General features: G+C 43.8%; 3 protein-coding genes and 2 non-coding genes across 8 annotated transcripts; all 5 read right to left on the bottom strand.

Annotated features, from left to right (window-relative positions):
- Positions 1-8,915: 8,915 nt before the first annotated feature.
- On the bottom strand, positions 8,916-37,399 carry PPIE (peptidylprolyl isomerase E). 2 transcript variants are annotated; one of them, XM_077482095.1, is made up of 10 exons: positions 37,281-37,399; positions 36,978-37,076; positions 34,487-34,530; positions 34,016-34,042; positions 26,984-27,065; positions 26,644-26,744; positions 25,941-26,064; positions 18,038-18,223; positions 9,289-9,431; positions 8,916-9,129 (listed from the first exon to the last, which is right to left on the bottom strand). In XM_077482095.1, the coding sequence occupies exons 1-10, from the start codon at positions 37,309-37,311 to the stop codon at positions 9,061-9,063; spliced, it is 906 nt and encodes a 301-aa protein (XP_077338221.1). In that variant the 5' UTR covers positions 37,312-37,399; the 3' UTR covers positions 8,916-9,060. The 2 variants fall into 2 exon arrangements, with proteins under 2 accessions (XP_077338221.1, XP_077338222.1); XM_077482096.1 differs by lacking the exon at positions 34,487-34,530 and having other exon boundaries at positions 37,281-37,295.
- A 20,089-nt stretch (positions 37,400-57,488) lies between these two features.
- On the bottom strand, positions 57,489-92,511 carry PABPC4 (poly(A) binding protein cytoplasmic 4). Of its 3 annotated transcripts, none has more exons than XM_077482091.1 (15): positions 91,954-92,510; positions 70,193-70,386; positions 69,988-70,103; positions 69,461-69,600; positions 69,122-69,216; positions 68,844-68,981; positions 67,202-67,297; positions 66,611-66,883; positions 66,440-66,527; positions 65,916-66,032; positions 65,498-65,616; positions 62,069-62,165; positions 61,854-61,984; positions 60,242-60,341; positions 57,489-57,785 (listed from the first exon to the last, which is right to left on the bottom strand). In XM_077482091.1, exons 1-14 carry the CDS (start codon positions 92,144-92,146, stop codon positions 60,255-60,257), a joined length of 1,884 nt encoding a protein of 627 aa, XP_077338217.1. In that variant the 5' UTR covers positions 92,147-92,510; the 3' UTR covers positions 57,489-57,785; positions 60,242-60,254. The 3 variants fall into 3 exon arrangements, with proteins under 3 accessions (XP_077338217.1, XP_077338219.1, XP_077338220.1); XM_077482093.1 differs by having other exon boundaries at positions 62,069-62,162; XM_077482094.1 differs by lacking the exons at positions 57,489-57,785; positions 60,242-60,341; positions 61,854-61,984; ... (5 more) ...; positions 67,202-67,297; positions 69,122-69,216 and having other exon boundaries at positions 91,954-92,511.
- Positions 65,746-65,878, bottom strand: LOC143986278 (small nucleolar RNA SNORA55). The gene has a single exon (XR_013276487.1). It is a non-coding gene; the product is annotated as a small nucleolar RNA SNORA55 (small nucleolar RNA).
- On the bottom strand, positions 66,976-67,104 carry LOC143986279 (small nucleolar RNA SNORA55). Its single transcript, XR_013276488.1, has one exon. It is a non-coding gene; the product is annotated as a small nucleolar RNA SNORA55 (small nucleolar RNA).
- A 32,485-nt stretch (positions 92,512-124,996) lies between the features above and the next one.
- On the bottom strand, positions 124,997-231,117 carry NT5C1A (5'-nucleotidase, cytosolic IA). The gene is made up of 6 exons (XM_077482090.1): positions 230,493-231,117; positions 196,623-196,790; positions 171,171-171,300; positions 155,130-155,252; positions 144,900-145,084; positions 124,997-136,807 (listed from the first exon to the last, which is right to left on the bottom strand). Exons 1-6 carry the CDS (start codon positions 230,631-230,633, stop codon positions 136,445-136,447), a joined length of 1,110 nt encoding a protein of 369 aa, XP_077338216.1. The 5' UTR covers positions 230,634-231,117; the 3' UTR covers positions 124,997-136,444.
- Between the last annotated feature and the right edge of the window lie 34,237 nt (positions 231,118-265,354).

Below are 265,354 nucleotides of genomic sequence, written 5' to 3'. Positions count from 1 at the left end.
AAAAAACAACCCTCAGAATTCTGACAACACCTGAAACATGTTACATCTTGGTAGTTTTTGGATGGAGTACATGCCTTGGTGCTTGTCAATAGAAGAAAAAAATATTTTTTATAGTATTTATTAGAACAAGAGGGGAGGTAAAATCGTTTTATGGTGACATCTGACACAGTGACAATTGTCACCATTTTGAAAAGATTTCCCCTCACTTCTGCTACATCTTCAGGAAGTGAGTAAGGTAAATCTTCCAAATAAGACCCAAGCAACACAAAAATAAACAGGTTTTTAATGTTTTGCTACTCTAAAGCTGGAAAAATTGGCTACACACACACTTTTTTCAAAGGGGTCAGTAGTGGCAGCCTACACGTTTCTCTCAGCACAGATGTATTTAACCCACTTGAGTCCTCAGAGCCATTTTAAACTAGCACCTGGTGTCAGCAGCTTCCAACGGGGGTGCAGACTGGAATCTCCAGCTAAAATGTACCAAGTCCAGGTAGCGGTCCTGTCTTCATGGGAACCAAAAAAACTTCCACCATGCACAACCAAGTTGCACCACCTAGGATCATCAACAACTGCAACCGCCTATTCACACACTGGCTTTACTGCACTGCACTGAACTGAAAATGAAAAATAGGAAGAAGAGATCTGAGGAAGAGGGTCAGCTGTGCCTATCTGACTGACATGCTTATGGTGGTATGCGTACAGTGTGTTTAATGCCTGTGACCATTCTCTCTTTGTGAGTGTAAGCAGCTGTTCACACCGATGCGACTTGTCATGTGATTTGACAGTTCTAAATGGCATGACAAGTCGCAACCCATTGCTGGCACTCAAAACGTTCATATCACCATGACTCATGTCGCAGCCATTATGAAAAAGGATCCTGCACTACTTTTTAGCGATTTCATTTCTATGACTTGCATAGACTTCTTGTGTGCCCGCTATTTTGCATTTACGGACTGACATACAAGTATGTCAGTTCGCACAGGTGAGCCATTCTGCCAACGTATATTGGCTTGAGCCGGTCAGCAAGTGGTTTTAAAAAAAAAAAAACACATAAAAGTTGTGGACAGGTACCAGTCAGGAGATGGATACCATTTTTTATCAATGCCTAGAAGCATATTGAGGTCTATTATTATGAAGTGGAAGGTATTTGTTACAACACAGACCCTTCCTGGATGAGGGCGTTGCTGCTCCAAACTGGATGAAAGAGGCAGGAGGAAACTAGTCAGAGAATCTACCAAGAGGCCAACAGCAACTCTCAAGCAGTTGCAGGAATTTATGACAAAGACATTGTCTGCATATGATAAAAATATCACAAATTCTCAATGCGGCTTGTATGGGAGGTTTGCAAGAAAAAATTCCACTCCTCAAGAAAGTCACAACAATTGAGCTTTGCCAAAACGCACCTCGAAGATTCTGAGGCTACATAGAAAAAGGTGTTATGATCAGATGAGACTAAAATGTAAATATTATGTAATTATTTGGCCTCAACACCAAACTATATGTGTGGCAGAAAACCAATACAGTTCACCATCCAAATAACACTATTCCTACAGTAAAGCATGGCGGTGGTAATATCCTGTTATAGGGGAGTTTCTCTTTAGCAGGGACTGAAGCACTTGTCGGGAGAGAAGGAAAAATAGTTGGGGCAAAATAACTTCAAATTCTTGATGAAAATCTGCTGCCCTCAGAGAAAGTTGTCAATGGGAAGAAGGTTTACCTTCCAACATGACAATGACCCAAAGCACACAGCAAAAATGACCATACAGTGGTTGAAGGAGGAAAAAGGCACGTGTGCTTGCATGGCCTGGTCAGAGGCCAGACCTAAACCCCATTGAAAATCTGTGGAATGATTTGTCGACTTCAGTCCACTGTCAAATTTAACTGAACTTCTGCAAAGCAAAGTGAGCAAAAGTAGGGGGGGGGGGAAATCGCACTTGGATGTGTAATCACATCAATTATCTTCAAGTTTTTCCAATACACTTTTTATGAAAAATCCAGTAAAAGCAAGAATCACTCAAAATTGTAAAGTGGAATGTGTTTAAAAAAAAACAAAAAAAACACACACACAAGGCCCATCTAGTTCAATCAATAAAAAAAAAATTATGTGTCTGTGTATATATATATATATATATATATATATATATATATATATATATAAAAATCATACTATCCCATACCCACAGTTGATCCAGAGGAAGGTGAAAAACCCCAGCAAAGCATGATCCAATTTGCTACAGCAGGGGGAAAAAAATAAAAAATCCTTCCTGATCCTCTGAAAGGCAATCAGGTTTTCCTTGAATCAACTTTACCTATAAAATGTTAGTACCTAGTTATATTATGTACATTTAGAGAATAATGCAGGTCTTTTTTTTTTTTTTAAAGCGCTTACTGCGAAGAAACCTTTCCGAGTTTGGAGATTAAATCTCTTTTCCTCCAGACATAAAGAGTGCCACCTTGTGCTCTGTGATGATCTTAAAGTGAATAACTCAACACCAAGTCCACTATATGGACCACTTATGTATTTATACCGTAAATGTTGATCATATCCCCCTTAAGAGAGAATAAATTCAGTTCCTCTAATCTTTCCTCATAGCTGAGCTCTTCCATGCCTTTTATCAGTTTGGTTGCCCTTCTCTGCACTCACCAGTCCCCCGATATCCTTTTCGTGAACTGGTGCCCAAAACTGAACTGCATATTCCAGATGAGGTTTTACTAATAATTTGTTTAGGGGCAAAATCTCTCTCTCTTCCATACCTCTCAATACAAAAAGCTATTTTTCATCCCACTGAAGTGCATGAAGGCACAGGCTATATGAGTGTGGTAGCTCAGCTCTGAATTTAGGAGCAAGGCAGCACCATTGCCACACCATTAATAAACTGCAGCAGAAAGCTCTGCCGAGTAGTTACTGGGTGATTCCTGTTGTCTTGTGAGTGCAAGAGCAGTCTTACCTGGGGGGGGGGGGTGGCTACCATGCTACTGAATGGACGTCTGAACAGACAGCTCCGCTTCAGCAATAGGAATCTCAGCGAGCCAAGGTGTTCCTAACTAGCCCTCTCTAAATCAGCTCACCAAATGGACCGAGATGACCCGCAAACAAAAAGGATCATCCCAGCTGAAGAAACTACCACACTTCTTCCCGGCGACGGCTCGGAGCCCTATCCAAAATGGCACCAGCGGCTCCAGCTTAGCCACAACTAGCCCAGGCTCACAAGGAATCTCCATTCACTGCTCACCTGATGCCTCCACACCACTATCCCGCAGTCCGGCTAAATCTAAGCCCCACATGGTATCGGATCTCTGCAGCTACAAGGTGAGCACATGTCCTGAATCCATTGAAGACACCAGGGACCTTGCTGAAACAATTAACACTTTCCCTACTGCTAACCAGCCCATATCTGATACTACACTAAAAGACATGCTTGTCTCCCTCCATGCTGATGTGATGGACTGCATGAGAAGTTTTAAAGCTGAAGTGAGTTATGCCGCGTACACACGATCAAACAAGCGGGTGGAAAAGTCCGGCAAACTCAAGTCCGCCGGACAATCCCCCCCGTGTGTAGCCTCCGGCATACTTTTTTGACCCGAAAGTACGGCGTACTTAGAAAGTAGTTTTACACTCCAATCTTACCGCCAGACTCGCATTTCGGCGGACAATCTGGCCGTGTGTGTGCCAGTCCGCCGTACTTTTGAAATGAGCGGACTTTTCCCGCCCGGAGAAAAGTCCGCTCATTTCGAACGGGTCTCCAGGTAGGCGGGGCCAGCGAAGGATACGTCGCTGGCCCCGCCGCCTGGTATGGACTTAAAGGGGAACCCCAACGCCGAAAAAAAAAATCGGCGTGGGGGAAGGGGAAGGGGAAGAGGAAGAGGAACAGAAGGCGGCGGTGGCGACAGAAGACCGGGCCACCGCCTGTAAAAGAGCTAGAAGAAGGCGCGGTGGCCCGGCAGAAGAACCGAAAAGGGGGACAAGACCCCCGAAGTCGGAAGAAGAGGCCGGCGGCGAGGAAGAAAGCCAGGCTCCTCCGCTAGTAAAAGAGCTACAAGAAGATAGCGGAGGAGTCCGGCGAGAAGACCCCCGAGGACGGAAGACCCCCGGAGCTGTGCAATAAACTATTTTATCTTGTGTGTTGTGTTTTTTTTGTACTTTATTTTACAGGTGAATGGGTAGGGGTACATTGTACCCCATACTCATTCACATAGGGTGGGGGGGCGGTATCCGGGGCCCCCGGATTCCGATAAGCCCCCCGCCCGCAAACCCCAACCACCAACGGCCAGGGTTGTCGGGAAGAGGCCCTTGTCCTCATCAACACGCGCGGCCCCCCCCTTCCCCAAGGCACCCCCCATGTTGAGGGCACACGGCCTGGTACGGTTCAGGAGGGGGGGCGGGGCGCTCGCTCGTCCCCCCCTTTCCTGGCCGGCCGGGTAGCGTGCTCGGACAAGGGTTTGATGTGGACCTGGGGGGACCCCCACGCCGATTTTTTTTCGGCGTTGGGGTTCCCCTTTAAGTCCATACCAGGTGGCGGGGCCAGCGACGTATCCTTCGCGGGCCCCGCCTACCTGGAGTCGAAATGAGCGGACTTTCCTCCACGTGTGGGCGAGTCCATTCATTTCAAAAGTAGGGCGGATAGTACGGCGGACTTAGTACGCCGTATTAGTCCGCTGAAAAAGTGCCGTGTGTGGGCAAGTAGCCTGTTCGGAAAGTCCGACGGACAGTCTGGCGGGAAGTCCGCCAGACTAAGTACGTCGGACAGACGGCTACATGTGTACGCGGATTTAGGGGGAAGATTTGATCATGTAGAGCAGAAAATGGGTGAGTATGCTTCTTCATACAATTCTCTGGTGGATGCCCACAATGACCAGTCTGATGAGGTGACCTGGCTTAAGGCCAAAGTGGCCGACCTTAAGGACAGCAATATGCCCATGATCTCATGAACGTTTTTCTGCCTGAAGGGTCTGACTCAGACCTGGTAATAGACAGAATCCATCACCTGCCTAAGCTTTCACATCTCCCAGATAACATCCCAAGAGATGTTCTGATTTTTTTTTTTCACATAAAAAAACAATTCATGATGGCTTTCTGCAAAAATCAACAAGTACTCTGCCATTCAACTTTTTGCTGACCTCTCGCAATTTACTATGCAAAGACGCAAGTCCCTATTACCTGAATAGCACTGTGCAACCATGACATCACCCATCCAAACTGACTGCCACACGGTACAGTAATACGTATGTGATCAACAACCTTGACTAAGGGCTCACACTGCTCCAGGCCTGGGACATCCTTACTGAACAAATTAATGAAGGATTACCTTCTGCATCCTATAGCACTGTGGAGTTCTCAGTGCACGAACTTCCCCCTCCTGAGTAATGCACAGTAAGGCCTCATGTACACTGCTGCTGGTAAACGGACGTTCAGAGGCAGTTGGATGCTTTTTTTCAGCTGCCCCTAAACTCATCCAATGTTATCTTATGTGTACTATTATTCTTCCCTACACAACCTTAATGATGACCCTAACACCCCTCAATGAAGAGGTTCAAACTTTTCTAATCAGACATTAAACTTCCCTCCCTGACACAGACAATTGTTGACCCTGAATACACCCATAACTGAGCCCGAGATACAAAGAGCAATTAGAACGATTCCACGTGATAAGCCTCCGGTTCCAGATGGTCTACCGAACGACTATTAATGCAGTTCACACCATCTTATCTCTAACACTAAAACCGGTCTTCTCTCAAGCTATGTGCTCTGCCTTGTTTCCCTCTGAGATGCTAAAAGCGGGAGGGTTCACACAAAATGGAACCTCCGCTTTTCGGAACCCTCCCCCCCTCCAGTGTCACATTTGGCACCTTTCAGTGGGAGGGGGGAGTGCAGATACCAGTATAATACAGGTATTTGCACCCACTTCCGGGCACAGACTCCCTCAGGAGTCTACGTCTCTTCTCGCACCCCCCCCCCACCCCCCGCTGTCTTCTGGGAAACAAAACGGATCCCAGAGACAACAGTGACCATCCGGATTGCGCAGAGCGACTCGCGCATGTGTAGTAGGTGGCTAAGCTGTGAAGCTGCAAGGCTTCACTTCCTGATTCCCTTATTGAAGATGGCAGCAGCACCCGAGAGCCGAGCGACAGATCGGCTTCGGGTGCCAACATCGCGGGTGCCCTGGACAGGCAAGTGTCCATATTTTAAGTCAGCAGCTGCAGTATATGTAGCTGCTGACTTTAAAAAAATAAAATAAAAATTGCAGGACTTCCACTTTAAAGCATATGTAGTCACCATCCCCAAACCAGGTAAAGATCACACCACCCCATCCAACTTTCGACCCATATCGCTCAAATATGGATAAGCTCTATGCTAAGATCCTGGCCCACAGACTAAAGAGCAATCAGGCTTTACCTCAGGGAGACAGACATCGGATGCCACACATAGAGTTATCAACATCATCCAATATGCAAAATCCTGTCAAATCCCTTCTCTGCTCCTCTTTAGATGTGGAGAAGGCATTTGACAGGATATATTGGGGTTACATGACACACACTCTTAAGAGATTTGGCTTTGATGGACCCATTCTTTCTACCATTCTAGACCTCCATTTGTCACCTTCTGCGCAAGTGTACACATCAAATATTTTATCCCAACCCTTCCACATATCTAATGGAACGAGGCAAGGGTGCCCCCTGTCCCCCTCAATCTTTAATCTTCTCAAAGAACCCTTAGCTGAGAAAAATCAGAGCACACCCAAATATCGCAGGCTTCTCCCTTCAAGACAAATCTCACAATATAAATATCTCTTTGCAGATGATATTAGCTTGTTTATAACCTCACCATCTCGATCCCTACCCCATGCCCATGATATTCTTAATAGCTTTAGCCGAATCTCATACTACAAGGTCAATTTTACAAAGTCACTCATACTAGCAATATGGCTGTCCCCTCACCTCCAAGCTTATTTTCCCTATACATGGAGTCAAGGCAATATAACCTACTTGGAACTTCAACAGCAGACCCATCTAAATTAGCAGATACAAATTATCTACCTCTAATAGACAAACTAACTAAAGAAACCAAACGCTTAGCTAAAGTTTTCCTGGTCAGGTCGCCTGGCCTAATTTACAATGCTTCTACTCCCTCAAATTTTGTACATTTTTCGTACACTCCTCATCCCACTTAAATCCATGCACCTCCGATCACTGAACTCTCTCCTCAAACAATATATTTGGCCCTCTAAACAACACAGATGCTCCAAAGCTCTTCTAACCAAACATAGATCTGCAGGTACGGGGTTCACCGATTTACACGATTACTACCGTGCATCTCTACTTACCTAAATCAAGACGTGGATCACAACCACCCCATATGTTCCATGGCTCAACATCGAACAAGCTTTAAGCCCTACTTTGGACTCTCACTCCCTATTGCTACTCGACATTTGTAAACCCTTCTGCCTACAACATCTCCCTCTAACCATACAAGCCTCATTAATAACGTGGATAGTTCCCACAGAACCATATCTCCACCCTCTCAAGTGATTGAGGTTCCCATACCCATCAATATTCTACCAAAAGCAATCCCCAATATTGCACTCCTAGATTGAAAAAACAGAGGCATCACTCACATTGCTGATCTATTTCACAATAACCGCCTTAAGACTTTTAACACACTTAATAGAATAGGGCCTTACACCCATAGACAGCAAGTACAAGTACCATGAAATTTCCCACTTTCTAGGATCTTTAAACCACATATACCACCATGACACAGTATGGAAAATCTATACATCATCGCCTATATCGTTCAAAAGGCATAGTCCTTTTCTATAAACTCTTCAAACACACTCAATTGGAAGGCAAACTGCCTTCAGAACAATATACAAAGCACCCAAATGTGTTAATCATTGTAAACTTTGCCAAAAAATAGCATTGAGATGGTACTTTACACGGTACCGGATGTCCAAAATCTCCCATACTAATTCCCCTTTGTGCTGGAGAGGTAGTGGGGAATATTATGCATGTACTCTGGTCTTGTTAGCATCTAACCAGCATTTGGCACAGTATATTCTGACAAAATCTCCTCCATCACTGGCATCTTCACTCCTCCAGATCCTGGGATGGCTCTGTTAAACCTGGGTATTGGGGCCTACTCTCCATACTTCTGCACAGTGGTCACACATATTTTTAGCAGCCAAATCACTAATAATGAGAAATCGGAAGTCCAATGTAGTGCCTAATATATCTGACGCTTTCAAAGTCATACATACAATCTCACTTCATCCATGAATCCTAACTTGCCAACAATTGTGGATCTAGGAAGAAATTTGGTACACAATGGAAGATCTGGAGGGAAAAGCTTAATATGACCCAATGATAAGTACGATTTGATTACAAGATACTGCTGATAACTACATTATACAATAGTTACCTTTCCCTATCCAATTGATAACTTAAAGAGGAGTTCCCATTCTAAAAAAATAAAATAAAATAATGTCAGCAGCTACAAATATTGCAGCTGCTGACTTAATAAATCAGACACTTAACTGTTCCAGGGTCCAGAGATGCGGGGATCGAATCCCCGCTATATCTTCCTCCGTTCGGCGGCACCGGCATTGTAACTCTGGGCACCCGGCTGTGGCTCCACAGCCGGGCACCCACTGCGCATGCATCCGTGATTGGCCGCGCAGTCATCTGGGACCTGTCATGTGTGCCAGATGACTGAGCCCTTCCTGTGCCGAGGGGAAGTTATGTCACCAGCCCAGGCACTGAAGGAGGCAGACTATGAGGGAGAAGTAAAAACTTCTTAATAAAAACAAATATATATATATATATATATATATAAATAAAAAGGCAGTCTTATCTGAAAGTAGTAATCTTTTAATGGTGTAGTCACCCTTTATTTTATAAAAATAAATCAACACACCAAGTTACAAAACAATATTTATTTATGCATAGAAACTTTACAAAAATGACCAGTGGAGAGATGAAGCCTTCTTGACATGACGTTGGTAAAGTCCCAAACAGATGGGTCCCATCAGGCTTCCTTTAGCCGAAGCTCATTTTTAAACAATGTCATACATATTCTCCACAATCTGAAATAATGACTTTCTGTTTAGGTTTTCCATCTTTGCTTCCTTGTGCCTATTAAATGACAAAGCCATAACACAAGCATTAGTAAATTCAATCATAAACATTGCATTTTATTTTGGAAGATGCACCCATTTCAAAGTAAAAAAGATGGGGGGGAAAAAAAAATTTTTGTTACCAAATATACATTATAATAAAAGCACCAATATTCACCTCAATCTGCCGCACCACATCCATTCCTTCCATCACTTCTCCAAACACTACATGTTTCCCATCAAGCCAATCTGTCTTGTCACATGTGATGTAGAATTGGGATCCATTTGTATTGGGACCAGAATTTGCCATAGAAAGCAAACCTAAAAAACAAATAAATAAATTAAAATAAAAACAAGACTAAAATGGAGACAATTAAACCTTAATGTTTTTTTTAAATAATAAACATGTTATACTTACCTGCTCTGTGCAATGGTTTTGCACAGAGCAGCCCTGAACCTCCTCTTCTGAGGTGCCTTGCTGGTACTCCTAGCTCCACCTTTTCTGCGAGTGCCGCCATAGGAAGACTTCCAATCGTACAAGCTTGATCCCCAGCCATGCTGCCTGCATCTATATGAATTGCTACAGATAAGGACTCCCGCTGTCATCAATCTGCCCATTTAGGAGGGAGAAAGCATCTGCTCTCGGACACAGCGCTGGATTGAGATCGGGCTCAGGTAATTATAAAGGAGCGTTATGGGGGAATAGTCTGCACAGAAGTTTTTTTTATGTTAATGAAGAATATACAGCTGCCCCTTCAGGAGAACAAATCACCTATAGCAAAATAAAACAAAAACAAAAAAAGTATGGTGCTTGCAATCTTTCCTATGTAACACAAAGTGGTTGATAAACATATACGAAAAGTTTTATAAATGTGATATCACTCGCACAAAAACAACAAAAATATGACCAACAATAAATGCAAAACATTCAGCTGCTGTACACAAAGTGCTGCAACTCGTGAAATGGGTCCATGAAAAATACAGCGCTTGCAATAATAAATGTGGTGTAAACAGTCCAATAAATGATACTATGAAAATCTTAAAAGTGCTCCGTGCTCCAAACAGTCCAAAAAAAGTGCTGAAGTGCTAAAAAACAAACAAAAAAAAAAAACCATGCTGTGCTGCGTGTCACACTCCCCTCTTATAGCCGCCACTCGCCATATGAAATAAGATCCATTATACCCTGCACCAGTTGTATGCTTGTCTGACGCCCAGACTGAAAAGCTGTGGATCCATTTATTGAACTATTTACTTTATATTTAATATTGCAAGCGCTGCATTTTTCATGTGCTCATATATTAAAGTGAATATTGCACATTGTAAATATTACGAATGAATACAACAAAGCAGAAAAGTCCAGAAAGGACTTTGACCTGCCTACATAGGAAAGATTGCAAGCACCACACTTTTTTTTTCTGACCTGCAAAGTAAAGGCATAATTTGCTAGCATGCATTGCATACTAGCACATTATGTGAAACTTACCTGCAAACAAAGCCCTCCATGAATGCGCTGTCACTGCTGGAGGCCACATCCATCTTCTCCCGTCTTCCTTTTGGGTCCCAGGACTCCGGCTGTGTGACTGGCCAGAACCGCGTGACGTCACTCCCACGCATGGGCTCAGGAGCCACTGGTTACAGCACAGGGCTCTGAAGGACTGGGCATGGGTGGCCGTTCCTTTAGAGTGCATGCGCCACTGGAGGTTATCAGCTGCGTATACAGTAAATATCTTCTAAACAGGTTTAGGAGATATTTACAGTAACTTATTATAGGCTTACCTATAGGTACAATTAACCACTTGCCGACCGCCGCACGACGATATACGTCGGCAGAATGGCACGGGCAGGCATAAGGGCGTATATATAAGTCCCTGCCTTCCCGCGGGTGGGGGGCCCGATCGGGCCCCCCCCCCGGTGCCTGCGGCGGTCGGCATTCGTTCGGGAGCGATCCCGGACGAGGGGACGGCCATTCATTCATGGCCACCCCCTCGCGATCGCTCCCGACGAATGGAAATCCTTTGTGACATCACTTCCTCTCCTGTAATGTAAACACAGGAGAGGAAGTGATGTATTCTCTCCTCCGTGTCGGTATTTTTCGTTCCGGCACCGAGGAGAGAGCATCGGTGAGTTGCACCAACACACCACACATACAGTAGAACATGCCAGGCACACTCACACCCCCCCTTTACCCCCCGATCACCCCCCCAATTACCCCTGCCCCCCCAGTCACAGTGACACCAATTGCATTTTTTTTTTTTTGCATTGGTGTCATTTGTGACTGTAATAACTGTTAGGGCAGTTAGGGTTAGCCCCCTTTAGTTCTAATGTGCCCCCCTAACCCCCCCAATAAAGGTTTAACCCCGTGATCACCCCCCGTCGCCAGTGTCACTAAGGCTGGGTTCACATTGCAGCGGTTTGAGAACGGATGTGATTCGCACCGCACTGCAGTGCAAATCACATCCGATCTCTGTGCGATTCGAGTTCAGCCATACAGATAGTATGGCTGAATTCGTGTCGCACCCGCCGCAAACTCGCACGGGACCCTTTTTTTGGTCCGCAGCAGAATCGGATCGCATGGGTGTTCACACCATGCGATCCGAGTTTGCAGATCGCACTGCGATATGCGAACTGATCTGGGGGTGTCATTAACATTTCACTGACACTCCCAGCAGTTCGCATAGGGCAGTGTGAACTGCCGCCGGGAGGCATGCGATGCGGGAACCCGCCGCGGATTCGTGGCGTTCCCGCATCGCTCCAGTGTGAACCCAGCCTAATAAGCGATCATTTTTCTGATCGCTGTATTAGTGTCACAGGTGACGCTAGTTAGGCAGGTAGGTATTTAGGTTCGCCGCAGCTTTTTATAGCGCCAGGGACCCCCATATACTACCGCATAAAGCCCCCTGATTGCCCCCTAGTTAACCCTTTCACCAGTGATCACCATATAACGGTTACAGGTGACGCTGGTTGGTTAGTTATTTTTTTATAGTTTCAGGGCACCCGCCATTTATTACCTAGTCTCACTAGTGTACCCCTAAATTTAGGGGTGTCTACTTTCCAAAATGGGGTCATTTGGGGGGGGGTTTGTGCTATCTTGGCATTTTATGGCCTTCAAAACTGTAACGCCCTTAGAAAGCCTTAAGGCGGTGCTTGGTTTTTGGGGCCCCGTACGCGGCTAGGCTCCCAAAAAGTCCCACATATGTGGTATCCCCGTACTCAGGAGAAGCAGCAGAATTTATTTTGGGGTGTCATTTCACATATGCCCATGGCATGCGTGAGCAATATATCATTTAGTGACAACTTTGTGAAAAAAATAAATAAAAAAAAAAGTTTGTAATATTCCCGCAACTTGTGGCAAAATATAAAATATTCCATGAACTCAACATGCCTCTCAGCAAATAGCTTGGGGTGTCTACTTTCTAAAATGGGGTCATTTGTGGGGGTTTTGTGCCATCTTAGCATTTTATGGCCTTCAAAACTGTAATAGGTAGTGAGGAGTGAAGTCAAATATTTACGCCCTTAGAAAACCTGAAGGCGGTTCTTGGCTTTCGGGGCCCCGTACGCGGATAGGCTCCCAAAAAATCCCACACGTGTGGTATCCCCGTACTCAGGAGAAGCAGCAGAATTTATTTTGGGGTGTCATTTCACATATGCCCATAGCATGTGTGAGCAATATATCATTTAGTGACAACTTTGTGTAAAAAAAAAAAAAAAAAAATTTTTTTTGTCATTATTCAATCGCTTGAGGCAAAAAAATAAAATATTCAATGGGCTCAACATGCCACTTATCAATTTCCTTAGGGGGTCTACTTTCCAAAATGGGGTCATTTGGGGGGGTTTTGTACTGCCCTGCCATTTTAGCACGTCAAGATATGAGATAGGCAGTCGTAAACTAAAAGCTGCGTAAATTCCAGAAAACGTACCTTAGATTGTAGATGTGACAACTTTTGCGCAAACCAATAAATATACAGTTATTGACTTTTTTTTTACCAAAGACATGTGGCTGAATACATTTTGGCCTAAATGTATGACTAAAATTGAGTTTATTGGATTTTTCTAATAACAAAAAGTAGAAAATATCATTTTTTTTCAAAATTTGCGGTCTTTTTCCATTTATATCGCAAAAAATTAAAATCGCAGAGGCAATCAAATACCATCAAAAGAAAGCTCTATTTGTGGGAAGAAAAGGACGCAAATTTTGTTTGGGTACAACATTGCATGACCGCGCAATTACCAGTTAAAGCAGCGCAGTGCCAAATTGTAAAAAGACCTCTGGTCATTTACCAGCAAAATGGTCCGGTCTGAAAGTGGTTAAATCGATGGGAGTTTACAAACACTTTAAGGCTTAAAGTGGTTCTAACACCTAATGGTTTTTCACCTTAATGCATGCTAAGCTGCAGCTCCCCCCAGACTCCCCTTTTTCTTACCTGAGCCTGATCTGATCCAGTAATGTGCACGAGAGCAGCGGCACCATCTCCCTGCTCATTGAGAAGATTGATCAAATGCTGTAACACAGGAGAGGGGGCGGGGCCAAGTTCTGCTGTCTGTGTCAATAGATGCAGTAGCGGGGCTCAAGAGTAAGCTAGCATCAGGTGCCCCCATGGAAAGTGGCTTTCCGTGGGGGCACAGAGTGCCAGCAGGGGACCCCAGAAGTTGAGCATCAGGGCTGCTCTGTGCAAAACCATTGCACAGAACAGGTAAGTATAACAGGTATGTTTTTTAAACCAAGGCTAATTTAGGTCCCTTTCACAGGGGCGGAGAGAATTATTATTTTTATTTATTTATTTATTTTAGTTGTGGTACAGAGAAATAAACAATTTCATTAATCCATCAATCAAATGAATCCATTCAAAATCCAACAGCATTACTCCTATCTTAAATACTTCCACAGAAAAAACAATAACTAGTTATTTGAGATAGTCCCCATTCTATCTTCCATTAGACCTGCTTCTCTTGTATGCCCTGACAACATATTTTACTAAGAATAAAAACCTCTACATATCTGAAGAGGCAAAAGGAGAAAGTAAGAAGCCCCAAGAGGGAAAGCATTCCTAAGAGAAAAAAAACAAAAACAAAAAAAAAAACAAAAAAACACTGATAGGGAAGGAGGAGGAGTCGGAGTGGGAGGGGAAGTGTACCGAGGAAAAGGAGAGTTCACTATACCATCATCCAGGGAAGTGAGGGCACCCCCAAGGCCCCCCACTACTCTCTTTTCAAATACTCTCAGGAGCAAAGAGGGAACTCCCTTCTTCCAAAAATGTAAATGTATTCCATTGGCCCCAAGTTTCTAAATACTTCTATCGATTTTGAGCCGATAAAAACAAATCCTCCATCCTATTAACCTCTTCAATTCGTGTGACCCATGTAAGAATTATGGGAGGGCTTGTATCTCTCCACTGCCGTAGGATACATGATCTAGCAGCATTGATAAGACGGCGCAAAATTAAATTTACTGTACGTTTTCCCCGGTATGATTGAGATATGTAACAAAAATAGGGATGGATCTTCTGGGAGGTTATAACCAGTAGATTTCTGTGCTATCCACCGTATCTCCCTCCAAAAGTACTCAAGTTTTGGGCAGGACCAAAGAACGTGAAGTAGAGTCCCTCTTTCCTCCTGACACCTCCAACATTTGTCCGGGATCTCCGGAAAGAATTTATTAAGTAATGAGGGTGTACGGTACCATCTTGTCATTTTTTTTTAATTAGTTTCTTGGATTCTTGTGGATATTGAAGATTTCAACGGAAGATTTACTATCTGCCTATGTTGTGCCTGGGTGAATGTCCTGTTTAATGTCGTTTCACATTTCCTTATATACGGAGGGACATAATCCTCTTGGGGACGGGACAGAAACAGTCCGATGGAGCCCACACACTGTCGGATTATCCAACAACATGGTATGATCAGACATTTTCCATCGGAATGTCCGACCGTGTGTACAAGGGCTAAGGGTGTCAATGTTTGTTGAAATCTGTCCGGAGGTGGGAGTGTGTTAAGGAAATGTTGCAACTGAGCTCCACTCCAGAAACAAAGACAGAAACGGTCATTGGATGATGTTAGTTCAGGTAATGAGGGCCATGTCCCAGTCGTTATTTGTATAAAATGCGAGGCCTGAAAACACGGAGTCTGAAAGTTTCCTGAAGGGTCTCTCCTGTAGTTCCGGAGGGAAACGAGGATTCCCTACAGTAGGGTATGGGGGGGGGGGGGCAGACAGATGATAATAAAGTGGTGGAACATATTCAAGAGCAAATACGCAGGGTTGGGCCCAAAAGGTTGAACTCAGGTCTCCAAAGCACCAAACTGCACGACGTAATGGGACCTCACACTGCGATTGCTCAATCTTTGGCCATATTTTAGAGCATGCATGCCTACACCAGTCTTCTCGTCGCGCCATATGAGCCACTTGATAATATTTCTGCATATCTGGTAACACTACACCCCCATATTGTTTAGGCATCGTCATTAAACAGCATTGAAATCTGGGCCTTTTATGGGCCCAAATGAACTAAGTTATCATCTTATTAGTCTGTTTAAAGAATTCTGGGGGTATATGAATGGGTAGAGTTTGAAAGAGATAGGAAAATGTAGGCAATACTGACATTTTTATTATGTTACATCTACCGAACCAAGATAAAAGGCCCTGATGCCATTTAGAAAGTAAGACTTTCACACTACAGAGTAGAGGTGGAAAATTCAGCTCAAAGGTTTGTTCCAATTTAGGTGGAATCAATGTGCCCAGGTATTTGATGCCCGTATAGGTCCATATAAACCTAAAATTAATTTTTAGAGCGTTAATTTGGCTCGTAGTCATCGTTATACCCATTGCCTCAGACTTGGACATATCGATTTTTAAATTGGACTGTGCACCATATTGGTCCAATTCTCTTAGTAGGTTCAGCATAGATTAACAGGTTAAGTAAGGCAGAATAAAAGATCACCCGCATATGCGGATACTTTATGAAGTAAATCTCTGGTTATTGACCCCCTAATATCCAGGTTTGACCTTACAAAGAAATGGCTCTAAGGTGATAGCAAAAAGGAGTAGCGATAAAGGATAATGGTAAGGTAAGAGATGGAGAAAAGTTCAGATAGAACTCCATTTGCTTTTAGTTGTGCCTCCGCCCTTGTGTATATGCTCGAGATCTATCCTACCATCCTCTCCCCTACACCCACATACCGTAGGACTGAAAACATAAAAGACCAATTGACCCAATCGAATGCCTTTTCGGCATCCGTTCCCAGGAACACAGTGGATGTTTTAGAATGACCGGCTAAGTGGTCTAGATTTCACAATTTTAATGGTATTATCATGGGCCTCCTGCGTTGGAATAAAGCCTACCTAGTCTGGGTATACTAATGCAGTCAAATGTGGTTGTATATGTGTGGCTAATATTCTTGTTAATAACTTAAGGTCCACATTCAATAATGAAATGGGGCGATAGCTGCCACACATTGATGGGTCCTTATCCTCCTTCGGAATAATGGCGATATGCGCTTTCAGTGTTTCTGGAGTAAATCCTGTCCCGTGTCCCATTGCGTTAAATGTTTGTACCATCTGCTTACCCAACTGAGGGAAAAAAGTCTGGTAGTATTTATGTGTAAAGCCATCCGGACCCGAAGCTTTCCGGGTTTGGATGTCCTGATGGCCTCTTGCAATTCCTCTAAGGTAATAGCAACGTCCAACTCTTCTCGAATCTGTTCTGTCAAAATTGAGAAATACCTGAAGAGGAAATATATTCCTACATGATATTTTGAGGTTGTGATCTGGTAGGCAAATTATATATATGCAGCTAAAAACAGCCGCACATAAAACGCTGCTAAATCGCATGTACAACTGCAAGTGATCGCTGTGCCTGGAGTCTTTCAAAATAAAACAAAACTAGCTTTTAACAGAGGCAGAACAGACGCTTGTGTACAATATGCCTTAATGTCATTTTAGGAACCACTTTAGGAAGAATGTTAAATGAAACTTGCAAAAAATGATCAGTAAACAATTGACCAGGGCTGTCTTTAAGGCAGGGCAAAAGGGGCAGCTGCCCTGGGCCCTGTCATTGTTGTGGGGCCCAAAGCAGCTGTCTCATACTTGCCAAATATTCCAGTTTAAATTCCCTTGTCCCTTGAAGTTTTAGTCCTGTGCTGTGTCCTGATATCTCAGTGTGAAGTGCTGCTACTAATGCTGCCCAGCTCTGCCCTATTGTTGTGTACAGATGACTCACCTGCAGACCTTGTGTTTACATGTAACTAACCGCCAATCATATGTAAATAGGGCACCATTCATATGTATATCATGCCCCCTGCAGTGAGGTGATGATGTGCTGTAACCTATAGCAACCAATCAGTGAGCAGCATTACTGTACAGTAATCTCTAGCAACCAATCAACAAGCAGAAACCATGTGCTGTAACATCTAGCAACTAATCAGTGAGCCTTAATGTGTGCTGTAACCTCTATCAACCAGTCAGTAAGTGGTAATAATACACTGTCACCAATTGCTGCCTGATTTGATACAGTAAACTGATTTTAAGTCTAGCTGCTATTTATTTAATGTCTCAGAGCAGGTGGAGAGCAAAACTGTATGGGGGGGGGGGGGGCCAAGTAAATGCTTGCCCAGGGTCCAATCAATATTAAAGATGGCCCTGCAATTGAATGAGAAATGTTCACACAGTCAGGCACTTATTCCTATTCCAGCTAATTCCACATCCTTCCCATTTAAAACGCACAGTACAACGTAGGATTTCCTTTGTATTTTTTGGAAACAGTGCAGCGCAAGCTAAAATTCGCTTTTCATTTTAATACAAACCATTTCTACTTCTTTTCACAAAAATCTAAACATTTACAAAAGGTTATTTTTTTTCTCTTTTACTTTGTCTACAAGCTAGCCAGGACTTTAAAAAAGTAAACTGCAAGCTGCAGTTGGTAAATATGATTACATACCTGGTCCTGTATGTTTAAGAATAAAGTTCTCATCATCAAACTTCCTTCCATAGATGGATTTCCCTCCTGTCCCATTGTGGTTTGTAAAGTCTCCTGCCTGACACATGAACTGTGGGATGACTCTGTGGAAGCTGCTGCCCTTGAAACCAAATCCTTTTTCATGAGTGCAGAGACAGCGGAAGTTTTCTGCATAGAAGAAAAATAACGTACCTGCTTAGTACAACAATAAGAATTCAAATGTCAACGTTTTCAAAAAGAACAAAAAAACATACCATCATTATGCACAAACCTAACTATACATATATTTTCACAACAGAGAAAAGTACTTGTGTCAATCATTTCAAGGGCTCATGTGCATCTTCTCTAGTAACCCAAAGAGTTTGTTCTAAATAAGAACAATAAAAAAAAAAAAAAAAATTAATTGGTTATAGGTTACGGGGACACCTTTTGAAGCTAGAAAAAAAAAAAAAAAAAAAAGTGTTTGCACATACTGTATTTATCCTATCATGTTACATTGTTGTTATGAATTGTCTGTGTTTGCCTTTAGAAAAATCTTGCCCCATCTTATTCTGCAGCTAGAGCATGCTCTATGTAGTTTTTCCCACTCTTCATGCTCAGTCTCCATGCTCCACGTGTGCTGTATTCTGATGGGAGCTAGACATGCCATAATTTTTCTGACCTATCCGATGTTCATCTGTTATGATCTGCACAAGTTTTGGACTAAAGCTTTCTATGATCTGCAGGATGTAATTTGAATCGAGTCACTGCCTGCCAACCAACTGAGACTGAAAGTTAGAGGGATTGTAAACCCTCAAGGTTTTTCACCTTAATGCATAAGGTCCTCATTGGAGAGATTGATAGCAGCTTCCACATGCTGCCGCCCCCCCCCCCCCCCCCAAAGTCCTGCTGTCTGTGTCAATGGAAGCAGCAGCAGGACTCAGAAGCGTGCCCACACCAGTGCCCCCATTGTAAGAGCCTCTCTGTGGGGGCACTCAAGAAGAAAAGCCACGAGTGCCACTGAGGGAACCTAGAAGAGGGGGTTCAGGGCCGCTCTGTGCAAAACCCTTGCACAGAGCAGGCAAGTATGACATGCTGCAGTACCAATCAATGTCTAAAGCTATACAGCTTATTTTCCTGTTTTTATTATCCTGTTATTATTCTACCATAAGAAGGGTGAATAGAAGAGAAGGTATCTCTAAATTAGATACTAAAAATCAGGGATGTGTACTACTTTAATTATAAATTCAGGACTATTAATGTTATCCAAGAAGGAATAGCACACCAAAAAGGCAAGGATGCACCCAACCTTTGTTTGGTCCACTGCTGCTTCATTTAACAATGACCGGTCATGAGAACATAATACAGAATGCCATTGCAGAGCTCTTGAAAAAAAAAAAAAAAAGTTAGCTGTCTTCCTGGCCTTCTGTTTCAAACATGTTCTGAGTTAATAGGGGGTGAGAGTCAGAGTCACACTCTGTTGTCTCTTCATATTTCTATGTTAGAGAAGAGATGAGCTGTAAGAATCCAGCACCAAAATGGTCTGTGCATGTCAGGAGGTGAAGGTTTTTGAGCAGAGCCCTGGATCTTATGTTCTGACTGAATGTCCCATATCAGGAGCTCTACCTTCAAACGTCTTCTTAGTCAGAGACTGAGAAAGTATGAATGTTGGAATATAAACACCACCAGCCAAGCACAGGAGTCTAAAATAAAAGGAGGGTCCCTAAGCACTATCACATGAGGAGTACATGCTCTGCTGCTTCGAATTGGGAATGAAGTGCTAAAAATGAGGAACCACTGTGGACTACAGACACTGTGTGACATATACAGCATATTTATTTTGTGAGTAATAAAGTAAACAAAACCGAACAAAAACCACTGCAAGCCATATCCCCACAAAGACCATTTTTTTGCACAGAATATAAAATCACCAATGAATACCCTTTCCCAACAAAATCCCACCTTCCCAATATGCTCAGAGTGTTCCTTTGCAAACATTTTTGACAAGGATTACCAATAAATTCACTTACCCTCTGTTAAGGCAAAGCAAGTTGATGTAAATACAGTATTATAATATATATTACACATACACACACAGTAACCCAGTACAGTCAATACTTTCAAACCTACACAAATATACTTCCTATTACGTTGAATCATAGGTCTACCTTGTGCATAACAAAAAAAATTATATTGGTTAAACTTTCACAACTGGGTCTATGTGGTTATAATTCTGTGTCATTCCATTCCATTAAGTGTAAGTATATCTAATTCCATTGAGTGCTGCAACATCAAATACTGAACAGTGAAATATTATACATTCCAAAAGGAACACTGCTCCTTACAATCATTTCAATAGCTCATACAGGTTCCAAGGCTGACTTTCAAAACAGCAGTGGAGTGGATATTGATATTTCCCAATGATGGTCTCCACATAACAGATGACTCCAGAGTAATCAGTAATACCTGGTATACACTGAGTTTTTTTTTTATTCAACCTAGTGGGCTCAAAGCAAAAAAAACCTGACAGATTGCTATACTAACACAAGTGATGTTAGTACAGTGATCTCCCCTACTGAGCTATTGCATTCTGACAAGGGCACTGCTCCGACAGAATACAAATTGATCAGCGCTCTCAGCCATTGGGCTCCAAGAGCTGATAAGATGCTGTTTTTTTGGCAAGACCATTTGATAAAAGGCTGTTGTTAGACTGGCTTCTGTCAGACAGGCTGTAATCAAGGGCTGAATGTCGGCCGTTTCTGTTGAACCAGCAGGCCCATGTGTACCAGCCTTTACCATGCACATTATTAGGGGTGGACTGAATGGGTTTTTTGGTGCCGAAACCGATAATGGAAAATACATTAGGCTGAAAACCGAAACCAACCGATACCAAAAATTACTGGTGTTTAAAAAAATATTTTTATACAGATGGTCAGAGATTGGGGACATGGTACGGGAGATGGTCAGAGACTGGGGACATGGTACGGGAGATGGTCAGAGACTGGGGACATGGTACGGGAGATGGTCAGAGACTACAGACGTGGTACAGGAGATGGTCAGAGACTGCAGACATGGTACAGGAGATAGAGATTGCAGTTCCTATGGACGTTAGAAGATGATGACCAATCTGCCCTCTCGCCCTGACCCAGTGATAACCCCCCAGGACAAACCACCCCCCTCCATTAGTACAGACCCCCAGGACAAACCACTCCCCCTCCATTAGTACAGAACACCCAGGACACAGCCCCCTCCATTAGTAAAGACCCCCCCTCAGGACAAACCACCCCCCTCCATTAGTAAAGACCCCCCTCAGAACACACTACCCCCCTCTATTTGTACAGACCCCACCAGGAAAAACCAACCCCCCTCCATTAGTACAGACCCCTCCCAGGACAAACCAATCCCCTTGTACAGACCCCCCCTCAGAGCAAACCCCTCCCCCCTCCATTAGTACAGACCCCCCCCCCCAGGACAAACCAATCCCCCCTCCATTAGTACAGACCCCCCTCCCCCGCGGCCTCCTCCATTAGTACAGACCCCCCCCCTTGTAATACGGTACATAAAAACAGCAGATCGCTCCCCCCTCCATTAGTACAGGCCTCCCAGGAAAAACGGAGGAGGAGGAGGAGTCACTCTGGCGCTTCAACGCCCCCATCTCTGTGGGGTCTGGGTGAACTGCACCCACCTAGGATCGGCCCTAGTCCCGCCCAGGCCCTACCACATTTCCGGCGCCATTATTGGAGTTTTCTCTTTCGCCAAATTGCCGAAAAGGCCATTTTAGGTCCGATATGTTTCGGCGGGCGAAATCTTGGTGCATACCTTAACATTAGCAAATCCAGATAAACATTCTAAAGGGGTAAGTTCCACTGGATATTCTCAGCTGTGGAATACAGTGCTTCTTCTCTGACTGTGGATAACACCCTTCTCCTTTACCACAAGGATCCAGAAGTGTATTGTATACACAGATGGTTACCAGAGATGAGATATCCAGGAAATTATATTTGTACTCCTCCACACAACCACTTCTAAGAGTTTTCATATTGTTTGTACACCAGGAATCCACAAGTCTATTTTGGAGGTTGCAACCCTCATTGAACACAAATACACACTTTGTTCTTTCTACGCTCTTCTATTTTCATTTGCAATTCGCTGCCACTCTCAAAACTAATCTTTCCGGTCTCATAGCTTCTGTTTTCCTCTTCTCTTAATTACCCTCTAAAGTGAGTTTTACTTATCATATCTTCTTTAGAATTGATTTCACCAACATATTTTCTTCTTACTAACTGCACCGCACACGCCACAACTGGGAATATATAGAATGGAACTTTTGATGTGGAAGACAGCTTTCTGCAGTTAGGTTATTTGAGCTTCCTTAGTTGCTATGACCATCATATTGTATGAATACATTTTTAGATCTCAAATTCCATGTACAGGGGAAAGGGGCAGGAAAGCAGTCTCTCAACCCCATTCCGTACCACAAACCAAGCTTCAGTGTTCCATTATCATCAGTTTTGGATGCCAAAAATAGGATTTTTATATTTTACCTGTAAAATCTATTTTTATTTTTATTTTTTATTTTATTTTTTTTTAAGGTACATCACAGGACACAGACTCAGTAATTACCGATGGGTTATAGGGTATCACTAGGTGATTGGACACTGGCACATCCTAGACAGGAAGTTCAATCCCCCATATAACCCCTCCCCCTACTGGAGGTACCTCAGTTTTGTAGCAAAGCAATATAAAAGTGTATTAGAAGAGGGGAGGGACCTCTGTGTCCCGGGATGTACCTCAAAAGAAAAAGGATTTTACAGGTAAGCTGTTATAAAAATCCTATTTTCTTTCTCGTACATCACGAGACACAGAGACTCAGTAATTACTGGTGGGATGTCCCAGAGCAATGCTATCTGAGCAGAGGGAAACCACACAACATAGGGTGTAATCAGACCTGAGGACCCTGTACCGCTGCCTGCAGCACACTACACCCAAAGGCGAAGTCCTCATGCCTTCTCACATCTACCTGATAAAATTTGGTGAATGTATCAACTGATGACCAGGTTGCAGCCTTGCAGATTTGAGCCATGGAGGCCTGGTGATGCACCGCCCACGAAGTACTAATAGCCCTAGTGGAGTGCGCCTTGATTTGAAAAGGAAGAATCTTTTGCTTCAAACCATAAACTTGAACAATTACTTGTTGAATCCTTTATTTGCCTGTCCTCTCTTAGGACCCTCTGGCAATACGAACACATCCGTTTTGCTAACCTGAGCAGTCGCTTCCAGATAGGCTTTCATTGCTCTCACTACATCGAAAGAATGTAGTGAATTCTCTTCCATAGAGCAGGGAATAGGAAAAAAGGAAGGCATAACAATATCTTGGTTTAGATGAAATCCTGAGACCACCTTCGGTAGAAAACTAGGATGAGGGCGTAACACCACTCTATCCTTGTGCATTATCAGACACGGCTTTTTACAAGAGAGGGCCACTAATTCTGATACTCTTCTGGCAGAAGAAATGGCCACCAGAAAAATGAATTTCCTTGTCAACAGAACTAAGGGAATTTGATGTATCAGTTCAAAAGGCTGCTTCTGTAAAGCTGACAGAACCAAATTCAGATCCCAGGGGTTCAGAGGCGCCTTAACTGGAGGATTAAGGTGCGTTACCCCTTGTATAAAGCTTCAGACCAAAGAATTCGAAGCAAGTGGACGTTGAAACAGAACCGATAAGGCCGAGACTTGGCCCTTGATGATGAACTTTCATGATGGTTTTTTGACCAGAAAAATATGGGAGTAAAACCCTTTCCCCTCCTGATCTTTTGGGACCTGGGATATTACCTTCTTGCATCAGCTCTTGTAGAAGAGACTTCATGGCCAGAGCCTTCTCCCGATCCCTTGGCAGGTTTGTGATGTAAAACAGATTTGGGGGCCTTTGTGAGAATTCTATACGATAACCCTGTTTGATTAAACCCAGAACTAATGGACTTCTTGTCGTTTCTTCCCAAGTTGTCATGAAATCCTAAAGTCTCCCACCTACTGGGAGATGGTCGTTTTTTAGGGGTTTGCTCTGGGTTTCTAAAAAGTACCCAGCCTCTGCCTCTTCCTCTCTGAGGATTCCAGGGTCTTTTCTTTGTCTGGTGTTTTTCCTTATCAGTCTGTCGAAAAAGGACAAAAATGTTTCCTCTGCTGCACCACTTTCTTTTTCTGTGGGAAAGCTTTCTTATTATCTGCAGTCCTGTCAAGGACCATTCCCAGTTCTGGCCCGAACATCAGGTCCCCTGAAAAGAGGATTCCACACAGTTTTACTTTAGAAGACGAATCCCATGACCAAGTCTTTAGCCAAAGGGCTCTTCTCGCTGAGTTAAAAAGCACAGGGGACCTGGCAGACATCCTGGGATTCTGCAGAGGCATCTGCCATATATATGACGGCCTTAAGTAGTATAGGGAAGGACTCCAATATATCTTTTCTGGAGGTACCTGCTACCACATGATTCTTAAGTTGGTCTAGCCAACACTCCAAGTTCCTAGCCACAACTGTAGCTGCCATTGTTTTCTTCAGTAGCCCATCTGCCCTCTTGTCCATTTCATCTTTGAGAATCCCCATATCCTCAAAAGGCTAAAATCAGTCTTCCTAGACACTTGTGAAAAGGCAGCATCTATTGTTGTTTTTTTATTCCACACCAATTCCTTATTTTCCTCAAAAGGAAACCACCTTTTAAAGGGCTTTAGAGAAGAACTGTCCTTTTTCTGGATCCTTCCACTCCTTTTTAATAGTGTCTGTTAAAACTTTATGCACAAGGAAGACTCTGTGTTTAATTTCCTCCAGCCCCTGGTGCATCTTGTCATGTACTGACAGCTGGGCTTTTTCTTCCTGGATCTCCAGGGTAGTAAATTGCTTTGAGTAATCCACCTCCTCAAGTGAAAGCTTATATCTAGATAATCTTGTTTCTTCTTCCACCTCCTCATGCTCAGAATCAATGGTTGAGGGAGGAATGCTTTCTCTTTCTTCCTCGGACTCACTTTCCACCTTCAAAGAAAGCCCAAAGGAAATAGGCTTTTCCATGCTCTGAGGGCATTCCTAAGGGTAGGGAACTGTCACGGTCCCTACCGTGCCATGCAGAGGTATTGAACATATGACTGCATGTTTAGTGCTCGTTACTTTGCTTCTGAGCCACACCTCAGTTCCTGAGCACACACACGGCCCCCCCGAACACCATGGGCGGATGACCTCCAGCAGCCCATTAGTCCTGTGAGCTAGTGAAGGAAGGGACACCGGAGCACCTCCCTCTAGTGCAGGAAGGTGCTGGGCGGGTCTGAGTACAAAACATGAAGGTACTGCCAGAACCCCCTCATTGGAGAGAGCACAGCCCCTCTGGTTCCCTAGCAGTGCTTCCACCATGGCGGAGGAAATACTAAAACTGATGGCATGGTGGAAGCAGCTGCTTTTAAAAGGGTGTTGTCACGCAGTGCTTCTTGTGAAGAGGTGGAGCTACGCTCTCTCCAAGGAGCTGTCCTGAAAGGCGAAGGGAGAAAAAGAAGGACGACATTTGAAACATTTTAAGTAATACCCGATATCCCTTTTCTAACCAGTTTTGCCAGTCATACATGGTTTGCTCAGAGGTCACCCTTGAAAGTCTGGTGAGTTTTCTCTTATGTTACTGACTGCTTTGCAATATTTAGGTGTGTGACTGAATCCTTGCTACACAGCCATCATTGGATTTTAATTACATGTTAAATCTATTGGTGCACCCCAAAACTGTCAACAGCTTTGGTTGGTGCTGGCCTTTTCGTTACACAATTACCATATTTTTAATATAGCCACTGGCTTCTCATTGCACAGAGGAAGGTTTTACAAAAGGGAACAATGTCAGGAATTGTGGGCATCTATAAGACATCTCATTCAGGAGCTTACCTACTGTCATTGGAACAACATCAGCACGAAGCAAAAATCTAACACGCCCAGCAGGCTTGTTTCCGATTTTGATGTCCATGTAAACTTGAGGATTGGCTCTAACCTTTTTAGGGGGCGGCTCTCCCTACATAAAAATAAATTGTGTAAAATTAGCACATTCAAAATTTTTCAATTTACAGCAACACATATTATTCAAGTATTCAAATATTTAAGGAGAACATTTTATAAATATAAACATATGCTGAAAAAAGTAAACACTTTTAAAAAGTAACCTTTTAGTATAAACCTCACCAATTAATTAGTGGATCCAGAGACATGAAAAGCTGAAGAAGCTGCAAATCTTGACTTGCTCTATAAGCAACAGTTTGCCTGCAACGTCCCCCTTTCCCCCACATGCCCAGCTTCAGTGAGGTAGTCCTTCACATTACTAAGCAATGGGAGGTTTGGTGGAAAGTGGGGGTGGAGCCAAGCTCTACTTACAGAAAAAATAAATATATAATTGCGGCTCTCTAGATTGGAGGATCTATTGATGTCATCATTATGATATGTAGTTTTCACCGAAGGCAAGATTTGCATTTTATTTCCTTGTATTTCAAATTAAAAATTGTTTTGGTTTGTGAACTAAAATTTGTAGGAAATTATTTAAATAAAAGGAACAAATCATAAAATGTATTAATCTCTAACTGTAACTTTAAAGTGTTACCTCCTGTGCTGTTGGTTTGGGTGCTTCTGTCCCCTCAGCCGCTTCATTTTCTTGTAGCGTTTTTCCAGAAAATTTCTTGAGCCAGTCATCGTCAGACCACACTAACATCAATTTAAAGAACACAGTTGAAGAAAGTTGTTGCAAAGTACAGAGGCTGATTTGTACAAATAAAAATACAGGGGAAAAAAAAAACACACACACACACACACACACACACACACACACACACACACACACACACACACACACACACACAGAGAGAGAGAGAGAGAGATGTAAGTGTTTTCTTCTAGTACAGGGTAATAAAATTAAAATATGACACACATCCACACAAACTAACCTGCCTTAGAAGAACCTTCCTTTAATCGCATGGGTTTTGCCAAATTTACTCGTATTGTTCTTCCAAATAATTCAGATTCAGTCTATAAAATAAAAGTCAGCATTAACAAACTAAATTGATATCTAGTATAAAGATACTGTATTTTGCAGCCACTGATTACCTTTATAAATACATATGAACTTTTCACTTGAAATGGCTCTAACTGCCTCCTATAGAGATGCTTTGCTAATAATAATACACATGCACACAGCACCATCTAGAGGTTAAGGTAATTATTTATAAGAGATAAAAGGTTACCAAAGATGCTAGAGGTCCAAATGACTAATCTGGGTTAACACACAGCTTGACTACTATCTATAACATACAACCCCCAATATATCAATGCTATACTGCAGAGTATCACCCCACAGTGGAGGAAGAATTCAACCAAGCCTGAAAAACCTTCGTGAATTTCTTTTAACATGCCTGGGATATATATGTGGCCTTATATGTCATTGGATTGGACTATAGCCTTCACCAAGCCAAGAAAATATACCGAGAACGGGGGGGGGGGGGGTGGGGGGGGGGAACCTGTTCCCACTTCTAAGAGATCCCCCACTGCAAGATCACTCGGAAGTAAGTTCGGCCCCCTCCTCTGCCGGGCAATTCAGAAAGTGCATGTGCAGTAGGGAACCAGCTGTGAAGCCCCGAGGCTTCACTGCAGGTTTCACTTACAGACATTGGTGGCGGCAACTCCCGAGAGCTGAAGGAAACAATCGACTGGGGTGCTGACATCGCTGGAATCCAGGGCAGGTAAGTGTTCTAATATTAAAAGTCCGCAGCTACAGTAACTCCACTTTAACTTTATTTTTTTTCCATTTTGAATCAGGTAAAACACAATATAGCAGGTTTGTAAATTTGTCATCAGTAGGAAAGTAATGTGTATACAGACATGCTCAAGCTTTACAAACATTGTTTTTAATTTAAACAGACAACAAAACACATTCTAGTCATCAAATGACATACAATGACAATACAAGTGTAAGTGCCGATCCAGGAAAATAGGATTCTTTTGTACTCACAGTAAAATCCTTTTCTCAGTAATTCACCGACTGACAAAGCTTCTCTCTTTATACCATTGGGTTGTTATGCCACCTTCAGGAGAATACTTGGCATTACATGTTAACATGTGATAAAACTAGAACTTTCTAGTTTCGCCCAAGGGGCGGTCCCTTAGGCAACAACCCCTCAGCATGCTACTACAGCCTCAATAAGTCAACAATCAGTATAACGTAAAGAAAAATATGGATGGGCGGGTGCTGTGTCAGTCGGTGAATTACAGAGAAAAGGATTTTACGTTGAGTACAAAAAAATCCTATTTTCTCTTATATTCACCGACTGAAACAGCTTCTCTCTTTAGACCACTGGGATGTCCCCAAGCAGTGCCAAAACAAGGGATGAGAAAACTTCATCCACCATGGCATGTGGGAGCTAGTACAAAAACTTTACCCACAAAAAAAAAAAAAAAAAAAAAAAAAAAAAAAAACTACAGTGCGAGGGGAAAACCACCACAAAAAACGGTGCTCCTTAACAGAGAAGCACTACCCTCAAACCGCACCAAAAACTGTGGTAACGTATGCAACAGTGCAAAACTTAAGGGTACTGTGTTTTTACCCCAAAAAACAGGGGAAAAAAATTGCATATGCAATTGCAACTATACAGCTGCCTGCAAAACTTTGCGGCCAAAACAGGCATCACCCGATGCACTGACATCTACCTTGTAGAACTTTGTAAACGTGTGGACAGATGACCAGGTCGCCGCTTTACATACTTGAGCGACAGACGTTTGATGTCGGAAGGTCCAAGACGTTCCGATTGCCCTCGTGGACTGGGCCATGACCGGAAAGGGGGGCACCTGCCCATTCAAGGCATAGGCTTGTACTACAATCTGTCTGATCCACCTGGAAATGGTGGCCGAAGAGACTACCATGCCTTTCTTTGGACCAGCCACCGAAACAAACAGGAAGTCTGACTTCTGGAAGGGAGCCGTGGCAGACAAATACACCTTCAGAGCCGAACCACATCCAGGAGCATGAAGGGCCACCTCCTTAGGATGTGTCGGTTTAGGACACAGAGATGGTAACACAATGTACTCATTGATGTGAAACGCAGAAACGCAGAGACGCGGACGCAACACCACCTTATCCTTGTGGATACCAGATAGGGCAAATTGAGACAGGAGGCCAGAAGATCCACGTCTGGTGTGCCCCACCGCAGGCACAGTAGCCTGAACACCTCCGGATGCAACGCCTATTCTCCTGGGTCCAGCATCTGACGACTTAGGTAGTCCGCCTGCCAGTTCTCTACACCCGGGATGTAAATGGCCGACAGGGCCGGTACATGTCGCTCTGCCCATCGAAGTATGTGAGCAACCTCCTGTGCGACGGCCAAGCTTCTTGTTCCTCCTTGGTGATTGACGTATGCCACAGCGTTGTCTGACTGGATCCTGATCGGACGCTCTTGCAGTCTCATTGACCATGTGGAGAGGCATAGCCTGATCACACTCAGTTCGAGCAGATTGATCGGCAACTTAGATTCCTCCATCGACTAGTGGCCCTGAGTCGACTGAACTCCCATCACTCCATCCCAGACGAATAGGTTGTCATCCGTTGTGATCACCGTCCATTTCAGAGGTAGGAACGACTTCCTGGCCTGAGGCACCGGGGACCTCAGCCACCAGATCAGGGAACCCGACTAACTGGCTCACATGGATCTGTCAATCCCAGAACAACAGAGATTTGTCCCACTTTGTCAAGATCTCCTTCTACAGGACTCTGGTGTGGAACTGGGCATATGGTACTGCCTCGAAAGGAGGCCACCATGAGTCCCAGGACTCGCATGCAGAAGCGCAGTGAGGACCACTTGCGGTTCATCAGTTTTACCGCGGCTCAGAGTCTGCAGCTTGTCTGAAGGGAGAAACATTTTCACTTCCACGGAGTCCAGCAGCAAGCCTAGGTACTCCAAACGTTAAGTCTGTACTAACACCGACTTTTTTAGGTTCAACAGCCACCCAAATTCTTGCAGGGTCTGCATGGTGATCACCACATCCTCTTCTAACTCTGAGGCAGAAGAAGCTCTCAGGAGGAGATTGTCTAGGTAACCCACGATCACGCATCTTGGATGTCTAAGGACGCCAGGGAGTCCCGTTGATAGAGTGCAGCGACTACTGAGCGAACTGATTCCACTCTGAACCTCTGCACTTTCAAAGTGATTGCTGGCTTTTAGATCCAAGATTGGACGTACCCCTTCCTTCTTGGGAACTACAAACAGGTTTGAGTAGAACCTCTGGAAACGTTCTGATTCCGGAACAGGTACAATCACCCCGCGATTCAGCGGGTCCCTTACTGCCCCCAAGAGGGCCTCCCGGCGAGCCGGGAGAACGAGTATGCTGGAGAGGAAGACTCTGTTTTGCGGCCAAGAGAGGAACTCTATCTTGTAGCCGTAGGAAATCAGATCGCAGACCCATTGGTCGGACAGTTGAGAGGACCACCAGACTGCAAACTCCCGAAGGTGACCCCCTACCTGAGTTGGGTGGGGGAAAACCTTCATGCGAAGCTTTGGGCAGACGAAAAAGCCATTTTTGAGTGGAAAAAGAGGGCCCTTGCCTACGGCGTGGCTCCTCAGCCTTCCTGGCCTGTGGGAGTAGAGTACTCTTAACATCTGTGGCATTTTTAATAATGTCATCCAAAAGAGGCTCCAAAGAGCCGGTTGCTAAGGAAGGGAAGATCCGTCAGGGCTTTTTTGGATGCCTGGTCAGCAGACCACCATTTCGACCAAATCAGGGGCCTCAGCTCCACTGCTGACACTGAAGCCCTGGATATCCAGGACCACGTCACAAATGTACTTAAGGCCATGCACTAGTTGGTCTGCCATTTCCACGCAAACAGGAGAAGCCTGCTGTTCTCCCAATTCGCAGGGGGGGGGTCAGGCCCGCTTTTTGGCACCTTGCCCACGCACCGCCTCCATCTTGGCACCGAACAAATTGAGGACCACCAACAAGGCGTCCAAGGGCACTGAGCATTCCGCAGGCGAACCGCTTGCAATTGCCTGGATTTCGGGGGAAGAAACACCAGTTTCTGAGGCCATGCTGACCCTACCCTGTCTGCCACCTGAAGGGGACTTAGGACAGTGATGGTCCCACCCTCCTTACTGCTGCTGGCTGAGGGGCTCTTTCCTGCAGGACTCATCGCCCTGACAGGTTCTGCGCTGTCCAGCAAGTAGTGCCCGTGTTCTCTGTCAGCTCCCAGGTGCAGAGGAATCCGCTCTGTGTCATTCAAAGCTGTTGCTAATGGCGCTGAAACTGCTCAGCAATGTGCTCAGGCTCAAAGAAAACAGCCACCCAGTGTCCGACATAAGGAAATAAAGCACTGGGAAAATGGCCGCTGGAGTACAGGGACACATGCTACCACTAGAGAAAGCTGAAAAATGTGCTCAGGCTTCTAGAAAATGGCTGCCGGCGTCCAGTATAAGGACACATCACAGGGAAAATGGCCGCCGAAACACAGGAGAGCATACTTTCCCTTGCCCATACTTAAGATGGCCGCTGACACTGAAACCATGAGGGACAGAGCTAAACAATGGCGGTGAACAGCACTGCAAAGATCACAGGCACCCCCAAGGACATGAAAAACAGGACTCAGGACACAGCCAGCCAGCGCAGCACCCCCACAGGGGAGAGCCCCTGCACATGACACACACACACACACACACACACCGCTAGAAAGCCACACGTAGCATTCCCACAGGGAGGGGGGAGGGAAGAAAGGGAGAGGGAGAGAAGAGAGGGAGATGAGGGATCCCCGAATCGACCTCCCAGGGAATGCCCAGCTGCTCAGCCCCACCGAGGCCGGGAGAGCTGTACTTAGCAGTCCTGGGAGACATTCCATTACAGACCCACTGTCTGATCAGTACAGGGTGGCTGCTGGCCTCGGCACACTGTGACACAGACATCAGTAGCCTGGTCATATGTGTACCCCAGAGCATTAAGCTCACCGACCACCTCTGGAGCTGAGGTTCATCGTGGCCGACCCAGCGCGGAGCTCTGGTCTGCACGCGCTCAATGGCCAGGCTGGGGAGACTACAAGGATAAGGGTATCCAGCCTCTCACCCAGCCGGCTGTTGATAGCAGATCACAGGATCTATCACCTTGCGCAAAAAGCAAAGCTTCTGCAGAAAAAAAAAAAAAAAAAAAAAAAAAAGGAAGGACGGACCGATGGGCCCATCAGGGTTCCTAGGTCCTTCTCCTTCACTAGGCAAAATAAAACTGAGGCTGCAGTAGCATGCTGAGGGGTTGTTACCTAAGGGATAACCCCTTGGCCGTAATTAGAAAGTTCGAGTTTTATTATCACATATTAACATGTAATGCCTAGTCCTCTCCTGAAGGTGGCATAACAACCCAATGCTAACATTTGCATTTTGTACATAAACACAAAATCCCAAAACATTACATATTTTTTGAAAATAGAGGATCAACAGAATTCAATATTAATTTAAATGTCACACAATATTTGTGCATTTATCAAGCCTATATTTTCAGTAAAAAATACACACATGGGTTGTGATTGTCTGTCAAGGTGGTGACACCTTGGTCATTGTGCTGGGAGAATGCAGTGAATGTGCTCTCCATACAAAAACCTTTCCTTACTATAACGCCCATTCTCAACCAGTGCTCCATTAAACCCTAGGGCTTCTCCACAGATTGCTAGGGGTTCCTTGAGCTGTGGCTGATTGTCCACCCAGTTGGTGGTGCCTGCACAGGATCAAAGCCACTTTTAGGTGTCTTGGGTTGCATTCTCTTACTGTCCCGGAGATAGGGAGGTTTGTCCTAGGGATGCACCGAAATTTCGGCCGCCGAAACATATCAGCTGAAAATTCCATTTTCGGCAATTTGCCGAAAGGAAAAAAACGGCCGATAATTGAGCCGAAAATGGGATGGGGGCCTGGGTGGGGCGGAGCTCCGCCCCTGGTGCCGCCCATCATGGGAGATCTATAACGCAGGAGAGCCGCCTCTGCCGCCTGGCTCAGTAGAGTGTCGGGAACATCACAGCTTTAATTTCAATACCTGTGTGTTCCCCCGTCGCATGCCGTCGCATACAGCCCCTCCCCCTTGTCCGGGGAACTGTGATAGACAGATTACCCTTCCAGACTGGACAGGTGATCTGTCTATCGTAGTTCCCCGGACAAGGGGGAGGGGGGGCTGTATGCGACGGGGGAACACACAGCTATTGAAATTAAAGCTGTGATGTTCCCGGTGCTCTATTGAACCAGACGGCGGAGGCGGCTCTCCTCTCTCTTCTCTGCATCACTGGCTGCACGGGGGACAAACACACTTATCTCTTTTATCATGCCGCCAGTCTCTGACCACCTCCCGTACCATGTCGCCAGTCTCTGACCACCTCCCGTACCATGTCGCCAGTCTCTGACCACCTCCCGTACCATGTCGCCAGTCTCTGACCACCTCCCGTACCATGTCGCCAGTCTCTGACCACCTCCCGTACCATGTCCCCAGTCTCTGACCACCTCCCGTACCATGTCCCCAGTCTCTGACCATCTCCTGTATAAAAATATTTTTTAAAAACAGTCATTTTTGGTATCGGTGCTGTTTCGGTATCGGTTTCGGCCTAGTGTATTTTTCCCCATTCGGTGCATCCCTAGTTTGTCCCCATTGAATTTCTGCTTTCGTGACAACTCAGAATATTTGATTTCCCCCCCCACTTTCGATCTGGGCACCAAAACTAAGAGGGGTGAACCTCCCCAGTGGGAACACAGACTGCAGTCAAAACTCGACACATGACCTGTCCCGCATGCGATACCGATTCAAATTGTAAAATGCTACAATAAATGGTTCCACGGTGCAGCCGATAGAAAAATATTTTGTTAAACGATCTGGATTTATTCAGCACAATTGCTTAAGCTACAGTATGTTTAGAGTCTGAATTTTAGAAAGGCAATCCGTGCTACCTAAACCATTAATATAGCAGAAGTAGTCCATACCATGTTATCAATAGCTGCAGCAGCATCCTGCAATATATATAAAAAAGTTAAATCAATAACCATTAAGTGTAAAAGTACAAAAATATGATCAAGAACCCAATGACTAGATCTTATCCCCCCCATACATGTACTAAAATACAGTACTTATTCATCTTACATGTTAAGGTGTTATGTTTTTCTTAGTGTTACTGACACAGTATACAATAATATTGTACAAATTGAGTGCCCCAACAAGTCTATTAATCATAAAGTTACACAACATACTATATACACATGTGCTAAACTTTTACATGTGACGCTTCAAAAGCGCGAGCAAAAACTTAAAAAACTACATGTACAGTGTATATACAAAATACAGGCTCAAAAACAGACAGTCCCAATGAAACACGCAGTGATTTTGATTGGTTGCCCCACCCAGAAATCATTAGTAGCTACTAAAGTAGCTAAATAAAATAACAGATGCCCACTGACCTCTGGAAGCTCAAACTCCACAAAAGCAAATCCTCTGTGCTTCTCTAAACAGATAAAAAGGTAATAAAACAATAGTTTTAGGTTTGTTTGAAACATATATAGAACCTATTGTACATCTGGCTTGAGGCACTACACTACAGACCTGTTCACACCAGAACGCAGCGCAGCAAACCAACGTCCCATGCGCATTTCCCACACTGCACTAGCGTTCTGCAGCGGGTTATATGCACTGCTAACGACACCCCAAATTCAGGTCACAAACACAGTGCATTTGCCTGCACAAGATCGTACGGTACATAAGTACCATGCGATTCAGTTGCAGTGCATTCTGTTAAAGTAGTGCATACTTTAGTGCAGTGTGATTTCAGCCCATTCAAATATATAGGCTGAAAATGTACTGCACTCAAATTGCACGGCACGTTCCTGTGCAACTCTTGGTGTGAACTGGCCCTAAGTAAAATAACAGAAACCAGTAACCACTGTTTGTTAGCTGTAGTACCATATTATGTTATTAAGCAAATTATGCTTTAGATCAACTGCATTTTTATTTACACATGATTAGATGATAGAAATTATCCGAGCATCCCCTCAGATCTAGCGCAAAGGCACTTGCACAGACTATTTGTGTCAGCTGTGTGTGTCCATTCAGAAACGGAGCCCTGACTGGACCCCGCCCCCTGCTCATTAGCTCACTGAGTGATTGACAGCAGTGGGAGCCAATGGCAGGCTGCAGCCATCTCAGCCAATGAGGAGGAGAGTCCCGGGCAGCTGAGTTGCTCATGCAACATCGCTGGATAGAGATGGGCTCAGGTAAGTATTAAGGGGGCTGCTACACACAGAAGGTTTTTTTATCTTAATGCATTACTATAGAAAACCTTCTGCCTTCACAATTACTTTAAACTTTGTCTGTTAGTAAACTTGAGGGCAGGGATTGAGGTGAATGTACAATATATATGTAAAGCGTTGTGTAAATTGACGCGCTATACAAGTACCTGTATTAAATAAATAAAATAAACTGCAAGCAGGCAGACGCTTTATTGAATAAGAGAAATGCAATGTCTTTTTTGCAATAAAATACAACCACCTGCCTGCTCGCAATGTTCTCTGGCGTTTTGTGATCCAACCCTCCTATCCTTAACAGCCAAGGAAGCTGCTTTTGTTTGATTTGTAACTGCCATGAAGCTGCACACGTGATCAGTTATGACACCAGCCATCTGATGGTTTGACAGTTCGGTTGAGGACACAAGCAAATATGACAGTTAACAATCCCTGCATTCCAGGACTAACTTTTTTTTTTAAACTGTTAACTATATGGCTTTAGTTCTGTTTTATGATTTATTGCTGTTCAGGGGTTCTGGGCTTCAGCAAAATGGCAACCTCCAGCAAAAAGAAACAGGAGCAATGCTGGAGCCAATTTACAGCACACACAAATTTTTGTAGCACAATTATTAATGTGAAATGCATATTGCTAAAGAACATTCTTTTTTAATGAATTCGTTATGGGTAATGTAACGCTTTAAAATAGTTCATTTTGGCGATTCTCGTCACTAATTGCTTCAGGAACTGTCCGTATAAACTACATCAGCTACACAACATATGCATTAAGGATGAGCTCTGGCGTGTTCGCACAGTCCATGTGCAGAAGCCCGCCAGGAAGTCGGCACTGCACTAATCACAGGCAGTGAGACATTGTCCCGATGCGCGGCTGCAGAGATCGGGAATTGTCTCACTGCCTGTGATTGGCACAGAGCCGACTTCCTGGCAGGCTCTGCACGTGGGGCGTGGGTACACATCAGAGCTCATCCTTAATATGCATTGCTGTGTTCCAGAAGCAGCCCAGGGGTTTCTCAGAAAAATCTTAGTCTGAGCTCTTAAAGACATAAACAGGAAGCCTTGTATTTTTTTTTCTTGTATTTTTAATCAAAGAAAATAAGGCATCCTCAGATCGGCTGAGGTAGAGAGGCAGTTGGATGATCTCCCACCTCAGCCAATCAGAGGAAGGCTGGTATTCATTCATAAAAATATGAGGCTTCCTGTGAATGGCAGAGAAGCGCTCATCTGGACTGGATTTTGTTCCAGCAGCAAGTGGGAAGTCCCTGCGCTGCTTCCTGAACACAGCAGATTTCAAAGGTTGAGTGCTTGGGAACATACAGTATAAAGGTGCAAGTAATGTACTGGGCAAAGTTTCCCTGGTTGAGGATAGCGTTGCAGTTTTATAAAATCTGCCATGTTTAATACTAAGGATGAGCTCCGACGTGTTCGCACAGCCCACGTGCAGAACCCACCAGGAAATCGGAGCAGCGCTGCTCTAATCACAGGCAGTGAGACATTTCCCGATCTCTGCAGCCGCGCATCGGGGCAATGTCTCACTGTCTGTGATTAGCGCAGCCGAGCTCATCCTTATTTAATACCACTTTAATCCTGTGTGTCCTCACAGTTCAAACCATGTGTTCCATACTTTGTCAGAGTCAGCCAGAATAGGAGCAATCACCTGTCTCATAGTCCAGAGGGATCTGTATGTCTGTGATGTCTCCAAAGGGGATGAAGGCTGCATGCAGGATCTTCTCATCCACCTCCTCAGCTAGTCCCCCTAGAAATGACAGGAAACGACAATGAATGATCCCCCTCCTCCCATACAGAACATGGACTGACACAACACGTCCTCAGCTTCCAAATTAGTTCATGCAGTCACTCAACTCCTAGGCCGTCCATAGCTCACACCCTCCCAGCCGGCTGACACACCAAGCTAGGCTGGTAAACACGTATATCAATCATAAGAACAAATGCCACTAACCAACGTATAACACCCGCTTGGTGGCCGCCATATTGCCTGCGATTTGTTACCTTTACCCCCTGACCTCTCAGCAGTGGTACGTCACGAGGTGCAGAATGTTGGCGAACACTAGAGGGAAGCACGTAGAGCCGCACTGTGTCTCCGCTCTCGAAACTCCATGTTTCCGGAGAATCCCCCTCAGCACTGTGCATAATAGAGTGATAATAAGGCAACCGATAACCCGGACAAAACACAAGCACTCAAAAATATGGAGTTGTACACAATAATGCTAGCAGGCAGAGGTGTTTTTTTTTCTTCAAAATTGACGTGTATATAATTCTTGTTCTACCAACAACTTGTCTGCATGTATTTTGTTTTTTGTTTATCCTCATGTACATAGGCACACTTCAATACTGGATACTTTCACCCCCTTCCTGCCTGTTGCATTTTGAATGACAATTGCACAGCCATGTAACACTGTTCCCAAACGAAATTTTTATAATTTTGGTCCCCACAAATAGAACTTAATTTTGGTGGTAATTTGATCACCACTGTGTTTTTTTTTTTTTTTTTGCACTCCAAATAAAAAATTAAAAAAAAGAACGGAAATTTAGAAAAAAATGTTTTTTTTTGTTTCTGTTACAAAACTTTGTAAAAAAGTACGTTTTCCCCTTCACTGATGAGCACTGATGAGACAGTACTGATTTGCACTGATAGACAGCACTGATTGGCATCCCTGGTGGGCTCATCTGGTGGTCTCCAGTGGGCATCCGATGGGTCTGCGCTGATAATCAATGCGTTGATTATAAGCTCAGACCCCCCCAGTCAGGAGAACAGCCAATCGGCTCTCCTCTACTCGCGTCTGTCAGTGTGAGTGGAGGAAAAGCCAATAAACGTCTCACATGGTTCACATGGTAAAGAGCCTATGTCAGAAGCTCTTTACCAGGATTGGAGATGTGATGTGTCAGACTCACATACCACACCACGGAGCGCTAGTGGCTTATCATGCTGGACACCATATGACGCCCAGTCAGGATAACTTAACCACTTTTCGGCTATCATTTTGTTATATGGCAGGCAGGAAGTGGTTAAAATACTCCTATCTATGCTGGATGTTTCCCGCTAGGAGAAAAATACAGCGCAGAGAAGGTACGTTTATTGGCATATGACATACAGAAGTGCTTGTGCATAAATTCAGTTTATTTTAATACTCCTCTATTGTAGCCACTAGATTAAAGCGGCTGTAAACCACACTTGGTCATTTATACATACAGGTATGCCCATAATAAGGCTTACCAGTAGGTAAAATTAATATATCATAAACGTGCACCATTTAGGAGAGATATTCACCCTGCATGCAGCCAGTGACCTCACTGGCGCATGCACTCTGAAGGTCCAGCATACCTTGCTGGAACTTCAGAGCTTCGTGCCGGAACCGAGGGCTCTCGCACATGCGCTGTAGTGATGTCATCGTGGCTCCAGCCAATCATCTAGCCAGAGTGCGCGAACCCGGATGAAAGACTGGGGAAACATGTCAGCCTTCTCAGCGGTGACAGTACAGCGCTGGAGGTCTTCGTTCCATGGTGAGTATTTCACAGTGTTGGCCTGTCCATAAGGGGTGCCGCCCCCCAATCTACACGCAGGGCGCCGGATTTTACTTTTTTTTTTAAAACACATGATTAGAGCCCGAGGATCTAATTGGCTTCAAAATAGGGTGGGCTCTGAGCACACCCAGTTGTATGACAACACAGAATTAATATTCACTATTGTCTTCCGAATTCTCCTCCCAGCCAATCAGGAAGCATGTCCTGAGGACTCCATTTGCCAGGGAGTCTCAGAACCAGCTTTATATTCGGCCGGGGGGAGAAGCAACGGACCTGACTCTTTCCTGGGCAAGCTGAAGCAGCACTACCCTGGTTCCTCATTATCTGCCTCCTAAGGTAAGGCCTCTGATCGCCACCTTCCCAGCCATCTCCCACTGGGGGGAGGGGGGTGGGGAATTGTCACCTTCCTGTCCCATCTCCTGGGGGGGGGGGACCCATTTGTGAGCTCTTCTTAGATGTGCTCCGTTTCATGGGGAGCCACCTGGCAGCTTGATAATTGGCTGTACTCGTCCACTCTTCTCTCCATCCCTTCCCATGTTATATAGTGTATACAGTATATAATATTAGTATTGCACCTCACACCCCTTTTATACCCCTAGTATATTTCTTATATACTACAAATATTTCCCATTGACAGCTCATTGTAAAATCTTTCATTTGGCATCTTTCTTTACTTTAATTAATCTTGGAGTGCAGCAATCATATATACTGGCAAATTTATTAACTAGATGCAAGTATTTGGGGTGCTTTATAATAAAGTAGATCACTGCCTTCCCGTCCCTCTCCCACACGGAGGGGGGGAGTGGTTAGTGTGGCATCAGTGTGAGTGAGGGGGCAGGTTTGTTGGCCACCCCCCATAATATTAAGCACCAGCAGCTACTGGGATTTCATAATGTGCTAGTATGCAATGTTTTTTTTACAACATCCGCATTAAATTTGCATGCATATGCTTGTATTTACATGAGTATGTGCGCAAATTACACCAGTAAGCTCTTCTCTGTTTAGGGCATTATTTTGTAGGCTACATTCACGGCCCTAACACAGCCGTATAAACATTTTAAAACAAAACCAAAGAAAATTCCCAGCTCAACTCACCAGCCAGTCTGCTACCAACCCAATTAACCTAACAGTTTGCATTAAAAACAGGGGTCTAGTTTGCACACATTTGCAAATACATGCATAAGCTGCAGGGGCCACGACAAGGCACCCTATTATTATCTGCAGTACTAACGCTGTACATTTTTGAGAGCCTTCATAGTAGAAGCCCGTGCATTATAATGGGTAGGCAGAGGGCAGGTGAACCTGGAAGGAGCCCACCCCTCCTTAAAGGCATATACATTGCTTTGAAAAAGTATTCATACCCCCTGACATTTTCCATATTTTGTCACAATACAACCAAAAACATAAATGTATTTTATTGGGATTTTATGTGATAGACCAACACAAAGTAGCACATAATGTGAAGTAGAAGGAAAATGATAAATGGTTTTGAAAATATTTTACAAATAAATATCTAAAAAGTGTGGCATGCATTAGTATTCAGCACCCCCCCCCCCCCTCCCCGAGTCAAAACTTTGTAGAATCACCTTTCACTGCTATTACATTTGCAAGTCTTTTCTCTACCAGCTTTGCACATCTACAGTGAAGTTTTTGCCCATTATTCTTTGCAAAATAGCTCAAGTTATGTCAGATTGGATGAAGAGCATCTGTGAACAGCAATTTTCATGTCTTGCCCCAGATTCTCAATTGGATTTAGGTATGGACTTTGATCGGGCCATTCTAATACATGAATACGCTTTGATATAAACCATTCCATTGTAGCTCTGGCTGTATGTTTAGGGATGTTGTCCTGCTGGAAGGTGAACCTCTGCCCCAGTCTCAGGTCTTTTGCAGAATCTAACAGGTTTTCTTCTAAAGCCCCATACACACTATCAGTTTTTCTGATGAGTTTTTCCTTCAGATTTATCAAAAAACATAATATAAGGTTAAACCTTAAAGAGTTTCAATGTATATGCAATCAGGCAGGCCCTTGCACTACATGGTTTTGGTAAACCTGAATGAAAAACTCAGCAGAAAAAACTGATAGTGTGTATGGGTCTTAAGATTTCCCTGTATTTGGCTCCATCCATCTTCCCATCAACTCTGATCAGCCTCAGTGAAAGAAAGAAAAGCATCCCTGCAGCCTGATGCTGCCACCACCATGTTTCTCATGGGGATGGGGTGTTCATTGTTAGTTTTCTGCCACACATATCGTTTTGCTTTTAGGCCAAAAAGTTAAAATTTGGTCTCGTCTGACCAAAGCACCTTCTTCCACAGGTTTGCTGTGTTCCCTATATGGATTCTCGCAAACGGGACTTCTTGTGCCTTTCTTTAGACAATGGCTTTCTTCTTGCCACTCTTCTTGCCAGATTTGTGCAGTTCACATCTAATGCCACGTAAACACGTAGCAGACTTTCCGCCGGACTTTCCGAACGAGCTACTTGCCCACACGGCACTTTTTCAGCGGACTAATATGGCGTACTAAGTCCGCCAGACTACCTGCTGTACTTTTGAAATGAACGGACTCGCCCACACACGCGGAGGAAAATCCGCTCATTTTGAGCGCGTCTCCAGGTAGCCGGGGCCAGCGAAGGGGGCGTCGCTGGCCCCGTCACCTGGTATGAACTTAAAGGGGAATCCCTACGCCGAAAAATCGGCGTTGGGGTCCCCTCCCAGGTCCATATCAGACCCTTATCCGAGCATGCTACCCGGCCAGCCAGGAAAGGGGGTAGGGACGAGCAAGCCCCCCCCCCCCCCCCGAGCTGTACCAGGCCGCGTGCCCTCAACATGGGGGGTGTCTTGGGGAAGGGGGGCCGCGTGGCCCCCCCAAAGCACCTTGTCCCCATGTTGATGAGGACAAGGGCCTCTTCCCGACAACCCTGGCCGTTGGTTGTCGGGGTCTGCGGGCGGGGGGCTTATCAGAATCCGGGAGCCCCCTTTAAGTCCATACCAGGTGGCAGGGCCAGCGACACCTCCTTCGCTGGTCCCGGCTACCTGGAGCCGCGCTCAAAATGAGCGGACTTTTCTCCGGGCGGAAAAAGTCTGTTCATTTCAAAAGTACGGCGGACTAGCACATACACGACCGTATTGTCCGCCGGACTAGCACACACGCGGCCGTATTGTCTGCCGAAATGCGAGTCCTGCGGACAGATTGATGTGCAAAACTACTTTCTTAGTCCGCCAAACTTTCGGGTAAAAAAAAAAAAGTCAGCCGGAGCCCACACATGGGCGAATTGTCCGCCGGACTTTTCCACCGGATTGTTTGATCGTGTGTACACGGCTTTAGAGACCTTGCCCTCTTCCACCTTCAGTTTGATGATACCCCACAGATGCTGAAGGGTTTAGGTCTGGAGACATGCTGGGCCAGTCCATCACCTTTACCCTCAGCAAGGCAGTGGTCATCTTGGAGGTGTTTTTGGGGTCGTTATGTTAGAATACTGCCCTGCAGCCCAGTCTCCGAAGGGAGGGGGTCATGCTCTGCTTCAGTATGTCACTGTACATGTGGCATTCATGGTTTCCTCAATGAACTGTAGCTCCCCAGTGCTGGCAGCACTCATGCAGCCCCAGACCATGACACACCCACCACCATTCTTAACTGTAGGCAAGACACACTTGTCTTTGTACTCTTCAACCTGGTTGCCACCACACACGCTTGACACCATCTGAACCAAATACATTTATCTTGGTCTCATCAGACCACAGGACATGGTTGCCGTAATCTATGTCCTTAGTCTGCTTGTCTTCAGTAAACTGTTTGCGGGCTTTCTTGTGCATCATCTTTAAAACAGCCATGAAAACCAATTTGATGCAGTGTCTGGTCTGAGCACTGACAGGCTGACAGCTGCAGCTCAGTTTTAGGGTCTTGGCATCTTCTTATAGCCTAGGCCAGTCATGGCGAACCTTGGCACCCCAGATGTTTTGGAACTACATTTCCCATGATGCTCATGCACTCTGCAGTGTAGTGGAGCATCATGGGAAATGTAGTTCCAAAACATCTGGGGAGGGGAAAAATGGCTAATTGGGGCCAATTTGTAAATTTTTAACTTAGGAGTGTACTCACTTTTGTTGCCAGCCGTTTAGACATTAATGGCTGTGTGTTGAGTAGGGATGAGCTTCGTGTTCGAGTCGAACGTACGTTCGACTCGAACATTGGCCGTTCCTGCGTTCGGCGAATTCCGAACGTTTTGGCCGTTCGCGTCAAAATTCGAGTGACGCGCGCGCGGACCACAATGCACTGCGTTGGCGCAGTGCATTGCTGTCCGATGATTGGCCAAGCATGCACTGTGACCCCACATGCTTGGCCAATCGCAGCGCCGGCAGCGAGGAGAGCCATGATTGGCCACAGGCATCCTGCCTGTGGCCAATCATAGCTCAGACTGTGTAGTGCACGCCCCACACTATATAAGGCCGCCTTTAAGGCGGCCTCCTGTAGTGTGTTACTTTGCATCTGAAGCAGTGGGTGTTCTGTGTACCTTCAACACAGTACACACCAATCGTTTTTGGCTGATTTCCTATCTTGCTGCTGTGTAGTGGTTGTTGTCTGTGCCCTGACTGCAGTATACACCACTATATTCACCTCACCTATATAGCTAGTGATCTAGCTTTAACCACTTAACAACTGCCCATTGCCGATTAACGGCTTCAGGGTGGTTGTTTAACTCAGAGAGGCCGTTAATTAACGGCCTCCCAGAATTCTGCTCTCGCGTGCCCCGAGGTGTGCGCACTCGAGAGCATCCGTGACCGCCGGGTCCATAGGACCCGGCGCATCACGGTAAACGGCCGCTCATAGCGGCCGTTTACCACGTGATTGCTCCGTCAAATGACGGAGTGATCACTTGGAAACAAACCGGCGTCATGTTATGACGCCTGTTCCTCCCTCCCCTTTCTGTACCGATCGGTACAGCGGAGGGGAAAGAGATCGGTGTCAGCAGCGATGTGGGCTGCATCTGCAGTGCCCACATCGCTCCTCACCGAATTTAACCCCTCAATTCCCTGCCAATACTCTGCAATACCAGTGCATACTCTGCAGTACCCTGCCATTACTCTGCAGTACCCCGCCATTACTCTGCAGTACCCCGCCATTACTCTGCAGTGCAGTACCCCGCCATTACTCTGCAGTGCAGTACCCCGCCATTACTCTGCAGTGCAGTACCCCGCCATTACTCTGCAGTGCAGTACCCTGCCATTACTCTGCAGTGCAGTACCCTGCCATTACTCTGCAGTACCCCGCCATTACTCTGCAGTGCAGTACCCCGCCATTACTCTGCAGTGCAGTACCCTGCCATTACTCTGCAGTACCCCGCCATTACTCTGCAGTACCCTGCCATTACTCTGCAGTGCAGTACCCCGCCATTACTCTGCAGTGCAGTACCCCGCCATTACTCTGCAGTGCAGTACCCTGCCATTACTCTGCAGTGCAGTACCCTGCCATTACTCTGCAGTGCAGTACCCTGCCATTACTCTGCAGTACCCTGCCATTACTCTTCAGTACCCCCCATTACTCTGCAGTAACCCCCATTACTCTGCAGTACCCCCCAATACTCTGCAGTACCCCCCAATACTCTGCAGTACCCCCCAATACTCTGCAGTACCCTGCCATTACTCTGCAGTACCCCGCCATTACTCTGCAGTACCCGCCATTACTCTGCAGTACCCGCCATTACTCTGCAGTACCCGCCATTACTCTGCAGTACCCTGCTATTACTCTGTAGTACCCCGCCAATACTCTGTAATACCCTGCCATAAATTGCCATACCCAGCCATACTCAGAGATACCCAGCCATACTCGGTGATACCCTGAAGTACCCAGCCATAGACGCCCCCCACCCCTCACCGCCCTCTGGTGCTTCTACCAACTCGCCAGTACGATCAAAGCCAGAATCTTTTTTTTAATTTTTTATTTCAGGCTTCCCAGCCTAGAGGTGAGATGTGGGGTCATATTGACCCCCCAGATTTCACTGTAAAGAGGACCTGTCATCCCATATTCCTATTACAAGGGATGTTTACATTTCTTGTAATAGGAATAAAAGTGATCAAAAATATATTTTTGGGAAAAAAAATGTCAAACTAAAATAAAGTAAAATGAACAATAAAAAAATAAAATAAAAATTAAAGCGCCCATGTCCCCATGTGCTCGCATGTGCCACACATGTGAGGTATCGCCGAGAATGTTAGAGCGAGAGCAATAATTCTAGTCCTAGACCTCCTCTGCAACTCAAAACATGTAACCAGTAAAAAAATATTTAAAGCGTCGCCTATGGGGATTTTTTAAGTAGCGACGTTTGGCGCCATTCCACGGGCATGTGCAATTTTGAAGAGTGACATGTTTGATATCTATTTACTCAGCATAACTTCATCTTTCACTTTATGCAAACATTGGGCTAACAAGTGGTTAATAATAGAGCTAGTCTGCGTGCTCTGTACCCAGTACATACCGCTATAATATAGGGCAGGCCCCTACTTTCAAACATCCAACTTACAAACATCTCCTACTTGCAAACGCAAGGAGACAGCAGCAAGTGAGATGAAAAAAGATGGACGACAAAACAAAATTATACAGGGGTGATAACCCTTCCCTATGTTTTCCAAAAAGCTTAAAGATATTTTTTTTGACTGGAGCTACACTTTAAAAATGTACCGGTTGAAAATGACAAACAGATTCAACTTAACACAACAAACCTACACAGTCCCTGTCTTGTTTGCACCGCCTGTATACTGCTGTTCTGAGTATATAGGGCCTGGGGGCCACACGCATTTCCTTTTTTTAATATGGGTACGGGGTTCCCCTTAATATGTGTACAAGACCCAAATAGGCTGGTAATGGGCAGGAAGGGCTACCCATGCCATTTTTCTCAATGATTTTCAACCATATTGCAGGAACCAGATATAACATTAAAACCGCAAGCAGTTTTAAATGGTGTTATTTCCGTTTAATGTCATTTTGTGCAGGGACTGTTCTAAACACGGGAAACACGTGGCACTTCACAGGCATACTATAGACACCCCCAGGCACCATATTTAAAGGAATATTTCACTTTTTTTTTTCACTTTAATCGTCATTAAAATCACTGCTCGCGCCAAAACGGTAGTTTTTAAAACTTTTTTTTGCAGTGACCCATGTCCCCTGAGGCAGGAGGCAGGTCGCCAAACCCTTTTTAGCACACTATCTTGCATATTAGCCGTTAAAATTAGCACTTTCCAATTCGAAGGTTCGAGTCCCATAGACTTCAATGGGGTTCTAACGTTCGTACCGAACGCGGGGGTCGTTCGCAAGTTCTGGTGCGAACCGAACCGGGGGGTGTTCGGCTCATCCCTAGTGTTGAGTTATTTTGAAGGGACAGCAAATTTACACCATTATATAAGCTGTACTACATTTACACTTTAAACTTTACATTGTAGCAGTGTCATTTCTTCAGTATTGTGACATGAAAAGATATAATAAAATATTTACAAAATGTGAGGGGTGTATTCACTTTTGCAAGATACTGTAAATGTTCTTTTTAAGGCCATGTGAATGAGGACTTATGCCCCTGAATGCTGATCTAAAATATGAATCTAAACCCTACAATGCACATGGACACATTGGGGGGAGATTTACTAAAAACTAGTGGATACAGAATCTGGTGCAGCTGTGCACGGTAGGCAGTCAGCTTCTAACTTCAGCTTGATCAATTAACCACTTACCAACCGAGCGATAGCCGAATGACGGCTACAACAAAGATGGTTAGTTCTAGGAGGCCGTGATCATGCCCGCCGCGGGGCACAGGGTGCATGCTCTGTGATCACAGATTGAGATAAAGCTACAGTCAGCGGCTCTTTATCACGTGATCAACTGTGACCAGTCACAACTGATCACGGATTTAAATAGAAGCCACTTATCGGCACTCCTTTCCTCATCCTGGGAGCATGAGTTGGCAGTCCAGTAAGTGCTGCCAGTGTGCCCACCAGTCCTGCCAATCAGTATCCACCAGTGCCCATAATGGCCGCCTCATCAGCGCACATCAGTGAAGGAAAAAAATTACCTGTTTCCAAAATTTTATAACAAAACTATGAAAATGTTTTTTGTTTCAAAATTATCGGTCTTTATTTAGCAAAATATAAAAAATAAACATTGGTGACGGTTGAAGCGTGGACGCCAATTGCCGGGAGGCCGTCCTCCTGTTTACTTCCGCAATGCGAGCTCCCGCGGGCGTGCATCGGGGAAGTTCTATGCTGGCCGTGTCCCTTGGACACAGATCGCTGTAAATGGCCAATCACAGCGGGCGTTTACAGTGCGATCGGCGTGTCCAATGAGAGATGATCTCATATGTAAACATATGAGATCATCTCTCATCGCCGGCTCTCCCTCCTCACACAGAGACAGCGTGTGAGGAGGGAGAGATGAACCGCTGCAGCAGTCAGTGAGGGGGAAAAAATAAATGAAAATAAAGTGCCACGTGTCATCAGTGTCACATGGCAGTGTCACGTATTAGTGCCATCTGTCATCAGTGTCACGTGTCATCAGTGCCACTGTCCTGGTGCTCCAGAGCCTTCAAAAGTGTAATAGGTTGTCAACAATTTAGATGTGTAATTTATGCTCCTAAACCATGTGATGGTGCTCCCTGCATGTTGGGCCTCTCTATGTGGCCAGGCTGTGGAAAAGTGCCACACAAGTGGTATCGTAATACTCAGGAGTAGCAGAATGTATTTTGGGGCATTATTTGTGGTATACTCATTCCATGTGAGAGAAATAGCCTATTACAATGACAATTTTGTGGGGCGGGGGGCGTGGGGAATCATTTTGCAAAGAATTGTGGGAAAAAAATGACAACATCAAAAACCTCACCATACCCCTTACTAAATACATTGGAATGTGTTCTTTCCAAAAAGGGGTCATTTGGGGGGTATTTGTACTTTCCTGGCTTGTTCAGGAAGGAGGTCAGGAGGTCGCATTATTGGTCAATGATTAGGCTGCATTGATGTGGCCTGGTAAGGCTGCATTATTTGTAACTGTTTAGGCTGCATTTTAATGGCTTGCCATAAGACAAAGGCCCCGCAGTTGCACCGGCACAACACTGAGATGGGTGAAATCTCCGGTGTTTCTTCTGGGTTTGCGGGCTCCGTCGCTGTGAGTGGCCAGAGCCACGATGACATCACTCCTGCACATACGCACGGGAGCCACTGGTCACGGCATTGAAGAAATGGCACAAGTGGCTGTTCCTTCAGAGCACATGAGCCAAAGTCATTGGCGGGGTATACAATAAGTATCGCCTAAACGGTGCAAGTTCAGGAGATATTTACAGTTCCCATAGGTAAGCCATATTTTATAGACTTACCTATAGGAACAAACAATACAGGGGAGTATACTTCCGCTTTAAAGAATAAGTTCACCTTTGGGAACACGTTACTTCCATTGTTAGGGTGGAACATGCAACAAGTCCCCACTGCTGCAGCTGCTACCCGATTCTCTCTCCCCCCCCCCCTGTGACAGCAGTACAAGGAGAAGTTCCCCCTACTAGCTGCCACTTTCTTAGATCAGTACAGCCATGCTGATCACTGGTACAATGCTTTACAAGCTCAAAATAAATGCACATATTTTTTACCTACAAAAAAAAAGTGCATTTATGTTTTTACGTGAACTTACCCTTTAACCACTTCAGCCCTGGAAGATTTTACCCCTTTCTGACCAGAGCATTTTTTTACAATTTGGAACCGCATTGCTTTAACTGGGAATTGCAGGGTCATGCAATTTCGTACTCAAAGAAGTCTTTTTAGCCACAAATAGAGCTTTCTTTTGATGGTATTTGATCACCTCTGTGGTTTTCATTTTTTGTGCTATAAACAAAAGAAGTGACAATTTAAATTTTTTTTTTTTTGCTATAATAGCCCCCAATTAAAAAAAATTTATTCTTCATCAGTTTAGGCCAATATGTATTCTACTTTTTTTTACCAAAAAAATCGCATTAAGAGTATATTGATTGGTTTGCGCAAATGTTATTACTAGTAAAAAATAATCTTTCCCATATTTTGTAGATGCTATGTCGGTGATCTGCGATTTATAGCGTTTTGCAGCGGACAGATCAGACATGTCACATTTTTGGGAGCATTGACACTTATAGAGCGATCAGAGCTATAAAAATGCACCAATTCCTGTATAAATGTCACTGGCAGGGAAGGGGTTAACACTAGGGGGAAATCAAGGGGTTAACTGTGTTCCCTGTGGGGATGGGACTAACTAGGAGAGATGACAGATCGCTATTCCTACTTTGTAGGAACACACGATCTGTCGCCTCCCCTCTGTTAGCACAGATGTGTGTTTACACACACGCACACAAATCCCAGTGCTGGCTCTGATGCACACGATTGGGCCCACCGTCCACGTACAGCGGGCACTTATGCGCCTCTGGTTGCTCTCCATGGCAAAGCTGTATATATACGTGATTTTGCCAAGGAGAGCCATTCTACCGCAGTATATTTGCATGAGCAGATCGGGAATAGGTTAAGCAGCAATAAACATCTGGGGCCAAAACTTATGAATTACTTTTTAATGGGCCCAATTTTACAGATCAACAGCCTAGACCAGTGATGGCGAACCTCGGCACCCCAGATGTTTTGGAACTACATTTCCCATGATGCTCCACTACACTGCAGAGTGCATGAGCATCATGGGAAATGTAGTTCCAAAACATCTGGGGTGCCAAGGTTCGCCATCACTGGCCTAGACCATTGTTTGGGCTCATAAGTCCTGAAAGAAGAAAACAGGGGATCCCTTACCTTCTTTAAACTGCTAGCTAGGACAGATAACCTCATCATTTTCTTTTCCCAATATCTAGTCGATAATCTATTGTGCCTTCCATGGCTTTTCCTTTAAGATAAAGGGGTAGGACTGTAGTGCTTTTTAACCACTTTCAGACCGGACCATTTTGCTGGTAAATGACCAGAGGTCTTTTTACAATTTGGCACTGCGCTGCTTTAACTGGTAATTGCGCGGTCATGCAATGTTGTACCCAAACAAAATTTGCGTCCTTTTCTTCCCACAAATAGAGCTTTCTTTTGATGGTATTTGATTGCCTCTGCGATTTTTATTTTTTGCGATATAAACGTAAAAAGACCGCAAATTTTGAAAAAAAAATGATATTTTCTACTTTTTGTTATTAGAAAAATCCAATAAACTCAATTTTAGTCATACATTTAGGCCAAAATGTATTCAGCCACATGTCTTTGGTAAAAAAAAAGTCAATAACTGTATATTTATTGGTTTGCGCAAAAGTTGTCACATCTACAAACTAAGGTGCGTTTTCTGGAATTTACACAGCTTTTAGTTTACGACTGCCTATCTCATTTCTTGAGGTGCTAAAATGGCAGGGCAGTACAAAACCCCCCCAAAGGACCCCATTTTGGAAAGTAGACCCCTAAGGAAATTGATAAGTGGCATGTTGAGCCCATTGAATATTTTATTTTTTTGCCTCAAGCGATTGAATAATGACAAAAAAAATATATATATTTTTTTTTTTTTACAAAGTTGTCACTAAATGATATATTGCTCACACATGCTATGGGCATATGTGAAATGACACCCCAAAATAAATTCTGCTACTTCTCCTGAGTACGGGGATACCACATATGTGGGACTTTTTGGGAGCCTAGCCGCGTACGGGGCCCCGAAAACCAAGCACCGCCTTCAGGCTTTCTAAGGGCGTTACAGTTTTGAAGGCCATAAAATGCCAAGATGGCACAAACCCCCCCCAAATGACCCCATTTTGGAAAGTAGACACCCCTAAATTTAGGGGTACACTAGTGAGACTAGGTAATAAATGGCGGGTGCCCTGAAACTATAAAAAAATAACTAACCAACCAGCGTCACCTGTAACAGTTATATGGTGATCACTGGTGAAAGGGTTAACTAGGGGGCAATCAGGGGGCTTTATGCGGTAGTATATGGGGGTCCCTGGCGCTATAAAAAGCTGCGGCGAACCTAAATACCTACCTGCCTAACTAGCGTCACCTGTGACACTAATACAGCGATCAGAAAAATGATCGCTTATTAGGCTGGATTCACACTGGAGCGATGCGGGAACGCCACGAATCCGCGGCGGGTTCCCGCATCGCATGCCTCCCGGCGGCAGTTCACACTGCCCTATGCGAACTGCTGGGAGTGTCAGTGAAATGTTAATGACACCCCCAGATCAGTTCGCATATCGCAGTGCGATCTGCAAACTCGGATCGCATGGTGTGAACACCCATGCGATCCGATTCTGCTGCGGACCAAAAAAAGGGTCCCGTGCGAGTTTGCGGCGGGTGCAGAGCGAATTCAGCCATACTATCTGTATGGCTGAACTCGAATCGCACAGAGATCGGATGTGATTTGCACTGCAGTGCGAATCACATCCGTTCTCATAAACCGCTGCAATGTGAACCCAGCCTTAGTGACACTGGCGACGGGGGGTGATCACGGAGTTAAACCTTTATTGGGGGGGTTAGGGGGGTACCTTAGAACTAAAGGGGGCTAACCCTAACTGCCCTAACAGTTATTACAGTCACAAATGACACCAATGCAAAAAAAATAAAAAAATGACATTGGTGTCACTGTGACTGGGGGGCAGGGGTAATTGGGGGGGTGTGAGTGTGCCTGGCATGTTCTACTGTGTAGTGTCGTGTTGGTGCAACTCACCGATCCTCTCTCCTCGGTGTCGGAACGAAAAATACCGACACGGAGGAGAGATTACATCACTTCCTCTCATGTGTTTACATTACAGGAGAGGAAGTGATGTCACGGAGCATTTTCATTCATCGGGAGCGATCGCGAGGGGGTGGCCATGAATGAATGGCCGCCCCCTCATCCCGGATCGCTCCTGAACGAATACCGACCGCCGCAGGCACCGGGGGGGGGGGCCCGATCGGGCCCCCCACCCGCGGGAAGGCAGGGACGTACAGGTACGCCCAAATGCCTGCCCGTGCCATTCTGTCGACGTACATCGTCGTGCGGCGGTCGGCAAGTGGTTAAGGACATTTTCCCGCACATTATTTATTAAGTAATTTTTAACGAAGTTATTTTTAAGATACCAAATCAATCTATATGACACAGTCGAGACAAGTGATCATAAAAAATAGTTACATTTATTGGTTGACAAAAGACAAATTTACATGAAATTAAAAATACAGATTGCATTACTTGATCATTTGACAATTAATGGAAATACCCTCAAACTGGGCGTAGTAGTACCTTGGACACAATTATCACCATTATCACTTCTCGGTAGAATCAATAACCTTTTGATAATTGACAATTAAACAGAATGTCTGGATTTCATACGTCCAACCGTTACTATACTGCAGGTAAGTGGTTAACAACGTGAAATAAATTAGACATTAGTTTGTCAATAAAATTGGCATCTATGCAAAAAGAAATTTATAATGAAAAATTAAATTTAGAGAAAAATCGAAAAGGCGGTTATTGATTCGGAAGAACGATTTTCAATAATAGAATATTCAAAAACATCAATATTTGAGAGAACATAGAAGAGATGATAAACAAAATATTTACCCATTTCCAATATGGCTATTAGTGTGGATTGTTGGTTACCAGGAATTTTAAGATGGCTGCCATGGCATTCAACATGGATCCTTTTACAGAGGAATTACTTTGTGTGACCTCCGAGTTCCAAGGAGCAGGGATCTTCATGAATGTAAAAATGTGTATTCATGCATGGTGCATGAGTGTCAGTTGTCTGGGAGTCTTCCAGTGTCCCTTCTCAGGGGGGTCCCTAAGCTTCCCCCTGAGCTCTTTTTTTTTTTTTTTTTTGACCATCTTTTTCGTTTCTTAAATATCCTCTCAAACAAAAAGATCATAAATTTATACTAAGTTCTGCCCAGAGGGTATGTGTCCCTTTCCTATTGGCAGGCAGACTTAATGATCACCTTTCCCAGTAGTCTAAATGTTTTTAAGGTAATTGCACCTTCAACCACCAGGTGTCTCACATGTGTTTTGTGGTTTATCTCTATAAGTGATATATTTAATTTTATATTGTGTATTTTTTTGTACCTTAGTGAAAATAATCTCTCAAACTGGGAATTCTACTAACCACATACGCTTAGCATAATTGATTAATCACTTGCATAAAGTGGTGATATATATGCATATCAATGTATATCTATTAATCTTTAGTCCATTTATAAAGGACACAGGTTAGATATATATCAAACAATATCACATACAATTATTATCTATATGGATACATGTATAATTCGGGTATCCAATCAATATTTGTTTATCTAAACATAGGTTAATTATACAGTTATAATCACGATTATATGTTTTTCTTAATACTACCGTATATACTCGAGTATAGGCCGACCCGAATATAAGCCGAGGCCCCCAATTTACCCCCAAAAAAACTGGCAAACTTATTGACTCGTGTATAAGCCGAGGGTGAGACATGCCTGTCCATCCCTGTGTGTGTGTCCGTCCATCCCTGTGTGTCCGTCCATCCATCCCTGTGTGTGTGTGTGTCCATCCATCCATCCCTGTGTGTGTGTGTCTCCATCCATCCCTGTGTGTGTGTGTGTCTCCATCCATCCATCCATCCCTGTGTGTGTGTGTCTCCATCCATCCATCCATCCATCCCTGTGTGTGTCTCCATCTGTGTGTGTGTGTGTGTGTGTGTGTGTGTGTGTGTGTGTGTCCAGCCTACCTTTGTCCCGAGCCTCCGTCCCGTGCCTTGCCTCCGTCCCGTGCCGTGCCTTGCCTCCGTCCCGTGTCGTGCCTTGCCTCCGTCCCGTCCCGTGCCGTCCCGTGCCCTCTTCGTCGGCGGCCATTGTAAAGTTCAAAAGCTGCGCCGCCGCCTTCGCCTGTGATAGGCGGAACACTGAATTTCCCAGCAGCCTGTGTTCCGCCTATCACAGACGTCGTATCATCCTCGTCCGTAGTACGAGGATGATACGACGTCCGTGATAGGCGGAACACAGGCTGCTGGGAAATTCAGTGTTCCGCCTATCACAGGCGAAGGCGGAGCCGGAGGCGCGGCTTTTGAATAGAATGGCCGCTGTCTGTCTGCTCGACACGCTGATCGAGCGGGCAGACAGCGATGACTCGAGTATAAGCCGAGGGGGGCACTTTCAGCCTCAAAAAAGAGGCTGAAAATCTCGGCTTATACTCGAGTATATACGGTAATTTGTTCCTAAAACAATTCTACTAATAACCTTATACTTTCATATATATTTTCTTTATAACCGATTTCATCAACTCATCGGATACTAAAATTATGTTAAATCTAAAATCTCTAAAACTAAAAATGTTAAAACTAAAATCTCTGTTGTGACCTACAAATATCACATATAGTTTGAATTACTTGAAGTACTTTTGAAATGTGTCTGACTTGCATATCCCTCTTACACCATGTTTTGAGATGAACTTTGGAGCAGTCCAATAAATGTTTAGATCTTAGCTGTGTCCTTCAAGTCTAAAATTCACACAATAGGTTTTGTTGATCTCTCACTTTGAGACAATGGGTTATTTGTTCTGGTCATTCAGGTTTAATGACTGTTAGTCAGAGGTTGTTGTGAATTCATTAAGAAAAAAATAATAATAATAATAATACATTTAATATTTACTGTCAGAGAGCCTGGTAACATTTAAATCAGCAGACCAAAGGACCACTTTCCCCTCCCATCAGAATTAGGTGACCAAATTATATGACCCCTTGAAAAGCTGGGCTGCAACAAACAAAAGTCTCAAGCTGACTCAGACTGGAGCCACAATAACTTTTAAGTCAAGGAAAGTTTAAATAAATAAACCTATTGAATCAGAGAGTGAACAGATATCCTAAAGTCAACCTCAATATGGACTCAGATGTCAATGAGACAATGACTAAGATACGAAGTGGAGATCTACCCCAACAGGACAAATAAGACACCTCCATTAGAAAAGTAAACAATGGGATTGTATCCTGAATGTTCAAAGTCCATCTCTACACATGGTGTTAGAGAGATGTGAGAGGAAGATACAAATCAGACATATTTCAAAAATACTTCAAGTGATTAAAACTGTATGTGATATTTGTGGGTCAACAAGGAGATATTGTGGTTTGGTACCTAGTGATCTGGGGAACTTTGTCATGGAGAGATTATATATATGAAAGTGTGATCATAAGTAGAAGTGTTTTAGCAACAAATTAGTATTATGAAAAACATATAATCATGATTATAATTGTATAAGAATTTAACCTATGTTTAGATAAACAAATATTGATTGGATACCCGAATTATACATGTATCCATATAGATAATTGTATGTGATATTGTTTGATATATATCTAACCTGGGTCCTTTCTAAATGGACTAAAGATTAACAGATATACATTGATATACATATATATCACCATTTTATGCAAGTGATTATTCAAAATTATGTTAAGCGTATTTTATATTATACTATCATTCCTGAACACGCGAGATATATTCGTTAGAACATATATAAACAAACGCATATTATAGAAATAAAAATGTTAACTTAAAGAGATAAAACACCAAACACATGTGAGACACCTGGTGGTTGAAGGTGCTATTACATTAAAATCACGAGACTACTGGAAAAGGTGTTCCCATAAGTCTGCCGACCAATAGGAAAGGGACACCTACCCTCTGGGCAGAACTTAGTATAATTTTATGATCTTTTTGTTTAAGAGGATATTTAAGAAACTAGAAATATGGAGGAGGAGGGAAGGAGAAAGCTCGGAGGAGAGAGTCAGGGGGAAGCTTAGGGACCCCCCCTGAAAAGGGACACTGGAAGACATGCATAAATACACATTTTTACATTCATGAAGATCCCTGCTCCTTGGAACTCGGAGGTCACACAAAGTAATTCCTCTGTAAAAGGATCCACGTTGAAGCCACGGCAGCCATCTTAAAATTCCTGGTAACCAACACTCCACACTAATAGCCATATTGGAAATGGGTAAATATATGTTTATCATCTATTCCAAGTTCTCTTAAATATAGATTTTTTTTGAATATTCTATTATTGAAAATATTTCTCCCGAATCAATAACCGCTTTTTAGATTTTTCTCTAAATTTATTTTTCATTATAAATTTCTTTTTGCATAGATGCCAATTTTATTGGCAAACAAATGTCTAATTTATTTCACATCGTTAACCACTTACTTACCTGCAGTATAGTAACGGTTGGACGTGTGAAATAGACATTCTGTTTAATTGTCAAGTATCAAAAGGTTATTGATTCTACCGAGAAGTGAAAATGGTGATAACTGTGTCCAAGGTACTACTACGCCCAGTTTGAGGGTGTTTCCATTAATTGTCAAAATGATCAAGTAATGCAATCTGTATTTTAATATTTCATGTAAATAGTTGTTTTCTGTCAACCAATAAATGTAGCTATTTTGTATGATCACTCGTCTCCGTGAATAAGTTTCACATATATAGACTGTGTCATATAGACTGATTCTGCATCTTAAAAATATCTTCGTTAAAAATTACTTAATAAATATTGTGCGGGAAAATGTCCTTAAAAAGCACAACAAGGTACATCCCAAGTATGGCCCAAACCTTGCCATATATATTTGCACAGCCTTCCTTGTCCATTCAAGGAGATAGATAAGAGATTTTCTGGTGTCTGTGACAAAACATCCTTTTGTTCAGGCAACATCTTGTCTCAATACAGGCTTGTCAAACTTACAATAACTAATCCCCTGAACATTTGGAAAAACATGTGAGATCCTGTATTTTGCTTTGAAGTTCTCCAAGAGGGTCACAGTTCAATATCATCAACATTATAGTTCATCCACTTTTTTTTTTTAGGCCTACTGAAATCTCTCATCTCTGCCAGTGAATATTAAATGCATTTCTTCATGAATTCACAACAGGACATAGCTCATGTCATTTGGAATGTTGTGCATATAGTTCGATTCCAAGGATAAGAACAAAAATTGCTGCAAGCCGCACTAATTATGCAGAAGTGAATTTGTGTTAACAGAAGCTCAAGGTTACCTTTATGTTGCAAGGTTTAATATCAGCTTACCAGTTAGGCCATGTTGCCTTAGGTGCCATTTGCCACAGATGTGTGCCCTAAAGCTTTTTGAATTTTCCTAGTTGTCCCCCTTTCTGCTTACCCTTTGTCCTTCTTTACCCCTATCACCACCTCTTGGCCTCCTTTCATCATCTATTCTGCCCCCTGTATGCTTTTGCAATACCAGTGGGGCATATATCTGTGTACATAAATTGAGATGGCGTGGCAGAGAGCTTACTATATTTTCCAGCATGGTCATGGAGTAGATTTTCTATAAGAAAGGGAATAGTCACACAGTGAGGGAACGTAATAGAGCTGTAAAAAGTGGAAACATGTCCAGAAAGTGACTACCTGCAAAATTGTAAATTCTAGCAGTGCAATTATACATTGAAGTATTGCATAAAAAAAAATTAGGGAATGCTTTCAATAGTTCCCTACATGCATTGTTTTTAGGAAGTATTTCTTATGCTATTTTTATGTGTAAAACTTACCACTTTTCAAACTGGTTGTGTTTACTACCACACAGGTGGAAACCATAAAATTCATATCGCTTATGTGCTTTATATTTCAAGAATCAGTCAGAAACATGCAATTTTTGAAATCTTTTATTATTTCACTGAGAAACCATTCAGATGTTATATTTAAACGTCTCCATATTTAAAACTGCAAAATTCTTTGCAATCTGAAGAAAACTTTTCAGGATCTCCAGTGAAAGGATCCTAGAGGCAACTTATTATCCCAACAGCATAAAGCGACATAGTGCATAGTCCTCATGTTTAACAAACGAGACAGTATCTCTGGCAGAGATAAGCAGCATGTAAAGGAGACTCCTAGTGGAGATTTCCCAAACACTCCAAAATTCTGAGATTTGGCTTCTGTATTCCCTGAAATAAAATAGAGAGTCGTCATGCACTCAACCATAAAAACAAGTACAAAGGAGGGAGAGTATTCATCAGGGTGGTGATTTGCTCTACTACAGGTCCTTCTCAAAAAATTAGCATATTGTGATAAAGTTCATTATTTTCTGTAATGTACTGATAAACATTAGACTTTCATATATTTTAGATTCATTACACACAACTGAAGTAGTTCAAGCATTTTCTTGTTTTAATATTGATGATTTTGGCATACAGCTCATGAAAACCCAAAATTCCTATCTCAAAAAATTAGCATATCATGAAAATGTGCTCCAAACAAGCTATTAACCTAATCATCTGAATCAACTAATTAACTCTAAACACCTGCAAAAGATTCCTGAGGCTTTTAAAAACTCCCAGCCTGGTTCATTACTCAAAACCGCAATCAGGGGTAAGACTGCCGACCTGACTGCTGTCCAGAAGGCCATCATTGACACCCTCAAGCAAGAGGGTAAGACACAGAAAGAAATTTCTGAACGAATAGGCTGTTCCCAGAGTGCTGTATCAAGGCACCTCAGTGGGAAGTCTGTGGGAAGGAAAAAGTGTGGCAGAAAACGCTGCACAACGAGAAGAGGTGACCGGACCCTAAAGAAGATTGTGGAGAAGGACCGATTCCAGACCTTGGAGGACCTGCGGAAGCAGTGGACTGAGTCTGGAGTAGAAACATCCAGAGCCACCGTGAACAGGCGTGTGCAGGAAATGGGCTACAGGTGCCGCATTCCCCAGGTCAAGCCACTTTTGAACCAGAAACAGCGGCAGAAGCGCCTGACCTGGGCTACAGAGAAGCAGCACTGGACTGTTGCTCAGTGGTCCAAAGTACTTTTTTCGGATGAAAGCAAATTTTGCATGTCATTCGGAAATCAAGGTGCCTGTCTGGAGGAAGACTGGGGATAGGGAAATGCCAAAATGCCTGAGGTCCAGTGTCAAGTACCCACAGTCAGTGATGGTCTGGGGTGCCATGTCAGCTGCTGGTGTTGGTCCTCTGTGTTTTATCAAGGGCAGGGTCAATGCAGCTAGCTATCAGGAGATTTTGGAGCACTTCATGCTTCCATCTGCTGAAAAGCTTTATGGAGATGAAGATTTCATTTTTCAGCACGACCTGGCACCTGCTCACAGTGCCAAAACCACTGGTAAATGGTTTACTGACCATGGTATTACTGTGCTCAATTGGCCTGCCAACTCTCCTGACCTGAACCCCATAGAGAATCTGTGGGATATTGGGAAGAGAAAGTTGAGAGACGCAAGACCCAACACTCTGGATGAGCTTAAGGCCGCTATCGAAGCATCCTGGGCCTCCATAACACCTCAGCAGTGCCACAGGCTGGTTGCCTCCATGCCACGCCGCATTGAAGCAGTCATTTCTGCAAAAGGATTCCCGACCAAGTATTGAGTGCATATCTGAACATAATTATTTGAAGGTTGACTTTTTTTTGTATTAAAAACACTTTTCTTTTATTGGTCGGATGAAATATGCTAATTTTTTGAGATAGGATTTTTGGGTTTTCAGGAGCTGTATGCCAAAATCATCAATATTAAAACAAGAAAAGGCTTGAACTACTTCAGTTGTGTGTAATGAATCTAAAATATATGAAAGTCTAATGTTTATCAGTACATTACAGAAAATAATGAACTTTATCACAATATGCTAATTTTTTGAGAAGGACCTGTAGTATTGGTGAATGTGTTCAGTCTGTGTGGAGGCTGCATTGTCAGAAGAAAAGTGAAGGCTATTGCAAAATCACATATCTTATACAGGGGCCAATTTATGAAAACTGGAGTGGTTTCCTAAGAAGATTCCTTGTTTAATTTAAAATACGTACTTGGATTATTTGTTACATAAATCACCAGTCCCATGACTGACCTAAGTGACTGAGATAAACAATAGAGCGAGCGCGAGATATATATCACTACGTACTCATGAACATTGATATTATGTACTCTTAAAAGGAGATGTACAGCCAAAGATTGGCTCCTCCTGTGGATCACAGGAATGCAGTTAGTTCAGCACTCCTGTGACCCATTTTCAGCAAACAGCACGCTGTCGGCTGACGTCAAAGAGCTCATCCAGGCTCGGGAAAGATCATGACCATATGGCTGGGATCCACCCACACGCCTGCCACCCAGGTGCCACCACTTGGCAATCTGCAGAAACCCTGGATGCGCCCCCCCCCCCCCCCCCCCCCGCAGCCCAGCACTGAGTGCGGCGTTCAGAGCAGAGTCAGTCCTCAGCTCAAGGGAGCCCTGAGTAACGAGTGATTGCCTGTGTTTTATCGCTCGGTTCTCAGTGTTAGAACCCGCAACCAGTGGAGGACCGATGCTGACTCCACCTAGGCAAGTTATTCCCAAAAGAAAAGAATCCCATACTTTACTTTTATCAGTGGGGTGATATGGATAAACTGTTAATAAACAAGCATTACACTTACAGATTGTCCTGGTTCAGGAGGTAGCAGCAACGATTCCCACCTTCTGAGCAGCATCTTTCTTGGCTTGGTGAGCTTGCAAAACAGCAACTGCTTCCTCCACCTGTTTAAAGTAAAAATCAAGCTATATATGCATCACTAAGAATGACCAAACAGCAGGTCATAGTTGTTCCTATTGGTGATATTAACAGCCCTCAAAAATTCCACTCGCCTGCTCGCATTTTGCGAGTGGAATTTAGTGCAGGGTGAGTGAGGAGCAGGGACGGACCAGGCTGACCTTTCAGGGCTGAAGCAATCAGCCAGGAAATAGCCAGAGCGACACAGGGCGGCAGGGCTGGAATGTCCTTGTGCCGCTTTGAGCTGAGGCTGCAGTGCTCCCCTAGCTCTCCTCTTGCATATCACACACACAGGCACAGTGAGGCTGCACTGATGGATACTGATATGCTTTATGTTAATGCTGTTAAAGTTATTTTTGGAACTTAATTCTGCTTAAAACATTTAATAATGTAATTTCATGACATAATTTATAAGGGCGTGTTTAGGGGCAGACTTAGGGGTGGGGAAGGGGAGGCGAGTAACACTTAAGGCCCGGCTAGTGGCTCAGGACTTGAACTTTTGAGCCCTGTAAATACTACTGCACACATAAAAAGGCACTTTCCATGTTTAATCACTTTAAAACCAGGCCAATTCTGACATTTATCACATACATGTAAAAATCTTTATTTTGCACATCCTTTTGCGGGTAAAAAAAAAAAAAAGTTTTTTTTTTTATACACTATGATCCTTTTGATTGAGTTTTATTGATATCACAAGGAACAAACAGGAAAACAAAAAAGGTGAAAATGAGAAGAGGTGACAGGATAAACTGTTGCCAAAAAGACACAAAAAAAAAAAGTTAAAAAAATAGGGCTGTGTCTTTTCTTGCCGATTCTCTTTCTCCTTCATTGGCAGCTTGTGAACTTCAGCACTAACTCTGTCAGCCTTCTTCTCTAGCTAAGCCAAGTCATACAATCAAGGATGCATGTTTTAATTAAAGAAGATGACATAGCTGTTGAGATTGAGAGGGGGAAAGTTTGCAAAGAGGAAGGAGCTTGCTCTGGGCTTCAACAAAATGGTGGCCTCCAGCAAGAAGAAAACAGTAGCAACGCTGAAGGGAATTCACAGTACATGCTAATCTTGGTAGCATATTATTGCGGAATGTATGTTCTTTTGTTAAAGAACATTGTTATGGGTAAAGTTCCACTTTAGGTCACAGATTCAGAACAAGTATGCAGATTAGCAGTTGTGACTTCATTCTGACTTGCCTTATTTGCATGCTTGTTCCAAGTTAGTGTCTCAGAGCATTGAAGCCAGAGGCAGCCAGGTAGCCAACGCATTAATAGGTAAGCCATGACAGCCTCACTATTTCTCTATACCATTTTCCTATAAATTGATTAGATAAGTTTTGCCAGGCCTCAGGAAAAACAAAATAACTTGTGGACAAAGTGCAATGTTAGAATTGGATCTAAAACTATTGGATGTGTGTTTTAAAGGTACTATGCAGGTTGGAAACACGGTTTAAGATTTTTTGATAGATATCAAAAGTAGGTTTGTACACCTTTAAGTAGACAATTACCTTAGAGCGCAGAGACTCTGGGGATTCCAGCATGTGTAGCAGCTCTGAATTGTCAATCTCCAGCAGCATTCCTGTAATCTTACCCGCCAATGAGGGATGCATGACTTGAATGAGAGGGAAGAGACGTTCTCCTAACATTAAGGAAAGACAAGAATTACATATACACACACCAATATACAAAGCATACCTGTAGGCAAGAATTGGGTGTCACTCACCCAACATCTGTTTTTGTTCTTGGGGTGGAGCAGCAGCTAACATTGAGGCCGTTAGAGGCTCTTGTCCCTGTACATGGACTGCAGGTTGAGGTGCCTGCTGGGAAAAAAATAATAATAATTATAACATGTATACACACATAGATCATCCAGAAAGTATTCACAGCGCTTCACTTTTCCACATTGTTATGTTAGAGCCTTATTTTAAAATGGATTAAATTATTTTCCAAAAGATTCTACAAATACCCCATAATGACAACATGAAAAGTTTAAAATCTTTGCAAAAAAAAAAAATCACATGTACATTAGTATTTACAGCCTTTGTTATGACACTCAAAATTGAGTTCTTGTCCATCCTGTTTCCACTGATCACCCTTGAGATGTTTCTACAACTTGGGGAGTCCACCTGTGATAAATTCAGTTGATTGTACATGATTTGGAAAGGCACACACCTGTCTATATAACGTCCCACAGCTAACAGTGCATGTCAGAGCACAAACCAAGCCATGAAGTACAAGGAATTGTCTGTAGACCTCAGACAGGATTGTATGAAGGCACATATTTGCGGGAAGGGTACAGAAAAAAAAAAATCTGCAGCATTGAAGGACCCAATGAGCACAGTAGCCTCCATAATTCGTAAATGGAAAAAGTTTGGAACCACCAGGATTCTTCCTAGAGCGGGCCACCCAGTTAAACTGAGCGATTGCGGGAGAAGAGCTTTAGTCAGGGAGGTGAACAAGAACCTGATGGTCACTGACAGAGCTCCAGCGTTTCTCTGTGGAGAGAGGAGAACCTTTCAGAACAACCATCTCTGCAGCACTCCAATCAGGCCTTTATGGTAGAGTGGCCAGACAGAAGCCACTTCTCGTTAAAGGCACGTCAGCCCACCTGAAGTTTGCCAAAAGGCACCCAAAGGACTCTCAGATAATGAGACACACAAATCTCTGGACTGATGAAACAAAGATTGAACTCTTTGGCCTGAATGGGAAGTGTCAAGTCTAGATGAAATCAGCCACCGCTCATCACCTAGCCAAAACCACCCCTACAGGGAAGCAAGGTGGTGGCAGCATCATGCTGTGGGGATGTTTTTCAGTGGCAGGAATTGGGACACCAGTCAGGATCAAGGGAAAGATGAAGGCAGCAATGTACAGAGACATCCTTGATGAAAACCTGCTCCAGAGCACTCTGGACCTCAGACTGAGGCAAAGGTCCATCTTCCAACAGGACAATGATCCTAAGCCAAGATAAAGCAGTGGCTATGGGACAACTCTGAATGTCCTCGAGTGGCCCAGCCAAAGCCAAGACTTGAACCTGATTTAACATCTCTGGAGAGATGTGAAAATGGCTGTACACAGACGCTCCCCATCCAACCCGATTGCACTTGAGAGGTCCTGAAAAGAAGAATGTGAGAAACTGCCCAAAAATAGGTGTGCCAAGCTTGTAGTATACTCCAAAAGATTTGAGGCTGTAATTGGTGCAAAAAGTGCTTCAACAAAGTATTGCACGAAGGTTGCGAATACTTAGGTACGTCATTTATATTTCATTTTTAATTTGCAAAGATTTCACACAAACTTCTTTCACGTTGTCACAGGGTATTGGTTTGTAGAATTTGGAGGAAAATTATGGATTTAATCTATTTTGGAATAAGGCTGTAACATAAAAACATGGAAAAACAAGCATTGTGAATACTTTCTGCAGGCACTGTGTATATATACAGTTGTGCTCATAAGTTTACATACCCTGGCAGAATTTATGATTTCTTGGCCATTTTTTTGAGAATATGAATAACACCACAATGTTAGATGGAGTGACCATCTCAGTCTCCTGACCTCAATACAAAAAACATGCACTTCATGCAAGACAGCCCAAGAATTTACAGGACTTGGAGGCTTTTTGCCAAGAGCAACGGGCAGCTTTACCATCTAAGATAAAGACACAATACAAAATACCACAAAAGACTTCAACTGCCATTGATGTTAAAGGGGGAAATACACAATATTAAGAACTGAGGTATGTAAACTTTTGATCAGGGTCATTTGGGTAGTTTCTGTTGCGATTACGATTTAAAAAGAGTAAACAGTTGATTGATAATAAATGGCTTCAGCCAAACACCAACCATGAGTAAAAGGAAGTTTGTGTTATTCATATTCTCTGGAAAATGGCTAAGAAATCATAAATTCTGTTAAATGTTAACTTATGAGCACAATGGTATATATATATATTTTAATAAAATCCTGTAATCACTTTTATATTAAAGCCCATACTGGGAGAAAGAAGCATTAACAGCCAAAAAGGTGTAAAGCCTAGTTTACACAGTCCGAATATCAAGTTGGTTCAATAGAACTAGCCAACATTCGGCCCATGTGTACACCAGCCTGTCTGGGCATGCTGGAAAACCAGTATCCCAACAGCACTGGCAGACAACTACTGAGCACACAGAACACAATAGCTCAGCAGGGAGATCATTGTACCAATGTCAGTCAGTACAGTAAGCTCTTCAGTTTTTCTTTCCTTTCAGCCCACTGGGTTGAATAAAAAAAAAAAAAAAAAAAAAAAAAAAAAAAAACCCCCACACACACACACAACTTATAGTGTGTACTAGGGATGCACAGATACTGATACTGGTGCTGATACCAAGCATTTGAGCGAGTATCGGTACTCGCCTAAATGCTCCCGATACTGAAACGTCCGGGTTGGTGTACATTCTCGGTTGCCCGCACAGTACTGTCTACAAAGTGAAGCACTTCTGCCCACTCCTGGCATTTCCCCTGGCCATGCGGTGATGGCAACTGTCATTTCCAGGTATGCCGGCTTTGTCCATCGATCCGACATCCATTTGGCTCTCTACCTGCCCCCCAGGAGCTCCAGGGTTAGACCGGTACACTACCATCTTCCTGATTGTGATCGGTTTACCTAATGTCAGTCTGTTCAGTTTTCCAATAAATAATTGCTGCTTTGAAATTCTAATCTGTCTCTACCTACTTGCTAGAACAGCACTCCATTTGCTGATTTTTGCGAGTTCTAAACGGACCACTAGATGGCACTTCTATACACACACACGAAAATTGCATGCAATTTGCGCTTTTGCAAATCTCACCGCAAAGTGTCAGTACTCAGTAGCGACGAGTACTTGACCAAAAGTATCGGTATGTGTACTTGCTGATAAAACAAACAGTACAAAACACTGCTTTTCTAAATCATTGGTTCTTCCTAGGTGATCAGAAACATTTTGGTCCATTTTGTATTGGTTATTTAGGACTTTTTTTTATAACAAAAAACAAAACCACTTTATGCATTGAGTGTACAGTGAAATTGTGTCAAAATGTGAAGGCTTTTATTATAACTTTATTATACAAGAGATAGTGGGGCAATGAGGGTTGAGCAACCTAAATCCATATTGTGCACAGACCCTAAATATTTAGTAAAACAAACCTGTAGTGGTTGCACTCCAGGGAGTGGACATCGTGTATATTTGTACTGAGGCACAGGTCGGGATGGTGGAACAGTAACTGGCTGACGAGGTCCCATTGTCTGAGTAGCAGACGAAACCCCTATGGAGAAAAGGAAGGAAATTAGAGGACTGCATTTCCACAAATAAGATATGGCAATAAAATCTATGCTCACAATGGCAAACTAAAGCAAAATAAAAGCATTCAGTACATCAATACATACAAGTATCTATGTGTTGCAGAGGTGTAGAGACGGAACACAAGGTGTAAAATGCTCTGTCTGGATTTCCTCAGCTTTTATTTTCGCACAGAAAGCAACTCTTTCTCCGCACCACGGAACTGGAACAGGATAAGTTTATAGTGCTCTTAGAGAAAACACAGAAATTACCAGATTGCCTTACCGACTCTCTGGGCTACGCTGGAGATACCACGCGTGCCCTGAGAACTCGAAGGTGGGATATGGCGTATTGACTGGCGGGGGCCACTCTGTCGCACTGTGTTAGGCATGGGCTGAAAGCCTGAAAAGAACAAAAAGCAAAAAACACACGTAAAACATACTGGTGAAAAAGTATGTGACGAGCTTATGAGTAATGCACAGACCTATATTTTGCATTTTTCTTTTGAAATCTACAACTCTCTTGTACCTACAAACCTCTACCTTATGTATCCAAAATGCTTCACAAATAAATGCCAAAAGGTGAAAATATGTTATTTTCATCCAACAAATATAAATGGAGTCACCAAGTGAACAAACAAGACCTACTGTATATTATATCTTTATGCAGTGATTACTGCTATTAAAAAAAAAAAAAAAAAAAAAAAAAAAAAAAACACATCCAACAATTAGGTTTGTCAGTGGGTTGCCCTGTTAGAACGCGTCTCAGGCGATCGACCCATCTCTTGGGAATTACACCTAAATGCTTACCCTGAGGACGTCCTGCTTGCTGCCATCGTGGGCCAGGGCGCATTTGAGCTATATGATTAGGAGCATAGTATGCAGGTCTGCTTTGAGCCTGAAAAGAGATAAATGCAATTACACACATTTAAGACAATGCAATTTAAAACTATAAAGCTACTTTCAGATAACCAAACCAACCTGTGGAACTGCTGGCACAAAGTACCCTCCGGGAGCTGGTTGAAATTGGCTAATTAGAGTATTGGCAGGCAGGGCCCTCATTCCAGCTATACGTTGCATATACTGATTCGTAAGATGAGCTTTTCTTTCTTCCTTTCTTTGAGCCAATGCAACATAAAGAGGCTTTGAGCCTACAATTCTTCCATTCATTTCGGTGACAGCTTTAGTGGCTTCTTCAGGTGAGGAAAAGCAAACAAATCCAAATCCTTTGCTGCGTCCATCCTCCAGCATTACCTGAGGGAGAAAAAAAAACAAAACATGATTGTAGTGAAACTCCAAAGGTGTGTTCAGAATTACTTGGTACATTTTAAACCAAGTGAAGGTTTGCATGTTGCAAAGGTGTAGAGACCGAACACAAGGTAAACCATGCTCTGTCTGGATTTCCTCAGCATTTCTTTTGCACCGGAAAACCTCCCCCTGCACTACACAGCAGGGACAGGATGAGTTAACAGTGCACATTTTACGACTGCCAAAAGGCTACATCTACAGATGATATGAAAAGAGAAAAATGTCCACAATGGTTTTTATTACCCAGCAAAGAGTTCCTCTCACCTTGGCGCTTGTTATTGATCCAAATGGGGAAAACTCCTTCCGCAGCTTCTCATCATCAATTGTGTCATCCAGATTTTTAATATATAAATTTACGCCCTGGGAACAAACAAGAAACCAACTATTAACATGCATAAGGAATTGGATAGCTATAACAGAAAATATTGTAGAACACAACAGTTAATTACATCAAAACACTTGTAGGATCAACTAGGAAGCTGGATGAATATCTGGAAATACAAATGTGATAAACCCAGAGGTAATTTTTTAGCAACAAGTGAAGTCTGAATGAGCGTTGTCAACACTGACTTCTGATATGTGTTGGGATACCAAATCTGTTCCTGTCCAGTAGGGAAGTTTTAAGTGTCATAACTCAGAGTGTTTAACACCTTCTATTGTATTATTAATTCTATAAAATAAATGAGAAACCTACAGGAAAAGCAGGAGTATCACAGTGGCCACAGCAGGTGTGCAGAGTCCAGAGCACACATCTAACCAAGATATGCGGTTGGGGGCGTGGCCGAGCTGCACTGTGTCAATGGATGCACACAGCCTGGCTGAGGACCACCTGCACGGGTATCCTCTCAGAAGCAGAGAGCACTGGTGGGGACTACAGAAGGGGAGACAAGGGACCATTATGTGCAATACAATTGCACAGAGCAGTTAAAGAGGAGGGGCGGTTTCAAAAAAAAAAAAAAAAAGATTTAAAAGTCAGCAACTGCAAACACTGTAGGCTGTTGACTTTTAATAAGCACACTTACCTGTCCAGGGCTACGGCGTTGTCGGCCACCCGAGGCTGACCCGTCCCTCGGGTCCCGGCGCCGCCATTTTGGCTAAGGGAAACAGGCAGTGGAGCCTTGCGGTTTCACTGCCTTTTCCTACTGCGCATGCGCGAGTCGCGCAGAGCTTTGTGAATGGGGCGCGCTGTGTTCTGGGACACAGTTTCCAGAACACAGCGCGACCCGTTACCCAGAAGACGCCGCACGGAGGAGAGAAGATAGAAGATCTCCGCGGAGGAGGAAGAGGCAGATTAGGACGATGTGCCTAGCAACAGGCATTTCTGGTAAGTTAAAAAAAAAAAAAATTCTAATTTTTAATGTATTTTTTCAGGGTGGCCCTGCACTTTAAGTACAACATGTTTTTTAATGAAATTTTACTTCATGACTGAGAAACAAAAATTCTTCATAGAGCCTTTTAACTCCAGAAAAAAAAACCCACACACACAAGTGTATACACAGACAAGTAGTTATGTGCCTCTTATTTTGGGCCAGGCTGTATTGCAGTGGAATACGATGAATGGCCACAAAGACCTTGCCCAGAGGAATTAAACCAAGTAACATTCTTTTGCGCATGCCAATAAGAATTTGTGGCCCAACCTTCCTATTTTAGGTGAACTGCATAATGTAGTTCCCATCACCCCTTTTGAAAACTGAAAAAATTACCTTCCACTTTGCCCAAAGCAACCATGTGCGGTACCAAGTATGGCTTTGCTGGTGTGCTGGTAAGAACATTTTACTTCATGGTCCTTTTAAACACTGATAAATGTCATCTGTTCCTCAAGACTGAACATGGGCTCTTTTTTAATTGAAGATTATATATATTATATATATATATATTTAATGCACACATATACATACACACACACCTGATAGCGACTGATTCTCTCCTGCTTCAACTGCTCAAATCGACGTTTCAGCTCTGCTTGTCGCTCAACCTTTTTTTGCGCTCTGCCGACAAACATCACTTTTCCATTGACATCTTTTCCATTCATGTCATCCACGGCCTAGTGCAAACAACCATTTGTTAGAGAAATCATAGATACAGGCCCCACACTGGATAGCACAAGATCTGTAGAGCTCCCGAGCACCTGGCACTCCCCTGCAAACATTCTCAGTCTGCCTGGTCCTTCAAGGGAGCTCTTACCTTATTTGCATCTTCATGTTTTTCAAAGCTGACAAAGCCAAACCCTTTGGACTTGCCACTGGGGTCAGTCATCACCTTAACGCTCAGAGTCTTGCCTACAGCCAAGAGACACCAGTTAACCACAGAGGTCACAGGGTCACAGCATGCAGGTGCACGGCACACGCATGATACCAGGTGCCCACATGCGGGAGCAGAGTCAGAGAACTCAAAAAGGTTAACCACGGCATATGCGTGAAACCAGATGCCCACATGCACGAGCAGAGCTAAGGAGCTCATGAGTTTATTCACACGCTAAGCCAGAAGCAAGTGCCCACTTATTAGGATCAGATATTCAGTTACCATATTTGCTAAAAGTCTCCTTTAGTCGCTCATCATCCATATCTTCTCCAAAATTCTTTATGTAAACGTTTGTGAATTCCTTGGCTTTGGCTCCAAGTTCTGCCTCCCTCTCCCGCCTGCATTTAAAACGCCCAACAAACCTGCAAAACAAACATCACAAATATTTTGCACCACGTTTGTAAATGTTCAGTAAAAACAGTTATTCCCCAACATCCTGGAATAAACACTTGCAACTATGCTTAGGTATGGCAGAACATACATTTCAAACTTAAAAGTCCACACAAAAACCAGATGTACAGGAATATAGGGCTTTAAGTATTGCATACCAGTAGAAATTCATTAATAATAAATTCCCATCTTAAACACTTCATGCCCAAGCATCAACACCAGCCATAACTTGGCTGGAGATTGTTTCCCTGTAAATCGTTCCTCAGTGTAGACTAAACAGATCAAATGCAAAAGCCCACTAAAAACTTCTAGAAAAGAAGTCCACATTCTACAATCCCTCACAGCACAACTCCTCTCACACTTTGCGGTCGTTCAGCAGCATGCCGTTCATCTTCTCTATGGCTCTGTCTGCAGCGTCTTGTGTCTCAAAGTGCACAAAAGCGTACCCCTTGGAGCCATTCTCATCACACACCACCTGTAGGAGAGTGGGTGTTAAAGGAGTCCTTGGTATAGCAAAGAAAGCATCCCAATAATAGTAGACAAGTGTCAAGCTCAGAAACTAACCTTACATGAAAGAATGTTGCCAAAAGCAGAAAAAGTGTCATAAAGTGCTTTGTTGTCTATTGATTTATCAAGGTTCTTTATGAAAACATTGCCCACGCCAGATTTTCTAAGAGATGGATCCCGCTGTGACCACATAATCCGGATGGGCTTTCCTTTGATCACATCAAAGTTCATAGTGTCCAGAGCCCGTTCAGCTGCAAACAAAAAAAAGACATCCTTTTTAGAATACTGTTGCACGTTTTGTTTGTGTTGCTTTGAAGTTAGGAGATCTAGATTGCTTCAATATTAAACTCTAGGTAAAGCACTTAATGTACAGTTGAAAAGAATGAACTATTTTACCAGACAAAAGTAAAAATTCTGCAATTCCAATCATGTAATCCAAGTGCTCCTTCCAGACAGCACATCTTGGTGGTCCCTGTTCAGACTACACTGCAGTTAAAGCAGAACAGTTTCCCAAAACAACTACAATCAAGACATGCCATGATTAGTCACAGCTGCTTTGGCTCTCAAACCATCTAAGAAAGGCTAAAATGGCACCTTCCTTGGTTGTAAAGGATAGGAGGGGTTAGTTCCGCTTCAGGCTATGCAGTGTTCTACAATTGTGTTTATATTGTGACTAACAGTATTGCACAAAGCCATAAAACTCCCTATGTGAGAACGTTGCTGTGCAGGAGATTCCTGGAGGCCAATTTCATAACAAAATCAGGTACGAAGTCTAAATGTATTTTAAATCATGTGAAATTGTGATTTTTTTTTTTTTTAAAGTGTCCCTGTCACTGGCCAGCAGAAGTTAGACCAGAACAACCCCATAACAGAAAAGGATCTTTCAACAGAACATTAACCACTTCGACAGGCTCGCTTACATTTACAGCGGCAGGTTGGCTACCCTGCGCGAATTGCCGTACCCGTACATCGGCTCCTTTAAGGGTCATAGCAGGCACACGGGCCAGATGCCCACTGACCACCCACGATCATGGGCACGAGTGCCAGAATGGGGATTTGTGTAAGCACACAAATCTCTGTTCTGAGAGGAGAGACAGATCTACTGCGGTTCCTAGTAATTAGGAACAGCGATATGTCTCCTCCTCCAGTAAGTACACTGCCCCACCAGTTAGAAACGCACACCAGGGAACACATTTAACCCCTTGAGCACCTTCTAGTGACATTTACACTGTAATCAGTGCATTTTTACAGCACTGATTGCTGTATAAATGTCAATGTCCCAAAAAAATGTCAAAAGTGTCCCATCTGTCCACCACAATGATGCAGTCCTGCAAAAAATAAATAAATAAATCGCAGATTGCTATCATTACTAGTAAAAAAAAATTAAAACAACAATACCATAAATCTATCCCCTATTTTGTAGATGCTAATCTATTCCCTATTGCACAAAACAACCAATACACGCTTATTGCGAAATATGTAGAATACATATTGGCCTAAATACATTTTTTTTTGGATTATAAAAAAAGAAAAAAAAGTTTCTCAAAATTGTCGCTCTTTTTTTGTATATATATAGCGCAAAAAATAAAAACCGCAGAGGTGATCAAATACCACCAAAAGAAAGCTCTATTTGTGGTGAAAAAAAGGACATCAATTTTGTTTGGGTAGAATGTCACACGAATGCATAATTGTCAGGTAAATCGACAGTGCTGTATCGTAAAAAATGGGCAGGTCATTAAGGGGGCAAATCCTCCCGGGGTAGAATTGGTTAAAGGAGAAGAAGTATGGGTTGTTTTTTTTTGGTTGTTTTTTTACTACTTGCCTAGGTGGAAGCAGAATCAGTCCGACACTGCATCTGTCCCCCCGACGCCTCTAAGACCGAGAACCGAGCAAACCAACATCGCTAACACTCAGTTCTCAGAGCTCCCTGAGCAGAGAGGCTGAGTTGTCTGTCCAGGCATGTGGGCGGATCCGGGACACCATTGTTGCAATCTTGCCCAAGCCTTGACCGGCTTTGTGATGGCAGCAGACAACGAACTATAGCCCGCTGTCTGCTGAAAACAGGCCACAAGTGTGTAGAACAAACTTTGGCTGTACTTCTCCTTTAGTCCGGGTTCAGACTGGTGTGATACAGGAAACCCTGCAATTCCTGTGCGGGTTCCCACATCGCACCAAAATAGCAGGAGGTTCACACTGACATCTGCCAATGGCTGCGGGTGTCAATGTAAAGTTAAGGATACCCCCAGATCGGTTTGCAGATCACAGAGGAAACTGTCAAATGGTACAGGAATCAGATCCCATGGCTGTGAACACCCATGAGATCCAAATCCAGTGCGGACCAAAAAAAGTGCACTGCACCATTTTGGAACGAATGTGATGCGATTTCAGACATCTTTGCTCTTTCATGACCTTCAGGTGTTAAAGTGGTTGTATAATCAATTTTTTTACTTTTACCTACAGGAAAGCCTATAATAAGGCTTACCTGTAGGTAAAAAAAAAAAATATCTCCTAAACCTGTACGGTTTAGGAGATATTCCCCTCGCTATGCGCCGCTGACTGCAGCGGCGCATGCGCACAAGGGGATTCTCGGCTGAAAGCCCGGCAGGGGCCGGACCCTGCCGGGATGAAATCTCCCGCGCGCATAAGCGGGAGTGACGATATCGCGGCTCCGGCCACTCACAGCCCTGGAGCCGCGATACCAGGAAGAAACGCAGAGGGAGCATGTCAGCTCCCTCGGCGTGGATAGGGCCAGATGTCGGGGGCCTCGTTCTAAGGTATTTCATAATGAGCTAGTACGCGGTGCGAAAAAAAAACAAAACACATTAGCGGGTATACAACCACTTTAACCTGATTGTGTGTCCACTGCTGTGTGGTATGGTTACTAGCATCACTTTTATGTCCTGTCCGGGGGGGGGGGGGGGGGGGTAGCAGAATAAACCACAGAGCTCAGCATGGGACACTATATCTACCACAGCTGGAAGTGTCCAATACCAGAACCTCCAGCTCAATACTAGAGCTAAGATTTAACTCCCCACCACCTGGAAAAGTATTCCTCTTCTTTTATAGGGTGCCTCCGATATTACTTTTGCCAACAAACAGGGTCACTTTAAAGCTAAAATCTAGTCTTCCCTTTAGTCTTGCACTGCATTATCAGTTTCTCACAGTGTGAGTTATTAGCTACAATGGCAGCTCCTACACCTTAGCCGATGGATGGACTGGGCTCGGGGGGCCAACATCACGGGCTCCCTTGACAGGTAAGCATCCTGGAACAACCCTTTAAGCAGTTACAGCAAACAGCTTTTTTTTCCTTGTGCTAAAGGCTTTACATAAATGCTCATCACTGTAAGCACTGTAAATGGTTTGTCTCATCCTGTAGCTGCTCCATCTGCAGGACAGCTTATTTTGAAAAATGGCAGACATTCGCCAGACCACTAGGTGAAAATGAAATAAAGCTTAAGAAAATGAATGCAGCCACCACATCTAAAATGATAAGCTGCATTATATTCAATGTTTGCTTTTGGGTTCAACACTGCTTTAAAGAAAACTGGTCATAAAAATCTTAAAGCTGCCACTGTTGGTTGTGTTTTACTCCTAAAAATTACTGACTATACTAGGAACAAGTACGCACAAATGAGTCATTTCAGTTAGGTACTAAAGCCAAAGCATCCTCATCACAAAATGACAGCTAGCATTTTCAGTCAGGATCAGTTATGCAAGCCTACATATTTCTCTCATAACAGATTAAAAAGGTCAACACCGCTCAGACATTTTTCAACTATCATAACTTTCTGCTGCAGCTGATTCTCAAGACCAGGCAAATTTTGTCATTCCCACTTCCAGTCCTGGGGGGCGTGGCTAGCGCACAGCGGAATGGACGCTTGATCTGAGAGCTCCGCTCCAGCGAAGGGACATATCACCCACCGGGGTGGCGAATCTCGACTTTGCTTACACCAGACCGAAGCTGAGATCTCCCTCACCTTCAGAGGATGACCCGTAAGCGTGCCAACACCGCGCAACCAAAGAAACTCCGCGATTTCTTCACTACTATAGGCCGCGAGGGCCAAGATGATGCCGACGCCGGTACCTCGTCCCCTGCAGGCAGATCTCCACCTGCGACGCCGAGCACGAGATCCGACGAAGGATCGCAGCGACACTCCCCTGCTGCCTCAACTCCTCTCTCATGCAGCCCAGTCAAATCAAGAGCCCGTCTGACGAACGAGACACCAGGAGATAAGGTCAGTGCATGTCAAAGCTCTCTGGACGACACAAGAGAACTAGCTGACACCATTAATTCCTTTCCCACTGCGAGCCAGCCTATCACCGATACTACTTTAAAAGACATGTTGATTTCTCTGCGAGGCTCGCTGCATTCTGATCTCATGGAATGCATGAGAAATTTCAAATCTGAAGTAAATGAATTGGGGAGCAGAGTTGATCACATTGAGAAAAAGATGGGGGAATACGCGACTTCTTATAACACACTGGTAGACTCCCACAACGACCAGGCAGAAGAAGTAGCCTGGCTTAAAACTAAGCTCGCAGACCTTGAAGACCGGTCTCGCAGAAATAATATCAAGCTGCGTGGCGTACCACTTCCAGTCCTGGAAGTGGCTTGGACTAGAATTTAAAACCAGAACAAAGGCAAGTGATATTTACACCATGGGGTCACCTTTTACTGCTTGGCTTTAAAGTGGTTGTAAACCCATGGGGGGAAGCAACCTGCAAGGCAAAGGCATAATGAGCTAGTATGCATAGCATACTAGCTCATTATGAATAACTTAACTGAGAATGAAGCCCCCGAAGCAGTCCTCCGTCTTCATGTCTGCCGCTGCCATGGATCCCCGGAGTGACGTCCGGGTCTCGCTGCTCCGGCGCTGTGATTCCCCAGAGCATCGATGACGTCACTTCTGCGCATGCGCACAGGAGCACCCACACTCGCGGCATATCGTCGCGATCTGCGGCCTGCCCAGTGCGCCTGCAAGCCGCTATCTGCGACGCATGCGGTTTTGCATAGAGCAGCGCAGATCCTCTTCTGCTGCTCCTAGTCCCTCCCTCCTTTGAGTGCCCCTCAGCCAGCAGCTTGTTATAGGTTGTCGCCCAAGCCGAGTCAGAGCTCTGTGTATCCATTCAGTCATGAAACCCCAACCTAGCCCCACCCCCTCTCCACGATTGGCTGACTGACCGTCAGCCGCGGGAGCCAATAGCGCTGCTGATCTGTCTCAGCCTATCAGGAGTAGTGAAGTGGATGGCCGAAGGGATCGTGGACATTGCTGGAGAGAGAAGGAGGTCAGGTATTTAATTGGGGGGTTGTTAAAAGCAGTTTTTTTTTAATCTTCATGCATTGAATGCATTAACCACTTGCCGACCAGCCACCGTCATACTGCGGCAGGTCAGCACGATCCTGCAAACCATTGTAGCTGTACGTCGGCCCATTAAGCAGGTGCCCACTACACACGGGCACGAGAGCCAGAACAGGGATAAGTGTGTGTAAACACACAAATCCCTGTTGTGCGAGGATAGGAGAGACAGATTGTGTGTTCTTACCAGCTAGGAACGATGATCTGTCATCTCCTCTAGTCAGTCCCACCCCCCCGTTAAAACACACACGGGGGAACAGTTAACCCCTCAATCGCCCCCTAGTGTTAACCCTTTCCCTGCCAGTGACATTTACACAGTAATCAGTGCATTTTTACAGCAATAATAGCTGTACAATTGTCAAGGGTCCTAAAAATGTGTCCGATCTGTCCGCCATAATGTTGCAGTCCCCATAAAAATGACTGCCATTACTGGTTAAAAAAAAATAAAAAAAATAAAAAAAATGCCATAAATCTTTCCCCTATTTTGTAGATGCTATAACTTTTGCGCAAACCAATCAATATACGCTTATTGCGATTTTTATTACCAAAAATAGGTAGAATACATATCAGCCTAAACTGAGGGGGAAAAAATCAGCTTAAAAAAAATAATAAAATAAAAAATTTGGGGATATATTATAGCAAAATTGTCACTTTTTTTGTTTATAGCGCAAAAAATACCACCAAAAGAAATCTCCATTTGTGGGGAAAAAATAAGGCCGTCAATTTTGTTTGGGTAGAGCGTAGTACGACCACGCAGTTGTCCATTAAATCGACAGTGCTGTATCGCAAAAAATGGGCTGGTCATTGAGCAGCCAAATCTCCCGGAGCTGAAGTGGTTAAGATAAAAGAAAAACCTTCTGCCTTTACAACTTCTTTAAACTTTGAGTGATCTCATTAGGACTAACGGGGTCATGCATACCTCAATCTAAAAAAAATAAAAAAATAATATAGTACATTGGTAATTAACTGCTATATACATTTTCGCTGGGAAAAAAGCTTCATTTATTATAATGTAAGAAAGGGCAGCCTTTATTCACTGGACAACTGCTGGGGCCTCATTCGTGCCAAAGCAACAGGTTCGGTTTAACCTAGCCCTCCTCAGTACCATATACCTACCTTACTTTTACTCCTCTAGCCAGGAGTGACAAAGTCCTGTCTAAACTAAAAGTCACAGCTCAAACAAAGCTACTGAATCTCCATGTGGCAAAGCCGATTGGCCTAGCACTGCCAGATGCAGCAAGTAACATGCTCCTCTATACAGAGACGTACTGGAATTACTACTGTAGTGGAGAAGTACTGCTGTAATGCACTGCAGGCAATACCTTTTAGGTCTTTTTATTGTATAGTCACACTTGACAACCTGAGCTTTCACTTCTTGTTCAAAAGTAACGAAGGATTTGATCATTCAACTACTAAAGAGCTGGCACTACTAATATTGTATGGGAAGTTTATTTACAATATATGAAGTACTGGTATATATGCAGGTCAGCCACAGTTCATATGTACACAGGTCAAGCTTGTGGGAGCAGCTGACATTCACGAGTTTATTTTTAGCTAGGTAGATTTATGCCCTGGTTACAGCTGAAGAGAACAAAAAAGGTTCTGTAATAACTGAGTATGTACCTCAACATATTCTGTCCACTGCCAAAAGTGTATGTGAACTGACCAAATGAATGCACAATATTTGAACACACTTCATCAGAATATTGGGTACAGAATACAAAAGAACTAAACACACACACACACAAAAAAAAAAATAAAATAAAATAAAAAAGAAAGAAAGATGATGCACTAAAAGGTTAAAGGTTTAGGTCCATACCTAAAACAGCATCAATGTTAGATGACAGAGATTATAATGCAAAATAAAACTTGGGGAACATGTCAGCACAGAAAACTGACTTGTTTTAGACTACATATATATGCTCTGGGGCTGTAATCCTTATTCTTCCTTTATTAGAGTGATACTAAAGTGAAGGGCCACCTCCTTAGGATGCATCAGCTTAGGATACAGAGATGGTAACACAATGTCCTCATTGATGTGAAAACGCCAAGACTACCTTCGGCAGGAAAGACTGTTGCTGACACAGCACCACCTTATCTTTGTGGATAACCAGATAGGGCGACTTGCAGGACAAGGCCGCCAGTTCCGAAACCCTCCTGACCGATGTAATGGCCACTAGAAAGACCACTTTCTGGGAAAGAGTCAACAGGGGAATCTCTGATATTTTCAAATGGCGGTTTCTGGAGCGCCGTTAATACCAGGTCAGGATCCCACAGGGTAACGGTGGATGCACCAGAGGGACTACATGTCGCACACCTTGAGCAAAAGTACTCACTATAGTACTCAATAGCCACCAGCGCGCTTACACGTCTGCCCACGGATCTCTTGCCCTGGACACGAATTTCGGCACCTTCCGATTAAAACGGGAGGCCAGAAGATCTACGTCTGGTGTGCCCCACCACAGGCACAGTAGCCTGAACACCTCCGGATGCAACGCCCATTCTCCTGGGTCCAGCATCTGACGACTGTCAGTTCTCCACACCCGGGATGTAAATGGCGCTCTGCCCACCAAAATATGTGAGCTACCTCCCGTGTGACGGCCAAGCTTCTTGTTCCTCCTTGGTGACTGACATACCACAGCAGTAGCGTTGTCTGACTGGATCCTGATCGGATGCCCTTGCAGTCTCATTGACCATGTGGAGTGGCACAGCCTGAGCGCTCTCAGCTCGAGCAGATTGATCGGCAACTTGGCTTCCTCTGTCAACTGAACTCCCATCACTCCACCCTAGCCGAATAGGCTGGCGTCCGTTGCGATCACCGTCTATTTCACAGGTAGGAAAGACTTTCCAGACTGAAGCACCGGGGACCTCAGCCACCAGATCAGGGAACCCCTAACTGGCTCCCCTGGATCTGTCCCAATTTGTCAAGATCTCCTTGTGCAGGACTCTGGTGTGGAACTGGGCATATGGTACTTTCCTTCGAAGGAGGCCACCATGAGTCCCAGGACTCGCACACAGAAGCGCAGTGATGACCACTTGCGGTTCATCAGCAGTTTTACCGTGGCTCTGAGAGTCTGCAGCTTGTCTGAAGGGAGAAACACTTTCGCTTCCCTGGAGTCCAGCAGCAAGCCAAGGTATGCCAAACACTGAGTCGGTACCATCACTGACTTTTTTAGGTTCAACAGCCACCCAAATTCTTGTAGGGTCTGCATGGTGATAGCCACATCCTCTTCTAACTCTGAGGCAGAAGAAATTCTCAGGAGGAGATAGTCTAGGTAACCCACAATCGCGATCCCAGGTTGCCGTAGCAACACCAACACAGGAGCCAATACCTTGGTAAAGACTCGGGGGGGCTGACACCAAACCAAAAGGGAGAGCCACAAACTGGTAGTGGGCTTCCCCGACTGCAATCGCATAAATGTTTGATGCCGGAGGCATATTGGTATGTGCAGGTACGCATCCTGGATGTCTAAGGATGCCAGGGAGTGATTGAGTGCAGAGACTACTGAGCCGATTCCATTCTGAACCTCTGCACCTTCAAAGTGATTGAGGGCTTTTCGATCCGAGATTGGACGTACCCCTTTCCTTCTTGGGAACTACAAACAGGTTTGAGTAGAACCCCTGGAAACCTTCCAATTCCGGAACATGTACAATCACCCTGCGATTCAGCAGGTCCCTACTGCCCCCAAGAGGGCCTCCCAGCAAGCAGCGAGAACAGGTATGCTGGAGGGGAAGAATCTGTTTTGCGGCGAAGAGGAAATTTATCTTGTAGCCATAGGAAATCAGATTGCAGACCCATTGGTCAGACAGTCGAGAGGACCACCGGGCTGCAATCTCCCGAAGGCGACCCCCCCCACCCGAGTCATGGGTGGGGGCAAACATTCATGCGGTAGCACTTGTTTGCAGGCTTGCGGTTCCAGTTTTGCCCACTCAATGTCTGTGACACAAGTGCGGATGCTCGTACTGGTCGCATGGTTGACCCCACAACCGTAAACAAGGAAACGAGCCACTGCCTCGGCCTTCCTGTCTGTGGGATCCTTAAATGCAGGAGTCCAATCCACTGGGGCCGCTTTTTAGGACCTTGCGCCCACGCACCGCCTCCATCTTGGCAACGAACAAATTGAGGACCGCCGACAAGGCGACCAAGGGCACTGCGTATTCCAGAGGCAAACCGGTTGCAATTGCCTGGACTTCGGGGGAAGAAACACCAGTTTCTGAAGACATGCTGATTGATGCAATTTGTGATGACACCTCCACTGTGCTTGAATCTTCTCCACCCAACATACCTTGCCTAACACATTCAACACTCCTCTTGAATTGGCTACTACTGAAGAGTAGAGCTGCACAATTAATTGTTAAATTGTGATCTCGATTCAACTTCTCTATCTCCTTTGCAGATTCTTTCATATAACAAGTGGAGAGACGCATCTGCTCACTCAGCTGTCAAAAGAAAACATCCAGGCAGTCTGCCAAGTTTTTAAAATAAAACATTTTAACCAACTTCCTTCTTAGAGAAGAGGGAAACTTATGTGTAAAGAAGAAAAAAAAACAGTAAGTTTTTAAACATGTAAATCAAAGAAGTTTAAAGTGGTTGTAAACCCTTACAAACCACTTTGACCTACAGGTAAGCCTAGATTAAGGCTTACCTGTAGGTCCAAGAAATATCTCCTAAACCGATACGGTTTAGGAGATATTTACCTGAAGACAGCCACCGCTGTCTACGGTGAATGTGCCGTAGACAGTGGCGCGCAGGCGCACTGGTAAGCCGCAGATCGCGGCGATATGCCGCGAGTGTCGGCTCCCGTGTGCATGCACAGCGCCGGAGCAGCGAGACCCACCAAGAAGATGGACGCTCGGAACTACAGGGGACAGCGGTGACTTTGCTGGCTCCTGTATCAGGTAAGTGACACATAATGATGCATAGTAGTCCATTATGCTTTTACCTTTGCAGGGAATCAAAGAGGAAGTAAACCCATCAGGGTTTACTTCCTCTTTAACCACTTAAAGTCTAAATCTTTTTCTGACCCTTGTTTAAGGTAAAATCAATATTTTTTGTTAGAAAATTACTTGTAACACCCAAACATTATTTAACAGAGACCCTAGGGAATAAAATGTCAATTGCTGCAATATTTTATGTCACACTGCGTTTGCCCAGCAGTCTTTCAAACGCAATGTTTTGGGGAAAAATACACTTCAATGAATGACTCCCTTTTATATTGTAAAGCACTGCTTAAACTGTTGGCGCTATACAAATCCTGTATAATATTGTACGCATTCATGTAATTTTTTCTCTAAATCTAACCTCATACGGTTGCGGCGTTAGGAGTGTTGTTCCAATGTTTTGCACCCATGCCAGTGTTAAATGGTTTGTCTCAACCCTCTAACTCCCAATTTGTCAGGGAGGTCTATTAAAGCAAGCTGAAAAATAACAGACTAAGGCCCCTTTGACACAGGCATGCCTTGTGTCCCCCTTTTTTTTATCCATTAGTTCAGGGCTCGACAAAACCCGGGCGCCAGGTCGCATTGGCGACTAGAAATAGCGACCTCGCGCCTGGGGCAGCACAGCTGGGGGTATCCTGTCTCTGTGGACCCCCCCAGCGTGAACGCGTCGGGCCGTTCCGCCGACGGCCGAAAATTTAGGCCGCGGCTTTGAGGCCTTCTGCGGTCCTATGATTCCTTATGGAATCTGGCGCCCTCTTGTGGTCACCGTTGGTATGACAAACCAGCAATGTTAATGAAGATTCCTCTGCCTGTTTTATATTACCTGCCTCTTCTTCCCTTTATTTAGAACCCCCTAAACATTATATATATTTTTTATTCTAACACCCTAGAGAATAAAATGGTGGTTGTTGCAATACTGTCTGTCACACCGTATTTGTGCAGCGGACTTACAAGCGCACTTTTGTTGGGAAAAATAATTTAGTTAATAAAAAAATAAGACAACAGTAAAGTTAGCCCAATTATTTTTTATATTGTGAAAGATAATGTTACGCCGAGTAAATTGATACCCAACATGTCACGCTTCAAAATTGCACCCGCTCATGGAATGGCGACAAACTTTTACCCTTTAAAATCTCCATAGGCGATGTTTAAAAAAATTCTACAGGTTGCACGTTTTGAGTTACAGAGGAGGTCTGGGGATAGAATTATTGCTCTCACTCTACCGATCACGGCGCTACCTCCTATGTGTGGTTCGAACACCGATTTTATATGCGGGCAGGACAGGGCGCGTTTAAAAATTATTATTTTTTCTGCTTATTTTAACTTTTTTTTTTTCCACTGTTCTTTTAAAAAAAATGTTGTGTCACTTTTATTCTTATTACAAGGAATGTAAAAATCCCTTGTAATAGAAAAAGCATGACAGGTCCTCTTAAATATGAGATCTGGGGTCAGAGAGACCTCGGATCTCATATTTACACTAAAATGCAATTGAAAAAAATAAAATGTCCCTCTAAGAGCTATGGGCAATGACTTTGAGACGGGGGGGGGGGGGGGCGGCGACGGCGCTGCTATCTTCCCCTCACTCGTCTCCATGTCAGGCCAGGGACAGGTCCGGATCGCCGTCACGGACCTGGCTCCTAACTTTTTAAGCTGGCTCCTAGATTCCAAGCAAATTTGTCAACCCCTGCATTAGTTGATGGATGAAAAACAGACTGCAATGCATTGCAATGGGCAAATTGACGCAAACAGATGATCAAACGTTTATATCCTTACTGACTGGATCAGCAGATGAAAATAATGGAAAAAAGCCTGAGAGAGAAAACAAACAGACACCACATCTAAAAATTGGTAAGTTGCAATTTAAGGTTTCCGTTTTTGGGTTTAATATCGCTTTTCGATCAAAACAATAATCAGCTAACTAATCGATTATGAAAATAATGGTTAGTTGCAGTCCTTTTAACCTCTATCCAATACAATGTTTAAAGTGTTAGTTCACCTTTACAGAAAAAATTAAAGTCAACACCATATACCCTTCCCCAGTATACGTACCTCCAGGGATGCTCATACTGTCAGTTTCAACACAGCCAGTCCAGCCTTACATTTTTTTTCTCTGTGCAGCACTTCTGGGACAGACCAGGTAGATTCTGATTGGTCTGTCCAGGAACTGGCACATAGAGAAGAGTGTGGATTTCAAATCACTGGAATTGCTGCATGAACCCTGACAACTCAGAATGCCCGGAGGCAAGTACAGCGAGGAACACAGAGGGTGGGGAGGGTGTATGGTGCCCGTTAATCTTTTCACTTAATCTGGAAAGGTGAACTAAAGTGGTTGTGTAAAGGTTTATTAGCTACATGCATTCTATGCATGAAGGTAAAAAAAAACCTTCTCTGAGCAGCATCCTCCCCAGTCCCCCAATACTTACCTGAGACCCATTTCGGTACAGCCATGGCTCCGTAGGAACTCTGCCTCCTCATTGGCTCAGACATTGGCTCCCGCTGCTGTCAATCACATCCACTGAGCCAATCAGGGGAGAGGAGCAGGGCCAAGACGCAACTGTGTGTTAATGGACACGCACAGCCGCAGCATGCCTTCTTAATTGCACCCATAGCAAGCTGCTTGCTCTGGGGGAACTCAGTAGGAGCGCTGGCAAGGGACCCAAGAGGAGGAGATCAGGGCTGCTCTGTGCGAAACCACTACGCAAGGCAGGTATGACACGGTTTTAAAAAAAACAAGATAAACGTTACTATCACTTTCACAAGGAATACATTTACTTAAACTGCCTGAAATTCTATAATCATGCCTATTGAACTTAGTTTTTTGGTCATAACTGCTTAGAAGCCCATGACTACATCAAGCATCTCTAGGGAGGGGAGAGGAGGGTCCCTTCTCTCCAATCATCTCTCTAAACTCTCCTCTCTGAACTCTGCAGAGTAACTTCAGCACTCTGTTTTTTTTGTGAACGCTCAGATAAGCTAAATTCTGGACACTGAAAGGCTGTAAAAACACTGCAGATAAACAGGTACAACTTATGTAGGAGCATTTTTTTTCATCACATCACCCGACAATAGGTAGATATAAAGGTTTTGATAAGTACAAGAGGCTAACCGCACTTTAATCCTCAAAGAAACGCAAGCTTTATTGATTCAAATCCAGAGAATACAAATATCACAGAACAAAAATATATTTTTGGTTATGATAAAATGCATTATTGCATGAAACACATTAACCACTGTGCTGTTATCCTGTATTTTGGGTCTGTGATGTTTGTATTATCTGGATTGTAATCAATAAAACATACATTTCTCCGAAATAGGGCTGCAACTAACGATTATTTTCATAATCGATTAATCAATTAATAACCTTAAAAAAAAAAAAAAAAGTGGGTCAAATTGACGTTCATTTTCAACCAGAGTGACGGGAAAATTTAGAAATAGAAAACTTCTTAGTCAAAGGAATTTTCAGACAATGTATGTGGTTTTCGTTCAGATATTACATTCATTTTAAAAACAAGTTAAAATTTCAAACAAAATTCTTTCATTCAGCGAACGTACAAAGATTTTTTTGTCTGAATATTCTCATCCGAAAATTGATCTGTGTGGCCATCATAAGGCTCGGTACACACCTATGCAGTTTGCTTTTGATCCGTTTCTGCAGAAAACACAAATTGCTGCAAAAACGCATTACATGCTTTTCTGCAGCTTCTCCATTGAAGTATATTGAACCAATAAAGCATCATTTTGTGTTAAAAGTCCCTGACCCTTTCAGATGTGAACGTGTCCCATAGGAAATCATGTAAATGAACTGTAGTGCATTTCTGCAAAAAGCACCAAAAAGCACATGTGAACCAGATCTAACACGTCTAGTACATAATGGGGTTAAAAAAAAAAGAAACTTAGCCCTTTATAGTAGAAAAAGCAGATAATCACTACTATAAGGGGTTCATTTTTTTTACTGTAGAACAGTGAAAGTAATATTTACAGTAGCGATTTGCTCTATGTACTATAAAGGGCTCATTTTAGTTATCTTTAACCCATTATGTTACTGGCCGATTAATCGATGAAAATAGTAATCGATTAATTTCATAATCAATTAGTTGTCGATCGATTAGTTGTTTCAGCCCTACTCCGAAAATTGGAGTGCAGTAAACCTCTTGTACTTATCTAGATTGCTCAGGTCATGGACTGGTCCAGCACTTATTCATCCAGAACAGGGGTCTATTAGGTATGTGTCACCTAGAGTGGTATTTGCCAGTTCATTTCTAATGTATGCAAAAGTTTACATCAACTTTAAAGTGGAACTTCGGCCAAAAAAAAAAAAGCACAATCCTTTATTTCCCTAGTTTTGACAGGCACTATGTATCCCATGATGCTCATGCACTCTGCAGTATAGGTGAGCATCATGAAAAATGTAGTTCCAAAACATCTGGTGTGCCAAGGCTCACCATCACTGGCCTAGGTGATCCCAGTGAACATTCTCCCTGCAACGTTCTGGGATACATCACAGGTCCCAGCAGGCTGCGAGACCATTTACAGGGTGTAGCACAGCTCACGTTTGTGCAGTGTGAAGGAGTCACTGCTGGCTTCTCGGTTAACATGCTAGTGCTGCAATCCCTGGACAGGTGTATTTTTTTACAATTTGTGTAGCTGCTGACCATACATTTTTGGAAATTTGGCTGAAGAACCACTTCAAGTTGTATTGTGTATGACCAGCTTAAAGCGTTTCCAAAGGCAGAAGTTTTTTTTTTTTTTTTTTTATCTTAACCACTTACAGACCGGACCATTTTGCTGGTCAAAGACCAGACCACTTTTTGCGATTCGGCACTGCGTCGCTTTAACTGACAATTGCGCGGTCGTGCGACGTGGCTCCCAAACAAAATTGACGTCCTTTTTTTCCCACAAATAGAGCTTTCTTTTGGTGGTATTTGATCACCCCTGCGTTTTTTTTTACACTATAAACAAAAATAGAGCGACAATTTTGAAAAAAAAAAACGCATTATTTTTTACTTTTTGTTATAATATCCCCCAAAAATATATAAAAAACATTTTTTTCCCTCAGTTTAGGCCGATACGTATTCTACATATTTTTGGTAAAAAAAAAAAAAAATATCGCAATAAGCGATTATTGATTGGTTGGCGCAAAAGTTATAGCGTTTACAAAATAGGGATAGTTTTATAGCATTTTTATTAATCATTTTTTATTATTTTATTTTTTTTACTAGTAATGGCGGCGATCAGCGATTTTTATTGTGACTGCGACATTGTGGGGGACCCATCAGACATTTTTGGGACCATTGTCATTTATACAGTAATCACTGCTATATAAATGCAGTGATTCCTGTGTAAATGACACTGGCAGTGAAGGGGTTAACCAGTGGGTGGCAGTGTAGGGGTTAAGTGTTCCTAGGGGTGTGTTACTAACTGTGGGGGGGTTGGGCTTTCATTTAGTGAACACTTATCTCTGCTCCAATCACATGGAGCAGAGATCAGCGTCACTAGTTGCTAGGCAGAATGGAGAAATGCTGTTTACTCGGCATTTCCTCCATTCAGCCGTCCCGTGAGACGATCGCGGGTATTCCCGCGGCGATCGAGTCCGCGGGTCCCGCGACCAGACTCACGGGGGTCCCGACCAGCGCGGGAGCGCGCCGGCGCACTCCCGATGGCAGGGCGGCATTGAAGATTGGACGTACCTGTACGCCAATATGCCTGCCCGTGCCATTCTGTTGAGGTACATCGTCGTGCGCTGGTCGGGAACCGGTTAATACATTCTACGCATTAAGATAAAAAAAATCCTCAGTGTGCAGCAGCCCCCTCTTGATCCAGCAATGCACGAGAGGCTCGGCTGTCTGGGTCTCTCCCTCACGATTGGCTGAGTCACAGCAGCAGGAGCCACTGGCTCCTGCTACTGTCAAAGTCAGTAAGCCAGTGAGGAGTGAGGGCTGAGCCACAGCTCTGTGTCTGAATGGAAACAGAGCAGTGGCTCACCTGATTGCTGTGGGGGGCAGGGAGGGAGGGACCTGAGAAGTGGAGGCCCTGGGCTGCTCTGTGTAAAAATCACTGCACAGAGCATAACATTAGTATAACATTATTAAAAAAAAAAACAGACTTTAAAGTAGAGTTTCACCCAGAAATTGAACTTTCGCTTATCCGGTTCCTTCCCCCCTCCGGTGCCACATTTGGCACCTTTCGTGGGGGAGCAGATACTGGTCTAATCCAGGTATTTGCTCCAACTTCCAGCGAAAGATCGACGCAGTGTCCGCAGCGATCTACACTGTGTCTGGCCCCCTCCTCCGTGCGCCCTCCCCTGCTGTTTTCTGGGAGACACAGGTTCCAGAAGAAAGCAGGAACCAGTCAGAACGCACAGCGCGACTTGCACATGCGCAGTAGGGAAACGGGCTGTGAAGCTGCAAGGCTTCACTCCCCTTACTGAAGATGACGGCGCCGAGGGACAGGTTGGCTTTGCATAAGGACATCACAGGCGCCCAATACAAGTGTCTTTATGTTAAAACTCAGCAGCTGCAGTATTTGTAGCTGCTGACTTAATTTTTCGCAGACGGAATTACGCCTTAATATCACTCTGAGCTTGGGTTCACACTTGTGCGATGCACACACTGCATGTGATTCACACAGAAGTCACAGCACATTCCTGTGCACATCACATGTGAGGTCTATGTGGTGTGATTTCAGCCACTTTGTATCAACACTCAAGAAATGGCTGCACTCCAAGATCCATCAAAATTCTTAATTTAATAAAGAACATCCCAAGTGTTACAGACCGTACAAATGGTAGACGTGTTTCACACACCAAGACCCCTTTCACACTGGGGCCTTTCAAAGTGCCTGTAAAGAGCTTGAAAGAAGCCTCATCTGCAATCCCAATGTGAAAGTCCAAGTGCTTTAACCACTTTCAGACCGGACCATTTTGCTGGTAAATGACCAGAGGTCTTTTTACACTTTGGCACTGCGCTGCTTTAACTGGTAATTGCGCGGTCATGCAATGTTGTACCCAAACAAAATTTGCGTCCTTTTCTTCCCACAAATAGAGCTTTCTTTTGATGGTATTTGATTGCCTCTGCGATTTTTATTTTTTGCGATATAAACGTAAAAAGACCGCAAATTTTGAAAAAAAATGATATTTTCTACTTTTTGTTATTAGAAAAATCCAATAAACTCAATTTTAGTCATACATTTAGGCCAAAATGTATTCAGCCACATGTCTTTGGTAAAAAAAAAGTCAATAATTGTATATTTATTGGTTTGCGCAAAAGTTGTCACATCTACAAACTAAGGTACGTTTTCTGGAATTTACGCAGCTTTTAGTTTACGACTGCCTATCTCATTTCTTGAGGTGCTAAAATGGCAGGGCAGTACAAAACCCCCCCAAATGACCCCATTTTGGAAAGTAGACCCCCTAAGGAAATTGATAAGAGGCATGTTGAGCCCATTGAATATTTTATTTTTTTGCCTCAAGCGATTGAATAACGACAAAAAAAAAATTTTTTTTTTTTTTTACACAAAGTTGTCACTAAATGATATATTGCTCACACATGCTATGGGCGTATGTGAAATGACACCCCAAAATAAATTCTGCTGCTTCTCCTGAGTATGGGGATACCACATATGTGGGACTTTTTGGGAGCCTAGCCGCGTACGGGGCCCCGAAAACCAAGCACCGCCTTCAGGCTTTCTAAGGGCGTAAATTTTTGAGTTCACTTCTCACTACCTATTACAGTTTTGAAGGCCATAAAATGCCAAGATGGCACAAAACCCCCACAAATGACCCCATTTTAGAAAGTAGACACCCCAAGCTATTTGCTGAGAGGCATGTTGAGTCCATGGAATATTTTATATTTTGCCACAAGTTGCGGGAAAATTACAAACTTTTTTTTTTTTTTTTTTTTTTTAACAAAGTTGTCACTAAATGATATATTGCTCATGCATGCCATGGGCATATGTGAAATGACACCCCAAAATAAATTCTGCTGCTTCTCCTGAGTACGGGGATACCACATATGTGGGACTTTTTGGGAGCCTAGCCGCGTACGGGGCCCCGAAAACCAAGCACCGCCTTCAGGCTTTCTAAGGGCGTAAATTTTTGAGTTCACTTCTCACTACCTATTACAGTTTTGAAGGCCATAAAATGCCAAGATGGCACAAAACCCCCCCAAATGACCCCATTTTAGAAAGTAGACACCCCAAGCTATTTGCTGAGAGGCATGTTGAGTCCATGGAATATTTTATATTTTGCCACAAGTTGCGGGAAAATTACAAACTTTTTTTTTTTTTTTTTTTCACAAAGTTGTCACTAAATGATATATTGCTCACGCATGCCATGGGCATATGTGAAATGACACCCCAAAATAAATTCTGCTGCTTCTCCTGAGTACGGGGATACCACATATGTGGGACTTTTTGGGAGCCTAGCCGCGTACGGGGCCCCGAAAACCAAGCACCGCCTTCAGGCTTTCTAAGGGCGTTACAGTTTTGAAGGCCATAAAATGCCAAGATGGCACAAACCCCCCCCAAATGACCCCATTTTGGAAAGTAGACACCCCTAAATTTAGGGGTACACTAGTGAGACTAGGTAATAAATGGCGGGTGCCCTGAAACTATAAAAAAATAACTAACCAACCAGCGTCACCTGTAACAGTTATATGGTGATCACTGGTGAAAGGGTTAACTAGGGGGCAATTAGGGGGCTTTATGCGGTAGTATATGGGGGTCCCTGGCGCTATAAAAAGCTGCAGCGAACCTAAATACCTACCTGCCTAACTAGCATCACCTGTGACACTAATACAGCGATCAGAAAAACGATCGCTTATTAGGCTGGGTTCACACTGGAGCGATGCGGGAACGCCACGAATGCGCGGCGGGTTCCCGCATCGCATGCCTCCCGGCGGCAGTTCACACTGCCCTATGCGAACTGCTGGGAGTGTCCGTGAAATGTTAATGACACCCCCAGATCAGTTCGCATATCGCAGTGCGATCTGCAAACTCGGATCGCATGGTGTGAACACCCATGCGATCCGATTCTGCTGCGGGCCAAAAAAAGGGTCCCGTGCGAATTTGCGGCGGGTGCGGCGAATGGCTGAACTCGAATCGCACAGAGATCGGATGTGATTTGCACTGCGGTGCGAATCACATCTGTTCTCATAAACCGCTGCAATGTGAACCCAGCCTTAGTGACACTGGCGACGGGGGGTGATCACGGGGTTAAACCTTTATTGGGGGGGTTAGGGGGGTACCTTAGAACTAAAGGGGGCTAACCCTAACTGCCATAACAGTTATTAGTCACAAATGACACCCGCCGGGTGATCAGGGGGTTAAACCTTTATTAGGTAATAAATGGCGGGTGCCCTGAAACTATAAAAAAATAACTAACCAACCAGCGTCACCTGTAACAGTTATATGGTGATCACTGGTGAAAGGGTTAACTAGGGGGCAATCAGGGGGCTTTATGCGGTAGTATATGGGGGTCCCTGGCGCTATAAAAAGCTGCGGCGAACCTAAATACCTACCTGCCTAACTAGCGTCACCTGTGACACTAATACGGCGATCAGAAAAATGATCGCTTATTAGGCTGGGTTCACACTGGAGCGATGCGGAAACGCCGCGAATCCGCGGCGGGTTCCCGCATCGCATGCCTCCCGGCGGCAGTTCACACTGCCCTATGCGAACTGCTGGGAGTGTCAGTGAAATGTTACCGACACCCCCAGATCAGTTCGCATATCGCAGTGCGATCTGCAAACTCGGATCGCATGGTGTGAACACCCATGCGATCCGATTCTGCTGCGGGCCAAAAAAAGGGTCCCGTGCGAATTTGCGGCGGGTGTGGCGAATGGCTGAACTCGAATCGCACAGAGATCGGATGTGATTTGCACTGCAGTGCGAATCACATTCGTTCTCATAAACCGCTGCAATGTGAACCCAGCCTTAGTGACACTGGCGACGGGGGGTGATCACGGGGTTAAACCTTTATTGGGGGGGTTAGGGGGGTACATTAGAACTAAAGGGGGCTAACTCTAACTGCCCTAACAGTTATTACAGTCACAAATGACACCAATGCAAAAAAAATAAAAATTACATTGGTGTCACTGTGACTGGGGGGCAGGGGTAATTGGGGGGGTGATCGGGGGGTAAAGGGGGGGTGTGAGTGTGCCTGGCATGTTCTACTGTGTGTGTAGAGTGTTGGTGCAACTCACCGATCCGCTCTCCTCCGTGTCGGAACGAAAAATACCGACACGGAGGAGAGAATACATCACTTCCTCTCCTGTGTTTACATTACAGGAGAGGAAGTGATGTCACCGGGGATTTCTATTCGTCGGGAGCGATCGCGAGGGGGTGGCCATGAATGAATGGCCGCCCCCTCGTCCCGGATCGCTCCCAGACGAAAACCGATCGGGCCCCCGACCCGCGGGAGGCAAGGGACGTACATGTATGTCCTTATGCCTGCCCGTGCCATTCTGCCGACGTACATCGGCGTGCGGCGGTCGGCAACTGGTTAAGAGCCCTTTCACAATGTCAGCGCCCGGAAAACACTTGTAAAGCGCCGCTTAAATTAGCAGCGCTTTACAAGCGTTTTTCGAACGCTATTGGGGAGCTTTTAACCCCATGCTAGTGGCCAAATAAAGGGTTAAAAGTGCCTGAAAGGCGCTGCTGCCAAAAGCGTTTTTTCAGGCGCTTTCCATTGATTTTAATGGGAGGGGGCGCTTTAGGAGCGCTGCATTCACCGCTCCAAAAGCGCTGCAAAGTAGCTACTTGCAGGACTTTTTTTTTTACCCCCTGCCAGCGCAGCGCCTCAGTGTGAAAGCACTCAGGCTTTTACATTGGGATTGCAGTTGCGGCTTCTTTCAAGCGCTTCTTTTAAACACCAAAGCGCCTGAAAAACGCCCCAGTGTGAAAGGAGTCTAAGTGGTGCGCTTATTCATTACAAAGATACGTCAGCATTATTCTCCTTATATAAACCTATTCAATATAGCAACAGGTGATACAGATCATTTAATTGCAGACTTCTTTCAGGCCACATGTGATTCACATAAATGAAAGGAAAATAAAATACATTTTGTATGCCAAAAATCGCATCCGCACCAAAATAGTGCAGGGCCCCCCCTCACGTGATGCGATTCTAGCAACTGCATTTTGCAATCTGTTTCAGGGTGTCATCAAGGTAACACTGACACCCACAGCAGATGCCATTCGATTGCAACGCTGTGCAGGAAATGCACAGGATTCGCTGCGTTTGCCACATCACATGAGTGTGAACCAGGGCTAAATGTGAATGTAAATTGCAATGTGATTGTGCAATCACCTCTAGATCTAATTCCATGGTTTATGTGATTGAATACAAGCTGAATGGTTTTGGTAAAATTAAAAGATTGTAATGTGTATAGCAACTTCATGGCTATCCGGTTTTGAGCAACCATGTTGAAAAAACGGGCCTAATACAAACGGGAGCTAGTAGCCTTTGTATGCTTATCTAGTGCAGTGAGTGCCAGCTCCTATGCCCAGGTGTGGCTCACTCACCGTCTGCAGGCTGCTGGAAGTTGACATAGGCATATCCGAGCGATCTCCGTGTGATCATGTCCCTGCACACTCGTATAGACAGGACGGGTCCTGCAGGGCTGAACTTCTCATAGAGCATGGCCTCTGTGACATCTGGGTGCAGGTCCCCCACATACAGGGACGCCATAGGGTAGCTGCTGGTAGCGGTATGCATCTCCCAATCCACAACTCAGCCAACAAGGAGAACGACTCGGTCTCCACAGGAGAAATACCAGGCTTCTTAAGGCGAGAGGCAACAGGTGTGCGAGAGCGGGGTACTGGGAGGGCTGCAGAGCGCGGCCTAGGCAGGGACAGCACAGCGTGGACGATGGAGGAGAGCAGCGTGTGTGTGGAGCGGAGTGTGCTTTCACTGGTGTTTGGTGAAGGGACCGGGGGGTTATTACTTGCTTTAGGCTCTATGGAACGAGCGTCGTGCGGTTACCCCTTCGTCTTTATAGTAGGTTTTTTACGCCCCGGTCACCCGCGGGAAAGCACGTTCTGGCCAGCACCCCGCTGCGCAGGGAGGACAAGAGAGACCGGAGAAAGCTGGATGGGCTGCTTTTATATCCAGGTCTCATGAAAGCCGGTGTGCTGACAATTCACAGCGCCCTCTGCTGCTCGCCAGGGGCATAGCGAAATGGATTTCAGTCTTCCCTCCTACGTACCCCCCCCATCGCCTGCATAGCTGCAGCTTTCAGATGTTGCCATTACCATGTATTCTTTTATGTGGATCACATTGTTCCAATGTTGTGCTGCTCTAATGGCGTGAAGTAGTATTAAAGTAGTTGTCAACTCTTTTGTGTGACTTCTACCTATAGGTAAGCCTACAAAAAGGCAAAAAATAAAAAACGCAGAGGTGATCAAATACCACCAAAAGAAAGCTCTATTTGTGGGAACAAAATTATAAAACTTTGGTTTTGGTACAGTGTAGCATGACCGCGCAATTGTCATTTAAAAGTGAAAGTACTGTAAATTAGCCTGGGCAGGAATCTGCGAAAGTGCCCTGTATTGAAGTGGTTAAATAGCCACTGATTATTGTAATGTCATTGGCAGAAAAGGGGTTAACGTTAGGGGCAATCAAGGGGTTAAGTATGTTTCCTGTGTATTCTAACTGTGGGGGGGGGATGGGACTGACTAGGGAAGGAGACTGATCGATGTTCCTATATACTAGGAACAAACTATCTGTTTTCTCTCCCCTGACAGGACGTGGATGTGTGTTTACACACACACATCCCTCTTCCTGCTCTGTCATGAGCAATTACACCAGCGGACATTGAGGCCACCAGGCACGCACACAGGCTCCTCAGTGACATGGTGGCCATGCGCGCCCCCTTATCCCCTTAAAGCGCCCACCAAACAGCTATGGCAATTCACGCAGGGGAGCCATTCTGCTGCTGTCAATCGATGGCGGGTGGTCTGGAAGTGGTTAAAGCATGAATAACAGCATATTGCTTATGCTGCGTAAATTTGGCCCCCCTGTATCACCTGAAATACCTGGTTGATCCTGCCTGGTTCTGGCCTCCTCCCTGTAAACTGACCACAGTTAATCATGGCCGCTGATCCCTGACACAGTGGTCAGTTTACGTGCCTCCGTCATCCACAAATCTCCTGTGTCCCCCTCCCTCCTCCCTGCTTGTCAGCTAGTCTGTGTGTAAGTTGCCCCTCCCCTTGTAGCACCGCTCCAAGCAGTGCAAACATTACTGTACACAAACAATGCCAGCCCCACTGCTAATATAATATGTAGTATATACCCTATGCCTTTTTGTAAAATTCTTCTTCTAAATACCTAATTCTTTCTCCCCAATCAGCGGTCACGTGACCGCCCAGCAGACATCAGAGGGAGATCCCGAACCCTCCCTCCAGTACATACAGCGGAGGGAGGAAGCGATGGGCAGTTATATGACTGCTGATCAGGGAGAAGGAATAAGGCATTTAGAAGAAGAATTTTACAAGAAGGCATACACTATACTACAGGTTATACTAGCAGTGGGGCTGGCAGTGCTTGTTTGCACTGCCTTAACAACCCCTGTAATGGAAGACATTTCATACCCCTACAAACATTTCTGACGCCCTTTCACAGGGAACCCACAAAGCCTACACACTCCTGGTTGAGTGTGTGGTGACTGCTTCTTTATAAGCCTATTGGCTAGCTGGAATGACCCATCCAGCGATGATCCTGGATGATATCTCCATCCCGCTGGTTCTGCTAGAGAGAATGACAAATATGTCCTAAAACTCTGATCAAAGCTGTAGCTTGAGAGCATGCTCAAAGTATCCCAATATCCATGGCATGGAACCAGTTATGCTTGGTGATCCTGCATATGGGAGGAACAAACTTTTTGGTCCCATAGGATGCCAAAGCCACCCTAGATTGCAACTCAGTATGGATATAAACCAGTGCCATCTTAAAGCGGAGGTCCACCCTAAAGTGGACCTCCGCTCATCGGAACCCTCCCCCCCTCCGGCGCCACAATTGTCACCTTTCAGGGGGGAGGGGGGGTGCAGATACCTGTACAGTACAGGTATCTGCACCCACTTCCGGGATAGCTCTCTGCGGAAAGGGGCGTAGATTACGCCCCTTTCCGCAAGTGCCCGCCCCTTTCCGCAAGTGCCCCGCTGCCTGCTGGGAAACACACAGATCCCAGAGGCAGCGGGGACCATCCTTATTGCGCAGCGCGATTCGCGCATGCGCAGTAGGGAACCGGGAAATTAAGCCGAAAGGCTCCATTTCCTGATTCCCATACCCAAGATGGCGGCGGCAGCACCCGACAAGACGATCTAGAGATCGGCTTCGGGTGCCGACATCGCAGGCGCGCTGGACAGGTAAGTGTCACTATTTTAAAAGTCAGCAGCTGCAGTATTTGTAGCTGCTGGCTTTTAAAAAAAAAAAAACGCGGAGTCCCGGCGGACTTCCGCTTTAACAACATCATGGGCCCCTGGGCAAACTAATGCACTGGGGCCCCTACAAGCCTTTCCCAATTTTCTCACCTACTCTCAAGAATTAAAGTATAATTCCTCACTGTGCACAACATCGCAGCCTCACCATGCCCCCACTTCAGCCTCACTGTGCCCAAAATTTCAGCCTCACCCTGCCCAACACCGCAGGCTCACCGTGCCCAACATTGCAGCATCACCGTGCCCAACATTGCAGCCTCACTGTGCCAACATTGCAGCCTCACCATGCCCCCATTGCAGCCTTACCGTGCTCCCATTGCAGCCTCATTGTGCCCAACATTGCACCCTCACCTTGCCCCCATTGCAGCCTCACGTGCCAACATTGCAGCCTCACTGTGCCCCTTGCAGCTTCCCTGTGCCCCCATTGCAGCCTCACTGTGCCCCCATTGCAGCCTCACTGTGCCCCCATTGCAGCCTCACCGTGCCCAACATTGCAGCCTCACCGTGCCCAACATTGCAGCCTCACCGTGCCCCCATTGCAGCCTCACCGTGCCCCCATTGCAAACTCACTGTGCCCAACATTGCAGCCTCACCGTGCCCCCATTGCAGCCTCACTGTGCCAACATTGCAGACTCGATGTGCCCCTTGCAGCCTCACTGTGCTCCCATTGCAGCCTCACTGTGCCAACATTGCAGCCTCACTGTGCCCCTTGCAGCCTCACTGTGCCCCCATTGCAGCCTTACTGTGTGTCAGGGCTGGCTTAGCCCTTCCTCCTCTGGGCTGGCCGCTCAGCTGTCGGCTAATTGCCAGCTCTCTTCTCTCTCTTCAGTTACCAGCTGTTCCCGATGATGCTCGTCTGGCCTGCCTATATATAAGTCTCCAGCTCATTTCTCTTTTCCCTTCACGTTTGGTCACATCACTGGAATCATCTCGTGCTGTTGTTTCAAGACTGGCTTGCACTTGCTCTCCGTGGATCCCTGAGTTCTGGACTGGCTGACTACCCGATCTGGCTTATGAACTTTGGACTGGCTGACTACCCGATCTGGCTTATGAACTTGGACTGGCTGACTACCCGATCTGGCTACTGGACTCTGGCTTGCTTGACTACGCTTTTTTCCTATTTATCTTTTTATTTTTATTAATAAATAAGTGTGATTAGACTGTATTTCTGTCTCTGTCTGTTTCATGGTTCGTGACAGTACGTGAAGGCCATGAATTCAGAAGATACAGTCAATCCACTTGTTGGTAATATTTTTTCCAGATTGGATGAGCAAGATCCCCGCATGGATCAGTTTGCCTTGGCGTTACAAACGCTCCTGAATCACACGGCTCACCTGGAATCCCCCACGGTGGCTGCTCCGGTACAACCTGAGTCTCAGGCCGTCCCTGCTGCTGCGCCAGTCTCTGTGCAGGCACCCGCCTCAAGTATTACCTCTATAAGAGGTATGTCTGGTTCTGCTCTGCTTCCCCAGCGATTTGGGGGCGATCCAGTTCAATGCAGAGGGTTTCTCAATCAGGTTGAGATATGCTTCGAAATGCTGCCCCAGGCGTTTCCCACGGACAGAAGCAAAGTAGGTTTCGTGATATCTTTGCCTTCTGAGAGAGCCTTGGCGTGGGCTAACCCTCTATGGGAGATGCAAAAACCTGTTGTCTTGAGTTACCCTCAGTTTGTGGCCTCCTTTAAAAGGGTTTTTGACGGTCCTGCAGGATCCGCTTCTGCTGCCAAGTGCCTCATGTCCATCAAACAGAGTACGAGAACTGTTGCCGACTACGCCATTGAATTCTGTAATCTGGCAGCAGAGGTTGCTTGGAACAATGAGGCCCTCGTGGCTGCTTTTTCTCATGGTCTCTCGGATTCCATCAAGGATGAGATAGCAGCCCCAGATATACCCACTGAGCTGGAGAGCTTGATCTCATTTGTCATCCTCATTGACTCCAGACTCAGAGAAAGACTCTCTTAAGGAGCACTTGCAGAAGCCTCCTGTACGTTTGCCTCCGAGCTTTGTAGTCCCACCCATGCCTCCCTCACCTCCCATGCCTCCTGGTACCGAGTTGGTCAGTGAAGATGAACCCATGCACCTGGGCTTCACGCGTCTCTCTGCGGATGAGAGAGCCTTTAGAAGGAGGGAGAGATTGTGCCTTTATTGTGGCCAGGCAGGTCAGTTTTTGAAGTCTTGTCCTACCCGTCCAGGGAACGCCCCAACCTTGGAGTCCTGTCATGGACAGAACTTAGGTGGCGTTGTTTCGTCCCCAGTTATCCAGAAGGATAAGCCCCTGGTTTTGGTCACTCTTTCTTGGGCTGAGTCGAGATACAGGCTCTAATCGACTCTGGGGCTGCAGGCCTGTTCATTGATGCTGCATTTGTTTCGCAGCACTCGATTCCGCTGCAGCTGCGTGACACTCCACTTGCCATTGAGGCTCTTGACAGGAGACCTTTACAGCCTGCCCATGTGACTCATGAGACGGTTCCATTGTCCATGGCCGTAGGGGCTCTTCACCATGAGATAATCCAATTCCAAGTTATTTCCTCACCCAGATTTCCGTTGGTTATTGGTTATCCTTGGTTACAGAGGCACAACCCCTCTTTTGATTAGCTCCGTGCTGAGGTTCTCTCCTGGTCACCACAATGCAGTGAGACATGCTTCCTGAAGGTATCCAAGGTTCTGTGCACCGCTTCACTCCCCTCCCTGCCGGAGGAGTACCGTGATTTTGGCGATTTCTTTGATAAAGGTCAAGCCGGTAGTTTGCCTCCACACCGCCCTTATGATTGCGCAATTGACCTTCAACCTGGTGCCATACCTCCTCGTGGCCGGGTTTACCCTCTGTCGGTCTTGGAGGATAAGGCCATGGAGGAGTATGTTGCTGACGCACTTTCTCGAGGTTTCATCCGCAAATCCTCATCTCCTGCTGGTGCTGGTTTCTTCTTTGTGAAAAAGAAGAGCAGTGAACTGAGACCTTGTATAGATTATAGGGGTCTTAATCGTGTCACGATTAAGAATGCCTACTCGATTCCATTGATTACTGAGTTATTTAACTGCCTCAAGGGAGCAACGGTTTTCACGAAGCTTGACCTGAGAGGGGCATACAATCTCGTGCGCATTAAGGAGGCCAGCGAGTGGAAAACTGCATTTAATACCAGAACAGGCCATTATGAGTACCTGGTAATGCCTTTTGGCCTTTGTAACGCCCCGGTAGTTTTCCAGGAATTTATTAACGATGTCCTCCGAGATTTGTTGCAGTTGTGTGTGGTGGTCTCTCTCGATGATATACTCATATTTTCTAAGTCCCTGGAGAGCCACCACACAGATGTCTGTCGTGTACTTCAGCAACTAAGAGAGAACAAGCTCTATTGTAAACTGGAGTAGTGCGAGTTCCATCGTGAACAGGTTACATTCCTGGGCTATGTCATTTCCACTGCTGGTTTTTCAATGGACCCAGAGAAACTTTCGGCAGTCCTACAGTGGCCTCAACCCGTGGGTTTACGTCCTCTGCAGCGTTTCCTGGGCTTTGCCAATTACTATCGGAATCGGAATTACTATTCGTAACGTCTCGTCTCTGGTCAAGCCTCTGACTGATATGACCAGAAAGAACGGTAACCCACAGAGTTGGTCTCCAGAGTCCATTAAGGCCTTTGAGACTCTCAAGGCTGCCTTTGTTTCTGCTCCTGTGTTGGCACATCCTGATCCTACGTTGCCTTTTATCCTAGAAGTTGATGCTTCCGAGACTGGAGTTGGCACCCTTCTGTCTCAACGTCCTAACTCTGAGAGTGCTATGCATCAGTGCGGCTACTTTTCCAAGAAATTGTCACTTGCTGAGTGCAATTATGAGATTGGTGACAGAGAGCTGTTGGCGATCATTTTGGCCTTGAAAGAATGGAGACATCTCCTTGAAGGTACCACTGTGCCCGTTCTTATTCTTACTGACCATAAGAATCTTACATTCTTGTCTGAGGCTAAGCGACTCTCTCCCAGAAGGGCGCGATGGGCTCTTTTCTTGTCGAGCTTTAATTACATTGTCTCATTCTTATCCGGTACTAAGAATGTAAGGGCGGATGCCTTGTCACGACAATTTTCCTCCACTTCCAAGTCGGAATCTGTTCCGGTTCCTATGATTCCTCCTGATCGTATCTTAGCTACGGTTCGCACCAGTCTTACTTCTCCTTTGGGTGACAAGATTCTTGCTGCTCAGGTCCATGCTCACAACAGTGCCTTGAATTCTGCCTCCCGATTGTCGCCATTTATGGCGAATTATGGTTTCCAGCCTTCCATGTTGCCTGACTCGTTTGTTCCGCAAAGTATTCCTACATTAGAAGAGCATCTCCGTGGTCTTCGTTCCACTAGAGTACAAGTTCAGGAGGCTTTGCGTCATGCTAGTGATAGGTACAGACTCCATGCTGACCGCAGACGCCTGCCAGCGCCTTCCTACCAGGTTGGGGACAGGGTCTGGCTGTCATCTCGCAACCTCCGGCTTCATGTTCCCTCACAGAAGTTTGCACCTCGGTTTATTGGGCCTTTCCGTATCCTTCGCAGGATTAACCCAGTAGCTTACGCGTCGGAACTTCCTCCTAGTATGCGCATCTCTAATGTGTTTCATGTCTCCTTATTGAAACCATTGGTCTGTAACCGATTTACCACCTCAGTGCCACGTCCTCACCCTATTCAGGTTGAGAACCATGAGGAGTATTAGGTACAATCCATTGTTGACTCCCGTAGGTTCCGTGGGCGCATACAGTACCTGGTGCATTGGAAGGGGTACGGTCCGTAGGAACGCTCCTGGGTTTCATCCTCTGATGTACATGCCCCTGTCCTCCTCCGCAAGTTCCATAGACAGTTTCCCCTCAAGCCTGGTGGCCCTATGAGGGAGAGGGGTCATTGAGGGGAAGGTACTGTCAGGGCTGGCTTAGCCCTTCCTCCTCTGGGCTGGCCGCTCAGCTGTCGGCTAACTGCCAGCTCTCTTCTCTCTCTTCAGTTACCAGCTGTTCCCGATGATGCTCGTCTGGCCTGCCTATATATAAGTCTCCAGCTCATTTCTCTTTTCCCTTCACGTTTGGTCACATCACTGGAATCATCTCGTGCTGTTGTTTCAAGACTGGCTTGCACTTGCTCTCCGTAGATCCCTGAACTCTGGACTGGCTGACTACCCGATCTGGCTTATGAACTTTGGACTGGCTGACTACCCGATCTGGCTTATGAACTTGGACTGGCTGACTACCCGATCTGGCTACTGGACTCTGGCTTGCTTGACTATGCTTTTTTCCTATTTATCTTTTTATTTTTATTAATAAACAAGTGTGATTAGACTGTACTTTTGTCTCTGTCTGTTTCATGGTTCCTGACACTGTGCCCCTTGCAGCTGTTACCGGCCTCAAAATGTGAATTAAGAGAGCCGATGATTGTAGACGCGATGAGATAAGGTGTTCAGCTTGGCGTGGACTGCAAAGAATCACACAAACAGCATGAGATATGATCACTGACTTTATGGCTGGAAGTAGTTTAATTTTTACATAACAATACATCTTTTATATTTTTATAGTCACATGTTTATAACCATTAACAATATATATAATACAGATTTTAACTAAAGTATTTTAAAACGTAGTTATATCAATGAACATTACTAAATTTAATAACATATATATCCCTGTTATTCAGTGTTATAGATAATTATCTTTATCTCTCTGGTACACTTTAAGTGTGCAATAATCATACTAGCAATGCATTGCTTTAATACAAATATTTTCATGGTAGTACTCTTTTTTAACCACTAGATGGTGCACATTGCATGTCTGTATGATGCAATACATAAGCTTTACATACAATAGTTTTTTTTCTATATTAAATAACAGAAAACATGTGCTTCTATAAATCTAGGCCATTTTCAATAAATCAGGTTTAAACATACCTATTTAGAAAGGTTTAGTGTTTATCATAGACATTTGTTCTGACTAATGCAGTATTTTCATGTTCTTATGCACTTTTCACTTGTTTCTGACACATGCTGTTCTAAACTTCTAATTACAGCAAAACTATAGCATAAAATCTGCTGAGACTTTTTCTGCATCTGCTAAAGATGTTTAGGAATCTTTCTATCACAGGTTAATACAGATTAGGAACGATTTAGAGTACATACCTGCAAAGAATCACACAAACAGCATGAGATATGATCACTGACTTTATGGCTGGAAGTAGTTTAATTTCCAGTCACATGGTGTGTGGCCTTATATAGACTCTGTTTGTGTACCTTCTCTGCCATCTACTGGTTATTAATAGAATAGAAGGGAGATGTTTAGAAATATTAAAAAAAAATTAATATGTACTTTGCTTTGGGGTGTCTGTTTTGTGACCATATAAACCCCAGTCCGTCACACTCTCCCCTCCTTCAGTTAATGGCTCCCGACATTAAACTCAATTGGTATCTGAACACTATTTAGTGATTTAAGTAACCCAAATAGGTACTTGTTGCCACCAAGGAGCTACGTTAACTACCTGGCATGTCATGGGAGTAGCTAGCATTGTAGGAGTTTGTATGGTGTGAACCTGACTTGGTCTGTATCTTGGCTGACCTAGTGTGTCATATGTAAAGATCTCTTTAGGCTTAACTTGTCTGGTAGATCTTCTGACAGGAGTTGAGTCTTCTCCATCAACATCGTTATCCATTTGCATATCTTGGTTCACAGGTAAGTCTTGACTTAATGAGGGTAATTCTGCAGTGTCTAGTCCCACCATGTCTGTAGCCCAGATTTGGTCGCCAACTACTCTTCCATCATTTTGTTCTTGTTCAAGATTGGGTGCAGTAGTTGTAGGATAGAACTCTTCAGCAGAAACTCTCAATGGGATTTTCTGTACGTTTTGAGAGTTTGGTTGAGACACAACACAATCATGACTTTCTGTAGTCTCTAGTATATAAGGATAATACCATCTTTCTTCATCTGAACATTCCTCCTCCTGGTCCACATCCATTCTGGTATCCTTTCTGTTACTTGATTGTCTTTGTTTCATCGGTACTCTTGGAATGTGTCCTTCAATTGGTAGGTCATTTACTGGTAGTAAAAGATTTCTGTGCAGTACTCGAATAGTCTTTTTACCACTTTCAGGCTGAATTTTGTACACAGGCCCATCTTTGATTCTTTCTACCACTTTATGTACTGATTCTTCCCAGTATGAACCAAGTTTACCAGGTCCTCCTCTTTCAGAGAGATTTCGTACTAAGACCCGATCACCCGGTTGAAGAGGTGCTCCTTTTATCTTTTTGTCATAGTACTTCTTCCCTTTAGCAGATGATTTTTTGCTATTCTCGGATGCGATTTTGTAAGCTTCTTGCATTCTAGATGCCCATTTCTGAGTAAATGTTGGTTGACTTTCTGATTCCTTTTCCAAATTTAGGTTGAGCATTAGGTCAATTGGCAAACGAGGAGATCTTCCATACAATAGAAAGAATGGCGAGTATCCTGTGGCTTCATGCCTGGTGCAATTGTATGCATGAACCATATGTGGAAGATGTTCTTTCCAATCTGACTTTTTCTCTTCCTCTAAGGTGCGAAGCATCTGTAACAAAGTACGGTTCAGTCTCTCCACTGGGTTACCCTGTGGATGGTATGGAGTAGTTCTTGAATGAGAAATCCCTGCCAATCGTTGCAATGTCTGAAATAAGTTGTTTTCAAATTCTCTTCCTTGGTCATGGTGGAGTTTCTCTGGATAGCCAAAACGTGGTATGAAATCTTGAAAGAGCTTTTCTGCCGCCGTTTTTCCAGATTTGTTCTTAGTTGGATACGCTTGTGCAAAGCGTGTGAAATGGTCAACTATTACAAGTATATACTCATATCCTCCTTTGCTTTTCTCCAAGTGAAGATAATCAATGGATACTAACTCCAAAGGTGAACTGGTAGTAATCGAACCCATAGGTGCTCTTTCGGTGATATTTGGACGCTTTTGTTTGATGCAGCTGCACTTCTTCAGCACATATTCATCAATGTCTTTTTGCATAAATGGCCAGTAAAATCGTTCACGTGCTAGGTGGGTTACCTTGTCAGTACCAATGTGACCCATGTCATCATGAAGATTTCTTAAGACCAATGGTTTTAACTTTTCTGGTAGAACTAGCTGTTTTCGGGTTCCAGAGTGTCGGTAGAGGATTCCTTCATCGACTCTGAGTTTATTCCATTCATGTATCAAACGTCTTGTTTTGCTGGTCATACTCTCCTTTTCTTTGTGGTTTGGAATCCAGTCATTCTCCTTAAGCCAGACCACTTCTCTAATGTTGGTATCGTCTTGTTGTAATGCTCTGATATTCTCCTGAGTCATTGGGCAGATTGTCTGTCCTTTCAGCAATTCTTCGGCCACATCACTTTCTGAGTGAAGAGTCAATGAAGCCACCCATAATGCCTCTTCTTCGTCAACAGCTTTGCTCCCTTGCCACATAGCTGACACAACCTCAGATGGTACAAGCTTTGTGTACTCACTCAGATTCTTCGTGAGTTCCACCGGAAATCGTGACAGTGTATCTGCGTCTGCATTCTGTTTACCTGGCCTGTACTTGATATCGAAGTGGAAATCAGCCAACTCGCCAACCCAGCGATGACCCACAGCATTCAGTCTGGCAGTACTCAATACATATGTCAATGGGTTGTTGTCTGTGTAAACGGTGAATGTTGGAGCGTAGTACAAGTAATCTCTGAATTTGTCACAGACTGCCCACTTGAGAGCTAAAAACTCAAGTTTACCAGAGTGAAGATTGTAATTGCGCTCTGCTGGAGTCAATGTTCTGGAGCCAAACCCAATAACACAAAGTTTTTCTCCTTGTCGTTGGTATAGTACAGCACCTAGGCCTTCATTGGAAGCATCAGTGTGTAAGACGAAGGGTAAGTCAAAATCAGGGTATGCTAGAATTGGTGGATTGGTTAGCATGTCCACCAGTCTGGATACTACAGCTTGATGTTTGGGTGTCCATTGAATCAGTGTTTTAGATGGCACTTGTGCTTTGTTCCTGTTTTTCTTCATAGATTCCATCCGATTGTTTTTGGGGATGGATGTAGCAGATTCTTTCTCAGTGTTCTGCAAAAGTTCATACAGTGGTTTAGCAAGTCGAGAGAAATCTTGAATGAAGGACCTGTAGTAGCTCAGGAATCCTAACAAAGATCTGACTCCTCCCACTGTTTTTGGTTCTTTCCTTTTCAAATGTAATACCGCTTCAAGATCTTTTGGGTCAATTTTTATGCCTTCCTCTGACACCATTCGTCCAAGGTATCGAATCTGTCGTTTAAAGAGTTCACACTTCTTCGGTCTAAGTTTGATACCATGCTCACGCATTCGACTAAGCACTTGCCTAATATCATTGACATGCTCCTGAAAAGTTTTGGAGTAGCAAAGTACGTCATCCAAGTATGGAGAACAACATTTGTCTCTGATGCCCTCTAATACATTCTCCATGCATCTCTGAAAAGCTGCTGGGGCATTCGTTAATCCAAATGGAATATGGTTCCACTCCAGGAGTCCCCAGGGGGTGCTGAAAGCCGTCAGATGTCTGGAATCTTCATGCACAAAGCCTTGATGATACGCACTACCCTGGTCCAGGATTGAGAACCACGTAAATCCTCCTAAGCTATCCAGCAGATCTTGTATTCTGGGTAGTGGATGTCTATCTGGGATAGTCTTTCGGTTTAACTCCCTAAAGTCAACACATAGTCGTAGGCTACTGTCCTTCTTTCGAACACAAACAACTGGTGATGAGTATGCAGAAGAAGATTTTGTTACCCAACCTCGGTCAAGAAGGTTTTGGATATATTCTTTCACTTCTTTGTATAGGGGTTTTGGTATCGAATTGTAGCGTTTCTGGACAGGAGTTTCATCTTTCAGATTTATCCTCAGTTTCAGGTTAGGGATGCATCCTATGTCTCCCTCATCTCGAGCAAAGACATCTGATTCATCATATAACATTTGTCTCGCTATCTCCTGTTCTTCTTCTGAGAGATCTTCCAAATTGACAGGTGGGTGCCACTTAACAGATTTGTTAGTGGGTAGCTGATTTCTAGTGTCCACTTGATTCATCTGGTTTACATGAAACACCCTTTTCTTCTGGTCAATTCCCTTTCCATTGTCTTTGTTTGGAGACAATGGTAGAATCTCAGCTGCTGGAGAAATGGTACCCAATACTTTTCTGGGTGGAAGGTAGATGTCATGTTGAGCACGGTTCAGTATAGGTATCTTCACCAGTTTAGAGAACCCATTTGGCACATCTACCACTGAAGGAAATAGTTCAAGTCCTTCCTCAATTGGATATTCGGGAAGTGGTTCAAATGACATGATTCCTCCTTTCGGCCACGCTCTAATTCTGCATTTGACTTCACAGAGCTCGCCTCCTTTAATCTGGAGTCCCTTCTTCCCCACTTTGACCATACGACTATCGAATATTTCTCCTGGGTCAGTTGCTTGACTGACAGCATTGACAATGTTATTCGCTACACTCTGTCTTACTTTCATAGCTTCACTCAGCAAGATAGTCAGGTTTTGGGTGCTGTTTGGTCGGTCACGGTTTTCTCTGACCAATTCTTCGATAACATTAAACCCAAGAATTGGATTGTCATTACAGCAGTCACTCACCAGCATTGGCACATAAATGGCTAAGTTTCCATGTCCACTACTTTCGAATTCCAGGCAGACTTCAATCCATCCGATGAATGGAATGATAGAACCATTTGCAGCTGTAATGGATAAGTTGTCATCACAAAGTAAATCTTGTATGTGCCTAATGGAGACACTGGGTAGAAACTTTTCTAACCATGCCTTCCCGACAATGCTGACCTGAGCTCCTGTATCCATCAACATGTCAACCGGTACACCATTCATCCGACATGACAGTAGGCATTTTCCTCCAATTAATTGTGCTACGTGTTGTTTGGAGAATCCATTCTCTTTTGGGAGTGTTCTAGTTGACCGGTGGGTGAATACCCTGTTTACCTTAGCATGGGACAGATCATTTGAGGTGGTCACTGGTTGTCCCTTTCCCAGTGACCGTCTGTCGTTTCCCGACTGCCTTCTTTTCTTCAAGCAATCAACCGCTCTGTGTCCTGTCCAACCACAGTAGAAACAATGGTAGCAGTTCTGACTCTCTCGTTTAATGCAATCATCACACCTGGGCTTGCAGTGAGTTGTATCTGGAACTTGAACATTGGTTAGTGGCTTAGTCATTTGGTTTCCAACAAGAGGAGTTTGTTTCATCATCTTTTCCAGGTTCTTTGTGAGAGCAGAGACCTGTGTTGTTAGTTCCATTAATGCAGTGTGATTTACTCTAACATCTCCCTCAACTCTCTGTTGCAAGGTGTCTTTTTCACTATTACCTGGTGTCTGTGATGAATGAACAGTAAGAGGTTTATGTTTAGGTGCACTGTTTAAGCGTCTCTGCCTTTCTGTTTCCTCATCAACTGATCTGGTGACTTGCTCTATGATAAAGTCATCCGTTACTGTCAAATCAGACACATAAGGCCGCGTACACACGCGCGGACTGTTCGCCCAACTTTGTCCGTCCAACAGTTTCAGCAAACAGTCCGCTCAAAATTAGCATGGACGGACATGCCCACACACGACGAACGAACAGTTTGCTGAAACCGTGCGCGATGACGTGAACAGCACGTACGACGGGACGAAAAATACGACGTCCTATACACTGCATTATAGCTTTCGGTGTGAAAATCCTTTCTGAGCATGCGCGCAACTTTGTTTGACGAACAAGCCTACACACGAGCGGGCTGTTCGCTGAAACAAGGTTTCAGCGGACAGTTTTTCGGAATTTCCGAAAAACCTTGTCCGTCCAACTGTCCGCTGAAACTGTCCGCTGAAAGCCCACACACGAGCGGACTGTCCGCCCAAACACTGTTCAGCGGACAAAGTTGGGCGAACAGTCCGCCCGTGTGTACGCGGCCTAAGGCTTGATATCTCGTCTAACATTAGAATTTTTCTCATTTAGTCCCTGATACAGTGTATGAAGGAATATGCCTTGCACCAGTTTTTTGTCATAGTTAAGCTCTCGCCTATCATGTTGTGATGTAGACAGAACTTTTTGTTTTAACCCCACTAGCCTGTAAACAAATTGTTGTGCTGTTTCTCTTTCTTGCTGGGTAGCATTGCTAAGGTCCTGAAATAACTCATTACCACTTCGTTCTCTCATATGTGACTTCAAAAACCTTTTCAATTCAGCAACAGTAAGATCATCTTTGTCAGTCAACATATCTTTAAAATTACCAGGTTTGATTATTCTCAACACTGTGCGTATAATTTCAGATTCAGGGAATTTTTCTGTTAGACCCTCGTCAATTTGTCTGCACACGCTACTGTAACTCATGTCCGAACCATGATCTGAAATTACACCACCATGCATTTTAAATTCTCTACGTGGCAATAAAGCAACAACATCAGTTAATCTCACCACCTCCGATACCTGTTCAGTCCTTGTAGTCCCACTACTTATTTTTTTTGCAGCGGTTGCAATGTCCACAGTTGGTGTACTTTCCTTGTTAAGTTTTAGTTCATTGATCTTGTCTTGGATGATGAGTAGGTAAGACATACCTTGATCTTCCAACTTTTCCAGCTGATCACTTCTCAAGTAGTCTTCAATAAATTCAACAAGTTCCATTTCGTTGGTACCAGTCACTGATGGAACGTCCACGTCTCTTTCATCTTCCAGCATAATAGCGAGGCTATGCAGCTGTTCTTCATTAAGCAGATGAATTTGTTTCTGGATATCCCACATCAGCGCACGACGAGGAGACGCCATCTCTGTTGCAATCTGAAGACTTGCACTCACAAGGCAGACGACTATCACGACTCTCCTTGTAGCTCTGTAGCAGGCTCACGCTTGTCTCGCGCTTCCTTCTCACTGGTAACACAACGAATCCCGGCACACGAGCCCCCAAAATGTTACCGGCCTCAAAATGTGAATTAAGAGAGCCGATGATTATAGACGCGATGAGATAAGGTGATCAGCTTGGCGTGGACTGCAAAGAATCACACAAACAGCATGAGATATGATCACTGACTTTATGGCTGGAAGTAGTTTAATTTTTACATAACAATACATCTTTTATATTTTTATAGTCACATGTTTATAACCATTAACAATATATATAATACAGATTTTAACTAAAGTATTTTAAAACGTAGTTATATCAATGAACATTACTAAATTTAATAACATATATATCCCTGTTATTCAGTGTTATAGATAATTATCTTTATCTCTCTGGTACACTTTAAGTGTGCAATAATCATACTAGCAATGCATTGCTTTAATACAAATATTTTCATGGTAGTACTCTTTTTTAACCACTAGATGGTGCACATTGCATGTCTGTATGATGCAATACATAAGCTTTACATACAATAGTTTTTTTTCTATATTAAATAACAGAAAACATGTGCTTCTATAAATCTAGGCCATTTTCAATAAATCAGGTTTAAACATACCTATTTAGAAAGGTTTAGTGTTTATCATAGACATTTGTTCTGACTAATGCAGTATTTTCATGTTCTTATGCACTTTTCACTTGTTTCTGACACATGCTGTTCTAAACTTCTAATTACAGCAAAACTATAGCATAAAATCTGCTGAGACTTTTTCTGCATCTGCTAAAGATGTTTAGGAATCTTTCTATCACAGGTTAATACAGATTAGGAACGATTTAGAGTACATACCTGCAAAGAATCACACAAACAGCATGAGATATGATCACTGACTTTATGGCTGGAAGTAGTTTAATTTCCAGTCACATGGTGTGTGGCCTTATATAGACTCTGTTTGTGTACCTTCTCTGCCATCTACTGGTTATTAATAGAATAGAAGGGAGATGTTTAGAAATATAAAAAAAAAATGAATATGTACTTTGCTTTGGGGTGTCTGTTTTGTGACCATATAAACCCCAGTCCGTCACACAGCCTCACTGCGCCAACATTGCAGCCTCACTGCGCCAACATTGCAGCCTCGCTGCGCCCCATTGCAGCCTCACCGCGCCCCATTGCAGCCTCACCGCGCCCCATTGCAGCCTCACCGCGCCCCATTGCAGCCTCACCGTGCCCCCATTGCAGACTCACTATGCCCCTTGCAGCCTTACTGTGCCCCCATTGCAGACCCACTGTGGAAGAGGAAGTAAGAAGAGAGCCGGAGATCACAGAGCAGATAGCACGCTGTTACAGCTTACATGAACTTGCCTCCCTTCTGCTTGTCGTCACACACAGCCCCGCCTCCTCCTAACCCCACGCCTGTGATAAACAGAACACATCTCAGCATTGTACCCACATTCTGTTTATCACAGGTGCGGGGTTAGGAGGTGGCGGCGCTTGTGTGACGGTGAGCAGAGCGAAGGCAATGCCAATAGCTTTGGTCTAGATCCGACCGGTCCTGATGGGGACTCATGTGCATCTGGGGCCCCTGGGCTGTGCCCAGGTGTGCCAGCCCGGTAAGATGGCCCTGATATAAACACTACCCATACTAGGCAGAATACCGACTAGGATTCCTCATGGCACAAGGCCCAGATCCCAGAAAACCTCCTGACTGAGGAAAAAGGAACCTTAAAACTTGACTGAAAGAGATACCATCTAGAGCAGCAAACTGCCTGCCAAGGGGTCCTAAAGGCCCTGATTCTGCCAAACTTCCTGCTGAGGATGTAGCCCTTAGAGAGACTGACATATGGCTTAATCCTTACTCCAGCTGGACTGGAGATGGTCCCATCTGGAGCTGTAAGTAACCAAAGGATCCTTCTTGGCTTAAAGCTTTGATCTTGGCAAATTTACTGGCTGATTTATTGTCCGTTTGAGCACCTTCTACCATTGAGTGATTACCCTATGGAGATTACTGATTCAATTGATATACATTACATTGAGTCCTAAGGTGAACGGCCATTGCATATAGTAGTGGAGCACTTGGATTGCATGATACTTGATTATCACTAAGGATGGGCGAACGGTTTGGACCGAGCATGAGTTCGGGTTGAACATTGGCTGTTCGGAAGTTCTCCGAACAACCAAATTGAAAGGTCAATTGACCATTTGTTCAGCCCGCCGAACAACCACAATGCACTGCTCCACGCACAGTGCATCGAAAGCCCTGATTCGCTGAAACAATGAAAGCTTTGCCCAATCAGGGCACAGAGCACTGTCAGAGCCATGATTGGATGCTGTCATGATGACTGTATCCAGTCATGGCTCATTGCTCTTAATCCCGCCCCACACTATAAAAGTATTCTTTCTATAGTGGCCATTTGTAGTGTGATAGCGGAGTGGAGAGAGATAGAACAGTGCTCTTTTCAGTGCTATTAGACAGTTAGTGTGCTATAGTGTGCTGCTCTGATTCTATAAATCAGTTTAGTGTGCATCTAGGGATAGTTCAGTGTGAGTGTAGTGCGACCATTCATCTTTACATTAGTGTTAAAGTGGTTGTAAACCTAGTTACACCACTTTTACCTACAGGTAAAGCCTATAATAAGGCTTTTCTGTAGGTACTGAAATTAGCTCCTAAACCTGCACGGTTTAGGAGATATTTACCATATATGCTTACGCGGACGTCGTAGGTGCAGGCATGCTAAAGAAAGGGCATGATCGTGCTGTTTCTAAGAGGCACGTGCCATGACGGTAGCTCCCACTCGCATGCTCAGGAGTCACGTCATGCAACTCCGGCCAGTCAAACAGCCGGAGTCCACAGCCCCCGGAAGGAAGAGGGGTCAAGATGAATGCAGCCACCAGCGGGGACATCGCAGGCTTCATTTTCAGGTAAGTGCAACATAATGGGCTAGTATGCAATGCATACTAGCCCATTATGCTTTTACTTTGCAGGGGAAAAAAGAGGAAGTAAAACCCATCAGGGTTTTCTTCCTTTTAATATAGGGATAGTTCAGTGATTGTGAGTGTAGTGCGACCACCATTCATCTTTACATTAGTGTGACTGTAGGGATAGCTCAGTCCGTGTGAGTGTAGTGACCGTTTAACACATTTTTTCTTATATTCACCGACCAACACAGCTCTTATCTGTAACTAAATGGGTTTGTTAGCCTACCACTAGGAGAACTAGGCAAAATTGTAACACAATGTGCTAACAAACCTCCCTGCTGCCCCAGCAGCCTCAGTTTTATTTTGCCTAGCGAAGGAGAATGACCTAGGAACCCTGCGGACCCTTTGGTCCATTTTTTTGATGCAGGATTTATACTTTTGCACACAATGAAAGATCCTGCAATCTTCTATAAACTGCTGGCTGGGTGACAGGCTGGTTGAGTGATCCTTGTAGTCCCCTGATGTCCCTTCTGGTTCCTGATCCTGCCTGCTGTTCCACTACGATGATTCTTCGGTTTCCTGATTTCCTGGCCTGTTCTGAAGTATGCTAATCCCTGGCTCCCTGATGTCCTGGCTTGACTATCTGTTTTCCGGTTACCAAACTCTGGCTATGTTTTGACTACATTTGCTTGGTTTACCTTTTACTATTATTATTAAACAAGTGTGATATTTACTGCACTTCTGTCTCTGTCTGATTCATGGTTTCTGACAGGATGAGCATGAATGGGAATGGATGAGCCGTGGATGGGGATGGCTGAGCATGGCTCATAGGTATTGCTGAGTATGGTTGGGTATTGCTGGGTATGGCTGAGTATGGCCAAGTATGGCTGGGTATGGATTGGGGTGGATAGGATGGCTGAGCATGGATGGATGGATGAGTGCTGGAATGGGCACAGTGTAGAGCTGTGGGCACTACAGATCAAGCTCACAGCACCCAATCTGTAACCGGACACGACGCCAGTATGTTTACAAGTGATCGCTCCATAATTTCTCAGCGGCCATTTACCATGATGGGCCGGGTCCTCATGGAAGCGCGATGCTGGGAGGGCGTCATAGTACGCCCTCCCAGAGTTGTCAAGCTGCGCTACAGCCATCATTCGGCTATATCGCGGTTGTTAAGTGGTTAAATGAAACATGTGTCTGAAAAAGACAGAACAAACAAAATGGGTCTGGTAAATATGTATTTTATTGATCTGTACATATTGGTTCGTGGCACATGCAAACAAAGCAATATGAATGAGTATAATTTGCACCATATATAGCACGTAACAGCATCATCATGTGATAACAGGGCAATTCAATATATTCACATAAAAAAAAAAACAGACTCTTTGATCTATGATAACATAGTATGTGAAACCCATACTGGTTGGTGTATTGCAGAAGGGCATGGTTAATAGAAATGGATGATGATCTTAAGGTGTAAATACATAGGTGTGGCATCTAAATAGCATTTTTAGAAATGTCTTTCACTCTTCATGAGCAGATGCGAGATAGTATCTAAAAAGATATTGTAGATTACAGTGGGTCTATCTACAGGGGAAAAAGGATGAGAAATAACCCACCCACCCATGCTTACAGAGCAACTAAGAGTCTTATGTGAAGTGTCGAGAGCTGAAGGTCAGCTGGGAAGGTCATTGGCCCCATGGATAAGGATGGATAAGGATAAGTTCACTTTTTTTTTTTTAAATGCATGTTATTTTCAGGTGAACAAATGTGCATTTTTTATTTGAAGCCTGTAAAGCATTGCACCAGCAATGCAGGTCTCCTGCAGATCTGTCAGTGTATCTGTGTGCCCGTACATCCCATATTGGCAAACAGATACACTGACTGGAACAATCAATGAACTACCACAGCGCTCCACAGCAATGGCAGTTCACCGAGAACTACAAGCTGACAGCTACAATGGATGTCAGGGCCTGCTGTTCATTCAAACACAGAGCTGTGTGAATGAATGAAGCGGCCATGTGGGCGCAGCCACGCACGACCACGCTGATTTAAAAAAGTGACAGCTAGTAAAGGGAACTTTTCTTTGTACTGCTGTCACGGGGAGAGGGGAAATCGGGCAGCATTTGCAGCTGCATGAAATGCCCAGATAGCACAACCCCCCCCCCATGACCCAATTTTGGAAAGTAGACACCCCAATCTATTTGCTGAGAGGCATGTTGAGTATTTTGCAGATCTCGCTTTTTGTCACAAAGTTTTGAAAATTGAAAAAAAAAAAAAAAAATTTTCTTCTTTACTTTCTTCAGTTTAAAAAATAAATGATATCTGCAAAATACTCACCATGCATCTTAGCAAATACCTTGGGGTGTCTACTTTCCAAAATGGGGTCATTTGGGGCAGTTTTGTGCTATCTGGACATTTCAGGGCCTCCGTAACTGTGATAGATAGTGAGGAGTAAAATCACAATTTTATGCCTTTAGAAAGCCTGAAGGCGGGGCTTGGTTTTTGGGGTCCTGTACGTGGCTAGGCTCCCAAAAAGTCCCACACATGTGGTATCCCTGTACTCAGGAGAAGCAGCAGAATGTATATTGGAGTGTAATTCCACATATAACCATGCCATGTTTGAACAATATATCATTAGTGACAACTTTGTGCAAAAAAAAAAAAGCCCATCAGCAAATAGTTCGGGGTGTCTACTTTCCAAAAAGGGGTAATTTGGGGGGGAGGTTTGAACTGTCCTGGCATTTTATGCACAACATTGGAAGCTTGTGCCACACATCACCCACTCTTCTAACCACTTGAAGACAAAGCCGTTTCTGACACTTTGTTTTTTAATATTATTTTTTTTTTTTTCAAGAAAATTACTTTAAACCCCCAAACATATATATTTTTTTAAAGCAAAGGCCCTACAGAATAAAATGGTGGGTATTGCAATTTTTTTTTCACACAGTATTTGCACACCGATTTTTCAAACGCGTTTTTTTTGGGGGGGAAAAAACATTTTTTTTTATTTTAATGCACTAAAACATACTATATTGCCCAAATGTTTGATGAAATAAAAAAAATGATCTTATGCCGAGTACATGGATCCCAAACACGACATGCTTTAAAATTGTGCACAAACGTGGCGGCGTGTCCTGACGTGAACGGCGGCAGCCACTTTTACTGAGAGGTCCAGATACCCTCGGAGTAATCCGTTGCCATCCGCACATCTACGCATCAAAACAGGACATAAAGAACATACCAACCTCATTAGCTCAGTCCACTGCAGTATCCTGGGCTGCTTTTTTGGAGGAAAGCGGTCTGTGGACGCCCGAGATTCACTGCCTCCGGACACTCGCGGCCGCCACCATCTTGCCTCCCTAAGGCCTTCCGGAGAAATTTGACTATAACTGCCTTGAGAGGTAAGGGACATCCATCTGTCCCCTCCCGCCACCCACCCACATGTCTGGGGCATTCTGGGGGTTGTGCTGGGTCTCTGTGATGCCCACAGAGGCCGCGGCCGGGCCCGGCCTGGTGCGGCCTAGAGAGGCCTGAAGGGTCTGGTATGGATATTAGGGGGAACCCCACATATTTTTTTTTTTAAAGTTGACGTGGGGTTCCCCTTAATATCCACACCAGACCTGAAGGGCCTGGTAATTGAATTTGGGGGAACCCCATGCTTTTTTTATTTATTTTTTATCAATGACTTTCAATGAGTGTTCTCTGTATTACGGGAGCCGACAATTCATTACAGCCGCAAGTGATTTTAAATGACTTTTTTTCCTGCAGAAATGACACTTTGTGCAGGGACAGTTCTAAGCAGGGGAAACATGTGCCCCTTTACAGGCATACTATAGACACCCCCAGGTATGAAATTTAAAGGAATATTACACTTTTATTGTTTCACTTTAATCATTATTTAAATCACTGCTCCCGAAAAAACGGCCATTTTTAAAACTTTTTTTTGCATTGACACATGTCCCCTGGGGCAGGACCCAGGTCCCCAAACACTTTTTAGGACAGTAACTTGCATATTAGCCTTTAAAATTAGCACTTTAGATTTCTCCAATAGACTTGTACAGGGTGTTCCGCGGCTTTTCAAATTTGGCGCAAACACCCCAAATTGTTCACTGTTCGCCAAACAGGCGAACAGGCAATGTTCGAGTCGAACATGAGTTTGACTCGAACTCAAAGCTCATCCCTACCTGGGAGTACAGTGTGTTCCACTGTCTGCGCCCTTCCTCTGTCTCACTCCATGTTTCTGTACTACTGTTGTTGGAGCTTCCGCAGCAGTCTGGCCTCAGTGATGGACACTCTCTGCGATTGGCTGCACTCAGTCATGTGTAGGCATGGTGGCAGGCAGAGCTGGCTTTAGCGGGTGATCGCAGCTTACTCCCGCCTAGCTGTCCATAGGTCTTATCGCTGGCTGTGCCTGGGCAGGCTTCCACCACACCCCGCAGTCCACAAATGGGAGACAAGAAGAGCCCAGCCCAGATGAGTGGTGGCTGTGTACTGCCGTGCCGGGCTGGGGTGGCTGGAGACAAGCAGGCTCAGCAGTGAACGGGAAATGGATCAGGTAGGATGGGGATGGCCAGGGTGACACATTCTCTGCCAGGCTGAAATGAGATGAGGGAGGAAGTTTATCAGAAGTGCCGCTCTTCTACCACTTCCGGGACACCACACAGCCTGGGAAAGGGATACATTCTCACAGACAGGGAAATCATAATTGCAAACATCTACCCCAGGGCTTTCTGTCTGCCATCTGCTTCATACATGGGGGGTCAGTGTATATATAATTTATGGGGGGTAGTGTATATATAATACATGGGGGTAGTGTGTATATAATTTATGGGGGGTAGTGTATATATATAATATATTTGGATAGTGGATATATAATTTATGGGGGGGCAGTGTATATATAATACATGGGGGCAGTGTGTATATAATTTATGGGGGGTAGTGTATATATAATATATTGGGGTTAGTGTAAATATAATATATAGGGTCAGTGTATATATAATATATGGGGGGGTAGTGTATATATAAAACATGGAGTGATGGGAGGCAGTGTGTAATACATGGGGTGATGAGGGGGTCAGTGTATATATAATACATGGGGGGAGGGGGCAACGACACAGATGCATTTTTTTAATTACATACATGTGCTTATGGGGTAAGGGGTTTAATATTGTACTAGTGGAAGGGAGTACTAAAAGTACATGAGTTAGGGGGCCCAAATTACTTTACTTGCCCCAGGTGCTGATAACCCATGCTACGCCACTGCCTATGCCTGCATACTTTTGCTGCTAGGTGTCCCTCATTTCCATCTCAACAAGTTGGGAGGTATGACATCAATGCAGCCCCACCAGTCCACATCAATGCAGCCTGATCAGTGACAAATAATGCAGCCTTACCAGGCCACATCAATGCAGCTTAATCATTGACCAATAATGCGGCCTCACCAGTCCACATCAATGCAACCCCACCAGTCCATATCCATGAAACCTGATCAGTAAGCAGTAATGCAGCCTCACCAGTCCATATCAATTCCGCCTGACAAGTGCCCATCAATGCAACCTCACAGTCCACATAAATGCAGCCTTATTAGTGACCAATAATTCAGCCTCACCAGTCCATATCAATGCAGTCTGACAAGTGTCTATCAATGTAGCCATCTCCAGTCCACAAAAATGCAGCCTAATCAGTAACCAATAATGCTGCCTGATCAGTGACCAATAATTCAGCCTCACCAGTCCACATCAATGTAGCCTGATCAGTGACCAATAATTCAGCCTCACCAGTCCTCATCAATGCAGCCTTACCAGTCCATGTCAATGCAGCCTCACCAGTCCTCATCAATACAGCCTCACCAGTCCATGTCAATGCAGCCTGACAAGTGCCCATCAATGCAGCCTCACCAGCCCACATCAAGGCAGATTCAGCAGTGACCAATAATGCCGACTCACCAGTTCACATCAATTCAGCCTCACCAGTCCTCATCAATGTAGCCTCACCAGTCCACATCAATGCAGCCTCACAAGTCCACATCAATGCAGCCTCACCGGTCCACATCAATGCAGGCTGACAAGTGCTATCAATGCAGCCTCACCAATCCAATCAATGCAGCCTGATCAGTTACCTAATAATGCAGCCTCACCAGCCCACAATAATTCAGCGTGATCAGTGCCCATTAATGCAGCCTACCCAGTCCACATTAATGCAACCTGAGCAGTGACCAATAATGCAACCTCACCAGTCCTTATCAATGAAGCCTTGCCAGTCCAGATCAATGCAGCCTCACAAATCCACATCAATGCAGCCTGATCAGTGACCAATAATAAAGCCTCAGCAGTCCACATCAATGCAGCTTGATCAGTGACCAATAATGCAGCCTCACCAGTCCACATCAATGCAGCCTCATCAGTCCATATCAATGCTGCCTGACAAGTGCTCATCAATGCAGCCTCACCAGTCCACATCAATGCAGCCTGATCAGTGACTCAAAATGCAGCCCGACCAGTGACCAATATTGCAGTCTCACCAGTCCACATCAATGCAGCCTAAGCAGTGACCAATAATGCAGCCTTACCAGTCCTCATCAATGCAGCCTCACCAGTTTATATCAATGCAGCCTGACAAGAGCTTATCAATGCAGCCTCACAAGTCCACATAAATGCAGCATGATCAGTGACCAACAATGCAGCCTCACCAGTCCACATCAATGCAGCCTGATCAGTGACCAATAAGGCAGCCTCACCAGTCCACATCAATGCAGGCCACTCGGTGACCAATAATGAAGCCTCGCCAGTCCACATCAATGCAGCCTGATCAGTGACCAATAATTCAGCCTCACCAGTCCTCATCAATGCAGCCTCACCAGTCCACCTCAATGCATGCCAATCAATGACCAATAATGCAGCCTCACCAGTACTCATCAATGCAACCTCACTAGTCAATATCAATGCAGCCTCACCAGTCCTCATCAATGCAGCCTCACCAGTCCACATCAATGCAGCCTGATCAGAAACCAATAATGCAGTCTGATCACTGACCAATAATGTAACCTCACCAGTCCACATCAATGCAGCCTGATCAGTAACCAATAATGCAGCCTCACCAGTCATCATCAATTCAGCCTCACCAGTCCACATCAATGCAGCCTGAGAAGTGGCCACCAATGCAGCTTCACCAGTCCACACCAATGCAGCCTGATCAGTGACCAATAATGCAGCCTTACCAGTCCTCCTCAATGCAACCTCACCCGTCAACATCAATGCAGCCTCAGCAGTCTACATCAATGCATCTTCACCAGTCCACATCAATGCAGCCTGATCCGTGACCAATAATGCAGCCTCACCAGTCCACATTAATGCAGCCTGAGCAGTGACCATTAATGCAGCAGAGGTCACCAAGCCAGCAGAGTGATGGTTGCAGCACACAAGCAGGCTGGGGATTCAAGCAGATCAGGCCAGGAGATGGCGGTGCATGCAGCCAGCGGCCATGACCATGCAGCCGAAAGATCAACAAGTGAGAGATGACAGGGATTGAGGGACTAAAGCAGGGGATGGATGGATGGAGGGAAGCAGGCTTAGAAGGGAGACTCACCGCAATCAGAAGCATGGATGGTGCAGGAGGAAGGTCATAGCTCCTAGCCGGGTAAATGGCCTTGGCAGGCCAGGTGTAGCTGCGAGCCATAGTTTGAGGATCCCTGCATTAGACCATTAGAAAATTAATGAATCATGCCGAATTAATTTGTAAACTGCATAAAAGATTTCCCTTATGGTCTTGGATTTGGTGCAGATATACTATGGAAGTCTTCACCTGCTTTGGATGTCCAGGCTTCTGGTTTTCTCTGCTGTACTCAGGGCTGGCCCAAGACATTGTGCTGCCTGGGTCCAAGAATAAAATGCTGCCCCCCCCCCAAAAAAATAAAAAAAAATAAAAACAACGCCCACCAAAAGGTCCCCACATCCATTATTTTATATCATGATAATTCAGACTAAAAATTAAATATATCAGGAAGTCAGATTTACATGCAACAACAACTGTCCTGCTTAGCATCAGGAGCCCCCTTAAACATCATGAACCCCTAATTAACTTTAAGAGTCTCCTTTGACTTCAGAAGTCCCCCCCGTGTACATTAGGAGTCCCCCTTTGCATCAGAAGTCCCCCTTTAACATCAGCGTCCCTCTTTATATCAATATCCTCCTACTGAATATCAGGTGTCTCCCTTTATGTCAGAATCCCCTTTTACATCAGAAGTCTCCTCCTTCACATTAGGAGTTCCCCTTCACATCAGCAGTGGCCATTTAAACCAGGAGCCCCCCTCATATACCTAATACAGAAGCTGGTCTTGCTCTCCACTAAGTTTATTGAAGCAATCAGAAGCCCTGGAACTGCAGCCAATTAGGAAAGGTCTACCACTATCACATGACGGTATCAGAATTTCCTGATTGGGTACACATTATCACAATGACAGCTTAACATACTGAACAGCAGGATCAGCTGTCAGGAGAAATGCTTCAGCATGTTGTTGTCCCCCACGACACTTGCAGTCACCCTCATTGTGCTTTCCTGGCACCATCTCTGTTGGCCCAGTTCTCCACCAGCTTGTTACTCTCTACCTCGTCCAGAGTGGCCCCCTCTTCGGCCAATCTCACCTGCGGCCTAGATTCTTCTACCCCCCAATGTGCGTGCCTGTGTCCTCCTCCTTCATGCAATTGCCCAGGTCCGGCCCCAGTGCTGTCCCGGAACATACACAGACTGGTGAGATCAACAAGCAGTATGCCAGCCAAGACCTCCATCACCACCACCGGCTGCTCGACAGCCTACAAACATTTGCACCCAAAACTATCTTTTCCATGCGGCATGAGCTGAGGAGCCTGCTCAGCTACTGACGCCTGCCTGCCATTGGCTGAGCCAGGGAGGGAATGGAGGGCGTGCACAGCCTGAGGAAAGTGGTGTGGACTATGTATGGGGCATCAGAGTGGCCTGGGAGGAAATTTCCACCCTGCCCCCCGGTAGGGTGACAATATTTCCAAACTGCCATTCAGGCACAATTTTTTGGTGTCAAACTGGAACACATGCAGCTGCATGAATCAACTGAAAAACAAATCCTAGTTTTATAGCATTCCTTTGTATTGTTATATACAGTATAACTTATTTATAATACCTGAACTATCTTCAGCGTAAAGAAGAACAAGGAGTCCTGGAAGTGATGGTTTGGCCCCCACAGAGCCCTTATCTCAATATCATCAAGTCTGTCTGGGATTACATAAAGAGAAAGGAGGATTTGAGGCAGTCTACATCCACAGAATATCTGTCGTTAGTTCTCCAAGATGTTTGGATCAACCTACCTGCCAAGTTCCTTCAAAAACTGTGCAAGTGTACCTAGGAGGATTGATGTTGGTTTAAAGCCAATGCATATAAACACAAAATATTGATTTAGATTTTTTTTTCTATTCATTTACTTTCCATTTTGTTAATTGATAAAAATAAACAATTAATACTTCTATTTCTGAAAGCATTCTAACTTTACAGCACACACACACGCACTGTATATATATTACTGTATACAATTTTAATATACAGAATGCAACACACATTATAAAACAATGTAGAGAATAAGGGAAAAAGATGGAAGAGAAAAGAAAAAACATTTTTTTTTAACCTCATATTAGTTTTAGGCTCATTGATGATCTTCTTCATACTCTGTAGCAGTGTGCAGTTCAGTTTTGTATGTGGAATCCAGGGTGTAAACTGATTGCCACTGTTTTGGGGTGAGAAGGTATTTTTTTCACCTTTGAGATATAATTGGTCTTAAATGTCTCAGGGGTCTCTTAACCTTCCACTGATTCCACAGAGTATTGACTCATAAACCTGATGTTCTGCTTACTGCTAAAAAATATTCAGATTTAAAATGATAACCTTACAAGCTTTTCTATATATGATTTATACATTCAATACACAAAAAAGGCTGAATACTTGTAAACTGGTGCCACAGTTTCTTTTGGTCTGCATGGAAAATGATGATTCTGTATTTTATTTTACACATTTAAAATGTAAAGTGCTGCTTAAGAGGAGAGATGGGAGATACAACACATGCTCCTACCCTTTATGAGTCAGAAATGCTGAGCCCTGCCAACGTACACTGAAAATTCTTCAGTGGCGATGATCTCAGGTGCGTTTAGATATGAGTCTGAAACCGCCTGAGCTAACTCGCCAGGAAGTTGTCAATACCAACAGCCAATCATAGGTAGCAGAGGTATTCCCCACCCCTCAAGTGTATGTTTACACGTCTATTGTATGTGCGGCTGTGGGGTGCGGAATGTCTCCATCGCCTATTATTGGCTGTTGACATTAACAGCTTCTCAGTGTGATAGCTCTGGAGGGTTTGAACTCATGTCCAAACATACCTGAGGTCATCCCTATTCTTCAATAGCTTTTAGCAGCACTTTCATTGAACACAAAGGTGGCAGTAGATAAATCTTAGCTATGAAGTTAGAGAAAGTTAGGAGTCAGTATTGAAGCAGGGCCATCTTTAAGGCAGGGCAAAAGGGGCAGCTGCCCTGGGCCCTGTCATTGTTGTGGGGCCCAAAACAGCTGCCTCATACTTGCCAACTATCCAGGTTTAAATTCCCTCGTCCCTTGAAGTTTTATTCCTGTGCTGTGTCCTAATATCTGTGTGAAGTGCTGGTACTAATGCTGCGCAGCTCTGCCCTATTGTTGTGTGCAAGTGACTCACCTGCAGACCCGGTGTTTACATACAAATAACCGGCATTCATATGTAAATAGCGGTGACAATACTAAGTAAATAGCTACGGCTGGCGGCATTGATATGTAAATAAAGGTGGCATTCCTATGTATATCATGCTCCCCTGCTGTGAGGAGATGATGTGCTGTAACCTCTAGCAACTAATCAGTGAGCCGTAACGTGTGCTGTAACCTCTAGCAACTAGTCAGTAAGCAGTAATGATATGCTGTAACTGCTGGCAACCAATCGCAATTCCTGCCTGATCTGATACAGAAAACTGATTTTAGGTCTAGCTGCTATTTTACTGTATGTCTCAGAGTAGGTGGAGAGGGAAATTGCATGGGAGGGGGGCCCAAGAAATATTTTGCCCAGGGCCCAATCTATATTAAAGATGGCCCTGTATTAAAGTGACATTAAATAAGAAAGCCACACAGTAGACGTTTAATTTGCTAATAAAGGTAATATATGGCATTGTTTGGTGTATGCTTTAACTCAAGGCTTTTAGTTTTAAAAGCTTAAAGTTGGAGTAAACTCCCACATTGTGGAGATGTCCTAAACTCCACCGTTATTGGCAAGATGTTATTACTACTGTTAATTTGGTCTTTCAGATAAACATAATAGAAGACCCGGAATATGCCTTTTAGGTATAGTGGATGAATCTCTACTCCCTGAAAACACCTATATACTGTACCTATTGTAGCTGTCCGCTTGTCACTTTAAACCCTTGTTCAGCACTGACTGACAGATGGAACCTTTATGCCTTCCTCTTATATCTCTGGGGAATGTTTAATGCCGTGTACACATGGTCAGACTTTCTGGCAGAAAAGGTCAGACGGAATCATTCCATTGGATATTCCGATCATGTGTGGGCTTCATCAGACATTTTCTTTAGAAAATTCTGATGAACCTAGAAATAGAACATGTTTTAAATCTTTGTGACGGAATTAATTCCTATCGGGAAAACTATTTGTCTGTATGCTATTCCGACGGACCAAAAACGACGCAAGGGCAGCTATTGGCTACTGGCTATTGAACTTCCTTTTTCTAGTCCCGTAGTACATCATCACGTTCTAAATGATCGGACTTTGGTGTGATCGTGTGTTAATCATCAGACACTTCCTCCTTCCCCTAGTTTTAGAGAAAGGGGGTTCTCATTGATTCAGCATTCAGAGGCATGCAAGCCAGCAGCACCTCATGGGAAGGGGATTGTTTATTGACATTTTCTAAAGTTTAAAATTGCACCCCTTGACAAGTGGAGCAAGGTATGCAGTAAAGTAAAGGTGCATTGTCTATAAAAGCATATATGTTTTTAGGCATAAATTGAGTCCATGCTGTTAGTTAAAAGATGTGCTGTAGACAATTCAAATCTTTGAACATATAGTCATGTTTCCTTAGATGTTTAATGTTAATTTAGATATGTATAGATAACAGAACCCCACTTTGTAATTCCACATTTGTAATTCTATTGTAACCCTCTTTTTGTAATCTCTGTAAACGAATGTAAAGTACTGTTTTTATTGGCGTATAACACACACCTTTTCCTCATTCACAAAAATCGGGTGCAAATAGTGTGTGCGAGTTATACGCCGATACTGCAATTTGGACTGCCTAGGTGGGAACGGGGAGGTGGGCGGAACGAGCATCATCAGATTACATACAGCAAGAATCTCCTGTTTACTCAGTGGCCTCTGTAATAGGAAGTCCCATCTGCTGGGCCGGCTTTGGGCCAATGTTCTGTCTATCATAGAAGCCGGTCTAGGAGGCGGGTCTTTGTATTAAAGAGGCCGCCAAGTAAACTGATGATTCTGGCTGTATGTAATCTGACAGCGCTCATCCCGCCTCCCTCCCTGTCCCCTCTGAGGCAGCAGTAATCTGAGGTGAGGCTGCAGATGGGCATTGATCAGGCTGCATTCATTGCAATGGTGAGGCTGCATATGGGCATTAATCGGACTGCAAATGGGCATTGATGGGCAATTGTGAGGTTGCAGGTGGCATTGATCAGGCTGCAGATGGGCAATGGTGAGGCTGAATTAATGGACACTGACCCTTATTTTGCTTCAAAGTTCTTTATTTAAAGATTGAGTTTTCTTCCTGAAACTTCCCTCCTAAAATGTTGAGTTATTCCGATAAATACGGTATGTCATTTTACAGTTTTCACAGTACTTAAAATGCTTAAGGTGCTTAAGGAGTTAAATGGATTAACCTCTGTGGTGTTCAACCCCACTGCACACCTTTGAGGCAAAAGAATAAAAGTACTGCACATATACATATTTACATAGAAACTGCCCAGAGAAGTTTGAAAGAGTATGGTCCCTTTCACATGGATGGACCGTTCAGGTCCGCCTATGAGTTTTATAGGTGGATCCGAACGGACGCTCCATGCAGGTCTATGGATCGAAGGATGTCAGCGGTGACCATGTCCGCTGACATTCCATCCGCTCCGATCCACTAAAATCAGATGTATGGCGATACGTTCAGGTCCATCCTGGCAGATCGGATGAGATCTGATGAAAACGGACATGCATTCGTTTTCGTCTGATCCCTCCACAGTAATCAGCAGCGCTCTGACAGGCCCCTCCCCGCTCAGTGAGTAGAGACCGACCTGTCATCCGCCATCTCAGTGGAGCTCAACAGGGAGAGATCTCCTGCTGATCTGGCGGACTCTGCTGAGCGGATCCGCCGCGTGTAAATGGGACCTATGGTTGAGGTGGTTGGCAATACCAGATTTGGCCCCTTCATTGTTTCCTTTGAATAGAGGACTATAATGGCCTGGAGAATTACAGTACAAGCATTTTTGAGGTACTGTTTTTTTTCTGTTTTTTTGTTTTTATGTTTTGAGTTTAGTGAGCTATTAAATATAACCCCCCCCTTTTTATGTTTATGTTTCTTTAATTTTATATATATATATATATATATATATATATATATATATATATATATATATATATATATATATATAATGTATGTATGTATGTATGTATGTATGTATGTGTGTGTGTGTATATATATATATATATATATATATATATATATATATATATATATATATATATACATATATATATATACACACACACATATTAGTAGTATATATTGATGTTAACAGGCACATGGGTTATGTATATATGTTGTATGTTGTTTGAGCAAATATCAATTAAAAATACTTTGTTTAAACTCCCATATATGATTTTACATATAGGTAAGCCTATAATAAGGCTTACCTATAGGTACTGTAAATGGATAGATAGATGGAGCCGGTGGCGTCACCAGCACATGCGCACTGAAGGAATGGCTTGTGTGTGCCGTTCCTTTCAGAGCCACGCTACAAACAGCGACTCCCAAAGTATTTTTATTTTTGGATGCGGTTTACTACTGTTTTAAAACTGTGTACAGGTTTACTTTAAATGGGCAACCTCATTTTTCTCAGTCAAATTGGAATCAAATTGGACTCTTTTGTCAGTTCACTAGGTTGAGCGGTTGGACAACTTTTCTGCCATCACCATTTAACAGGGGAATGTGCTGGTATTAAAACAGGGCCATATTCCCAACCCTGTGTTGACCATTTACAGAGTCATATGCACACAATCTCCACAAAGGTTGGTGTGTCTTTCTAAAAAAGAAAAAAAAAAAAAACACAATAGGATGTTCACTACATTTTAATTTATGGAAAATAATATTTTCAATAAAAGAACTTTAGCAACACAATATTGACTTCTGTGTTTGGCCCACTTTAACACAGTTTAATCAAGTCAAGACCACTAACATTTAATCACATTCACACTGTTGCTCATAGTTTTATTTATTCAAAAATATGTATATCATGATGCTTCAGTACATTCTATAGGTTACATTCACAGGAAGACTATGAGTTCAATTGTACAATCCGGATCACATAAAGGCACACAAGTTAAAAACAAACATTTAGCAAAAACCAAGACATACAGAAAAATCACAGTGCACTGATTGACACTCTTTATGCTGCTACCTCCTTACCAATTTGTTAATTCACAGTGGTTACCCAGTTTTAAAAAGTGACATTTTTCAGTTATACAATTTACTGGTGTCCACATACACTGTATCATTGTTGCAGTCAAGCTTGCCATATTTGGACTGCAGATAAAGTTTGAAGCCAGACACCAGCAAATAGTTCTTAACTGTCTGAAATCTAACCAAGAGTACCCTTGGGTGACTAGGAGATTAATAAAAAAGTAAAATAATTGATTTTCCTGATTGTATTTTTAACCGTGCATGGCAAGGTTAAAGTAAACCTATGGCCTGTAAACATTGCTAGCTGACAGCATACTTAATTCATTAAACATTTAACATGTTTTATTTGCTGGAACAATTCCTATTTTCAGTTATGGGTATTTCCAGTTATCATTGGCTCTGATTGCTAAAAATATTATTCCTTTATGGCAATTTATAAAGATTATAGCTTAGAGGTTTTAGCCTATAAATGTTAAAAGCAGGTACCTACAGGTCATTGATTAAATTTCACTTTATCTACAGGGTTGCCAGGATGTCCATAAACTTAGAAAAGGAAACTTCTAGTTTTGACGTCAAAGCTGTAGTAAACTTCACATCCCTGAATGTGCACATTGCAGGCAATTGAAGCAGTCATCATTTCAAAGCAAGAAACCTGAGTTTGACAGCACTTGAAATATTTGGTAAGGTGCTGGCACTTTAGGCTGCCTTGTATTAATCCCTTACTGGATTTAAAGGATATCTAAAGGTTCCTTTTTTATAAAAAAAAAACAAACATGTCATACTTACCCCCTCTGTGCGGTGGGTTTTGAACAGAGGGGCCCCAATCCTCCTCTTTTGGGGTCCCTCAGTGGCGCTCCTGCTCTTCTTGAGTGTCTTGAGAGAAGTGCTCTCCTTTGGGGCACCCGTGCGGGTGCACTTCCGTTTACTGCTGCTGCGTCCATTGACACAGACAGCAGAACTCCGCTCCGCCCCGAGTTACTGGATTTGATTGATGCTGCGATCAATCTATTCAATCAGGACCCAAGACGCCGGCTGGAGTGGGTGTGCTCATACCCGGCGCAAGAACGAACAGGCTCAGGTAAGAAAAAGGTGGGCTCTGAGGGGCTGGTGCACTACAAGAGGTTTTTCACCTCAATGCAGGTGCACTGAGGTGAAAAACTGCAAAGGTTTACAACCCTTTTAATTTTTACACAGGCGTAATTTAATGCAGAGCAAAGCAAAAGATTCACTTTAATCCAAACCTCCACCTGCTTGCCTCTGCTCCAAGCCACCCCATCTAAGCTACCAGATGATACATGAGCAAAAAAGAAGGGTGGTCAGAAGGGAGTCACTGTCTATATCCTGGTATAGGAAAATGACTCAAATAAAACAAAAAAGGGATATTTGTACACAAAGTATGTAAACATAAGATTTGTAATAGACATTTAGATGTCCATACATTTTTTTTCATATAGATATCACATGGCTTTTGCACTTGCTGATATTCATCCAGCGCAGATAGTACACTTTGATGCAAGAAATGCATTGGATGAATATCAACATGTGCAAAAACTATGTTATATCTTTATGTAAACAAAATTTTGGAAATCTATATGTGTAAATTCTCTCATATACTGTATATTCAGGTTGGATCATGCATTTATCAAACCTACCTATTTTAGACAAGCACATATGCGCTGTTTTATATTGCATAAGAAGTAAACATAGAATGAAATAAAATTGATTTTTTTTTTTGCAAATCTTATGTTTATCTGTATACATTGCTTACCAAAAATATCCCTTTCTTCTTACTAGTTGCTCAAGGTGCTGGTGCTCGGTGATTGGCCCAGAACTCCCACATGGTGTGAGTCACATGCTCTTCCATTCTGAGAAGTACTGGAAATTTTCTTTATCCAGGCAGCTGACCAGAGCCATTAAGAAAATGGGAAATTTCCAGTTTTGGGGAGGAAGATTAAATCAAATATGTTGCTTTGCTCTGCATGGGCAAAGCAAAGCACAGGTTTGCTTCAAACCCCAGCGCTGCAAGGGTTAAATGCTCAGTTGGCTAGGGGATGAAGGAATAAGTACAAATACTTATCTCATTACTCGCTCCCCAGCAGCTGGCATTCTCTTACGCTGTTCGATGCTCTCAAGATGCAGTGGTCCTGCGCATACAATGCAGGCCTGCTGGTTCTGCATTGTATGTTTTGACATCATTGAGCTGCAGCCAGCCACCTAAGTGAAGGGGACTGGTTCCAAGCAGATGAGGAAGCCTGCTGGAGCAAAGAATAAGAGAAGTGTTTCAATTTATTGCTTTTCCCCTTTAGCAACACCACAAAGAGGGACTTTACTGTTTTGAGTAGGGGCCAAGCTTTTGGTTGCAGTTGACATAATTTATTTTATAAGGAGAGGCAAAAGCAAATGTAGTAAATGTGATATCTTTGGTATTGTATTGGACAATTACCAAAGTTTTAATGATGGTAAGGGAAACAAGTAAAGGTTGGAGTGCAAACCAAGAGTTAAATATCTAAAGAAAATATACCATCCCAAGATACAGTAAATGATCAAACATTAACACACAAACACAAGTTACAGTCCCATATTCTTTTAGCAGAAAGAGAACTGATTAGAAAACGTAACAAAACATTCAATAACCATAAGGCTTTTCCAGTCAGCTTTGAAAGGCGACACTGTTAGTGAAAAAGGGGTTGATTTACTAAAGCACCTTGTCTGTGAATCGGCTCACTCCTGTGCATGACCGACTACTTTTAGATGGAAAAACGATTTAATAAAGCACTCAGTCAACAAACTACGGTAAATGACCGTCTAAATGAGTTCCCCCTCCTAGAAGCAGGTGCACAGCAGAGAAAAATCTTGTTTAAAACATGATCTCAAGCAATTTATACTTCTTTTACATATGTTGAACATTTTAAAGAATAACTGCTTTAAAATAATTCTAAATTTGTCTGTATAAAGTGATATATTTAAAAAAATCCAAGCAGGCATTGACTTCACCTAGTTCAAACATCTCGGTAGTGACACAACTTAGCATACCCAGACTAGGAAACCTAAAAAGTGCCTTCACTCTGTTTTTTGGGGCTTGCTATAGTAAATGCCTTTGTTTGGACGCTTGGAAATGTTGTTTGAAATGTGTAAAACCTGTTTTTGCAAAAGCCCAACTAATAAACAGGCTAACATTTATATATATATTTCCTGACGCATCATGGCAGCACACACTGGGTTGTGACTCTGCCCCCACAACCCGGCAGGATTGGTTAGCTATAAATTTGAAGGAGAGGCACTCCACTTCATTCTTTTTTTTTTCCCCATCCGACAAGATTAGAAATACAGGAGTTAATGATTTCAGAGCCATACATGGTCTTTTTACTCAGACAGGGTGGTCCTTAAACCCTCAGACCAATTCACTCCAAAGGTGTTATCATTCTTCCATTACAATCAAGAAATCAATCTTCCATCATTTACAGATGATCAAGGTCAACCACACACTTTGGATGTTAAGACTATTAGAAATGATCTATCAACTACAGTCTCTTTCAGGAAGACCGAAAGTCTATTAGTGATTCCCCATGGGGGGAGAAGAGGCCAGATGGGATCATCCCGCCCCATTGCATCTTGGTTGGTCAAGGCAGTCAAGAAAGCTTACGACATTCAGAATTTGCCAGTACCCGGTGGCATCAGGGCTCATTCAACAAGGGCAGTGGCAGCTTCCTGTGCAGCGTATTGCAGAGTGTCTCCCAAGACAATTTGCAGGGCAGCTACCTGGTCCTCCGGGCATACTTTCATCTCCCACTATAGAGTGGACTCGGCTCAGTTATCAACAGTAGATTTTGGAAGAGCCGTTGTTCGAGCCAATTCTTCAGCTCTGTAATAAACACTACTACTTTAACTTGCACCCACCCAACTGGCGAAGTTATTTCCCAGTGTGTGCTGCCATGATGCATCAGGAAAATGGAAAATTGTATACTTGCCTTTCCATAATTTTCCTTTCCTGACGCATCTCCATGGCAGCACAGGGCATCCCACCCCTTCTTTAGGATGATAGTTACAGAGAATGAAGTGGGGTGCCTCTCCTTCAAATTTTTAGCTAACCAATCCTGTTAGGTTGTGGGGGCAGAGTCACAACCCAGTGTGTGCTGCCTTGGAGATGCGTCTGGAAAGGAAAATTACGGAAAGGTGAGTATACAATTTTCCATTTTACCAGTATACATCAATACTTGTAACTATAGAACTGTTACTATGCACAGAAACACCAACATAGATATTCTAAGAACTTTTTAATTTCCTTAGTAGTTTTATTTAGCTGTGTTTTTTTGCTTCCTATAAAATATTTATTTTTTCTCGTTTTTTTTAAATAATGCTGGTACCGGGTTTTAAGCGGTGTTTTGCCCGCAGTGTGACAGCACTGCCTCATTGATTTCAATGGGAAGGAGTTTTGTGTTCACCGCTCCTTCACTGCTCCAAAGAAGCTACTGGCAGTACTTTTTCTGATGCCCTGCCAGCGCAACACACCCTCGGGCTTGCCCACTGGAGTGAATGGAGCAGCTGTTTTAGGGCATTGTGCAGGCACTATTTTGAACGCTATAGCGTCTGCAAAATGCCCTAGTGTGAAAGGGGTCTTAGGGTTGTTTCACACCACAGAGATGCAGTCTACATGCATGTGGCAGCTCGGTTGCCAAGTGGTTAGCATTTTAGTCTAGCAGCACTAGGGTTGTCAGTTTGAATCCCAACCATGGCACTACCTGCTTTGAAGTTTGCATGTTCTCTCTGGTAGTTGATTTGGCTCCTGTCTAAATTATCCTTAGTATGTGTATGAATGTGAGCTAGGGAATTTAGATTGTAAGCTACTTGAAGCAGGACCTGATGTGAATGTAAAGAGCTGTGTAAATTGACAGTGCTATATATGTACCTGAACTAATAATAATGCGTGTTTTTTTCAATCTGGTACATTTTAGAAGGGTTTCACATAATGTAAACAAAAGAGCTGACATTATAAATAAAAACGCTGCGTGGGGGTGGAGCTTGCTCTTCCACTCCATTTCCTGGCCTGCAGGACTGTATACTTAGATAAGGGTGTAATAGTGATTTTGGGGGGAAGCCACACAATTTTTGTTATCTTTTAGGCATGGGGTTCTCCTTCAAATTCATGACAGACCGAAGGGCAAATGCTCTTTTTTGACATGTTGGCTATGTTGTTTCCATTCTGCTGTCATTGGGAAATCACTGCTGATAGCAGGTTTGAGTCACTGGTTGTTATGATGCCAGCAGGTGCTGTCTCCTAACAACCCACAGAATTTGCAGGCAAAAATAAATTTCAGTGCGTTTAGGAGGTCTCTGGTCATATTCCAGTGTAGTGCCATGCAGAACACATTCATTATGTTCCAATTTGGTGGGCTGCACAAGAACATATGGCACTGGGGAATAGATGGGAAATACTGAACGTGTTTTGGATGCTGATGACGAACGTGCTGGTAAGAAATTTGGGAAAAGAAACCCTCACAGGGACTTGGACATTTAACATTCTCTGCAGTGCATGGAACAAGTACGTATTCTTATATAGCCCTTGCTTTCTTTCTGTGCATACTAATGGTTTAATCTTTGGCCTATTATGTGTCAAATTGATGCACATAGCTAAGGCTGCTAATCAGGTGCAGACACTTTAGGCATTCATGAACAGACAGATTGAATGACACTGGTGGGCACATGCTTTATTGGCCATATGTAGGGATGAGCTCCAGTGTCTTCGCACACTCCCCATGCAGAACCTGCCAGGAAGTCAGCGTGGCGCTGCACTAATCACAGACAATGAGACATTTCCTGATCTCTGCAGCTGCACATCGGGAAATGTCTCACTGCCTGTGATTAGCGCAGCGCCGCGCTGACTTCCTGGCGGGCTCTGCACGTGGAGTGTGCAAACACGCCAGAGCTCATCCCTAGTCATGTGTAGGTAGGCTCACAATACAACCTGTTATATGAAAGGACTGTAGTAGGGGGGTGATATTGTGCATAATGACCAACCCGCTAAGGCTGCTTTGATCTTTGTTTTGGTTTCTATAATTGTTGTGCATATGTTTCTAAAAAGCGGGTTCTTGTGGATATGGCTTCAATTTTGTGGGGTTCTTTTTGTCTGTGTGACCATGCAATTATGGTTTGTGAGCATCTGCTGACCCTTGTCTTGTTATTGTTACTAATAAATGTCAGTTGTTCTACTCTTACAACTCCTAACTGATATGTTTTGCTTAACCACTTGACCACTGGGCACTTAAACACCCTTAATAACCAGACCAATTTTCAGCTTTCGGTGCTCTCACATTTTGAATGACAATTACTCAGTCATGCCACACTGGACCTATATGAAATTTTTGTCCTTTTTTCACACATATTGAGCTTTCTTTTGGTGGTATTTAATCACCGCTGGGTTTTTTATTTTTTGTGCTATAAAAGAAAAAATACAGAAAATTCTGTAAAAAAATGAATTTTTCTTCGTTTCTGTTATAAAATTTAGCAGATTAGTAATTTTTTCTTCATAAATTTTGGCCAAAATTTATACCACTACATATCTTTGGTAAAAATAAGTACAAATTGGTGGATATTATTTGGTCTTTGTGAAAGTTATAGAGTCCACAATCTATGGTGCCAATATCTGAAAATTGATCACACCTGAAGTACTGACGACCTATTTAAATTCTTGAGACCCTAACATGCCAGAAAAGTACAAATACCCCCCAAATGACCCCTTTTTGGAAAGAAGACATTCCAAGGTATTTAGTAAGAGGCATGATGAGTTTTTTGAAGTTGTCATTTTTTCCCACAATTCTTTGCAAAATCAAGATTTATTTTACTTTTTTTTTTTTTCTTCAAAAATTGTCATATTATCAGTTTATTTCTCACACAGCATATGCATACCACAAATTACACCCCAAAACACATTCTGCTATTACTCCAGAGTACGGTGATACCACATGTGTGAGACTTTTACACAGTGTGGCCACATACAGAGGCCCAGCATGCATGGAGCGCCATCAGGCGTTCTGGAGCACCCAGGACAATTCTGACATTTCTCTCCTACATGTAAAAATCATAATTTATTTGCTAGAAAATTACATAGAATCCCAAAACATTATATATGTTTTTTTAGCAAACACCCTGGAGAATACAATGGTGGTCGTTTCAACTTTTTATCTTGCACGGTATTTGCGCAGCAATTTTTCGAATGCTTTTTTTTTGGAAAAAAAACAGTTTTGTGCTTAAAAAAAAAAAAAAAACAGTAAAGTTAGCCCAATTTTTGCATAATGTGAAAGATGAAGTTACACCGAGTAAATCGATACCTAACATGTCACTCTTCAAAATTGCACAGGCTTGTGGAATGGCGCCAAACGTCGCTACTTAAAAATCCCCATAGGCGACGATTTAATTTTTTTTTACTGGTTATATGTTTTGAGTAACAGAGGAGGTCTAGGGCTAGAATTATTGCTCTCGCTCTAACGTTCGCAGTGATACCTCACATGTGTGGTTTGAACACCGTTTTCATATGTGGGCGGGACTTACGTATGCGTTCCCTTCTGCATGCGAGCACATGGGGACAGGGGCGCTTTAAAAAAAAAAAAAGAATGTATTGTTCATTTTACTTTATTTATTTTAGTTTGACATTTTTTTCCCCAAAAATAATTTTTTTGATCACTTTTATTCCTATTACAAGGAATGTAAACATCCCTTGTAATAGGAATATAGCATGGCAGGTCCTCTTTACAGTGAGATATGGGGTCAATAAGACCCCGCATCTCACCTCTAAGCTGGGAAGCCTGAACCTGAAAAAAAAAAAAAAAAAGATTCTAGATTTGATCGTATTGGCGAGTCGGTAGAAGCACCGGAGGGCGGCGGGAGGGAGGGGGGGGGTGTCTATGGCTGGGTATTGCAGGGTATCACCGACTATGGCTGGGTATGGCTGGGTATCTCAGAGTATGGCTGGGTATCTCAGAGTATGGCTGGGTATCTCAGAGTATGGCGTTGCAGAGTATTGCGTTGCAGAGCATTGCAGGATATTGGAGGGTGTTGCAGAGCATTGCAGAGTGTTGCAGGGTATTGGTGGGTGTTGCAGAGCATTGCAGAGTGTTGTAGAGCATTGCAGAGTGTTGCAGAGCGTTGCAGGGTATTGCAGAGCGTTGCAGGGTATTGCAGAGCGTTGCAGGGTATTTCAGAGTGTTGCAGGGTATTGCAGAATATTGCAGGGTATTGCAGAGTAATGCAGAGTAATGCAGGGTATTGCAGAGTATTGCAGGGTATTGCAGAGTAATGCAGAGTATTGCAGAGTAATGCAGAGTATTGCAGAGTATTGCAGAGTAATGCAGAGTATTGCAGAGTAATGCAGAGTATTGCAGGGTATTGCAGAGTAATGCAGAGTAATGGCAGGGTATTGCAGAGTATTGGCAGGGAATTGGCAGGGAATTGAGGGGTTAATTGTCGGTGAGCAGCGATGTGGGCACTGCAGATGCAGCCCACATCGCTGCTGACACCGATCTCTTCCCCCTCCGCTGTTCCGATCGGTACAGAGAGGGGGAGGGAGGAACCGGCGTCATTTGACGGAGCGATCACGTGGTAAACGGCCGCTATGAGCAGGACCCGGCAGTCACGGATGCTCTCAAGTGCGCGCCCCATGGGGCGCGCAAGAGCGGAATTCTGGGAGGACGTCATATGACGGCCTCCCAGAGTTAAGAAACCGCCCTGTAGCCGTCATTCGGCTATAGGGCGGTTATTAACTAGTTAATCATGTAGACAGAAATGCAGCTTCCTGCTTACCACAATCAGAAGTGTGAGTGTGTGTGTGTGTGTGTGTGTGTGTGGACTGGGGGGGGGGGGGGGTTGGTGCTATGTTGTAGTTTGTTGGTATTTTTATTTTTAGATTCTTGCACATAACAAATTGAAAGGGGTGGGTGAGGTGGTTAGAGTTGTAGGCCAGGCCACATTGTACCCATATTCAATTTTCATCACTTTTTTCGCACAAATAGAGCTTAATTTTTCATACTTTGTTATAGAATTTTGCAAACAGGTACATTTTTCTCCTTCACTGATGTGTGCAGATGAGGCTAAACTGATAGGCAGCATTGATGTGCACTGATAAGGCAGAAAAGGTGGGTACTGATGAGGAGGCACTGATAGGCAGCACTGATGGGCACTGATAGGCAGCACTGATGGGCACTGATTGGCACTGTTGGGACTGCACTGATAATCAGGACACTGATAATCAGTGCCCTGATTATCAATATAGATGTCCTTTTAACAGAAGTTGGATATCGGCTCTTCTCTCTCTCACTGACAGCACGAGGAAATTAATTCCGATAAGCGGCTTCTGTTTACATCGTGATCAGCTGTCATCGGCCACAGCTAATTACGTGGTAAAGGGCTGTTATGGTTGACCCTTTACCCCCAGTCTGTGATCAGCTGAGTCTGAAGGACTCAGCGCGGGCAGGAAGTAGTTAAAATGTGTTGCCTGGTTAATATTAGCCTTATTTTGTTCCCTGCTGTTCACTGTGAAAGTTAAGTTGTGATCCCTTTTAGATTGCAAACTCTTATGAGCAGGGCCCTTCTAACCCTATTGTAAAATGCTGTGCAAAATGTAGCACCATAAATACCATTGATTCTTTTTCACAAGTAAATGTACCTAATTGTGTTGCTGCAGTCAATATAAATGTTGAATATTGAACTTTTTATGTATTTGTTGGATATTGGATCAATAAACCATTTTTTCCCCACTTTCAGGTGACAACACTGTAGAAATGACACTTTGCTACAATGTAAAGTAGTGAGTGTACAGCTTGTATAACAGTGTAAATTTGCTGTCCCCTCAAAATAACTCAACACACAGCTATTAATGTCTAAACCACTGGCAACAAAAGTGAGTATATGAGGAGGGGTGCCAATGAGGAGGGGAGTCCTGGCCAGCTGAGTATCTCGTGCAACATCGCTGCATCTAGAGGGCGCTCAGGTAGGTATTATGGGGGCTGCTGCACACAGAAAGCTTTTTATCCTAATGCATTAAGATTTAAAAAAAAATATTCTGACTTTACAATCACTTTAATTGATGCAGATTCGTGCCTAAATGAACATGCACATATTTATTTCTGCCTACAGCCACTTCTGCCTCAGTCTTTACTGAAGAGGGGGAGATGCTGCTGCTGGCTTTGTCAGACCCTTCTGTGAAGTGGCACACAACCAAACTACTGCTCTTATAAGCTCACCTTCACACACCACATGCTTACTTGGAAAACATGCGTGACTCTGGTGTTATGGTTGGGTTTTGAACCAATGACCCTAGTGCTGCTAGGCAGAAGTGCTAACCACTAAGCCATTGTGCTACCCATAGTTTTAACTAGAATATTTAGTAGTACCATGATTCAAGCATTAACATATATAATTCTAAGTAGATATTAAAAAAAAAAAAAAATTGAATTAGACATGTTAAATATTTGTCATATTCTAGAGATATAACTATAGTTTAAATAGATATATTTAACATTAGAAAAAAGTATGTATTGCTCTGTAACATTCATTAAAAATGCCTTAATTTGCAGAACATGTAAAAAAAACACTACAAAACAGGAAAGAAAATTGATATCATTGGTATCAAAAGCAGCCATTTAAGAAATCAAACTTGCCAATTGTTTCTTTTTACACGCAAACAGGCTCTTGGCAAAATCCTGCAGTTCTACGCTCTCTAGGAACTACGTTTAGCATTTTCTATCATGCTTCTCCATTCACCACGTTGAAGTCTTAATTGTATCAATTAGGTGTAATTAGGAGTCTAACATCTATTGCTTCCTTAGTCTTAGTAAATCAACCCGAAAGTGAAAAAATACATTTTCACCTATTACATTCATAAAATAATTTGAAGTCCACAGCCATGAAAGATGGAGAGATGATGCCTTTGTTAGCATTTATCTAATGCCCTACTGGCCCTTTCTTTATAGTTTCATTGTACAGTATTATAAATACTAGTGAAAATATATACGATTATTCCCATAATTTTCCTTGTGCACAGTATTAAATAAAGATATAAATAATGATAATCCAGGTAGAAAATGTAATAAGATTACATGATATATCAGTCTCACTTGGCACAGGATGTTGCATTTTTTGGTGTGTGTTTATGCCTTTGTGCCACACCGTATGGGACATGTGCTGCTATTGTTCCCATCTCCTTAGCTCCTTCCACATGGAACATTTGATCATCGAAGAATATGTGTGGGCGGATTCTCTCCAACAGAGGTCCCTTTGGGGCTCCAGCCAAGAAGAGGGCCTCATCCGTTTCCAGGCCCCAGCTACGCAAGGTCTTTAGTGCTCGAGCCCCACTGCTGGCTGCACTACGAGCAGTAACCAAATATGTGCGTATGGGACAGTTCATTCTCATTCCTTTATGGTAGAACTTCTTCTGCAGCTTTCCTAGAGCTTCCAAGAAACATTTTAGAGGACCCTGTGAATAAAGCATTGAGTTGACGTTAACACAAGAATAATTCTACTACAATCAGCAAAGCTGATATCATTTAAACATATTTTTGGGTTGTGTGAGGAAACTTATGCAAACATGCCAGTAGTGTGTAGGGGGATGAAATGGATGTGGCGCTCCTTGTGGTAAAATGTGCTAATACGTTACAACATGTGTCTCAAAAACTAAACATGTGATCACTCAAAGTGTTATACGCTTCTGTAGTTTGTGGTAGATAGAAAAACATCTATGACAGCTGTATTCAGTGAACATTCATAATACAATAGTATAAAGGTGCCACTTATGGTGCAAAAAAAGGTCAAAGTGACAGGTCTACCATCAACTACAGAAGCATATAACAATGAGTTATCACATGTTCATTTTTTGAGACACATGTTGTAACACGTATTAGCACATTTTACCACAAGCAGTGCCACATCTACCTTGGTAGCTGTTTTAGTGGAGGCAGCAGCTATAGAGATGCATAGCATTAGGTCCATAACGCGCAACTACCCTTTCATTTTTTTATGCCGGTAGTGTCCTTGGTAGAAATCAAACTAGGGCCTAGCGTCACAAATTAAAAATGACTTAGCAGTACTGGATCACCCACAGTGTACACGAGCTGGCCCCTGGGGTCCGGTGGTTGTCTGGGGTCCCTCAGAAAAATAAAGGGGCAGCATAGTGGCTTAGGTGAGTATTATTTCTGTCTTGCCCTATTAGCCCTTGTACACACGGTCGGAGATTCCGACGGAATGTGTCCTATCGGACCGGTTTGTCGGATAATCCGACTGTGTGTGGTCTCCATCGGACTGTTTCCGCTTGAGTATCCGACGGACCAAGTTTTCCAACTTGTCCGTAAAATTTTCAGACAAAATGCTCCGATCGGACATACTCCGATCATGTGTAGCCTACTCCGACGGACAAAGTGCCACGCATGCTCAGATCAAATTCCTAGACCAAATCTATTGGCTACTAGCCTGAATGTAGTCCCGTCGTAACGAAATAACGTCATCACGTTATGTACAATCGGATTTTCCGACAACTTTGTCCGACCGTGTGTATGCAACAGTTTCGGACAAAATCCGTCAGACAAAATCCAACGGATTTGGTTGTCAGAATGTCCGACCGTGTGTACAAGGGCTTAGGGTCATTGGATCAAATCTCAGCCTATGCTTGTGTGGGTTTTCTCTAGTTTCCTACCACATAGGGAACTGCACTGCATAGCAGACATGGAGACTGAATTGATATGGAGCCTGCAATCCCGAACATGCATGCTAGGACCAGGAAGCCTAATGCAGTGTAGCATTTTATACAGTATGTGACAATGAGTTTTGTTTTGATGAATGGCTACATAAGAGTGTAATCTGGGGATAGGCTAAAGACAATTATTAGGGAACACCTACATAATCACCCCTGTGGTCATGCAACTACCTTTTGACTTCTGAGTTATTTGTCCCATGATTAGGCTGATCTGTTTTACTTGAGGACTGCCATTATCAATGGGTTAAACCACATTGGAAAGCACTGCCTCACTAGGGCAGGGGCTTATAACTACCTCATATTGGACTAAGAATATTTAAAGGCATGCAGGTAGGTCAGCAAGTTAGCTCTGAGAAAGAGCCCTTTAAACACATCAGCATACTTGCATGTATTACTTGTTGTTGAATGCTAAAGAGGTCTTGTCTATTGGTCATGGAGGTTCTAATGCCCCGTACACACGAGCGGACTTAAGTCCGACAGACTTCCAAAGGAGTTCCGTCGGAGTTCTGCTGGAATTCCGACGGAGTTCTGACAGACTTTTCGGCCGAACGGACTTGGCCACACACAATCACACTAAACTCCGACGGATTCGAACGTGATGACGTACGACCCGACTCGAATAAGGAAGTTCATAGCCAGTAGCCAATAGCTGCCCTAGCGTCGGTTTTAGTCCGTCGGAGTAGCATACACACGAGCGGAGTTTTCGAAGGGGACCGGGTCCGGCGGAGTTCCTTCGGGAAAATTTGAAGCATGTTCCATATTCTAAAGTCCGTCAGACTTTGGTGAATCAAAAGTCCGTTGCAGCCCACACACGATCGGATAGTCTGACGGACTCGGTCCTTCGGACTTTGGATGTTGAAAAGTCCGCTCGTGTGTACGCGGCATAAGAAATGCTGATACTGGTTTGGATATATGCGTGTGTTTTTTTTTTTTTTTTTTTTTTTTTTTTTTTTTTCCAAATAACGTTTTATTCACCATCAGTGAAAACATAGGCATAGAAACAGTACAGTAGTGCAATAAGAGACAATCACATATAGGGCTATACAGAAGTAAATATAGGTATGTGACAGGCAGCAGCGGAGCACAAACATGTGCCATAGAGTCCAGTGTTTCGGGCGATGGAGTGTCACGGGGCGGGGGGCACCAAAAATCAGCCATCCGCCCCATAGCCCCCATGACCCAGTACGTGCTGCCCAGTGGCCTAAACCAAACATAAAATGCATAGCAAGTGAGAATCGCTATAAAAACTATAGAGATGAGAAAGAAAAACAGAGAAAGGGGAAAGAAAAGAAAGAAAAGAAAGAGGAGAAAGTGCCAGAAATCCAGGTCGTCATGCCTCACCCATTTCGCCCCTAGTCTTCCCGCAGTCGCCATCTCTCCCATATTCGGTCGAATTCCTCCAGCCTGTCCCTCAATCTGGCCGTCATCTTCTCCATTAATTCTACGTCCTTAATCCTGGAGTAGAGGGCCTCCATAGATGGGGCCAGTCTACTCTTCCAGTTAAGGGCTATTAGACAGCGAGCTGCAGTAAGGATATGCCGCAGAAGCTGCCGAGACGGCTTAGCCATCCGCGGTTGGGACAGGCCAAAAAGATAGAACTTGGGCGTAAACGGGATAGGCACCTCAAATACCCGGCCAAGGAGCTGTTGGGTTGATGTCCAGAATGGGGCTATCAAAGGGCAGGCCCAATATATGTGAAGTAGGGTGCCTCTGTCCTGAAGGCAGCGCCAGCTATGCGTGTGTTTTTAACACTTTTGTGAGTTTTTTTTAAACAAATTTTATTTAATAATGGTGTCTGTAATGCTGCAATGGCTGATGCAGCTTTTTTACATTTTTGTTTGTCATTTATTCCATTTTTTACTACACTCAAAAAACATACTAGTAGGCAAACTGGCCCTAGTACATGCATGTGTCTATGTATGCATGTGAGCTCCTTGATGGCAGAGACTAGGTTGAATGCACAGTATGTAAAGTGCTGCATAAATTGTCAGCACTAAACAAATGCCTGCAATAAATAAATAGAAAAGTTGGCTTTTCTAAGTTTAGCCAAAATTATTTGGATGGCTGTAGAGCCAGCAGAGGTCCCTTTGGAAACTATTTACAGTTTTGAGTACAGTATTATAATAGTCTGCTGCTTTGCAATCACATGCCATTTTGAAACTGGATACACTTGGAAAGAACTCAATGGTAAAGCTACAACAAACAACTGTTCTCTACAGTCACGTCTACATTACACTTAAAGCAGTATTAAACCCAAACCAAAAAACAAAATCATTAAATGTGGTGGCTACATCAGTTTTCTTTTCTTTTTTCCCTCTGTTCTCACCTGGTGATCTGGTCAGTAACATACATCCTGCATCAGCTGACCCGTAAGTCATAAGGCTATTTGCCTATATTATTCCCCCCCCCCTTTTTTTTTTTAGTCTTGAGAGTCCTCTATTTTGTATACTATATTACTCTTCTGGCATTTTTTTATCACTCTTATGCCGTGTACACATGGTCGGTATTCCGGCCAGAAAAAGACAGAGCTTTTCATCGTAAAATGCGACCGTGTGTATGCTCCATCGGAATTTAGCTGTCCGAATTTCCATCAGCCAAAAATTTATAGCATGTTCTCAATTTTACCGACGGAAAAACGTTCTATCGGTAATTCCGATCGTTTGTATGCAATTCCGACACTCCAAAAAATCACGCATGCTCAGATTCAACGACGAGACAGAAGCTATTGGCTACTGGCTATTGAACTTCCCTTTTCTAGTTCCGTCGTAAGTGTTGTACATCACCGCGCTCTAAACTATCAGAATTTGGTGTGACCGTGTGTAGGCAAGACAGCTTGAGTGGAATTCCGTCGGAAAAAACGTCAGAGCTTCTTCCGACGAGAATTTCGATCGTGTGTACACGGCATTAGTTAATTTTCTGGCATCTGTTCCTGAGTGAACAGGGATTCCTGAAATGCGTAGAGCTGTAGGATGCCAAGAATTTGTGGATCCCTATATATATCTCTATCTGAAAAAATCTCAAGATTTTTTTATGAATTTATATTGTGTATTGTGTATTATAGTAACTTATTATGGATCAGCTCATTGCCTTGTTTTATTTGGAATTCTATTGTGTCTATTAACTGTTAATATGAAACATGTTATGTATTAAATGTGTAATCATGTGTACTAATTTGTTTTTAGAAGTGATTTTCCTCATTTAAAGTCCTGTGACCTACCGTATATACTCGAGTATCGAATATAAGCCGAGGCCCCTAATTTACCACAAAAAACTGGGAAAACTTATTGACTCGAGTATAAGCCGGGGGTGGCAAATGCAGAAGCTACTGTAAGTGGCAAAGAGGGTCAACAATGCCCATCTGCAGCTGCATGTCTCACTGTGTCTATTGCATGCCTCCCTGTGTCCTGTGCAGATCTGCCTACCTCACTGTGTCCTGTGTATACCCATTCACCTGTGGAAAAAAAGTACAAAAAAAAACACAACACAGGGTTAAAATATTTTATTGCACAGCTCCGGGGGTCTTCCGTCTTCGGGGGTCTTCTCGTCGGACTCCTCCGCTATCTTCTTGTAGCTCTTTTGCTAGCGGAGGAGTCCGGCTTTCTTCCTCACTGCCGGCCTCTTCTCCCGACTTCGGGGGTCTTGTCCCCCTCTTCGGTTCTTCTGCCGGGCCACCGCGCCTTCTTATAGCTCTTTTACAGGCGGTGGCCCGGTCTTCTGTCGCCGCCGTCGCCGCCACCTTCCGTTCTTCTTCTCCAGGAAATGTTGCCTCGACGCTCTCTCTGGCCGGAATGCCAGGGACGCGCTCCGCTGCCACTTATATAGGGACAATGGGGCGGTGTCACATGGCTTTATGTCACATGGGTTGGTCACATGGTGACCCCGCCCCCTTACGATGTCATAGTCTCCATGTGACATCAACCCATGTGACCAACCCATGTGACATAAAGCCATGTGACACCGCCCCATTGTCCCTATATAAGTGGCAGCGGAGCGCGTCCCTGGCATTCCGGCCGGAGAGATCGTCGAGGCAACATCTCCTGGAGAAGAAGAAGAAGAAGAACGGAAGGCGGCGGCGACGGCGGCGACAGAAGACCGGGCCGCCGCCTGTAAAAGAGCTATAGGAAGGCGCAGTGGCCCGGCAGAAGAACCGAAGAGGGGGACAAGACCCCCGAAGTCGGGAGAAGAGGCCGGCGGCGAGGAAGAAAGCCGGACTCCTCCGCTAGCAAAAGAGCTACAAGAAGATAGCGGAGGAGTCCGGCGAGAAGACCCCCGAAGACGGAAGACCCCCGGAGCTGTGCAATAAAATATTTTAACCCTGTGTTGTGTTTTTTTTGTACTTTTTTTTCACAGGTGAATGGGTAGGGGTACATTGTACCCCATACTCATTCACATAGGGTGGGGGGCCGGTATCCGGGGGCCCCCTTATTAAAGGGGGCTCCCGGATTCCGATAAGCCCCCCGCCCGCAGACCCCGACAACCAACGGCCAGGGTTGTCGGGAAGAGGCCCTTGTCCTCATCAACATGGGGACAAGGTGCTTTGGGGTGGGGGGGCCGCGCGGCCCCCCCTTCCCCAAGGCACCCCCCCATGTTGAGAGCACGCGGCCTGGTACGGCTCAGGAGGGGGGGCGCTCGCTCGCCCCCCTTTCCTGGCCGGCCGGGTAGCGTGCTCGGACAAGGGTCTGTTGTGGACTTGGGGGGGACCCCCACGCCGATTTTTTTCGGCGTTGGGGTTCCCCTTTAAGTCCATACCAGGCGGCGGGGCCAGCGACGTCTCCGTCGCGGGCCCCGCCTACCTGGATACCCGCTCGAAATGAGCGGACTTTTCTCCGGGCGGGAAAAGTCCGCTCATTTCAAAAGTACGGCGGACTGGCACACACACGGGCGGATTGTCCGCCGAAATGCGAGTCCAGCGGACAGTATTTCCAACATTCCGAAATACTTAGTCCGCCAGACTGCACGCTGAAAAAGTCTGCTGAAGCCCACACACGAGCGGACTGTCCGCTGAAATGTGTTTCGGCGGACTAAGTAGGCCAGACAGTCCGCCCGTGTGTACGCTGCTTTAAGCTGTCTTAAGGATCCCAGGAGTTCTTACACACATGTGGGAGCAAACTATCACAGACTGAAGGAAACAGCTTTGATTGGTGACAAGTGCAAATACACTCCTCTCTGTAGTAGGTACAGAGTGCAACCAGGGCCATCTTTAATATTGATTGGACCCTGGGCAAAACTTTTCTTGGGCCCCTCCCCCCATGCAGTTTCGCTCTCCACTTGCTCTGAGACATACAATAAATAGCAGCTAGACTCAAAATCAGTTTACTGAATCAGATCAGGCAGCTATTGCCATTGGTTGCCAGAGGTTACAGTGTATCATTACCGCTCACTGACTGGTTGCTAGAGGTTACAGCACACATTACGGCTCACTGATTAGTTGCTAGAGATTACAGAACATGATTTCTGCTTGTTGATTGGTTGCTAGAGATTACTGTGGATATGACGTCAGGAGGGCATGATATACATATCAATACCGCCGGCCGCCGCTTTTTACATATGAATGACACGGCTATTTACATGTGAATGCCGATAATTTACATGTAAACACAGGGTCTGCAGGTGAGTCACCTGTACACAACAATAGGGCAGAGCTGGGCAGCATTAGTAGCAGCACTTCACACTAAATTTATTGGGACACAGCACAGGACTAAAGGGATCAAGGGATGAGGGAATTTAAACTGGGATAGTTGGCAAGTATGAGGCAACTGCTTTGGGCCCCACAACAATGACAGGGCCCAGGACAGCTGCCCCTTTTGCCCTGCCTTAAAAACGGCCCTGAGTGTAACTGTGGAGGTTGCTGTGGGTGCAAAAGCAGAAAGACAGTGGGGGAAGGGGTTGGTAAATATGTCTTTTACTGGCCCCTTCCTTTTCTGAATTGGACACGGTGAACTGTGTTTACTATGCTTCAGTTTGTGAATGAACAGAAGCCTCTGTCTCCTGATCTCCTCATCTTTAATTCTAAGGCTACAAAGAAAGGAATTGAGGAATCAGGGATCTGTCCCTGATATTTCATCCAAGCCCCCCCCCCCCCCCCCAACAGTGTTGTTAAAAAATCATTTAAAAATGTAAAAATAAAATTGTAAAAAAAAAAAAAAATTGTACATTTTTTTTTAAAAATTGGAAAAATCTTTTCAGCATTTTTTTAATTTTTGTAATCCTAATGGCAGATGGCAGCCCTGTCCATAAGGGCATTTCACACAGGGCAGATTCTGCTCTGACCAGCAGGGGATCTGTAAGCTGATACCCTGCAGAGTAGAGCACAGCGGGACGGATGTCACATTCGTGTCCGATCAATTTATGCAGAGTGGACACAGACAGCCCTACCTATTGATGCCCACCTGAAAAACTGAAAGGCAGATCTGATCAGAACGGCCTTGAGAAAGGGGCCTTAATGGTTTGATTAAGTAAAAACCTGACCTCTGTGTACTGTATGGTCAGTGCATCTGGTGAGTATTTTATTGGTGCAGAAACTGTGGAGGAAAGTATTTGTATGAGAAGATACCCGGTTTTTACTTTTTATTAACTTTGGATTCAAGTTCACAGCGCTGCATACCTTTTCTGATGATTGTTTCTAAAGACTGCATGTTGTCTGTTTATGTTGGCTGCTGAATAAGGTTGGTCAGCACAGACTTTAAGAAAAAGTTGATTTTTTGTCTTAGCTTGGATTTATCAGTAAAATTCCTTTTAGAACAGCCCATTAAAAACAAATCCCAGGTAAAAGAAGAGGGCTAACAAAACATTAATTCAAGTAATACAAGGATGAAAGTACCTGTGACAGTGGTTTGTTCTCATAAGCCTTCTCATGTTCAAAGAACATATCTAAGCCATGCTCCTTCACTATCTTCTCAGATTCATCAGAAAAAAGGACAGCATCTCCATCAAATGCCACTCGCAGCTGATCTTCATTAATAGACACATTATGACTGGGGCTAAAAATGGTGGCAGCTGCAATACCTGTAAGCGATTAAAAAAATAAAAATAAAATAAAAATCTTGTTAAGATTGTTTATAACAATTTCTGTTTTTATTAACGACTTGACTCATTTTGGTTGTCTGATTGTATACCAGTAATGCATCTAAAGATGAACTTCAACCTTGCCTTTAGCCTTACATGGTTATACACGTTTCTATCCAGTAATGGATTTTTTTCCCCCCGATTTCACTGCACGCTGTGAGCTTATCGTAGTGTGCATTAGAAGCTGCTGCAAGCCGGAACCTGCAAAATCTCCTGGCTGGAGGATATCCGGCATCATCTAATGCTTCCTTCCCCAGCCTGTCTCCGGCAGTCAGACCCCCTTTGGGAAGAGGTCTAGTCAGGAACTGAGTGACCTTTGACTAGGAATTAAGCAGAAGGAATTTCATAGTAATTGTAAGTACCACAATTCTCCTTTCCTCCATCTCGCAAGACTTTATTGAGGAGCCACACTAATATGGGATGCTATTATCTTTATGGACTGCTGGTATATTATTTACCATACTTGTGGAATTGCACTGATCCCACTGTTGTGATTGTAGACTGTTTTTACTTACTTTAGATAAAAAAGTTCAATGCAAAGAGCAAGCTCCATGTGGTGTGAAGTAAGAGACTAAAAGTGTGAATCAGAACGCACAGCCAATATCTGGGAAATTAACATCTTTGATTTACTTTTATTTTTTTCAAATATAAGTTTTATTTATGCAAACTGTGCCCAATACGGGTGTGTACAAAACAATAGACACACAATTTTTAGAAACAAAGGGGAAAAGATGGGAAATACAGAGTGGGTTCGCCATACATATGGAGGGAGAGGCAGATATGCTATATATCACATACTTAACATAGATCAAGTGGATGAGCTAGTTCAAGTTATAATCGGCCAGTCAAAGACTTGCAAGTATAAGATCCTCTGTTAGTGAGTAGGGCTAATATTACCAGCCTACGTCTCTTCTGTCTTTTGCTTCCCTCTCCTCTAGCTTCTCATTTCCCCGGGCGAGGTCCAGCGCCCGGGGCTCAAGGTCAACAAGAATGGTATGGAACAACATGTAGGGAAAGAGAGAAAAAAGAAAGAAGAAAGAAAAAAAAAAAAAGAGGGAAGGGGTGGAGGAAGGAGTGGGATGGGGGGGGGAGGGGGGGAGTTCTGGTTGATTCAGGACAGCGCCCAACTTTATCCCCCGTTCTTCAGGTTATTAATTACCCTACAATGTTCTAAGTGATACACCTTCAGAGGTGAGGATGAACTGTTGCCAGAGAGCCCATGTTTTTTTAAATTCTTCTTGCTGTTGCCTCCCAGAGAGTACCAGGTCTTCCATTTTACTAATGTCCTCCACCTTACGAATCCACGACACCACCGATGGAGGTGTTTGGTTTTTCCAGTAGACGTTGGGACGCAGGCTCTGGCCGCGTTTACTAGATGGCACACAATAGATTTTTTATACTTTTTGGTGGACATTGTGTTTACATGCAATAGGAAGAAGGCCGGATCATCGGGGACCTTGTATTCCGTAAACTTTTGGGTAACATCTTTGATTTTTTTTAGTGCAAGCGTGATTAGCTTAGAAGCTGGTGAGAGTTAGGAAAAGGGGTCACCTTCCTAGCGGTGAAAGAGGGCTTCCCTCATGGAACACATGTCAGATGACCCAGGCCCATATGACACATGATCCCAGGGTCTTTGGCTGTACTTCTAGAGCCCTATATTGAACCATGTTGGACCTACACGGCACTGCAAACACCACCCCAGGTGTTTGAGGGTTATTATAGACTTGATCAAGGGATGAAGTGTAAAGGCTTGAAACTGCCATCTGTGCACATGCTTAGCAGACAAAGGACAGCCTAGAAAACTCAATTTAAAGCAGGGTATACATGGACCAAAAATCAGCCGGTTCATCACAATGCTTGTGTTAATGCGAGGATCTGTAAAGTTTATTTTTTTCAGCTCGCTGGATGAATGAAAAAAACGGATTGTGTATACCCTGCTTAACAGTAGAGCCCCAGCTCTAGAGTTTGGCCACATAGCGTAGCTTGGTCCCAACTACAAGATGAATTTAACATCACAGATCCTCTGGCAGGTCTTTAAAGGTCCGTGCTGACACTAAATACAAATATTTAATGTGAAGCCATGAAAGCTTCAAACTTGTAAAATCCAGCAAGAGGGCCAACAAAAAAAGGCAATTTGATAAATTAAGAATAGAAAGATTCACATTCAATTTCTTTTTAAATTCATCACATGATATCCTTTGAGGCCCTCTGCAATGCCCTCTATAGGGGGTCGGGGAGCCTTAAAGTACCTTTAACAATGGCGATGAAGGCAATTATTAAGGCTTGGCACACAGTAGTGATTAAACCCAATCTGGCAAGGGCCAAATGGTTCCCTAATACACCACTCTGGTGTAACCCAAGACTGAAATAATTGCATGCTCTACAGGACCTGGGTTTGTGGGCGGATAAGGGCATCAAATATTTGAGGGATATCTGTGATGAGTCAGGACTCTTTACATTTGATAGGCTGAAAAATAAATTCCAACTTCCGAACTCTTTCTTCTTCAGGTTCCTGCAGCTCCGCCATGCCTTTGACTCACAGTTCAAGACAGTTCAGCTTTGGCTGGAATATGATGACATGGAGACCCTTCTATAAGATGCTGGTCTCTTAAAACCACTATCCTAAATTTACTGAGCACTTCTACCGTCCATTCAGGTCGGATTGGATGGTTTACGTGATCTGTGGCGGGCAGAGGTGCAGGAGCTGGACAGCGAGGACTAGGAGGACATGTGGGATTATCCATTCCAGCCGCTGGTTGCTACTAGGGATAAACTGATCCAATTCAAAATCCTACACAGGATCTACTATACGCCCCAGCACCTCCACTGCATGTACCCGGCTGTGTCGGCCAGCTGTTGGAGATGCTCTGGTACTCCTGTAGTTTTTGCGCATATATTCTGGGATTGCCCACAAATTCAGGAATATTGGAGGGAGGTAACTCAATTCATTCATAGTTTGTCTACTATGCCTATTCCCCTGACAGTCATTGTCTGCCTCCTTGGCTTGGTGGAACAGCTGGCGTTTGCAAAAGCAACACGCACCCTATTAGGTATCCTTTTATTTTATGCCAGGAAAGCCATTGTATTGAAGTGGAGATCACCTACTCCTCCCACACTGTCCTCATGGAAACAAATGGTTAACGCAATGATACCCCTCTATAAAAGCAACATTTTTGTCCCGAGGATGTCCCAAAAAATATGACAAGGTCTGGCATTTATGGACGGACTCCGACTCCACAATAGATGATCAGCTCTTAGGGGATTAACCTAGATAGATTTCTGTCATCTTTATCTGGATCTTCTGAGCGCTGTAGCCTAGACCCCTGTTGGTTAGTTGGAGAGGTCATATTAAAAACCAAAAACTCTGCATGCATTTCACATCTATCCTCAATTGCCCTTATAGAGTCCAGGGCCAATAACTAAAACCGGGAGACAGTTTCCCACAAAACAACATCTCTTTGCAAAATTCTAACGTGTTACCTGAGCATAGAATTGAGTAGTGTTATGTTATGCACATGTCCGTGTGCACTGGTTGGCCGGGGTATGCCCCAAAAGCCCTGTTTTGTATCTCAAAAGAAAACTTTCAATAAAGAGAAATAAAAAAAAAAATGTATCACATGATAAAGAAGATAAAAAAGATCACTGTATATCTGTGATGTATATTATAAAAATAGGTTTAATTGACAGGCTCACTTAGGGGCCTGGTTTTTAAGCTAGTTCCCAGCCCAGGTGTCTTGATTGCAGTTTTGCAGTGGTCCACTCCACTCTACCCGCTCCACACATGCAAATAGGTTCTAGAAGCTTCTTTGTGTGAGGCTCGAAGCAACATTTCTACACTTTACCTTTGGTAGTTCCAAATACAATTTCTACGCAAGTCTCATCCTTCCTTAAGGGCCAATAAGTGGTAACCTAGGTATGTTGTAAGCACATCCAGGGAAGCTGCCCAGCCACTACATTGATGAGTTCTCTGTCTCCGGACCCACTCCCAAGCCTAGCCGGATACTAAACAATCCCCTAAGGTATTGGCTGTGCTCCTCAGCTCTAATGCCGCGTACACACGATCGGAAATTTTGGTTGACAAAAGCTCTGATGCTTTTCACGATGGGATTTCGCTCAAGCTGTCTTGCATACACATGGCCACACCAAATTTCAACCGTCGAGAACGCAGTGACATACAAAACATACGACGGGACTAAAAAAAAATGAAGTTCAATAGCCAGTAGCTAATAGCTTTCATCTCATAGTTGAATCTGAGCATGCGTTTTTGCACATCAGAACTGCATACACACGAATGGATTTTCGGATAGGAGCTTTTTCCAACCGAAAAATTGAGAATATGCTCTCAATCTTTTGCTGGCTGAAATTCAGCCAGCAAAAGTCCGATGGAGCATACCCACAATCACATTTTCCAACCAAAAGCTCTCATCGGTCTTTTGCTGGCCGAATTTCCAATCATTTATACGTGGCATAAGAGGCAAATAACATTCCCCAATAGCAATGTCACTTGACATAACGTACTTTTACCTGTGTTCGGCAACGAGGCACTACAGTGGTTTTTATTCCGAATACTAATCCCAAAGGGAAATTATTGAACTTTACTAAACATTTCTTAAGGCATCTCACAAACTTTCAATTGTACATTGTACATTATAGTTGTAAACATCCTTCCAACTACATGCATATCTTTCAGTGTTCCGTCAGTAAAAGTCCCCCAATTTCTAACTAGGAGGGGTGCTGAGTTTAATAAATGTTTACTCATGGTGTGACTTCTTTAGGCTCTAAGCCTAAGCCCTTGTACACACGATCGGAGATTCCGACGACCAAATCCGATGGATTCATTCCGGACGAGGTCCGGAAGTGATATTGCATACACACGGTCGGACAAAGTTGTCGGAAAAAATCTGATTGTACATAACGTGATGACGTTATTTCACTATGACGGGACTACGTTCAGGCTAGGAGCCAATAGCTTTGGTCTAGGAATTTGATCTGAGCATGCATCTTGTCCGTCGGAGTAGGCTACACATGATCGGAGTATGTCCGATCGGAGCATTTTGTCGGAAAATATTTCTGGCAAGTTGGAAAAGTTGGTCCGACAGATATTCCGACGGAAACAGTCCGATGCAGACCACACACAGTCGGAATATCTGACAAAACGCTCCGATCGGAAACATTCCGACGGAATCTCCGACCGTGTGTACAAGGGCTTACAGTGTCTTACGATACTGCTTCTACATGGCTTCTCTTTCTCTCCACATTCAATCCAGATGGGCTCCTCCCCAGCCTTATATAATAAAGGTGCAGAACACCAGAAGAGTACAGACCCTGTCAGACAGGGTCTACACATTAAAGAAGAAACCCCCTTACAAGCTACTAAAGTAAAGAAAATAGGTAAAATAATAGGAAATAGAATAATTCATGTAGTAGGTGGTGGTAAACTTTTGTTTTTATGAATGGCATGACTCTTCCACACAAATTTGACAAAAATAATTAACTGTGGCTATACCATTACAAAACAAATTAATTATAGATTTACCTTGGGTAACCCCGAATACCATTAACATTTTACTTATTCACTAAACAGGTGCTATATTCTCTCACACCATCTTCTTGTTGCTTTTGAGACTTCATTCTAGGCTAGGTTTCAAGTGCAGTCACAAGATGACCTATCAAAATGCTACCAGAATGAAATAACATTTGCTTTCATACAAGGATGCCCTGCCAGAATGTTTTGTAACCTGACCTACTGTTGGACTGAAAGATTTATCTGTGGTCTATTAAAAGTATAGTGTATAGAATTAACTTAAGCACAACCAAACAATCCTGTCTAGAAAGGATAAGAGCGGGATTTCAATAACTTCCTATGCTACTTTAAATACTCTGTGGGCTCTTTCCTGCTTTGGCAACTCCCTGTGTGCATCAGTTTCTATTACCACTACAAAGCACCAGGTAGTTATTATTTTCTTTACCCATCTGTAACAGGGTGTAGGTATCCTATTATATGGGTTGGGGTGTACCCACCCTTTGGAGGCGGGTGGTTCAGTGTGGTGGAGTGAAGAGAGAAGTTCAGAGATACAGCTCTGGGTCAGCACACTTTCCATTACAGGGAAAGGTATTGGAGATTGAGGCCCCCAAAGTTTGAATAAATTGGGAAGCAACTTTGGTCACATGAATTATATAGGATTATGCTATGTGTATGCCACAACCTTCCTTTTCTTGCATTGCCTTCACTGTGAAGACAAATGTTTTTGTTGAAAATGTTCTAAGATTGTTTTGTGCCTTTTACTATATGTTTGGATAAGAAGTACCTTGGAAAAAGACCCTGCCCTATTTTTTTTTTCTGTGATGCTAACGGGACAGTATGACTTATACTTGTAGAGGATCAGGTGTTTGGCACCATGGGGGATGGAGAAGTGGCACAGTGCCAGGAGGCTGCCTCCTGACGGTTTGAGGTGCAGCGTAATGTTAGCCTCATGGAACATGGTTTCTGACTACTTCTATATGGAAAGTGTTGGGAGGTTGAAGACCCCCTGCAGGATTCTGAGGCTTAAACGAACCTACTGAAAAGAGAGTGTTCTTCATTGGTAGCAATTTCTGTCACCCTTAACATTTCCCCCCACTTACACACTGTCTGAATGAAATTAATTAGTAAACATGGAATCAAACTACAGACCAACCAAGTGGATCTTTAAGTAGGAAATGAACAGACCAGAGGCAGGTGGCAGAGGTGTCAGGCATTAATGGTTACTTGTACCCCTGAAATAACACTTTACCTAAACCTGAAACTTAAAGAGGATTTTGACCCAAAAGTTTAACTTCTGCTTTAAGTGCTGGTGACCCCCTGACATGCCACATTTGGCATGTCATTTTTTTCGGGGGGGGGGGGGGGCGGGTACCCTGTCTTTACAGGCACCCAGCTCCCACTTCCTCCCCTGGCGCCGGAAGGAAGATCACCGCTCCCCCAATCTTCTGGGACACGTCACAGGTCCCAGAAGATTGTCGGGCCATTCAAGGCGCAGCTTGCAGTGAGCATCCACAGTTAGAATGCCGGCCCCACGGAGAGGAGGGGGAGAGGAGTCAGGCTTCCTGCACCCACATCGCTGGACCGTGGGACAGGTGAGTGTCTCACTTTTTGTAGCTGCTGACTTTTAAATGGCTGGAACTCCGCTTTAACATTTTACTAGACCTTAACCCTTAGGCCGCGTACACACGGGCGGACTGTCCGTCCAACTAAGTCCGTCAGACAATCCGACAGACAGTCCGTCCTACTTTTGAATGAACGGACTTGACCACACACGATGAACAGACAGTCCGCTGAAAGCTTGCGCGATGACGTGTACAGCACGTACGACGGGACTAGAAATACGACGTCCAATACACTGCAATGCAACCTTTGGCCGTGTAAATCCTTTCTGAGCATGCGCCATACTTAGTCCATCCAACTTGCCTACACACGAGCGGACTGTCCGCTGAAACCAAAGTTGGACGGACAATAATACGGAAATTCCGAAAGACTTAGTCCGCCAGACTGTCCGCTGAAAAAGTCCGCTGAAGCCCACACACGAGCGGATTGTCCGTCAGACAGTCCGCCCGTGTGTACGCGGCCTTAGGCTCATTTACACTTGCTTTGACTTTAAGACACATTAAAGCACCTACCACTTCAACATGCTTTTTGATGCTTTGGTGATGCTTCAGTGATGTTTGGGTGATGCTTTAGGCTGGGTTCACACTATTGCGGTGTTAGATGTTGCATGTGATTCGCACCGCATGGTTGTGCAGACCACATGTGATGTTTGTGCGATTCAAATTTGGTCTGCACTGGAATCGGGTCGCATGGGTGTTCACACCCATGTGATCGGATTCCTGCACCATTTCACAGTTCGCGTGTGATCTGTGAATCAATCTGGGGGTTTCATTAGCTTTGTATTGACACCTGCAGTGGTTTGCATAAAGCAGTGTTAAATGCCTGTGAGAGATATGTGATGCGGGAAGCCGCACAGGAATTACGCTGGTTTCTGCATTGCATATGTGTGAACCCAGGCTATATGAAGCTTTGCGAATGCCCTTGTGTGTTGATATTATATTTGTTTTAAAGGGGTCCAGTAGAACCAAGCTCCTTAGTACCCCTGTCCAGCAGATCTCCAGCTCAGTATTATCCCTGTTCAGCACATCCACAGCTTATTAGTACCCTCGTTCAACAGTTCCCCTGCTCAGCTGATGCCCCACTCAGTCATACCCCCAGCTTTGCGGATTTCCTGCTCAGTAGTAACCCCTGGCTTTGCTGATCTCCCGATCTCCCGCTCAGTAGTAACTCCCAGCTCTGTTGTTCCCTCACTCAGTGGTAACCCCCAGCTCTGCTGATCATCTGGTTTTATGATCCTCCTCTCCCACTGGTCCCTACTCACCACCTGATATAATGTCCTCATGCTGCACACCATGTGTGACATCTGCTAGTTTCTCCTGCTCTGGTCCTCCAGCTCTGCTGATCCTCTGCTTCTCTGCACTCCACACCAGATGTGACGTTTGCACCAGACACTTCCAGAATATACAGAATATATACAGAAGTGACTGGTGATGATGTATTGTTGGTTTCCCAGTGCATCCTGAAATATCGTGGAATATCTCATACCTACAAAACCTCCAAAACAAAGTGAAGCTAAAGCCAAATAAAAGCCTCTCAGAAGATTCAGGTGCTGTAAGCAAGCATCGTCATAGACTTCTATGGAGGCTTTGGAGATGTTTTGAAGCACCAAGAAAGCAACGCAGGGTATATTTTTAAAGCAGAGCAAAGCAAAAAGGTGCTTTGATTGGCATTGAGAGTGTTTTAAAAAAGCATGTCTAATGCAACATTTTGAAGCAAATGTAAATGGGCCCTTAAAGTGTATGTAAAACCAAAACTTTTATTTAATTTTGGATAGAGTGAGGAAGTGTTAAATCCCCTGTAAGGGCCCTTTCACATGGGCTGCCCGATCAGGTCTACATGTCAGTTTTTCAGGCGGACCTGGTTGGAACCTCCATTCACCCCTTTGTAGCAACAGATGTCAACAGTGACATGATCTGTTCGTGTCTGCAAAATCCAGACAGATGGTGGTCCTATTTTCCATCCAACTGGTGGATCAGATCAGATATGATCGAATTAAAATGGACAGGCAGTCTGTTTTCACCTGATCTCCCCATAGAGGAGAGTGGGACTGGGTCCATCTCCACTCTGCACAGTGAACGGAGACGGACATGTCATCCGCCTGCTCAGCGGGGATCAGCGGAGCAAATGGAGTCTGTCCAATGGCATCCGTGTGAAAGGGGCCTTAGGGATTTGCTGCTGTCTAATGGTCACTATATTCAGTTGTCTCTGGTTAAGTAATAAGAACATTATACATTTTAGTTATGCCACAGAACAGGTAGTGTTTTCCAATGCCAGCTGTTTCCACGGGTGCTTTTATACCAACAAACTCGTGTGACTCATTAGGTATACACCTAATTGGGTCCATAACATCTGGTAAGCCTCCCCTCAAGTGGTGGTGAATTTCTGCAAATCACTCACAGAAGTCACTATAATCTTTCAAGACATATCACTATTTTGATATTTTTGTTATCTATGGACTTTAACACGTTCACTTTGGGGGATATATGTATATATTCGTCTATTTAGTATATTTGATGTAGCATTGTTTTAACAATATATAACTATCTAACGGTATAAATTCAAGAGGAGCTTTAAAAATCACTATTGAAGTTGATTATATATTCATTATTATACTCTTTTTCACTGGTGTAAGATTATATTGTTATAATTACATGTACAATCTAAGCGCCACACTTTTTCTATATTTGTACTAAAACTATCTGCTCTGAAAGCTCCCAGCGCCAAAGCAAAACTGACTCAGGGAAAACACCAAGGCATTTAGTATAATTATAATTAACAGTCATGTAGCCATCAACTTCACAGACTTTACAGACTTCAACTCTATTGAAAACAGTTACTTACCTTCCTCTATAGCTTCCTGTACCTTCTCAGCATCAGATGAGAGGTATAGATTGGTATGGTAAGCTTTAAGGTAGCCAATGGGGCTGTTGCCTCCAGTCATGCAGAAACGTTCAATAAAAAGATCTGAAAAAAACAATATACAGCAATTACAAACATTCAAGCCTTAAAGAGGTATTAATCCTAAAAGCAAACATTTATTATATTGCAGCTTACCAATCATTAGATATGGTGGAAGCATTTGTTTCCTTTTTTAGGCTTCCTTTCTTCTATTTTCATCTGGTGGTCCAGCTAGTAAGTTTGTTTTTCACAGTACAAGCTCTTCAGCAAAATATATCAGTTTACATGGATGAGACAAACCACTTGACACTAGCAGGGGTGATTAAAAGGATCAGATTTTATTTATTCGTGCAAACCTTTTTCCTGGTGCCTTCATGGCAGCATACACATGGTTGCTCCACCCCCAGCCAACCCACAGAGCCATTATAACTCTATAAAAGAGCGACAGCCCCCACCCCCATTCTCTTTTTTTGTCCTCAAAGCCACAAAGGATCATGGATTCATCAGCCTCTGCCTCTGCCAAAAAAATTGGTGCAGCCATTGAGGTTAATGCTCTCCTGAGATGAGGTCCAGTCACTTGGGCTGCTAAATGCGCTGAGGAGTGGGGGTGCCCATTTTTCTGTGGATGTTTTTGGGGCAGTGTATGTGGGACTCACCATTTGGTCCCCACCGCAGCTCTATGGCTCTGTCATGCCTTATCCTACTGCCAGATTTCCTTTCTCTGTTTTCTCCTGCTCTGTAGTGTAGAGGTGCTGTTTCTGTAATTGCAGCCTGTATGATAGCTGTGGGCGCTCCACGCGTCTCTTCCGGCTTCTCTTTCTTCCTGGATGGGGTGGGTAACCGGAAGTACAGGAGCGGCCATCTTGGTGGTTCCACACAGCTGATTTTGCCCTCACATTATTTAAATAGGTGGGGAGCAGGGGAAAATGGCTGCTTCTCGCCTCCCACCTGCTCTGATACATGCTTGCCATCCTGCTGCAAAGAGAAGCCAGCATGGAGAGTATCCATGGTAGGTCGTGTTTGTTTACATACTTTTTGAAGAGCCAGTGTGCTGCTTTTTCTTTTTCTATGCTGCCACTCCATTTGCTCTTTCTCTCTCCCTTTTTTTTCTTTGTGGTGATTTTTCTTTGCTGTCTTTCCTTAGCCGCTTCACATAGCCTGTCGCGGCACACAAAATATCCTCAACATCCCTCTATGCATAGGGCTGCAATATATTGGTAATTAAAATAAAAAAAAAGAGCAGAGCCTCATTTTAAGAGATATCTTTGTCCCTTTACAGCCGCCACTCGTCTCACAGAAGATCCAGTAGCCGTGGCCATACACATGGACACTCTTTGCATTCTACTCAAAGATCACATGACTCAGCACATCATGCTCTTCCCACAGTGTGTCCAGACCCCATGAGAAAGCCTGTTGGGCCTGCGGTAAGCAGACGCTGCCCGACAAACTGGTCTGCGAGAGCTGTTTCTCAGAAGCCCCTAGAGAAAAAGAGAAAGAGAGACAATGGCGTCTATGAAGAAAATGATCCAAGACTCAGTGAAGGAGTTGGCCTTTTCTCAGGAGATAGCCAGACCCTCAAGTATTTATAGACTGACAGATGCACCTGCCAACCAGGGGGGCTCGACTACAGCTTTAGAGGATGAAGCAGCAGAGAATTCCTCTACATCCCTGAACTTTGCCATTATTGACCCCTTTATAAATGGTGGTAAAAGAGACCATACAATGGGAAGAATCTGTTGAGCCTCTGCCAAAGTCGCAGAGATACTTCCCTCATCTCTAGAAGAAATCTTCCCTTGATGGATGAGATCAAGGATGTTGTTCTTAAATAGAGGAAGAAAGTCGATAAGAGAGAGAAGTACCATTCAACTGTTTCCAAAAGCTTTATCTCCTGTCGGATGCAGATGCACAACTGTTTGACGCAGCGTCCCCCGGGAGGCCTCGGTCATGAGGCAGGCAAGAAACACTACACTGCAACTGGAAGATGCGGTCTCCCTTAGGGATGGGCTTGACCACAGGATTGACGAAGACCTGAAAAATACATATCAAGCAGCAGGGGTGCCTGCAAGCTGGCTGTGGCCCTAACCTCGGTCTTCAGAGCAGTTAGAACTTGGACAGAGAATGTTGAATCAGCTCTGCGGCAAGGTGTGGATATAGAGCAAATAATCAGAGCCTTGGGTAAACTGAAGTTGGCCTCAGACTTCATGGCAGAGGCTGCTATTGACTCTCTGAAATGCGCAGCAAGAACAATGCTATACTCCATAACCACTAGAAGGGCTCTCTGGCTGAAGCCCTGGGGAACGGATCCCTCCTCTAAGCAGACATGGTGTCGCATACTGTTTTATGGGATAGCTCAGTTTGGGGAAAAGCTGGATGCAGCAATTTCCAGAGTGACCAGTGGGAAGAGTGGGTTAATACCCCAAGACAAGACTAGGAGGGGGAAGTATTCCACAAAGAGTCCTCTTCAGCAAAAACCGAGAGATACAAGGGATTATCGTCCTGGTAGAGAATACAGGAAAGGCTAGAGGGTCTCCCAGTTGACCTTCCTGAAGTTGGCCAAGGCCAAGGCATCTACCTCATCGCAGAGGAACCCAAAGTCTTTTTGACTTCCTGCCCACCCATGCCGGCGCAGCGGGTGCCCGTTTAAAAGTATTCGCTCAGGTGTGGGTGTAAAATTGCGCAGATTGGTGGGTGACCAGCTGGGTTATTTCTGGAAGTGAAAAACAACGATCTCCTCAGGCATCCTTCCTCTCCACCAGGATTCCCAACTCAATGGAGAAAGCAGGAATTGTGCGACTGTTTGTGCAAACATTAATTCTCCAGAAAGAGGTAGTACCCGTTCCAGAGTCTGAATGGTACTCAGGTTTTTTATTCTCCAGTTTTTCTTGTGTGAAAAAAAAACCGGAAGGATGGAGGCCAGTGCTGGATCTGAAGAGATTGAACAGATTCATTCTCCTAGAACATTTCAAGATGGAGTCACTAAATACGGTCATATTGGCGGTCCAGCAGTGCGAATGGAACTCCATAGACCTCCAGGACGCATACTTACATCTACCCATTCACCGCCATTTTCAGGCTTACCTAAGATTCAAAGTGGAGGACATCCACCTTCAGTTCCAGTTTCTCCCATTCGGTATATCTACAGCACCAAGTACCTTTACAAAAGTCCTTGTGGCAATTCTAGCACCACTCAGAGGACGGGGGATCAGAGTCCTGTCCTGGACGAAATCTTGATATTATTTCAGTGCAGAGTAATGTTATTGGCACACTTGCAGGTGGTAATGCCCTGACCAGGTTCGCTTGGATAATCAGGCAAACCAAGAGTCAGCTCAATTCTATACAAGAGATGATATACTTGGGCGCTCTGTTCAACACCCAAAACCGGTCAGTTTCCCTTCCGCCGGCAAAATTCTCAGTCATCAGTGAGAAGGTAAAGCAGGCCTTGTCAAGCCAATCTATGTCGGCATCGAAATGCCTCAGCCTCCTGGAGACGTTTGCCTCATGTATTCCGCTGGCACCTCCAAACTTTTAGCAGGGATTTTTAGCCCAGGTTAGAAAGCAGTCACTGTCCAAGCAAATAATGGTGACTGAGGATGAAGAACAGTCTCTGGTGGTGGAAAAGGCACCAAAGTCTCTGTAATCACTGCCATCTTAGGCTGGGGCGCTCATTGTGGATCCAACATGTTCCAGGGAAGATGGCAGTTTGAGACCAGCAATATAGTATACAATTTGCTGGAGCTGAGAGCATCCTGGATGGCCACATCTCTTCTGGCCTCCTCTCTGAAGGAAATTTCTCCTGATACATATGGAGCGTCGGTGGCCTATGTGCAAAACCAGGGCGGCACACACAGCAGATCCCTGATGCAGGAAGTGGAGCCGATTCTGTCATGGGCAGAGGAGAACCTGCTGAATCTCAGAGAGGCCTATATTCCAGCCTTTCAGAATCACCAAGCAGATCTGTTGTCCAGGAATCTGGCTGACAACAACAAGTGGTCTCTGAATCAGACAGAGATTGTTCGATTGGATTTGTCAACAATGGGGTCAGCCCCCCAAATAGACCTTTTTGCCTCACTTCTGAACACCAAGCCGCCTTTTTTCATGAGATATGTCTGCCGCACATCAGCGAGGGTGGATGTGCTAGCTCAGTCATAGGATTTCTGCTTGGCCTATGCCTACCCTCCAGTCCCTATGATCCTACATTTTCTGCAATGACTCAGCAGGAAGAGAGTGATCGTGTTGGCAGTAATACCTTATTGGCAGCGGAGACCTTGGTTCACCCTGCTGATGCAACTGTCCCTCTGCAAACCCCTACCTCTAACACATCTTCAGGACTTTCTGTCTCAGGGAGACTGTGTGCATCCACATCCAGAGACTCTGAATTAAAGGGTCTGGAAGCTGAGAGGAGGAGATCAAAAGAAGTAGTGTTCCAGCCAAGGTTTTAAAACTCTGCTTCAGGCAAGGAAGGCCTCCACAAGCAATACCCATTACAGGATTTGGCAGAAATTTCTCCAATTAGCACAAAGAGAGCAATTTGACCCACTAAGACCGGAGGTTCAGAACGTACTGCAATTTCTCCAGTCAGGCCTCGATTTAGGATTAGGCCCTAATACCATGAAGGTGCACCTCTCAGCCCTCTCAGCTCTCATAGACACCAGATGGGCCCTAAATCCTCTGGTAGAACATTTTCTAAGGGCGGTAATAAGGCTAACAGCACCAAGAAGAAGTCTATACCCCAAATGGGACTTACTGATAGTGCTAAATTTTCTTGCAGCACCTCCCCTTTGCACCTACGGAAGGCTGTTCTTTAAAAGACATCACACTGAAGGCGAACTTCCTAGTAGCTGTTACATTAGGGTGCAGAGTCTCAGAAATTGAAGCCCTAGGCTCTAGAGATCCCTATATCATTTTCTATCCAGAAAGGGTAGTCCTTCAGTGTATCCACCAATTCGTACCTAAGGTCCCTTCCACATATCACTCCAATCAGGAATGGGTCCTGCCAGCATTCCTGGAAGAACAGAATTTGTCAAAACTGCATGAATTGGATGTAGCAAGAACCTTAAAGTCCTATATCACTGTAATTCTACACCTCCGTAAATATGAAAGATTATTTGTAATTCCCAGTGGTGCAAGGAAAGGGCAAGCAGCATCGAAGCACACAATAGTGGGATGGATTGTGTGAATTATACACAAGGCTTACCGGGCTAGTGGGCTTCCTGTGAATGAATGTGCACTCAACAAGAGGGATTTCATCTTCATGGGCAGCCTTGGCAAAGGTCTCCCCCTAAGATAATCTGCAAAGCAGCAAGCTGGTCCTCATATTCCATGTTTATAGCTCACTACAGCCTAGATCCAGCTAGTCTCACTTCCTGGGATTTTGGGAGGAAGACCTTACAATTTCCTGTTTCGTAATAGTCAATTAAAAATTCAGTTTTCTTCAGCATTCCCTCCCTCGTAGTGAGTTATTTACCATGCGTATGCTGCCATGAAGGCACCAGGAAAATAGAAATTAATTACTTACCTTTCTGTAATTTTCCTTTCCTTGTGCCTATCCATAGCAGAATATTCCCCTCACTTGTTCTTATTCGTGTGGCTGAATTGAGTCTAGTTATGAGAATGGGGGGGGGGGGCTCTCTTCTATAGAGTTATAATGGTCCTGTGGGTTGGCGGGGGTGGAGCAACCATGTGTATGATGCCATGGATAGGCACCAGGAAAGGAAAGTTATGGAAAAGTAAGTATATCATTTTCCATTATCCCAAAAGGAACAAAAAACTGTTTGCTGCAACTGCTTATAAAGTGTGATCTGGAGTTTGGTTGAAATTTGTTAATGGTTCTAAATCCATTTAGCACTCCCCTCTCCCCAAGACTGACAATGCTGCTCAGTGGCGTAACTAGAACCTTCAGGGCCCCGATGCAAGAAACCATGAAGGGCCCCCCTGAACCCCAGCCAGGGCTCTTCCCTCCGAGTCCGGTGGTGGAACTCCAGGGTGTGGTCACAGGTATGACCTTTGTGAGCCCTGTAGTTCCACCACTGGTATTTTTTTTTTTTACATTTTTAGGTGCCCCATTGGCGAACTGTCACTAGGCAGGATGGGGTCCCCATCCCCAGAAGAGATGAGGTCCTTTTCTCCAGGGCAGATGAAGTTACTGCCCCCAGGTGAGAAGGGGTCCCTGTCCCCTGGGGAGGTGGGGGTCCCTGTCCCCATGTGAGAAGGGGTCCCTGCCCCCAGGGGGAGATGGAGGTGGTATATAATGGTGTGTGGGGGATGGGGTCCTCTCACTCACCATGACCAAGCTGCAGGCCGCGCACTCATCCATGTTGGCCTGGGCTCCATCCAGTGTGCTGGACGGGCGATCAGCATATCTCCCAGAAAGACCTTTCATCATCTGTGTATGACGGGTGAGGAGGGGGGCTGGCAGACAAGCCTGCAGTGTCCTCCGGGGAGCTCTCATAGGACTGCACTACATCTGTGTGCTCAAAGTTTGTTTACCCGGGAGAAGTATGCAGTGCAGTGTGGGCCAGACTCAGGGGGGGGTGGGACTCTGGCTGGGGAGAACAGACATTGGACTGAGCGGCAATGCATGGAGCAGGAGAGGGGTACTCTGAGAAGCCGGCTGAGGACACAGGTTATGCGGGGAATGCACAACTAAAGAGCAGCCAGTGCGATAGTCGAGCATGGAGCTCTTCTAGTCATCCTCCACCCAACCGTGTGCATGGTGCACTGGTACCCCTAGCTGCCTATGCTGCTGCCCGCCATATGTAGAGGTGGCTGCATGGGCCCCCTGCATCACACTTCCCAGTTGCGGTCGCGACTGCTGCACCCCCTATAGTTACGCCCCTGATGCTGCTGTCTGCAGTGGCTCCTCTGCTTCTTTCTCTAGAGGAGTGTCTCACTAATACAGGAAGTGTGTTTCTGGCCAGATCATCAGGTGAAAAAGCCAAAGAAAATAAAACTGATGCAGCCACCACGTCTAAGGATTGGTAAGCAATATATAAAATTTTTTGTTTTGGGTCTAATACCACTTTAAACATGCATCCATCCTTATAAAATTATAACACTTATGCTACAGTCAGGTGAAATGTAAAACTAGGCACCTGCATTTAACACTGGCCACTTTATGCCAGACTTGTTTCATGCAGTTGTTATGTAGTCTACCATTTGCTGTACAGGTATGAAATAAAAGTTTTTTTCTGAATTACTGTACCTTTAACAATGATTACACTATCTGTGTAGTCCCAAGTGGCTGTAGACTAGATAAACTTTGCCTATGGGTCTTAGGAGAAAAAGATAGATCTTTGTTTCTTATTGTTGGCCAACTAAGCAAAAAAAAAAAAAAAAGTATTTAAAACGCTTGTCAATAGCATCTACCTACAGGGCCTTTAGGCGGGTGGGTATCTTTCCAGAATGTTGAGAGTGGAGATGTCTGTTCAGGACATGCTATGACAACCAGTAAAGGACCATGCAGTTCATGTATAGTAATTTTAATCCTCCTAAAAAAACATACTTGTTCAAGGAACTAAATCAGGGTCCTAATCTAATTGTCCTTCATGACAATCTACTCTTTTTTCTCAGGATGGAAAATATGAAGTGTTGATGTTTTTTTATTAGGCAGGTGTGCTTTTAGGAATGTCTGGCGCTTTTAAAAATGAAAGGGGCTTTATGGTGACTTAAACTTTTAATTGTTTTTTACTTTTTGGTAGAAAATGTCTTAGAACCCCCAAACATATAGATATTTCACACAGAGGCCCTAGAAAATAAATTAGTGGGTGTTGCAATTTTTCTATGTCACATGATATTTGAATTTTTTGAATGCCAATTTTCTGGCACAATATAAATTATGTTATGCTGAGTAAATAGATACCAAACATGTCACGCTTTAAAATTGGGCGCGCTCGTGCAACGGCAACAAACAATTAAAATTTGACTATCAATAGGCGATGCTTTCAAAGTCTTAAAGCGGTAGTAAACCTGCACATTTTTTTTTATTTTTTTTTAAACCTGCAAAGCAAAAGGCATAATGAGCTAGTATGCACCACATACTAGCTCATTATGAAAAACTTACCTTAGAACGAGGCCCCGACATCTGGCCCGATCCACGCTGAGGGAGCTGACATGCTCCCTCGGCGTTTCTTCCGGGTATCGCGGCTCCGGCGCTGTGAGTGGCCGGAGCCGCGATATCGTCACTCCCGCGCATGCTCGCGGGAGATTTCATTCCGGCCGGCCGGCCACTGACGGATTTTCAGGCTGAGAATCCCCTTGTGCGCATGCGCCGCTGCAGTCAGCGGCGCATACCGAGGGGAATATTTCCTAAACCGTACAGGTTAAGGAGATATTTTTTTTACCTACAGGTAAGCCTTATTATAGGCTTTCCTGTAGGTAAAAGTTAAAAAACTGAGTATACAACCACTTTAAAGTGGAAGTAAACTTCCCTATCGTTTTCAGCCAAGGAAGCTGCCATCTTTGCCTCTGTTTAATCTTCAACTTCTATAGTGTGCACATGTGATTCGTTAGGACACTAGCCATTGGATGGTTTGATAGTTTGGCTGAGAGCACAACCAATGTGAAGTTAGCATTCCTGACATGCCTTTTTTTTTTAACTGTTTAAATCGATGGGTTTACTTCCACTTTAACAGGTTACCAATTTAGATTTATGGAAGAGATCTGGTGCTAGAATTATTGCCCATGATCCGGCATTCGTAGTGATATCTTACATGTGTGGACCAATCTGTGCTTGCGTGAGTGTGGGACCGACGTGTGCATTTGCCTTTGTGCGTGAGCATGGGTGGGACGGTTAATTATTTTTTATTTTTACTCTGTCACTTTACATTGTTTTTGTTTTGATAACTTTCATTGCTGTTACATGGAATGTAAACATCCCTTGTGACAGCAATAGGCAGTGACAGGCACTCTGTATGGAGAGCTCTGGGGTCAATAAGACCCCACATTCCTCCTCTGCCCTTAAAAACGTCTTGCCTGCCACCTGGAATTTAATGTTCTGGGTGTCGGGCGATAGGAATTCAACATCCCTACTTCTCTTTTCTCCACGGAAATGATGCATCGACTTCTTCAGTTTGGTGAGAGTAAATCTGCCCACCAATATAATCTTTGCTTATCCTATCTCACAGAACACTGTATATAGACACCTCACACCTTGAATTGCCTTATCCTATCTCACATCACACTGTATATAGATATCTTACACCTGGAATTACTCTAATGCCGCATACACACGGTCGGAATTTCTGAAAAGGAAATGTTCGATGTGAGCTTGTTGTCGGAAAGTCGGACCGTGTGTTCGCTCCATTGGACATTTGCTGTTGTAATTTCCGTACACCAATGTTTGAGAGCAGGTTCTCTAATTTTCTGACAACAAAACTTTGCTGTCGGAAGTCCGACGCACAAAATTTCACGCATGTTCAGAATCAAATACGAGACGAAAGTGCTCGGTCTTGTAAAACTATCATTCGTAATGGAGATAGCACATTCGTCACGTTGCAAAATTTAAAATCTTTCAATGCAGCGCATTCTCCTCTTCTTTATAATGCTAGAATAATGAAGTTGCTTTGCTGCTGATATTCACATAGAAGTCTGACAAACTGATCTCTTATTTCTCGTGATTTCCTGAATAATCTTTGTTTTGTGTTTTGTTTCTCAAGATCTCCAGAATAATCTTTTTTTTTTTTTTTTATAGTGATCTCCCTAATAATTTAATAATAATTTTTAACCTCCAAAAAGTTGGTGTTGGTGTCTCTTGTTAATTTGACATTGTATTATTGAAATGTACCTGTATACTCAAACTGTCCTTTTTGAAGTAAGACACATAGCCAAGTATTTGTCCAGACAAAAATTCTAAATTTATTAGCGGTCATAACAAAATAAAGAGGAAGGCAACGCTGGAGAAACAGTTGAAATTGGTGAAGCCTTTGTACCCGAGGGCAGACATCAATTATTTGACAGGCAAAATTGGTAGTCTGAGGAGTCCATTTAATAGGGAGCACAAACCGGTCCAGGACTCCGAGAAGATCTGGAGCAGCAGCAGATGACATATATGTCCTGAGGCTGTGGTTTTACAACAGCCTGCGTCTTTTGTCAGACTACACCAAACACAGGCCATCACTCTCCAGACTTCCGTGGTTTGTAACTAGAATAAAATGCAAACTTGATTCAGTGTAAGGAGAGGACCCTCAGCAGCTGTTTACACATCTGGACGCAGGAACACTAGTATGGGATACCAGAACAACCTTTTTAGGGTGTCCCACACAGGTGTTCCAGTGGATACTAGGGGTCTCTCCATGTGTGATACTTTACCAAACAAGGTAAGTATTCCAGCTTTAAGAAAGGGAAAGCTGTTTTCAGCTTGGAACTCTGCCAAAACAGACAATTGTACGACACTTCCAAGCAATGTTTCATATTACTATTTTTTGCCTCAAATATCTGTGTGCTAAGTATATATTTTTTTGTATTCACATAGGGGAGAAAAGAATTGGCACAACTGAGGACACCAGGAACCCCACTATTCCTGAAGAAGGGGAAATCCCCACACAACATGAAGAAGATGTGAAGGGAGTGGTTCATGAAGTGGGCGAAATACCCCCCCCCCCCGAAACACGTCCATTGATCCCCCATGATGGGAGCTAGCACATGTTGACATTAGACATGAATATCAGCAAGGAAATCCCCATTTTGACTCCTAATTTGTGTGCATCTTCAAAATGTGGCTTTTAGGCCGCGTACACACGCGGGGACTGTTCGCCCAACTTTGTCCGCTGAACAGTGTTTCGGCAAACAGTCCGCTCGTGTGTGGGCTTTCAGCGGACAGTTTCAGCGAACAGTCCGCTGAACAAGGTTTTTCGGAATTTCCGAAAAACTGTCCGCTGAAACCTTGTTTCAGCGAACAGTTCCCTCGTGTGTAGGCTTGTTCGACAAACTAAGTTCCGCGCATGCTCAGAAAGGCTTTACACGCCGAAAGTTATAATGCAGTGTATAGGACGTCGTATTTTTCGTCCCGTCGTACGTGCCGTTCACGTCATCGCGCACGGTTTCAGCAAACTGTTCGTACGTCGTGTGTGGCCATGTCCGTCCATGCTAATTTTGAGCGGACTGTTTGCCGAAACTGTTTGGACGGACAAAGTTGGGCGAACAGTCCCCGCGTGTGTACGCGGCCTTACAGGGATGAGATCACCCCATCTGATGAAGGCAAAATCAACACATTTTTGACATGCTAATGTCTCCTATTGCCTTCACTTTATCAAAGTTGAACTTTGTAAGTTCCTGAGTTGTGTATATTATGGTTTGAAATATGCCTGTTTAACAAAACAAAAAGGCTATTTCTACTGTCAAACATAAATGTTATACACCAAAGATGTTGGTTTGTTAAAAAACCCTTTTCTAACGCACATGTGAATGTGCACAGAGTAAAATGTTTTATATGCAACACTGTGTGGCTTCTTCTTTCAATGTTCAATACCAGTTATTGTAGTAAGTTGGTGTAGTTATAGTGACAATGGGGGTATTTATTAAAGGCAACACCACTTTGCACTACAAGTGCACTTTCAAGTTTTACAGTGCTCTAAAATTTTACCCAATCAGGCCATTTTAGGGACTCAAAGCAATTAATTTATGGAGCTGAAAAGGATGATTATTTTTATCATTAATTCATTACATACATTAACAACAAAAACAATGTGTGTGTGTGTGTGTGTGTAGCAGACCCACAACATAATAGTTAGCTGAAGAAGAGATTGTCACCTCATGTATCAAATAAATTACGTTTGCACTATTGAAGAAAATGAGCAAAAATAAAAAGGACATTGGAGAACCTAGGAGACAGATAAGAAACACAAGCAGTAAATCAAATGAAATATGAGTTCAGTTTCTAAAATAAAAATTTATTGAAAACATGTTTTACACATTGTCTGACATATCAATGGCCCCCCTACCCGCAAAGCACTCTACATACTTTTGTCGAACTTCGCGGGCACTTTGGGGGGGCAAGTTAGGACGGCCAGCTTCAAGTGCCATCAGGGTTGAAGGATTAGGAAAGTCGGCCTCAGTCCCAACTGAGGCCACATAGTTTGATGCATTTTTCCTTAAGAAATTATGGAGTATGCAGCATGCAAGGACAATATTATTTATTTTATATTCCGCCATGTTGATCACTGTGAGAAATAGGTGGAGTAATTAAAAACCCTCTGGTTCAAGGTGAGGGTCCTCATTGGGAACGGCCGCATCAGAGGGTCACCCAGCCCAAAAGTTTCATCAGCCACAAAGACAAATGGGAGTCCTACCACGTTGTCTTCCGGAGGTGGCAAGCCCAAACCGCCATTCTGGAGACGTCTGAAGAACTATGTCTGGGCGATGAATACACCATCCGACATCCGGTCATTTTCCCCCACATCCACATACAGGAACTCGTACGTCGCCAACACCACAATACTATTAAACCCCATTTAATGGTAACAGTATGACCCAGAGTTGCTGGGTGGGATGATGTGGACATGCTACCCATCTATTGCCCCTCTGCAGTTGGGAAAGTCCCGCTGCTGGGAAAACTGGGATGCCACAGTCTGCCATTCCTGTAAGTTTGAAGGAAACTGTGGAGTATAACATTCTTTTTAAGAAGCATTTAAAGACAAAAGTATATGGTTCACTTATCAGAGTCCTCGCCCCCTCTGATGGCCCACTGTAAAAATTTTAGGGGGGGGTGGGTGAGATGTTTTGGACAGGTAACCCTCTCCACTTTATTGAGAGCTGAATGTATATTACTTTGGCCAGCCCCTCCTTACTTACACTATTGGCACCCCTCTAGGGAGTGTTTAGGGTAAGCACTACAATGGAGCTGACAAAATACATTGTTAAGTGACTAGGCTAGGTGTGTATGGGCCCAGGATAGCATGCTGCGGAGGTAAGTGAAGGCAAATATGCATGAAGGACAAAAAAAGAGCATTAAAAACTTCCAGCATGCATGAAGACAAAGAGGACATTCACAGCATATTACAATCATGGTAATTAGGGAATTATGAAATAAATACAATACATTAGCAATCATTAAATACATATAATGTGATGTTAAAGGAGAAAACTTACCTCAATATAATCCTTCTGCAGGACCTGAATGATGGCAGAATAGGTCGCGGGAATTCCAGTCGTAAACTTGATAACCTGGAGACTTCTGCCCGTCGCCAAGTACTGCAAGGTGGCAACAAGCCTGTGTTCGGGAGTGATGGCTTGCAGCATGCAGGTGTCCTGCTTCATAATATAAGGGGACTGCAAAGCCAACAGATGGTGATAAACGGGGTCCGTCATCCTGAGATAATTCCTGAAATCATCAGGATTATTCTCCCGGATCTCCCGCAGCCAAGGCATGTGCGAGAATTGGTCACTTCTTTCAATTCTTTGTCCATGAACTCCTCCTTGCCCTGTTCATGGACTGGACTTGGGTCAAAGCAAGAACTCCAACACCAAGCCTAAGCACAGCACGTACCCACAACATGCCTTCAAAATGGTCAGCTGGTCAGAACGAACTAACAAAGAGCACTGAAAATCAGAAAGGTCTGAGAAAATCAAGCTGAAAATCAGAAACGAGCGGACAAAAACACACTGGAAAAAAGATACAAACTATTAAATAGAACGCACTGAAAGACAGGAACGAACTGACAAAAAGCACTGAAGAACACATATGAACCCCCAAGCACAAACTGACAAGCAGTAACAAACTGAAAAGCACGACGCTGAAAAGCGCGAATCGTCTTTCACCAAGCTTCTACCAACACAAGATTAGCAGAAGGAGCCTAAAGGGTGGTGCACTGACTATTGTACTTCCTTTTTATAGTGCCGTCATACATGTTGTACATCATCGCGTTCTTGCTGTTCAGAATTTCCGACAACATTTGTGTGACCGTGTTTATGTAATGCCGCGTACACACGGTCGAACTGTTTGACGTACTTAGTCCGTCATACAATCCGACGGACAATCCGTCGTACTTTCCACTGAACGGACTTGACCACACACGGATGCACAAACAGTCCGTCGAAAGCTTGCGCGATGACATGTACAGCACGTACGACGGGACTAGAAATAGGAAGTCCAAGACACAGCAAAGCACCCTTGCGCCGTGTAAATCCTTTCTGGGCATGCGCCATTCTTAGTCCGTCGAACTAGCATACTGACGACCGTATTGTCCGCTGAAACCAAAGTACGACGGACAGATTTTTGGAAAATCCGAAATTCTTAGTACTCCGGACTGCACGCTGAAAAAGTCCGCTGAAGCCCACACACGAGCGGATTGTCTGCTGAAATGTGTTTCAACGGACTAAGTACGTCAAACAGTTCGACCGTGTGAACGCGGCATAAGACAAGTTTGAGCCAACATCCTTCAGAAAAAATCCACGGTTTTGTTGTCGGAATGTCCGATCGTGTGTACGCGGCATAAGGATTACGACTAGCCAGGCACAGCTGTTTTGCTAGATTCTTGTTCTAAGAGCTCCAACTTGCCGTGGAAGATAATTGTGAGGCCCTGCATCCTGGACATTGTTATACTATTGCCATTCAGGCTGGGTTCACACTGCAGCGGTTTATGAGAACGGATGTGATTCGCACCGCACTGCAGTGCAAATCACATCCGATCTCTGTGCGATGCGAGTTCAGCCATACAGATAGTATGGCTGAATTCGCATCGCATCACACGGCCCAAACTCGCACAGGACCCTTTTTTTGGTCCGCAGCAGAATCGGATCGCATGGGTGTTCACACCATGCGATCCGATTCCTGTCCGAGTTTGCAGATCGCACTGCGATATGCAAACTGATCTGGGGGTGTCATTAACGTTTCACTGACACTCCCAGCAGTTCTCATAGGGCAGTGTGAACTGCCGCCGGGAGGTATGCGATGCGGGAACCCGCCGCGGATTCGCTGCGTTCCCGCATCGCTGCAATGTGAACCCAGCCTTAAAGGGACAGACCCCTAAGATCTAGTATACCCAGTCTCACTAGGATAAAAGGTAAAATAGGCCAGCCTGGGGTTTCCTATTTTTGCAGTGATAGTATATACAGCAATTAGTGGTGTTCTTTAGACATTTATTCATTTTTTGTCTGTTCCTATGTGCATTGCTATTTTATATCTGTGATTCCAAGTTGTTCATTTATTTACCTTGGGGGACCTTTTCAACTGGTTTTGGCTGTTTACCCAGGACTTAGTTGACCCTGTTACATGACTCCATTTGAACAAGTAAAATCAGAGAGCTAATCAATCTGCATTGTGTGTTATTTAAAGGTACATACAACATAACTGAACCTAGAGTTTTGGAAAATTCACAGGGTAAAAGTGGCACAAATGAACATGCAATTCTAAGCAACCCCCAAGGGGGTAGTGCTACAGGTGTTTAGTGAAGTGTCCATGCTTTTAGATTTGGCCGTTAGCATTTTTTTAGCTCCAGTCTATATTAAATTTGCTACGCATAGCTAATACTCTAAATAGTAAGCTAGCAAACGAAGCATAATCAATATATGAAAAATTTTAGTCCTAAACCAACCAGTTTTTATTGTTTTATGTTATACTTGAGTAAACTACATATAGCGACACATATTGATTTATGCTTGTTGCATCACATTACATGTGGTGTCCTTTGCACTTTCTTTAATGGCCTTGTTAAATATTAGACTAGTATGGTCTTCCCACGAATACTGACCTGTTGTGTGTTGAGTACCTAAATATATACTGTAGAGCAGGCATATGCAATTAGCGGACCTGCAGCTGTTGCAAAACTACAAGTCCCATCATGCCTCTGGGTGTCATGCTTGTGGCTGTCAGAGTCTTGCTATGCCTCATGGGACTTGTAGTTCTGCAACAGCTGGAGGTCCGCTAATTGCATATACCCGCTGTAGATGGTCATTACTAATCTCATTGTGCATGTAGTAAAAGAATGCAGAAAGGATAGGACCATGAATTATTGTGTATATAACATAATGGTTGCATAGCATCATACTTACTGTAATGGTTTATGGTATTAATGAGTCTCACCCCCACTTGTGCGTGGTTATTTGTCATAAGGACAATGTCAAATAGATCTTCACTGTCCGGGTAAAGCTGACGCAGGTGACTGTTGACTGCTTCCAGGGCCTAAGAGAGAATCAAGACAGGAAAATCATACACAGAGAATTTATACAAATCACACATTTTTCCCTTACAAATGTTTAGGGCTGAAACAATTAATCAATTATAATCAATTATGAAAATAGTTGTCCACTATTTTCATAATCGATTAGTTGGTCAGCTAATTAGTTGGCCTGCATGCAGAATGCATTATTTGTTTACATTTCAGAAAATATAATGCTGCACACATACAGATCAGTACAACGTCCATACGGTGCCTTGAAAAAGTATTCATACCCCTTGAAATTTTCCATATTTTGTCATGTTGCAGAGACCCTAGAGAATAAAATGCCTATTGTTGCAATAGTTTATGTCACACTGTATTTGTGCAGCAGTCTTTCAAACACATTTTTTGGGGAAAAAATACACTTCAATGGATAAAAAACAAAAAACATAAAGTTAGCCCAATTTTTTTGTATAATGTGAAAGATGATATTACGCCACGAGAATCTTTATTCTAAGCAAGACAATCGTGATTCTCATTTTGTCCAGAATCGTGCAGCTCTAAGTTTAATTGAACAAGCTGAAGTTACATGGCGATTGGCTCCCATGCACAGATGCAGGGGGCTCAGGTCGCAGCTCTGACTCAGGCAACAGAGAAGGCCCGAAAGACTCCAAATCAGATGGTACAAGAGATTGTGGTAATTCTGGTGCAATAAGAGTAAGGCATTACTTGCAAAAAAGTACAACATTGGATAACAGAAATCTATCTCACCACTTCCATGACTTCTGGTCTAAAGATCAGTGGGCAGGTCTGCTGGCCATTTCTTTTCCAGGAACACCAGAAAGCCTATTTGTCCCTGGTCACAGAGGAGGCCAGGGACTATTAGAAATTGAAGCAGAAATCCTCCAATGCCTGGGGTTGACAAACTGAATACACATCCAACGTGCATGCTGATGGACCTATGGGACTGGGAAAAACACACTATTCCCAGGTGCATTACCTTTTTTGTCTTAGAGAAGTCTCACCCATGAGGCACCTGTGCTATGGAAGCTACCTTCTATCCAGTAACCAGTATACCAGTTTCCAGGAACAAGAAGCACCCTAAAATTGAGTATATTGAGGGGTCTAAGTGCAGAGGGAGGCCTAACCCTGGGAGCACTTGTGGGGGAGACCTATTGGCCCTGTACGTGGGGGGTGCCTCTTCTAAGTATATGCGCTCACTAATGCCCGGGTCCCATTCATAAGAACTCAACATTAAAGCGGGACCCCGGATTATAGGTGAGCCGTACACTTTGTGCAGCTGTGTTACAACATGCAAATTCCTCCTGTAACCACTCCATCCCATATCGCTGCACAAATTGTCTTCTAAATTTAACATGTAGAGGGGGACACTGCTGAGCTTGTGTCCCAATCCACCAGTCCAACTCCTCTGCCACCTCACTCCCAGTGACAGAATGGGGTCCTGTAGTGCACCAAGCGCGCACCTCATACGTACCCTGACTCCTTACTCTCCCATACCATGCGGATAGGTCTATGGGGTCTCCTACTGCTGGTTTGGTCCTGATTGCGTTTGGGTAACCGATCGCAAGGGAAGGAGTCATAGCACTGACTCCCTTGCTACCGGAGGAACTGTAACCCGTGTCAATATCACTCTCTGCTTTCTGGGTGCTATTACATTTCCACCAGTTCATGGTTACCTGTAGCAAGTACACACTCCCCCCCCCCCAACTCCTGCTGAATTACCCTTTGTGATGGCCTTCTGTTCCTTCCTCTTTACCCCCTGTGCTTTCAGGCCCCGTTCTTTACGTGCTTTACAAATAAATATCTGAAAAGTGTGACATGCATTTGTATTCAGCCCCCTTTACTCTGATACCCCTAACTAAAATCTAGTGGAACCATTTTCCTTCAAAAGCCATCTAATTAGATAAGAGTCCACCTGTGTGTAATTTAATCTCAGTATAAATACAACTGTTCTGTGAAGCCCTCAGAGGTTTGTTAGAGAACCTTACTGAACAAACGGCATCATGAAGGACAAGGAACACACCAGATGGGTTAGCGATAAGGTTGTGCAGAAGTTTAAAGCAGGGTCAGGTTTTTAAAAAAAATATCCAAAACTTTGAACATCTCATGGAGCACTGTTCAATCCATCATCTGGAAATGGAAAGAGTATGGCACAATTGCAAACCTATCAAAACATGGCTATCCACCTAAACTGACAGGCCAGGTAAGGAGAGTGTTAATCAAAGAAGCAGCCAAGAGGATCATGGTAACTCTGAAAGAGCTGTAGAGATCCACAGCTCAGGTGGGAGAATCTGTCCACAGGACAACTATTAGTCATGCACGCCACAAATCTGCAGTTTATGGAAGAGTGGCAAGAAGAAAGCCATAAGAAGTCCTGTTTACAGCTTGCGAGAAGCCATGTGGGGGACACAGTAAACATGTGAAAGAAGGTGCTCTGGTCAGATGAGACCAAAATTGAAAGTTTTGGCATAAAAGCAATACACTATGTGTGGCAGAAAACTAACACTGCACATCACCCTGAACACATCATCCCCATCATGAAACATGGTGGTGGCTGCATCATGTTGTGGGGATACTTTTCTTCAGCAGGGGGAAGCTGGTCAGAGTTGATGGGTAGATGAATGGAGGCAGATACAGGGCAATCTTAGAAAAAACCTGTTAGAGTATGCAAAAGACTTGAGATTGGGGCAGAGGTTCACCTTCCAGCAGGACAACGACCCTAAACACACAGCCAGAGCTACAATGGAATGGTTTAGATCAAAGCATCTTCATGTGTTAGAATGGCCCAAAGTCCAGACCTAAATCCAACTAAGAATCTGTGGCAAGACTTGAAAACTGCTGTTCAGACTGACTCCATCCAATCAGACAGAGCTTGAGCTATTTTGCAAAGAAGACTGGGCAAAAACTTCACTCTAGATGTGCAAAGCTGGTAGAGACATACAAAAAAAAGACTTGCAACTGTAATCGCAGAGAAAAGTGGTTCTACAAATATTGACCCGGGGGGCTGAGTACAAATGCGTGCCACCCTTTTCAAATATCTGTAAAGAATTTTGAAAACCATATATCAATTTCCTTCCACTTCACAATTATGTGTCACTTTGTGTTGGTCTATCATATAAAATCCCAATAAAATACATTTACATTTTTGGTTGTAACATGACAAAATGTGGAAACTTTTAAAGGGTATGAATACTTTTTCAACGTACTCTATATGTGGTTCACAACAGGGGGCAGGACCCAAGAAAACCCATCTTAAAGGAGAATAAAACAAAAAAAAGATTAGATTAGAAACCTACAAGTGCTTTTTCTACCACTACTATTCCTTTATACTGGATTTTGACATTTACAAATGTAGCAATTTAGTAATTGGATAAAAGGTTTATCACTGTAATGCTCCGACAACAAAATCCTGGGATTTTTTTCCGATGGATGTTGGGTCAAGCTTGTCTTGCATACACCCGGTCACACAAATTTTGTAGGAAATTCCGATTGTCAAGAATGCGTTGACATACAACGGCACTAAAGAGGAAGTTCAATAGCCAGTGCGCCACCCTTTGGGCTCCTTCTGCTAATCTCGTGTTAGTAGAAGTTTGAGAGACGATTCACGATTTTCAGACTTGTCCTTTTCAGTTCGTTACTGCTCTTCAGTTTGCGCTTGTGGGTACGTATTTGTTCTTCAGTGCGTGTAGTCTTTTCGCATCTGGTTTTGAGTGCCTATTTTTATATTTCGTATTTGATTTTCAGTGCGTTCTTGTCCGCTCATTTCTGATTTTCAGTTCGTTCTGACCACCAGCCTTTGGGAAGATCTGGAGATTCCATAACAGCAATATTTGTGTAGCACCCTGGTGTTGCTAAGAAATTTAGTTTGCCAGGTAGTAATTTTCCTGGATAATTGTTAGAAGATAAATTGATTTTCCTCTAAGTCTGGAATTGCTGCACTTTTTCTCTTCTGTCACTAGGTGGCACTGTGCTGGTGACATTAAAATGACAGGGGGCTTTGCAAGGTCAAAGTATGAATGGATGGGGTGTCTCAGCCAATTGACAGGGGTTTCTTTAGTTCCTTGGCCTGCTGGGAGAGCCTATTTATTTGGACGGAGTCAGGTAATCGGGGGTTCTGTGCCACCTGGATGGCTGTCTGGGTGGACGTGTGTTATGTTGCCTCAGGTTGCTAGGCCAAGCCAGAGGCTTATCCCTGGGACACCTGGCTGCTAGGCTGTCTGAGGCCTATCCAGGAGCAAGAGAAACAGCTCAGGGTTGGGACTGCAGTATTGGAATCCAACCGAGTTGTGAACGTTCAGTCGGACGGGGAACCAGTTGTGGTCGGAGGTAGACGGGAAGCTGTCGCCACTAAGGAACCATCCACCTTGTTACCACAGACTACAGTAAGCTGGAGCCAGTACCCGAGCAGTCTTCTCACCAGCCAGGGATGGTGAACAAGGGGGAAATCTTCAGCAGGTGTCAGCAGGTGCCAAGCCAGGGACCCAGCAGGATAGCAGGGATGACGCTGGAGGATCATAGAGTGCCAAGCTAAGGACACAGCAGGATAGCGGGGGTAACGCTTGAGGAGTATACAGGCCTTTGGAGGTCCGGGACCAGTGGCATCGGAATGGGGGGCTGAGGGGGGCTGGAGCCCAGAGTGGGTCCCCAAAAAGCCCTGGGTCTCGTGCGCCTGAGTGACATAGCAGTGCGTGTCAGGACATTCAGTGCGTGTTAGGTCGGTCATCTGACACCTCCCCCCCACCCCCCCCCCCCCCCCCCGTGCCAGGCTTGGACTTCGGGCTGAAGCCCCTGGTCTTTTTGCCACATAGCAATGCCCCTGTCTGGGGCCTTGCTACATTTGATTATTTGCTCAGTCTGGTAATAACACTTTTTGAATTTATTAAAGACACAACTTCATAGCAGAGCAGGGTCACTACATTAACTACATTACTACAATTTTAAGTTTTTTGCACAAATAAAATGTTACCGTTATTTCCTTTTTGGTATGTTTTACCTGCTGAAATCCCAGATTTGTACTTGCTAACATTTGAATAGTTCTTTAACTGTTGTAATGACATACAGTATGATACTTTGCTACAATTGTTTAAAATGTATTGAATCAGAAAATTAAAAAGTAATTTGATCATCAGGAAATCTAGTGAACATTCTTTTACCATGGTGTTGGTGGTGTGAGGGGTTAGCTCGGCAGCGGGTGTGTGTGACCCCCTGGATGGGTTCACAACACAAAATCAGGCACAGCAGACAGCGTTGTAGGTGCAAAAAACAAAAGATGCAGTTTATTTATGCTACATGCAGTGATACATATAACAGCCAAACAAAAAAAAAACATGAAAATAAATCCTGGTCAGCTTGACCTCTAACTACACACTTAGATTCCCTGTCTAACAACTGAGTGCAGCCTTGTGCTGCACCAGTCCCTGTCTCTGTTGTAGAGGGTTGCCACACAGGCGTTAACTCACCGCACAGAACAGATATCACACTCCCCAGTCTATACAACACAAAACTGGTTCCAGGATGGAGCATCTCCCTAAGCATGCTGGGGTTTTTTGTAGAGGTCTTAATGAGCCCAGTTACTTCAGCTGGGCTCATTAACTCTTCCCCTCTAATTGTAAAGGTCTGCATAAAGCCTGAATCTAGGGCACACATATTTCCCATCCTGGATACAACCAGGTGACTTTACCTGCATGCTGCCACATACCCCCCCCCCTCTTGTTTCAACCTTGGGGTTGTAACACAAGCAGTCAAACACGCATGTATCCGAGACAAAGCATCCACATTCCCCATTTTAACACCAGGGCGATGCTTAACTGTAAAGTTAAATTCTTGTAGGGCCAGGAACCACCTATTTACCCTTCTATTGGTCTCCTTGTTCTGAGCCATCCACTTTAAAGGAGCGTGATCAGTCACCAGGTCAAAGTGCCTACCTAGCAGATAGTACCGAAGGGAATCTAGAGCCCACTTCACTGCTAAACATTCCTTCTCAATCGTGGCGTAATTTACCTCATGGGACTTCAACTTCCTGCTGAGGTAAATGACTGGGTGCTCTTCCCCGTTCCAGACCTGGGATAACACTGCTCCTAACCCAACGTCTGATGCATCAGTTTGTACAACAAAGTCCTTAGAGAAGTCTGGTGAGTACAACACTGGCTGGCTACATAAGGCTGTTTTTAAGGACTGAAATGCTTCTTCAGCCTCTGGGGACCATTTAACCATGACCGACTCTTTCCCTTTTGTCAGGTTGGTGAGGGGCACAGCCTGAGAAGCAAAATGGGGAATGAATCGTCGATAATAGCCAGTGATTCCCAGAAAGGCTCGTACCTGTTTCTTGCTGTTGGGACGTGGCCAACTCTGTATGGCCTCGACTTTATTGACTTGGGGTTTTATCACCCCCCTCCCAATAGTGTACCCAAGATATTTGGCCTCCTCCTGTCCAATGGTACACTTCTTTGGATTGGCCGTAAACCCAGCTTCCCCGATAGAGTCTAGGACTGCTTGTACTTGTGAGACCCAGTCTGTGCTATGGATAATCACATCATCTAGGTAAGCTGCAGCATATTTCTGATGGGGCCTCAGAATCTTATCCATTTTCCGCTGGAATGTTGCCGGTGCATTCTGTAACCCAAACGGTATTCTCTTATATTGGAATGCCCCATCTGGGGTTACAAACGCAGTTTTCTCCTTGGCCGACTCGGCCAGGGGAATTTGCCAATAGCCTTTGGTGAGATCAAGAGTTGTCATATATCGGGCTGTTCCCAGCCGGTCAATCAACTCATCTATACACGGCATGGGGTAGGTGTCAAATTTTGTAACTTTATTTAATTGTCGAAAATCGTTACAAAACCGCCAGCTCCCATCAGGTTTGGGCACTAGTACGATAGGACTGGACCAGTCACTCTGGGACTCCTCTATCACACCCAATTCCAACATCCTTTGAACCTCCCCATGTATTGCCTCCCGTCGGGCCTCTGGTATTCTATAAGGTTTTAGTTTTACCCTTTCTCCTGGCGGGGTGATAATGTCATGCTCTACGCCAGATGTTTGTCCTGGAAGCTCAGAGAAAATCTCTTTGTTACGAAGTACAAACTCTTTAACCTCCTGTTGTTGGGGTTTCGATAAGGTGTCTGCTATTCCAACCTCAGGAACTAAGCAATCAGGCTGTACTTGTGACAAAGTCTCTGCGACTAGGGATTCCCTATCCCTCCAGGCTTTCAGCAGATTGACGTGATAGATCTGCTCCGGCTTTCGCCTTCCTGGCTGTCTAACCCTGTAGTTCACCTCACTAATTTTTTCAATTACTTCATATGGACCTTGCCATTTGGCCAGAAATTTGCTTTCAACCGTAGGGACTAGCACCAAGACCCTATCCCCCGGGGAATAAGTACGGGTCTTGGCCCCACGGTTGTACACTCTCTGCTGTGCTAACTGCGCTTGGGTTAAATGTTCCTTTACAATTGGCATTACCTGCGCAATTCTATCTTGCATCAGGGCGACATGCTCAATCACTCTCCTGTGAGGAGAACTCTCATTTTCCCAAGTTTCCTTGGCGATATCCAGCAGCCCTCTTGGGTGTCTCCCATAGAGCAACTCGAAGGGTGAGAAACCCGTAGAGGATTGGGGTACCTCCCTAATGGCAAACATTAGATAGGGTATTAGACCGTCCCAATTCTTTCCATCTCTATCCACCACCTTCTTTAACATTTGTTTAAGGGTTTTGTTGAATCTTTCAACCAACCCATCTGTTTGGGGGTGATACACAGATGTACGCAATTGCGTCACTTTGTACAACTTGCATAATTCTTTCATAACCCGGGACATAAAGGGTGTACCTTGGTCCGTAAGCAGTTCCTTACAAATACCCACACGGCTAAAAACAAGAGATAGCTCTTTGGCTATGGTTTTGGCCGAGGTATTTCGGAGAGGAATTGCTTCCGGATAACGGGTGGCATAGTCCAATATAACCAAAATGTACTGATGCCCCCTGGCGGACTTCATTATCGGACCTACCAAATCCATTGCGATCCTTTCAAAGGGGACCTCAATGATAGGAAGAGGTACCAGCGGGTTACGGAAATGTGGCATAGGTGCCGACTTCTGACACACAGGGCAGGAGGAACAATAATTTTCTATTTCCTTCATGACCCCAGGCCAATAGAATCTCTGCAATACCCTCTCTCTGGTTTTCTCTGTCCCCAGATGACCTCCCAGAATGTGCCCATGAGCCAATTCTAACACAAACTTCCTGTAAGGTTTGGGCACTACAAGTTGCTCAATGGTTTCTTCTGCCCTTTGAGCCACTCGATACAGCAGGTCCCTTTCCATAGTGAAGTAAGGATAAGGGCAAGTCTTATCTGGGTTCACTAACTCGCCATCTATTTTCACCACATTTTCCCGTGCCTTTATTAGGGTGGGATCTTTTAACTGTTCTGTGGCAAAATTTTCCCTGTGAACCTCAAGATCCGAAAACTCCACAGACGGCATGTTTTCATCTGAGGATGTTGGCTCTCCCCCAGTTTCTCGAGTTTCCCCCGCCAATACCGACAAGGGAAATTCAGGAGAGTCCTCACCACTCCCAGAGGAATTCTGGTCATCTTCCTGGTTTATAGGGGCACCAGTGGGGGGCTCAGGACAATCCCAGAGTTCCCAGAATTTTGGAAAATCCCTTCCCACAATAGCATCATGTGGTAAGTGAGACACTAACCCCACCTGATGAAAGAGGTTACCTTTGGGGGTCTCAAAAAACACTGAAGTTACAGGATACTCTCGGGTGTCCCCATGCACACAAATAACAGCCACCCTGTTCTTCCCAGAGACCTCTGTAGTAACTAATTCAGCTTTTATCAATGTTACCAGGCTACCTGAATCCAGCAACACATCAACATTTCTACCATTAATACACATTTTACATAAATGTTTCTCAGGTCCCCGAATGGCAGTGCATGCAACTGTCGCAAACAGCGACTGACGTCTCTCCCTTATAAAGTCACATTGCATAGGCTCATCCACAACAGGGCAATTGGCTGCAATTTGTCCCTCTTGCTGGCAGCGGTAGCAAATAATCTTTTTCGCTGTCTCTTGCAGCATGGGCTTCCTGGGCTGCTCCCGCCAAACCTTAGGTAGAACTCCCACCCTCTCACTCTCTCCACCCTCACCCCTTGGAGTCATCTTACCCGCCACTGGGAATGATCTGGTCTTAGGGTGGAAAGTCCGTGAGTCCCTGGAAGAGGTGGTCAGGTTCTCTGTAGCCAAGTACCTCTCAACCAGATCCACAAGTTTATCTGCATTTTCTGGGTCTCCATGGCTTACCCATTTTTGGATGGCAGTAGGAAGAGCTCTCAGGAAACGATCCATAACAACACGTTCCACAATGTTTGGTGCGGTCAAAGTCTCTGGCTGCAGCCACTTCCTGCTCAGGTGAATGAGATCATACATTTGAGACCTGGGGGGGTTTTCCAACCTGAAAAGTCCAATTATGCACACGCTGAGCCCGGACGGCCAGGGTGACACCCAGCCGTGCCAATATTTCTGTTTTTAGCACCACATAGTCTTTTGCTTGGTCAGGCTCTAGGTCTTAATAAGCTTTCTGCGATTCCCCAGTTAACAGAGGGGCCACCAGTCCAGCCCATTGCTCCTTAGGCCACTTTTCCCTTTCAGCAGTCCTTTCAAATGTGGTCAAAAACACCTCCGGATCATCCTCTCCAGTCATTTTTGTCAATAAACGGCTCACACCAAAGGATGCGGTATTATTGTAACCACTTGCTTCATTGGTTTGCGGACGTTGCTGTATTAATGTCTCTATTTTCTGTTGAAAATTCTGCTCTTGCTTCTGCAACAGGTCTATGAAGCGGGCTTCAGATTGCTGCTGGGCTTGTTGCTGAGCTTCCAGACTCTGCAGGTGAGCTTTCTGCTGAGCTGCAAGGCTCTTTTGTAAAGCTGCATTTGTTTGCTGCTGATTTGCATTTGCTTGCTGCTGGTTTGCATTTGCTAGAGCCAGCTGTCTCAGTATCTCCTCCATGCTGGCCTTTAAAAAAAATTGAAAAAAAACTGCCAAAATTCTCCACCAACTGTGAGGGGTTAGCTCGGCAGCGGGTGTGTGTGACCCCCTGGATGGGTTCACAAAATCAGGCACAGCAGACAGCGTTGTAGGTGCAAAAAACAAAAGATGCAGTTTATTTATGCTACATGCAGTGATACATATAACAGCCAAACAAAAAAAAACATGAAAATAAATCCTGGTCAGCTTGACCTCTAACTACACACTTAGATTCCCTGTCTAACAACTGAGTGCAGCCTTGTGCTGCACCAGTCCCTGTCTCTGTTGTAGAGGGTTGCCACACAGGCGTTAACTCACCGCACAGAACAGATATCACACTCCCCAGTCTATACAACACAAAACTGGTTCCAGGATGGAGCATCTCCCTAAGCATGCTGGGGTTTTTTGTAGAGGTCTTAATGAGCCCACTTACTTCAGCTGGGCTCATTAACTCTTCCCCTCTAATTGTAAAGGTCTGCATAAAGCCTGAATCTAGGGCACACATATTTCCCATCCTGGATACAACCAGGTGACTTTACCTGTGTGCTGCCACAGTGGATTGAAAAGCTCTTCACTTTGGCCAGTCCGAGGGAGACTTTTATTCACTGATAAAAATACAAGGCTTCTCCTGAATGACTTTGATCCACCAAGACCAACTTGATTTATACCCATCAGCAGAGGGAATGTGCATGATACTGCTGCCAGAGCACAGCTCCGCTTACTGTATCTAATGTAGCTAATTCCACTACAGTCTAAAGCAGACCCAGTAGCCAGAACATGCTGGCATGAAAATAATTTGGACCATTTTGGCCCAAATTACCTATTTAAAGTGCTATAATCCCTGTAATTATACTTTAAAGAAAATCCAATCAGATGTGGAAACATGTATTCACTACCAGTTTTCTAGCCAGATTCAATGTAAATAAAGAAAACACAAACTATCTTACATATGAATTCTGCCTCAAATAAAAAAATAGAAAAAAAAACTAAGCCTGTGCTGTATAGGAATACCCCTGTGATTATAGTTTTTTTTTAAGTTTTAAATAGGGTGGAGAGGAGATGAAACCTCTGCTATAATTGCTTTCCAATTTCTCATTAGAGAGATTCTCCCTTCCGATCTGTTCTGTGTGGGCCTCAAGAGGAAAACACAAAATTTGGAGGAAATAGTCTTTGCGTGCTCACACACCTCAACAAAGATGGGATGATTTTAGAATTGGCAGGTAGGCAAGCTATTGTGCAACATGCTCAATCTACAAGGCAGACCGGAGCCACAGTGCAGTTAACCAAAGAATAACATTTGTAAGAAGGCTTGGAAGTTGTGTATGTAGACTATTTAGAACCTAGAAAAATGCTGAAGCAGCAAATTATACAGTTATGTAAGGATATAGCTAAATTGGCAGATAATGTGGCAAACAGTAATGAATTTCAGAAAAGCATTATATATTGAACTGTTTACCCATCCTCCAGGTCGTTTATGAACAAATAAATAATATTGGTCCCAACACAGAACCCTGGGGGACCCCACTACCCATCCCTGACCATTCCAAGTACTCCCCATTTATCACCACCCTCTTAACTTGCTCTTGTAGCCAGTTTTCAATCCATGTACTCACCCTATGGTCCATGCCAACACACCTTATTTTGTACAGTAAACGTTTATAGGGAACTGTGTCAAATACTTTTGCAAAATCCAGATACACCATGTCTACGGGCCTTCCTTTATCTAGATGGCAACTAATCTCCTCATAAATGGTTAATAGATTGGTTTGGCAAGAACCATTCTTCATGGATTCATGCTGATTACTGCTAATGATACTGATCTTATTACTAAAATCCTGTATATAGTCCCTTACCATCCCCTCCAAGAGTTTACATACTATTGATGTTAGGCTAACTGGTCTGTAATTCCCAGGGATGTATTTTGGGCCCTTTTTAAATATTGGTGCTACATTGGCTTTTCTCCAATCAGCTGGTACCATTCCAGTCAGTAGACTGTTCATAAAATAAGGAACAATGGTCTGGCAATTACTTGATTGAGTTCCCTAAGGACCCTCGGGTGGAAGCCATCTGGTCCCTGTGATTTATTAACGTTAAGTTTCCCAACTCTAATTTTAATTCTGTCTTCTGTTAACCATGGAGGTGCTTCCTGTCATGTGTCATGAAGATAAACACTGTAGTTTTGGTTACTGAAGCCACCGATTCCCTTGTGAAGACTGTGGAGAAGAATGAATTCAATACCTTCCCATCTCCCCATCCTTTTGTAACCAGATGTCCTTCATCATTCTTTATGGGGCCGATATGGTCTGTCCTCCCTTTTTACTGTTTACATAAAGAATTTCTTGGGATTTTTTTTGCTCTCCTCTGCTATGTGTCTTTCATGTTTTATCTTAGCCGTCCTTTTTGCACCCTTACATTTCTTTTTGCATTCTCTATAAAGTCTGAATGCTGATAATGATCCCTCAACCTTGTATTTTTTGAAGGCCTTTAACTTTGCTTTTATATGCATTTTTACATTGGAGTTAAGCCATCCAGGACTTTTGTTTGCTCTTTTAAATTTATTACCCAATGGGATGCATTGGCTACTGCCCTTATTTAATATGCTCTTAAAGCAACTTTGCCATGCACTGATTTAAGGGGCTCTGTGCCATGCCCTAAAGTAGGGGCACTACTGTGCCATTCTCCAATGTAAGGTGTACTGTGCCATGCTCTGGTGTAAGGTGCACTGTGTCATGCTCTGATGTCAGAGCACTACTGTACCGTGACCTGATGTCAGTGGTGCACTGTCTCATGCTCTGATGTAAGGGGCACTGTGCCATGCTCTGATGTCAGGGGGTCACTGTCTCATGCTCTGATGTAAGGGGCACTGTGCCATGCTCTGATGTCAGGCGGGCACTGTGTCATGCTCTGATGTCAGGGGGACACTCTGCTCCTTTGCGGGCAATCTGGTACTGACACTGGCTGGCATGGTCATGAACTGACACTGATGTCACTAGTGACACTAATATACAGTGATCAGTGATAATACTGTACTAATGCCAATGGCTGGGAAAGGGTTAACATCAAGGGGTTAACTGTGTCTAACAATGTGAAAAAGTGTGCTGCTTTTACTTACTAATCTGGCTGTTTTTTCTCCCTGCTTTTCAGGGAGAAGAAAGGGCCAGATCACTATTCCTATGTACACAGAGTTCTGTGTGTTTGTGTGAGAAATAAATAAATAAATTTATATATATATATATATATATATATATATATATATATATATATATATATATATATTGTGAATTCCTGAAGAAATACATTTAATATTCGCTGGCAGAGATGAGGAATTTCAGTAGGCCTAAAAAAAAGGTGGATGAACTATAATGTTGATATTATTAAACTGTGACCTCTCGGAGAACTTGAAAACGTAAAGTACAAGATCTCACAGGTTTTTCAAAATGTTAAAGGGATTAGCTATCTTTTAAAATTCTACAAGTCTGTATTGAGAAATGTGTGGCCTGAACAAAAGGGATGTTTGGTCACAAACACAAAAAAAAAAATCTTATCTAGCTCCTTGAAGGGTCAAAGAAGGCCATGCAAATATATATGGCAAGGTTTGGGCCATACTTAGGATGTACCTGTGACCAACAGCCATTAAACCTGAATGACCAGAACAAATATCCCATTGTCTCAGAAAGTGAGAGATCAATAAGCCAAATAGTCAGTATTGTCCTAGCTTCTCATGAAACAATGGCTGGAGAGATTTACACGCTAGGATGATAACAGTTATAAAAACCGAGAGTGGAATGACAGGTGCATATATCTGGGGTGTTGTGTCACAATGTTGGAGTAAGATTCATATACCAGTATCATCAATATTTTTCTAAGCCATTCAAATTATATATATATATATATATATATATATATATATATATATAGGTCACAACAAGGAGATATTGTGGTTTGGTATCTAATGATCTGGGGAACTTTGTCATGGAGAGATTATATATGAAAGTGTGATCATAAGTAGAAGTGTTTTAGCAACAAATTAGTATTATGAAAAACATATAATCATGATTATAACTGTATAAGAATTTAACCTATGTTTAGATAAACAAATATTGATTGGATACCCGAGTTATACATGTATCCATATAGATAATAATTGTATGTGATATTGTTTGATATATATCTAACCTGGGTCCTTTCTAAATGGACTAAAGATTAACAGATATACATTGATATACATATATATCACCATTTTATGCAAGTGATTATTCAAAATTATGTTAAGCGTATTTTATATTATGCCATCATTCCTGAACACGCGAGATATTCGTTAGAACATATATCAACAACGAACGCATATTATAGAAATAAAACACCAAACACATGTGAGACACCAGGTGGTTGAAGGTGTTATTACATTAAAATCACAAGACTACTGGGAAAGGTGATCAGTAAGCCTGCCTGCCAATAGGAAAGGGACACATACCCTCTGGGCAGAACTTAGTATAATTTTATGACATTTTTGTTTAAGAGGATATTTAAGAAACTAAAAAAAAGAGGAAAAAAGAAGAAAAAGCTTGGAGGAGAGCTGGGGGGAGAGAGTCAGGGGGAAGCTTAGGGACCCCCCCCCCCCCCCCCCGAGAAGGGACACTGGAAGACTCCCAGACAGACTGACCCTTATGCATCATGCATGAATACACATTTTTACATTCATGAAGATCCCTGCTCCTTGGCACTCGGAGGTGACACAAAGTAATTCCTCTGTAAAATCCATGTTGAAGCCACGGCAGCCATCTTAAAATTCCTGGTAACCAACACTCCACACTAATAGCCATATTGGAAATGGGTAAATATATGTTTATCATCTATTCTATGTTCTCTTAAATATTGATTTTTTGAATATTCTATTATTGAAAATATTTCTCCCGAATCAATAACTGCCTTTTAGATTTTTCTCTAAATTAAATTTTTCATTATAAATTTCTTTTTTGCATAGATGCCAATTTTATTGACAAACAAATGTCTAATTTAACATTGTTAACCACTTATTTACCTGCAGTATAGTAACGGTTGGATGTGTGAAATACAGACATTCTGTTTAATTGTCAAGTATCAAAAGGTTATTGATTCTACAGAGAAGTGATAATGGTGATAATTGTGTCCAAGGTACTATTACGCCCAGTCTGAGGGTGTTTCTATTAATTGCCAAAATGATCAAGTAATGCAATCTGTATTTTAATATTTCATGTAAATAGTTGTTTTCTGTCAACCAATAAATGTAGCTATTTTGTATGATCACTCGTCTCCGTGAATAAGTTTCACATATATAGACTGATTCTGTATCTTAAAAATATCTTCGTTAAAAATTACTTAGTAAATATTGTACGGGAAATTGTCCTTAAAAAGCACAACACATTTTAATTATATATATATATATATATATATATATATATATATATATATATATATATATATTTGGGGGTTATTTTAGCTTAAGGGTAGAGCTTACCAGTGAGCTGAGTCCTCGCCAGATATGCAGTTTTAAGGGCTTGTAGGCCCACTTTTATTAAAGAAAGAAAAGTCCAATAACAGAAGAGTTGCCCACACAGGGGTTTCAGCTTTCCACAGCAATAATGTAAGTAGAACCAAAAATACCAAGCCACCTGGCTCTCTTTAGCAGCACTGCTGCTCAGACTTATGCTGCAGCCCTCTTGGCTCTGTAACAGAGTTCTTGTACACCCAGTACCTCAGCACTCTTTACTAGCTTCTTTTTCAGCCCACAAGCTTGGACCCTCTGTCTGCTCTGACAGACCGACCTGTGCAGACATGCACACTTCTCCCTTACTCACCTGGACTCCTCGGGAGGGTGGAGCCCAGAACCATGGTCTTGGCTCTGTTATAAGCCCACCTGTGCAATCATCCAGCCAGACTTCTGGCTGTTCCCAAAACCCGGTCCCAGGATTGGAGATTCCGTCCCACCCATAACACTATGGAATCTCCGGGTTCCAGGTCCCAAACTGGATTCTTGAAAACAATGAGGAAACTGAAAAGCCAGTTTCCTCACAAACAAAGAACTTTCCTGGAGCCCCTCAACCTGCCTGGTTGAGAACCCTGCATTCTTCTGCTGGTGGGGTACCATACTACCACAATATAAATACAGTGGTGTGAAAAAGTGTTTGCCCCCTTCCTCATTTCCTGTTCCTTTGCATGTTTGTCACACTTAAGTGTTTCGGAACATCAAACCAATTTAAACAATAGTCAAGGACAACACAAGTAAACACAAAATGCAATTTGTAAATGAAGGTGTTTATTATTAAAGGTGAAAAAAAATCCAAACCATCATGGCCCTGTGTGAAAAAGTGATTGCCCCCCTTGTTAAAACATACTATAACTGTGGTTGTCCACACCTGAGTTCAATTTCTCTAGCCACACCCAGGCCTGATTATTGCCACACCTGTTCACAATCAAGGCATCACTTAAATAGGAGCTGCTTGACACAGTAAGGTCCACCAGAAGATCCTTAAAAGCTACACATCATGCCGAGACCCAAAGAAATTCAGGAACAATTGAGAAAGAAAGTAATTGAGATCTATCAGTCTGGAAAGGGTTATAAAGCCATTTCCAAAGCTTTGGGAATCCAGCGAACCACAGTGAGAGCCATTATCCACAAATGGCGAAGACATGGAACAGTGGTGAACCTTCCCAGGAGTGGCCGGCCGCCCAAAATTACCCCAAGAGCGCAGCGACGACTCATCCAAGAGGTCACAAAAGACCCCACAACAACGTCCATGGAACTGCAGGCCTCACTTGCCTCAGTTAAGGTCAGCGTTCATGCCTCCACCATCAGGAAAAGACTGGGCAAAAATGGCCTGCATGGCAGAGTTCCAAGGAGAAAACCACTGCTGAGCAAAAAGAACATCAAAGCTCGTCTCAATTTCTCCACAACACATCTTGATGATCCCCAAGACTTTTGGGACAACATTCTGTGGACCGATGAGACAAAAGTGGAACTCTTTGGAAGGTGTGTGTCCAAGTATATCTGGCGTACAAGGAACACTGCATTTCATAAAAAGAATATTATACCAACAGTAAAATATGGTGGTGGTAGTGTGATGGTCTGGGACTGTTTTGCTGCTTCAGGACCTGGAAGACTTGCCGTGATAAAAGGAACTATGAATTCTGCTGTCTACCAAGAGATCCTGAAGGAGAATGTCCGACCATCTGTTCGTGTACTCAAGCTGAAACGAACTTGGGTTCTGCAGCAGGACAATGATCCTAAACACACAAGCAAGTCCACCACCGAATGGCTGAAGAAAAACAAAATGAAGACTTTGGAGTGGCCTAGCCAAAGTCCTGACCCGAATCCTATTGAGATGTTGTGGTATGACCTTAAAAAGGCCGTTCATGCTCGAAAACCCTCTAATGTAACTGAATTAGGACAATTCTGCAAAGATGAGTGGGTCAAAATTCCTCCAGGACGCTGTAAAAGCCTCATTGCACGTTATCGCAAACGCTTGGTTGCAGTTGTTGCTGCTAAGGGTGGCCCAACCAGTTATTAGGTTTAGGGGGCAATCACTTTTTCACACAGGGCCATGATGGTTTGGATTTTTTTTCACCTTTTAATAATAAACACCTTCATTTACAAATTGCATTTTGTGTTTACTTGTGTTGTCCTTGACTATTGTTTAAATTGGTTTGATGTTCCGAAACACTTATATGTGACAAACATGCAAAGGAACAGGAAATGAGGAAGGGGGCAAACACTTTTTCACACCACTGTGTATATATATATATATATATATATATATATATATATATATATATATATATATATATGATTTTGGCAGGGGTTGGTTCTTGTTGCTGAGGTTGTTTACGTTCACTGTTTGCTTATTGCTATGTTCACTGTTAATAAATCTCACTTTTAAAGTGATTATAAACCGTAGAAAGAAAAAAAAAAAAAAACACCTGCAAGACAAAGGCATAATCAGCTAGTATGCATAGCATACTAGCTCATTATAAATTACTTACTTGAGATCAAAGCCCTTGCAGCCATCCTCATACCCCGCTCCGGCAGCCGTCATCGCTCCCGGAGTTACTTTGGTATCAGGGGCTCCAGCGCTGTGACTGGCTGGAGCCACGATAACGTCACTCCTGCGCATGCGTACGGGAGCCGCCGGTAACAGCACGTCTAACTGAAGCAATGGCATGTACATGCCGTTGCTTCAGTGAGCATGTGCCAATGACGTTGGCCCATGCAAATACAGGGGATATCTCCTAAACCTGCATGATATCCAGTGTAGCTACAGGTAAGCCTCATTATAGGCTTACCTGTAGCAAAAAGTGGTTGTAAAGGGTTTAAAATCACTTTAAGGATATATACTTCTTTGCTCACTGTTTCTATGTGTAGCTACGTGTCTGGTCTCCTTGCTGCAGAAACCTGACATATAGCTTTCCTGACTTTCGCCACACAGGCATCTGCAGCACAACAGGCTGTAGGTAGGGTTGCCACCTCATCCCTTTAAAACCGAACACATATTAATTACACAGGTTCTTTGGTTGATTAAGGTGGTAATTAACCACTTGAGGACCGCCGTATTGCCATTGTACGTCAGCACAATGGCACAGGCAGGCATAATCACGTACATCCACGTGATTGCCTTCCAGCGGGTGGGGGGTCCGATCGGACCCCCTCCCGCTGGTTACGGCGGTCCGATTCGGTCCAGGAGCGCTCCGTGATGAGGGGATGGCCGTTGGTTTTCGGCCACCCCCTCTGGATCGCTCCTGGCCAATGAGAAGCTTCCTCCCCTGTGTATTGTTTACACAGGAAGGAGGAAGTGATGTCATTCTCCTCGGGGCGGTCTTTTTGACCGGACTACGAGGAGAACAGTAAAAGTAAGTGTGCACCAACACTACACTGACATGTAGGTACACACAGGCACACAAACCCCCCCCGATCCCCCCCCGATCGCCCCCCGATCCCCCCCCGCCCCCCCCCTCCCCCCCCAGTCACAGTGTCACTGATTGCATTGATCATTTCTTTACTGATCAATGCATTCAGTGTCAGTTGTGACAGTAAAAACTGTCAGGACAGTTAGTGTTAGGTCCAGGGTAGCCCCCTATCACCCCCCAATAAAGATTTAACCCCCTGATTGCCCCATAGAGTTAACCCTTTCACCCCCTTTTGCCAGTGTCACTAAGCGATCATTTTTCTGATCGCTGCATGTGTCGCTAGTGTCGCTAGGTAGCTAGTTATTTTTTTAGGTTCACCGCCAGGTTTTTATAGCGCTAGGTACCCCGATATACTACCCAATAATGTTTTTAACCCCCTGATTGCCGCTAGTTAACCCTTTCACCCCCTTTTGCCAGTGTCACTAAGCGATCGTTTTTCTGATCGCTGCATTAGTGTCGCTACAGTCGCTAGGTAGCTAGTTATTTTTTTAGGTTCACCGCCAGGTTTTTATAGCGCTAGGTACCCCGATATACTACCCAATAATGTTTTTAACCCCCTGATTGCCGCTAGTTAACCCTTTCACCCCCTTTTGCCAGTGTCACTAAGCGATCATTTTTCTGATCGCTGCATGTGTCGCTAGGTAGCTAGTTATTTTTTTAGGTTCACCGCCAGGTTTTTATATCGCTAGGTACCCCGATATACTACCCAATAATGGTTTTAACCCCCTGATTGCCGCTAGTTAACCCTTTCACCCCCTTTTGCCAGTGTCACTAAGCGATCGTTTTTCTGATCGCTGCATTAGTGTCGCTACAGTCGCTAGGTAGCTAGTTATTTTTTTAGGTTCACCGCCAGGTTTTTATAGCGCTAGGTACCCCGATATACTACCCAATAATGGTTTTAACCCCCTGATTTCCGCTAGTTAACCCTTTCACCCCCTTTTGCCAGTGTCACTAAGCGATAATTTTTCTGAACGCTGCATCAGTGTCGCTAGTGTCGCTAGGTAGCTAGTTATTTTTTTAGGTTCACCGCCAGGTTTTTATAGCGCTAGGTACCCCGATATACTACCCAATAATGGTTTTAACCCCCTGATTGCTGCTAGTTAACCCTTTCACCCCCTTTCACCAGCGATCACAGTATAAGTGTCACTGGTGACGCTGGTTAGCCAGTTAGTTATTTAGGTTCCCCGTCAGGTTTTTATATAGCGCCAGGGACCCCCATATACTACCTAATAAAAATTTGAACCCCCTGATTGCTCCTAGTTAACCCTTTCACCACTGATCACCGTATAAGTGTTACGGGTGACTCTGGTTAGTTTGTTTTTTATAGCATTTTATATTCAAATCCGGAAGGCAGTGCTTGGTTTTCGGGGTCCCGTACGTGGCTAGGCTCCCAAAAAGTCCCCCACATGTGGTATCCCCGTACTCGGGAGAAGCAGCAGAATTTATTTTGGGGTGTAATTTGACTTCTGCACATAGCATGTGTGAGCAATATATCATTTAGTGACAACTTTGTGCAAAAAAAAAAAAAGTTTGTAATATTCCCGCAACTTTTGGCAAAATATAAAATATTCCATGGACTCAACATGCCTCTCAGTAAATAGCTTGGGGTGTCTACTTTCCAAAATGGGGTCATTTGGGGGGGTTTTGTGCTATTTTGGCATTTTATGGCCTTCGAAACTGTGATAGGTAGTGAGGAGTTAAATCAAAAATTTGCACCCTTAGAAATCCTGAAGGTGGTGATTGGTTTTCGGGGTGCCGTGCGCGACTAGACTCCCAAAAAGTCCCACACATGTGGTATCCCCGTACTCGGGAGAAGCAGCAGAATGTATTTTGGGGTGTCATTTCACATATGCCCATAGCATGTGTGAGCAATATATCATTTAGTGACAACTTGGTGCAAAAAAAAAAAAGTTTGTAATATTCCCGCAACTTGTGGCAAAATATAAAATATTCCATGGACTCAACATGCCTCTCAGTAAATAGCTTGGGGTGTCTACTTTCCAAAATGGGGTCATTTTGGGGGGTTTTGTGCTATTTTGGCATTTTATGGCCTTCGAAACTGTGATAGGTAGTGAGGAGTTAAATCAAAAATTTGCACCCTTAGAAATCCTGAAGGTGGTGATTGGTTTTCGGGGTGCCGTGCGCGACTAGACTTTTTTTTTTTTGTCATTATTCAATCCCTTAGGACAAAAAAAAAAAATATTCAATGGGCTCAACATACCCATCAGCAATTTCCTTGGGGTGTCTACTTTCCAAAATGGGGTCATTTGGGGGGGATTTGTACTGCCCTGCCATTTTAGCACCTCAAGAAATGAGATCGGCAGTCATAAATTAAAAGCTGTGTAAATTCCAGAAAATGTACTCTAGTTTGTAGACGCTATAACTTTTGCGCAAACCAAAAAATATACGCTTATTGACATTTTTTTTACTAAAGACATGTGGCTAAATAAATTTTGCCCTCAATGTATGACTAAAATTTAGTTTATTCGATTTTTCTTATAACAAAAAGAAGAAAATATCTTTTTTTTTCAAAATTTTCGCTCTTTTTCCATTTATATCGCAAAAAAAAAAAATCGCAGAGGCAATCAAATACCATCAAAAGAAAGCTCTATTTGTGGGAAGAAAAGGACGCAAATTTCGTTTGGGTGCAATATTGCATGACCGCGCAATTACCAGTTAAAGCAGCGCAGTGCGAAATTGCAAAAAGACCTCTGGTCCTTAAGGTATTTATTGGTCCGGAACTGAAGTGGTTAAACTCACTTGGTGCCTTATCTGCATTAAATTTGCATCAGAACCTGTGTAATTCATATATGTTTGGTTTTAAAAGGATGAGGAACCAACCCTAGCTGTAGGTTATACAGTTACTAAAATGTAACCACTTAAGGGCTGTAAGGATTTGCCCCCTAATGACCAGGCCATTTTTTGACATACGGCACTGCGTCGCTTTAACTGACCATTGCCGGGTGTGCAACGTTGTACCCAAACAAAATGTATGTCCTTTATTTCCCACAAATAGAGCTTTCATTTGGTGGTATTTGATCACTTCTGCGTTTTTTATTTTTTGCGCTATAAACAAAAAAGTGTGACAGTACTATTATATAATAATATTTTTTACTTAATAAATATCCCCCCCACAAAAAAAACAAAAAAAAAAAACAAAAAAAAAACAATTTCTTCATCAGTTTAGGCCAATATGTATTATTCTACACATTTTTGCAAAAAAATCACAATAAGCGCATATTGATTGGCTTGCGCAAAAGTTATAGCATCTACAAAATAGGGGATAGATTTATGGCATTTATTTTTTACTAGTAATGGCGGAGATCTGCGATTTTTAGCGGGACTGCGACATTGCAGCGGACAGATCGGACACTTTTGACCCATAGTCCAAGAGGACCTTGTGAATTTGAATCTTTCCAGGGTACCCTTACATGTAGCAATTCATTCTTCAGGTTCCATGATCTCAGTCAGTCACCTTCTTGGTCCAGTCCCCACAACTTGGGACCCTCGGGTTCTTCCAATGAATAGGCTTGGCAGCAGATCGCTAGATCAACTTCTGTGCAACCACAGTGCCCACCCAGATAGCAAGGATTAGTTGCCACAAACTTATGGCAGTGTTAAATTGTAAGTCTGTTAACTTGTTGCACATTTTCATTGGCAAGTTGTACACTTGCAGAGCACTTGAAGCACTAGTTCTAGGTGACATTTTTCCAATTTGTAGCAACTTTGCATGGCAAGCCTCTAGCAAGAGCAAAGTAGCAGTGGTGAGTCTACAGCATGAGCTCTGAAAGTCTACAGCATGAAAATTCAGCCACAGTGACCCCTGTGGTGGGATGACCACTCCACAACATAACTGAACCAGAACTTGCAGAATGTTTGCAAAGAAAGTTGATCGGGAGTCGTGCAATGCAAAATTGCTGCAATAGTGCAACAAAATTGTGAAGCCTGGCAAGCCTAAGAATTGCTTAGCAAGTCATTTTCAAACTTGCAGCACAATTGCTTGCTATCTGGGCATACATGGATCGAAATTCGATTGGTCTTTGCTGAACCAGCCAAATTTCAATCCATGTATGGTAAGCTTTAGCATGTCCCTTAAAGCGTAACTAAAGTCTAAACTTTTTTTTTAGTTTTGGATAGAGTAGAGTAGAAGGGAAACCCGCATCCAATTTACAATAGTGTGAACCCAGCCTGACAGTTTGTGTATACAGAGCATTTCACTTATCAGAAAATACCATTAGGCCTGGTTCACACTAGTGCAACTGCGATTTCATCTGATTTCCAATGTAATTATGTATGACTTGGTGTGTTTTAAATGTGATTTTCATACTACTGCAATTTTTGGAGGATTAGGAAAATAAGGGGAAAATGTACTGAAATTGTACCAAAAATGTGTGTAAATCCATTTTATGTGTTTTTGATGCGTTTAACAGTTATGCAAAAACAAAGGAACCCATGCACAGATGTCTCACCAGTATAAATAAAAGATGCAATATGTTGTCAGTTGGTTTAATAGCTACTGCCAAACACTGAAGTATCAGTTCTTTGGATGAGTTGACTCTTAGCCCATGTTCACACTGATGCGGGTGAGAAATTATTCGAGTTCAGCGAGTTGAAGCAGGTTCATGCACAGATGTCTATTCAAATCACCCCCCGAAGTTGCCAAAAGTACAGAAACTAAATTTTTCCATCAATAGCCGCTGAATTGGCCCAAATGTGAATATTGGCTTAAATTAACAAACTGATAATAACAAAACTATAAATGGATGCACAACACATGAGCACCAGTTAAGATGGAAGTCCATGCAAAAACTAAAATCCCTGCATTTATAGACACCAGGGATCTAACACTAACCTCTATCCATGTAAAAAAAAAAAATTTGTATACTGTTTTGGAAGCTGATCTGACCCACTCCAACTGTAAACCAAGCGGAGCTGTCAGCCGCGGCTTCACTATAGAGGCGGGTGCAGAGGAGATGGACGACAACGAAACCCCTATAGTAAGTCTATGGCTGATGTCACTTCCCATTCATTTTCACAGCCGTTGTTGGCCGTGTCCTCTGCAGTGCTTCTGCTGTTGGAGATTGGGTCGGAGTGGATCAGATCGACTTCCAAAAAGGTATGTATACAAATTTTTTCTTTATAGGGATAGAGAGGATAGTGTTATGCTCCATACACACTATTAGACCCCTTTCACACCACATCGCACCTTGCGTCGGCGGTAAAACGCCGCTATTTCGGCCGCTAGCGGGGCACTTTTACCCCCGCTAGCGGCCGCGAAAGGGTTAAAACCGCCGGCAATACGCCGCAATAGCGGCGTTTTGCCGGCGGCATTACAGCGCTGCCCCATTGATTTCAATGGGCAGCAGCGGTGGAGGAGCGGTAAACACACCGCTCCTTCACCGCTCCAAAGAAGCTGCTGGCAGGACTTTTTTCTGACGTCCTGCCAGCGCACCGCTGTAGTGTGAAAGCCCTCGGGGCTTTCACACTACACACAATGGTGCAGCTTCTTTAGGGCATTTTGCAGGCGCTATTTCTAACGCTATAGCGCCTGCAAAACGCCCTGGTGTGAAAGGGGTCTTAGATTTGATGCAGATTTTTGTCTTCATATGTACCAAAACCATGTAGTGCAAGGGCCTGCCTGATTGCATACAAATTTAAACTCTAAAAGTCCGTACACACAATACGAAAATCAGATGGAAAAATTCATAAGACAAGCTGTCTGCAAATTATCGGATCGTTAACAAAAGCTGGATGTGTAGGCTATAAAATTTTTGTCGGATGTGAACCTCAACATCTGATTTTTGGATGGTCAGTACAGAAATCGTCACACAAAAGTCAAAAGTACAAACACACATGCTGGAAATCACGACCCGTAAGAGTTGGGTCTTGTAAACTACTGTACTGTAATGTCAAAATGTGGCGACACAGTCTCATCTTCTTTAATGGGAGGATAATAATGAAGCTCCTTTGCTGGTGATACTGATGTAGTTATGCCAAATGCTCGAGAAATTAACTTCTTCTTTATACTCTCGTAGTACGTCACTACGTTCGTGTTTGTCGAACGACAATTTGCGGATAGTTAGTATGCTAGATAAAATCCTGCAAATGCGCTTTTGACAAAATTCATGAGGCTCGATCGTACAACAATCAAACCATGTGTACAAGGCTTTAGACCCCATACACACTATTAGATTTTCTGCAGATTTTTGTCTTCATATTTACCAAAACCAATTATGTGAGGTCAATATTTCATCAATATATATAACATCAATAGTTCATTTCTGAACAGCAGTAAAGCTCAAATAAGATCAGAATAATTATTACCCCATTCTTATATCAGAGACTTGAGCTCACCTTTACAAAGGGGAATGCTGCTCCTGGTTTAAGTGGCTCATTTTCATGCTCCAGCTGGTATCGGACATACTCTTCCAAACCCTTCTCTTTGTAGATTTGCTGTTCTTCCTCCATAAAGAATAGTGCCCGTGAAGATACTGCAATGGTGATTGCATTTTGAGGCTTTGGCTGTAAACAGAACAAAAGAAAAAGTCACTGTGACACATTTATGAGTATACATAAAATACAATAGCACAATGGGGTATGTACTGTAACTAAGAGGTATGTTAGGTGCAGTACGCTATAGGTCTGATGCGTTTTGCATTAATTTTAAATGCATTGCCATTCATTCCTTTGGAAATTGTTCTTTGCCAGATTTTCAACCACAAAAGCAAAACGCAGGATTTTTTTTAACACAAAGCACCAAAACACAGGGATGTGAAATAGCCCTTACTTTTGTAGTGCTACACAACCAGTCTGCTGAACAGTCTGTTTTCTCTCTCATTTCTAAAACAACAACTTTACACGGAAAAAACTGCGAATACCGTGTTTTTACCGCATGGCAATCGGATTACGTCACCCATCATGTCCGGGGGGTGACATCACAAGGGTGTGTGGCCGCTGAGTGATGTAATCGATTGCCACGCCCCTCATTATTTAAGGAATGCAGGACATTGGCGCAGACAGATCAGCGGGACACATCATCGGAGGAGGATCATCAGCGGGAGCAGCAGCAGTGGTGGCAGTGGCAGAGGAAGAAGAACACCGAAGAAGATTTTTAATAAAAGACTTTGTTTTTTTTCCCCGGGTAGAGGTATGATGTACCCCATACTCATTCACATAGGGCGGGGGGCCGGGATCTGAGCCCCCTGCCCGCAGACCCCAACAACCAACGCCCAGGGTTGTCAAGAAGAGGCCCTTGTCCTCATCAACATGGGGACAAGGTGCTTTGGAGTGGGGGGGCGCAGAGCCCCTCCGCCCCAAAGCACCCATCCCCCCATGTTGAGGGCATTTGGCCTGGTATGGTTTGGGGGGGCTCTCGCTTGTCCCTTCCCTTTCCTGACCTGCCGGGCTGCATGCTCGGATAAGGGTCTGGTATGGATTATGGCTAAAAAAAAAATTGGAGAAAAAGAATGGCGTGGGTCCCCCCCCCCCAGGTCCATACCAGGCCCTTGGGTCTAGTATGGATTCGGAGGGGACCCCCACACGAAAATTTTGGTATGGACTTGGGGGGGGGGGGGGGGGGGCCACACCATTCTTTTTCTCAAATTTTTTTTTTTAGCCGTAATTATTTTTTACATTCAGCGGGAAGTCAGCTGACAGCTAAGCTGGTTGCTAAGGACGCGGCGGGCAGTTTCCCAGCCCTCTCCTTAGCAACCAGCTATATGCAGTGTAAAAAAAAAACCGCAAAATCGCGGTAAAAACACATGTCCAAAAACACGGCAAGCACCGCAATAAGCACTGCAGAAACGCTCAAAAGCAACATGCATAGATGTGAATTTAGCCTTAGGCTGGATTCACACCTGTGCGTTTTTTGTGCTTTTTGCATTTTGCAGATTTGCACTGCAGATTGTGTTCCATAGGAAACAATGTTAAATGGACTCTAGTGCAAATCTGCAAAATGCAAAAAGCATTAAAACTGCATAGGTGTAAATCCAGCCTAAGTCTTGCTCCCTAGGTGGCTATATTTTCTCCTCCATTGTATCTATGGGGGCAGCCTAAGGTTGCTACCTTATCCCTTAAAGAGGAAGTAAACCTACTGCATCGCATAGTAGCCCATTATGTGTCACTTACCTGACACAGGAGCCAGCGAAGTCACCGCTGTCCCCTGTAGTTCCGAGCGTCCATCTTCTTGGTGGGTCTCCGTGGGTCTCGCTGCTCCGGCGCTGTGATTCGCCGGAGCAGCGATGACGTCACTCCCGCGCATGCGCACGGGAGCCGACATTGCGCGGCATCTTCTTCATCGACGATGCCCCGCTCAGTGGGCAAATATCTCCTAAACCGTATAGGTTTGGGAGATATTTCTTGGACCTACAGGTAAGCCTTAATCTAGGCTTACCTGTAGGTCAAAGTGGTTTGTAAGGGTTTACAGCCACTTTAAAGCGGTAGTAAACCCGCATTTTTTTTTTTTTTTTTTTTTAAACCTGCAAAGCAAAAGGCATAATGAGCTAGTATGCACCGCATACTAGCTCATTATGAAATACTTACCTTAGAACGAGGCCCCGACATCTCGCCCGATCCACGCCGAGGAAGCCGACATGCTCCCTCGGCGTCTCTTCCGGGTATCGCGGCTCCGGCGCTGTGAGTGGCCGGAGCCGCGATATCGTCACTCCCGCGCATGCGCGCGGGAGATTTAAATCCGGCCGGACGAGCGCTGCCGGATTTTCGCGGAGAGAACCCCCTTGTGCGCATGCGCCGCTGCAGTCAGCGGCGCATACCGAGGGGAATATCTCCTAAACCGTACAGGTTTAGGAGATATTTTTTTTACCTACAGGTAAGCCTTATTATAGGCTTTCCTGTAGGTAAAAGTTAAAAAAGTGGGTTTACTTCCACTTTAAGGACTGGTTCACACCTATGCAGGTTGCAGTTTGCATAGTCCAGGTTCATTTTGTGTTTTTCAATATACATTTTTGATCCACTGAAATCTATATAACCAAAAACAAACCCCTGGCCATTTCTATAAAATGCATAGATGTGAACATGACCCATAAGAAACCATGTTAAATAGACTGTGTGAGGTTCTGCAAAACTGAAAACATACTACAAAATGCATAGGTGTGAACCAGGTCTTAAAATCGAACACATATGAATTACACAGGTTCTGAGGCTAATTTAATGCAGATAAGGCACTGAGTTTAATTACCACCTTAATCAGCCACGGAACCTTTGTAATTAATATGTGTCTTCGGTTTTAAAAGGATGAGGTGGCAACCCCAAAGCAGCTATGGTTGCACCCAGGCTGGACTACTAATGCGTCTGATTGAGGCTGATTGGATTTAGGTCTCACAACAGGTCATTTCTGTACATTCTCAAAAAAATGTATTAGTTTGAAAAATTAAAACCACCTGCAGACACCTTATCTAAGGACTAGAAAGATATTCTATCTATAGATAGCAATATATTATATTTCCTGACAGACTCCATGGTAGTCTATGTATGGGTTAACCCCGACTCCTCTCCAATGCTATAGGACCCCATTCCCCTAAATTTGAGCTCACAGCCAGAGACTGCGTTCCTTTTTTGTCCTCATTGGACCTACAAGCAATGCACTCACATTTATGGATGTCCAATCGATCGAGGTTGATGCCGGGCATACGTTCATAGCGGTGTCAAGATAGCCCAGGGCCCAGCCATGTCCAGTGGTGGGGATGGCCTATGTATGCCCAAGAGTGGAGGATTGGCTGGCAAGGTCTGCAGTTTTCTTCCATGGCATCAGTTTTTGTCTACCCCTCATGCCGTCCCTTGCCCTGTTTTTTCTTTTCCTTGTTCCCTATGGCACCTGGAACGCTTCTGCGCATGCACGATCCTCGAACGAAATGGAGGCTTGGTTTCGCTCATACACGGTGCAGTCGCACAGGCGGGTCACCACTGTGCAGGCACAGATGGGACACGGTGGTGACGTCTCTACGGCAGAGATTTTAAATCCCTGTGAGCCCCTTTTACAGTGGGGATTCCTGTGGGCAGTTTGCAACAACTCCTCCAGGTACCAGGCTCTCAGGTTAAGGTAAGCTCCAGCCCAGGGCCATGGTGCAGAAGTGGGCGGGGGATCATTCTTAAAGGGGACGCTCTCTCTCTGCACTGCCACTTGTACTCCTTTCTATTAGGACATGTGGGTGTTCCTACAAGGGTGCAGGATCGTCACCTATTCGTTCACCAGGGTGCCATGGACAGGTCACCACCTCCGTGTGACCAGCCCTCATGCTCTAAGTACATGGGATGTGAGGGGGGGGGGCAGGTCCACGGTTGGATGGACATATCCCCTAATGTCATGTGCTTTTACCCTGTTCCTTTTAGCCCATCCAGATCGGACCACCAGTTTACCATTCGAGACGACAGGGACCTTGCCAGGCCGCAACGTCAACCTTCCTCATCCAGGTCCAGATGTGACTCTCTGTCTAGGCCCCATCAGAGCTACAATTTCCCTCTCCTTTCAGAGTTAAAGGATATCATTGATGAAGAATGGAGCAGAGTAGAGAAGAAAACCTCTTTGTCAGGCAAGACCTCCAGATTATACACCTTCAAGGCAGAAGTGAAGTATCTGGAAAACGCTCCCCTAGTAGACGCAGCATTAATGTGATCATCCAAACATGTCACTCTCCCTTTAGAGGATGCTGTGTTCTTTAAGGACGGGCTTCAGAGGAGAATAGATCAAGACCTCAAGAGGATATACGGGTTAGCCGATATGGCTTGCAAACTCACTTTAAAAGATATGGACTCCATGTTCAAGGGCATTTCAGAAGAACTGGCCCGGGCTCAGCGGTACAGGAATTGAAGTTGGCAGCAGCCTTCCTTGGAGAATCTCCTATCGACCTAATCCACCCTGCACTATGCTAGTCTTGATCACGGCTAAGCGGGCCCTATGGTTGCACCCTTGGCTTGCTGATCCAGCATCTAAGCAGGCCTAGTGTAGGATCCCCTCTGAAGGGCCCTCGTTGTTTGGCTACAGGCTGGAAAGCGCCATAGCCTGGGCCACAGGTGGGAAGCCAGGCTTCTTGCCCCAGGATAGGTGTCTGCTTGGCCAGAAGAGGCCCCAGCGCAGAAGATGCAGTATGGAGCGTTCAAGAGAAGCACTGGCTGAAGTTTCATTAGGAATTGGAATAGAGGCTAGGATATCCTTCCAAAAGCTCACTAAAAACCAGGCATCCAGCGGACGTGAGGCGGCTAAGTCATTTTGAGATTGGGCCCGCCTAGACAGGTCAGGTGGGGGCGCGTCTGCTTCCCTTCCGACACGTCTGGGTGGCCTCAATCTCGGACTACTGGACCATAAAGACAGTCTCTACAGGCCACACATGGTCCTTCACCAGTACCCCCCCCCCCAGATTTATTTTTACCCTACCACCACGTTCAGAAGAAAAGAAGCAGGAGTTACTGTCCAACATGGATGTGCTGATAGCCCAGGGAGCCGTAGTGCCAGTCCAGAAAGGCGAAGAGTTTCAGGGGGTATACACCTCTCCCTTCTTAGTGCAAAAGAAAAGCGGTGATAGACCTAACTTACCTAAACAAGTTCATAAAATACGAAAGATTCAAAATGGAGACTCTGTCTTCCATCCAGCAAGCCGTGCAGCCAGGCAGTTGGCTAATCTCAATCAACTTAAAAGATGCCTGTGGAAGAAGAATTCGGCAAATACCTCCAACTTAGGGTCATCTGCCTCCCTTTTGTGCTGACAACCTCACCCCGAGTCTTTTTGAAAGTTCTTCTGGCCGTGGTGGCCCTCATCAGAACAAAAGGGATACGGTTGTACCACTATCTCGACGACCTCCTGCTACTATTCCAAGATGAGGAGCAGCTGCTGATCCACAGGGAGCAGGTTATCAGTTTAGTTTAGTTTTAGTTGGCTCCTAAACCTGGAAAATAAAGCCACCTGGAACCAGTTCAGCACCTGATATACTGAAGGGCCCAATTTGACACGGTGGAATGTACCATCTCTCTCCTAGTGGAGAAGAACCCAGTCATTAGAGAGAAAATATCACAGGCTTTGAGCTCCTCCACTTAGGAGCCTCACAATGCCTAAAAATTGTCGGCGCGGTGGTCTCTACGACCCCTATGGTCTATCGGTCTCTGTGGAGGTTACGCTCTTTCCAGACAGTTTCTCCAGCAATGGAACTCAGGGGACAGCAATCAATCCAGTCACATAACATCAGTAATGAGGAACAGCCTCTTCTGGTGGCTCCAGCACAGAAATCTGCTCACGTGCCACTCCATTGCCCTCGTCTCATGGCTCACGGTCAGGACCGATGCCAGCGGTGCTGGATGGTAAGCCCTCTGCAAGTCAGAAGTTGCACAAGGCAGGTGGGATGCCCATCTTCACAACCCGGGTTCAAAGGGGAATCAGTTTTATTGAGGATGGACAAAACCACAGCGGTCTCCTATGTGAAGAGGCAAGGGGGCAGCCAGAGCGCCACCTTGCTCCAAGAAGTCAAGCCCATCGTGTCCTGGGCCAAGAAAAACCTGGCCAATATCTCAGCAGTCCTCGTCCCCGGAGTCCAGAACATCCAAGTGGACTTCCTGTCTCACGCACAGTTGGTCAACAAACAAGTGGTTCCTTCATGTGGAGACGTTCGATTGGATCATGCCCCTGGGAGTCGATTCCAAAGTAGACCTATTTGCATCCCTCTGCAACTTCAAGATCAGGAAGTATTATACTCATGCAGTTTCAGCAAGGCCTTCGGAATAGATGCCCTGACAGATCGGTGGAGCTTCAACAGGGCATAAGCATTTCCCCTGTTCCCAATCATCCTTAGACTCCAAGCAGAAGCAGTCAAGGTGGTGGTAATAGTGTCTTACAGGCCAAACAGGGCATGGTTTCCCCTCCTGACCCAGCTCAGCTTCAGGGACCCGGTTCCTCTTCCTCTAAGAGCAGAGTTTCTTTCTCAGGGGGCAGTCTTGCACCCTTGCCAGGCGTTACTGAGACTGATGGTCTGGTTCTTGAGAGGCAGATGCTGGAAACTCTCGAGTGTGCATCAAGAGTGATTTCCACCCTCATGAGCTCAAGAAAGGCAAGCACGAATAAAGTCTACGGGAGAATATGGGCCAAGTTTGTTGAATTCTCATCCTCTATGGGTAGACCGTTCAGAGATCCAGGAATCTAAGATATCCTTGGCTTCCTTCAATCCGGCCTAGATTGTCTCTATCCATCAGCTCTCTCAGGGTCCAAGTCTCAGCTCTGTCAGCCTTCTCTGGAACATCATGGATCGTTCATCCTCTAATCCTGCAGTTCTTCCGTGGGGCGGTGAGACTCAGGCCTCAAATAAGGTCAAGATTCACCAAATGGGATCTTCCCCTTGTTCTCAACTTACTGACTGAAATCAGTACGGCAGGATCTAATCCGCTCTACTCACTTTCAAAGACCTTTCTGCAAAGGTCACCTTCCTAATAGCCATCACTTCAGCCAAAAGGGTATCTGAGATTGGGTCCTTGGGTCATAAAGAACCATTCCTGACTTTCTTCCCGGTCCAGGTGGTCCTCATCCCCATGCTCGCCTAAAACCCAAAAGTTCAGTGTTCCATGAGAACCAATAAATTGTCCTACCTAAATTCAGGACCCCAGGGTCCACTGAAGCTCAGCTTCTGGGTGTAGGGGAAATACTGAAGGAATACCTGCAAATAAAACAATATAATTTATTCAAGAGTTTTATACAAATATATAGGTTTTACAATTTTCAAACCAATAAAAACATTGATGACAATGGTGATGAATTCCCATGTGAGGTCCAGACAACCCGATGTGTTTCAGGACTCAATACGTCGCTTTGTCAGGGGCACTTGTCAGGAAGGGATCACACCATAGCAGTCATCGTGAGCATTCACTGCTAGACCAGTGGCGACATTAGCATCATGAACAGGCAACACCTATGTCAAACGGACAGTTGTACCAGGCGGGTCCCCACTCATCCACACAAGTCCTCCAGATGGCACCAACAGAGGGCACATTAATGGATGTTGTCCCTCAATCTTTCCACAATCTCTCCTCAGTGTACACTCTCCATAAAATCCAGATCAGGGTTAGAGCAGGAAGCAGCACCAGCCAAAAGCACTCTTTTGGTTTACTCGTTTGTGATTTGGCAAAGAATCTATGCAAAAGCAAAGAAGGTACCTTGGTAGGGACTATTTGTGAAGTCAAACATAGAGCATGGGAAGTATCCTCCTGTTACCGTCATCAAAGCGTTCAATGCACGTCTCCGCTGTCCAAGCAATGAGCTCAAATTTATGGGAATGGGGTCATATAGCATTGGAGAGGAGGTGGGGTCAACCCACCCGTAGACTGCCATGGAGTTCATCAGTAAAGGAAAATTACGGTAAGTATTTGATAATACATTTTCAGTTTTTTTATCTTGGATTTAGTGTTTTAGGCACCACATGCATGAACGTCCTAAGCCCCAGCTTTACGTAAGGCACCCTTCAAATCCATGTAATTATGGATGGAAGGTAAAGGCCTGGGGTAAGGGGTGGACATACTGCTGTATATGTGCAGACTATGCAGCAGCACAAGGGCCTTCTGCGTACATTTCTTCTAGATATAAGTAGGATGGGTAGTAAGGCCTCCTCCTGCTATCACACAGACCTGAGAATCAAGACACAATCTTCATAATGCTATCTATCTATGCCTAGTGAATAGGAGTTTCTACTCAGACTTTAGCTGAAGTGCCCCAAAAAGTGTTCTCAAGTAAGGGTGCTTTGGTGTCTGTCCTCCAAAATACAAACAAAATTCGTTTTTACAAGAGGGCTGTAGCTTTAAAAAAAAAAATGATGTTAACATTTTGGATATAATTATTGCTTCACGATATTCCTTTTTTTAATTAACCAGAGATAAGTGCTTGCATTTGGATGTTAAGAGTCTATCCTAATGCCAATCATTTTTTTTACTGATAATCACATCCAAAATGTATCCCCAGAACAAGAGGTGAGAGGGGGTTTTTAAATGGTTCATTTGTCCTGTAAACAACTGTAAGAGGAGAATTCTCCTCACTTTGGAAGTGTCAGAGGTTCCATGTACACTGATGCGGCTCTGTGTTTTATCCCCAGTCCAAGCTGCTCAGGTTCTTGCCAATCGGCCCTGAACTTAGACATTATTAAGCGTTTGCACCTGTGGTTTAGTGTTCGAGCAACATGTCTCCAAGCTGAAGCAGTATCTCCTTATTCCTCTGGTGGTTTTCTGTTCCTTCTGTACAGTTCTCAGTGTTTTCCTTCAGTTTCTGTCCATGAATCCTTTCGTTTTCTGTTGCTGTGGGGTCTCTCCATAGCATTGTTTCCTGTTGTTTGGCTTTTCCCCCCGTTCCTGCTTGCTGTGTCCATCTCTCTGTGCGCTATTGCCCAGCTTTTTTTTTTTTTTATATATTCTTTATTTATACTTCAAGGAGGTCACAATGTCAAATTACACACATCTTCATAGTTACATACAAGCATTCATTGGTTCTCAGCCCATCTTATTCTCTACCAAAAAAGTACTATTTCCCTAGATTAAATAACTGAGAACCCTTTCTTATTTATCTCTGCTGTTATTAAGTATTCCACTTTCCCTCCTTTTATTTTAATTTTTTCCCCCTATCCTCCCCCCCACCAGTAAACAAAAAAAAAAACGCCCATCCTGCCCCCCACACATACAATTTACTCAATCCCCCTACATGGTGGTTTCCTTATCTTTCCCTGTTCCCCAGCAATTTCTTTCCCTCCTCTGAAGAAAGGAAAGCGTTCCATACCGCCCATATCCTGGTATACTGCTCACTTCTGTCCTGAGCCGAGTATATTAAATCTTCCACAGCCCCCACCTTCCTCACTTTATTTAACCACATTGCTATTGTTGGTGGTTTAGGATCTTTCCAAGCACGGGCAATACATCCCTTGGCCTCATTAACCATGTGACACAGTACCGAGCTCTTATATTTTCTTATTGGAATATGTGAGAGGTGCAACAGAAAAAAAGCTGGGTCGTCCAGTATTCGATATTCTGTAAATTTTTGCATAATTTTTTGCACGTCTCTCCAATACTGTTTGATCCTGGGACAGGTCCAGAAAATATGTAATAAAGTCCCCCGTCCCCCGTTGCACCTCCAACATTGATCTGAATCTCCAGGGAAGAACCTCTGGAGCTTCGATGGAGTATAGTACCACCTCGTCAACAACTTGTAGTTTAATTCCTGAATTCCAGTGCAGATTGATGAGTTTAACGAGAGGTATATCATCCTCTGACGTTGATCTAATGAGAATGTCCTGTCCAAGTCCCTTTCCCACTTTACAAAGCATGGCATCTCATAATTATCTGAGGGGGCTATGAGCATTGTGTATATCTTTGATATCGTTCGAGACAGAGGTTCCTTCTCTTCACAGTATATTTCAAATCTAGTTAGATCTCGTTTATAGTTTATTGCTGGACCTAGTGACTCAAAAAAGTGCCGAAGCTGCATTGCCTGCCAAACCTTCACTTCAAATTGGCCCCCCTGTTGAGTCAATATGGTCACTGTTGGCCAAGAATTAGATTGCAGAAAATGTGATACCTGCATATAACCCTTTTCCTGCAAGCTCTTAAAGTCCCTTCTCTCCATTCCTGGTTTAAAACTGGGGTTACCTAGTACCGGCACTAGTGGGGAGTATGCTGACGAGAATTTAGGGTTCTGACTAATGCTAAACCCTATTTGCAATGTTGGGCCTATAAGAGGATGTTTTTTCATGGATTCTGGTAGTTTTGTATAGCACCAGATCGCTCTTTGAAGAGGTACTATACACATTTCTTGCTCTAATTCTATCCATATCTTAAGTTCTGTATGTCGGCACCAATCGATAATCCTCCCAATATGAACTGCCTTATAATATTTAAGTAAGTCTGGTACTGCTAAGCCTCCGTCTCTTTTTAGCATGGTCATCCGGCTTCTACTGATCCTTCGTCGCTTACCTGCCCAAATAAATTTTGTAAACACCGTGTCTATTTTACGGAAGAAAGCAGATGGAATTTCTATCGGTAGGGCCTGTAGTAAATAAAGAAATTTTGGCAAAATACTCATTTTAATGGAGTTGCAGCGACCAAACCATGAATGCCGTCCCTGTTGCCATTTCTCTAACAATGTTCTAACTGCCTTAAGGAGCGGAGGAAAGTTCATCTTAAATGTCTCCTCTATCTTTACTGGGATCTGTGTGCCCAGGTATTTTAGGGCCGTCCCTACCCATTTAAATTTAAAATTAGGTTGTAACACTTGTTGTTTTTCCCAGGGAAGAGCTACCCCCATTGCCTCTGACTTTGAATAATTGATTTTAAAATTTGCTAATGCTCCATACTCTTCTATTTCCTTCATTAAATTTGGCAGTGAGATATGTGGACTAACCAGTGAAAACAGCAGATCATCTGCATAAGCCGAGATTTTATAGCTCCTATCTCCAACTTGTAGACCTCTAATATCTGGATTTCGCCTAATTTTGTTCAGTAACGGTTCTATCGAAAGGGCAAACAGCATAGGAGAAAGTGGGCACCCTTGTCGTGTTCCGTTTGAAATTTTAATCGGCTCTGAAAGTACCCCATTGACTTTAACCAAAGCTTGCGGGGAGGAGTATATTCCAGATATCCACCTTATCATATGCTCACCTAGTCCCATATGCCTCAGTACTTCAAACATAAACCCCCAGTTCACCCTATCAAATGCTTTTTCTGCATCTGTACTTAAAAAAATAGAGGGTATTCTCGTTTGATTGGCATAGTGGACCAGGTTGAGTACCTTAACCGTGTTGTCTCTCGCCTCCCTAGTAGGGATAAACCCTACTTGGTCTCGATGTACCAATTGGTTTAATAATGGTTGGAGGCGAGAAGACAACAGTTTGGTAAAGAGCTTCAAGTCACAGTTTAGCAATGAGATAGGCCGGTAACTCCCACAGTCCGCGGGTCCTTCCCTTCCTTTGGAATTACCGAGATGTGCGCTCTAAGTGCATCCTGGGGGAGGGCCACCGCTTGGCCGATCGCATTAAAGGCCTTTAACATATGCGTACCTAAGGTTGGGAGGAAACTCTTATAATACTGGATTGAGAATCCATCCGGCCCCGGTGCTTTCCCCTGCTTAACTGTTTTCATTACTACATTTAATTTCTCTATCGTTATAGGGGCTTCCAGTCTACTACGTTCCGTGGAAGAGAGCCTACATAGGCCTGCTGCTGATAAATACTCCTTCATTTTAGCCTGGGGTACTCGGGGTAGTGACAAGTTGTATAACGAAGAGTAGTATTCTCCAAATCTCTTAGCTATCTCACTGGGTCGGGAAATCAGACGTCCATTTTCCCCTTTAATATGAGGGACATAAACCATCTTCCCCTTTTCTTTAAGTTTCCCTGCTAATGCTTTACTACACTTATCCCCTAGTTCATACGTTATTTTCCTGCCAAACTGGATTGCCGCCTTCGCTTTACATCGGAGGAGATCGGTCAGCTGTCTTCTCAGATGTGCCAACTCATTTCCTGTAGATGTAGTTTGTATATTCTTGTGCAGAGTCTCCAACTTCTGAATTTCGTCTACTAATTTTACCATCTGTTCTTCTCGTATTTTTTTTATTTGAGAGCCATGTTTAATCAGCACTCCTCTCATTACCGCCTTATGCGCCTCCCATTTATCTGGAAGTACGCTTCCATTTCTTTCCCTACATCTTCCCGTATTTCGGGAATCTGCAACAAACTTTCATTTAGCCGCCATTGACGCCCCTTGGATAGAGCCGGGCCCGACATGGAAATCTGTAGTGTCACTGGTGCATGATCTGACCAAGTTATATTTCCTATCTCTACTTTCTGTACTGACGGCAGTAAGTAATGGGGTATCAAAAAGAGATCAATGCGGGAGTAAAGTTGATGCGGGTTTGAAAAAAATGTATAATCTCTCTCTCCTTCATGTAACAACCTCCATACATCCACCAAATGCATCTCTTGCAACTTCCGCACTATCTTCCCTCTGACACCCTTAGGAACTGATGAGACTCCTGATGACGTATCTTCCTTAGGGATTAGTGGTATATTAAAATCTCCTCCTAAGATTATTTTCCCTTCTGCAAATTCCATTAATTTAGTCAGAGTTTTACTTATAAAATGATCTTGATGTACATTTGGCGCATATACAGTGGCTAACGTAACTTTTGCCCCTCCTATTTGTCCCTTTATAAAAAGGTAACGTCCATCTACATCTTTCCACATATCCAGGAGAGCCCAGGGTACCCGGTTCGAAATTAAGATGGAAACTATTGCCCAGCTTTACCCGCTCTCCTGTACTACACTCTTGTTCTCTGTGTCCTACCCCTAGTGTCTCTTCTTGCTAGCTGCTGTAGCTTTTCCTTTAGTCCTTGTATCCTGTGTGTAGCCTGAGTCCATCCTGTGTGCCATCTGCTGGCACTGTGCCTTCACAAGTGTGTTAGAGAGCCGCAACCTGGGGGCTGTCTTGTAGTGCAACATCAGGACCTCCAGTGGCTCTGGTGAAGACCAGGCTGGTCCTTAGATCCTGCAACTCTGACACAGCCTTGTTTGCTTGCAGCCACACTTCTCATGCACCCAGTGGTGGGACAAGGTCAACTAGTGCCCAGGGTGAAAATGCCAACCTGCGTCCCCCGCCAAAGAGTTCAGAGGAGTTAGAGAAATATATGCAGTGCTGAAATGTACATGCTGGTTATAGCAGGCTGCTGCAATGATTACAACTTACCACATCTCCCAATGACCCCCAATTGCAAAAGCAGCTTTATGGAGGTATACATTCTAATGCATATCAAGTCTGACATACTTCCTCTTATGCTTGTCTTCACCTATCAGAGTATACACATATCCTTATTCTTAGAGAGTAGTAGTACGCATGTCAGACCTGATATGCATTAGAATGTGTAGCTAGTCCTGGGTACAGATTATAGTAAATGTTGGATACAAGGAGAATTTTTTTTTTTTCTCTTTTATTAATCTTTATTTCGTTTTTCTTCTTCCATACAAATCAATATAAAAACCACACAAATAGAAAAAACCAAGGATAACTATAATAATATTTCAACCTCAATCTCTTTCGGTACTTTCTCTCCTCCTTGTCCCATGTTTCCTTACATGGCCACCTATTTTATCCCCCACCTCCCCCCTCCCTAAATCCCTCCCTCCTCTCCTAACTCCTTATTCCACTGCAATCTTAATACCCTTTGTACTGTCCTAGTTTTAGAAAATTTTACACATTATAGTTTTAAAGCTACCAAATTTACCCTAGCCTTCTCCTGCTCCTTTCTGATCAAATAGGGTACCCCATTTCAATCAACCATGGTCTCCATATTTTCTCGAATTCTCTAAGCCCTTGTACACACGGTCGGACATTCCGACAACAAAATCCGTCGGATTTTGTCCGACGGATTTTGTCTGAAACTTGTGCTGCATACACACGGTCGGACAAAGTTGTTGGAAAATCCGATTGTTCAGAACGTGATGACGTTATTTCGTTACGACGGGACTACGTTCAGGCTAGAAGCCAATAGCTTTGGTCTAGGAATTTAATCTGAGCATGCGTGGCACTTTGTCCGATCGGAATTCTCTGCAAACTTCGGATCGGATCATGTTGTCGGAAAGTTTTATAGCCCAGCTCTAAAACTTTGTCGGTCGGATAATCCAATGGAAACAGTCCAATGGAGCCCACACACGGTCGGATTATGCGACAACATGGTCCGATCGGACATATTCCATCGGAATGCCTGACCGTTTGTACAAAGTCTAAGACATCCCATTTGTATATATACTGTCTTCTCCTTCCATATTAATTCACTAACAACTTGGGTCCATTCATTCGCTGATGGGGCTCTCTGCCTGTCATTTCTGTGCAATTAATTTTCGTGCTTGAAATAGACAGCTTATAACTGCTATTGTGGTACATTTCTGTTCTCCTAATACTCTCCTATTTCCCAGTACACAGAGTATAGGATACCTTACTAACCTCGTCCCAAAGATTTAATTTATAGTTTCAATAACTCCACCCCAATAACGAAACAGATTTGGGCTTCTCCATACCATATGTATCAAGTTCCCATACCCTTGGCATCTGAGAAATCTTGATAAATTGTTTTGTATATGGAGGTATACACATGCCAGGCTGTGATGCTTTGTATCATAGTATGGCAAAAATAATTCCCTGAAGTGATTGGTGGGCAGTACTACCTGCAGAATATGACCTAATTGGCCACCCGAAAACCATTTGCAATTTGTGTACTTACAGCACAGTGATGAAGACTTTTAGAGGTTCAGGCTGGGTTCTCACTGGTGCGATGTGGGAAACCCTGCAATTCCTGTGCCGGTTTCTGCATTACACCTAAATTGCCAGTAGTTCACACTGGCATCTGCAAACTGCTGCAGGTGTTGATATGAAGTTAAGGACGCCCCAGATTGGTTCGCATATTGCAGTGCGTACCGTGAATTCCAGTGCAGACCAAAAAAAGGGTCCTGCGCCATTTTGGTCCGAATGTGATGCAAATTCAGCCATACAAACTGTATGGCTGAATTTGCATTGCAAAATAATCGCATGTGATCTGCACAGCAGTGCGGGGCAAATCACATGATGTCTATCATCACAATAGTGTGAACCCAGCCTAAGGCTGGATCCACACCTCTGCAGTTTTAGTGCTTTTGCATTTTGCAGATTTGCACTACAAAAAGTGTTTCATAGGAAACCATGTTAAATGGACTGTAGTGAAAATCTGCAAAATGCAAAAAGCACTAAACCTGCAGAGGTGTGAATCCAGACTTAAACAGGTAGAGAAGAGGCAACATAATATCTCCTAAGCACCTGAAATAAGGCATATTACACTTTACTTATAGCACCCCTACCCCTTAGAGTCCTGGGAATGTGTGTGTTTAGGAAAAGGGGGATTAGGTCTAATTAGTAAACTATAAACCCTTGTACTGCCAAACCTGAGAATGCTAGTTAGCTGGTGTTATTCTGACCCACTATCTTTAAAGTGGTTGTAAACCCTTACAAACCACTTTGACCTACAGGTAAGCCTAGATTAAGGCTTACCTGTAGGTCCAAGCAATATCTCCTAAACCTATATGGTTTAGGAGATATTTGCCCGAAAACGGGCACCGCTGTCTACGGCGCATGCGCCGTAGACAGCGGCGCGCAGGCGCACTGAGTGCGGCATTTCCAAGAATGGAGCTGCCGCGCGTGTCGACTCCCGTGACGTCATCGCGGCTTCGCTGAATGACAGCGGCGGAGCTGCGAGACACCACCAACAAGATGGATGCGCTGGACTACAGGGGACAGCAACGACTTCGCTGGCTCCTGTGTCAGGTAAGTGACACATAATGGACTACTGTGCGATGCATAGTAGTCCATTATGCTTTGCCTTTGCAGGGAATGAAAGAGGAAGTAAACTCATCAGGGTTTACTTCCTCTTTAATACACTCTGACCTAAAAAATGTATGTTAGGAAAGTCTGCCAAAATTCGCATGCCCCAATCTGTATGCCTCCACTGAATCAGAACAATGCAGTCAGCATGCCAACCAAGCAACTTGCATTTTAAGATAAAAAACAGCAATGCCAACCTCCCTGTTTCATGTTAGCTTTGCTTTAACCTGGCTACTGTTACATTAATTAGTAATAAAAGAGCAATATTTGTTGAGATGAAGAAGCTCTTCAGGAATAATGTATTTCCTTATCTCTGAGAAACACTGTCAGACCCCCCTCCATGCATTCCAACACCCCCACCCCCCTGTTTCCATAATACACGCTATCAGTTTTTTTGAAGCAAGCTTTCCTCTGCTGCAATACCATCAGCTGTAACAACAATAGAGGTCAGTGGCTCCGCTCAGGTCCTCCATGCTGCTATTAACTTCTAGGAATGCTGCCATTCGGTTCTCTGCAGCTTTGTCCCTTCATATGCTGACTGTAAAGGTGAGCAGGAGCCTGACATGCAGTGATTGCACACACAAGTTTTGTTTTCTCCTCTTGTCATTAGCAAAAAACGGAATTTCTCTGCTCTGTGGAAACAAACTAAAGGGCGCGTTACCCTCACTCCCCAGCGCTCTATATCCTTCATGTAATACTCTGCCCAGGGCACCCGTCAGTACCAGCCCTACCTGCACCTTCCAGGACCCATACCCTGGCACACCCGTTTAATCGTGCCTACTGCTCTGCTAGACCCAGAGTTTTAAAGTCTCAGGTGCTCCAGACCTCAGATCGTGACAGGGGGATTTCCACTAACTTCTTGTGTCCCTGGAGACAGGAGGTGACAGCTGTTTTTTTTTTTTTCTTTCTTAACACTTCAGCAAAAACTGTCGAGAAACGTATTCAACTTTACATTCATTTATTGTCTACTTCTCGGTTTCACATCACTGTGGTATTTTCACAGAAGTTTCTTCTAATGGGAAATTTATTCAAAATATTAATATTAAAAAGTTATTTGCTAATGTTGCTTTATGTCAATCTTCTATGTTCTATTCTTTCATTTCCCATATTTTCTTCCTCCTGACTAAGGATGAGCTCAGGCATGTTCACATACTCCATGTGTAGAGCCCGCCAGGAAGTCAGCGCTGCGCTAATCACAGGCAGTGAGATATTGCCCAATCTCTGCAGCCACGCATCAGGGCAATGTCCCACTGCTTGTGATTAGCGCAGCGCTGCGCCTGGCGGGCTCTTCACGTGGAGTATGAGAAACATGCCTGAGCTCATCCTTACTCCTGACTACTTCTCTCTTCACCCACCAATCCAATCCCCCTCCCCCTCCCATTTGGTATGCTCTTGGCTCAGGCCTAGTTAAACCCTTGCTGGACTCATTTTTTTCTAAGTTTTTAATTTCAAGTTTTCCATTTTCCCCAGACACTATTGTATCTTCATTGTTGCCCTTTTTCTCTGCTACATAGATATTCCATTCTGCTCTAGTATTCTATTCGCTCAAACCATTCCCTTACATTTGTTTTTTCTTGGAATTAGGCCCTTTGCAGCATTCAGCAATATTGGGGTTAATGTTTTCCCATATTGTTTATTTGATGTTTTTGATTCATGAAATAGGCACATCTGTAAGCTGTTAGTTATTTTTTCTCCAGTTATCTCTTTTATATATTCCATGATTTCCTGCCAATATTGCTTAATTTTCAGCCATTCCCACCGGATATGCCATTGTGGCCCTTTGGTTGCATTCTCTCCAATACAGTGGGGATTTGTCCGGTTGATATTTGTGTATTTTGTCCGGCGTCAGATACCATCTTGCCAGTAATTTATAGTTCCTTTCTATTGTGTTTATGTCTGTTGCGTAACTATATACTGCTCCTATCATTTTCTCAACTTGTTGGTCCTCTAATTTCGTCCCTATTTCTTTTTCCCATTTCCCTATACAGGGGGGTGCATGAACTTTAGATATACCATGCTTCAATGGAGTTTGTACCCCACAGAGTTTTTCCAGTGGGTCTAAGTTCTTCCCATCTGATTGGTTGGGGTAATGTATTTACCAAATGTTTTCATTGAAGGTATTGCCAGTCACTTATCTTCCATCTATTTATTTCCTTTAGTTCCAATAGTGTTCTCATCTTCCTGTGTATAGTAATATCCCTTATTTGTGCATTCCCCATTCTATCGCCAAAAAGTGTTCCCTTTCCTGGGCAAAAAAAATTTGTTCCGGTGAGTGCAATTAATGGTGAATTATATGCCCATTTTTTTGTCTGTATAGTGTATACCAAATTTTAATTACGTTTTAATTTTAATGTAATGTGTTTACGAGGTGACAGGTGTTTTAACTCTTTAACCCTCTGGCTAGGATTTAAGTGCTAGCATGACAATGGAGCTTACATGTGATTTAATCAGACTAATTACAGTACACTTCCCAAAACAGACTGATTTCTGCAGTGAAATAAGCTAGCTATATGCAAGTTGATAATGACTGACAGCTGTTATAGACACGACTTGTATTTATTACATAAAATACAAAAAAATGCATAGTTACTAGGCACTATATCTAAGGTCATAATTGGTCATCCTTTTTATAGTAGCACCCTCTAGTGTGCTAAAAGTGATAGTGTTTTTTTGGTAGGGTAGGTCAATTTTCAGGACAGGACCCTTCTCATGACAGACAGACAGGTGTCCTGGACAGGTGACATGGGAGCAAGAGAGGACAGCAGGAGAGCACTGCCCGGCAAAGTCTCCAGGAGAGGAACAACAGGTCACAGCCAAGAGAGCTGGTGAGTGACACAGACAGGAGAAGACTGGGGAGGCACGCCTGAGAGAACTGAGCAATTGCAGTCTGGGGTCGGTGCAGAGCCAGTGGAGTGGACTGTGGTGGCATGGGCAGTGGAGAGAGGCAGCTACAGCCAGGAGGGCTGGCAGTGCCTGAAGAGTTGGTACTGGGAGCAGTAGCCATGAGGACAGCTAGCACTGGGACTTTCTAAATTTTTTGCTACACCAAAGGGGCCCACGGTCCCTGCCTGCCAAGGACATTCAATTTAGGCTTGGCTGTGCTAGTGTCAGGCCTGCAAATCAGTGCTAGCTGGTCCTGGAAGTGAAAACAAGTGATGTGCTTGAGGTGTTAAAGAGAGGTGGGGGAGATTTACTAAAGCTGAAGAGTGCAAAATCTGGTGCAGCTCTGCATAGAAACCAATCGGCTTTCAGGTTTTATTGTCAAAGAGGAATTGAACAAGCTGAAGTTAGAAGCTGATTGGCTACCATGCACAGCTACACCAGGTTCTGTGTGCACCAGTTTTAGTAACTCTCCCCTATAGTCTGCAAGCAAGAGTTGTGCTGAAGCTGAAGTGTAGAGGTGTATATACAGAGACTGTATATAGCTTGAGTCCCGTGTACATTGTGCTTCAATCAAGTGGACATCCCATACTCCCTTACCCCATCCAAGTTTAATACCCTCAATAAAATAAACAAAGTTCAAGGCCTGGTTTTCTGCCTGAGGGTGAATGTGAACTGTGTGCCTGGCTGGGCAGGGTGACAGATGGACCACAATACTCAGCAGCCCTCAAGAGGATACCGCTACATTATTATTATTATATAGAAACAGAAGAGTAATAGCAGAAACAAGTCCAAGCGGTCCATCGAGTTTTGCACCGACTGTAAGCAAATTTACTTTCGTGGCTTGAAGGGGTTAAACCGGGGTGATGCCTGCAGCTGCAGGCATCACCCTGCTACTGTTTTTTAGAGACAGCAGTTGGCTTTTTAGTGATAACAACTGAGGCGGCTAAAAGCCGATTGGCTGTTATCCTAAAAGAGCAGGAGGGGACATCCCCCTCTGCCACTTCCACCGCTCTTCCTGGGCCTCCCGTCCCACCAGGAGATCCAATCCACAATCTGGCACATCCACCGGCTAGACTGAGACTGGAACGAAGCCAGAAATGGCTTAGATCAAGTCTCCTATGTACACACACGGAAGCGACGTCACAACATCACTTCCGGTTTACTCGGCTGCCAATGGCACCAATTTTTAAAAAAATTACAGTATTTAGAGCCACCCTTTTTGCAGATCTGAATACTTTTAAGTGCAAAAGAAGGATCTGGGGTCATTTAGACCCTCGATCCCTCCATAAAGAGTACCTGTCACCACCTATTACTGTCACAAAGGAAGTTTACATTCCTTGTGACAGCAATAAAAAAGATCAGAATTTTTTTTTTAAAGGAACAATGTAAAATAAATAATAAATAAATAAAAAAAACAAGGAAAAAAATATATAAAATTTGAAATGCCCCCGTCCCCGCCTGCTCACACATCAAAGAAAACGCATACATAAGTTGTGCCTGCATATGTAAACGGTGTTCAAATCACACGCCGCGGTAGTCAGAGTAAGAGCAATAATTCTAGCAAAAGACTTCCTCTAACTCCAACCTGGTGGTAACCATTAAATAATATTTTTAAACCATCCACTATGGAGATTTTTAGGTACCAAAATTTGTCGCCATTGCACAAGTGTGCGCAATTTCAAAGCATGACATGTTAGGCATCGATTTACTCAGCGTAACATTTAAAATTATACAAAAAAAATTGGGCTTTACTGTTTATTTTTTTTAAATTCATGTGCCGTTTTTCCCCAAAAAATTGCGCTTGGAAGACCGCTGTGCAAATACCATGTGACATACCATGTGACATAACTTTTTTTTGTCTGAGTATAGATCTATGTTTGCCTCAAGCATGTTTGAAACCACTTACTGTTGACTGACTCACTAGTCGGTTAGAGGCCACTGTTAGTTTGAGGCCATGCCCCTATGTTCTTGATTTTAGCTTAGAGTGGATGTAAACCCGAAATATATATATATTTTTTTTATGTCATAATGTAGAGTATAAGATTTCCTATCATTTGAGCCCAGTCTTGCCACAAAGAGTTAATCCAGCTCTGAGCAATCATCTTTTATTGTTCAGTGAGATAAATCTTGACAAACAGAGAAAAACTTTGTCAAATCCTCCCCCTTGCTGTGAGTGACAGGGGATTTACATATCTCGAGCACTAGCCTAAGAGACATGCATTATTTTTTAATTCCCTCCCACTCCTTTCTTCTGCTGCTCTGCAAGGATTGGCTGTTCCACACCTCAGCATGATTTGGCATGCTGAAGTCATGTGGGGACTTTTCTGGGTTTTGACTGGATGTTAGTGATCATAGCAGAAGTTCACTGTAAGAAATACACAGTAGAAAATGCATGTTGATAAGGGGAGTCTAGAGGTGGGCAGGGAGTCTACCGACTCCATCCACTGAGCCCTGGAAAACAGACCCACCCACAAAATCTGCAGTTTTTCAGGTGTCATAGCAGACAGAGGGGAGAAATTTGACAGATAAGTATAAATGCAGGAGGCGTGTATATCCTTCTAGATAACCAATCTTCCTGACCAAGCCAATTTTTAGCTTTCAGCGCTGTCGCTGTTTAAATCACAATTGCGTGGTCATGCTAAGCTGTACACACATATTATCATTTTCTTCCCATAAATAGAGCTTTTTGGTGGTATTTGATCACCTCTGCGGTTTTTATTTTTTGGCAAATAAAAAAAAGAAAATTAAAAAAAAAAAAAGTTTTTGTTTCTCTTATAAAATTTTGTAAATAAGTATGTTTTCTCCTTCACAGATAAGGTGGGACTGATCAGCACGGATGAGGTGGCACCAATTTGGTGGCACTGATGATGGGCACTGATAGGCGGCACTCATAGGTGGCACAGATGGGCACTCATAGGCGCACTGATGATGGGCACTGATAGGCGGCACTTATAGGTGGCACTGATGGACACTGATGAGTGGCACTGATTGGCATCACTGATTAGGAGGCACTGGCATGTATTGCTGGTGGGCACACATTGGCATAATGTGTGGGCACACATTGGCATCATGGCCACCAGGGATGCCATCCTGGCGATCAGTGGTGGCTATCCCTGGTGGTCCTGGTGGCACCCCTGGTGGTCCTGGGTGGGCATCCAATGGGGGATACGCTGATTAACAATCAGCACAGACCCCCCTGTTAGAGAAGCAGCCGATCAGCTCTCCTCTACTCGCATTAGTCAGACACGAGTGAGGAAAAGGCGATAAACGGCTCTTCCTGTTTACATCGTGATCTGCCATGATTGGACATGGCTGATCACGTGGTAAAGAGTCCCCGTCAGACTCTTTACCTAGATCAGAGTTGCGGTGTATCAGACTGACACGCAGCAACAACGATCACTGCAATGTCAGGATATCGCAACCACTTTGCCAACATAATTTTGTATATGGCGGGCAGCAAGTGGTTAATATTGAAAATATTGTCCTCCGGAACCCTATTCACCCCCTTGATGATATAGCGCTAACAGTTTGCACAGAGCTTTACGAAATAAAGGGGGACAGTGCAGTTACAATAAAATTCAAAACAAGAGGGTTAGGAGGGCATAGACAGCTAGAGTCATCATAAAAAGAAAAAAGTTAATCTTTTGACGATAATAGAATTGGCTCAAAAAAGCCAGACTTAAAGAGGAAGTAAACCCTTCCAAACAACTTGGACCTACAGGTAAGCCTAGATTAAGGCTTACCTGTAGGTCCAAGCAATATCTCCTAAACCTATATGGTTTAGGAGATATTTGCCCGAAAATGGGCACCGCTGTCTACGGCGCATGCGCCGTAGACAGCGGCGCGCAGGCGCACTAAATGCGGCAAATCCATGAATGGATTTGCCAAATTTGTCGACTCCCGTGCGCATGCGCGGGAGTGACGTCATCGCGGCTTCGCCGAGTGGCAGCGGCGGAGCTGCGAGACGCGACTCCCGTGCGTATGCGCGGGAGTGACGTCATCGCGGCTTCGCCGCTGTGATTCGTCGGAGCTGCGAGACGCCACCAGCAACATGGATGCGGCGGACTACAGGGATCAGCGGCGACTTCGCTGGCTCCTGTGTCAGGTAAGTGACACATAATGAGCTACTATGCGATGCATAGTAGTCCATTATGCTTTACCTTTGCAGGGAAAAAAAGAGGAGGTAAACCCATCAGGGTTTACTTCCTCTTTAAAGGTGTCTAGAGTTCCTAGAAACAGCATTACTATCTTTATCAGTTGCATTAATCATTAATTGTCTCATTAACTTCATTGAAGATGCTGCTTAGGTCATTACAGTCAAAAGCCATGTGGCCACAATTATCATTTCACATAATTACATTATCTTGACAGTTAAAAATGTTTTTCTTGTTTAGATATAATAGATTTTTTTTACAGCGTATCTGACATGACATATAATGCTATCAAAGATAGTGGCGTACTTGCACACCATTAATTAGGATGTGTATGAGTGTGCGTTGATGGCTTGTGTATTAATGACAGGCCTTCATAGGTATAATCCATCTGTGGGGGCTGTGGGATGATGGATCAGTGCATACTACACTGTTCATCGATAACCACAAGTATTGGTCACTCTAGAGAGGGAAATAGTCACAGCAGTAACAAACCATAAAGCTAGATTTCCAGTATTGTGACCCCAAAGTCGTGCGATTTTCAGTCTGGTGGTGCAGTCTGATTTTTTTATTTATGCGCTGTCATGCGACCGGTGAGAACCATGCGAGAACAAGTCCCAAGTAGGAACAAAGTAGTGCAAAAAACCTTTTTGGTCACTGTGACTTGAGCTGCACCAATTACAACGGGGACCATTGAAATACATGGATTATGACTTGTCATGCGACATCACATGTCAAATCGCACGGCAACCCACAGTAGTGGAAACAGAGCCTAAAGCCTCATACACACGATGTGAAATTCGGAAGGGGGTTGTCATTCGACAGGCTGTTGTCCGAAATTCTTACCATTAGTACGCTCCTTACGGCAATTGTTTTATAATTTTTGGATGACAGGCTAGTAAATTTTTGGCGAACGATGGCTCCATGTCTGATTTTTGGATGGTCAGTACACACATCTGTGACACAAAAGTTGAAAGTACAAACACGCATTTTTGGAATCAGGTAATGACTGGGAAGAGTTCGGTCTTGTAAACTACTGTTCGTAATCTAGAATTAACATTCGTGACGCGGCAATTGATGAAATGTCAAAATTCTCATCTTCTTTAATGGGATAATAATGAGGCTGCTTTGCATGTAGTTATGCCGAACGTATTTTAAAAGGCATTTGTTTTTTACGATCAAAAAATCACGAATCAACGCTCACCAAATTTCTACTAACATGAAAGTAGCAGAAGGGGCCCAAAGGGTGACGCTTGAGAAATTAACTTTCTCCTTATACTCTCATAGTACGTTACTACGTTTGTGTTGCCGAATGACAATTTGCGTAATGATCAGTATGCTAGACAAGATCCTGGCACACGCTCTTTTGACAAAAATCAGACGCTCGTCGTCCAACAATCAGACCATTTGTACGAGGCTTTAGGCTCCATGCACGCTGGCTTAATCGCTGCTTCTACAGCAGTTTGTATTTTTCCAGTAGAAGCAGCTCAATGTTTTCCTATGTGTCCATGCACATTAGGACGATTACAGGCAGATTTTGAGCTCAGCATTTAGAAGCAGGAAAAATAACATCTGCTTTTCATTTTTCTGCCAAGGGAACTTTTTCTTTTTTAAGGCCAGTGTGCATGGAGCCACAGTTATTGGAACTTGGATTAAATCTAGAATATTGGGTGACTGGCCATAAATCCTTACTCTAGGCTTAGCATTAATGTTTACAAAATTAATATTGAAACTGCTGCTACAATATCCCCACATTTTTACTACTATTCGGTTTACACAGTTTGATTAACCACTTCACCTCTGGAAGATTTACCCCATTTCCTGACCAGGCCATTTGCTATACAGTACTGCATTACTTTAACTGACAATTGCGCGGTTATGGGACACTGTACTAAATTTTTACCCCACACACAGAGCTTTTCTTTTGGTGGTATTCGATCACCTCTGTTTTTGTTTTTTGTTTTTTTGATCTAGAAAACCAAAAATGACCTACAATTTTGAAGAAAAGAAATGTACTTTCTGCTCTAAAACATCAAAAAAGCCCCCCAAAAAAACAAATTTCTTCATCAATTTAGGCCAATATGTATTCTGCTGCATGTTTTTTGTAAAAAAAAAAAAAAAAAATCCCAATAAGCATATATTTATTGGTTTGCGCAAAAGTTATAGCGTCTACAAACTATAGGATATATTTATGGAATTCATGTTTTTTCACTAGTAATTGCGACGATCAGCAACTTATGGTGTGACTGCGATATTGGGCTGACAAATCGGACATCTGACACTTTTAACGCTTTTTTGGGAACCAGTGACACTAATACAGTGATCAGTGCTAACAATATGCAGTCACTGTACTAATGACACTGGGTTAGCTGGTGATTCAGTGTAGTGGGGGAGGTGCTTTTACTAGTGGAAGGCATGGATCAATGTTCTGGCTTCACAGGAACACAGGATCCATGCCTTCTGTACTGCCATATTTGCAGTCTGCCTTGAAGACTGCCATTCTGCCTGTGTACCAAATGTTCAGCAGGTGCCGGCGGGTCCTGCTGTATAAAATCACAGTGGTAGTGAGCCGACGCCGGCGCGCACTCGCATCCGATACCCGGAAGTGCAGGATCACGTATATATACATGATCCTGCGCAACATGGCCACCCTGTAGCAGTAAACATGCTACAGGGCGGTCGGCAAGTAGTGAAGGGGATGTAGAGCTTTGCTTCCTCATATCAGAGCCTCCAGAAAGGAGAACAGTGAGTAGTACAGTACTGACATCACAAAATCTCACTTTCTCCCAAGACTAGCAGTCAGAGGCAGCAGTGGCTTCATTCAGATGGGTGAATGCAAGTAAATAGGTTTCTGTGTTCGGATACAGCTAAACACCAGCCTCTTTATACAGCAGCATCATGTCCTATGACCGTATACAAACAGGTTGATTAGCTGCAGTCAACTTGTATGTTTCCAGAGCCTGTCAGAGCCTCTAATTGTAACTACTTGAATTAGCAGTTACATATGATCAGTAGCAGTGCCAGCCATTCATTTGTTCAGGGTGCAAATCTGGCCACAGATATACATGGGGCTGAAATTTGTCTGTCACAGATTCTTGCGATGAAGAAACTGAACACCTGTGTGAGTGGACCCCTAATCTCACAATGCAGATACTGTATATAGCTATGAGACTGCAGACCAGGGGTAGGCAACCTCAGCCTTCTAGCTGTGGTGAAACTACAAATCCCATCATGTTTCTGCCTCTAGGAGTCATGCCTGTGATTTTCAGGGTCTTACAATGTCTCATGGGACTTGTCGGTTCAAAACAACTGAAGGGCCGAGGTTTCCTACCCCTGCTGTAGGCGCTGCCTAGGTACTCTCTCATACAAGGAAATGCACTGCTATTTTTAAAGGTTCAGACATCTTTAAAACATGTACAACTTAAGCCGCGTACACACGTAGCGGTATGTCCGACGTACTTAGTCTGGCGGACTTCCCGCCAGACTGTCCGTCGGACTTTCCGAACGGGCTACTTGCCCACACACGGCACTTTTTGAGCGGACTAATACGGCGTACTAAGTCCGCCGTACTATCCGCCCTACTTTTGAAATGAACGGACTCGCCCACACACGCAGAGGAAAGTCCGCTAATTTCGAGCGCGTCTCCAGGTAGGCGGGGCCCGCGAAGGAGACGTCGCTGGACCCGCCGCCTGGTATGGACTTAAAGGGGTCCCCCCAAGTCCACAACAGACCCTTGTCCGAGAACGCTACCCGGCCGGCCAGGAAAGGGGGGGCGAGCGAGCGCCCCCCCCTCCTGAGCCGTACCAGGCCGCGTGCCCTCAACATGGGGGGTGCCTTGGGGAAGGGGGGGCCGCGCGGCCCCCCCACCCCAAAGCACCTTGTCCCCATGTTGATGAGGACAAGGGGCTCTTCCCGACAACCCTGGCCGTTGGTTGTCGGGGTCTGCGGGCAGGGGGCTTATCGGAACCCGGGAGCCCCCTTTAATAAGGGGGCCCCCGGATACCGGCCCCCCACCCTATGTGAATGAGTATGGGGTACAATGTACCCCTACCCATTCACCTGTGAAAAAAATTACAAAAAAAAAACACAAAACACGAGATAAAATACTTTATTGCACAGCTCCGGGGGTCTTCCGTCTTCGGGGGTCTTCTCGCCGGACTCCTCCGCTATCTTCTTGTAGCTCTTTTGCTAGCGGTGGAGTCCGGCTTTCTTCCTCGCCGCTGCGGCCTCTTCTTCCGAGTTCGGGGGTCTTGTCCACCTCTTCGGTTCTTCTGCCGGGCCACCGCGCCTTCTTATAGCTCTTTTACAGGTGGTGGCCCGGTCTTCTGTCGCAGCCGCCGCCTTCCGTTCTTCTTCTTCTTCTTCTCCAGGAGATGTTGACTCGACGATCTCTCCGGCCGCAATGCCAGGGACGCGCTGCGCTGCGACTTATATAGGGACAAGGGGCGGTGTCACATGGGTTGATGTCACATGGGTTGGTGTCACATGGTGACCTCGCCCCCTTACGAAGTCACAGTCCCGGAGGATGCTGGGACTGTCACCATGTGACATCAACCCATGTGACCAACCCATGTGACATAAACCCATGTGACACCGCCCCTTGTCCCTATATAAGCGGCAGCGCAGCGCGTCCCTGGCATTGCGGCCGGAGAGATCGTCGAGTCAACATCTCCTGAAGAAGAAGAAGAAGAAGAAGAAGAAGAAGAAGAACGGAAGGCCGCGGCGACGGCGACAGAAGACCCGGCCACCGCCTGTAAAAGAGCTATAGGAAGGCGCGGTGGCCCGGCAGAAGAACCGAAGAGGGGGACAAGACCCCGAAGTCGGAAGAAGAGGCCGGCGGCGAGGAAGAAAGCCGGACTCCCCCGCTAGCAAAAGAGCTACAAGAAGATAGCGGAGGAGTCCGGTGAGAAGACCCCCGAAGACGGAAGACCCCCGGAGCTGTGCAATAAAGTATTTTATCTCGTGTGTTGGGTTTTTTTTTGTACTTTTTTTCACAGGTGAATGGGTAGGGGTACATTGTACCCCATACTTATTCACATAGGGTGGGGGGCCGGTATCCGGGGGCCCCCTTATTAAAGGGGGCTCCCGGGTTCCGATAAGCCCCCTGCCCGCAGACCCCGACAACCAACGGCCAGGGTTGTCGGGAAGAGGCCCTTGTCCTCATCAACATGGGGACAAGGTGCTTTGGGGTGGGGGGGCCGCGCGGCCCCCCCTTCCCCAAGGCACCCCCCGTGTTGAGGGCACGCGCCCTGGTACGGCTCAGGAGGGGGGGCGCTCGCTCGCCCCCCCTTTCCTGGCCGGCCGGGTAGCGTGCTCGGACAAGGGTCTGTTGTGGACTTGGGGGGGACCCCCACGCCGTTTTTTTTGGCGTTGGGGTTCCCCTTTAAGTCCATACCAGGCGGCGGGGCCAGCGACGTCTCCTTCGCGGGCCCCGCCTACCTGAAGACCCGCTCAAAATGAGCGGACTTTTCTCCGGGCGGGAAAAGTCCGCTCATTTCAAAAGTACGGCGGACTGGCATACACACGGCCGGATTGTCCGCCGAAATGCGAGTCCGGTGGGAAGATTGGAGTGCAACACGGCATTCTAAGTCCTCCGTACTTTCAGGTCAAAAAAGTATGCCGGAGGCTACACACGGGGGGGATTGTTTGGCGGACTTGAGTTTGCCGGACTTTTCCACCGGATTGTTTGATCGTGTGTATGCGGCATAACATTAAAGTGTTTGTAAAGGCAATTTTAAAAAATAATAAACGTGTCATACTTACTAGCTCTGTGCAATAGTTCTGCACAGAGCAGCCCTGATCCTCATTTTCTCGGAGCTCTTAGCCCCTCCCCTCTGCCAAGTGCCCCCAAAGCAAGCTGCTTGCTATGGGGGCACTCGTGCATACTCATAATATACAGAGAGCGCAGCTCAGCCTCATCCCCTCCTCACTGGCTTGGATTGACAGCAGACGCACATCTGCACATTGCTGGATCGAGATTAGGCTTAGGGAAGTATTGGGGGGGGGGGGTAGCCTGGTTCCTGGGAGGAGTTTTGCACTTAATAAACCACTTCCCACCCGACCTATAACAGAATGATGGCCGGGGAGTGGTTCTGTTATCCTGACTGGGCTCATATGACGGAGGCATGCAGCGCGGTAATCACAAGTGTGCCGTGTGACACGCCGCATCTCCGATCGTGATAAGAAGCCTCCTTATCACATGATCAGCTGTGACCAATCACAGCTGATCATCGCTAGAACCAGGAAGTGCCGGTAAACGGTATTCCTGGGTTCGCACTGACAGGGAGAGACAATCGGTGGCTCTCCCTGTGTGTGTGTGTGGGGGGGGGGGGGGGGGGGTGTCTGTGATGATAATTGATAATTGATTACCAGCACAGAGCAATCAGCTGCCAATCAGTGCCCAGCAGTGCCCCAATAATAAAGTCTGCCAGTGCCCACCACAGTGCCAATCAAAGCCCACCACAGTGCCAATAAGTGTCCATCACAGTGCTAATCAGTGCCCCGCATTAATCCCTGTCAGTACATGCCCAATCGGTGCTGCCCATTGGTGCCATCTATTAGTGCCCATCAATGCTGCCTGTCAGTGCCCATCAGTGCCGCCTGACAGTGCCCATCAATTCTACATATCAGTGCCTCCTCATCAGTGCCACCTTATCAGTGCCAAGGCATCATTGCACATCGATGCCACCTCATCAGTGCCGACACATCAGTGCCCGTCAGTGAAGGAGAAAACTAAATTTTATAACAGAAACAAAGAAAAACTTATTTTTTTTTCAAAAATTTTGGTCTTTTTTAGTTTGTTTAGCAAAAAATAAAAAAAGGTGATCAAATACCACCAAAAGAAAGCTCTACTTGTGGGAAGAAAATTATAAAAATGTAGTTTGGGTACAGTGTTGTCATTCAAACTACACAATTGTCATTCAAAGTGCGACAGCACTGAAAGCTCAAAATTGTCCTGGGCAGGAAGGGGGGAAAGTGCTTGATATTGAAGTGGTTAAATAACTTGATGGTGGATTTCAGTTTGGAGGAGTGGGCATCCTAGGCAGCCTGTATTTGCATGCAGGCTGCCCTAGGTAATGCCCATATGTGATGTTGAACCTCTGAGGCCGCGTACACACGCGCGGACTGTTCGCCCAACTTTGTCCGTCCAACAGTTTCGGCAAACAGTCCGCTCAAACTTAGCATGGACGGACATGGCCACACACGACGGACGAACAGTTTGCTGAAACCGTGCGCGATGACGTGAACGGCACATACGACGGGACGAAAAATACGACGTCCTATACACTGCATTATAGCTTTCGGCGTGAAAATCCTTTCTGAGCATGCGCGCAACTTTGTTTGACGAACAAGCCTACACACGGGCGGACTGTTCGCTCAAACAAGGTTTCAGCGGACAGTTTTTCGGAATTTCCGAAAAACCTTGTCCGTCCAACTGTCCGCTGAAACTGTCTGCTGAAAGCCCACACACGAGCGGACTGTCCGCCCAAACACTGTTCAGCGGACAAAGTTGGGCGAACAGTCCGCCCGTGTGTACGCGGCCTGAAACAAAAAACTCAATTAATGAAAAGTACTGGTCATGAAGAATAAAGCTGGGGAGATACAAGCTAGGTGGATACTGGATATCCTCTACCCAGGAAATGAGATGTACTCCTGTTGCAGCTTCTAATGCACACTTTGAGAAGCTTGCAGTGTTCAATGAAATCAGAATATCAGATTTCCCCCACTGTAGCAAATTGTATCATGCTTTGTTGTTTTTTTTTTGCCTTCCTCTGGATCAACTGTGAGCATGGGATTGTGTATATAAGATTGTATTTTTTTTCCCTTTTATTAGTTGAACTAGATGGACTTGTGTGTTTTTTCAACTAGACTTAGGTTAAGTTCACACTGGCATTAAAAGCAGGAGTTTGAGAGGCGTTAAAAACACCCCTCAAAACGTCTATGCAAATGATACAATGAACAGCACACAGTGGTGTTCACACTTTTAACCACTTTCCGACCAACCACCGCAGTTAAACTGTGGCAGGTTGGCTCCCCTGTGCAAGCTGTCGTAGCTATACGTTGGCTCGCGGGGTCAGGATAGCAGGCGTGCGCCCTTTGCACAGCGGGGGTGCCAATGTTTGTGGCAGACGGTCGGAATGTCCGTCAGCCACGAGCGATCGTGAGCAGGAGAGACAGAACTGGGACGAGTGTATGTAAACACACACTTCCCTGTTCTGACAGGAGTGACAGATCGTGTGTCCCTGTTAGCTAGGAACTACGATCCGTCACTTCCTCTAGTCAGTCCCCTCCCCCTTCAGTTAGAATCACCTCCCAGGGAACAGTTAACCCCTTCACTGCCCCCTAGTGTTAACCCCTTCACTGCCAGTGACATTTTTACACTAATCAATGCATTTTTTTAGCACTGATCCCTGTATTAATGCCAATGGTCCCAAAAATATGTCAAAATTGTCTGATGTGTCTGCCATAATGTCGCAGTCATGATAAAATTCGCAGATTGCCACCATTACTAGTAAAAAAACAAATAATAATAAAAATGCTCTAAATCTATCCCCTGTTTTGTAGACGCTATAACTTTTGCGCAAATGAATTAATATATGCTTATTGCAATTTTTTTACCAAAAATATGTAGAAGAATACATATTGGCCTAAACTGAGAAAAAACTGCTTTTTTTTTTTTAAATGTGGATATTTATTATAGCAAAAAGCACAAAATAATGCTTTTTTTTCAAAATTGTCCCTTTTTTGTTTATAGTGCAAAAAATAAAAACCGCAGGGGCAATCAAATACCACCAAAAGAAAGCTCTATTTGTGGGGAAAAAAAGGACATCAATTTTCTTTGGGTATAACGTCGCACGACTGCGCAATTGTCAGTTAAAGCAACGCAGTGCCGAATTGCAAAAAGTGCTCTGGTCAGGAAGGGGGTAAATTCTTTCGGGGCTGAAGTGGTTAAAACATGAAGAGCTAGCGTTGTGTCGCTACAAAATTGAAGCCTTAAGTGAGTCTGGAGGCATTTGAAGCTTTTCAATGCCTCCCATTTAAGTCTATGTTAACGCTTTGCAAACACTCTGGCAGGCAGTTGTGGTGCAGTTGCAGGGCATTAAGATTAGTTTACTGACTGTAATGGAATAGGTGTTTGTGGGGCAGTTTTAATGCGCCTTAACGCTCATCAAACGCTTCAAAACTGCCCATAGGGCGTTTGGGGCAAATTTTTAACTTGTCATTAATGCTTGTAAAACGCCAGTCTAACGCCCATACTAAAGCTCATTAAAGCGAGTCTAAGCCCTTGTACACATGGTCGGACATTCCGACGGAAAACGAAGACATTCCGACCGTGTTTTCGTATAATCCGACTTTGTGTGGGCTCCATCGAACTGTTTTCATCTGAATATCCGACGGACAAAGTTTTAGAGCTGGGCTCTAAAACTTTCCGACAACATGATCCGATCGGACTTTGTCCGCTGGTGTGTAGAGAATTCCGATCGGACAAAGTGCCACGTATGCTCAGATCAAATTTCTAGACCAAAGCTATTGGCTACTAGCCTGAACGTAGTCCCGTTGTAACAAAATAAGTCATCACGTTACGTACGATCGGATTTTCTGACAACTTTGTCTGACCGTGTGTATGCAACACAAGTTTCGGACAAAATCCGTCGGACGAAATTAGCGTTAGTATGGACGTTAGACCCGCTTTAAATAGCTTTTGTTACGTTTTAGGGATTTTTCACACTTGACTAAATTCCTAACTATGTAACTATGTAAGAAGCATGTTTAATTTTTAATCGACATATGCAGTATTCGGTGACAACGTGTCATCTCTTACAGCTAAAGAGATTATTCTGTTGGCTCAGTGCAAAGCTTTTGAGCTGTCTGAAATATGTTTACTATGTTTCTTTAAACTAACCTAAGACTGCTTGAGCAATATAAGGGGGTGGGTATATTCACTGCAGAGGATCAATACACCGCTTTGCCTTCAACATACTAATGATTCTTAAAAATGAGTAAACAGATACTGAGATGCACAACCTGTCATTGGTAACATGATATAATCGGTTGGCATACAAAAGTCTTATCTTTCAGGTTGGAAATATTTCACCAGCTCCCTGCTGTTTAATGCAGAGGACCATATGCAGCCTATGGTGTAGTCCTATATTACTCTAAAATGTATATGTGCATTGGGCTATAGAAGAATAATTCAGTACTCATCTCTTAAAGACTGTGGCTCATCGAACATGGTCAGGTCAAGGGATACATTATGGCGGATCAACAGTTGAATAGAGGTGGTGGATACATTGATGACTAAGCTATACATGTATGAAACAAGCGGTACTAATTTGGATGTGCTTATATATAAACACACATTCATGTGCACTGGCTGTGTACATTGTTATGTGTATATTTAGTTCCGGGGCCAATTTTCTAATGGAGCGGTGTCATAGGTCAGTGACCTTGGCCAGTCGCCTATTCTACACCAGCTGCTGATTCCACAATTGAAGGTCACAAAGCTTTGAGCACAAGCAATCACCTTCATAAGATCGAGAGATATCAGCTTGTCACTGTCCCCTGGCCCAAAGTATAGATACTCCAAGCCTGAAATACACAGTTTCCCTGTTAGTAGGCTAACGCCATCCTTTCTGAGAACTGCTGACTGAAATAGGAAACATGGAGAAAGGCGATAAGATAAAATACACTGAAAGCGATGTCATACGGTATGTTGGGGACATGCTCAACAACTTTCCCACTGCGGTGACATTTTTTTAAGCAATTTCTTGAGTGGCGAAGGAACGTAAACATCTAGTAATAAGAGACATAGGATGTACATACCGATTTGGGTTTCTTGGTGGAAGTTAGATTGTCATAGAAGGTTTTGGCTTCTTCCCATGTTTGTTTCCCTTCGGGATTTTGCGCAGGGACATGGCTGTCTTTCGGTCCTCCCTCAGCTGCATCCCCAGAGCCAGGCAACATATTTTCAGTGCAGATTGCTGAGTCGATAGGCTTGGGTACTTCTAATGGCTGTGTGTGTGTGATGGAGATGAACAGTCTGACACTAGGCTCTCCTGCTTCCCTTTCTAAATCTCACCCGCTGATTGCTTAGTATATCTCCCTTTCATCTCTCCCTTTTGGCTGTGTTTTGCTCTCCAGTTCTTTTCATGTGAAATTCCACCTCCCTATTTTCTTATTTCGCTCTGGCTCTCTCTCTCTCTCTAAATTTGCCAGTTTCCCTTTGCCTCTCCCCTTACCAGTGACAGGTCTTTATATGGCATCCCATAAGCCCCCTGCGTTGCCCTGCTCCTGATTCTATGAAATGGAGAAGGGAGGATAAATATATACTGAGTGTAACTCCCCTGATCAGCTGAACATTTCCTCCTCTTCTCAGGCTTCTGCTGCACTGCTTCTCCCATACGCTAGACAAGAAACAGGGAGATGAATAGAAAGAACATTCATCTAGTCGCTGGTCTCCTGAGAGCAAAAAGATCCTCCCATAACCTAGCAACAATTTGTTCACAATTCAGCCTGCAAATAAGCCACTGCCCAGCTTTTGCATCAATGATATGTCATCTTGTTTAGAATACATTTGGTTGTTGTATTTTATGACCTATATAGACCTTTTGTTATGTCTCATTTTTATTTACATCTTCTTTGCGGTAAAACAGCATCTAATGCTGACATTTTTATTTTTAAGGGGCATCTAATTTTTGTATGTATGAAATTTGCGTGCAAACATGTTTTTCTTTTACTAAAATTGTATTGAATTATTTAGCAATAAAAAGAGAAATAGAAATATTACACAATCAAGGTAGGAACAAAAGGTATTGATGCAGTGTACAAATATGCCTCCCTATGTAGTACATGAAAGGCAATGGCCTTATAATATAGTATAACATAGGTAAAGAAAAACTTACTGAGTACCCAGTTATAACAGCAAATTAATCGCCTATAATAGAGACTACATTTACAAGAACCGTAAAAAAAACACATCACCAAGGCAATTGAGTCAATATGCTTTCCAATCCACTGCCATGCCAACGACTCTATGCACTAATGTGCATAAGAGAGATACCACTCAAAATGATATAGAATCAATAAAGGGCAAATAGACCATACAGTGTGCTATATAGGCAGCAAATGAATCATGGGCAACCTCAGGGTATGTGGATGTGGGTGGTACTTGCCAACCGGTCCTCATGATGATTAGAATTTGTAGCTGCCCCTCACTTCAAGTTGTACTTATGAATAAAACTATAATGCAGTGTCCATGATTTATGCTATTTTACTGCTACCAAATGGGTAACCTTGGGCAGGAGCTCAGGCCCAAGGTCACCCCCCCCCCCAGACTGGGGGGCTCCCTCAAGGGCCCCGACAGCCTAACACTCCATCTCCATCTTCCACCCCGATCAACTCCTCCCCATCTGGGTGTCAGGGCTGGGCTCAGCCCTTCCTTCTCTGAGCTGACCACTCAGCTGTCCGCTAATTGCCACCTCCCATCTCTCTCCACAGTTACCCAGCTGAAGTTGATCCTGCTCGTCAGTCCTGCCTACTTAAGCCGTCCAGTCCAGAGGAACTCTGCCTTCGCCTTGGTCACATCTACTTTGATCCCTGACTCCTGGTTTGGCTGATGATCCATTCTGGTTACTGAACTTTGGCTATGTTTTGACTGCGTTTGTTCTTTTTACTTTTCTTATTAAACAAGTGTGATTTAACTGCACTTCTGTCTACTGATTTCATGGTTTCTGACACTAGGCTGACCCTGGGTATTTAAGGCGACATGTCCCCTGCCTATCCAGATTGGGAATTGGTCAGGGCTCCTCAGAACACCCCAGGGAGCTCCACACACCATCTCCATCTCTTTCCAGAAAACAACAGAATAGCCAAGCCTGGAAATGTACCAACTGTAAAAAAATACTATCACTCCTAGCACACTAGAGGGTGCTACACTCGACCCCCCCCCCCCCCCCCCAACATCCAGCTAGTCCCTTAGCTGGGAAATTTACATTAATTTACAAATGATCTCCTGGGCCCAGGAGCAAGGGCATCTCATAAAAATATACAAGTTGGTTGGGAAAAAGGGAACAAACTGGGACAGGGCTATACACAAAAATAGAAAATATTTTGTAAGTATTTAGATCATATGCAACTCACTACAGATCCCTGTAGCTAACAGCAACACATCAAAATTTGTACAATAATGTCAGAGTATTTTCCCCTTGGGCAAAATACTCCTGATTTCAGGATTCTTGACTCCAGCCAGACAGGGCCAGATTAAGAACATCGTGGGCCTGGTGCTGAGGATTTTGATGGGGCCTTTTATAAACAATAAATAAATAAAAATGGTAACTATTTTTTGTTATAACAAATTAAATTAAAGAGAGAGAGGGAGGAAGAGAGAGAGAGAGAAAGGGGATGAAAGAGGTGTGAGGGGTAAGGGAGGGAGGATGAGAGAGAAAGGGGGGGATGGGAGAAAGAGGGAATGACATCAACGCAGCTTGGCCAAGGCAAATGACGGAAGGCACAGAACCCAGAAGGAAGACCAGGTGAAGATGGAAGTGCCCGGGCCCCGCCAGACTGAGCACAGCACAGCACTGGAGGGCTCAGTCTGACAGGTAAGTGTACCCTAATGTGCTAATATGCTGGGCACACTTGTACATTATGGCATAACCTACCCCAGGGCCTCTAAAAAGTAGTAATGTTAGAAAAGTTTACTACCGCTTTACTATCACCGGAGCCTCTCATGGGGCCCCTACTGACCCTGTGGCCCTTGGGCAGTGCCTAAGTACATGGTTGTCAACATTTCAAAAATATTTTCAGTCACGCTTTTTTTTACAAGTGCTATATTTAGAGTAGCTGACATCCCCCGTGTTCCTCTATACATCACAATAGTAATTACAAAATAAAATAAGTACTAATAATGGGGCAGAACAAATATGAGGACTGTGAGATTTCCTTTAGTTGAACTGACAAAAGTGCCCATTCTAGAGCTGGTAACATTGAGGAACATATAATTTTAACATATCATTTTAACACATAATTTTAAAGAACAGTTTTTGTGGGTAAGAGGCATAGGGGTGGAGTATGGATGGTATAAAAGTGGGAAGTATGTGCAGGTGAGTGAGATTAATGTGGAGGGTCCAACAGTGGGCCCTATGTACATGAGAGGAGTGCAGAGGGTATGGCAGAAGGCACTATGTACAGGAGAGGAGTGTGAAGGGTAAGACAGTGGGCAGTATGCACAGCAGAGGAGTGTAGAGGGTATGAAATTGGGCACTATGTATAAGAGAAGAGTGTGGAGGGTATGACAGTGGGCACTATGTACAGGAGAGTAGGACAGTAAGCAGTAATTACAGGAGAGGAGTGTGGAGGGAGGGTATGACGGTGGGCACTATGTATAGGAGAGGAGTATGGAGGGTATGAAAGTTAGTAGTATGTACAGGAGTGGAGGGTATGACAGTGGGCACTATGTATAGGAGAGAAGTGTTGGAGGTATGACAGTGGGCACTATGTATATGAGAGGAGTATGGAGGGTATGATAGTGAGTAGTATGTACAGGAGAGGAGTGTGGAGGGTATGACAGTGGGCACTATGTATAAGAGAGAAGTGTTGGAGGTATGGCAGTGGGCACTATGTATAGGAGAGAAGTGTTGGAGGTATGACAGTGGGCACTATGTATAGGAGAGGAGTGTGGAGGGTATGACAGTGAGTAGTATGTACAGGAGAGGAGTATGGAGGGTATAGCGGTGGGCACTATGTATAGGAGAGGAGTATGGAGGGTATAGCGGTGGGCACTATGTATAGGAGAGGAGTATGGAGGGTATGGCGGTGGGCACTGTATAGGAGAGGAGTATGGAGGGTATGTCGGTGGGCACTGTATAGGAGAGCAGTGTGAAGGGTACGACAGTGGACACTATGTACAGGAGAGAAGTGTATGACAGCGGGCACTATGTACAGGTGAGGAGTGTGTAGGATATGACAGCGGGCGTTATGTATAGGAGAGAAGTGTGGAGGGTATGACAGTGAGCAGTATGTACAGGAGAGAAGTGTGGAGAGTATGACAGTGGGCACTATGTATAGGAGAGAAGTGTGGAGAGTATGACAGTGGGCACTATGTATAGGAGAGAAGTGTGGAGAGTATGACAGTGGGCACTATGTATAGGAGAGAAGTGTTGGAGGTATGGCAGTGGGCACTATGTATAGGAGAGAAGTGTTGGAGGTATGACAGTGGGCACTATGTATATGAGAGGAGTATGGAGGGTATGATAGTGAGTAGTATGTACAGGAGAGGAGTGTGGAGGGTATGACAGTGGGCACTATGTATAGGAGAGAAGTGTTGGAGGTATGGCAGTGGGCACTATGTATAGGAGAGAAGTGTTGGAGGTATGACAGTGGGCACTATGTATAGGAGAGGAGTGTGGAGGGTATGACAGTGAGTAGTATGTACAGGAGAGGAGTATGGAGGGTATAGCGGTGGGCACTATGTATAGGAGAGGAGTATGGAGGGTATGGCGGTGGGCACTATGTATAGGAGAGGAGTATGGAGGGTATGTCGGTGGGCACTGTATAGGAGAGGAGTGTGAAGGGTACGACAGTGGACACTATGTACAGGAGAGAAGTGTATGACAGCGGGCACTATGTACAGGTGAGGAGTGTGTAGGATATGACAGCGGGCGTTATGTATAGTAGAGAAGTGTGGAGGGTATGACAGTGGACACTATGTATAGGAGAGAAGTGTGGAGAGTATGACAGTGGGCACTATGTATAGGAGAGAAGTGTGGAGAGTATGACAGTGTGCACTATATATAGGAGAGAAGTGTGGAGAGTATGACAGTGTGCACTATATATAGGAGAGGAGGATGAAGTAATCTGAGAAGGAAAAATGTAAAGGTTTGTGGAAGGATGTTTAGGGACTGCGTAGTGGTTAAGGGGGCCAGACATGGATTGAAATTACACCAATTAAGCAGAGACCAGCCATAGTCGATCTATGTATGGGCTAGCTGGTTTTACACAAGTCAACCTATTAACCGACTTGAGTGCAACCAGCCTGTCAGGTTTTCCCCCAAAACAATCAGTGCTGCCAGCTATAGTTAGCAACACTAATCATTGTATTCACTGGCAGAACACAATAACACTGCGGGAGTGATCGCCCCATTCACAGGTCAGCAGGTGAGAGGATGTGTGGAGACAGGCTGGGGAGAGATACTAGTCAGTCCCTGGGTAGGTACTGGTTAGTATCAGAGCCAAATACACACAGGTTACATACGCCAAGATCATTAGAGCGAGAGCAATAATTCTAGCACTAGACCTCCTCTGTAACTCTAAACATGTAACCTGTAAAAAAATTTAAAGCATCGCTTAGTACACAACAAAAAAATCGTGATAACTTTAGTGTTTTTTTTAATGAATGAAACAGTTTCTTTCCAACATAAAAAGTTGCAAAGACCACCATTTTATTCCATAGGGTGTCGCTAAAACAATATATAATGCTTGAGGGTTCTGAGTAATTTTCTAGCATAAAAAAATGATGACTTTTACATGTAGGAGAGAAGTCTCAGAATGGGCCTGGGTGGCAAGGGGTTAATTATCATAAGTAATATACAAATAATTACTATCAGCACTGTGAGTTCATCCTCTCAGTCTGCTGCAGAGTGTTCCAGCTTGTATTTATACTGCCGCTCTGTATGTAGCTTCTGACAGGCTGCGCAAGGAGCCCCGTATCTCCGGAACCATAGATGATAGCAGCCCCATATTTTAACCAGTGCTGGGGTGGGTCTTTAGCTACCTACCCACCAAATATGGGGTCTCTGTGACTCCTGATCGCCGAGCTACAATCCTCGAAGTCGATCTTTTTATTTATTTTTTTTTTTTTTTGGATTTTTCTTTTTTTGGGCAAATGGGCCTATCTTGAGAAAGGGGCCTGGAGCTGCAGCTCCAATAGCCCCTATGTTAATCCGGCCCTGAGTCCACCTAACACTCCCCTCCCCTAGACCGACAATGATCTTAGTGTTACTGGCTTAGATCACTAGGTGAAAACAGAGGAAAAAAAGACTAAAAAAGAGGGAATCGGATGCAGCCACCATATCTAAGGATTGGTAAGCTGCAATATATTATATTTTTGATTTTGGGTTTAATAAAGTTTTAATCTACATATGCTATACACTGTACACCATCTGCAGTTCTTTTACCCACAAAATACTCCATAATTACTGTGCTATGAGTGACAGGCTGACAGACATAATATGTATACACTCAAATACAGTCAGTATGAGGTATAATTAGTCTTTAATATCAGAGTCCCCCCTTCACATGAATAAGTCCCAATTTCACATCAGGTGCCAGCCTTCACATCAGAGTCCCCTCCTTCACATCAGAAGACCTCTCACATCAGGAGTCCCCCTTCATATCAGGAGTTCCTCCCTTCACATCAGAGTCCCCTGTTCAACTTCACATTAGAAGTCTCACTTTTCCCATCAGGAGTACCCGCCTTCAAATCAGAACCCGCCCCCATCCCTCAAATCAGGGGTTCCCTCTTTAAACAAGAGTTTCCCCTTTACATCAGGAGGCCAGACCCTTACATCAAGAGCCACCCTTTACATCAGATGTCCCCATTTCACATCAAAGTCCCCTTCACATCCGGAGTCCCCCTTAATGAGGAGCTCCCTATTTAGCATTAGGAGTCCTTTAACATTTGAGTTCCGCTTTATATAAAAGATCCCCTTCACATCAGCAGCAGCCCTTTAAACCAGGAGCCACCCTTAACTTAAAGAGGAATTAAACCCTGATGGGTTTACTTCCTCTTTGTTTCCCTGCAAAGGTAAAGCATAATGGGCTACTATGCATCACATAGTAGCCCATTATGTGTCACTTACCTTACACAGGAGCCAGCGATGTCACATTTTTTCTCGCCGGCTCGAAGCGTCCATCTTCCTTCCGGGTTCACAGACTCTGGCACTGTGACTGGCCGGAGTTGCGTGACATCACTCCCGCGCGTGTGCACAGGAGCTGCCAGTCACGGCATGTCGTTTAATGAAAACGGCACACTGTGACCCTTCTAAAGTGCGCATGCGCCGAGTACATCACGCATGCGCAGAAGAAATCCTTGTACAGGGAATTGTAAATATCTCCTAAACCATGCAGGTTTAGGAGATATTTACAGCACCTACAGGTAAGCCTTAATCTAGGCTTACCTGTAGGTTAAAGTGTGTTGTAAGGGTTTACAACCACTTTAACATCAAAAGTCCCCCTTTCCATCAGCAAAGGCCCTTTAAATCAGTAGCCCTCTACATCAAGGGCCCTCTTTATATCAGGAGTCCCACTTTACCATAAGAGTCCCCCTTTACATCTGGAGTCCCCCCTTACATCAGTAACCATCCTTTCACATTAGAATCCCTCTTTACACCCATAGTGTGCAGAGTTCAGGAGTTCGCTACATACAGCGTGCAAGGCTCAGGAGTGCACGGTGTACAGAGTGCAGAGCTCAGGAGTGCGCAGTGTACAGAGTGCAGTAATCAGGAGAGCCTCCTTCCTTACAGAACACCACTAACAGTAGTAAGCAGGAAGCACAGGTATGTTTTAGGATCAGAGTTGCTACTGGAGGGGAGGAGAGCTGGAAAATTTTGCTGCAGACCGTACCTGATTTCAGTGAAAGGAGTAGCCTATAGCTGGAACTGTTAGTAGCGGCGAACGAGAGATAAGCAGAGAACAGCTGTGCCGGGGAGGAGAGATGGAAGAGACTAAAGAGAAGAGAATAAATGAGCAGGACGAGGGAAAGGTATAGATCAGCCCTCAAATTTTCCACTCGCCTACTCACATTTTGCGAGTGGAAAATGAGGGCTTGCGAGGATGGGTTACATGTCAGGGAGTGTAGGTTGCAGTGGGGCCCCTCTGTGTGATGTCTGGGGTACATCCCCCCCCTAGTTTTGGCCCTCGTGGGCCTGTACTGATGTGGCAGATGGCTATTATCCTACAGTTCCTGGGGTAGGGATGCCATTATTGAAACTGGGAAGAGATTGAGAATGCCATAATTAAAACAGGGCAAAATAGGGGATATATTTAAACCAGAAACAGACTCTTGAAATGGGTGTCTGTCCCCAGAAAACGAGGACGTCTGTTCACCCTGTTGTAAAGGAGGCCTTTATCAAGAAGCATAACTGACCAAAGTTCTGGGTGGCACAGAGTGGTTACCGTGGGGAGGGGTGAGTTTGATGGGACCCAATCAAACTTTTGTGACCCATGAGTTTTAGCAACACCCTTGATAGGATGTCATTAAATTGACAGGTGGATTGTTGGCTCTCTAATTACGCAATCTATGTGATTTTGAAAAACAAAGCTTACCTACTATTGGCGTTGAGCCTAATATGCTATTTTTATTGGCATTTAGTGTCATCTAAACAAAAAGAAATAGAAGTGCTACAAACAGAGATAACCTCCGTTCAAACAGACCTAGCAAGGATGCAAACTCACCCTGACTTTTTGAATTTAGACAGCCGACTTAACAGCAAATTGGATAAAATGGAAAAATCGGTGATCGACAGTAAAAGAGGGAAAATGGCTCGTGATAAAACAGACTATGAAAATAAAAAAGTCTATGTTTGGAAGAAGCCACGATTTTTTCCTGGACGTTCTCAGAGGAATCCAATTAAACAAGTCAGTTTCTCAGATCATGACAGTGACCTGGGAGATGATACCCTTGCGTATACCATGTCAGATTCTTCTCCAGAACACCTCACAAGTTCTACAGAACCATCAAGTTCAATCAAATCTACTACAGATCGGTCACCGGGAAACCCTCAAAGATCCAGTCAAACCAAAAAGAAAAAATCATCCATAAAAAAGTCAGGAGAGGGGGCAAGAAACACAGAAGTCGCGAAGGACACTCAGCACATGCCACGAACGAGAACCAGAAGATAGCCCTAAACGTTATCAATGTTTCAGAGAGAATTTTATTGAAAGAGGAATGTCATTTATTATCAAGAGGACTTGGTTTTTGCCCCAATAGACACTTTGATTTGTTTGGAACTATTTTAGATGTTAATAGGTTTTCACGAGCTTTAACACTCAAGAAACATTTCTTGGACATTTCTCCCACAGACATTGAAGCTGAGGTTTCCTTTGACACCTGCGAGCGGGGTGAGTCTCCTGATCTTCCTTCACCTGTCAAGTTTTGTGATACTTGTGCATTATTAGATTTACAGGATCTTGCTATGGAATCGGATTCCTTCCCCCTTGACCCTATCGATGTTTCCCTAAAAATGTCATTTAAGACTAGATCCAATTTTTACCCTATCGAGTCAAGGGGCAAGGATCTGGATTTATTCCAAAAAATGGTGGAGAGAGACTTGACCCGCCTTGCTCGCACTTGTCATAAAAAAACATTTCTTGACAATTTAACAAATGCTGAAAGAAACGCTTTCAAATCATTGTCAACAGATAAAAACATAGTTATCAAGAATGCGGATAAGGGAGGCAGTGTGGTGGTCCTGAATTCATGTGATTATACCCCAATTTAATGTTACCTTTTATGATATACTAGTGTTCCAGTTCTGTTTCTTATTTTCCATCAGCTTTTTCAGCCATCCCAAAATCTAACGTTATAATAGTCATAGGTTCATTCACAATAACACCTTCTACAAGCTTGTCACATGGGATCAAAATGATAACATCCATGTGAATGTCTAAAATTATACATGTGTGCGCTAGTCAGACACACCAAGTGGGTGGTAATTGACATTTCTTCCCCATATTTACTAAGATTATAGAGGGGGGTTTGTCTAGTTTGTGAATGTCACCCATATATAGATATTTTCAGATATAGTATATATTACATGGGTATAGTCTCATAGATATGGGACACACTCACTATTTTACATGTATGTGGTTTACTGATATAACCCAGATATTGGGGATTTTGTATATACCGCATTACACACTTTGCGGTTTATGCAATTTATTGATGCGGTTTATATACAGCACATTTCACATTTAACCATTGTACAGATCTGGAAATATTCTTTTTCCGCGACTATAGTCTTTTAACAAGTAAATCTTTATATATTTTTTCACTTTACATAATCTAGAGAGGTGTCATTTACGGTTAATAAATAAATAATAATAAAAATAAGGAATAGAAATCAAGAGATCTCACAGCATTGTAGCGTGATCCCTTCTGCATATATATAGTCCACAAACCGTGTTCACATGAGTTTATACATATTGTGGTTATATATATCACCATTTTATCTTATGCGGAATTGATCATGTTCAATCACCCGTTATAGCCATTGCATCCTTGCCTCTATTCCATCATAGACTCTCTCATACTATTCACTCAGGTCATTGGTCTTCAAAGAAAAGGAGATGTTTCACAGCATTATAGTGAGATATTTCCTTTTCATATTACACAACCTATATAAAAATGTCTAAGTGACTTTATATACACTGCGATTACACACTATATATCACTATTCTATGTAGAACAGTTGGTGTCTGTACACTAGTTGCATTTATTGTATTACAGACATTTCTGCACGTCGCTGTATTGGTGTTTTTATATGGGCGACCCGTGTGAACAACATGAGTTAATTATAGTTTAGGAAGGAAGGGGTTAAAATGTTTGTTCCTTTTCTTGCCCATTAATCGTAATATCTATGGAATATTCAAGTAGATGGTTGATTGCCTAAAGCATACGCCTGATTTGGGTGCATTTACTGTTTTAGGCACTTGATTGAGGCGTCTAGGCTTATTCTAGTGTCCGTGAGGGTTCTAAAAGGTTTTTTGTTTTTCTTTTTTGTTTCTGTTTTTATTCAACTATTTTACATGTTATATTTGTATATTTGTGTGTTTTTATAGTGGTAGTTGCAGGTACATACTTTATTTTATGCATTGATTGGTGTATTTACATTCATTTACACATCGATAAAAACACGAGATTGGTTGGTGTATGTACAACTTTAGAAATATTTGGCAATTGTGATCTGCTTCTGAATCTTGGATTTTCCATGCATGCATACTACTTGTCATCGAAATAAGTTCATCAATTGTATGGTTTCATATTGGTTCTTTCATTATTATTCTTTTCTTTTTTCACCAACAGTTCACATAAATATGGCCATCGATCTGATGTGATTTTGTTTAGTGCAGGTTCATCCCTGTCACTGTTATATCACAGTTCATTCTCTAAATATTTGAGTTTATTTACATACATATAAACATTCAATACTGTTTTACTTTGAATCTTATGACATTTATTCATATTCTTTATCTATGCATTAAAAGGTTATTCTGCACTAGTGCACAATTATATGTATTATTATCACCTTTACACCAATATATTTATATACACACATTTATACACGCCTATATACATATATACATTTTTATTTTTATTTTCACACTTTGTTATTTTCACCTCTATATGTATATATATATATTTTTTTACATATTTATACTTTTCATCTAATCACGTTTCAACACACAGACATGTTCACCTTTTTTTCCCCTTTTTTTCCTTTCCCAGTTATTTTCACCAACCAACAACTGGGTGTGGAATGCATGTGTGGAGAATCTATGATGATAGCCTTATCAGCTGTCATGGTTTTACCTCTGATTTCACTGTGGTGTGCTTATACATGAACAGTATATATTTGTTTGTTATTCAGAACATAAGCTAGCTATGAGTAAGCGCTGTTTGTAGCGTGAAACGCGTTAGCTATTTTATTCAAAAATCCTTTTTTGTTCCCTTTTTGCTGTGACGTTTTGTTCAATGAAGTTTTGCACTTGCATTTTGAAGAAATAAAGGCATCTAATTTTTACACAATCCGGAGTGCGGCTATTCAGAGTTTCGTTCTGTTTCTACACATTTGGCACAGAGTGGTTACCGTGGGGAGGGGTGAGTTTGATGGGACCCAATCAAACTTTTGTGACCCATGAGTTTTAGCAACACCCTTGATAGGATGTCATTAAATTGACAGGTGGATTGTTGGCTCTCTAATTACGCAATCTATGTGATTTTGAAAAACAAAGCTTACCTACTATTGGCGTTGAGCCTAATATGCTATTTTTATTGGCATGGTTCACTATGACAGGCATTCTCTCGATTACATTGAGATCCAAAGGTCATTTATAACATCACTCTTACTCCAGAATGTTAACTACATGCAGCATAATGCTGGCTGCTTATTGACTAGATCAGATGTCAGTCAAAAACGTATTATCAACATATTTCTTGGTGGACAAATGCTGCAATCACTCTCCCAAATAAAACATAACAAAAATGTACTGTATGTGGCTTATGGAGTCTTGATTGTAGTTTAGTCTTATGCAAATCTGGCAGCTTTAGGTGGCCACGTTGTATTTAGGCATACTTCTGCCCTTTTTGTGTCCCATGCTGCTGAGAACAATCTTTTTTTAAGGGTTGCACATGCTCAGTGTTAAAGTGTTTTTTTTTGTTTTGTTTTTTTAATACAAAAGGTGTTGCCTTTTGTTTCAATTTTAAACCGCATAGACCGTTTACAAGGTGATCATTTACAATCAATTTATTTTCTAAGAATAAAAGGAAAAAGAACAGTGATGTTGCACAGGGAGTTTACATGTTGGAAAATATTTGCAAATTAATTCCTGATTTGCATATATGAGCAAGGTCACTAAATGAAAAATAATTAAGGCCCTTTAACCCCCATGACAGCTTTCCTTTCAGGGCCAATTTACAGTATATCGTTTCAGTGTCGTGTGTTAAAATGTAAAATAAGGTAGTGCACTGTGCACACATTTTTAATGGCACCTTTACAGACCGCACACGTTTCTGCACCCCACATTGAAAACACAATTTTTTTTTTGTGCATCAACATTTATTCATTTTGAATGGCTAAACAAATGCAGCACATGACAACGTGCCTTTAGATAACTGTATGCATACTCAAAGTTTGCATGTTCTAGCATGTATTTTTCTTATGGACATTCAAAAATCAAAATCAGTTTTGAAAGCACCAGCAGCCAGCACCACAATGGACAACTTGTGCAAAAGTAATGGGTAAAAAAACAGTGCAGTGCTAATCATGAATAAACTAATGTTCAAAAATTGTGATATGAAGTGAATCATATAAACAATATATGGCACAAATACAAATCAGTACAGAAAAAATATCATCGGTGAACTTAAAAAGACCAAAATAAAGTGAAAAAGTCCGTAAAGGAGTATATGATAATTGTGTGATCCAAATCGTGATGATCACCAAGAGAAGAAGAATCACCACCGTGGTGAAATCTGCCACCAAATGGAATATAAGGAGACTTACCAGAACATATGGACTCAATTCAGCTTATACCAAATGGGTCAATAAAGGCGATGGTGTCTCAACACCTGGATTTAGACGCTCCACTCCAATCATCTCCACATGGACTGTATGTTGCTAGGGAGATTGCCAACCATCACCGAAACCGATGTAGCAAAGAATGTTAATACACAGAACATTTGAAAGTCAGGAGGTGGAATCCTCTCATCAACACTCCATTAGTACATAAAGCCATGGAGAGAAGATAGAAGACTCGACAATGTAAAACCATCAATAGAAAATGTATTAAAAATATAAACCACTCACATTTCAGTATACATCAAAAGCATGAGATGGACAATTCATAGTAAACCAGGAAAAAACGAACTGTAATAAGATAGACAGGACAGTAGATCCAATGATTTTTGTCTCAAATAGACATCATCTGGGGGGTCCAAATATTTCTACCACTAATTTATAAAAAATGTGACCCCAAAAAGGACAGCTTTGCTGCATAACACAAGGTGTAAAGATTGTCGTATCATTTCCAGGATTACACAAAAATGCCACGTGCGTGTCAGGCCTCTATCTGAATTTGAGGGAAGACAAACGGATATGACGACACCATAAATGCAGATCAAGCCTCATATGGAAATCAAGGCAAAAAAACAGCTCACAAAGCATACTTTAATTTGAGAAATACACTCTATCTTGTGAAGACTAGGGATGCACCGATACCAATACCGGTATCAGTATCGTTAACATTTTCTAATAATCTGGTGACCTTAGTATCCTTAAGATAAGAGGGAGTTTGCTTAACTAATGGTTTTAAATAAAAATCTATACAACGCCCTATACGTGAAGTGAAAGAATCAATTCCACTTACTATAGGGTGACCTAGAGGGTGTATTGGTCTTTGTGGACTTTTGGTAAATACATGGTTGTAATTCTAGAGGCTAGTGGCACTAAAAATGCCTTTTCTTTTTTATTTAGTATTTGCTCATTAAAACCTCTAACGATAATGATACTAAAAATCCCTTTTTTATGAAGAAGTAGGATTATTGCACAATTCTCTGTATATATCTCGATCAATTAAAATGTTATTCATCTCTTTCTGATAGTCCTCTTTGTCAAGAACAACAATACTGCCCCTTTTATCAATGGGGCGGATGACTAGGTCCTTCCTCTCACAAAGATTTTAAACCAATATTCATTTTAGTTTGACCAAACATTTTCTTTAAAGGTAATTTATCCAAGTCTTTGAGAACCAAATCTCTAAAGACATTGATGGCTGGAGCTATTGGACCTGGAGGGTTAAAAAGGGATGGGTTAGATAGACCAGAATGAACTGTTCTAGATGTAATGATTTGTGGATATGTCCTAGTTGGAGTTGAGATTAAATATGAATGTTTAATTTGTGGATATATTTGTGTATGTCTAATAAAGGTACCAAACTTGTCCAACTTTTTAGGAGGGGAAAATTTTAAACCTCTTAATTAGGATTGACTTCTCTTGTTCACTAAGTTATTTATTAATAAGATTAAATACTCCTTTATTGGTTACATTCTCCATTATTTTTCCTCTGAATTCGCCTCCCCCTTGGGAGCCTCTTTTGACCTGGCCCTCTTTTTCTCCCTTGAGTGTCCCCGGGAAAAAGCTGATTATTGTGATTGTGATTATGTTGGTTGTAATTATATGGTGAATGGTCACAGCCATCAAGGTCCCCTTCCATGTATGAATATTGTTCATCATGTAAGTATCTCTCAATGGAGAATATCTGTTGTAAATGGGTATGGTAGGGTAGTTAGAGTAGTGTTGATTGGAATTGTATGTTGTAGAATGATTGTCATATTTTATAGGAGAATCTCTCCTATAGTGGCCACCCGGACCATGGTCACTATAGTGGTTATTACGGTTACTTTGGTTACCCCATGAAAACCCCTACCACCTCTTCTGTTAGAATGGGAACCTCTACCTCTGATTATTATTAGGGGTTTGAAAACTAGGATGTTGCCCTTGTTGAGGGGAACTCTCTCTATGGTTAGGTCTTCCCCCTCCGTGAGCCTGTATAGGTCCACTGTTAGAAGGAAAGCCCACCTGTTCCTACTGGATTACCTGAAACACCTAAAGTGTTAGAAGAATCGTTTGGAATGGTTTCAGAGGTGATCTTTTTTTGCCAATTAAACATTACACCAGATTTATAATCTCCAACACCCATAGAGTATCTTGTTTTTTATTTCTTTGATCTTTCTCCTCCTTCTACAGATGGTTTTGGAGATTGGATGAGAGAGAACTGTATTTCCAAATTCTTTAATTTCTCTATCCAAGGTGGATAATCTATTCCTTTTTTTGGTGATAAGGAAATTAAGAAATTTGGTACCAGCCTCCTTGTAATATTTAAACCATGATTCCAAATCAGAATCACTTTGCTGGGGGATGACATCCCACCTGAGACTCCTTGGCATCATATGCTCTGATACATATTGTTCTAAAAATGCTATGTCCCATTGCAAATGCAATTCAATAAACATAAAACTTTTCAATCTGGTAAACAAACCTCCAATCTCTGTATCACTATTAGTGACTACAAACACACTGTCAGTATTAATGGTGCTTGCCGCTCTATATTCAAAAACATCCATAATGGCTGTATGGATAGAGCTAAGAACAACAGCAGTAAAAAAATCCAGAAATAGTATAAAATATATAGTGTTGTACCGCACTAATGTTCAAAAATGGTGAAATATACAATGCTGTGAAAAAGTATTTGCCTGATACTGATTGATTGATTGATTGATTGATTCCGATTTTTCATTTTTGTGCATATTTGTCACATTTAACTGACTCAGATCAAACAAATATTATTACACAGATAACAAGATAACCTGGGTAAATACAAAATGCGCTTTTTAAATGATGGTTTCATTTATTAAGGCAAAAAAGCTGTCCAAACCTGCCTGGCTTTATGTGAAAAAGTACAAAGTAATTGCCCCCTAAATCTAATAACTGGTTGTGCCACCCTTGTCAGCAACAACTGCAATCAACAATCACAGAACAGGATACTGGTTCTGATCTATCATATACAGGCCCTTCTATCAGCAACACTTGAACCACCTCCCTTTGCAACCTGTGAACACTATGCCGTTTATGGTGTGGGAGAAAATCCTGTTTTTATGGATGGTTGTCTAGAAGTTGGGCTTTGCATTCCTGGTGTGATAGCTGATGAGGATCCCCCACTTAAAGTCATTGCTTATGTGAGCCCTCCACCTGGAGGTAACGAGTATGCTCCTATGATTGTAGGTTCTAATATGGAAGCCGTTGAGGTTGCTTTCATACGGTTTCTTCAGCCCTAACAGGGAACTCCTCTACCTTCACTGCCTGTTGCTCAAGAGCTTCAAAATATCTGCCAAACCTTTGCTCCTGATCTTCCTGGAGGTGTGTGGAAAATCCATGGCATTCCATAGAGCTTCCAGCCGGGGGTGTGAGAGTGTTGCGGGTTTATGTGGAAATTTCACCAAGTACAACCGGTAACTTTTTCCTGCTAGAGACTGATACAAAAGAGGCTGCAAAGAATGGCTGGGAGATAGTCTTTCCTTTCTGGTACTATTGTTTAAAATATCCAAGAATGGATGTTGTTATTGTTTGGAACATTACCACATACCCAGTTATAATACCAGCCTGGAAAGAGGTAGCCTATTGTTACCCAGTGGAAACCATTTCCTACCCTGCCAAGGTCAAGGAGAAAGAAACCAAATTAGACTTTCACCTGAATGATGCTGATAGTCTTGGAAAGCACAAACATGTGCTAGGAGAGCAGCTAATGGAATACAATTATGTTTTCTCAACAGATGACATGGGTGTTGGGTGTGCTAAAAGTATTCAGCACAGTATTCGCCTAACAGATAGCACCCCATTTAGAGAAAGACCCAGGCGCATACCCTTTAAAGATCTGGATTATGTTCTAGGGTGCTTGCACAAAATGATAGATCAAAATATCATTGTTGAGTCTAAAAGTCTGTATGCATCCCCAATAGTGGTGGTCAGAAAGAAAAATGGTGGAATACGAATATATGTTGATTATAGGACTCTAAATCGGTGAACTGCCCTGCAAGGCAGTAAATGGTTCACAGTAATGGACTTAAAATCCGATTATTACCAAGTACCAATTAGTGAGGAAGATCAAGAAAAGACAGCTTTTATCGGCCCCCTGAGGTTTCTCCAGATTGCTTGCATGCCTCAGGGCATCAGTGGTGCACCTGCAACCTTCCAGCATCTAATGGATCGGATACTGGGAGACCTTTGTCCCACTGAATGTATTGTCTACCTAGATGAAATAATTGTTTTTGGCTCCACTCTTTTGACTGAGGAAAGAAGGTTTGACACTCTCTATGAACAAATGTAAGTTTGCTTGCTCATCAGTAAACTTTGTGGACCATCTGCAGAAGGGGTAGCAACTGATCCTGCTAAAGTGGAGGCTGTGGTAACCTGGCCCCATCCCACAAATCTGAAAGAACTGAGTTCCTTCTTGGGGTGGCTATTCCAAGACTGCTCAGCCTCTTAATGACTTACTCAAAAAAAAAAAAACCTCAGCAGTACCCAGGGGGACTAAGGCCTGTTGCTTTTATTAGTTACAGTCTAAGCCCAGCAGAAAATAATTATCCTGTTGACAAACTGGAATTTCTTGCCCTGAAGTGGGCTATTGTTGAAAAGCTGCATGATTACTTGTAAGGCACTCAGTTTGAGGTGAGAAATGACAACAACCCCCTCAGTTATGTTTTGACTACAGCTAAGATGGATGCCACTGGTCATAGGTGGCTTGCTGCCTTGACTAATTACCAATTCACTCAAGTACAAGCCAGGGCCCAAAAATATTTGGGTTGATGCTCTCTCTATCCATCCTGGTTTGACAGTGAACTTATAAGAAAGTGAATGGGAGGAAGTACCTGGGCCTGTTGTGGCTGCTTACTGTGCTACAGCTGCTGTACAAGAAGACAATATTGTTTTCTCTGACTTACATGGTATTGAATCCCTGGGAGCTGGGGAAGAGTGTATGGCAAACATATATTGCTGCCCCACCGCTTTAGGGGTACCAGAAAACATCCAGCTACAAGAGAAAAATATGATCCTTCTGCAAAAGAGAGATCCAGTAATCAGACATGTTAGAGAATCTGTTTTCCACAAATATCCTAATTACATGAGAAAAACCCTATCTGAGCAGAGTACCTACTATCTTGAAGAATGGGATAAACTCAAAATAATTGATGGATTTTATACAGGGTAAAATCTGTTTTGAGAAGTTTGCATGACCAACATAGACATCTAGGAGATGAAAAAACCTATGGACTAATCCAAGACCCTTTATTTTGGCCATGAATGAGAATCTGTTGTGGACTATTGCCACCGTTGTGTGAGATGTCTGCCGTGGAGAACTTTGTCTACTCAAACCGCTCCTATGGAACAATTGAAAAGTTCTGGTCCAATGGATTTAGTGTGCATGAACTTTGTGTATTGACAATTACAGCAGTGGTGTGGCAAATGTATTGATCATGACTGATCACTATACTCCATATGCTCAAGCCTATCCCACCAAAGATCAGAGAGCAGTAACTGTAGCTAAAGTGTTGTGGGAATTTTAATTTAATTTAATTTTAATTTTAATTTAATTTTAAGAGCTGTTAATATTGCTTAACCACTTACAGACCGGACCATTTTGCTGGTCAAAGACCAGACCACTTTTTGCGATTCAGCACTGCGTTGCTTTACGTTGCGACGTACAGCGGCGTGCGCTGGTCGGGAACCGGTTAACATCGACAAGAGCCACACCACACCTTATCATCCATAGGGTGATGCTCTCCCTGAAAGTTTCAATCGCACCTTGTTGAACATGTTGGGTACCTTCTCTAATTGTGCTTAGAAAACCTGCAGCCGACATGTTGGAGCTATGGTACATGCCTACAATTGTACCAGACATGAATCAACAGGTTTCTCTCCTTATTTTTTCATGTTTGGAAGAGAAGCCCATCTCCCTATTGACATTTAGTTGGGTGTGTCTGATAGAGTGGAAAATAGAAATCACTACCAGAATGTGGCACAGAATGTAGAGTTTAAAAGAGGCCTATCAAATGGCTGAGGAAAATACTGCAAAAATAAATGCTGCTAATAAAAGGTGTTTTTTGATGCCAAAGTTTGTTACAAAGACTTACAACTTGGTGATAAATTTCTTCTCCGCAATTTGGGACCTTCAGCCAAACATAAATTAGCTGATCGCTGGGGAAATGAGTTCCAGGCATGGTTGGAGCACTAAGTTTTCCCACTAATGCTGTCCCAGAGTTATCTGGACTAATGCCTGAGGGCTTGAGGAGAGGAGATTCTAAGACCTCCACCAGTGTTCTAAGACCTCCACCAATGCTTATTATGACACCTTGGGAAGACCCTGCTATTCTGTACAGAACTATGTACAACCTCATGTTCTAATGGACATGATTGAAGCTCATTCTAGACTGTCTAGCATGTTGCCTATTTGTTACTAACCATATTTCCTTTGCAGCTAATCTCTGTAATAGATTGCTTCTGGAGAAGTGGTCTGCAGAAGGCGACAACGATATTAACTTTTGCTATGTTTTGAGTGCATATCCTTGCAGGGTCAGAAGGATTTTCAGCAGGGGGAGAATGTAGTGATGTGATAATTTCTTTGCCCATTTACCAAGTGTATACACTTGTTATGCAATGTTTGTTTGCCCCTTTCCAATATGGCTGATGTGCTCTCTCTCTCCCTCTCTCTCTCTCTTACCAAGGATGAGGCCATCAAAAAGAGCAGAGGTTTTGTGGGTAAGTGGGTGGAGAGAGGGACATGTGGCAGAAGGAGAAGAGTGAATTCCTGCTAAGAGAGAACAGACTGTGTAAGTGCTGCAGTGTCACCTCACGGAGACATACATAGAGACTGTTAATGATTTAATGTTCCTGTTTGGAAAATACCTTATGTTGGATGGTTCACTGAATGTTATTTCTTCAATACATGGACTTTCAAATACAATGCTGTGTGGATTACTGTCTATGTGGAGATATATTTCTCAATATGGATTTCACCTGCTATTCACAAGCACGAATTGAGTGGAGGCACTGCGCTGTTAGAGATCCTATCCTGATCACACTGATTATGAAGACTCTGCTCCTAAATACTATACAGGTGACGCCATCATACCTCAGTAGCCACAGAGAGAGAAAAGAATAGCGCTACACCTACATCCTGTACATTATTGACATTGCCTACAAAGCAAGATTAGTATGCAAAATGGTGAGACAACATATACATACACATATTGAGAACCTAAATGGCCATTAAACTGCGTCAAGAGACACTTAAATTAGTTAAAAGTGAAAAAAAGTAATTTTTCAAACGGTGCAAAATAGTTGGATATTTGTCAAGGATGACCGACAGAGGTGTGTGCTCAATTCAGCAAGGAAACAATATTCAAAATCAATATTAAACTAAAAATTCCGTGCTTAGTTATGAATTAAGCTGCAGCCTCCCTGAAAAAAGACTCCACTAGTGGCGTCCAAAGAATTGGTAATCAGAGTAAGGGACGTTGGCGCTGCTTAAAAAGAGTGTTTAAATAACATATGTGTTTACCAACCGTGATAATATGTGAAAAAAACTGACATATATCAGTATACGTGAGTATGTTGTCTGTTTGGAACAGCAAAAAAATGTGTAAACATCCAAAAGAAGTGAAGCGATTAAATGAATATATAAAAAAATATATAACTAAAATTGAATTATATTGGTATTTGAATCCACATCCAGGAAAGATGTATATAGCAATAGAATATCTATCCACATCAAAAAATCCATATTGTGACTTGTGCTAACTTCCAGGTGATATTTATATATCAAAACGTAAAACAATCCTACTATACAACAATATACGTAAATATACTGTCTGTTTAAAAACATATGTGGACAGCCAAATCAAGTGAAGAAAACACTACATTTAGTGTTTAAAAATAATTAATAATGAATCAATATTAAATCCACTTATAATATATATATATATATATATATATAGCGATACCCTCACTTAAGAGGGCCGCAAGTTTGGTTTGGGCCCCGAGCACAGCTCCGCCAACCCCCCCGGCAATCTGCTCTACCCACTCTGGCACAGTTAGTATCTAGCAATACACATTAAATCGCTTATACTCTAAATATGTGTGTGTGCGTGGGTGGATAACTCAAGCTCATAGACAATCTTTGAAAGTATATAACGACTTTACTTGTTGTTTTTATAAAAGGAATAACATGAATCGAACATTTGGTTTGCAACACATAAGCAGGTCCCTGCAGTAACCAGTAATAAAGATAAACAGAGTAATCAGCATAATAAAGTATTGCTATGCAACTCTAGCGCTGCCCTTTTTCAGCTACTTCCCTGCATGGGTAAACTAACACCCAGCACTATCTACCTATGCAGTCAGGCCTGACTGATCTAGATGGAAGTCCAGTGAAACAATATTCGCTAGCAATCTTTCGGTGGTGCACTTGAAGAACAACTTTGTAATCCAAACGAATAATAAAGATAAAGTATCTGTCTTTAAACAGCTCTCACCACCCGGACAAGTCCAAGTCAGTTTCCTCCGCCAATTCGTCTAGGAACATCCGCCGACCTCCGAGTCTTCAATCCTTCTGGTGTACTGCAGCAAGGATGAGAAAACATCTCTCAGGTGCAGCTAGGCTGCCAGAGGGCTCTTTGGAAAAGAGCACAAGGCCCAGGCTTCAGGCCTTGTGCCTCCAGCAGTTCAGCACAGACCTCCTCTTGCTAGGAGAGGGGGGGGTGTCCAAAGAGAGCGAACTAGGCCTCTCCCCCTCCTTATATGCCCTCCCCCATGAGTCTCTGGGGCATAACTCCAAACATCCTGGGAACCAGCGGGGTTCTGTGAACAGTAGTTTTATAGTCCTTAAAGAGACCCCGCTACATATATATATATATATATATATATATATATATATCAAAGAAATCTACTGTATACACATTAAGTGTCCTTATTCCCATAAAGTGACTTGTGCTGATTTCCAGGTGATGCGATTTTATCTGGACTTCCGTGCAAAAAATAAGTGAGATGACTTCTTGTGCTGCCTCTTAGGTAAATGCACTCACCAGACGCCCCTACCCCTGCAGGGGTAAAGAGCATTTAGCTAAATAGGTCTCCAATCCTGGTGTCCCGAGAATCCTGCTCTGTAGTGTGGTTTATGCAATAGGATATCCACATGAAATCAATAAAAGCGTGAATCCGATAAAATCCTAATTTATTTATCAAGAATAAAAAGCTTTCCATAAGCAGAAGGGGCTCCAATTACCCCTATCATATAAGAATGCTGGCATTTTTCTAGGTCTGGGCAGCGTGCAGATTTGACAATCAAGCTGTAACCACTTCGCGCCGGGTGGACGTCCTGGGATGTCCTTGACTTTCCAGGGGTATAGCTGAATGATGCCTGTAGCTACAGACATCATTCAGATATTGGCTTTTTCATCAGGCGATTCCCTGCACCATAAGAACAATCATATCGGCTGTTCCGCCGCTTGACCGTTCTTACAGGCGGCGGGAGGGGATGTCCCCCCTCCTGACGCCCTCCGGTGGTTCTACCGACTCACCGCTTCCATCGGTGAGTCGGACACAGAATCCACCGGAACCCTGGATGTTCATCATAGAGATTTCCGGCGGATCATCAGTCTCTATGATCGTTCGGAGGCCGGGCGCGATGTTATAACATCACGCCCAGCTTCTGCATTCAAAAACCGACGCCGCCTTCGGCTGGGAAGCCGTGATCTTTTTTTTGTTTTTGTTTTTATTTTAGGCCTCCCAGCCTAGAGGTGAGATCTGGGGTCTTATTGACCCCATATCTCACTGTAAATAGGTCCGACCATGCCATATTCCTATTACAAGCGATGTTTACATTCCTTGTAATAGGATTAAAAGTAATCAAATATATTTTTTATTTTTTTAAAGTGTCAAACTAAAAAAATAAAAGTAAAATTAACAATAAACGTTTTTAAGTTTTTTTTTTTAAATCACCCCTGTCCCGTGAGCTCATACGCAAGAGCAAGAGAAATAATTCTAGCCCTAGACCTCCTCTGTAACTCAAAACATAATCATAACCAGTAAAAAATGTTAAAGCGTCGCCTATGGAGATTTTTAAATTCCAAAGTTTGGCGCCATTCCACGAGCGCGTGCAAATTTTGAAGCGTGACATGTTGGGTATCTATTTACTCTGCGTATCTTCATCTTTCACATTATGCAAAAAAAATTGGGCTAACTTTACTGTTTTTTTTTTTTAAGCATTAAACTGTTTTTTTTTCTGATAAAAACGTGTTTGAAAAATTGCTGCGCAAATACCGTGTGAGATAAAAAGTTGCAATGACTGCCATTGTATTCTTTAAGGTCTTTGCTAAAAAAAACATATATAATGTTTGGGGGTTCTATGTAATTTTCTAGCAAAAAAAATATGAATTTTACACATAGGAGAGAAATGTCAGAATTTGCCCGGGGGTCAAGTGGTTAAGGAACCAACATCAAGAAAGCATAACGATCCAAGCTCAGCATATAGAGACTCATCAGTTCCACCAGTCAACAAGAAGGAGTCATACAGGAAAAAAAGATTGCCACATAGCATAAAATACTATAAATGTATTAAATAAAGTATTGCACTTATATCAATGTTGATAAAAACAGGCCTTTGTATAATGTGATCACAAGGAGAAGAACGCACTGTTGGGGAGCCAGCACTGTACGTTCCAACTTTTGTCTACCAAGACATCATCTGGGGTATGGGCTGGCCCCCCACAAACTGCATTTATATATAGAGGCATTCATAAACAATTGTTCAATCATGTGGTGTCTAGCGTGCACTCCATGCCTCTCTCTGAAAGGTATAAAATCCTAATGTGCAAATAAAATGGTGCCCATGGTGTAGACCAAGTCTCGTTCTGGTCAGTCAGCACATGATTAGCCTTCTTCAAATGGAGTCAGGGCAAAATGGCACCCGTAGTGAGAACCAAGTCTCACTTTGGTTCAGCTGACATGTGACCTGCCAGCCAAGCCTCACTTGATGTCTGCTGACATGTGACCAGCCAACCAAGCCTCACTCTAGAATGTATAAAATCCTAATGTGCAAATAAAATGGCACCCCAAGGGCAGACCAAGCCTCATTCTGAGCATTTAGCACATGATCAGCCTTCTTCAAATAGAATCAGGGCAAAATGGTGCCTGTAGTGAGAACCAAGCCTCATTTTGGTTAAGATGACATGTGACCTGCCAACCAAGACTCACTTAGGTTCTGCTGACATGTGACCTGCCAACCTCCTATTAGGTCCTAGTCTGTCTAATAAAAAGTCATCATCTTAAAAAATTAAGCATACATATGCTTAGAGCTAAATGGAAATAGCACATAGCAAATCTGTGTTGTATCAAATTAGTGAACTGAAATACAAAATAGCTGATTGGGTGCAATCAACAGCACAGTAGTGACTTGCAGTCAGAGACACCAGTATCTAAATCTTGTTTTTCCAGGAGAAATTTAAAACAAATGTGCATTTTCAGAATACTTCTTAAACACATATCCTTTGATAACGTCTCCTGGGAGGGACAAAACGCGTCAGTGATCACAGGTTGTGACGTAATTTCCGGTCGATGAGACACAAGACAATGCCTACTTCCAGTTTCTGGTTTTTATACGTTACAACATGTTTTTTACATGTGAGTGGATGTTACTTGTTTTTATTGTCAAAACAAACTGAATTATGCTATATTTATTCTATCTGCCATTTATTAATATCCTATGAGGGTACACTGAGGATACCTTGAGATACAGCCTGAAGGACAACAAAGCCCAGCCATCCACGCAAGCGAGAAAGACTTCTGTTATGGGAGTCCATAGCATCTGGTGAGTGAGAGGGCACACAGGAGGGGAGCACGGATTGCACAGAATATTTGGCACTTATTTTGCACAATGAAAATGTTATTAATTTGATTTAATCTGCACTATAAAGATTGTGGAAGCTTACGAACTTCATGTGGACTTTATTTAATTTATTGTCATTATTTGATTAATCAGGTAGTTTATTTTGCACTATAGTATGTATATAACTGTGCTATGGTTATATAAAGGTATTACACATTGAATTTAATGTTGGGCAGTGCTGCTACACTGAATTTCACATTTAAAGGCACAGTCACCTTTTAAGAGCAGCAACTCAATAATATTTTTTTTCATTTATTTACTCTTATCCCTTAGCGCAGTAGCGTATATTGGTGTATTATCACATACACTTATATACTTTTTTATTGTCACTTTTTAAATACGATTAACATTTTAGGTGTTCCATTTAAAATAGTAAACTTTCACTTTTTTAGAGGTTAGGTGTACTTTAATTTTAGAAAATGTTAGTAAATAATTGATAAGTGGCTGAGATGCAGTAAAGCAACAGCTGCCTTTGCTAATTGGATTTTCAGATTCACAAGTGCTCTGCTAGTGCTGGCACTTAACACCTTACAGTTCTTCAGTGTGCCATGCGCTGAACGAAAGGCCCATTTAGAATTTTGCGTCAGACATTAAAGCGAAAGAAAGACGGTGTTACTTTATTATTATTATGAAAATCATAATAAAGTGTGGATAATGTAGCAGGGTAATTTAGAGTAGATAGTGTTTATTTAGCAAAGCTGTCAGTCATGAATCATTGTACAAAACAAAATCCTGTTTTTTTACATTTTCCTTGCACGTGTCTAAATTCAGAGTGGTCATGCCATAAGCTGAGTAAATCTTCGGCTTGCAGCCTCTTAGTATTTAGTATGCTTCTTTTTATATTGTGAGGAAGGCACTCCCTTCCTGGTATGTATCCACTGGCGCATTATCAAACGCCTAGGTTTGATTACATATATGGTATCTTCATGCCAGAAATTTCAGCAATTGTATTTTCTTATATTTTACTGCACGCGTTAAACAGGTATTATATCCAAAAAAATTATTTCTGTATTTCTCACACTCAAAATAATAGTAATTTTTTTATTAGCTCACCATGACACATAAACCTAACCTTAACCATAACCAATGCCACTAAACTTAAAAGTGGATCTTCAAACAGCATAGGGATTTTTTTTGTTTTTTTTAGAATGGGGAGAGGTTAAAAGCTACAGTATGTGAATTTTTTTATTGTTATCTTTGCTCCTCACTTGCTTTCTGACCCACTGACACTTACTACTGAGACAGTAGGGGGAGGGGGGAATCTCTTCAACAGGATCAAAGGCAGCAATTAAGACAAATAATCTAACCCTTGCCCACTCTATTCAAAGCTAAAGAAACATTTTTGACATTACCTTTCGGCAACTTTAGAAGGTTTACAAGCAGGTATATGTCCCTGTCTGAATGCATAAGGCCCTAAATGCGAGTACCACTCAATACATCATTCAGTAATACCCAGCCATTACTAAGATCCATGGTTTAATCGTCTTAATATTAGACTGTTTCTTCAATACAAAATATTGTCACAACAATGAAATTACCTTGCCATATCTACTTTCCAAAAAGAGGTAAATTTGGGGTTTTTCATACTGTCCTGGAATTTTTACTTGATATGTTTTATAACAGAAATAAAACAAACAACTCAGTGGTTATAAAATACCACCAAAAGAAAGTCTTAATAAATTATGTTCAAATACATTGAGTACACCATAGCCTAGTATCAGTCAATCATAGAACTGCAAACTGAAAAATGGCTTTGTAACAAAGGGGTATTATACATTTATCATTTAAATGTACTTACTGAGGCCAAGATGCCGAGAGCGGTCGCTGTTGGCGCAGACCACCCCTGATGGTGGCACAGAGGGCGGTTGGCACCAAGAGGCACAGGCTACCTGTAGGACAGTCACTTGCTAGCAGATCAGCAGGTAGCTTGAGCAGAGCTGGTGGGTGATGTCCCATCAGGAGCAATGGTAGTAAGTCCGTAAGGCAAAGGCAGAATCCAAGACGCAGGCCGAGGGAAAACTGAGACAGAAGGGTAATCCAGAGACAAGCCAGGGGTCAATCACAGGAGATAGCATGTAAGTCCAGATGCAGGCCGAGGGTCAAGCACGTTCAGAAAGCGGGAGTCCAAGGTCAAGCCAGAGGTCGGGTCAGGAGAAGATCAGCAAGGTCGATAAGGCAATCCGGGTCACAACGGGTAAGAGAGGTCACAAGAGCAGACGTGGGAATCTCAGGAAGCTGAAGACGAACCAGCAGTGTGTTTGGATGCCCACACTTCCTTTATAGGTCAGCGAGGGGTCACAACCTGTGTGTGTGCGCATGCGCGTGCACCGCTCAATAGCTTTAGCGCATTCCTATTGCGCACAACTGTGCGCCAGAGCGCTGTACCCGTGCACGTGCGCATAAGAGTGCGCATCTTATGACATTGCCCCCCCAATTCTGGATGTTGCTGATGGAATGTCTTCAACAATCTGGGGAAATGAAGATTCTTGGATGGTTCCCAGGAGTTATCCTCCGAATGATACCCCTTCCATTTTACCAGATATTGTATTTGCCTACCCACTTTCCTGCATCCTAGTAAAGCTTCCACTTCAAATTCATCCTCTCAATCGATCTTAATGGGGGGAGGAGGAGGCACTTCTCTTCCAGGAAAAGGACTAGGGACCGATGGCTTCAAAAAGGAGGCATGGAAAACAGGGTGTATCCTGTACGATCCAGGAAGAGCTAGTTCAAAGGCTATAGGATTTATTACTCTTTTGATTTTGAACAGCCCTATGAATCTGGGACCCAGCTTGCGTGTGGGACAAGGACGTTTAAGATAAGCAGCAGACAGCCAGATTTTCTCTCCAATTTTAAAGGTAGGGTTCTCCTTCCTTCCCTATCATGGTATTTTTTGTAATCGTCTTGGGCTTTCTGTATGGTCTCCTGGATTCTTTGGAAATTGGATTGGATGACGGTTATTTGGTCAAAGGAACAGTCTATTCTGGGATGGAGTTGGGGAGGAAAGAAGGGTGAAACTCACAGTTGATCCAAAAGGGAGTCTGGTTGGTAGTTGCATGTATTGAATTGTTGTAGGCGAACTCTGCATATGGCAACGGGGGCGACCAATCCAAAAAAAATGCTCAAGGGTTTGGTTTGTCCGTTCAGTTTGCCCGTTACTTTGGGAATGATATGCAGATGACAAACAGATCTTGATTTCCAGTGTCTTGCAGAGTTCTCTCCATAATCTAGAGGTGAACCGAGGACCTCTGTCAGACGTGATACTGCTGGGAACCCCATAGAGCCTGACAGCCTCCTTAATAAAGAGATTAGCAGTTTCCAGTGCAGAGGGGGTACCGACCATAGGTAGGAAATGGGCCATCTTTGAAAGACGGTCGACTACTACCAGGATTATGGTGAATCCTTCCGAGGGTGGTAGCTCCACAATAAAATCCATCGAGACGTCTGCCCAAGGCTGGTCAGGAATGGGCAAGGGCCTCAGCAGGCCCCAGGGCTTGGTCTTGGGACCCTTGTTACGCTGGCACAGTACAAGAGGCAACGTAAGTATGGCAGTCCTGTCTCCAACCTGGCCACCAGAAGGAACGAGAGATCAGTTCCGCTGTTTTCTGTGTCCCAAAGTGGCCGGCCAATTTATGATCATGAAAAGTCCTTAGAACTAGAGTCCTATTCTCAAGGGGGACAAAGACCTTGTTTCGGGCCCAAAACAGGTTGTCACGTTTTTCCAAGGTAGATAGGACTGGGTCATTGCAATGGGCTGAAGCTGCTTTGATAGCCGTAGTCAAGTCAGGCTGTGGAAGTAGGAGGAAGTTTTGGGGTGATAAGATCGTACTAGGCTCAGTTACTTGGGAGGACTCAGGGAACATGCACGAGAGCGCATCAGCTTTGTTGTTCTTGGATCCGGGCCGGTACGAGATATGGAACTGAAATCTCAAAAAGAACAACGCCCAACGGGCTTGACAGGGTCTTAAGCGCTTGGCAGTCTGCAGATATTCAAGATTCTTGTGATCTGTGAATATTGTAATGGGATGAGTGGCTCCTTCTAAGAGGTATCTCCACTCCTCCAGTGCAAACTTGATTGCCAATAGTTCTCAGCCGCCTACATCATAATTCTTCTCCGGTGGGCACAGTTTCCGAGATGCAAAAGCCTCTGGATGTAACAAAGATTTAGGCCCTTGTCTTTGTGAGAGGATGGCTCCTGTGGCTGTCTTGGAGGCATCTACTTCCAGTACAAAGGGTAGTACTGGATCGGGGTGCCATAAAATAGGAGCTGAGGTAAACAAAGTCTTTAGTTTTGTAAAGGATTCTTGGGCTTCTTGAGACCACTGAAATCGGGTGTGTTGGCGGGTTAGCTGAGTAATGGGGGCGACTATTGAAGAGAACCCGGCGATGAATCTGTGATAGAAATTAGCGAAGCCTATAAACCGTTGCACGGCTTTCTTATCTCTTGGAGCAGGCCCTTCCAAGATTGCCTTGATCTTTTGGGGATCCATGGAGATACCTTCGGTAGAAATAACGAATCCTAAGAATTGAACTGTAGTTATTTCAAAAAAGCTCTGAATTTCTTTTGGTCGCCTGAAAATCTCTCAGGCGTGGGTACTCGTGGTTCGGGTACTGCCATCATAGCGGGTGGACGTTGGACTTGAGGTGTAGAGGCACCGCTGGCGGAGGCCTGCGTAGGATTTGTGGGTGCCGGAACTGTGGCTAATTGCTGAAGCCTGCTGTTGATCTGTGCATAGCCATCCTGTAGTTTCTGTACTGCTTCTGTGAGTGCCAAGACTTGCTGGCACAGGACTTCTAATGGAGAACCCGCTCTGTGGGCCTCTGTCATGGCTGGTTCATACTATCATGTAAATGTACTTACCAAGGCCAAGATGCCGAGAGCGGTCGCTGTTGCAACTCGGCGCAGACCACCCCTGAAGGTGGCACAAAGGGTGGTTGGCACCAAGAGGCACAAGCTACCAGTAGGACAGTCACTTGCTAGCAGATCAGCAGGTAGCTTGAGCAGAGCTGGTGGGTGATGTTCCATCAGGAGCAATGGTAGTAAGTCCGTAAGGCAAAGGCAGAATCCAGTCCAGATCAGAAGACAAGTACCAGGAACGCTGAGACAGAAGGGTAATCCAGAGACCAGCCAGGGGTCAATCACAGGAGATAGCAGGTAAGTCCAGATGCAGGCTGAGGGTCAAGCATGTTCAGAAAGCGGGAGTCCAAGGTCAAGCTAGAGGTCGGGTCAGGAGAAGATCAGCAAGGTCAATAAGGCAATCCGGGTCACAACGGGTAAGACAGGTCACAAGAGCAGACGTGGGAATCTCAGGAAGCTGAAGATGAACCAGCAGTGTGTTTGGATGCCCGCACTTCCTTTATAGGTCAGCGAAGGGTCACAACCTGTGTGCACATGTGCGCGCGCCGTGCATGCGCGTGCACTTTAGCGCATTCCTATTGCGCACATAAATTAAATTAAATAGTATCCACAAGGAACTAGTTTATAAATATAATAGTTTATAAATATAATAGTTTATAAATATAATAGTTTATAAATAATAAAAGATCTATCAGAATCTTCCATTAAACAAACACATCGCACCAAGTGAGCATAAGTGCAAATTCCAAAATTTCAGGTTTTGCTTCAGCCCACTGAATGTCCCCAAAGTAAAGTACAGGACGTCCTACTTTTATCTCTAAAGTTCCCCTTATATTCCCCTGGTGCCATGACACCCAAATACGCATGCACACTCTAGATCAGCATATATTGTACTGTCAGAACTGCTTTTGTTATGCCCCCTGTGTTCCACTCCCCTACTGCCAATGAGCAGAGTCTCCACCTAAAACAGAAAGTAGACTACATCCACAAAAAGGGGAAGCCTAAGTGGAGCATAGCACAGCTTATTGTAATAGGGGATCTCAATTAAACCTCAAATACAAAAACAGTGCTCCCTTAGGCCATTCAAGAAAGGGAAGCAAAAGCCACAGATCACAGCATTAATAGATACAAAAAGCAACCCAGCCCTGGGTTATTGCTTCCCTCCGCTGTAGCTGCTGAATGATGATGGGTCTTTTCTGCCACGACTCTTAAAACCGCTCAATCCCCACTGACACACCCTGTTAGAATTGGAGGACCACTCACACTGTATAATTTAAATGTTAGTAAGTCACCACAATGTAACAATGCACAGAAATTAGGCCGCAGACTACCAGTTTTTTAATTAAGTAAGTATATCATATCAAAGCAAATGAACAATGCAAGACTTGACATCAAACAATAAACATTTCAAAGTTACAGAACTAATAAATTTAATTCTGATCTATCACTGGAGGAAATGCCTAACTTGCCTCAATGTTAGTACAAACTTTACTGAGATAACTATATCTTTTCATAATTTGTAATAAATATTTCCATTTTCCAGGCTTTATATTGCTAAATCCATGTACAACCCCAATTCCAAAAAAGTTAGGACGCTGCATAAAATCTACATAAAAACAGAATGCAATGATTTGCAAATCTAATAAACCCATATTTTATTCACAACAGAAAAAATATCAAATGTTTAACTTGAGAAAATGTCAAATTTTAAGGAAAAAATAGGGTAAAATGGAAATTAGCAACACATCTCAAAAAAGTTGGGATAGGGCAACATAAATCTGGCAGTAATCTGGAAGTAATGCCGGGTACACACGACCAGACTTTCCGACGGACTAGGTCCGACGGTCTTCCCGACGGACATTCGGTGAAGGTCCAACTGACTTTCTGAGCGAACGGACTTGGCCACACATGACCGGACTAAGTCTGTTCAAAAGTCAGTTCGTTCAAACGGGACTAAACAAGGAAGGTCAATAGCCAGTAGCCAATAGCAGCCATTGCGTCGTATTTGGTCCGTCAGACTAGCACACAGATGAATGGTTTTCCCGATTTTTAGTCCGTCGGATAGATTTGAAACATGTTTTATTTCTAGGTCCATCAGACTTTTGGGGAAAAAAAGTCGGCTGGAGCCCACATTGAATTCCTGTGATCTTCAGGCCCTCAGACAGCACTGCATTAAAACAGGCATGATTTTGTGATGGACGTCACTGCATGGGCTCAGGAATATTTCCAAAAATCACAGTTCGCTATACTATCCAAAATTGCAAGATAAAGCTTTATCAGACAAAGAAGAAGCCATATTCCAACATAAGCCATAAACATTCCCATCTCCTCTGGTCAAAGCTCATTCAAAATGGGCTGTTGCAAAGTGGAAAACTGTTCTGTGGTCTGAGACAAATCAAAATCTAACATTCTTTTTGCAACCGCTGGTGCCGCATCCTCTGGTCTAAAGAGGAGAGGAACCTTCCGGCTTGTTATCAGTGCTCAGTTTAAAAGAATGTATCTCTGATGGTATGGGGTGCATTAGTGCCTATAGAATAAGTGGCTTGCACATTTGGAAAGACACCATCAATGCTGAAAAATATATCCAGGTTTTAGAGCAGCATATACTCCATCCAGGCAACTTTTTTTTTTCAGGTACAGCCTTGCATATTTTAGCAGGACAATGCTAAACCACATACTGCATATCTTCACAGTAAGAGAGTTAGGGTGCTTAAAGTGGTTGTAAACCCTTACAAACCACTTTGACCTACAGGTAAGCCTAGATTAAGGCTTACCTGTAGGTCCAAGCAATATCTCCTAAACCTATATGGTTTAGGAGATATTTGCCCGAAAATGGGCACCGCTGTCTACGGCGCATGCGCCGTAGACAGCGGCGCGCAGGCGCACTAAACGCGGCAAGTCCAAGAATGGAGCTGCCTAATTTGTCGACTCCCGTGCGCATGCGCGGGAGTGACGTCATCGCGGCTTCGCCGAATGACAGCGGCGGAGCTGCGAGACGCGACTCCCGTGCGCATGCGCGGGAGTGACGTCATCGCGGCTTCGCCGCTGTCATTCGGCGGAGCTGCGAGACGCCACCAGCAAGATGGATGCGGCGGACTACAGGGGACAGCGGCGACTTCGCTGGCTCCTGTGTCAGGTAAGTGACACATAATGAGCTACTATGCGATGCATAGTAGTCCATTATGCTTTACCTTTGCAGGGAAAAAAAAGAGGAAGTAAACCCATCAGGGTTTACTTCCTCTTTAACTGGCCTGGGTGCAGTCCAGACATTTGACCATATGTAATTATTTGGCACATCTTGAAATAAAAAAGAAGAAAAAGAAGACTCAGGAGTGTTGAGCAGTAAGAATCCTATATCAGGCAAGAATGAGACAACATTCCTCTACCAAAACTCCAGCAAATGGTCTACTCATTTCTCAGAGATTTACAAAAGAAGAGGGGATGCTACATTGTTGTAGGGGACCTATTGTAGGAGAGTGTCTCACAGGGAGCATTAAAAAGTTCTGTTGGAGATTTATAAATCTCCTTTTCACCTATCTGATAACTTTAAAGAGAGCTGATGCCCCTCAAGTTTACACCTTTCCTTCTCAGGCAATTTAGTCTCATCTAAGATACAGAAAGTGCTCTAAAACTTGGAAGCATGCAAGTAATGTCTGCTGGAGGTGAAGATTGGTGAAAACTAGGGCTGAAACGATTAATCGATATTATCGATAATAATCGATAATAAAAATCGTTGTCAACGATTTTCATTATCGATTAGTTGGTCCGCACCATGCGATCCGCGGAGCGGGCCGCGGCCTTAGGAAAGGCCGTGGCTTCGGCCTAGCTCCGGAGCTGGCGGCCATCTTGGTACACCCGGCGGCAGCGAGCTGCTCGCTGACGTCAACCCCAGAGCGTTGTTCATCCTGTGTCTCTGAGCCTCAGCTAGCCTGTGTGGTTCCATGGATGATGACGAGGCCGGAGCAGGTGTGTGGGGACGGTGACACAGCCGGCGGAGTTCCCGGCTGACAAGAGGACGTGGTGTGTGTGGTAAGTGTTCACCAGTACTGTGTTCTATGTCTGCCATGGTAAGTGTTCCCCAGTACTGTGTTCTATGTCTGCCATGGTAAGTGTTCACCAGTACTGTGTTCTATGTCTGCCATGGTAATTGTTCACCAGTACTGTGTTCTATGTCTGCCATGGTAAGTGTTCACCAGTACTGTGTTCTATGTCTGCCATGGTAAGTGTTCACCAGTACTGTGTTCTATGTCTGCCATGGTAAGTGTTCACCAGTACTGTGTTCTATGTCTGCCATGGTAAGTGTTCACCAGTACTGTGTTCTATGTCTGCCATGGTAAGTGTTCACCAGTACTGTGTTCTATGTCTGCCATGGTAAGTGTTCACCATTACTGTGTTCTATGTCTGCCATGGTAAGTGTTCACCAGTACTGTGTTCTATGTCTGCCATGGTAAGTGTTCCCCAGTATTGTGCTCTACGTCTGCTATGGTAAGTGTTCACCAGTACTGTGTTCTATGTCTGCCATGGTAAGTGTTCCCCAGTACTGTGTTCTATGTCTGCCATG

The sequence above is a fragment of the Lithobates pipiens genome, unplaced genomic scaffold (genome assembly GCF_037356315.1).
Source record: "Lithobates pipiens isolate NorthernLeopardFrog02 unplaced genomic scaffold, aLitPip1_a1.2 Scaffold_16, whole genome shotgun sequence".
Taxonomy (NCBI): Eukaryota; Metazoa; Chordata; class Amphibia; order Anura; family Ranidae; genus Lithobates; species Lithobates pipiens.
This window is presented reverse-complemented; position numbering and strand designations above follow the sequence as displayed.

Bases quoted from the DNA above. Each gene is read 5' to 3' on its own strand.
- PABPC4 (XM_077482091.1), bottom strand. From the start codon at position 92,146: ATGCATACCGCTACCAGCAGCTACCCTATGGCGTCCCTGTATGTGGGG. The intron at 61,985-62,068 runs GTGAGTGACACC...CCTTAATGTTAG, and splicing joins AGAACAAAAACAGATGTTGG to GAGAACGTCTCTTCCCTCTC. The intron at 60,342-61,853 runs GTAATTGTCTAC...TACTTTAAACAG, and splicing joins CAGAGTCTCTGCGCTCTAAG to GTGGAGGAAGCAGTTGCTGT.
- PPIE (XM_077482095.1), bottom strand. From the start codon at position 37,311: ATGGCGGCCACCAAGCGGGTGTTATACGTTG. The intron at 37,077-37,280 runs GTTAGTGGCATT...TGTCATTTCTAG, and splicing joins CAAGCGGGTGTTATACGTTG to GGGGACTAGCTGAGGAGGTG. The intron at 9,432-18,037 runs GTATGTAATCAT...TTTGTTTTTTAG, and splicing joins TCTTAAACATACAGGACCAG to GTTTGCTTTCTATGGCAAAT.
- NT5C1A (XM_077482090.1), bottom strand. From the start codon at position 230,633: ATGTTGCCTGGCTCTGGGGATGCAGCTGAGGGAGGACCGAAAGACAGC. The intron at 155,253-171,170 runs GTAAGTATGATG...TGTTTTTTTCAG, and splicing joins TAATACCATAAACCATTACA to ATCTTTTTATTGAACGTTTC. The intron at 145,085-155,129 runs GTAAGTAACTGT...AATCGCTTACAG, and splicing joins ACAGGAAGCTATAGAGGAAG to GTATTGCAGCTGCCACCATT.